Source organism: Medicago truncatula, chromosome 1, assembly GCF_003473485.1.
Source record: "Medicago truncatula cultivar Jemalong A17 chromosome 1, MtrunA17r5.0-ANR, whole genome shotgun sequence".
Lineage (NCBI taxonomy): Eukaryota > Viridiplantae > Streptophyta > Magnoliopsida > Fabales > Fabaceae > Medicago > Medicago truncatula.
In genome coordinates this window covers 6,263,111-6,506,563 of record NC_053042.1, presented here as the reverse complement: position 1 = coordinate 6,506,563, position 243,453 = coordinate 6,263,111, and the positions used below count along the sequence as shown (strand labels likewise).

General features: G+C 32.4%; 23 protein-coding genes across 37 annotated transcripts; 6 read left to right on the top strand and 17 right to left on the bottom strand.

Annotated features, from left to right (window-relative positions):
• Window positions 1–6,026: 6,026 nt before the first annotated feature.
• On the bottom strand, window positions 6,027–10,909 carry LOC11414255 (B3 domain-containing transcription factor VRN1). The gene is made up of 5 exons (XM_039832903.1): window positions 10,573–10,909; window positions 9,119–9,800; window positions 8,053–8,237; window positions 7,511–7,889; window positions 6,027–6,426 (listed from the first exon to the last, which is right to left on the bottom strand). The coding sequence occupies exons 1-5, from the start codon at window positions 10,690–10,692 to the stop codon at window positions 6,263–6,265; spliced, it is 1,530 nt and encodes a 509-aa protein (XP_039688837.1). The 5' UTR covers window positions 10,693–10,909; the 3' UTR covers window positions 6,027–6,262.
• Window positions 10,910–17,803: 6,894 nt separating this feature from the next.
• Window positions 17,804–22,596, bottom strand: LOC11418171 (B3 domain-containing protein REM16). Its single transcript, XM_024780858.2, has 3 exons — window positions 22,304–22,596; window positions 20,794–21,457; window positions 17,804–18,156 (listed from the first exon to the last, which is right to left on the bottom strand). Exons 1-3 carry the CDS (start codon window positions 22,406–22,408, stop codon window positions 18,107–18,109), a joined length of 819 nt encoding a protein of 272 aa, XP_024636626.1. The 5' UTR covers window positions 22,409–22,596; the 3' UTR covers window positions 17,804–18,106.
• A 3,240-nt stretch (window positions 22,597–25,836) lies between these two features.
• LOC11419210 (B3 domain-containing protein REM16) lies at window positions 25,837–52,275 on the bottom strand. Of its 9 annotated transcripts, XM_039832891.1 has the most exons (5): window positions 35,067–35,174; window positions 29,542–29,668; window positions 28,141–28,795; window positions 27,009–27,133; window positions 25,837–26,433 (listed from the first exon to the last, which is right to left on the bottom strand). In XM_039832891.1, the coding sequence occupies exons 2-5, from the start codon at window positions 29,647–29,649 to the stop codon at window positions 26,122–26,124; spliced, it is 1,200 nt and encodes a 399-aa protein (XP_039688825.1). In that variant the 5' UTR covers window positions 29,650–29,668; window positions 35,067–35,174; the 3' UTR covers window positions 25,837–26,121. The 9 variants fall into 9 exon arrangements, with proteins under 9 accessions (XP_039688825.1, XP_039688823.1, XP_039688827.1 ...); XM_039832889.1 differs by lacking the exons at window positions 29,542–29,668; window positions 35,067–35,174 and adding an exon at window positions 52,026–52,275; XM_039832893.1 differs by lacking the exons at window positions 29,542–29,668; window positions 35,067–35,174 and adding an exon at window positions 52,026–52,274 and having other exon boundaries at window positions 28,195–28,795.
• A 4,354-nt stretch (window positions 52,276–56,629) lies between these two features.
• LOC11419209 (B3 domain-containing protein REM16) lies at window positions 56,630–59,309 on the bottom strand. Its single transcript, XM_003589227.3, has 4 exons — window positions 59,135–59,309; window positions 57,684–58,224; window positions 57,215–57,330; window positions 56,630–57,055 (listed from the first exon to the last, which is right to left on the bottom strand). Exons 1-4 carry the CDS (start codon window positions 59,237–59,239, stop codon window positions 56,765–56,767), a joined length of 1,053 nt encoding a protein of 350 aa, XP_003589275.1. The 5' UTR covers window positions 59,240–59,309; the 3' UTR covers window positions 56,630–56,764.
• Window positions 59,310–65,077: 5,768 nt separating this feature from the next.
• Window positions 65,078–71,754, bottom strand: LOC11422470 (B3 domain-containing protein REM16). Its single transcript, XM_003589226.4, has 5 exons — window positions 71,478–71,754; window positions 69,727–70,197; window positions 68,527–68,980; window positions 66,316–66,440; window positions 65,078–65,651 (listed from the first exon to the last, which is right to left on the bottom strand). The coding sequence occupies exons 1-5, from the start codon at window positions 71,592–71,594 to the stop codon at window positions 65,382–65,384; spliced, it is 1,437 nt and encodes a 478-aa protein (XP_003589274.2). The 5' UTR covers window positions 71,595–71,754; the 3' UTR covers window positions 65,078–65,381.
• A 2,741-nt stretch (window positions 71,755–74,495) lies between these two features.
• Window positions 74,496–76,677, bottom strand: LOC120580021 (uncharacterized). The gene is made up of 3 exons (XM_039832901.1): window positions 76,368–76,677; window positions 75,606–75,727; window positions 74,496–75,050 (listed from the first exon to the last, which is right to left on the bottom strand). The coding sequence occupies exons 1-3, from the start codon at window positions 76,552–76,554 to the stop codon at window positions 74,982–74,984; spliced, it is 378 nt and encodes a 125-aa protein (XP_039688835.1). The 5' UTR covers window positions 76,555–76,677; the 3' UTR covers window positions 74,496–74,981.
• LOC11420401 (B3 domain-containing protein REM16) lies at window positions 75,903–77,552 on the bottom strand. Its single transcript, XM_024773470.2, has 2 exons — window positions 77,341–77,552; window positions 75,903–77,038 (listed from the first exon to the last, which is right to left on the bottom strand). The coding sequence occupies exons 1-2, from the start codon at window positions 77,452–77,454 to the stop codon at window positions 76,682–76,684; spliced, it is 471 nt and encodes a 156-aa protein (XP_024629238.1). The 5' UTR covers window positions 77,455–77,552; the 3' UTR covers window positions 75,903–76,681.
• Window positions 77,553–78,407: 855 nt separating this feature from the next.
• LOC11420399 (B3 domain-containing protein REM16) lies at window positions 78,408–83,400 on the bottom strand. Of its 2 annotated transcripts, XR_003008754.2 has the most exons (5): window positions 83,143–83,400; window positions 82,004–82,586; window positions 80,500–80,633; window positions 79,542–79,928; window positions 78,408–78,828 (listed from the first exon to the last, which is right to left on the bottom strand). XR_003008754.2 is itself a non-coding variant. In XM_003589223.4 (4 exons), exons 1-4 carry the CDS (start codon window positions 83,263–83,265, stop codon window positions 79,608–79,610), a joined length of 1,161 nt encoding a protein of 386 aa, XP_003589271.2. In that variant the 5' UTR covers window positions 83,266–83,400; the 3' UTR covers window positions 79,174–79,607. The 2 variants fall into 2 exon arrangements, 1 of the variants encoding a protein (XP_003589271.2); XM_003589223.4 differs by lacking the exon at window positions 78,408–78,828 and having other exon boundaries at window positions 79,174–79,928.
• A 2,382-nt stretch (window positions 83,401–85,782) lies between these two features.
• LOC11411561 (B3 domain-containing protein REM13) lies at window positions 85,783–93,256 on the bottom strand. Of its 5 annotated transcripts, none has more exons than XM_024775367.2 (9): window positions 93,162–93,256; window positions 92,860–93,050; window positions 91,393–91,863; window positions 89,850–90,489; window positions 89,610–89,768; window positions 88,052–88,227; window positions 86,865–87,366; window positions 86,428–86,597; window positions 85,783–86,335 (listed from the first exon to the last, which is right to left on the bottom strand). In XM_024775367.2, exons 2-9 carry the CDS (start codon window positions 92,974–92,976, stop codon window positions 86,042–86,044), a joined length of 2,529 nt encoding a protein of 842 aa, XP_024631135.1. In that variant the 5' UTR covers window positions 92,977–93,050; window positions 93,162–93,256; the 3' UTR covers window positions 85,783–86,041. The 5 variants fall into 5 exon arrangements, with proteins under 5 accessions (XP_024631135.1, XP_024631136.1, XP_024631137.1 ...); XM_024775368.2 differs by having other exon boundaries at window positions 92,860–93,045; XM_024775369.2 differs by lacking the exon at window positions 93,162–93,256 and having other exon boundaries at window positions 88,052–88,221; window positions 92,860–93,142.
• A 3,154-nt stretch (window positions 93,257–96,410) lies between these two features.
• On the top strand, window positions 96,411–96,878 carry LOC112417943 (uncharacterized). The gene has a single exon (XM_024774113.1). It carries the CDS (start codon window positions 96,411–96,413, stop codon window positions 96,876–96,878), a length of 468 nt encoding a protein of 155 aa, XP_024629881.1.
• A 1,242-nt stretch (window positions 96,879–98,120) lies between these two features.
• On the bottom strand, window positions 98,121–102,653 carry LOC11419208 (B3 domain-containing protein REM16). 2 transcript variants are annotated; one of them, XM_003589220.4, is made up of 5 exons: window positions 102,373–102,653; window positions 101,239–101,622; window positions 100,000–100,531; window positions 98,892–99,067; window positions 98,121–98,599 (listed from the first exon to the last, which is right to left on the bottom strand). In XM_003589220.4, the coding sequence occupies exons 1-5, from the start codon at window positions 102,493–102,495 to the stop codon at window positions 98,327–98,329; spliced, it is 1,488 nt and encodes a 495-aa protein (XP_003589268.3). In that variant the 5' UTR covers window positions 102,496–102,653; the 3' UTR covers window positions 98,121–98,326. The 2 variants fall into 2 exon arrangements, with proteins under 2 accessions (XP_003589268.3, XP_039688815.1); XM_039832881.1 differs by lacking the exon at window positions 98,892–99,067 and having other exon boundaries at window positions 98,358–98,599.
• A 6,831-nt stretch (window positions 102,654–109,484) lies between these two features.
• Window positions 109,485–114,302, bottom strand: LOC11413060 (B3 domain-containing protein Os11g0197600). The gene is made up of 7 exons (XM_003589218.4): window positions 114,142–114,302; window positions 113,787–114,035; window positions 112,307–112,853; window positions 111,956–112,131; window positions 110,627–111,143; window positions 110,180–110,349; window positions 109,485–110,086 (listed from the first exon to the last, which is right to left on the bottom strand). Exons 2-7 carry the CDS (start codon window positions 113,871–113,873, stop codon window positions 109,793–109,795), a joined length of 1,791 nt encoding a protein of 596 aa, XP_003589266.1. The 5' UTR covers window positions 113,874–114,035; window positions 114,142–114,302; the 3' UTR covers window positions 109,485–109,792.
• A 7,226-nt stretch (window positions 114,303–121,528) lies between these two features.
• LOC11417206 (pentatricopeptide repeat-containing protein At1g12775, mitochondrial) lies at window positions 121,529–122,920 on the top strand. Its single transcript, XM_003589216.2, has 2 exons — window positions 121,529–121,569; window positions 121,762–122,920. Exon 2 carries the CDS (start codon window positions 121,784–121,786, stop codon window positions 122,903–122,905), a length of 1,122 nt encoding a protein of 373 aa, XP_003589264.1. The 5' UTR covers window positions 121,529–121,569; window positions 121,762–121,783; the 3' UTR covers window positions 122,906–122,920.
• Window positions 122,921–126,235: 3,315 nt separating this feature from the next.
• On the bottom strand, window positions 126,236–129,762 carry LOC11417891 (transcription factor MYB65). Its single transcript, XM_003589214.3, has 4 exons — window positions 129,668–129,762; window positions 129,075–129,564; window positions 126,886–127,654; window positions 126,236–126,631 (listed from the first exon to the last, which is right to left on the bottom strand). Exons 2-4 carry the CDS (start codon window positions 129,549–129,551, stop codon window positions 126,486–126,488), a joined length of 1,392 nt encoding a protein of 463 aa, XP_003589262.2. The 5' UTR covers window positions 129,552–129,564; window positions 129,668–129,762; the 3' UTR covers window positions 126,236–126,485.
• A 19,044-nt stretch (window positions 129,763–148,806) lies between these two features.
• Window positions 148,807–151,979, top strand: LOC11422469 (uncharacterized). Its single transcript, XM_003589210.4, has 3 exons — window positions 148,807–149,053; window positions 149,125–149,445; window positions 150,768–151,979. The coding sequence occupies exons 1-3, from the start codon at window positions 148,919–148,921 to the stop codon at window positions 151,512–151,514; spliced, it is 1,203 nt and encodes a 400-aa protein (XP_003589258.3). The 5' UTR covers window positions 148,807–148,918; the 3' UTR covers window positions 151,515–151,979.
• A 4,231-nt stretch (window positions 151,980–156,210) lies between these two features.
• On the top strand, window positions 156,211–160,369 carry LOC11420397 (ubiquitin-conjugating enzyme E2-17 kDa). Its single transcript, XM_003589208.4, has 5 exons — window positions 156,211–156,351; window positions 157,673–157,753; window positions 158,689–158,816; window positions 159,422–159,526; window positions 159,986–160,369. The coding sequence occupies exons 2-5, from the start codon at window positions 157,684–157,686 to the stop codon at window positions 160,127–160,129; spliced, it is 447 nt and encodes a 148-aa protein (XP_003589256.1). The 5' UTR covers window positions 156,211–156,351; window positions 157,673–157,683; the 3' UTR covers window positions 160,130–160,369.
• A 7,185-nt stretch (window positions 160,370–167,554) lies between these two features.
• Window positions 167,555–172,218, top strand: LOC11414248 (nucleobase-ascorbate transporter 3). The gene is made up of 14 exons (XM_003589205.4): window positions 167,555–167,815; window positions 168,246–168,343; window positions 168,529–168,705; window positions 168,981–169,081; window positions 169,220–169,295; window positions 169,395–169,454; window positions 169,538–169,722; window positions 170,063–170,159; window positions 170,540–170,626; window positions 170,719–170,777; window positions 171,070–171,161; window positions 171,255–171,332; window positions 171,425–171,585; window positions 171,849–172,218. Exons 1-14 carry the CDS (start codon window positions 167,656–167,658, stop codon window positions 172,065–172,067), a joined length of 1,650 nt encoding a protein of 549 aa, XP_003589253.1. The 5' UTR covers window positions 167,555–167,655; the 3' UTR covers window positions 172,068–172,218.
• A 3,589-nt stretch (window positions 172,219–175,807) lies between these two features.
• Window positions 175,808–179,286, bottom strand: LOC11419205 (putative disease resistance protein At5g47280). Its single transcript, XM_003589204.3, has 6 exons — window positions 178,954–179,286; window positions 178,431–178,779; window positions 177,626–178,020; window positions 177,182–177,537; window positions 176,869–177,080; window positions 175,808–176,785 (listed from the first exon to the last, which is right to left on the bottom strand). The coding sequence occupies exons 1-6, from the start codon at window positions 179,284–179,286 to the stop codon at window positions 175,959–175,961; spliced, it is 2,472 nt and encodes an 823-aa protein (XP_003589252.1). The 3' UTR covers window positions 175,808–175,958.
• A 5,186-nt stretch (window positions 179,287–184,472) lies between these two features.
• LOC11412581 (probable disease resistance protein At4g33300) lies at window positions 184,473–188,173 on the bottom strand. The gene is made up of 5 exons (XM_003589203.4): window positions 187,442–188,173; window positions 186,725–187,119; window positions 185,863–186,218; window positions 185,545–185,750; window positions 184,473–185,437 (listed from the first exon to the last, which is right to left on the bottom strand). Exons 1-5 carry the CDS (start codon window positions 188,130–188,132, stop codon window positions 184,611–184,613), a joined length of 2,475 nt encoding a protein of 824 aa, XP_003589251.2. The 5' UTR covers window positions 188,133–188,173; the 3' UTR covers window positions 184,473–184,610.
• Window positions 188,174–193,335: 5,162 nt separating this feature from the next.
• LOC11412580 (protein OSB1, mitochondrial) lies at window positions 193,336–199,217 on the bottom strand. The gene is made up of 4 exons (XM_003589201.4): window positions 198,676–199,217; window positions 198,446–198,569; window positions 197,790–197,865; window positions 193,336–193,903 (listed from the first exon to the last, which is right to left on the bottom strand). The coding sequence occupies exons 1-4, from the start codon at window positions 199,008–199,010 to the stop codon at window positions 193,632–193,634; spliced, it is 807 nt and encodes a 268-aa protein (XP_003589249.1). The 5' UTR covers window positions 199,011–199,217; the 3' UTR covers window positions 193,336–193,631.
• A 2,641-nt stretch (window positions 199,218–201,858) lies between these two features.
• LOC11417205 (uncharacterized) lies at window positions 201,859–203,186 on the bottom strand. The gene has a single exon (XM_003589200.4). The coding sequence runs from the start codon at window positions 203,066–203,068 to the stop codon at window positions 202,160–202,162; it is 909 nt and encodes a 302-aa protein (XP_003589248.1). The 5' UTR covers window positions 203,069–203,186; the 3' UTR covers window positions 201,859–202,159.
• Window positions 203,187–217,637: 14,451 nt separating this feature from the next.
• Window positions 217,638–220,939, bottom strand: LOC11417890 (uncharacterized). The gene is made up of 10 exons (XM_003589198.4): window positions 220,461–220,939; window positions 220,266–220,382; window positions 219,869–220,142; window positions 219,523–219,674; window positions 219,072–219,433; window positions 218,882–218,981; window positions 218,654–218,713; window positions 218,481–218,564; window positions 218,289–218,405; window positions 217,638–218,133 (listed from the first exon to the last, which is right to left on the bottom strand). Exons 1-10 carry the CDS (start codon window positions 220,536–220,538, stop codon window positions 217,834–217,836), a joined length of 1,644 nt encoding a protein of 547 aa, XP_003589246.1. The 5' UTR covers window positions 220,539–220,939; the 3' UTR covers window positions 217,638–217,833.
• Window positions 220,940–232,088: 11,149 nt separating this feature from the next.
• Window positions 232,089–242,885, top strand: LOC11416378 (uncharacterized). The gene is made up of 16 exons (XM_003589195.4): window positions 232,089–232,504; window positions 233,205–233,312; window positions 233,396–233,673; window positions 233,931–234,182; window positions 234,415–234,521; window positions 234,597–234,683; window positions 234,786–234,891; window positions 234,987–235,125; window positions 238,020–238,358; window positions 239,792–239,899; window positions 240,262–240,539; window positions 241,595–241,849; window positions 242,074–242,180; window positions 242,292–242,378; window positions 242,481–242,586; window positions 242,736–242,885. The coding sequence occupies exons 1-16, from the start codon at window positions 232,117–232,119 to the stop codon at window positions 242,883–242,885; spliced, it is 2,895 nt and encodes a 964-aa protein (XP_003589243.4). The 5' UTR covers window positions 232,089–232,116.
• The last annotated feature ends 568 nt before the right edge of the window (window positions 242,886–243,453 follow it).

Genomic DNA, 243,453 nt, shown 5'->3' with positions numbered 1-243,453 from the left:
AATTGTTATGTTGTCAAATGCTTTGGCTATATCTCATCTCATTAATATTCCATGTGTTTGTCTTATAATAACATATATTTAACTACCCTTAATTTCCTCTATATAATAATACGTACATCTCAAACAATTTTATATAGCTACTATTAAATCAAGAATTTATGTAATATGCACCCTTTGTTCTCAAGGTTGTAATATTGTCGGTTTATTTTTTCTTTCCTTTTTTAATTATCATTTATATTAACTATAGTACATCTCAAGCAAGAAAAGAACAAACATGATGTTGCATGTTCTAGCCATATATTTCTATCGTAATTGACTTGTGATGATGATGCACTGATGCTTATGTTTTACTATATATTTTTGGGCAACCTGACTCATATCTCCATTTTATTCAATTTACAGCGTGCAAGACATGTGCAGTGCTACACAACCAGCTAACCTAGTTTATTAGATATCTTGAAGATCGACTCAAAAATTCAACATAACATAAGAGAAATGAGGTTAAAATTAAACATAGAAATCAGTGTGTGCTTGTAATTGATAAACATTAAACTAATGAATTGAAAATGTCATATAGACTTTGTTAAATTCTAGCTAAATTTGTACGTGCAAGGATTCGTATTAATAATTAAACTAATGGATTTGCAGAAACTAATATATAGTATTTAGCAAATATATTAAAATTGATGTAAACAATGTGACATGCTGCTGCAATCCTCGTCTATATACATTATGATCGTCAATTTAAATATATATGCAACTTGTGAAACTTCTAATTCCAAATCAAATTAAGTAGTGAATTCGCATGTTACTTTTTGTCTTCAAATATCAACTTGCAATAGTTAATGAAATGGTCAGTGTTTAATTAAGACAATAAGAATCTTGTAAAATGTTTAAGTAAGTAAGTAGAAATCGTGTATATTATTTTCAAAACTAAATGACTATATCTTATCTTAATGCATGTTTAACAAATAAATTACGAAATGAAACATATCACAATATAACTCGAGATTTGAGCTATGATTCACCTTTGATGGTGGTAATAATTAAGAGGAAATATTGTCTATTAGTAATGAAGAAGAAGAATATTAGCTTCGTAGTTGTTATTGGTGAGATCAGAATACAGCCATACTACAAGCATGTGTTGCTTTGAAATTAGAGTTATCACCTTTTCCCTTAGCAAATAGCAATAGCAAAGTTTATCTAAGCTACACTTTGAGTATCAAATAAACGACAAAAAAGAAAGCAAGGAATCACCGAAATTAACGCCGTTTAGGCTGATGTGCTCCACGACATTACATTACATTACATGGTCCACAATACATTACTCTAATCAATAGTTAATTAAGAAATCTCTATATGTAGCAAGGAGTTGGTATTGTTGGTTCAAATAACCAAACCTCTAAACATGCTTAATTAGTCCTTTTGTAAAAGTATGGCAGCTTTTAGGTAGCAAGACCTTATTTGTGGCAAATGGCAAATCGTCATTCAAGATTAATCATGGGATAATAATGCCCTAATGAGTGAACCGTAAGGTCAAAAAAACTCCCTTTGTTTTTAAAAAGATATTTTGTTATTTGATGCAACATCAAAAAAATACATACACGCATTTTAAAATTACATGTAAGAACCAAATGACAATAAACATATTTGATATATCGAAACTTTGATGTTAAGGTATCATTTCTCTTTCAAAAGATAGTGATCTCTCTAGGTAACTTACATGCAACTTAAGTAAGAATTATATATTTCCTCCGTCCCACAATAAATGATACATTAGATAAAAAAAATAATATATAAATGAAATAGAGAATAATCTTTTCACTAACTTATATCGATCAAGTATTAATATATTCACCATTATTATAAATTTAAAGTAAAAGGCATTGATCATCAATATTGATACAAGTAGTGCTAATTAGATTATACAATTGAGAAAAAATTGATACTACTTTTAGATTCATTGAATAACTATTGTATAAATTATTATAACTAGATGCAAGGTTGTTCAATGTACTTAAAATGTGAATTTTTAGTGATCGTTGGAAATATGATTATTACAAGTAGTGAAACACCATCCGCTCTTGAGAATGGAGGATGAAAAGATATTATTTTAAGAATAAAAGAAATGATAGAAAAGTATGCGAATTTGCCCTCGAAAATAAAAAGATGAGAATTTGATTTAAACAATTAAAATTGTAGAGAACAAAATCACTTGTTAGTGAAATTACAAAGGACCACAAATATAACAAGCCAATATAGTATTTATTTAACCAATTGAATCATATTTATTGAATACTTATTTTAGTATTTTACACACACGTAAAAGTAAATAAAAACATTTCAATAAAAAAATTTAAGTTAATCACGCAAAATAGTTTATGAAAAGGGTGCTACTAGGGCTGTTTTAGACTTCAGGTAAAGGCATGACATCACTTCCCCTTTAAGAAAAATTATCGTGTGTTATTGTACATCCAAATTTCCAATAAATATTTTCAAGCAAGTTCCCTCAAAAATCAAGATTCGAAGAAAAGTTCTACTTTAAATACCAAAGGTCGAAGGACTATTATTTTAAAATCCAAATTATAGTAATTCGAAGATAGAATCAAAGTTATTTGGAGTACTGATTTCCAAACTTAAAAGTACATAAAAGAAGTTGTTCTTATTGTTTTGAAGCAAAAGAAGTTTTTCATATTGTTTTGAAGCATTGATTTGGTGTTGCTCTTGACGCTGCTTATCATAGAGTTTGTTCTTACTCTGATTGATGTTCAAATTCCATGGTGATTTGTTTGTTGTTTGTATAGTGTTGAATTAACCTTTGTAATGGCGTCTAATAAAAATTTTGCTTAAAAAGTTTGTGCTTAACTTGTGGGGAAGGCCTTAATTGATTGCACAGAACACACCATTGAGCACATATTAGTCCTACCAATAAAATAAAATAAAATACTAAAATAAGTATTTAGGTCATTAGATAATTTTCAAGTAAATTCTGGATAAGGTTTTTTCTTTTGGTAAAAGGTTTTCAAACGTTCTCTTTGCACTTGTGACCACTTTCCGTACTTGTGGCTATTTGTGAATATGACCCAACAACTCATGCTATTATTGAGTTGGGCTTTTTCAGAAGGTGAGTCCACGATCACTTCAGTCCAAGTAATATGAAAGTTCGAAATTTTGCTGAAAAATGAATAAGAACTAACTATATATTTTTAAAAAAAATTGATAATCATGGTGCATCTATAAAATGAATTTTTTCACAAAATTATAACATGTCAAACTCACAGTAAATTCAAATATAGATTAAGAAAACATACTCTTAAACCTTTGAGTTTAACAACTTTCAAATAAAATTGATTTTGGTAACTTGTATTCCGAGGGACGCATATTAAGGAATTTAAAAGTAGCAATTTTAAATTAATAAAATAATATTTTGACTTATAAAAAGTGAATACACAACCTTCCAGACAAATATATTTTTAGGGAAATGTATTATGTACACCCCTTGAGGTATATGCATCATGAGGAGAGAAAAAGGATAGAAAAGAGTGATGCGATAGATGTAATAAATTAATAATGTGATAAAGAAAATGAAATGTTGAATAGATATAGATAATTATTGGAGGTACATATATCATTGTTGATTTATTTTATTTTTATTGAGTTCGATTAACATTGTGACTTGCCAAGATACCCAAGAACATGTTTGCATTTGCCATTATCTATTGCAAATAATACCCTTCTAGGTCACAGATCCTTAGAAATTCAACGGAACTAAATCATCATGGTCTGACTAACTCACCTACTGCTGCTGACATCCATGATTGAATGCATATCATCTCTCAAATCTATATCACATTTTTTTTTCAGGGTAATTAATTCAATTTCCTCATTAATCTTTTTAAATAAGTAACCCTTCTATATATATTTGTATTGAATGACAGTTGAATATGAATGGAACAATTTTCTGCCACACAACCAACCGTTTATTGAAATACAACCATACATAAAAGGAGAAAATAGGAAATGCACACCAGTGTTAGCTAATTTTGCACTTACGTCCAGTGCGGTTTTTGTCCTGCGAAATCTCAACCCCATATTTTCCTTGTAATCAATACAGTTTTAATCATTAAAAAGAAATTAATGGATTGAATGTGCACTAGACATGCTAGCTCCAGTGAAAACTTCACAGGAGAGATTTCATGTAAAACTATTTTATACTATGTTTTGCAACCATCTCTTAAAGATAACCACCAAATACTCTATTTATATTCCTTAAAAAAATAAAATAAAATAAAATACTCGATTTATATTGAACGTCAGTGTAAAATTAGTTTAAATTGATTTTGCATATTCTTTTTTTTCTCCATAAAAAGTGTAGATTTGTTAAGAATAACACTTTTGAAACAAAATATACATATGTTATATATATGATAATCACATGCAAATTCCACAATTGGTTGGTTTAAAATTGTGAACAAGAAATTATTGTGCTTCTGCACACCAATTCCAATTAGATAAGCTTGAAATGTTGACTATGATGAAAGATTTAGAAAGTTTCAAAACGAAAAGAAATGATAGTAATAGAACCTAACCTACTACTACAGTCTATTTCGTACACACACAAAATCGTTAGTGGGACAGCAGACATAAAGGGAAGAGAAGGTGTAAACTCAACAGCAATATAATGAAGCAGAGTGGTGGAAAAGGCATTGATCCATTTATATTGGAGACAAGATGAAGTCTATATATATTGTGGATGGAACATTGCAAGGACTACATGTGTGTGTGTGACAAAGGACAGGACCACTCTCTAAGTAGAAAGAAAATCATGTGCATACGATCAGTGTTTGTTTGTTGGAAATGTCACAGTGGACATTGCAGTGCAAACTGGTTTCACACACAAGAACTATTGTGTGTTGTGTTAGAAAATCATGTTGCGTGACCACTAAAATAATATTTTCCTGTTCTTCTCAACCCGCCACCAAGTAGGAGGTGAAAAATAATCTAAGATTAATTAATTGTGTTATGATAATGACGACTAATCCTCTGCAATTGCTGTACCATCAAACTTGCTCCAGAGTTTATGAAGAATAATTTCGCAAAATTAAGCACAGCCTCTAAGGAATAGCCAGCCTCTTTGTACAACTGACCATGCTGGATAATATTGAGTTGTAATGAAGATTTCCTTCCCATTCCAGCAATGTTTTGCAACCAAGATAGTGTTATATTGATTAGCAAACTTCTGGGACCAAGGAATCGTAGCAATTGTTTAGCACTTTGTGAGACCTTAGGGACCAAAATCAGAATAGAGCTAATTTTGGCTGGATCAGGACCTACACCTTCACCAAATAGAATATGTCCTAAATATTCAATTGAGGTGTGTGCAAAGGATACTTTAGATTTGCTTAGGGGAAAATTGATTTTCCATCAAACACTTAAAAACTATTTTCAAGTAAGTAGTGAAGGTGGTCGTATGGGGACTATCAACCAAAATATCATCAAAAAAATAAGATAACAAAGTGAAGCAAATATGGTCGAAACATGATATTCATATAATGACCTTGGTCAATACAAAATGTTGTTTTATGTATGTCTCCCTGTACCATTTGTATCTGATAATAATTTTGCATCTGATGATAACTTGAACGTTCATCCAGCTCTGAATAAGGAAACGATCATGGACGGTAGTGAAATTTAGTGCACGATGATCGACTCAAACATCAATTCCAGTCTTTCTTCCAAACCAAGAGTACTTCATGAAGAATATGCACTTGAGCTGTGCTGAATAATTCCCATGATCCAAAAGGATCGAGTTCGTATGCGTGGTATGTCAAATTCAATAATTGTGTTAATGAGCATAGCAATTTCAGGGTCATTGAGGTTGAACCCAGGTGGTCCAAGGTGTGAACGGATTCTGTGAGGTTCATGAGTCAGACCGGTAATGTTATTTTAGAAATTTTAGTTTGTGAAGGATTTGGTTAATGGAGAGGCAGAGAGTTTCTCAGGACTATAACAAGGAGGAGAAGACATATTCAACGAGAGCATAAATTATTATGAATTTTGTATTTTGTACCATAAGAATACAAAGCAGTAAAATAACAGGAATTATACTAACTAAAGTCTACAAACACTAAATATTCTTCCATGCTTTAGTCATTAGACAAAAGGTTACAAATATAATAACATATCCTCTAAAGAATTTGGATAATACATTCTATCACTAACAGATACATTTCTTAGTAATTCCCACTGATGCGATGCTGACTCAGCTAGCAGAGGTGCCTTCTAGATCTAAGCTGGTTTTCTTCTTTGGTATCACATAATCCTTGAGATACTTGGATGATTTTACTATGTTCCTTTTGGCCCGTATTTGAGATAAGAGTTCATCATCATCAGCTTGTTGCAGTCCCTGGTCGTCTGTCTCAGCTCCTTGATCCATAAAAATAATGTAGGATTAATAACTTCATACGTAACTTTCATATTACATCAGCAAAATGCATATTTGGTTCAATTTTTAAGAGAAACAATAATTTTATTCAAATTTATATTCTGTTAGAATTAATTAATTATTCATGAGGAATGAGTGTCTCTTGCTTACTTAGTTGTAAATTAGTGTGCCTCTATTTAAACAACTCAATAAGTTATGGAGAATTGAACAACTAAATGCCATAAAAGAAACAATAAAATAACAGACCCTTTCAGAATGAAAGAGCCATATGAAGAACCAAACGGCTGTTTTTAATGTTTTATACATGTTCCTAACACATTACTATATGCATATTAATATTATGATAACCTCAGTGTACTTCTTCTGTTAATTTTATAATACTTAACACCGAAAGTCCAACACATAGTAAAGAAATTCATGTCTGCATTAATCCCTTGTTTTACATGATTTTAGTTATCAAGCATTGCTAAACAACAAAAAACATCAAATTAGTACAGAATTTGTTGTTTGGTTTGTATTTTGATTAATTTATTTAGGCATCAACTTAACTGTAAAAATACTTGCTGTCAAACAAACGTAATTGTAAACACTGCATTACAAATGAAGTACACTTATTTTGCATATTACTTTCATACAATTGTAAAGTACCGTATTATTTGGCTTTATATATTAGTTTACATACAAGTTCTATTCAACTTTGTTTAATTCAAAAAAATAACCAAAAAAAGCCCGTGAATGAAAATATGTAGGGGGTGTCCATCATTCAAGAAATCAATGGACTAAAACTTAGTCAAAATTTCGTTTATGCTGAAATTCGGTTTTGCAAAATCATAAAGGTAGATAGATCAATTCAAACATGAACCTTAAAAAAGTCTAGCTACTGCAATAGAAAGTTTACACAGTGAATACCTAGGTAGAAGATTGGACAAGTTAAACAATCCATCATAACATCCAAAACATATAAACGACATAACGCAACTTAGTCTGCAGACCTAACACAACTGTTAACATATACTATTGCATAATTCCAACAACGAAACTTCCTCAGACGACACAATTACGCACCTTCAATGGCCTCAAGTTCTGTTTGGGCAGCACTGGTCAGTGTTCTCTTGACTCCCCTCTTCTTTCCTGTAGAACTCAATCCCCTCTTCTTTCCTGGAGAATGCACCGCAGTAAGAGGAGTAATCTCCTCAACAACTCTAAAAATGCTCATTTCTAAGATCAATATGTCATGCAAATGACCAGCTGGTTTGAACAAACACACATCAAACTCTTCAAGGTTGTTGTCGAGCGCAAAATACTTCCACCCACCAGTAAGTCCTCCATTGTTGCGAATATTATGATAGCAGTATTTCCCAAGCCATTCATTCTTACCCATGCGTAATATCACATCTTGAGACGAAGGAGCAAGGTGGTTTAGTATCCACTTGTTAGGGAATGACTAGTAACAAAAAAAGTTAATACAATTAGTAAGTAACAATGTATGTATAATAAAGTTAAAAACGCAGGAAGTTAAAAAAATCCACACTGAAGCATTTATTTAGCATAATATATTAAGATTAAAAACGAGTTAAAAAAGTAAAGTAAGGGAAGAAGTAGTTTACCACGAAGAATCTCTTGTATACATGTGAAGGTCGCATAGTTACAAGCAAGCTTTCCTCGGTACACGCTGCCTGAGCCACCTGAAGAGTTTTTTCAATCTCATCTTTTGTGACAGGCCTTCTATTTGAGGTATATAGTTCCTGCGTCTTTGGAGAACCCTTTGGAGACGCTGGGGCAGGTCCAGCATCTAAAAATATGATCAAAATAAGTTACCACATCAACAGCAAGTCCATGTATTGATTTAAAAAATAAATAATCATGAAAAGTTATGAAGAGCTAACACAAACACAACACAGACACCAGACATGTTAACACTGGTAATAATTTGAGAAAATGAATTTATTGAATGAAGTCACGCGTGTCAGGGTCGAACCCTGGACACACCTTCGATAAGTGAGAGAACTGCTTTTTAATTGGCTTCTTTAATTGATTCCACAAAAACACCAGCTAAGTGTCACAATGTTGGACTAAAACAAGCACATAATAAACAATAATGTCAAATTATTATCAAATCAATGTCCTGTCAGGTGGTTCACATAACAAATCTCGCAAAAATCCACTGTTTCTACCCAAAAATCTCTCCTAACTCAAATTTGGTGGCCAATTATGATTATTGTTATTACTATTTGTATCGGCGAGTTTACTATGCTTCTTGTGGTCTAGAATTAAATTGAGGACTCCAAAAAGTAATGATGGAATATCCACTCATTCATTCAAACATTCGGCGCCCACTTTTGTCTATCACCTAAATAGTTATATGAAATTGGAATTTGGCCCCTTTGAAAATGTTCCGGTTTTTCAAAATCAAAATATTCAGCAAGAAATTTCACTCATTCAACTGAAAAAAAGATAAAGAAATGTCGATAAAACAGTAGACAGATATGTTTCTTGGTGAGATTTGTGGTTTATAGTGGTCCACGGATACGCAGATAGTCTTCACTATTGCATTCATTGGATAATATAGATAATTTATTATGCAATGGTTATAAAACAATGTGATCAGTGCACCAATTTTAGCACAAGTGTTAAATGTTTCTTTCCGTCGTCATTCATAAGTAAAAATAATACCAGTCACCCAATTAAGAGCTTTCTCTTGAGAATTAGACGTTCGTGGTGGTCTTCCTCTCTTCTTACTCGGGACAGACGGAACAGCATAAACAGGCCTCCTCGTCCGTTTACCAGTTGTTTGGGAGGGAACAGCTGTTGGCTCAGTCTCAGTGACTGCTGCATCAGACATTAATTGCTCAGGGGTGGCAGATTCAACAGCAGCATTAGAAGTCTTTCCATTAGTAGTTTCAGAAGGTACGGCAAATGGCACTCGGATACTGTTAAGATGCAAAGATTTTTCATGTGAAACACCTTCATCAACACCATTAGAAGGAGTATTGACTTCATCCACAGAATTGTTTGTCTCTCTTCCCTTGCTAGAACATCCGCCCCCTTGTTCAGTTTGGGCGGCAGCCTCAGCATGCCCACATTTCCGAACAAAATAAGCTGCCGCCTTCTCACAGAAACTCTTGCCATCAAATATTAAAACCTCAAACAACGATTCACCATTGTACTTAAAGAACAGGAAGTCGTTCTCTTTCAAAGAGTGGTCTTTAACAAATTGTTCCCACCCTTGCGTGAAGTAAAATGTACCGTCTCTACTTGTTAGCCCTATATTCCATGTCACTCCACCAGGACCTTTTAGGACCACATTTTCAGGCAGCTTCTTTTTGACATTGTTTGAAAATGTTTTGGGAAGAGCCTGCAAACAAAATGTAAACTTCTATTTCAGAATAAAGTATAATGAGCTTGAGCTGCAGAATTTCCATCTTAGTAGACTGTATGCCTGAAAGTCAATCATAACCTATGAAGAGACACACACAAACACTGAAAACAGCACGAATATTGACATGTTGACACTGGCATTACAAAGATCATAACGATCCTATAGAAAAACAGCCATTCATAATATCAAGTATATGACTTACATAGTTGTCATAACATAGTAACAACCCAAGATCAACCACATAACAAATCACAAACATGACCTTATAATGACACATGCATGAAAATAACCTAAAATGTAAATGCATAGTTCATCTTTAACAATTCAATCTAAAATTAAAAGTGTTACAAAAACAAACACAATGCAGATCAACATCTTATTACACAAACCCTACAACATCATTTAAAAACACACATTTTTATAAAAGGTAAAAAAATTAATTTTTTTAACAGATTATACAAAGCTCAAACCTTATCAAAAAACGTGCCAGCAGTGCAACAGGTTATCCAAAGACCAAAGTTTCTTACAAAAAATTGACAACAGCTTGAAAAAAAAAAATAGAAAGTTCCCAAAAAAATTATGTGGGTAGGTTAAAATAATTAAAAAATAAATGTATGAACATGAAATGAAATGCATGCAACAAACACCCAAATTTCATCACTTTCAAAAGGGTTTCATCTTTTGTCAAAAAAAAAAATCCATTTTTATTTACAGCATGAAATGAAAGAAGAAGAAAAAACAAACTTACCAATTGTTGATCAAAATCATTGGAGCGAAGAAATTGAGTGAAATGAATGAATTGAAAATGGGTCCAATAAATATCTTCTTCCCAAGATCTGCTACACCCACCACCGTTTTGTAATCCCATTTCAAGCAGAACCAGGTATGAATTAGGGTTTATGAAATGTAAAAGAAAAAGGGTTAAAAGTGAAAGCTTTAAGAGTTTACAGTGAAATTGAAGAAGAAGGGACAGTGAAAACACACACACAAAACCCTAGAATCAGAAAAAAGCAGTGCAAGAAGCAATTTTTGTGGCTGAAATGAGTTAAGATAGAGAGCACAATAAAAGTACAAATGAGTTTTATATTTTCAAGAGTTTTCACATCACGAGTTAGTGGCCGAATCAGAATCATTTATTTTTTTACTTTTGTTGTATTTTCTCTATTTTTTGCATTTCATTTAATTTTGTTTCTGTTGTAAAATGAGTGCCCCAATTAGAAAAAAAATTAACTTTTTTGGTCAAGTTTATTTTCTTACTGTCTTGGTCGAAAATCTAATGATCCATTTAAAATTGATTTATTGTATCCCCGTGAGCTTAGCTCAGTTGGTAGGGATATTGCATATTATATGCAGGAGCCGGGGTTCGAACCCCGGACACTCCACTTCTCCACAATTAAATTGTGTGAGCTCTAGCCACTAGGCTACTTGACCAAAAAAAAAAAAAAAAAAAAAAAATTGATTTATTGTTGTTTTCGTTGTAAAATGAATGACTTAGTTAACAAAATCCCATATATTTTTTGGATCATGCTAACAAGTGCCGACATTTATTAAAAATTCAAAATTAAAAATAATTGATGAATTTACTACTTTTTACTGTTTCAATGTATTAAATGTGCAATACAAATTTTAAAATAAAATTTTTATCTTGAACTTTTTAACAAGTACTCTTAAATCATTCATTAGCATTTTCCATATTTTTTTATTACTAAAGTATTATTGTGGTGTATACTTCTTTCCCATAAATGAAAAGGTAAAAGATATTGAGAATTGTTGTTGACACATTGCATAAAGCTGAGGCACACAAGTAAAATACGCTTTTGCCCTCTCGGCAGTTAACTGCCGAGGAAGTCAATAATCGACTGCAGTTAACTACCAAGGAAAACCTCGGTAGTTATCTGCCGAAAATTGGTTATAAGAACAGAACAGGCATAGGAGTTTCTAAAACTCCATTGTTGCGGTTTTCATTCTCTTAGGTGCGATTTTCTGTCATTCCAAGCCATTACAAGTCAATTTCAATCACAAAAACAAGTAAATTTTTTGAATCCTATTGCATTGTTGTTTTGTGGTCGAATTGTTTTTTTTGTTTTTTGTTAAATTTTGATTATATAGGTTCGATATATAGATTTTATTGATTTTATGATTTTATGATATGTTAGGATAGTTTAGGTTAGAATGGTTAGAATTGTTAGTGAACTTTTATTGAATTGTTAGGTTTAGGTTTTGATGAATCGTTGTAGAATTGTTTATGTTTACGTGTAGGTTTTGATGATAGTTTAGGTTTAGTTTTTGATTTTACAATTTTATGGCATTGTTGTTTAGTTAGGTTTTGATCGCCATTTTTTCTTTAATGTAGATATGTCTCAGAATCAGAATCAGGGTAACGTTTAGGGTGATGAGAAGAACAAAGAAAAATCGCCTATGACATGGCACGGAATTGTTTGTGATGGTTCCGAAAAAAAAAAAAAAAGGTTCGAATGTGCCGGTGTACAATTAGTCCAAATTGAGGAGGAGCGGGAGGACATGCTATTTTGGTCCTCAACCAAAACATGGTGCCCCAGGGATTGTAGCGGGCAACCCGATTGACTTGTGTGACGACTGACGAGGAAGAATGAATGTAATGGCTTTTAATGCCTAATTGTTTTGGATTTTTTTATGTTTTATTTTCGTGTCGTGCACATTTTGTTTGACATTATGGTACTTAGAATAAAATCGTATTTGAAATAATTTCGATTAAAGTCGTGTTTTGAATAATTGCGTATTCGAATAAAAACTAATTAAATCTAATGTGAATTCAACTAATTAAAATTGCGTAATGAATAAATAAATTCGAAAAGTGAATAAATAAGATAATTATTGTTCCATTCAAAACAAAATGTATTATGCATATTCAACTATATATGTTATCACATTACGTTACATTCCGGAATGTACCTTCCAACTGCAACAATTATCTTACCATTGAATGGGGAAAATTCAAACTTCCTAAGCAGCAGAACTCCAACATCCGATCAGCATCTTGAATGCTGGTATTCAAGTGTCAAGGAATGCGGGTGCATTCCTTGACACTTGAATACCAGCATTCAAGAGGCTCATCGAATGCTGGATTCCTGCCGTTTAACAAGTTTGAATTACCACATTCAGAGGAAGACAATTGTTGCAGTTGGACGTTTGTACCTCCCAACTACAACAATTGTTTTACCTTTGAATGGGGTAAATTCAAACTTGCCAAGTAGGAGGACTCTAAAATTCGACCGGCATTCCCAATGTTTCATTCATAAGATTAAATTTTTGTTAGGCTGAGATTAAATGATGGTATTCAAATGCCAAAAGAATGAGGTCCATTCCTTGACACTTCAATATCTTCATTTAAACCAGCCTAATAAGAATTTAATCTTTTGACATAAACAATGGAATTGTCGGTCGAATATTGGAGACCTGCCGTTTGGCAAGTTTGAATTACCTCATTCAAAGGAAGACAATTGTTGTAGCTGGAAGGTGCATTCATTCCGTACCTAATGACGATCTTCTGGCGGAATCAAACTTTTGATGATATCTTCACTTGATCTCAACAACGTCACTCACATATCGATCCACTGGAACATGTTGTGCTCCCAAAACTTGCTCGTCACGTTTTCGTCGTTCGTTAATTCCACCCAAGTGAATGATACTCTCCCCTCGTCGAGCGTTGGACGTTTATACCGAACGTTTTCCACCCTCCTTGTGTCTCTGGGGTTGACTCCTTGGTTGAATTCAGTCAGTTCAACCTTGAGAACTCTTAATGTTACACCAAGGCACCGAACCTTCAACCTCTGAGGTTCTCCGCCGTTGAATTGTGCATGACCGTCGATCCACCCGGCCATTGTTTCAAATCTACACAATAAGAAATTAAAAACATTCAATGAAAAACTCATTCAAACATTTCATCAAGCACTTGATGTGCAAATTATACACAGACTCTAAAAATCATAAAAGCAACCCTAAAATTATAAATCATATACTCTTACTAAAATAAAAAAAATTAATTATATACTGTAACATAAATCATTCAACTTATGTTTAACATAATTTTTTTTGTTATAACGTAAAATATAACAAAATTATTCAACTTATATTTACTCTTAAAATAAATCATATACTCTTACTAAAATAAAAAAATAAATATAAAACACCAAATTAAAATATAACCCTAAAATTTTAAACTATAATATAATCATCATGCAAACATTTTAACTAAATTAATCAACTAACATCTAATCTAAAAATGATTTATAACATGTATATCTAATTAAAAACTAAAATAAAAAAATAAATATAAAACACCAAAATAATAAATAACCCTAAAATTCTAAATTATAACATAAACATCATGCAAATATTTTAACAACATTAATCAACTAACATCTACTCTAAAAATTAATTATAACCTGCAAATCTACTCAAAAACTAAAAAATAGGAAATCTACTCAAAAACTAACAAATAAAAACATTTATAACAACTAAAATGTAAGTTAATAGCATTATAATTATTTACTTGTGATTTTGTTGAATAAATTTGGTTGGATTTGGTTGGGTTTTTTAGAGAGATTTGTGAGAGATTTGGTAAATTTTTTTGGAAGATGAGATGAATAATGGATGAGAGTGCTTCTACCAGATTTGTAGCAGAAGATCCTTGGCAGTTAACTACCGAAGTTTTCCTTAGCAGATAACTGCAGCCGATTTTTTAATTCATCGACAGTGCCGAGGGGGCGAAATCGTATTTTACTCGTGTGCCTCAGCCTCATGCAATATGTCAACATCAATTTTCAAAGATATTGGACAAGAAGAAGATACTCCATTTTGAATTTGTTAGTAGAAGTACAATGAGGTAGAAAAGTACTTTTTTTTAAATGGCTGATCTAGTTGACGAATTCATACCGATTAAAAAATATATACAAATAAAAAAGATAAAAAATTTATATATTTTTTTGAGGGAAGGAAATAATATTTTATTTAATGTTAAATAAAGAAAAATGATATTCATACAATTATTTTTAAATTTTTTTTTGGATAACTCTCTCAACTCTTATTATGTTCATGGTCTCTTTTTCTCCCTCTTTTTGGTTTGTTTTGTCTCAAAATAAGAGAAAAGAAAATGTTGTCCCAAAGTTATTGTACAAAAATTGCTACTCTTAAATGAATGAGAGAAAAAATATATGAACAGTGTGAAAGATATTGAATTGAAGCGTGTATGGTTATAATGAGTTGGCAATGTTGCACAATCTTTTTTTACAAATAAATTATCTATTTTGGGACGAAGTGAGCGATCAATATTGTATAAAAGTTGAAACGAGTTGTTCATCTAGGGAATTTTTTTTTTTATAAACGAGTCAGCTATTTCGTGGCAAAAGGAGTAAAATAATTTTTATATTTTCTATTTTTTATTAGGAGTTCTTTTTAATAAATTAGAATATTTTTTAAACTTTTTTATTTTAAATACATTTTTATGTTGAAAGAAACGTATAATCTTATATTAAAATTTAACTTTCATTTTTATTTCCACTTTTTATACAAATATTTGGAATTAAAAAAAAATTATTTTATTTGTAACTGAAAACGATATTAATAGATCAAAAGATAACATTTTTTTGCAGCCAAAAGATAAATTTTGAAACCATAAGTTTTTCTTTATTTTATTTGGGAGAAAAAAATAAAAGGAATGAAAATGTAGTTTTTCTTTATTTGCGAAACTCATGAACTTGACGAAATAAGTTTTGAATAAAAAATTATTTCAAACAAAAAAGTTTTAAATAAAATTAACTATAGTAGATCCTTCAAAAAAAAAAACTATAGTAGAGAGAATGTATGGGAACTAAAAAAAGAAAGAATTAATCACCATTTTAAAAAAAGTAGATGGCATTAAATATATATATATTTTAATGTACCTATATGACCATATTAATTTACTTTTAACGGGGTCGGGGGCCAAAGAGTTTTTTCACCAAACTTAATTTTGTGACCGAACAGTTTTTCAACAAACTTAATTGTGTACAAGTACAATGAAGAGTGTAACTCTACATGTATTTCGTTTTGGACAATAGTAGGCAGGAGCCCTCTTTAGAAATGTGTACAGTAGTATATTTCAAGTTTGTAAAGAAAAAAACAAATATATACAGGGACAGAACCATAAATTTAGTTTAGGGGCGAGTTTAAGAGTATAATTTAGTAAAGAAAAAACAAATATTTATATGCATAATAATGTGTACAAGAAATTATATGATATTTCCGAAGTTAATACATATCCAAATTTAAGAAATTAAAAGAAAAATTCAAATATATAAGAAAGATGAGTTATTTGAGGCTTGATTGAGGATAACAAAACTGGAGAAAAATTTTAAATAGTAAAAAATGAAAATGAAACAACGAAATGCAAAGGTATGAGGTAAATTCAAGGTCAAATCACGAGTCTTGAATATTGGGTATGAGAATGTGCAAATAAAATTGTATGCAATAAGTCAAAAAATTTGAACGAAATTGCAACAAAGAATCACAACCGATGTTCGTTAAGGATTAAAGTTCTTCCGTAAATTGCAAACATATGTCACTTTTTTTTCCCTTTTTTTATGGATTCTACTTAATGATTAGCGCAATTAAGCTTGGAAACTTAAATGTTTAATACTAAATATATTAAATCAAAAAAGTTTAGCATACAATATCATATAAAATCCATTCGCACACTTACATGTTGTTTGTAGAATGATTTCACGATGTATCAGATTACCTTTCATAGGAAGTCATCAAAGGTGTCTCTTTCTTCCACACCATGTCATAGTATTTTGATATCTCATCTTGCATCACAAAACATAGCGAATAATAAGCCACTCAAATAGAGTTCCCTTTATCAGGATCAAGACTCCAATTTCATTTATCTTCCACACCCACCGCAAGAAAATACTAGACAATAACAAACTACACTCCCCCATATGTTCCTCCTCCCACACCAACAACTTACGCCGCCGCTTCCAACTATCATCGCTCTCTACCCACCCTAATGACCACATCTCCACTACCTTCACCGATTTGTTTTCTGATAAATCATACAACCTTCTAAACTTGCCATCAACACATAACCCTTTAGCCAGTGAACTATCCAAAAGAGGCTCTTTGTCCCATCACCCACCACAATCACTAAATTATCATCAAACCAGCTCATTAAACCAACACCTCTCCGAAAGCGACAATTTTCATTAGCAAAATAAATTCAATAGAGGAGATTAAATTTGAAGGAGCTTTCAAAAAGAAAAGAAAGTAAATCGATAGCGAAGACATGACCGATTTAAGTTGAATCAAACGACTTTCCCAATAATAAATTCTTTTATTTTTCCACCAAGATTAGTTACTTAACTTTCCTCTTTTCTATAGACTACGGTATTATCCAAAAAGTGACTTTTGCGATAAATATTTTTCAAAATAGTACTATAAAAAGGTTGCTGTTCATATTTTCCTTCAAAGTAAAATTTATGTCGTATAAATCATCTTTAACGGTAAGTGCAAAAATCTGTTAAAATTTGAAAGGAGTATTTTTGGGATAATACCAAGCTGTCCCTGTCTTTAAAAAAATTGAAGTTGTAACGGTACAATTTTAATTGTTGGGGTATAGTTGTAATGTGCAATCTTTCTTTCTTTTTTTGAGAGGAAATGTGCAATCTGTTATCATGTATGATAATGAAATCTGTATGAATAAATCTATTTGGTTGCTCCATTTTATCTGCACAAAAGATACATGATTTTATAATGCAGACACTGTAAGGAGCATTGCTTAGCTAGAAATAAATTTGGTTTGATTGAAGTGTTCTTATTTAAGAAGATATATCTAGCCTTTTTAAATTTTCCATTTAGTAGCCAAGAGCATATTTTTTGCTATAGCAACATTGTCTGATGTTTCTTATTCTAGTGGCACAACTCTTTACCTTAACTTTAACAAAAAATAAATTTTATGACACTCAAAGAAAGTTCACATAATAGGATTACTAATAAAGATAATAACAACACATAATCAACCATTAACTAGGCAATATATTGTTCTCTAAGGAAAGATATATCACATAAACTATTTGAGGAGTTTGCCACCATTTCTAGGAGTTTGTCCATGCATCTACTACTAAGAAATAAGCCACCCATCAAGACTCAAGAGAGCCTTGAGTTACATATTTGCAGAAAAATCAGATAGCACAAACTATTCTGAAGGAACATAAGCTTCATCTTCTCTCTTTTTTTACAAGAGAACATAACCTTCTATTCTGAAGTCAGCTTCCACCTTCAATTTCACGATCATCAGCATCTTTCTCTTTGCTCCCTGAAATTATGAGGAATGAAGAAAAAAATGGTGAGTAATCTAAATAAAGCATAACGATTTGAGCCATGAGAGATCATGGAAAGCACCATGTTTGCATTTTTTTTTCCAACTATAAACAGTTTTCCCCATTCAATGTAAGATGAAGCATTGCTCAAGCATATTGGTAAAGCTACACAAGTGTGGCACTTTCTAGAATGTGTTATTCAATATACTTATTATGACTTGATACGTCAAGTCTGTTTCAAACCTGGATAAGGGCCTCCCATCAACAGATTGGTAAAAATTTGGAAATAGGCTTTTTACCATCTTAGTATACTCAGTCTAAAACTACAGTTAAGACATCACATCATGCCTGAGTCTAACTCAGGACCATTGGTTATCAAATCGAGATTCAAATTGTGAATCAAAAGACCTATTTTCCAAATGATGAATCAAATCTTATTATGAATCATAAGATACATTAGCAATAAAAGTGTTGCAAACCAGAAATAATCGAAGCATGAAATTAAAGAGAAACAGAAAATTGCAAATGGAATGTGAGCATTTATTGATGGTTAAAAGGATATGCAGAGCAGCAGAAGGGATACGTCCCTACCACCCAAAGAGCAATGCACTACACAAAGAAAACATATGATTCTCTGCGAGTATTCCCAATCACAAGATAAGCTTTGAGGAGGGAATTTCCAAAATTGGCAATCTACTAGGGGGAAAATTGATTTATTTGGTACACATAAGTCCAGATTTGGCTTGTGTAAGTGTGGTGAGTCTATTCATTAATGGTCCGAGGGTGAGACATTTGCAAGTTGTAGACCATATTCTACGATATCTCCAAGACACCGTAGGGAGAGGACTCTTATCTAAATTAGGAGGAAGACTAACTATGGAGGCATACATTGATGTTGATTATCCAGGTTCAGTGAGGGATAGAAGATCTATTTCCATCTACTGTGCTTTCCTATGCGAAAATTGATCGGCACTTCATTAAAGAAAAGTTGGACAGTGGTTTGATAACTACAACATACATTCTTTTTTGGCATCAATTAGCAGATGTGTTGGCAAAGGGACTGCCATCAAAACGATTCAACCAACTTACTTGCAAGCAGGGAATGATAGATATTCATTCACCAGCTTGAGGGGGAGTTGTAAACAATTGTATCCGGCTCATTAATCAGCTTAGTTGTAAAGAGCTTAACTTCATAACCTCGAGGGAAAGAGTTCAAATCTCAGGCCCATTAGGTATAGAAGAGTCTATTTAAAAAAATTAGTTCTTGTATCCTATTCACAGCTTTGAAATATATCAAAATTATTCTCTGCATTCAAGAAATTCATCAAGCCCTTTTTGCAACTCCTGCAGCACTTGTTTACCAGTGATTTCTGCAACAGCAACCCTATCTAACTTAGGAACCCTTCAGTAACCATTAAACAGCCTTTCTCCCACTGTTTTGGCCCTCCTAGCAAGCTCTTCAAAGCCATCTTCCCCCATCTCACTCCTGTTCTCTCCTTTTAACTCTACCTGTTCCTGGTTAAAATGGAAACACATTATCTGCTGAGGCTAATCGACCTACATGCCTCCAATTGAGTTTAGCCAAGTCGTACCTAACACTATATCCACTTTATCCAAATCAAACACAAGAGCACCAATCTCCAATTTCAGCTTACCCATCTCTACCATCACCTGCTTGCGTTCCCCCGTTGATCTCGTTTTATACATATTTGCTAATTCAATCTGCACTGGCACTGTCTCCTGTACTTCCTATCCCATTGCAGCGACAAGTTTCTTAGATATAAAGTTGTGGGTTGCACCACTATCCACCAACAAGAGAACAGGAACTCCTTCTACTCTCCCTCTCAGTTTAATGGTCTGAACAATGGGTTTCCTTTCCACTAATTAGGCAGGTGGACTAATTTGTTTCAAACCAGAAATAACAGAAGCAAGAAATTAACGAGAAACCGATAATCGCAAATGGAACGCTAGTATTTTAATGATGGTCGAAAAAGCATGCATAAGGAAAACACATAATTCTCTACTGCCCGAAGAGCAATGCTCTACGCAAAGAAAACACACAATTCTCTGGCAAAACAAAACAATGATTCTGCCACGATACCCTCTATCACTCCACAACTCCCACCTCATATTAACCGAATCCCCAGCTAACCCGCTGATTCTCACTTTCCCTCAAAATTAATTTGATACATCATATATGAACCTCATAAGAATTAATGATTCAAGTCATAAATCAAATGACAAAAGAAACGTGGTTGGTTATGCAAATTTGACAAAAAAAAGGCGGTTCGCTACTCAAAGTTTAGGTACAGTGGTTCATTAGAATGATATGAAATACATGTTCAAATAGATTAACACTAGAGATTCGTATCGACTGGGTTCAGTTTAGAATCGAATCGGGGTATGACTCACATGTATCACAAGATACTGAAAACCATGCTTATGACCAATATAAAAACCTGAAAACAAACTAGTTAGGACAATGAACATGGAGTTGTGTTCTTAAGCTTTTACAAACTTCATAGCAAAGCATGTGCAGCACATATAATAACATGAGATCAGAAAGTTATAGTTACTAAATAATTTAGAATTAATGTACTAAAAGTTAATGAAAAAGAAAGAAATATTTTAACCTGAATTTTCCTTGCTAAAAGCCACCCAATCAACAATTGCTCTCTCGCCAGAAGTAGCTGATTTTGCTGGTCTTCCCCGCTTCTTAGGCTGGCCAGGCGTAACTTCGTTAACAGGCTTCTTGGTCTTTTTGCCGGCTGTTTGGGAGGGAACCGCAATAGTGACTGCATCAGCCATGACATGCTCGGGGGAAGCAGATTCAACACCAGCATTAGAAGTCTTCTCATTGGTATTTTCGAAAGGTACAGCTAATGGTGTTCTTATAGTGTCAAGCTTCCGAAATTTCTCAGAACCGCATTCAACACCGCCATTAGAAGCAGTGTTGACTTCTTCAACAGAATTCTTTGCAACCTTTGCCTTGTTGCCCTCTTGCTCAGTATGACCTTGTCCACACTTTCTTACAAAATAGGAGCCCGCTTTCTCGCATAAGGTCTCACCATGAAATATTAAAACTTCAAACAATGATTCTCCATTGTATTTGAAAAAAAGGAAATCACTCTCTTTCAAAGAGTGATCATTCACAAATCCTTGCCAACCGTTTGTGAAGTAAACAGTGTCCTCTTTAGTTGTCAGCCCTATATTCCACACAACTCCACTAGGACCTTTAAGGTTCACATTTTCAGGCAACTTCTTTTTTAAATTGTCTGAAAATGTTTTAGGAAGTGCCTGCAAATAAATGTATAAACATTAATCAATAATCATCACAAGTACATAATTTACACTACTCATTTTTAATCTCCTTATTCACTTCCTTTTATTTTCATTTAATCCACAAAACCATGCTTGTTGGTGAATCCATGAACATATTGTCTCAAAAGAAAAAACAACAGATCTACAAAGTTCCCAAGCCATTATATATACACACTATGAAGCATAGACACTCCTCGGATCGGATTAGGCGTGTCCCGGTATCGGACACGTGTCGTGTCCTATGAAGCACGGACACTCATCAGATTAGGCGTGTCCCGGTGTCGGACACGTGTCGTGTCCGACGCCTACACGACACTGACACTTGTAGTTACATTGAATTATGTGATTTTTTTTTCAAATTATTAGTTGTGTCGGCATGTCAGTGTCGTGTCCGTATCCATGCTTCATACATCCAACCCTGACACGACACCAACACATATAATTACATTGAATTATGTGATTTTCTCAAATTATTAGCGGTGTTGGCGTGTCAGTGTCCGTGCCGTGTCCGTGCTTCATAGTATATACACAAGCAAGTATATCTAGGTGTATAAATATAATAATCATGGCAAAAAAAAAAAAACTTCAAGAACATATCAAAAAATCAAAAGCTCAAAACTTTCTTCAAAAAAACTAACTGCAGTTAAAGGAATTGTAAAAAGATACAAAAATAAAAAAGTGGGCAAGTTAAAATAATGAAAAAGAATAAATAAATAAAAGAAGTTGAAAATAGTATGAACATGAAATGAAGTGCATGTAATGAATACTCAAATATGAACACTTTAGAACATGTAATGAAAGAAGAATGAAGGGAATACTAACAAGTTGTTGTTGAAAATCAGTGTTGCGAAGAAATTGAGTGAAATGGATGAACTGAAAATGGGTCCAGTAAATGTCTTCCTCCCATGATCGGTTCACACTTCCCATTTTGAAACAGAGAGACAAAGAAATGGTTCAAAGTTGGAAGCTTTTTGTATTATCAATGGAAAGGTGGAAGAAGTTGTTACAGTCAAGAAAACAGGAACAGAAAGGGTACAGGCTCTAAACCTTTGACAGTTCACGAGGAAGATGAATTGTTTAAATAAGGAGGAGAGAAACACCAGGTTGTGCATGTTTGGTTGCGTCAGAATCACGACAAACCACTGTAATTTTAAATAATCAATAGACGGTAATTTAAATAATCAATAGACAGTAACTTTTGAAAAATTACGATGAATTATTTAGATTCGGTGCATCCACTCTGATATTAAAATTAGGTTAATTTTTCAACATTCTTTCTAGTATTTGCTCTTTTGTTAGTTAAAATCAATATAAGAAATTAAGAATCACATTTTGAAAATAACGATAGAGTAGATGTTAAAGAAAATGTTATTAACACTTCTCAATTTATATTTTGTTACTATTTTTGTTAATATTTGTAAAAGGTAAAAATACAAGTTTCAAATAGGTAAATTTTTATGTGGTACTCCCCGGAGTAAATGATATGACATTGAGTAACTAGATTATGGAAGAAAAGGTGAATAATGTGAAAGAATCATTTTATTTTGCCTCCTAATTTCTAGTGGATAATGATATATTGTGTTAGTTGATTGGCTCTATTTGAGTGTTAAACTGTTTCAATTGTTTTTATCATGGCTGGCTGCGTTTCTTTTATTGGTTCCACGTAATACTATTTTCGAGGATTTAATTGTGAATAATGTAAGAGGATTATTTTCCTTAATTTCACACTAGACAATGCCAGAGTACTACCCTCTTGACTCCACTCAAATATTAAAATGTTCCAGTTGTTTGAAATTGTCGTTTACTGCCATCTATGATTCGTACAAGGAACACTTGAGGAATTAGTTTATCAATGACATGATAGAAACGTTTCCCTTTGATTTTTAGTAGGCAGTGGCACCATGCACTTGCATGACTCAACTCAAGTGTTAAAACACCCTAGTTTGTTTTTATTGGTTGCGCGTGTAACTTTCCTTTTATATTTTTTTAATTACGTGTAGCGTTAAAACACCCCAGTTGTTTTTATCCGTTGTTTGTGTAACTCTTCTTTTAATTGCGTGTTACTGACTATCCATATAACACTAGTACCGAGGATTCACTTTGTGAATAATATAAGGATGAGGGCAGAGGGTCCACTGAGTGTTAAAAACGCTCTAGTTGCTTTACTGTTTATATTTTTCTAATTATGTGTTAATGATTATCCGTATAACCCTAGTACTAAGAATTCATCTTGTGGATAATGTGAGGAGGAAGATGAGTATCTTTTTCTAATTGCGTGTTACTGATTATACATATAACACTAGTACCAGGAATTCACTTTGTTAATAGTATGAAGATGAGGATGGGGCAGATAGTCCACTCAAGTGTGAAAAACACCCTAGATGTTTAAGTAATGTTGCTAAATTAAAAAATTATAATTACAATGTTTCATATATTTAAGGACCAAAATGAGTTCTTATTATAAATGTGAAAAATGAATTTCACATCTTTATCTTTGTAGTCTTGTTTTTCACTTTGTCATTTTCAAATTCTCTCTCAATTTTATCATTTCTGTTGCTCTTGTTTTTACAACCACATATAGAGCATCAAATTTAATGATTCAATTAATGAATAATGTGAAAGGATCTTTTATCCCCTAATTTCTAGTGGGTAATGAGAGTGTGTTAGTTGATTGGCTTTATTTGAGTGTTAAATGGCCTCAATTGTTTTTATCATGGCTGGCTGCGTTTCTTTTATTGGTTTCATGTAACACTACTCCCGAGGATTTAATTTGTGGATAATGCGAGAGGATTATTTTCCTTAATTTCACACTGGACAATGCCAGACTACTACCTTCTTGACTCCACTAAAATATTAAAATGTTCCAGTTGTTTGAAATTGTCGTTTACTGTTATCTATGATTCATACAAGGAACACTCGAGGAATCTTTTTATCAATAACATGATAGAAACGGTTTCCTTTGATTTTTAGTGGGCAATGCCAGCATGCACTTGCATGACTCAACTCAAGTGTTAAAACACCCTAGTTTGTTTTTATCGGTTGTGTGTGTAACTCTTCTTTTATTTTTTTTAATTGCGTGTAGTGTTAAAACACCCTAGTTGTTTTTATCATTTGTGTGTATAACTCTCCTTTTATCTTTTTTTTTAATTGCGTGTTACTGATTATCCATATAACACTAGTACTCATGATTCACTTTGTGAATAATGTGAGGAGGAGAATGGGGGCAGATGGTCCACTTAAGTGTTAAAGCCACTCTAATTGTTTTACTGTTTATCTTATTCTAATTGTGTGTTACTGATTATTCATATAACACTAGTACCACAGATTCACTTTGTGAATAATGTGAAGAGGAAGATGAATATCTTTTTCTAATTGCGTGTTACTGATTATCCACATAACATGAGTATTGAGGATTCACTTTGTGAATAGTATGAGGATGAGGATGGGACAGATGGTCCACTCAAGTGTGAAAAGAAAAACACTCTGGTTGATTTATTGTTTATCATTTAGGATCCATATAATTGAAAAGTCGAGGGTTCAATTTTTCAATAATATGATAACAATATTATTCTTTAAATATTAGTGGGCAATGCCGGCATGTACTTACTTGATCGTGAAGTAGCGTGACCGAGAATTGTTCAATCCATGATTAGAATTCATGTTCTTATGAACGATTCATTATTTAGTAAAGTTCACTAACCACTTGATTTCAATTACTTGGTTGCCCTTTATTTTATTTTTTCTCGAGTAACTCTCTGCTTGTAGAATTCATGAAAATTAAATTGGTGAATAAATTATATTCCCATTTCAATCAACTTTTCAATTCAACTAAAGAAGGGAAAAAAATTGTGTTGTCATATAATTTGGTTCGATTTCTTCAAAAAAAAATAAAAAATAATTTGGTTCGATTAGCATTTTATCAAATTTGATAGGTTTTATGGGTATTGAATAAAAAAAACTGATAAACTCAAAACGACCTAAATGTTGTAAACAAATCTAATTTTGTCCTCGTGAGCTTAACTCAGTTGGTATGAACAATGCATTTATATATGCAAGGTCCGGGGTTCAAACCCCGGCCACCACAAAAAAAAAAAAAAAAACCTAATTTTATTTATGAACTTAATGGAAAGAATATTTCATAATACTGGTTGTTTCAGAAAATGTAAAAATAATTCAAATCAAATATAGCTTTATCATTCTAATGCATCATTAATCATATTTTCTCAATTTTTCCCTCATTACTTATTTATAAGACATTTAGTTTTAATTGCACTTTTTATTTCTTAGCCAAAGACATTGCCGAACAGTTCACGAGCCTACTGAATGTTATATAGACAATCACAAATTCACAATGATATGAACTAAAAATCAGTAGCATAATAAATATAGATAGTTAAATACATTCTATGATCTTGATTAGTGATGATACAGCTAATTGGGATGTGAATGGTGACATCTAAACATATACTAAGATACAACATGAATTTACTAACATGCATAAAATGCACAAATCTTTTTGCAACTCTTACCATCATAATACATGCATAACATGGTTTATGATGATACGTCGGAGATTGATTCATCTGTCTCATAAACAAGAACGTTAGCAGGTAGATTGAACGGTAGCTAGCCACATGTTATTAAGTTTCACAACTGCCATTTTGATGATCAATACCTTCCTTTTGAACCTCGGAGACTAGCCCATCTTCGTCGACCTCAGCAACGCGAACACGTAATTCACAGTCATTTATAAGTTCGAAAACGCAGACATCTCCAAGCTTTATGTTATTGGCACGAACAAAAGACATCCATCCTCCACATAGAGTGTGACTTGTATGCACTCTACTTCTAGGAACAGAATTAGCAGTCCACTGTTCTCCCTTCAAATTACGAAGAATAATCTTTATCTTGCCGTTTGGAAGATGTGCTATGGAAAATTGATGGGGTACATTCTGCATTATATCAATTATAAAATCAGCATTAGCAAGAGCTTCAGTGTTGATGCTAGGCACAGTGAATATGAAGAAAATGTTTCACAACAAATAATACGACCAATAAACCTAAAACAGGAAATATTAACTTTTAAGGCAAAAAACTAACAAATACAATTGGTACTTCTTAGAGAAACACAACAGAGTAATTACACAGAAATCAATTTGTAAATGTCATAGCAGTAGTTTAGAAGTTTGTCAAGCAGCATCTTCACAAAGTATTGAAATATCACTCCAACATGTATTGAAGTGCAAGTACAAGCATAGCTCAAATCTACCAAGATTGACTCATAAAGTAGGATGGAATTATGGATGGAACTTTCATTGAAATCATCTTTTACTGGTAATGTGCACATCTTAAATACTTAAATCCATGCTTACCATCCTCCATACATAAAAGGAGAAATGCTTTAATTTAATAAGATCAGTTTCTCAAGCAAATGAAACACTACACAAGTTACTTAAAGATAGAGGCGGAGAGATAAAACAACATTATTTGGGAGCTAAATTAAGAATCACAAAGGGGAACACCTCACCAGAATACGTGGACCATCGACATTGAACGTTTTGATTATTTTAACAAAATATGGAAAAGTTGAGGTAAATGACTGGGCTAACTTTTTCTCATCCTTTGCTGACGATAACCTTGACTGTGCCGCCTCTGTGGAATTGAACAATTCAATCATGAGTTTTAAATAAAAGGATAAGCTCTGGCATAAATATACGAATTTGAGTGCAAAATACTCTTTCTTTGACAAGTATCAGTTTGCTACTTGCTAGGGAAGATCGGATGAGTTATAATAACAGAAGCAAATTAAAGAGAAACCGGGAATTGCAAATGGAATGTGAGTGTTTATTTGACGATAAATCCCTACAACCCAAAGAGCAATGCTCTACACAGTGAAAAGACTCAATTCTATGGCCAAACAAAACAATGATTCTTCCTCGATACCCTCTTCCTCTCCACAACTCCCACCTCATATAACTGAATCCTCAAGTAATCCACTAATTCTCACTTTCCCTCCTTGCCACCTCATCATTCTCTCTGTTACTGTTTCTCCTTACATAAACTGTCTACGGTTTGGGCTTATTCACTCTGTCACCCAGGTCTATGTCATCTGCTAAAGTTAAAGCCCTATCAGAAAGTATGTCATTTTTAAGTAAAAACAAGTGACATAACAAAATAATAAGGCGATACATTATATATAAACTTCAAAATGATTCTTGATTGATGTCATAAATCAAATGACCAAAGAAAAGTGGTTGGTTATACAAATTTGACAAAAAAAAACTGGTCGGCTACTCTGAGTTTAGGTACTGATTCATTAGAATTAATCAAAATGCATCATGGTGAATCAGGATTCAAGATGAGGTTCATGTCCAAATAGATACACACTAGATGTCCGTATCAATTGGGTTCAGTTTAGTATATAATTAAGAAAGGACTCGTGTGTATCATAAGATACTGGTAAACCATGTTTGGGACCATTATAAAAAAGGGAAAAAACTAGTTTGCGCAATGAACATGGAGTTATCTTCTTAAGCTTTTACAAACTTCATAGCATAGCATGTGCAGCACAAAAACCATGACATCAGAAAGTTATAGATACTAAATAAGCTGGAATTAATGTAGTAAAATTTAATGGAAAAGAAATTTTTTTTTTTAACCTGAGTGTTCCTTGTTAGAAGCCCTCAAATCAAGTGCTCCTTCACGAGAATTACCTTCTTTTGGCGGTCTTCCTCGCTTCTTAGTCTGGCCAGGTGTAACTTCATTAGCTGGCTTCTTGGTCCTTTGGCCGGTTGGTTGTTTGGGAAAGTAGACGGGGAGTTCCTTAGGGGAAGCAGATTCAAAAAAAGCATTTAATGTCATTTTATCAGTAGTTTTGACAGGTACAGCTAATGGTGTTCTTATACTGTCAAGACGCCGAACCCGAAATGTCTCAGGTGAACCACAGTCAACGCCACCATTAGAAGCAGTATTGACTTCTTCAACAGATGTGTTTGTGTTCTTTACCTTGCTACCCCCTTCTTCAGTTTGAGCATGTCCACATTTTCTGACAAAATAAGAAGTTGCCTTCTCACAAAAGTTATCTCCATCAAAGATTAAAACCTCAAAGAGTGATTCACCATTGTACTTAAAGACAAGGAAATCATTCTCTTTCAAAGAATGATCTTTCACGAATCGCTCCCAACCGCCCACGAAGTAAACAGTATTATCTCTAGTTGTCAACCCAATATCCCACACAGCTCCACTAGGACCCTTAAGGGTCACATTTTCTGGCAACTTCTTTTTTAAATTGTCTGAAAATGTTTTAGGAAGTGCCTGCAGTTAAAATATAAATTTCCATCTGAGATTAAAAGATACATTGAGCTGAAGAGCGTAACAGATGTTGGTAGAATATACAATACCTAATAGCTAACCATAATAATTTGCTTGAAAAACAGCTATTAATCATCTCAAGTACATGATTCACATACACTTGAGGTGCTAGCTCAGTGTTAAGAACTTAGCATTGTAACCTCAAGCTTCAAGGTTCAAATCCCCTCGTGACGGTTGAAAATGGCCATAATCAAAATTCCCCCCTTAGTTTTTTATTTTTTTTTTAAAAAAAGTACATATTTACATAGATAGTGCATTCAAAAACAGGAAAGGAATAATAAACCTAAAAGCTAAACATAATTAATTGCTTGAAAAACAGCTATTAAACAATCTACTTAATTATTGTAATCCAAGCTCAAAACAAAGTGTATCAAAACAGATCTGCAAGTAATGTCAATGTTCCTAAGCCATTACTCCAATAATATAAAAACAAGCATATTAATGCCTATGGCAAAAAAAGAAAACTTCAACAGCATATATCAAATAATCAAAAGCTCAACTTTCTTTAAAAAAAACTAACTGCAGTTAAAGGAATTGTAAAAATATACAAAATTGAAAAGATGGGCAAGTTCAAATATTGAAGTGCATGTATTATACTTAACACCCAAGTATGAAAACCTTATAAAGGTTTAATTTTTATTAACATGGAAGGAAATAAAAAGAGAAAAAAGAAAGAAGAGAGTACTTACAAGTTGTTGTTGGAAATCAGTGGTTTGAAGAAATTGGGTGAAATGAATGAACTGAAAATTGTTCCAGTAAATATCTTCTTCCCAGGATCTGCTTCCATCTACTTCCATTTTAAAGAGAAGCAGAGAGTGGAAATGGTTCAAAGTTGCAAGCTTTTTGTTTGAGGAAGAAAAAGAAAAGAAGGGTATATGGCTTTAAACCCTTTTAACGGTTCACGAGGAAGATGAATGGTAGAGAGATGTTTCAGAACAGTACAAACATTTTATTAATGTAGTACTTTGTGTTGAGTATAAACATTCATTTTAGTCTATGTCATAGGTCAACCTAGGTGCAGAAGAATTTGAATGGGTTGAAACTTTAAATTAGAGAGTTAAATATGTTTTTGATTTTTATAAATATTTAAATTTTTTGATTTAATTTTCCTATTTTTTTTTATACTTTACTTTTTTTATAAATTTTACATAATATTTTAGGACAACTAAATCGAAGACTTGAAATATTTATATGGATTAAAAATATATTTAAGCCTTACGTATAAGAGCAATATTTTTTTTAAAAATTTCTAAAAAAAATGTTGAGCTTATTTGAGCTACACTTGGTTTGAGCTCGTCAAGTTAGATCCACTTTATTACGATATCAATCAAAGATACAATTAAATCAAAACAGTTCAATCTCTTCCCACCAATTTGTCCAATTCCAAAAGAATAATTTTAAAATTAAAACAGTGCAGGTGAAATTGTCATGTTCAATCTCTTGTTCTTTTTATCATATCAAACACACATTATAGTTAACCCAACTTTCTTTCAAAATTTATGTTAAATTAAATCATATTTGTTCAATGAGTATGTTATCTAATATGATATGTCCAATTCAAATGAAAGTTTTAGGTATTGAATAAAAAAATACCTGATGAATTAGAAACAACCTAAACGTTGTGATCAACTTTTATCATGAGTTAAATAAGTTTTTGATTCATATAAATTTTTAATTTTTTTTTACTCATTCTAAATTTTTTCTTCAATTTTTGGTCATTCAAATAATTTTTCATCACCATTTTTTTATCCTTACTTTTAAGTCAGGTCATGTGTACATTTTATATTTCTGATCGAGTTTTTTCACAAATTTTTAGATTATTGTAAGAATCATCACCAAAAATATGTAGAACTTTTTTGACAAAACATCAATTAAATATTAACTTTTAAGTGTCCAAAAACATAAAATTCATATTTAATTCATCATTTGTTGAAAAATTCTAAACTTTCAGAAGAGAAAATTTTATAACATACCAAACATGACTGTATAAAAAGAAAAATTGAATGATACAAATGATTTGACTTAAAAACAAGGACATAAAATATTTTAAAGACCAAAAATGAAAGAAAAATATATTGGAAGTAAAAGCAAAATTTGAAAATTTTATACCAACAACCTTTTTTGAAGTACATGAGAGCAAACCTAATTTTATTCATGAACTTATGGAGATAATATTTCATGATGGGTGAAATGAAAGTATGTAAAAAAAAAAAAAAATTATTATGTTTGATGTGTACTACTCAAATTCAATAAAGGTTGTCTTGTGGAAGGATGCTCTTTAGTGAAAGGGTCGCTATTTCGACCCACTATTGTGAAAGGATGCTCTACATACAGAAAAACTATCTACTTGGAAGGCTAAGCTGATGTTATCAATATGTGGTAGACTGGTGCTTGTGAAGTCAGTTCTTATTTCTTCTTAATAGTTTACTCTCTTTATTCTATATGACTATTCAAAGTACCAAAAGGTGAGTTAAAAAATAATTACTAGTAGTATGCAAAGATCCTTTATGGCTCTGGAAAGAATAAAGCAACACCACTAATTAAGTGGGACATAATTGAGAAGTTAAAGTCACACCGTAGTTTAAGTGTGGTAAAATCGTGAGGCAATTTTGGTGTTTTAAAGGATTTTTTGTTAGAATTAGTGTTAATTTGCTGTATTGATTAGTAGAGTGTATTGATTACATAGACCAATGACGGATCTAGAGGGGGGCAGCCATGGGCAGCAACCCCTCCCTCCCCCCTCATAATTTATCCACTGCTCAAGTTTTCCTCCTAACTTGGTTTCAACTCACTGTTTTTTTTTCCTTCCAGAACAAGGCACCAAACAAGTATCATGCAAACTTTTCAACCCCAAAAAGGAAACAGAATGTAGCACAAGGAAGTTGATGTTAGGAACAGGAATATGAATGAAAGGCAACAAATCATTGCCAAAATTTTCAAGGTTGTTGATGAAGATAATGAAAAGCGTCTTTAGGTGCCCTTGTTTTCTCCTATAATTCCAGTTTGGAATAGTTTTAGTTTGTAGGAATTTTTCAACTAAAATTAGTATTCGACTACCTTGCAAAAGTCCTACTAAGATTAGATCTGTGGAGAATTTGAGGGGCAAAAATCAATTTGAAAGTATGCAATTTTTTTTTTTGTACAAGTAGTATTTTTATGACAGTATAATTTTTACCCCACATTCTATAACTAACTCGACTTGGATCGATCGTATCACCAACATTTTGCAACGACATGAACCGAAATGCAACGGTGTAATAGATAATTAATACATTAGTGATGACTGATGATACAACTAACTGGGATGTAAAGAGACAACATGAATTTACTAACATGCATATAATACACAAGTCTTTTGTGACTCTTACAATAAAAATCCTCATTGAAAATTGATTTCTTTTTCATAAACAAGAATGTTAGCAGGTAAATGGAACACTAGCTAGCTACATGCTATTAAGTTTCACATGCCCATTTTGCTGGTCAAGACCTTCCTTTCCAACCCCAGATATATGAACTTGCATCACATAATCAGAAACGAGCTCAAAAATGCATGTGTCGCCAAATTTAATGTTATTATCACGAACAAAGGCTACCCAACCCCCACAAAAGGTGTGAACTGGTCTCCGTTTAGCATATGGGTTGGTTTGAACTGTTTTCCCTTTAGCATATGGGATGGAGTTCACGGTCCAACATTCGCCTCTTGAATTGCGAAGTGTAACTTCTGTTTTGCAGTCAGGCAGATGTGCAGCAGAGAAATGATATGGGATTTTCTACATTGTAACAAGTATTCAATATTAGACCTCAACAGGATCAGTTTCTCAAGCACATGAAACACTACCAAAATTACTTAAAGATAAGGGCAGAGAGATAAACGACATTATTTGGGAGGTAAATAAAGAATCACAAAAGGGAACAACTCACCATAGTACGTGAAACATTGATATCGCCGGTTTTAAATATTTTAACAAAATATGGAAAAGAGGAGGTAAATGATTGGGCTGTCTTTTTCTCATCTTCCTTCCAACTTCTACGCACGATGGATGCCTCTGTAAGGAATTGAACAATTTAATCATGAGTTTTAAATAAAAGGATAAGCTCTGACATAAATATAAGGATTTGAATGCAAAATACTCTTTCTTAGACAAGTATCAGTTTGCTAGGGAAGATCCGTTAAGTTTTAATACATTTTTTGAGACCCAGAATGAAGGGAAAGGTTAAAATTGAGAGGAGAGTGCTTGTTGGCGGGTTAGTAGAGAGATGGAGAGAAATAAATGTTAGTTATAGTTACAAAATAATTTATAATTAATATAGTAAAAGGAAAGGAAAGACTTGGGACTTTGTAGTGTGCTCCTCTCAAGGTCTCGGGTTTGATTCCTCCCGGTGCCAACTTTGGTGGGCTAGTCCATACAAAGCTTTGCTCTGACTTTTAAATGGGACCCCCCCGCAAGTGGATGGCAGGATTGGACCCTCGGATTAGTCAGTCCTTGGGCCGGATACCGAGTTTTCAACAAAAAAAATGAAAAAGAAGGAATTTTTTTAACCTGAGTGTTCTTTGTTACAAGCCACCAAATCATGTGCTCTCTTATGAGAAGTAGCTGCTTTAGGTAATCCGAGGACAATCGTAAATTTATTAACAGGCCTCTTGATCCTTTTGCCGATTGATTGGGAGGGAGCTGCAACAGGTGTGGTCTTAGTGACTGCATCAGCCATGAGCTGCTCAGGGGAAGCAGACTCCACACCCGCATCAAAAGCAGTATCGATTTCTTCCACAGACTTGTTTGTGTCCTTGGCCTTGATACCCCCCTGTTCGGTTTGAGCATGACCACATTTTCCAACAAAATAAGAAGCTGCCTTCTCACAGAAACTACGTCCATCAAAGATTAAAACTTCAAACAACGATTCACCATTGTACTTGAAGAAAAGGAAATCACTCTCTTTCAAAGAGTGATCATTCACAAATTGTTGCCAACCGTTTGTGAAGTAAACAGTGTCATCTATAGTTGTCAGCCCTATATTCCACACAACTCCACTAGGACCTTTAAGGGTCACATTTTCTGGCAACTTCTTCTTTAAGTTGTCTGAAAATGTTTTAGGAAGTGCCTGCAATTAAAATACAAATTTCCATCTGAGATTAAAAGATACATTGAGCTGAAGAGCGTAACAGATGTTGGTAGAATATACATATACCTAATAGCTAACCATAATAATTTGCTTGAAAAACAGCTATTAATCATCTAATGTACATGATTTACATACACTTGAGGTGGCAGTTCAGTAGCAAGGGCTTAGCTTTGTAACCTCAACAAGGTACAAAACTCAAATTCCCTCACAGGCAGTTGTAATATAGTCATTTATGAAGCACGGATACGGACACGAACACCGGACACGGACACTGACACGCCGACATCGCTAATTATTTGAGAAAATCACATAATACAGTTTAATTAGATGTGTCGGTGTCATTCGATGTCGGACACGACACGTGTCTGACACCGCGACACATTTCATCCGAGGAGTGTCCGTGCTTCATACTAGTTAATGCCACGTTAATTAGCAATTTTTTTTATTTTTTAAAAAGTACATTTACACAGATAGTGTTTGCAGAACCAGGAAAAGAATAATAAACAGCTATTAATCAATCTCATTATTCACTTCCTTATCCCCTCCTTGCAAACTCCCCAAACTCCCAAACAGAAACTTAAACAATTTACTTAATTATCGCAATGCAAGCTCTAAACGAAGTGTCTCAAAAGCAAACAGTAAAAAGAAAACAGATCTACAACTAATGTCAAAAACAAGCATATCTATGTGTATTAATTACAAAAATCATGGCAAAAAAAAAAATCCATCCAAAAATCAAAAGCTCAAAACTTTCTTCAACAGAAGTAACTGCAGTTAAATCAATTGTAAAAAAAAAAAAAAACAAAATTTAAAAGGTGAGCAAGTTAAAATATTCAAGAAAAAAAAAGTTGAAAAGCAGTATGAACAAGTGCACGTACTCAACATCCAAATCCAAAGATGATCACTTTATAAAGGTTTCATTTTTAATTTTCAACATGGTAGGAAAGAAAGAGAAAGAAAAAAAAAAAAAAGGTACTTACAGGTTGTTGTTGAAAATTGGTGGTGCTATGAAGAAATAGGGTGAAATGGATGAACTGAAAATGGTTCCAGTAAATCTCTTCCTCCCAAGATTTGTTGCTTCCTGCCATTTCAAAGAGAGAGAGGGAAAGGGTTCAAAGGTACGAAGCTAGAGTAAGGCTTTAAACCCTTTAACAGTTCACGAGGAAGATGAAAGGTAGAAATGTCTTTGGTTCAAAACAGTACAAAATTTTATTGATGCAAGAGAAGAAACATTTATTTTAGTCTATGTTCAGTCAAAATTGATTAGAATTAATTTGAGGGTTAAGTATGTTTTTGGTATCTATAAATATACAAAACTTTTCGTTTTAATCTTTCTAAAATTTTCCTTAGTTTTTGGTCCCTACTTTTAAGTTAATTTTTATATTTTTTTAATGAAATTGTGCAAATATGTAGAATATCGTAAAAAAAATTAAAAAATTAGAATTTTTTAACAAAACATAAATTAAATATGATTTTTTAACCGTAAAAAATATAAAAATGCATATTAAATTCATATTTTGTTAATAAATTCTAATTTTTTTTGGAGAGATTGTTATAATAATATGAATTTTTGTACAATGTTTAAAAATATGAATTCTACATATGAGTTTATTTTAAATGAGGGACCAAAAGTGAAGATGGAAAATTTTTGAGGGACAAGAATTTTTTTAGAGAGACTAAAATGAAAAGTTGACATATTTATAGAGACAAAAAACATATATAACCCTTAATTTTAATATGTTTGGTTTGTTGTATTTTTTAGGGGTTTAAAATTGATTTTAGAGATTTACAATTGATTGTAATATGTTTGATAGTTTCAAGTATAATTGGTTTTGCCTCCATAATTCATTATATTTAAAAGAATGATTTGTAACTTTTGTTTTTTTGATTTTACAAGGATATTTAAAATTCAATTCAATTTTACATAAATGTATCCAAACACAAAATCATTTCAGTTTCAACTAGGGCTGGCAATGAATCGAACCAACTCGAAAATAGTTCGAGATTCGATTTGATAATTGATTCGTTGAACCTGGTTCATGAACCAAATGAATCGAACTTGAGTTGAAAGTAAACTCCTACAAGTATTTACAATAACACCAACTTCTGAATTGTGAGCAAATTTAGTCGAAATGTCGTCTACAACTAGCTTGCTATCTAGTTCTAACTCCACTCGAGTAAAACTGAAATTCAAACGCCACAAAAGCACTTGACGTAGGCCTATACTTCCACTCCTTGAGGTGTTGGTTGGCCTTTTTTCACACTATTTGAGCACAAATGAATTCACCTTTTTTTCGTTCCTAACACACATACAAACAATTTTATCTGTAAAGATTGCTTGAACCTGGTTACACTTGACTTCACCTGTCATCGGAAACTGTCCAACTATGTTAACTCATACCCGCTACTTTGATTAATGTTCGCTCCATTTTCCTCAAGTTCTATTGTCGTTGCTATTTTCTTTTGTTGTTGCAGTTGTGTTTTCGATTTTGACAGATCCCTCTTGCGGATTGTGCATCTACTATCATGTTTTCGGACAAGTGATCCCTTGCTGTGGGTAGAGTTATCGCCAGGCGAGTATCAACCTCTTCATATAACTTCTTAATCCTCCTCTTCCAAATGCACCATAATGCTATAACAAATATGCTCGATTGATTAGATGTCAACAATTCTGTGAGATAAAAACAAATAGAGAATTAAATCCATTTGCCCTATGCATTCGGCCATTTATGATCATCCAAAGACCCACTTCCATCCATGTCTCTTGCGCTTTCCTACATTCAAAGAAACACATGTCAATCATTCTCATCAGTAGATACTCACAAAAGACACATTTATCTGTGCATTGTACCTCTCTATGTTGAAGTCTTTGTCAAGTAGATTACACTCATTTTTCAAGCCCCATAGCTTTTTCACATAGTTTTCCTTTCAGTATTCGCTATTGTCCATCAACTGTTCCTTAGCGTAGTAATATCCAAACTTTACACTGTAAATTCGGTGGGACTAAACTTTGAGCTTGCTATATCTTCTTGATCCACCACCTTATAAAGCGGTATTGACAAAATACTAGAAGCATCCCTAACATTGAAATTTTCTTAATAAATCTCTTCCTCCACTCTGTCCTATTTGCACTACTAAAAAAACAAAAATTAGTGAGGGATATTTAGTGAGGGAAAACATGAAATCCCTCTTTAATTCCGTCACTAAATTTTGCGACCAAGAAATTTGTGAGGAATTTCATTTTTTCCGTTACTAATTTCCCTCGCTAATTTTGCTTTTTCTAGTAGTGTTGGTTCAATAAGATCCGAGGCATACAAATTTTGCAAACTTGAATTTATCATACTAGTTACATTATAACTGTCCTTCTCCCTTGACCAAGCATCCTTCCACACACTAATCTTCCTCCAGTTTCCGAAATTTTTTTTTTCTGCCCTTATTTAATTCCAAAAATACAAAAATGCCCTAGTTTTGAAAAAAATTGCATAAATGCCCTACTTTTCAGAAATAATTGGTACCTTGCAACCCCCACTTGCGGGGTACCTTAAAAAAATTTAAAAAATGAACTACCCCGCAAGTGGGACTTGCGGCCTCTTTTTTTTTTTTTTTTTTTTTTTTTTAATTTTTAAACTAAATAACTACACGCCTATTTTTTTTTTTTTTTTTTTTTAAAAATTAATAGGTTGCTACCCCCACTTGCGGGGTATGCTTAATTTTTTTTTTAAATTTTTTTAATACCCCGCAAGCCCCACTTGCGGGTTTTTTTTTTTTTTTTTTTTTTTTAAATTTTATTATTAATAATAATAATAATAATATTAATCACTAGACATCCTATAAACAAAATAAAGACTAAATTTCTACTGATGTCTAATATTGATGCAATCTTTGCGGGAATGACCAGGCATCCTACAAACACCGCATCTTCTCTCAGTTTCCACATCGTCCATTTCGGTCCTAATGCGAGTAATTGGTGGACGACCTTTCTTTGCCCTACGCATTAACTTGTTGGGAACCACCTTCGGTCCTTCATAATTAGGCCAATATGTCTGGTGGTGAACCACGTCGAAGTGGATGTTGTATACGGCGTATACACACTCATTCGTGAATTTGTTATCGACAAAAGTCTTGTAGTCGTGACAAAAGCTAGAACATGCGGCAATGACATGTGAGCATGGTAGGTGTAACGCTCTAAACCGTCCACAGTCACACCATTTATTTTGCAGGTCCACTTTGTATTCTCCCTTTGGCAATCCTTCTTTATGATCGATGGTTTCACGGACGGAAAAGGTATATCGATCCCGGTCAAACTGAGTGACATGATGACTGTTGGATTTAATCACCTCATTCCTGAGATATTTCATGCTGTTTTCAGAGAATGGCTCACCAGAATTTACCCTTGCCGCTGCCTCATGTCCTCTTTTAGCAAACAAGGCCGCCAACCTGTAATATGATGCTTTCACGATAGCTGTGATCGGAAGTCCTCGAATACCCTTATACACGTTGTTTTGTGACTCTACCAAGTTACTTGTCATATGGCCCCATCGTCGACCATCATCATGTGATTGAGTCCACTTTTGTTTGGGAATATTGTCGACCCATGCTAAAGCCTTTCGGTCTGCAACAGCAATTTCAGAACGGTAGTATTCGAATGTAGGGATGTTCATGGCGTAACCTGCATTGTTTTGAAAAAAGTTAGATGTGTCATTTTAAACAAATAAAATGTCGAATTTACGTGGAAAGAGATATGATTTTTACCCATGCATGCAACTTTTTTCTTTAGTTCTCCATCCTTGAATGATCTCATAAAGTTTTGTGCAATGTGTCGGACACAATAAACATGGCTTGTCGGAGCATCGTGCCATCCATTCTGTGGATCATCATACGCGCTCTTTATTGACACATGTCTATCAAAAATGAGGCATATGTTCTCTTGTGGGGTGACATGCTGCCTTAAATTTTTCAAAAAGAAACTCCATGCCTCCTTGGTCTCGCCTTCCACGATTGCAAAAGCTATGGGAAATATCTTGTTGTTCCCATCTTGCGCAACAGCTAACAACAATGTTCCCTTGTATTTACCATACAACCAAGTTGCGTCAATTTGGACAATTGGTTTGCAGAATTCGAAACCTGAGATGCACGGACGAAAGGCCCAAAAGAGACGCTTGAAGACGGTCTCATTTGCCACTTCTGTTGATGGGTCTGATTGAAAATCAATTATTGTTCCTGGCAAATCTTTTTCCATGACCATCAACCACTGTGGTAGTTCTTCATAAGACTCCTCCCAATTACCATAAATTGATTCAATCGCCTTATTCCTTGCTCTCCATGCCTTTCTGTATGAAACTGTGTAATTAAATTTCTCTCGGATGTGTGCAATTATAACCTTCACTGTAATTGAGGCATCCATATATAGTAGTGATTTAACACTTTCACATATCACATTGTAACTAAGTTTGTGATGATCTTGTGTCATTTCTGTTGAGACACATGTATGATCATTCATGTTCCCAATCTCCCATTTATCAGTTTTTTTCCTCCACGAGGCCCGCAATTTGAAACCACATTTTGTATCTTTACATTTGATGACATACCTTTCAGGATCTGATTTTTTCACAATATAATCGGTTGATTTTTTCATGTGATAATATTTAATTGCGAGAATGCAATCATTCTTGTTATGAAATTGCATCCCTGGGGCAATACCTTGATCGACCGGAAGAGCCATTGAATGGTAAAGTTCAGTTGAGTGGTCATCGTTGACGTTGCGCATGGACCTTGGTGGGTTGTAAGAAGCTCTAATTGGTAAAATTGGTAGTTGTGGCAGATCGTCATCATCGTCTTCTTCGTTCTCGTCACCGTTTTGTGCGGCAAGGAGTTCTTCATCATCATTGTCTTCATCATCTTGAACTGCATGCATCACGTGATCAACCATGCATGTGTCATTTTGGTGAAAAATTTCTCCCAAGAAATTAATGTATTTTGCATGCAATAGTCATATCTTACTTGATTAATATGATACTGTTGAGTAGCATGCTTGTTGAACACCATGCTTCTGATGCAGTAGTCACTTCTATATTTATTGATGCAGTTGTCACTTCTATATTTATTTTAAGACTGTTGCTTTGCATGTGTTGTTGCTTTGCAGGTGTTGAATTAGTAAAAGATATGAATTGAATTCTTCACTTCATTCATTACGATACCACACAACTACTTCCCCTATTTACACATAACTTTACATTATAAATACTAGAACTATATTTTAACTCTTCAGACATATTCTACTTATCTCAATCCTTTCCTTACTCACTCACATTCCTTTCCTTACTCACTCACATACAACCAATATTTCAAACAAATTATATAAAGTAATGGCATACTTGTGGTTGGAAAATGATCACAGATCCAATGAAGAACATATCAGAAGATGGGTATATATAAATATTAATTTGTTAATGTCGTTTTCATTTTTTAATTATTAATACTACTCTTAATATTATAGTTCAATATTAATTTCAATATACATTGAACTATTTAAATTTATATTTTGATTATGTTTTAATTGTATTCATTTCTTATTTTTTTTGTTAGGATGCAGAGGGTGCACCTCTCGTCACCCGTACTAGACAACACATAATACCAAGTCCTCATATTGAAGAGTATCTACGTCAAACCGGATTTTTTGAGGTTTCTCAAATAGGGCGTTACAAAATCGATAGACACATCGTAACCGCTCTTGTAGAAAGGTGGCGGTCTGAAACACATACTTTTCATTTTCGAACGGGTGAATGCACAATCACGTTGGAAGACGTATATATGTTACTCGGATTACCTTTTTGCGGACCATTTGTTACGGCTCCTCCAAATCTTGCGTGGAACATTTGTGCTCAATTGTTGGGAATAACTCCTCCAGCAAATAAAACTGATGGTTTTACCCTCTCATTGTCGTGGTTAAAGGATAATCTGGTCGATAATAACTTCAGTGAACAATCTCCTCCGGAGGTAAAAATACAACACACTAGGAGGTACCTACTATACCTCTTTGGAGGGTTCTTGTTTCCTAATACAACTGGATTATTTGTGCACAACTCCTGGTTGTATTTGTTAATGGATTTTAATCTAACAAGAAACTATAGTTGGGGATCGGCAGTGTTGACTTACCTTTATCGTGGCTTGTGTGAGGCATCACACCCAAATGTAAAAGCACTAACAGGATGTCATTTCCTGTTACAAGTTTGGGGATATTGTCGGTTGAGTTATATCGCTCCGAAAAATGATAACCCACTCCAGTGGCCGCTTGGATTAAAGTAATCGTGATCAATTTTTTTTTTAATATTTATTTCGTCACATTTTCTCACTTCTTATTAATATTATTATTTGATAAATTAGTTACTAAATTGTTTATATCATTTGTTAGATGGACAGGTGCAGGTTCAAGATACTATGAAAATCCAAGCCATGACACTATTTCTTACCGAAAAAAGTTTGATGACATACTACCCCATGATGTAATATTATAATTGACTTTTTAATTATGACTTTATATATATATATATATATATATATATATATATATATATATATATCAAAATTGTTAACCTTACACTACATCTTATCTCTTGTGCTAGTTTAAATGGAGACCATACAAGAATGTTCCACACAACTTGCCTGAAGAATATTGGGAGTGGACTGCAACAAGTTACCTTATATGTTTTGACAAAGTTGAATGGCATCCAACTGATAGGGTCAAGCTCCAATTTGGTCTGCCACAAGAAATACCAGGGCCCCCACGAGACATGACACAGTACCATGTAATAGACAAACGGTTCAAGACGTGGTACAAATCAAATGGTTATCGCTTTCCACAAGAGTGCGAACATTGGGACAACCGACGGAGTCATACTTTACCACGCATGCGGCCAAGATCACTCACCCACACTCATGCGTATATTGAGTGGTTGACAACCACATGCAACCCACGTCTAAGGATTTCAATTGAAACAAACCCATCAAATTCAGATCCAGACGAAGCCGAAGAAGAAGAGCCGGAACATGAACCTGAAATTCGCAACAACCAAACACCAATTCATGATGATTTTTGGGATCAAGACATTTTTTCTCAACTACAAGATCATCAATCCCAACCACATACAACCCAAAACATTCATGGTTCTGTAATGTATGAATTTCTCGACACCCCCCAACAAAACATCATCCAACCACCACCATATACCTCCCCGAGAAATGCATATGAGCCCCATTATCAGTCAACTTATGGTTACAATGACCCAAACCAAGCTGGCGCATCCAACAACAACTACTTCTCCTATAATGACCCAAACCAAGCTGGACCGTCCAACACCAATTACCCCCCCTACAGCAACCCACAGTACCCAATGTACACCAACCAAAACTACAACCACCCACCAACACCAACAAACCTATTATCTCACTTTTCTCCGGCTTCGTTGAACTCTAGTGATCAATTTCTGGATATGGGATGGCCAACAAGGGAACACGATGTGTCATTGTCATTGGGTTATGGTAGTCAAATACAATCAGCTGCAGATAACAACGACGAAGACCAACATGACCCTCAAGTAAATCGCGGAAGAAATCGTCGAAGACGAGGGTGTGGGACAGCCGGGCATTTATAATAATTGTAGATATCATGATATTTAATATGTTTATTATTTTTTTTCCTTCTTTTTTTATTATTTTTTTTTATTTTAAAATTTAAAAAAAAAAAAAAAAAAACAAACCCGCAAGTGGGGCTTGCGGGGTATTAAAAAAATTTAAAAAAAAAATTAAGCATACCCCGCAAGTGGGGGTAGCAACCTATTAATTTTAAAAAAAAAAAATAGGCGTGTAGTTATTTAGTTTAAAAAAAAAAAAAAAAAAAAAAAAAAAAAAAAAAGAGGCCGCAAGTCCCACTTGCGGGGTAGTTCATTTTTTAAATTTTTTTAAGGTACCCCGCAAGTGGGGGTTGCAAGGTACCAATTATTTCTGAAAAGTAGGGCATTTATGCAATTTTTTTCAAAACTAGGGTATTTTTGAAATTAAATAAGGGCAGAAAAAAAAAAATTTCCCAGTTTCCCACACACTATCTCAACCCTCCTCCAACTACTACATGTGAAGCATCAATACTACCCGAGAAATATATAAATACAATGTGCACAGTTCTCATAACTTAGTTTGACTATATTTTTTAACTAATATATAAATACAATTTAAAATATTAATCTCAATGAATATTTTCAAAATATCAAATTTATAATTTTTTTTATTAAAGATATTAACGATCAAAGTTGTGTATTGACATGTGTGATGTAATCAAATACAATATGTATTTAAGAACGAAGGGAGTATAATTTTAATATTAATGTTTTTAATCTAACAACTAAAATTAAAGTGTTAAACCACCTAATTCTCCTTTTATAGAATCTGTGAGAATTAAATTGTTTAATATAGTATTATATTGTTCCTAAGTAAAGAATCATGTATAACGTTCTAACTCTGGAATAGTTTCTCCCTGCTGATTCTAAATCTACATTGATTTTCTATAATTTTTGCCCCCACATTATTATGTTCAATTTGACTCTGCCATTTAATACAAAATAGAAATAACTATATTATGTAGTAATTCATTACTGCTACATCACAAATTCATAATAATATGAAATAAAAAACAGTGGCCTAATATATAATTAATGCATTCTATAATCTTGATTAGTGATGATACAGCTAGTTGTAAGATACAACACGAATCTACTGCCATGCATAAGATGCACAAGTCTTACAAACAAGAACGTTAGCATGTAAATGGAACAGTAGCTAGCTACTTGTTATCAAGTTTCACATGTCCATTTTGATTGTTAATACTTTCCTTTCCAACCCCATATATATGAACCTGCATCACATAATCAGAAACGAGCTCAAAAATGCATGTGTCACCAAAATTGACGCCATTATCACGAACAAAGGACATCCATCCCCCACAAAAGGTGTGAAGCATTCCCCGTTTAGCATATGGGACTGAGTTTACAGTCCAACATTCGCCTCTTGAATTTCGAAGCGTAACTTCTGTTTTGTCGTCGGGGAGATGTGCAGCAGAGAAACGACGCGGGATTCTCTACAATGTAACAAGAATTCAATATTATACTCCAAACGATCAGTTTGTCAAGCAGATGAAATACTACACACGATACTTAAGGATAAAAAGGGAACAACTCACCAGAGTACGTGAACCACCAACATTGCCGTTTTTAAGTATTTTAACAAAATATGGAAAAGAAGAAGTAAATGATTGGGCTATCTTTTTCTCATCTTCCTTCCTTTTTCTCTTCACGATAGATGACTCTGAGGAATTGAACAGTTCAATCATGAGTTTAAATAAAAGGATAAGCTCTGGCATAAGTATAAGGATTTGAATGCAAAATACCCTTTCCTAGACAAGTATCAGTTTGCTAGGGAAGATCAAATGAGTTTTCATACATGTTATTCAAAGGAGGAAAAATAAATGTACTTGTTTATGTTGAAGATGTTATGGTTACAAGAGATTACTTCACTCTAGAGAGTATAATAGGACACATTAAGGGAAAGGCCAAAAAAAAAAAGAGAGTGCTTGTTGGTAAGTTAGTTAGAGAGAGGGCGAGAAATACATGTTAGTTATAGTTCATGAAAAAGTTAACGAAAAAGAAAGAAATATTTTAACCTGAGAGTTCCTTGTTACAAACCACCAAATCATGTGATCTCTCAAAAGAATTAGCTGATTTTGGTGGTCTTCCTCGCTTCTTAGTCTGGACAGGTGTAACTTCAATAACAGGCTTCTTCTTGGTCCTTTTGCTGGTTTTTTGGGAGGGAACCGCTACAGGTGTGGTCTTAGTGACTGCATCAGCCATGATCTGTTCAGGGGAAGCAGACTCAACACCAGTATTAAAAGCAGAAGTGTTATTGTTCTTTGCCTTGCTACCCTCTTGTTCAGTTTGAGCATGTCCGCATTTTCCAACAAAATAAGAAGTTGCCTTCTCACAAAAGTTATCTCGATCAAAGATTAAAACCTCAAAGAGTGATTCACCATTGTACTTAAAAACAAGGAAATCATTCTCTTTCAAAGAATGATCTTTCACAAATCGTTGCCAACCGTCCGTGAAGTAAACCGTATAATCTCTAGTTGTCAGTCCTATATTCCAAACAACTCCACTAGGACCTTTAAGGGTCACATTTTCAGGCAACTTGTTCTTTAAATTGTCTGAAAATGTTTTAGGAAGTGCCTGCAATTAAAACATAAATTTCCTTTTGATATTAAGATACATTGAATTGAAGAGTCTAAGAGATGTTGGTAGAATATACATATACCTAAGAGCTTCTCATAACTATTTTCTTATAAAACAGCTATTAATCATCTCAAGTACACTTGAGGTGTTAGCCTCACTGGAAAGAGTTTAGCCTTGTAACCTTAAATTACAGAGTTCGTAATATAAAAATAATTAATGACAAATGTTAGTACGTTAGTTGGTATGATTTTCTCCTTTGCTAGGATTTGAACTCCGGACCTTTTACTAATCAATCGCCTTATTCAATTGCTTTTCATTTCCTTAAAACAATCTACTTAATTATTGCAATGCAGGCTCTAAACAAAGTGTTTCCAAAGCATACAGATCTACAACTATTGTCAAAGTTCATAAGCCATTCTAGCCTATCTATCTGTATAAAATATTAAAAAAATGAAAACTTTAACAGTATATATCCAAAAATCAAAAGCTGAAAACTTACTTCAATAGAACTAACTGCAGTTAAATGAATTGTAAAAAGAAACAAAATTTAAAAGTTGGGCAAGTTAAATTATTAAAGAAAAAAGAAAATAAGTTGAAAATTAGTATGAATATTTAAGAAAGGTTTCATTTTTAACTTACAAGTTGTTGTTGAAAATCAAAGGTGCTAAGAAATAGAGTGAAATGGATGAATTGAAAATGGTTCCAGTAAATATCTTCCTCCCAAGATCTACTTCCATCTTCTTCCATTTGAAACAGAAGCGGAGAGTGGAAATGGTTCAAAGTTGCAAGCTTTTTGTTTGAGGAAGGAAAAGACAAGAAGGGTATATGACTTTAAAACCCTTTAACAGTACAAGAGGAAAATGAGTCGGAACAGTGCAAAATTTTGTTTATGTGCTTTCAGTAGAAGAAACATTCATTTTAGTCCTTATCATAGTCAACTTATTTATAAACAAAAGTCAATATAACTTCTTCATCTTCAATACAACCACTTCTTCCGATACTATAAAAAAAGTTAGATTAACTAATTTAAAATTTTAAATCAGATAGATCAATTTTTGTATACACAACTTTCTTTAATAATGGTGTAAAGTTTATCAAATCTAACTTTGTTTAATATCATTAGTTCAAAAATGCTTTTATTAATTCTTCTACTTTCACATTAATTAAGAAATATACTACCTCTCCATATAAGATCCTTTCAAGAATTTTTTTTTTCTTTTAATTTTATAAGATCATTTTGATATTTTCAACTATATTAATTATTTTTTTACCAAGATACCCCGATTTATTTTACATTTTTTCTCCAATCAACAATGAACATTATGTTGAAAACATAAACTAGTTCTCTCAAATGATAAAATTGTAAAAACAATACTATTAATTACAAACGAATTTAATACTCCCTCCGTTTCAAAATACATGTCCAATTTTTGCAATGTGCACTATTCACTTGACTTATTTTGACCATACTTTTTAACTAATATATAAATACAAATATTAGCATGTAAGATGTTGTTTGATTTGTCTCGACAAATATTTTCAAAATATTAAATTTTTATAATTTTTTACTTTAGAAAATTAAAGATATTAACAGTCAAAATTATGCATTGGCATATGTGAAGTGGTTGACTTGGACATGTATTTTGAAACTCAGGAAGTACTATACTACCAACTTCCTTAAAATATTTAAAATATCTTATATTAATTTAAGAACAAATGTAGTAATTAATTTATTGAAAGAAAAAAATATAATTAATGTTGTATAGAGAAGAATAATTATGAGTTATTTTACAAAAACATCCTTTATTAATCACATGAAAACAAAAATTAAAATTATTTAAATAAGATAAAATGATAAATATCCTTCAATTTTATATCCTTTCAATCAAAGCAGGAACTTTTGTGTTTTAATTCTTTCAAAAAATATATATTTCTTTTTTTGGCTTTTAAAAAAAGGGTTAAATATGCTTTTGGTCCCTATAAATATACCAACTTTTCGTTTTAGTCCCTCTAAAATTTTCTTTTAACTTTTAGTCCCTAAATTTTTTTTCATCTTCACTTTTGATCCCTCCTTTAAAGTAAACTCATATGTAGAATTAATATTTTTTTAATAAAATTTTGTATAAAAATTCATAATATTTTAAAAATCTCTCCCAAAAAATTTAGAATTTTTTAACAAAACATGAATTTAATATGAATTTTTATATTTTTTATGGTTAAAAATTCATATTAAATTTATGTTTTGTTAAAAAAATTCTAATTTTCTTTGGAAAATATTTTTACAATATTCTACAGCATAATTTCATTAAAAAAAAAATACTAAAATTAACTTAAAAATAGGGACCAAAAGTAGTGATTGAAAATTTTATAGGAACTAAAAATTGAAGGAAAAATTTAGAGGGACTAAAAGGAAAAATTGGTATATTTATAGGGACCAAAAACATATTTAACTTAAAAAAAAAAAAAAAAAGGAAATCCAATCAATTCCGCTTCTTTTTTCCTTAACCCCCACTCTCATCTTCACTTTCACACTCCCTTCTTACCTTTTTGCTCGAACATTGTAGTTTGGTATTTCAACCGGTTTGTTCTATAGTCTACCAGGGTATTCAAGTGTAATTTTTACCGGTTCTTTTATCCTCTTTACTTATGCCTCCATTTTCCGACTAATTGAATTTGCAAATCCAGCTGAAATTAAGCCTAGAAATAACTATAGTATGCAACAAAAAAAATAAAATTATAAGCAAAAGTAGGTAAAACAAAATTGATGCAGTTAGTTCAAATTTTGGACCAAATATATCAATTTTCTTTCACATTTTTGCTTAAAATTAAGGTTGGAGGGAGCAATTATATAATTGCATAACTATATTATGCACTTTATTTATAATTATTAATTTTACTTAAATAGCTTGCATCCCTTGGCTAGGGGGTCCTAGATACACTACTACTAAATGTTATAGATAATCACAAATTCACAATGATATGAAATAAAAAATACAGTGGCGTAATAGATAATTAATACATTCTATGATCTTTACTAGTGATGATACATCTAATTGGGATGTGAATGGTGACCTCTAAAACATATACTAAGAAACAACGTAAATTTACTGCCATGCATAAGCTGCACAGGTCTCAAACAAGAAAGTTAGCAGGTAGATGGAACAGTAGCTAGCTACACGCTATCAAGTTTCACATGTCCATTTTGATTGTCAGCACCTTCCTTTCCAGATCCAAATATATAAACCTGCATCACATAATTAGTAACGAGCTCAAAAATGCACGTGTCGCCAAAATTGACGCCATTATCACGAACAAAGGCCATCCAACCTCCACAAAAGGAGTGAATTATTTTCCCTTTAGCACATGGGACGGAGTTCACAGTCCAACATTTGCCTTTTGAATTGCGAAGCGTAACTTCTATTTTGAAGTCAGGCAGATGTGCAGCAGAGAAATGATATGGGATTCTCTACAATATAACAAGTATTCAATATTATACTCCAACTAGATCAGTTTTTCAAGCAGATGAAACACTACACAAGTTACTTAAAGATAAGTGTGGAGAGATAAAACAACTCACCAGAGTACGTGAACCACCGACATTGCCAGCTTTAAGTATTTTAACAAAATATGGAAAAGAGGAGGTAAATGATTCGGCTATCTTTTTCTCATCTTCCTTCCTGATTCTATCCAGGGTGGATGCCTCTGAGGAATTGAACAGTTCAATCATGAGTTTTAAATAAGAGGATAAGCCCTGGCATAAATATAAGGATTTGAATGCAAAATACTCTTTTCTTGAAAAGTATCAGTTTGCTAGGGAAGATCAGACGAGTTTTAATTTAATACATGTTATTAATATTGAGACCTAGAATGAAATCAAAGGCAATGGCGAGCTTGGGAATTCAAGGAAATCACAATCCTTTCTTCCAACATTCACAAGGATGAAAACTAATTGTACTTGTTTATGTTGAAATATTATGGTCACAGGAGATTACTTGACTGAGAGAGACTCTAATAGGACACATTAAGGGAAATGCCAAAATAAAGAGGAGAGTGCTTGTTAGCAAGTTAGTTAGAGAGAGGGAGAGATATACATGTTAGTTATAGTTACTAAATAATTTGTAAAATATAGTAAAGGTTAATGAAAAAGGAAGAAATATTTGAACCTGAGTGTTCCTTGTTACAAGCCACCAAATCACGTAGTAGCTTCTCACCAGAATCATCTGATTTTGGTGGTCTTCCTCGCTTCTTAGTCTGGACAGGCGTAACTTCAATAACAGGCTTCTTCTTGGTCCTTTTGCTGGTTGTTTGGGATGGAACAGCAGCAGGTGTGGTCTTAGCGACTACATCAGCTACCTGGGGGGAAGCAGACTCAACACCAGCGTTAAAAGCAGAAGTGTTATTGTCCTTTGCCTTGCTATCCCCTTGTTCAGTTTGAGCATGTCCGCATTTTCCGACAAAATAAGAAGTTGCCTTCTCACAAAAACTATTTCCATCAAAGATTAAAACCTCAAAGAGTGATTCACCATTGTACTTAAAGACAAGGAAATCATTCTCTTTCAAAGAGTGATCGTTCACGAATTGTTGCCAACCGTCCACGAAGTAAACAGTATTATCTCTAGTTGTCAGTCCTATATTCCACACAACTCCACTAGGACCTTTAAGAGTCACATTTTCTGGCAACTTCTTCTTTAAATTGTCTGAAAATGTTTTAGGAAGTGCCTGCAATTAAAATATAAATTTTAACCTGAAATTAAAAGATACATTGAGCTGAAATAATTATTTGCTTGCAGTATTATTTGCTTGAAAAACAGCTATTAATCATCTCTAGTACATGGTTTACATGTTGATAAAAAAAGAAGTACATGGATTTTCATACTCTTGAGGTGCTAACTTAATGTAAGAGCTTAGTCTTGTAACCTCAATGTACAGAGTTCAAATCTTATCGGGGACAAATTTAAAATGGTCACCAGTGTCAATTTAATTGATAAAAAATTGCCTCTTCCCCAATTTATTTAAATAAAAGTGCATGATTTACTATTTGCAGAACAAGGAAAAGAATAATTGTTGTGAATTCAGACTCAAATCTCACATAAATAAACATAGATGCCTGGAGCAAGTATCAATGGCAACCAATAACCAAATAGTCTCAAGCAACAACAACATATCTAGATCTAGCAACGAAGTGTGAATCAAAACCTCAATCAAAGCAAGAAGAGCAAGATAAAGAGAGTAGAGGAACAAACACACTACAATTTGATTATCCAGTTCGGCCCAACAATGACCTATGTTTGGTGGGGGAGAGAGCTCTCCAATTCACTATCAATGAGTTTCTTACAAAGATATACTAAAGAGAAAAAAGTAATTAACCTCAATAAGTTCTCCAAGAACAACCTAATTTCTACTCATTTCCCAATCTCTTCCCATGAACAAGAAACTCACAGATTTTCACTCATGTGAGGTGTTTACAATGTTTCCCAACCCAGGAGTCTCACCCAAAGACCCTCAAGCTCTAAATGGCTATAAGGGGTTATATGATTGTGTTTTTTGGGGGTAGGATCATCATGTAGTTGTCCATCATATTTCTTATCATGTGTACATCCAAACATATGGTAGAAAAAAGTCTATTCTATCACTGTCGTATCTTATTCTTATCCAACTCTCTATTCTACCATGTCTCTACCATATCCTACGCACCAAATGGGTCCTAAGGTTCCTCAACGTTGCATTCTTAGGTTCCATGAGATTACACAAAAGTGGGAAAAATCTTTAAATCAAGGTCCGAAACCCGTGGCACGTGCTTAGCACATGATTGGACGTGTATAGCACAAAACTGACAGCTGGCCGCAGGCCTCCACATGAGACAGAATCAAAATTCTGCCAAAAAACACAAACCATGCGCCTAGCACACAAACTTCACATGCCTAGCACGCGAGGCAGAACCAAAACCCTCTTTCATAATTCTTTCCTCCTTCTCTTGATACATGGTGAGATTTCAAGTCACACTCAACAAGGGTAAATTACACTTTTGGCCCTTAAGTTACAAACATTATTGCAATTTGATCCCTTAAGTTTAAAATATTAAGACATTTTGGTCCCTGATAGGAAGGACTAAACTGTCTAAAACGAAACGAAAAAAACTTAAAACCAAATTTTCTAACATTTGTAATATAAGGGATCAAAATTGTTGAAGTATGACTCATATATGCAAGACACTAAAGAAGGCAACTGAATCATAGTAATAATACTATATATATTGCTTGTAACACTGAAACCTTAGTTCATCACAGTAATAGAAACAAAACTATAGCTGCTCTATAGTCACAGAGGTAGGCACAATGGCCGAAGTGCGTTAACAAATATTGTATGTTCGTTGTGTTTTACTTTGGTTCTCTTATTTAATCTTATGTTGGTGTTCTAACAAAAATGAAATGAAAAACAATTAAGGGGCCAAAGAGAAACGAAAATTAACTTAAGGGGACCAAAAGTATAATTTAACACACTCAACAATAATAAACCAAAAGCTAAACATAATTATTTGCTTGAAAAAGAGATATTAATCAATCCCTTTTCTTTTAAACAATCTACTTAATTATTGCAATGCAAACTGAAAAGCAGATCTACGACTACCATTATTTAAAAACAAGCATATCTGTATCTAAAAAAATAAATATAAAAAGATCAAAACTTTCTAAAAAATAGTTAGTTATAACGATGAAAAATAGTGCATGTACTTCCTCGACAGTGAACACAGAAATATGAATATTTTAGAAGAAGGGACTTACAAGTTGTTGTTGAAAATTGGTGGTAGTTTGAAGAAATTGGGTGAAATGGATGAACTGGAAATGGGTCCAGTAAATATCTTCTTCCCAAGATCTGCTTCCATCCCAGTTTTGTCCATCATCTCTTCCTCCCATTTCAAAATTCAAACAAAGTCAGTCAAGAGAAAGGAAACAAAGTTCCAGGCTGCTTTAACAGTACACGAGGTAATGTGTTTAAGTGGTTAACTTCATCTTTTCAACCAACCTTTTTTTTGCAACTAATGAATAAATAAAAAATGTCCATTTTTCTTATAATAATAACCGAAAGATATATCATTTTTGTTTATATTTTGTTCAAAAATAATATTTTAAATCAAAGATATTATTTAATTTGAACACATTATTTTTGAAAGATTAATTTGAACACATTATTATTTTATAGAAATAATCTTATATATGTTCAAATTTAGTATAAAAAATTATCCACGTAACTTTTTGACATGTTGCACAAAAAAAATTATGAGTGGATGAACTATTTCGTCCTCGAATTTAGATGTAGTTGTCGATTTTGTCCTCAAATTTTTAAAATAGCCAACGCGTCTCTCAATTTTATAAATGTCAATCAATTTAGTCTCTCCATCAAGTCTTGCGGTTATGGTATTGAAGTGTCATGTTAAGAGACGACATGAAGTTTCAAGTCAGCTTCCACATGTACAAGGACGAATTTGATTTTTTTTTTCTTCTTTTTTGAAGCGAAAGTCATTACAATTGTTACACAGTCAAATCAATCGATAAATTATGAGTAGTGATGTTTTGACAATCATTTTGGTACAACATTTGAGACAACTTTGTTGTTCTCTCTTCTCATTGGTTAAAAACAATAGAAAGAGAAAAAGGAAGAGAGAGAATAAAAACACAATGTGAGTATGAAAGAGAAAGTTGTACAAAAGTTGTACCAAAATGGTTGTACCAATATCATTTCTCATGAGTTATTCATTAAAAAAAAATAAAGTTGGTCTCTAAATTTTGTCACTCAAAATTGATCTATATCTTATTTATCAAAGAGATCCCTGATATAGTCAAATAAATGCTAAAAAATAAAAGAATGTGTTTAACTATTATTTATTATCTTTTTCATGTTTAACATATATGTTACATTTTTATGAAATCCTAGTATTCTTATTTCTAGACTATATATGTGCCTTCAACTAATTAACTAGGTAGGTCCTTTTTATTATTTAGCTTTACTATGCATTGAAGATAGATATATGTTATATTTTTATTACATAGTTATAACCTTCTTTTAACTCTACTTATTTCTCTTTGCAATAATTTCATTTGCATACTATTTTTTACACACCAGCCAGTTTCTTCTTATACTCTTGAAAATTATCTGCTCTCCAGAAAGATTTGAGCTTTTATGAACTATCATACTGATTTGAGCTTATTATCTTGTTGCATTGATTTGTCAAAAAGATAAGAAACACTTCATTGTATAGAAGAAATGAAAAATGAATAAATTTGGTTTGTGCTAAACAAATACCTACTGCAGTATTCGATCTTAAATTAAAGCTGTACATGGTGGTTAATATATAGTTTGTAGGGTTTTAGAATGATTTGGCTTTTTTATATTTATGATTTATCCTGTGGTGTTTGAAATTAACAAGTGGTTTGAGTTTCCATATTAGAAAATAGGTTTTGTTAACCGATGCTCCCGAGGCACAGGCTAAGAAGCTAAAAGTAAAAAGAAAAAATATAATTTGCATTGAAAAGAACAACTTTTTAACTTTTAAAACATAAAATACACAATTTTCAAAAAAATATTTTCTTTAATAATTCCTTAACCAACGTCCCGGGCACTAGTTAATATTTTCCTTAAAAAATTAATGATATCTCTGCTATGAATTTCTTCACAACAATTCTTCAAATACAAGTTTTTCCACTGCCAAAGCATTTCTTGTAACAAGTCTTCAAAGCTGAAAGGCCTGATCAGGAGAGAGAACATTTACATCCATCTTCTTGAAAATATCATTTAAATATCACAGATGGACTTTTTAACTGTTTGGAGCTTGCTAGAGTATTATTTTTCAGGAGTTTATATATTTGTCAACGACTTATCCAATACTCATAAAGCTCTAGGATCAATTGTTTGTGTTTCACTTTGCATCTATGCATGTATAGTGAGTAACATTATTTAGGGACCGACTTGATTTTTAATGAATAATTCATGGATTGATTGGACAAGGTAACAACTCATAATGACTTTCGTTTAAAAAAAGTCTAAAAGAAAATTCAAATTTTTTTTTGATCAAATTCGTCCGAGTATCCGTGGAAGCCTACTTGAAACTCCACGGTAGCGTTTAACGGGATACGTCAACATTGTTAACGACGAGACTTGATGGAAGGACTAAATTGATTGACATTTATAAAATTCACGGACATATAAGCTATTTCGAAAAAATCAGGTGATGAAATTGACGGATACATACAAATTTGAGGACTAAATAGCTTATTCACTCAAAATGTTATCCTACTAATGGTTAGAACAAAATAAAGAAAACTAATACACCATCTAATCACTGTTATAAGCAAATTTATTCAATAAATGATGTATGTAATCTACATTATAAACTACATACATCATTTATTAAATAAACATATATTATAAATTTTTACTTATAATAGTGACCAGAGGAGGATGTAGTTAGTAGTAATGGAAGATTAAAGAAACATAAAAATTATTTATGCAATTGGATTACTTGTGTTAAGCTCCAATTGTAGAGCACTCATAGCTTTGTATATTATTTGAGTTTACATAATTTTGATAAACATAAAAATTATAAACGATTTGTTGAAAGAAGAAAATATAATGTCAAATCTCACATATTCAGTGATCTAAAGTTACTTGTATCCATAAAAAGAAATGTAACAGAAGGGACTAGGATATTATAGAGTATTGTCTTGTACTCTAATTAACTCATGAATCTGAAACACCCCAAATAAATATTCCTCTGTCATATTACGTGTTACGTTTCAAATATTAGTTTATTTTAGAAGGGGTTGTTTAGGTATACTCTATTAGGGTGATAGTGTTATTGTAGGGTTGATGTAGCTATCCTACTACGGCGTGAAATCACATCCATCAAACTAATGAAAACATCATCATTTGCCGCGGTGCTCTCTGGTGGGAATATCAGGAAGGCGTGATTTGAGCAGGCCAGTGAGCTCGTTGTCCGCACATTACGGCATATGATAGGTCAGTTTTTGAAGATAGCAATGCATGTTCTCTCAATCATGCTTTGTCTCCAGTATACCCTATATTGTATACTATACTTGATGACAATTCATTGCGCCATTTTTATTGCGTTATGCTGCGAAAAGTGCCAACGATGGAGGCAACGGAAAATGATCAACATGTGCCATCACATTTCAGAGAGGGTACAAGTTCAACTACTACAGAGGTTCAATCAATTGTTGATGCTGTTCTCTCGCTAATTTTAAATGAAGTCAGACCTGATAATCCAAACCTTGCTGATAAGTTCAACTATCACGAGAGGGAGACCAATGTGCTACTCTTGGTAATTGTGTGGATGAGGTTGCAGACAAGTTCTTTTGGATCACAACAAAGGAAGGCAAGTGAATGAGGGCAAGAGCTATTGTGAGTACTGCCCTTGGTTTCTCAAGCATTGCTAATTTGATGAGTTCGATTGAATTTATAAGTAAAATTTTTCATGTATTTGACTACATGGAGCATCTTGTTTTTAATGTGGTGAAAAGTGTGAATTACATGTTCAAGCATGGCACTGTAAAGGTAAATATTTCCAAGAACCAGCCATATACACCTTCAATATTGGAACCTCATGATTATATATCCATTTCTTTATCCAAGTTACAATCAGGAAGAATGTGTTTTTAGCTGCATGGGCAGTGACTACCATGAAAGGAGAAGGAGCTCAACTTCCTTTCATCTTGTTGATCCTAAGACTGTTCCTTTGCTTGACAAACTGTGAGTCAACACTATGCAAAACAGATAGTTTTCAAGGATTTAAGGCAGATAGTTCAATGCTAATTGGGTTGCAAATGATAATGGTTTGAGATATTTTTATCGTTTGGCAATTGTGGGGTGGTGATTGTGACAAAGTTCCGCCGTATGGTGTGACACTTGGAAACACATTAGCTGGAAAAAAAATGCTACCAGATAGAGCTTCCCTTGCATACATTGATGTAGTAAATTGCCTTGCAAACAATGATGCAATGATTTGTATAAATCTAAGAATATGTGCATGTAGCTTTTGAGGTCATGATGCGTTGAGACCATTCTTTTACAACCCTTAAAATAAGAGAACGATAACTCATATAATTATTTATTCTAGAAGGGATCTTTTATGCATACTTTATTGGTTTGTCTGGTAATAGTGTCGTTGTGTGATTGATGTAGTTATCTTACTACGAGTATGCACTAGCTAATATAAGCATTGTATTGTCTCATGATTAAAATCAATGAAAAATATAATCAAATTCCTCTTTTTCATTCTAGCTTCTCTCCCTAAATTCGGAAGTGTGATCCCTACTCGAATTAAGTCGTATCACCAACATTTCGCAATAACATGAACTAAAATGCAGCAGCGTAACAAAAAATCATCATCTATAAAATGTATCAAGTCTTGGCAACTCATGCCACAAAAAATCATCATCTATAAAATGTATAAAGTCTTGGCAACTCATGCCACAAAAAATCTTCATCTAAGATTGATTTATCTATCTCACAAACAAGCACATTTTTGAGCTCGTTTATAATTTTGATAGTCAAGACCTTCTTTTCCAACCCCAGATATATAAACCTTCATCACAAAATTAGAAACGAGCTCAAAAATTATTGTGTCGCCAAGATTGATACCATTATCACGAACAAAGGCCATCCATCCCCCACAAAAGGTGTGTGTTGCTCCCACTGGGATGGAGTTCACATTCCAACATTCACCTCTTGCATTGCGAAGCGTAACTTCTGTCTTGCAGTCAGGGAGATGTGTAGCAGAGAAATGACATGGGATTCTCTACAATATAACAAGTATTCAATATTATACTCCAACTGGATTAGTTTCTCAAGCAGATGAAACACTACATAAGTTACTTAAAGATAAGGGTGGAGAGATAAAACAACATTATTTGGGAGTAAAATAAAGCATCACAATTCACAAAAGGGAAGAACTCACCAGAGTACGTGAACCACTGATATTGCAGGATTTCATTATCATAACAAAATATGGAAAAGAGGAGGTAAATAAGTGGGCTATCTTTTTCTCATCTTCCTTCCCACTGATGGATGCCTCTGTGTGGAATTGAACAGTTCAATCATGAGTTTTAAATATAAGGATAAGCTCTGGCATAAATATAAGGATTTAAATGCAAAATACTCTTTCGTAGACAAGTAAGGGAAGATCAGATGAGTTTTAATCCATAGTTTTAAGAACTAGAATGAAATCAAAGGGCTATGAGCAAAGTCAAGAAAATCACAATCTTCAAAATATTCAGAAGGAGGAAAACTAATTGTATTTTTTGTTTATGTTGATGATATTATGCTTACATGAGATTACTTGACTGTGAGGGTATAAAAGGACCCATTAAGGGAAAAGCCAAAATCAAGATAGTTAAAGTTAATGAAAAATAAAGAAATATTTTAACCTGAGTGTTCCTTGTTGCAAGCCACCAAATCATAATCATGCACTTCTCTCTCAAGAGAACAATTAGCTTTTTTCGGTGGTCTTCCTCGCTTCTTAGTCTGGACAGGTGTGACCTCATTAACAGGCTGCTTGGTCCTTTTGCCGGTTGATTGGGAGGGAAGCACTATAGTGACTGCATTAGCCGTGAACTGCTCAGGGGAAGCAGATTCAACACCAGCATTAAGAACAGTGTTGACTTCTTCAACAGACTTGTTTGTTTCCTTCTCCCTGAGACCAACAAAATAGGAAGCCGCTTTCTCACAAAAGCTTTCTCCTTGAAAGATTAACACATTGAACAATGATTCGCCATTGTACTTAAAGACTGCGAAATCATTCTCTTTCAGAGAATGATCTCTTGCAAACTGATGCCAACCGTCCACGAAGTAAACAGTATTATCTCTAGTTTGCAGCCCTACATTCCATTCAACTCCACTAGGACCTTTAAGGGTCACATTTTCTGGCAGCTTCTTCTTCAAATTGTCTGAGAATGTTCTAGGAAGTGCCTGCAATAAAATGATAAATTTCCATTTGAGATTATGATACATTGAACTCAACATAATTATTTGCTTGAAAAACCGCTATTAATCATCACAGGTACATGATTTACATCGATAGTGTTTGCAACAACAACAGCTATCCTGCCTATGTTCATGACTGCATCATCACAAGCCTAAACCCTAAACTCGATAAAAGGAGAGGGTTGTGTTAGACAGTCAACAACCAACGTAAAACTTTGTCGAATTTTTTATGACATGGATCAAATATGTTATAGATAGTGTTTGCAGAACATGTAAAAATAAAATTAATCCGTTATTTAAAAACTACACTACAATCTCCTTATTCATTTCCTTTAAGCTAGAAAAGCATGAATTTAATAAAACCAGATTGTTGAAACGGCGTAGTTTTGGACCTTTTATAAGAAAAAAGTACCAAAATGTGCTCCAAGTTCATGTCAGGGTGGAGATGGGGTGGGGATACTTAAACCCTATCAGGTACCGACCTGAGATTTTTTTTCTTTCACATGTTGAAATCGTGGATGGCAAAGGCATACCTAAACCCGAATCCCATCGGGTTTAAGGGGGAAAGACAAAAACGGTATCCGCCCCATTGTCATGCCTATTCCTAATTTAAAAACAAGCATAACAATATCAATATGTATATGTCAAAAGCTCAAAGCTTTCTTCAAAAGAACTCACTGCAATTACAAGAATTGTAAAAAGATGCAGAATTTAAAAGATGGGCAAGTTAAAATAATGAAGAAAAAGAACAAAATAAAAGAACTTGAAAGTAGCATGAACATGAACATGAAGTACATGTACTTAACACCACCCACATATGAAAACTTTATAAAGATTTCATTTTTGTTTCATCAAGAACATGGAAGTAAAGAAAAAGTTGAAAAATAATACTTACAAGTTGCTGTTCAAAATCAGTGGAGTGGAGAAACTGAGCGAAATGGATGAACTGGAAATGGTTCCAGTAAATGTTTTCTTCCAAAGATCTGCTGCTATCTTCCATTTGAAACAGAAGCAGAGAGTGAAATGGTTCAAAGGTGCAAAGTACAGAGAGTGACAGGGTCTAGTTCAAGAAGAGACGTAAAGTACAGCATAGGCTCTAGTACATGTCATATTTATAAGGAAGGTAAAAGGTAAAAAATGATTAATTTCACAACGGTTAGGAAAGTAAGAAAATGTATAAAAACATTGATTTTAGTATATTTCATACTCATCTTAAATACGTTCACACATTTACTATATCGTGATCTTTGGATTGAAATCGATTCGCGTAGATTTGAATGTCGTAAATTAATTTATTGAAAAAATTGAAAGTTTATTCAAAATTAGATTTGACGCGTTGAATACATGATTTGCAACAACCGTATTGAATGCGTTCAAACTATAAAAGTATTTTGACGCGTTGAATACATATTTGCAACGACTGTATTGAATGCATTCAAACTATAAAAGTATTTTGACGCGTTGGATACATATTTGCAACGATCGTATTGAATGTGTTCAAACTATAAAAGTATTTTGACGCGTTGAATACATATTTGCAACGACCATATTGAATGTGTTCAAACTATAAAAGTATTTTGACGCGTTGAATACATATTTGCAACAACCATATTGAATGCGTTCAAACTATAAAATATCTTTTCATGTTTAGGAGTTAACAATTTATATTTATTGGTCTCTCAAAAAAAATATTATATTTATTGAAAAATGCAAGAGTACTCTTGGGGTATTTGTTAAGGGAACAAAAATAGAAATATTTTGTTGGAATATAGTGAAAACTGATATCTTTCACAATGATTAGTAATGTAAGAAAGTGTAAAGAAACAGTGATTTTAGTCCATTTCTAGTATCTTAAATGCATTCACACACTTACCGTGTCGGTGATTGTTGGATTGAAATCGATTAGCGTAGATTTTAAAATCGGAAATTTAGTTATTAAAAAAAAACCAAAAAATTTATTTAAAACTAACAACATGTAGTCTTGATTCAACATATTTTGACGCGTTGAATACATTATTTTCAACGACCGTATTGAATGCGTTAAAACTATAAAATATCTTTTAATGTTTAGGGGTTAGCAATTTATATTTTGTTGGAATATGATGAATTCAACTTATTACAAGTTAAAAAATTGTTATTTCGAAAGTTTTAGCTTCATTATCAAGCCAGCAGGACCCTTATTTATTTGGTAAAATGAGGGCTGGAGTTCAAAGGGTTAGCAATTTTTGTTATAAAACATACTATTAGAAGACACTTTTGAGTATCAAGCTAATAAAAAAGACAACTTAGTAACAAAAGTTAATGTTTAAGTAGTACTAAACAAACATTCAAAAATTATAATGAAAATGTCTCACCCATATTTAATGAAAAAGATATTTTTTTTTTTACTCTACATTCAAAAAATTTCACATTTTGAACCTAGAGAATTACTTTTTACGTTCTGATATTTTATTCGCTCACCTCGAGCTGCTGACACGCACTTAAACCAAGGGTTGAACTCGTGTCTTAAGTTCATCTTTAGCGGACTCAGCCACTACACCAAACTAATGTTTGTGTATTTACCTCGCAAATAAGTTAGACTCTCCCTGATGCCAAATTTTGGAGGGCTAGCCCGACTTCTTAAAAAAAAAGAACTTGCAAATATGTTATATAATTTATAACATACTTAATTTTTTACATTTCTTATTTCTCTTACTTCTAGTTTTTGGTTCTTTTCTATACAAAATAAGTAATAAAAACATAGAAATTTAGGACCATCAATTGATCACAAATTTCTAGTAGCAAGGTGTGAATATATCCATAAGTTAGTTATTAATTTGGCATTTTGCTTTTATAAACGGTTCTAATTTTTGGTTCTAATATAAAGTTAAGGGTCATAAGGTATACACACTAATCTCATTTCACTTAATCATGAATATTCAACCTAATTATGATTTCTAGTCCTTTGAATCATATCCTACATGACAATCACAAGCCACATGATTCTATACTAATTTATACTATAGAACTAGGGCTTCAAACTAACATCCTGATACTAAGATTAGAGGCTACTATATATGGCCAGCCAGTACATGGCATACAAACCTTCTCCTATACATAAGCCTCTAGAAATAAGCAACCTAGGGCATATTTCACTACTCGAAACACCATTTCTCTTAGAGATTGTTTTCATCACTCTCATCCCAGCTGGTCAATTCATGATCTCAGTTATGCGGATATATCCATAGCCGCATAACTGTAAATTAGTTATTAATTTGTTTCTATCTCAAAGTTTGTTAGACTAAATTTGTTATTACTTATTTAGAAGGTAAGTTAGTTGCTATTTTTAAGCTTCTCTTAGCCTAATAGCCTATATAAAGGCATGTACATGTAATCTTTTGCTTTCAAGGAAATACAACGAGAAATTTCAGTTCCTAAGTCTCCCTAATCACTCTCTCTGAGAGCAAGAGGATCCTCGAGGCCGTGCATAGGTGGTCATATCCGGTTGCTCAGCAGCCAAAAACTGAGCACAATGATGTATGATACATGATACATGTAAACTCGTAGCATGGAACGATGTTGTAGCATCGATATCTGTGTTTGTGTTAGTGGTTCATAGGTTATTACAATTTACAACAACAATGAACTCTGAAATCGGAAAGATATAATAGAAGCAAATACAATTTGAATCTTCTCTGGAGGATACTGATATTCCCTTGAGGAAGATTGGTGAGTTTGGGAGCAGGCTCAGCACTGCATCTGAGATACTCACTTCTCATCAGTGCACCTACTATTTCGATATTGTTGTTTTTATTTATGTTGTTGCTTGCTGCGTATTCAAGAAGTTGCAAGTTCCCTTCAAATGTACTATTTGGTTAGATTTTAATTCTCTTTTGTTCAAAATTGGATTCCAATTGTAACACTAGCACATTGACATTCAATTTGTGCAATACTGATTTATGCAATTTGTAGGCAGCAAAATTCATGTTGCAATCCATGCTCATGCATACTCAAACATAAAGATGCTTTTTTTTTTATCAAAACATGTAATGTAAGCCTTTGAAGCCTAACAAAATGAATCAAAATCACTGCTGGATGCTGTCATTATCATCATGCATTGACTTTCACCAAGTTGCGAGTGCTCTTCGGATCTATGATGTATTGATTTGCCAAGTAGATTGTGTCAAATATACAGCAACTTGTTTGGTTTTACTTTTTATATTTTGTTCATGAAATTTGCTAATTCATTTTGATGTTTTGTACTGTGCAGCTTTTCATTTAAATTATAGCTGCTATTAGAAAATGCTTCCTGAATTTCAATCTCACAAAACTCTTAGGATTATTGGATCGTAATCAAGCGAATCACATTTGAAAAATAAATAAATAACTTATTTGCAAAACTCTTGTGAATATTTCTATCATGAGGTTTGTCAACAAACAGTGATATCGCATCTTCGATAAACATCCAAAAGTAGTCTTGTGCCTCTCACAGGAATGTCCATCTACCATTTCAATTTCCCTATTTTCATTGCTTTCATCTATTTTGTAAGACTGGGCTTTTGGCTCTTTGGATTGCTTTTATCCCATTTGTGTCATCCTGATTCCACTTTTAATCTTCCATAAATTTCACATATCTGCCTATAATAATTTTACAATTTTGCGGCTAGAAATTTTTATAAGCTTTTGCAACAGAGTTGTAGCCGAAAAACTGCATAGAAGGGCTCTTTTGTCTAGTTTATCTCTCTTGATATGCAGAACATGAGCGAAACATAAGCATCTAAATTTTTTTAAGGAAATTTAGGGAGGGTTTGTAATCATACCGGGCCTCAAATGGTGTCATATCATTTATTGCTCTTGTAGGAAGCCTATTTTGCAAATAAACAACGTGTTCGCCGATTCTGCCCAAAATTTCTTGGTCAAGTTCTTACCATGTAACATACATTGGGTCATCTCCAATATAAATTTGTTTCTTCTTTCACTAACTCTATTATGTTGTGGAATGTATTGAACCGTCCAATGATGATGAATTCTAACTTCATCACAAAATCGATCAAATGCTTCAGAATATACTATTTGCCGTTATCAGATCTAAGAGTTTGAATGTTACAACCATCCTCATTCTCCACTCCAGATTTTGAATTGCTAAAATACTTGTGCTACCTAAGGATTGTGCTTTAGAAAGAAGATCCAACACATACAACTAAAATCATCAATGCATATAACATAATAATGACTATCATGCAAAGAAGGTGTTCTTTGCGGACATGCAATGCAAGTATAAATTAATTACAGCTTCTTTGTTGTTCTGCATGTTGTCTTTGAAAACAGCTTTATGATTTGTTTTCCAAATTAACAAGCCTTGCAATTTGAAACATGGTCATCAAGTTATGCAAGGTCATTTTCCATCTCGGATTTTAACTGCATTATCCCTGGATGATGATAACGCCCAAGCCTTTTATGCCACAAATCTGTGACATTTTCTTTCATTTGTAAACCAATTTGCCCATCCTCCTCCAATGGATTTAGAACAACTTTTTCCTCTCATTTTTACTTTGAAAGTACATTTGCCATCACTATCTTTAATTAAACAGCTTTCATTTTCAAACAAAACTTTATATCCCTTTTCAATTAATTTCCCAATAGGTAACACACTTTGATCAGTTTCAAAGACGTGTAACACATAAATGAACTTTGTACTAGAATAATAGACTGAGGTTGCTATTGCTTAGTTTCCTGAATAGATCGTTGTTATGTTTCATGTGGTTAGTACACCCATTGTCAATCAATCAATTCTCACTTGATTCGATGTTAGAGAAACATGTCGCAATGAACAAGTCACCCTTCTCTTCTTCTTGTTCAATAATCTTTTCCTGTCACTACGTTGTTGATTCTTATTTTCACATGTAATAGCTTCATGCCCTATTTGATTACACTTGGTGCGCTTAACATCAGGTCTTCTCCAACCTCTAAATGGTGGGTGACCTTTCTTTCCAGTGTAGACAAGGAAGTGAAGATTTTCTTCGAATTTCATTATTTTCTTTTACATTGGCTGACTGACGTTGAGTCGACTTCAATTTCACCAAAATCCTTCTTGAATTTGCCCACATTTTTTTGCTTGGTTGCTAAAGCTGCTTCTCATGTTGTTTCCTCTCTCATACGTCTTATCTATTCTTGTGTCTTCAATGCATTAAGCTATTTTGTCAAAGAACTTTTTGAGAAATTCTTGGTATTCTTAAACGTAGTGATGGTTACTTCCTTCTTTCGTGTACTGTTACAAGAATTTTTTCAACAATTCTAGACTCAGTAAAGTCTTATCCTAGATGTCTTACATTGTTTGCGATATTGAGATGTTTGTCAGAGTAATTTTGAATCATTTCAAAATCCTTCATTCTTTGAACTTTGAATTCTCGGATCAAGTTGAGGACTTACATGCCTTTAATTCTTTCATCTTTTTCATATTCTTTCTTGAGATAATCTCATAACTCCTTTGCTGATTTCAAGGACACGATTCTTGTGAAAATAGTGGTTGAGTCAACATCAAACAAGTAGACCTTTGACTTTGCTTTCTTTGTCTTCTTTTACTTTTGCACTTTTATTTGTGCCATGGCAGAATTGTTCGTAAGTACAGGGATCATAACATTCTTCCACTCCCTCCCACTTATCCAAAGCTTCCAAGTACACCTCCATACACATTGTCCAGAGTTGACAGTTTCTTTCGTTGAACACTGTCAGAGCGATTCCGAGAAAACTTACTTCAGAATCCATGAGGTTAAACTTGCACACCGTATCCTTAGGAACAGGGTTATAGATACCAATTTGTTGATTGAACAAGAACAGGAAAATAACGTAGAGACAACAATGGAAAAAAACAATGTTAATGAAGATTATAAAAGTTACAGTACATACATGCCATCTGAAAAACAACTCAACAAAGACAACAATTGGTTCATAAAAACAATAACTGCTAATAACTACCAAAAATAACATATTTGTAAACTGAACATCAGTTACTAAATTAAAAATAACTACCACCCAATACAATTTCTACATCAGCAGTACTAAACACAATAATCAACTTTGTTTCTGCACTTTGAGCTGACTTTTGCCATACTAGAAGTGTCATGGCAAGGGACATCATGTCTTTGCACTAAGCATACTAAAAGCTAGTTTTCCAACCTAGAATCATCTTTTCCAACTTCAGCGACGCGAACACGTAATTCACACTCGTGTATAAGTTCGAAAATGCAGACATCTCCAACTTTTATGTTGTTGCCACGAACAAAATTCACCCATCCTCCACATAGAGTGTGATCTGTATTCACTCTAGTTGTTGGAACAGAATTAACAGTCCATTGTTCTCCCTTCAAATTATGAAGAATAATCTTTATCTTGCGGTTTGGAAGATGTGCCTTTGAGAATTGGTGGGGTACATTCTGCATCATATCAATTATAAATCACTATCAACAAGAGCTTCAATGTTAATGGCAAGCACAGTGAATAGGAAGAAAACTTTACGTAACAAATAATACGACCAATAAACTTAAAATAGGAATATTTAAGAAGGAACGTTAAAATTGCAATATAGATCAATACAAAATTTTAAGAAAAGAAAACTATGATAAGATAACAATAACAATTGGTACTTCTTTGGAGAAATACAACATAGAAATTGCTTAGAATTCAATTTGTAAATCTCATAGCAGTGATTGAGAAGTTTGTCAAGCAGCATTTCACTAAGTGAATTAAAGTAATAGTTCAAATCTACCAAGATTGACTCATTAATTAGGACTCGTATCACTATGGAATTGTGGATGGAATTTTCACTGAGATCATTTTTTACTGGTAATGTATACATCTTAAATGCTTCTGCTTTTTCTTTATAAAGTACATCTTAAAGCTTTAAGCTATGCTTACCAAGTTACCATCCTCCATACATAAAAGGAGAAATACTGTTTCGGTAAAAATTAATATACTCCAACAAGATCAATTTGTCAAGCAAATGAAACACTACACAGGTTACTTAAAGATAAGGGCGGAGAGATAAAACAACATTATTTGGGAGGAAAATTATGAATTACAAAAAAGGAAAAAACTCACCAGAATACGTGGACCATCGACATTGAACGTTTTGATCATTTTAACAAAATAAGGAAAAGAGGAGGTAAATGATTCGGCTATCTTTTTCTCAGCATGCGATGATGATAACTTTGACAGTGCTGCCTCTGTGTGGAATTGAACAGTTCAATCATGAGTTTTAAATAAAATAATGAGCTTTGGCATAAATATAAGGATTTGAATGCAAAATACTCTTTCCTAGACAAGTATCAGTTTGCTATGGAAGATCAGATGAGTTTTAATACATATTTTTGACCCAAAATAAAATCAAAGGCAATTGTGTGTTTAGGCTATAAGCAAAGTCAAGGAAATCACAATCTTTTCTTCAAGCATTCACAAGGAGGAAAACTAATTGTATTTTTTGTGTATGTAAATGATATTATGATTACAGGAGATAACTTCAGAGACAGTTTAATATTTCCTTCTCGAACAATATTGCAATTTTAACTTTCCTTCTTTATCTTGAGCTGTCTGTATTCTATTTTACAATTTCTACTGGGCAGAGGGCATTGGTATTCATCCTCTGAAAGAGCTTTGCTCTATGGATTATAGGAGGAAACTCATGTAATAATTTTATGTTAGTAAATAACACACTCATTCTATACTATTACATTTTTGAGTCTCTATCAATTGGTCTGACATAAGAAGGAAACCAGTGACGATGGACGACATGTGGGCTACGAAGGTAGAGTCGGTGGATTTTACGGTAAAGATCCTGTTGGATGGGTTGAAAGAGCATCAAGGGCGAAGCTGGTCTTATTTTTGGTGTGCAGAGAAATCAAATGTTGACAGAGAATCATTTTCCATTGCCATGATTAGAAGATTTGGAACACAGGCGGGGAACTCAGTTGAACAGCTAATGCTGGAAAATCAAGAATCAGAACTAAAACTGTAAAACAGAATAGAAACACATGACACTGCCTCTCTATATATTCCCCTCTTCCATGTGTATTTCTCTCCCTCTCTCTAACTAAGTTGACAACTAAGCCCCTCTCCTCTCCATTTGGACCTTTCCCTTAATGGGCGCTATCACATTTGTTAAAGGAAAAATAAAGATTGAGATGAAGGACCTCAGAAAACTCAAGCATTTCTTGAAAATTGAGGTGGCCTATTCAAAGCAAGACATATTGATCTCTCAAAGGAAATACATGTTTGACCTTTTGCAGGAAACAGGTAAGCTTGAATGCAAACTTGCGAGTGCTCCCATTGAGCAAAATCACAAGAAAAGCTATGACGAGGAAAGTGCCAAATTTATTGCAAACCTTGCAATTCCTATCCACTAATCCGGAGGGTCAGACTAATTTGTTGCAAACCAGAAATAACAGAAGCAAGAAATCAAAGAGAATCCTAGAATTACAAATGAAATGTGAGTGTTTATTGGTGATAAATCCCTAACAACACAGAGCAATGCTCTACACAGAGAAAACACGCAATTCTCTGACCAAACAAAATAATGATTCTTCCATGATACCCTCTATCTCTCCACAACTACCACCTCATATAACCAAATCCCAAATTACCCAACTAATTCTCAATTTCCATCATTGCCACCTCATGGTTCATTCTTTTGTAGTTTCTCCTTACACAAAATCTCCATACTTTGAGTTTATCCCCTTTGTCACTCAAGCCCAAGTCATCTGCTAAAGTTAAGGCATTACAGAAAGAATGTCCTTTTTAAGTAAAAACATGTGACATAACAGAAGTATAAATCAAATGATTCTTTATTGAAGCCATAAATCAAATGACAAAAGAAAAGTGGTTGGTTATACAAATTTGACAAAAAAGTGGTTAGCTACTCTAAGTTTAGGTACTGATTCATTAGAGTTACATGTCCAAGATGAGATACATGTCCAAATAGACACACATTAGATGTTCATATCAATTGGGTTCAGTTTAGTATCAAATTGATATACAACTCGTGTCTATCGTAAGATACTCATAATCCACGCTTAGGACTATTTTAAAAAGGGGAAAAAACTAGTTTGCACAATGAACATGAAATTATCTTCTTAAGCTTTTGCAAACATCATACCGAAGCATGTGTAGCACAAAGAAACCATGACATCAGAAAGTTTTATTCACTTAACAGTTTAAAATTAATATAGTAAAAGTTAATGGAACAGAAAGAAATATTTTAACCAGGGTGTTCCTTGTTACAAGCCACCAAATCATGAGCTCTCTCACAAGAATTACCTGCTTTTGGTCGTCTTCCTCGCTTAGTCTGGAGAGGCGTAACTTCATTAACAGGCCTCTTCTTGGTCCTTTTGCCGTTTGTTTGGGAGGGAACCGCATCAGCCAAGAACTGCTCAGGGGAAACAGATTTATTTGTGTCTTTTGCCTTTCTACCCCCTTGTTCGATTTGAGCATTCCCACATTTTCCAACAAAATAAGAAGCTGCCTTCTCACAGAAACTATCTCCATCAAAGATTAAAACCTCAAAGAGTGATTTACCGTTGTACTTAAAGACAAGGAAATCATTCTGTTTCAAAGAGTGATCTTTAATGAATCGTTTCCAACCGTCCACAAAGTAAACAATATCATCTCTAGTTGTCAGCCCTATATTCCACACAACTCCACTAGGACCTTTAAGGGTCACATTTTCTGGCAACTTCTTCTTTAAATTGTCTGAGAATGTTTTAGGAAGTGCCTGCAATTAAAATATAAATTTCCATCTGAGATTAAAAGATACATTGAGCTGAAGAGCCCAAGATATTGGTAGAATATATATATATATGCAAGAGCTAAACATAACTACTCCCTCCGTTCCTCTAGGTAAGCACCTTTTGTCTCTAATAAAAGGGTGCTTAGATATAGGGATGGAGGGAGTATTTGCTTGAAAAACAGCTATTAATCATCTCCAGTACATGATTTACATAAATAGTGGTTGCAGAATCGGAAAAAGAATAATAACCCAAGAGCTAAACTAATTATTTGCTTGAAAAACAGCTGTTAACCAATCTCCTTATTCACCTCCTTTAAATCAATCTACTTAAATGTAGATGCATGGTTCCTCTATTGCAATGCAAGCTCAAAACAAAGCGTCTCAAAAGCATACACTAGAAAGGGGGGAAGGAAAAAAAACAGATGTACAACTATTATCAAATTTCCTAAGCCATTATTTAAAAACAAGCACAAAAAGATCAAAACTTTCTTCAAAAGAATTAACTAAAGTTAAAGGAATGGTAGATAGATACAAAATCTAAAAGGTGGGCAATTTAAAATAATAAAGAAAAAGGAAAAGAAGTTGAAATTAGTATGAACATGAAATGAAGTGCGTGTACTCAACACCCAAATATGAACACTTTAGAAAGGTTTTATTTTTATTTTTATTTCATTTACAACATGAAAGCAAGAAAAGGAGAAAAAGGAAACAAGAATGAAGGGAGTACTAACAAGTTGCTGTTCAAAATCGGCGCGAAGAAATTGGGTGAAATGGATGAATTGGAAATGGGTCCAGTAAATGTCTTCCTCCCATGATTTTTCAGGCAAACCGCATTCAACACTGCCATTAGAAGGAGTATTGACTTCTTCAACAGAAGTGTTTGTGTCCTTTGCCTTGCGACCCCTTTGTCCAGTATGAGCTTGTCCACGTTCAAGAATAAAATAAGAAGCTGCTTTCTCGCAGAAGCTTTCTCCATGAAAGATTAAAACCTCAAACAGTGATTCACCATTGTACTTGAAGACAAGGAAATCATTCTGTTTCAAAGAGTGATCTTTCACGAATTGTTGCCAACCATCCGTGGAGTAAATTGTATCATCTCTAGTTGTCAGCCCTATATCCCACACAACTCCACTAGGACCTTTAAGGGTCACATTTGCTGGCAACTTGTTCTTTAAATTGTCTGAAAATGTTTTAGGAAGTGCCTGCAATAAAAGTATAAATTTCCATTTGAGACTATGAAATATTGAGCTGAAGAATCTAAGAGATGTTGGTAGACTAATATATCTACCTAAGAGCTAAACGTAATTATTTGATTCTTCAAAAAAAAAAATTGCTTGAGAAACAGCCATCAATCATCCCCAAGTACATGCTTTATGGTTTGAATGCAAACCACTTGTTGTAAAAACCAACAAGAACAGTGGAACAAATAACAGTGGCAACCAAAACTAAACAGCTTAAGCAACAGTAGATTCAACCGATAACAAATCTAGAACCTATTGGTAATACAAATCCAGACAATCAATCCAAATACATACAAGATAAAGAGAAAAGAGGAACAAACACACTAAGATTTACCTAGTTTGGACCTAATTGACTTACTTATGGGGGGAGAGCAACTCTCTGATCAACTACAAACGAGTCTTAACAAGAGATACACAATAGTTACAAAAAATTAGCTTACAATGTTCAACATGAACAAACCCTAATTTCTACCTTTCCCCTTTCTCTCAAGAGAGTTACAAAAATGACCAATAAATTATTCTTAATTGCTCAACAAGAGCAGTCCCTAATTTCACTCTACTCCTCAATGATAATCACTGCCCGGTGTCTAGAATGTGTTTCTCAACCCTAGAAAGTACAATCTCTCCCAAGATCCAACAAGAGCAATCCCTAATTTCACTCTACCCCTCTTTTGGTTCTTACTCTAGCTTACAAAAAGAAAGAAAAAAAAAACGAAACGCCAGATCCGCACACCAGACCTGGCGCACAGCCTGAAGCGTCTGGCACCCAAGACAGACTCAACACACAATCCTGTGCAGCCAAAACACGCCCGGTGCAAATTGGCAGCTCCCAGCCAGCCCCTGCTGCTGTCAAACGCCCGGCCTTGCCCCTAGCGCAATCTGGCAGGATGTGCAGATACTAATTTGAAGGCAGTTTTTCAACAATTTACATAATTTTGCAGAACAAGGAAAAGAACAATAAACCAAGAAACCCTTACACACCACAATCTCCTTTTTCACTTCCTTATCTTTTCCTTTATAGCCAAAAAAAAAAAGGGGGGTCTCAAAAGCAAAAATATAAACTTTAACCGAAAGCTGAAAATTTTGTTCAACAGAACTAATTGCAGCTAATGAAATTTGTAAAAATAATGAATAAAAAAACTTAAAAAAGTGAAAAATAGTATGAACATGAAATGAAGTGCTGTACTGCACACCCAAATATGAACACTTAAGAACATGGAAGGAAAGAAGAGAATACTTACAAGTTGTTGTTCCAAATGGGTGGGTTGAAGAAATTGGGTGAAACGGATGAATTGGAAATGGGTCCAGTAAATGTCTTCCTCCCAAGACCTGCTGCTACTGTTTTGTGTTCCTCCCATTTGAATTACAGTGAGGGAGAGAGAGAGAGAGAGAGAGAATGAAATGGTTCAGAGTTGCAAGGTTTTGGTTGTAGCAAGAGAGACAGAAGGCTACAGGCTTTAAACCTCAACAGTTTACGAGGAAGACGAGTGACAGACACAAATCAAGAAACATTCATTCTAGTCAATGTCTTAGACCCTAGTCATCTTAAATCTTTTACTTTTTACTGCTCCATCCACCCGCGTATAGAAGCATATTTTACTCATCCATCCGTTTCATAATTGAGTGTCGTTTTAGCAAAAAAATTATTTTAAAATGAATGTTACTTTACATTTTCAATAACATTTTAATTTTTTTTCTCCTAACTTTATCTTCAATAAATACTACAACTTTTTCTCGCATAATTTTTAATACAGCTTTAAGTTTGTCTTTTTCTTGGGCAATTTAGTAAAAGTGTTATGTCTAATGATTATTTCATTTCATTCCTTAATTTATGTGCAATTGGCTAAAGCGACACTCATTTTAAAACGGAGTAGTTTTTCATTTTTATTAACTGCATTTTTACTTTTTACTACTCTCTCCAATACCATTTCACGTATACTAAGAATTTTTTTTGTGTAAGTGTAAGAAAGATAAGAATGGTTTCCGAGAGTATTAGTGCATTTAATATTAATTAAAGTTATAATTAAAAAAAAATTAATGTTGCATTGAAAAATTAAATTGGTCGTTAATTTTGGGATTTTTTTTTTCTTTTCAAATGACTTCGTTATTTTGAGAGGGAGGAAGTAATTATAGGATATGTTAGTTAAGAATTCAAAAATAGATGATAAATTTTACTTGAATGCGCAATTTTCAAAATAAATTAAGAGAAGATATCTTTAAATGTTCAGGAATAGCAAGTTTTTGAATAAAACATACCAATAGAGAATAAAACTAGTTAAGAGAAGATAATTGAGTATCTAAAGATTTTTTTTTTTTGAAGAAAATTGAGTATCTAAAGATGTATTCATAGATATTGAAGTATTTTTTGTACATTTAAAAATCATAGATTTTGAAGTATCTAAAGATTAATTTTCTTAATTGTCTACTGGACAATGTCTTAGTACTACCCGCTTGACTCCACTCAAGTGTTAAAATGCTCCGGTTGTTTTAAATTGTTTACTGACTACATATGACCGTTGCAACACAGTACTTGAATCTGAATGGTATGTTCATGCAGATTCTTGATCTGTCCATTTCATTTATTGAGTTTCTCTTCACTTTTCATGTGTAGGACGCCACACATAACAAATTGATGAAGTTAACCTCGTTTTCATTTTGTTTTTGGCGTCTGTGTTCCCACCTATGTGACCAAAAGTCAGGCAAGGTTATTTTAGACTATGAGTGTGACGATGAAGAAACACATGCGAGGTTTTGAAATAATGTGAATGGTGAAGGTGGGTTCTAAGTCCATATGGTATTGAATGGGAGGATAGATATGAAAATAAGCGGTTCATGTGAGTACAACTCAGTTGATAGATATACTCCGGAAGGTTTGCTGGCCTAGTTAACAAAAGGTCTGGAAAGAGGATTATTTTGCTCATACTATGTTCATCCTAGAATTTCTTTTCCGATTTTGCAATTCATGGACAATACAATTATTTCTTGTGTGGATTCGGTTGAGAATCTGTGGTGAATCAAGGAAATCTTGATGAAGTTTGAGATGGTGTATGGACTTGAGGTGAATTCAACAAAAGCAACTTAATTGTTATCAATGTTAATGACAAGTTTATGAATATGGCTTCCACTTTTCTGTCATGTCGCATTGTTTCTTTCCAATTCAATTTCTAGGATTGCCGGTTAGTGTTAACTCAGCTGTTAATGACGAGTTTATGAATATGACTTCCGCTTTTCACAGTCTCGGTCGTGGCAACGACAATTTTTTTATGAACTGATAAATGGTGTGGCTTAGCAGCTTTTCCATAACTATATCCTCAGCTGTTCAATTAAGCTTTGGATAGGGAGGATGAGATTTTCCAACAAGGGTGGATTGGAGGGGTCTCATTGGACTTGGAAGTGGGAATTGGAGGCGAAATTTGTTCGATTGGTAGGAAGAAAGAATAAGGCTTGACCCGGATTCCAAAGGTAACCAACATAACAGTTTTCAAAAGCATTCACAGGCACCCTGTCTGCTTCCACAATCACCACCCGCGCCAGACGGGGAGGATTTCTTTATCCCTGACATTCTCAAACTCATAACCCCTGATGGACTGTGACAGGACCTCACGAAATGTTCTTCCCCCTGTCACCAACCTACCACCCTTAGTGAGAGTCACCTCATGTTCATACAAAGAGGAAGATCATTAACTCTAATCTCTTGCAATTTGGACAGAAACACCTCAGCATCCTGCACTCCATAGAATATCACAAAACCAATCCTTTGCCCCCCCAAAAGTTCCTTTTCGCCAGTACAAAAATATCGCAGCCCTACTGATATTAGTAAATTCATCTATGCTGAGTTTTATATGAACAATTGAGCAACATAATGTTTCTTATTTTTAGTCATTTTACATCAATGATAATTTTGCTTAATGTGGCCTTGTATGATTGCTATTCTTTTTTAAGCCTTTAAGCAAAATAGCTCAAATAGCTCTAACATAATAAAATCATTCAGCAACCATCTATTTATTAGAGTATAATTGTTACAGATAAGTCGATAAATGGCATGTCAATAGTGCTCTAACATGCATTAGTCCTAGTTTATCCATCAAACCACTAAATGTACAAATAAGATTCAAGAATTATTTTACAATCGTGTTAACTGAGTATGAAAGTGACTCTAATAGTTGACTGAGTTTTCAAGTTGTTTTAGAAGAGGCATCTTCATGCGTGGCTTCTCTTCAAGGCTACTGAATGTTATATAGACAATCACAAATTCACAATGATATGAACTAAAAAGCAGTAGAGTGATAGATAGTTAATACATTATATGATCTTGATTAGAGATGAGTTTACGAAGAGACGGCACAAATGGTGTCGTGTAAAACATGTACGAAGAGACAGCATGAATTTACAGACATCTATAAAGTCTTTTACGACTCTTACTACAAAATTGATTCATCTGTATCGCGAACAGAACGTTAGCAGGTAGATGGATGGAACAATAGCAAACTACATGCTATTAAGTTTCATATGCTCATTTTGATGGTCAAGACCTTCCTTTCCAACCTGGTAGTCTAGCCCATCTTTTCCAACCTCAGCAATACGAACACGTAATTCAGACTCGTCAATAAGTTCGAAAATGCAGACATCTCCAATCTTTATGCTATTGGCACGAACAGAAGTTATCCATCCTGCAGATAGAATATGACTTGTTTTATGCCGTCCTTTAGCTATAGCAACAGCATTAACAGTCCAACGTTCTCCCTTCAAATTATGAAGAATAATTTGTATATTTCCTTTTGGAAGATGTGCCATTGAAATCCACAGGGTACATTCTGCATTATATCAATTATAAATCAGTATCAGCAAGAGCTTCAGTGTTAATGCCAAGCACAGTGAATAGGAAGAAAACTTTACATAAGAACTGGAAAGTTAAAATTGCAATATCGTTCAATACAAACTTTAAAGGTAAGAAAACTATGATAGAAAACCAATTGGTACTTCATGGAGAAATAGAACATAGTAACTGAATCTACACTGAGTATGTAAATATCATTCCAACATGTATTGAAGTGCAAGGGAAAGAATAGTTCAAATATACCAAGGTTGACTCATTAATAAGGACAGTATCTGTATCACTATGGAATTATGGATGGAATTTTCTTTGAGACCATCTTTTACTGGTAATATATACATCTTAAATGCTTTATTCCATGCTTACCATCCTCCATATATAAAAAGATGAATGCTGTTTCGGTAAAAATTAATATACTCCAACTGGATCAGTTTCTCAAGCTAATGAAACACTACACAATTACTTTAAAATAAGGGCGGAGATAAAACAACATTATTTGGGACGTAAATTAAAAATAAAAAAGGGAACAACACACCAGAATACATGAACCACCGACACTGAACTTTTTTATTATTTTAACAAAATATGGAAAAGAGGAGGTAACTGATTGTGCTATCTTTTTCTCATCCTTTCTTGATGACTTTGACAGTGCTGCCTCTGTGGAATTGAACAATTCAATCATGAGTTTTTTTTTAAAAAAAAAGGATAGGTTCTGGCATAAATATAAGAATTTATGCTAAAGTTAAGGCCCTATCAGAAAGTATGTCATTTTTAAGTAAAAACAACAAGTGATATAAAAAAATAAAATTATAAGCCTATACAGTATATATGAACTTCAAAATGATTTTTGATTGAAGTAATAAATCAAATGATAAAACAAAAGTGATTGGTTATACCAATTTGACAAAAAAAAAGTGGTTGGCTACTCTAAGTATAAGTACTGATTCATTAGAAATAATCAAAACTGATCATAGTGAATCAGGATTCAAGATGAGATTCATGTCCAAATCGATATACATTAGATGTTCGTATCGATTTGGTCCAGTTTAGTATCAAATCCAGATACGACTCGCCTGTGTCATTTGATACTGATAAAACACGCTTAGGACCATTATAAAAAGGGCGGAAATGTAGTTTGCAGTTGCACAACGAACATGCAGTTACCTTCTTAAGCTTTTACAATCTTCATAGTAAAGCATGTGCAGCATAAAAAACCGATGGCATCAGAATGTTATAGTTACTAAATAAGCTAGAATCAATATAGTAAAAGTTAATCGAAAAAGAGAAATGTTTTGACCAGAGTGTTCCTTGTTACAAGCCTTCAAATCAAGTGCTCTCTTGCTAGAATTACCATCTTTGGGTGGTCTTCCTCGCTTCTTAGTCTTGACAGGCACGGCTTCTTTAACAGGCTTCTTCTTAGTCCTTTTGCCGGTTGGCTGGAAGGGAAACTGTATAGTTGTCGTCTTAGTGAGTGCATCAGCCATGCATTTCTTAGAGGAAGCAGATTCAATGCCAGCATTAAAAGTCTTTCCGTTGGTAGTTTCAAAAGGTACAGCAAATGGTGTTCTTGTACGCCGAAATTTCTCAGGTGAAGCACATTCAACACCACCATTAGGAAGGAGTATTGACTTCTTCAAAAAAATTGTTTGAATTCTTTCCTTTGTTGCCCCCTTGTTCAGTATGAGCTTGTCCACATTCTAGAACAAAATAAGAAGCTGCTTTCTCACATAAGCTTTCTCCATTAAAGATTAAAACCTCAAAGAGTGATTCACCATTGTACTTAAAGACAAGGAAATCATTTTCTTTCAAAGAATGATCTTTCACAAACCGCTGCCAACCGTCCATGAAGTACACAGTATCATTTCTAGTTGTCAGCCCTATATTCCATACAACTCCACTAGGACCTTTAAGGGTCACATTTTCTGGCAACTTCTTCTTTAAGTTGTCTGAGAATGTTTTAGGAAGTGCCTGCATAAAAGTATAAATTTCCATTTGAGATTAAGATAAATTGCCTGTAAAACGGCTATTAATCATCACAAGTACATGATTTCAGCAATGATTTACAGGAAAAGCTAAAAATGAAAAGCTGAAAACTTTGTTCAAAAGAACTAATAAGTGCAGTTAAAGGAATTGTAAAATGATAAAAAAAAAATTATGAACATGAGATGAAGTGCATGTACTCAATAGTCAACACCCTAATAAAGAAAAGTTTCATTTTTCTTTCATTTAGAACAATGGAAGGAAAGAGAAAGAGCAAAAAGAATACTAACAAGTTGTTGTTGAAAATGGGTGGTGCTCAGAAATAGGGTGAAATGGATGAACTGAAAATGGTTCCAGTAAATCTCTTCCTCCCGTGATCTTCTTCCACTTCCCATTTGAAACATGATAAGAGAATGAAATAGTTCAAAGTTTCAAGCTTTTTTGTTTTAGCAGGAGAACAACAAGAAGACAAAGAAAAAGACACTATTTTTTATTCACCAACTTCAGTTATACAATGTTTGGTTGTTAAGCTGTTTCAAAGACATAACAAATTGGGGTGAGGAACATGACAAAAAACTCAAATTTTTGTCTTTTACTAAATCATGTTAGGATTTTTTTAATCATAAAATACCAAAATCGATTTTTGTCCAAATTTTTTTTATATAAGACAAAAATTTATTCAAAATCAAAACGGTTTGTACCGTGTCTTTGTCTTAGGTTGTGTTGTTTTTTATTTTTATTTTTATTTTTATAACACTCTTTTTAACTATATGTCTAACAACCACTTTTTTTTTTTTGTCAAACTCATGCTTTAAAAATAGGTATCACATAAGGTGGTAAGATTCAAATGAATCGTTAGAGAAAGAATTTAAGTGATAGCAAACAATTTGTTTTTATCAACTTGGTCATCCAACCTTAACCAATCAGAAATATGGTCAAGTTAGTCAGTTTGATTCATTTGATCCCCTAAAAAAATAAACCAATTTTTTTAAATGGCCGTTTGTTATAGATTTTAAAAAAAAATGATTTTTCAGTGTTTCATATTGTTTTTTGTAATTATTATCAAAGAGTTTAAAACAAAATCAAATAAAAAATTGGTTAAAACTTTTTTATTTCTTACACTCGAGATATTAATTAAATCATAAGAGTTTAGTCTTGTAGTTCGCTGAATACAACAAATCCCCTTTGAGACTCTTGAAAAATGGTCAATAGTGCTATTTTATATAGTATCCCTTGCCTATTTCTTTTTTTTTTTTTAAAAATGGTATAACAACTTATCTTTAAAAGTCATTTTAAGTATTTCATCATTTTGTTACTTCATTAGTTATATGAGACATGCAGCTCATTACAAACCAGCAGTGTTAAGAACTCTACATTGGTTGAAGCCCTGTACAGGAACGTTGAAGTGCAACATTGATGCAACACAACTATGTTTCAATCAGATAATCCATACGGATGTGGCTTATGTCTAAGGGACGAAAATGGCATGGTTATCCAGACATTTTCTCGATGGCAACAAGGTGCACATGCAACGACTGAAGCAGAAACATGGCTACTCATGGTGCCATTGAAATGGTTAAGTTCATGGTGACCAACAAGATAGCAAATCCCACATATCCTAAAAATGAACTTAGTAACATTATAAGTATAGGGAACTCATGTTACTGTAACAATTGCAGGGTCAGTTATGTTTGACGATAAGCCAACAATGTTGCTCATGAGCTTGCTAGAGCATCTCATTTTTATGCTAGTCCTGTGTGTTTTGGTTGCACTCCACCCTGTAACACGAATTTGGTTAGTAATGATAAAAGTTTTCTATTGTCAAAAAAGTTATTATATGACACATGCAGTTTTTATTGCACTTTTTCATCAACAAAAGTCATTACCAAACATACATTTATTAAAAAACAGGATTAACTTTGTAAAATTACTATGTCCATTAGTCAATTTATGGATTTCCTTAATATTTGTGTAGAAACTTTTTTTTACAGAATATTTATGTAGAAACCTTAAACAAGTGTTAATTTGGAACAGGGGGAGTATTTGCTTGTCTTGTATAATTTGTCATTTTTTTTATAGGATTATAGTTTGTCATTTTAAAAGATCAATCAATTAAACATTAATTACATTTTTCAACTAAATATATCATTTATTATATTAATAACATACATTACAGTCCTGGTTTATCCTCAAACCACTAAATGTACATGAAATAAGATTCAAGAATTAGTTCACAGACGCGTTAACTGATTATGCAAGTGACTCTAATAGTTGGCCGAGTCTTCAAGTTGTTTTAGAAGACGCATCTTCAAGTATGGCCTTTCTTCAAGGCTACCGATTCACAATGATATGAACTACAAAGCAATGGCATTGTAGATGGCATTGTAGATATAGATAATTAATACGTTCTATGTGAATGGCGTCGTGCAAAACATATACGAAGAGACAGCATGAATTTACTGACAGGCATAATGTCTTTTGCGACTCTTACCACAAAATTGATTCAGCTGTCTCACAAGCCAAACTTTAGCATGTATATGGATGCAACAGTAACTAGCTAGATGCTATTAAGTTTCATATGCTCATTTTGATGGTCAAGACCTTCCTTTCCAACCTGGCAGTCTAGCCCTTCTTTTCCAACCCCAGCGATGCGAACACGTAATTCACAGTCATTTATAAGTTCGAAAATGCAGACATCTCCAATTTTAATGTTATTGGCATGAACAAAAGACATCCATCCTGCACATAGAGTGTGACTTTTTGGCACTTTAGCTGTAGGAACAGAATTGACAATCCAACATTCTCCCTTCATATTATGAAGAATAATCTTTATCCTGCCTTTTTTAAGATGTTCCATAGAAAATTGACGGGGTATATTCTGCATTATATCAATTATAAATCAGTATTAGCAACAGCTTCAGTGTTAATGCCAAGCACAGTGAATAGGAAACTTTACATAACAAATAATATGACAAATAAACTTCAAATGGGAAATATTTGAGGAGAAAGAAAGTTCAAATTGCAACATCGTTCAATACAAACTTTTAAGGAAAGAAAACTATGATAACAAAAACAATCGGTACTTCTTGAAGAAATGGGACATAGTAATTGCTACGTGTCTGGCTAGTAGTTGAGAAGTTTGTCAAACAACATCTACACTTAGTAAGTATTGAAATATCATTCCAACATGCATTGAAGTGCAAGAACAAGAATAGTTCAAATCTACCAAGGTTGATTCATTAATTAGGACAGGTATCATACAAAATTATGGATGGAATTTTCTTTGAGACCATCTTTTACTGGTAATTTAAACATCTTAAATGCTTTATTCCATGCTTACCAGGTACCATCCTCCATACATAAAAAGATGAATGCAGTTTAACTAAAAATTAATATACTCCAACATTATTTGGGAGATAAATTAAGAATCACAAAAGGGAAGAACTCACCATAACACATGAACCACTGACATGAAACGTTTTGATTATTTTAACAAAATATGGAACAGAGGAAGAAAATGATTGTACTATCTTTTCCTCATCATTTCTTGATAATTTTCTTGATAACTTTGACAGTGCTGCCTCTGTGCGGAATTGAACAATTCAATCATGAGTTTTAAGAAAAAAGGATAGGCTCTGGCATAAAAATATAAGAAATTGAATACAAAATACTCATTCCTTGACAAGTATCAGTTTGCAAGGGAAGATCAGATCAATTTTAATACCAAAAGTTAAAGAAATTAAAGAGAAACTGAGAATCGCAAATGGAATGTGAGTGTTTATTTATGATAAATCCCTACTACCCAAAGAGCAATCCTCTACACAGAGAAAACAAACAATTCTCTGACCAAACAAGACAATGATTCATCCATGATACCCTCTATCTCTCCGCAACTCCCACCTCATATAACGGAATCACCAACTAACCAACTAATTCTAACTTTCCCTCCTTGCCTCCTCATCATTCTCTCTTCTCTTTTTTCTCCTTACATAAACTCTCCATACTTTGGGCTTATTACCTTTGTCACTGAGGCCATGTCATCTGCTAAGGTTAAGACCCTATCAGTAAAAACAAAAGTAGTTTTTAAGTAAAAACAAGTGACATAACAACATTATAAGCCGATACATTGAAGTGATAAATCAAATGACAAAACAAAAATGATTGGTTATACAAATTTGTCAAAAAAGTGGTTGGCTACTCTAAGTTTAGGTACTGATTCACAAGAAATAATCAAAGTTCATGATAGTAAATCAGGATTCAAGATGAGAGGCTTAAATATGTATTTCATCCTTGCAATTAAGGGTCGTTTAAAAATTGGTCCCTGTATTCGCTAATCCTTGCAAACTAGCCTTGCAATCATTAATCATTTAAAATTTCGTCCTTTGACCAACTTAATCACTGCCACGTCACTAATTTGATGACGTGGCAATCACTGCCACACATGAAATTCCAATTTTTCCCTTAAGAAGAGGACAAAATATTGAAGAAAGAATTGGAAACCCAGGGGTAAAATTGGAGTTTCATGTGTGACAGTGATTGTCACGTCATCAAATTAGTGACGTGGCAGTGATTAAGTGGGGAGAGGGACGAAATTTTAAATGATTAAACAATGCAAGGGTAAATTGCCAGGATTAGCGATTACAGGGACCAATTTTTAAACGACCCCTAATTGCAAGGATGAAATACATATTTAAGCCAAGATGAGATTCATGTCCATATAGGTACACAATAGATGTTTGTATTGGTTGGGTCCAGTTTAGTACAAATCAAGATATGACTCGCCTGTATCGCTAGATACTGATAAACCACGCTTAGGACCATGGAGTTATCTTCTTACAAACTTCATAGCAAAGCATGTGCAGCACAAAAACCATGACATCAGAAAGTTATAGTTACTAAATATGTTATAATTCATATAGTAAAAGTTAATGGAAAAGAAAGAAATATTTTAACCTGAGTGTTCCTTGTTACACGCGCTCTCCCAAGAATTAGCTTCTTTCGGTGTTCTTGCTCGCTTCTTAGTCTGGACAGGTGTAACTTCTATAACAGGCTTCTCAGGGGAAGCAGATTTAAAACCAGCATTAAAAGTTTTTCCATTAGTAGTTTCAAAAGTTAGAGCTAAAGGTGTTCTTATACTGTCAAGACTCCGAAATTTCTCAGGTGAAGCACATTCAACACTGCCGTTAGTAGTATTGACTTCTTCAACAGATTTGTTTGAATTCTTTCCTTTGTTACCCCCTTGTTCAGCATGAGCTTGTCCACATTCTAGAACAAAATAAGAAGCTGCTTTTTCACAGAAGCTTTCTCCATTAAAGATTAAAACCTCAAAGAGTGATTCACCGTTGTACTTAAAGACAAGGAAATCATTCTCTTTCAAAGAGTGATCTTTCACGAAACGTCGCCAACCGTCCACGAAATAAACAGATTCACCTCTAGTATTCAGCCCTATATTCCACACAACTCCACTAGGACCTTTAAGTGTCACATTTTCTGGCAACTTCTTCTTTAAATTGTCCGAGAATATTTTAGGAAGGGCCTGCAATAAATTTATAAATTTCCAGTTGAGACTAAGATACATTGAGCTGAAGAATCTAAGAGATGATGGTAGATTAATATATCTACATACGAGCTAAACATAGTTATTTGCTTCAGAAACAGCAAAGAACATGATTTACATAGACAATTCTGGCAGAACAAAGAACAGAATAATAAACCATGAAAACCTACACTACAATCTCCTTTTCACTTTCTTTTCAGCCACAATAGCATGATTTTATTGCAATTTAGTCCCTATACTATCACTTCCTCACCAATTTAGTCCCTAAACTATTCTCCTATCCAACTATATAGTCCCTCTCAGTTAACAAAATTGAGTGGTTATTCACAAAACAAATATGAACATAAATAATGTGACAGGTTCTAAGCCATTATTTAAAAACAAGCATATGTATATATAACCAATAATCAAAAGCTCAAAACTTTCTTCACTGCAGTTAAAGGAAATGTAAAAAGATACAGAATTTAAAAAGTGGGCATAGTGAAAATAAGAAAAAATTGAAAAAGGTTTCATTTTTGGAGAAAAAAGTAGTTACAAGTTGTTGTTGAAAATCGGTGGTGCTTTGAAGAAAAATGGTAAAATGGATGAATTGAAAATGGGACCAATAAATCTCTTCCTCCCATGATTTGCTGTTTTGTGTTCTTCCTTCTCCCATCATTTATTTTTTGTTTTAACAAGAGAACAACACAAACAAAGGTACAAGGTTTAAGCCTTGTTAACACTTCACAAGGAAAGAACATAAATGGTTCCTCCCTTTAAGCCTCTGTAACGGCATTTTCTTTGACAAAATCAATTTTATTATCGGACTAAAAACAATGATGTTTGTGAGACTCACGATTAAATGACTCATTTACGATTAAAGTTAATATTATTAATCATTCCATTAATATTCATATTTGTAAGACTCTCTATCTAAAAATAACAGTTGTTTAAGATTTATGTCCATTTTTTTAGGAAAATGATAAATGATTAATTGTGTTGATTTCAATAATCAAATTAGTATTATTTATTAAAATATCATTGTTAATTGTAGTTAGTGAATTAGTTAAGTTTGATGTAATAATGAAAAAATAATAATAGATGTCGCATTGGTATTTTAAGGTGACAATTATTTTGAAAGAAAAAAAATATTAAAGAGACAATTACTTTAAGACGAAGGAGATATATCATTTATCCATCTTAAATGTGGTATGTGAGTCCGTGAGTGTATTGAAATTACCAAAAGATGCATTCATACATGTTTAAGTAATTTTGATAGAGAACTTATACGGTACACTTACAAATTGAGGTGTATGGTACTCTTATCTTCTAAATCTATAAATTATTGATAATTTTTATGAAATAAATAGATACTTGTCGACATTTAATTTTTAAAAAATATTATTATTTCACAAAGAAAAACATAATTTCATTGTTTAATAAGAATCATACTAAATTTTTACATTTTATCGTAAAAAATAATCAAATTAAATTTTATTTCGTAAATACTTTTGGTAAATAAGATTTAATTGTCATAATTGTAATGATATAAAATAAATTTTGTTCTTCAAAAACACAACTATTTGGTGTACTGTACCATAGAATATACCATTTTGATATGTTCAAAAATTATAATGATATTTTTTTATTACTAATGATATTGTCTCACATATTTATAGATTAAAATGTATTTTTTATTATTAAATATTAATGCGACTAATGGATTTCATATTTTATAGTTTATCTTTTAATAACACATTTCACTGTATATTTATCCACCTTTTTGTTAATGCTAAAAACTCTTTCATAAAAATTAGTGGATATCTTCTAACAAATTCATATATATATATATAGGATGATATTCGAACATTGAACACCCTACTAACACTAAACTACTTGGAGAAAAAGAAAAAAAAAAACATTATGTTTGAGGATTCAATTTGTGAATAATGTGAAATGATGACACCGTGCTACTCGTTTGACTCTAATCGAGTGTTAAAATGCCCAAATTGTTTTTGAAAGTTGGTTACTAATTTTCCTTTTACTAGAACCAAATAACACTACACTCGAGGATTCAATTCGTGAATAATGTGAGACGATTGTTTTCCTTAATTTTCTTCTACTAAACAACACCAGAATTCTAAATAAGTGTTAAATTGCCCTAGTTGTATTTCAACCATTGCCTTTGTGACTAACGTGAGATAATTATTTTTCCTAATATTTTAGTAGGTAATGACAGCATCCTACTCACTTGGCACATTAAGGACAAGATCCTACTCGTGGTCACTGGTAAGTGTGTACTTAGACAAGTGTTTATCAATTTCAACTCAAAAGTATACTAAAAGGTATTTTCGTCCAAATAAATAGGCAAGAACTCCACGTTGAAACCTCAGGCAGGAATGTTGAAGTGCAACATTGACACACCACTGTTTCGATCAGATAAACTATACGGGTGGGACGAAAATGACATGGTTATCTAGACATTTTCTTGACGGCAGCAAGGCGCACCTGCAACGACTGACGCAGAAGCACGATCACTCATGGAGGCTTTGAAACAGTTAAGTTCATGGTTTCCTTATAGCATCACTCTTTAAACTGATAAAATGACTAACAGATGTTACCAATTTGGTAGCATGTTCATGTTACTCTTTAACAAACGACAATTGTGTTTCTCATGAGCTTGCTAGATCATCTCGTTTTTATGTCACTCATGTGTATTTCAATAACACTCCAACTTGTTTTACGAATTTTGTTATGAATGAAATGATACAAGTTTTCTCTCATCAGATATCAAATTATGAGACGTGAAGTTTTTATTGCACATTTTCATTAACAAAAGCCATTATCAAACAAACATCTACCAATAAATAGGATTAACTTTGTAAAAATATTGTGTACATTATTAGACAATTTATCGATTTTCTTAATATTTGTGTAAAAATCTTTTTTATACGTAAGATTTTTGTAGAAACCTTCAACGATATATTTGTTTGTCTTATATCATTTGTATTGTAATTTTAAAATATCAAACGTTAATTACATTTTTCAATGTCTTAAAAAAAAAATTAACTATTCAATGTCAAAATAAAATACAACTATTTTTAACAATACTTCTTTAGTAAATAAAACTTATTTTTTATCATAAAAATTAGTACACTTAATAATATTTTTCCATAACCTTAAACGACATACAAGATCAAAAATCAAAATGTAATTTTACCCATTCAAGATCAACATTTCTCGAGCCTACTGGATGTTATAGACAATGATATGAACTAAAAATCAATGTCATAATAAATATAGATAGTTAAATACATTCTAAGAGACAACATGAATTTACTGACATGCATAAAATGCATCAAGTCTTTTGAGATTCTTACCACAAAATAAACATCTTCATTGAAGATTGATTTATCTTTCTCACAAACATGAACATTAGCAGGTATGGGACATTACTAGCTAGTAAGTTTCACATTCCCGTTTTGATGATCAAGACCTTCCTTTCCAACCCCAGATATACGAACTTGCATGATATAATCAGAAACGAGCTCAAAAATACAAGTATCACCAAAATTGATGTCATTATCACGAACAAAGGCATTCCATCCCCCACAAAATGTGTGAATAGTCGTTTCCCCTTGAACATATGGGACGGAGTTCACAGTCCAACATTTTCCTCTTGAATTGCGAAGCGTAACTTCTGTATTGCGAGCAGGGAGATGTGCAGTAGAGAACTGGCATGGGATTTTCTACGGAGTAACAAGTTTCAATAATTTAGCATTGATATTGATTTTAAACACACATGCTGACAATAATTAGTTGTGAAATGTGTATTACTCACCAAAGTGTATGATCCACAAACATTGAACTTCTTCATGATTTTCACAAAATAAGGAAATGGGGAAGTGAAAGCTTCAGCTACTCTTTGTTCGTCGAGTGCAAACAACATTTTCAAACTATCATTAGCCTGGGAGCTTAGTGCATCTTCAATGCGGTGTTTCCTCGGAACAGCTGTCTTTGTTTACAGTTAAAATGGGACTGAGTCATAATTTGGAAGGTAGAAATTTTTTAAGGAAAGTATTCAACATTTATGCTTTTGGTTCTTTCTTTCACTATCAAAGTAACACAATTGTAATTGCCAAAATATTGAATTATATTCTTCTGTTTTTACTTGTTAACATAAAATACTTAATATAAATTTGTTGCAGAAACTTATGATATAGATCTACATTGCAATAAAAATTACCATCTACTGGGCAAATAGAGGAAAAACCATACCCGGCTTTTTATGGGAAGCTTTTGACTTGGGGGAAAGCCCTGCCTTCTTTGAAGTATTTGAAGCTCTAACGGATTTCTTTAACTCAGAGGATAAAGCAGCTTCTTGGCAAATCTCTGACAACTTTTTATCTAATAGATCAACTTCCGCACAGCACTTTGAGCTGATTTTATGTTTCTTCGGCATAAATCTGGAAGTCTTATGGCTAGCGACATCAAGTCTACAAGCTAGTTTTCCAACCTGGGAGTCTAACCCATCTTTTCCAACCTCATTGATGCGAACACGTAATTCACACTCACCTATAAGTTCGAAAATACAGACATCTCCAATCTTTAGGCTATTGCCACGAACAAAATTCAACCATCCTCCGCATAGAATGTGACTTGCATGCAATCTAGTTCTAGGAACAGAATTGACGGTCCACTGTTCTCCCTTCAAATTATGAAGAGTAATCTTTATCTTGCAGTTTGGAAGATGATCCTTCGAAAATTCATATGGAATATTCTGCATTGTGTCCATTATAAATCGGTATTAGGAAGAGCTTCAGTGTGAATGCTAAGCACAGTGAATGGGATGAAAACTTCACATAACAAATAATACACCCAAATAAACTTAAAACAAAAAATATTTGAGAAAGAAAGTTAAAATTGCAATACCGTTCAATAAAAACATTTAAGGGAAGGAAATTGTGATAACAATAACAATTGGTACTTCTTGGAGAAATACAGCATTGTAATTACATAGAACAGAAGTCAATGTGTTATGTCATAGCAGTAGAAAAGGTGTCGAACTTAGTGAGATGTAGAAGCTTGCTTAGGTAGAAGTTTAGAAGTTCGCCAAGCAGCATCTTCACTAGGTATCGAAATATCACTCCAACATGCATTGAAGTGCAAATACAAGAATAGTTCAAATCTACCAAGATTGACTCATTAATTAGGATGGAATTATGGATGGAATTTTCATTGAGATCGTCTTATACTTGTAATCTATGCATCTGAAATGCTATAATCCATGCTTACCATCCTCCATACATAAAAGTAGAAATATTGTTTGGATAAAAATTAATATAATCCAACAATATCAGTTTCTCAAGCAAGTGAAACACTACACAAGTTACTTAAAGATGAGGGCGGAGATAAAACAACATTATTTGGGAGGTAAATTGAGAATCACAAAAGGAACAACTCACCAGAATACGTGGACGTTCAACATTGAATGTTTTCATTATTTTAACAAAATATGGAAAAGAGGAGGTAAATGATTGGGCTATCTCTTTCTCAGCATGTGGTGATAACTTTGACAGTGAAGCTCCACTGAGAATATCATGGCCATCTGCCTTCCCACTTCTATTCAGGTTGGCTGCCTCTGTGAGGAATTGAACAGTTCAATCATGAGTTTTAAATAAAAGGACAGGCTTTGGCATAAATATAAGGATTTGAATGCAAAATACTCTTTCCTAGACAAGTATCAGTTTGCTAGGGAAGATCAAATGAGTTTTAATACATATTTTTGAGACCCAGAATGAAATCAAAGGCAATGGTGTGTTGTAAATAGTGTATATTTGTAATTATTTCTAACAATTGTATTCCTTTAATTAATCATGCCCATTAGCTTTAGAAGAGCCTATTTAAACAAATTAGTTCTTGTACCCTATTCACAACGTTGAAATATATCGAGATTGTTTGTTACATTCATGAACTCATCAAGATCGTTTTCCATCTCCTCTTGATTACCAGTGATTTCAGCAACAGCATCACTACGAGACTTCGGAACCAAAGGAAACCCTTCAGCAACCATTAACCAGACTTCATCCCGCTGTTTTGGTCCTCCTAGCAAGCTCTGCAAGGCCATATGCCCCATCTCACTACTGATCTCTCCTTTTAACTCTACAGGTTCCTGGTTAAATTGGAAACGCGTGATCTGCTGAGGCCAATCTACCCACACGCAGAGACAAGTTTCTTAGAAATAAAATTTTGGGTTGAACCACTATCCTCCAATAAGAGAATGCGAACTCCTAGTACTCTCCCTCTCAGTTTAATTGTCTGAACCTTGCAATTCCTTTCCACTAATCCGGCAGGTAGGACTAATTTGTTGCAAACCAAAAACAACAGAAGCAAGAAATTAAAGACAACCCGGGAATTGCAAATGGAACGTGAGTATTTATTGATGGTAAAAAAGACACGCAGAAGGGATAAACCCCTACTACCCAAATAGCAATGCTCTACAAAGAGAAAACACGCAATTATTTGACCTAGCAAAACAATGATTCTTCCATGATACCCTCTATCTCTCCACAACTCCCACCTCATATAACTAAATCCCCTACAGCCCTACTAATTCTCACTTTCTCTCCTTGCCACCTCTCATACAAAAGAAAAGTGGTTGGTTACGCAAAGTTGACAAAAAAAGTAGTTCGCTACTCCAAGTTTAGGTAGAATGTGATTCATTAGAATGAATCGGAATTTATCATAGTGAATCAGGTTTCAGTATGAGGTGCATGTCCAAGTAGAAAAACACTACAGGTTCATATTGACTGGGTTCAGTTTAGTATAGAATTGTGATATGACTCGTCTCGCAAGACTCTGATAACCATGCTTATGACCAATGTAAATACAGGAAAACAAACTAGTTTGGACAAAGTTTATAGCAAAGCATGTGCAGCACAAAAAAGCATGACAGCAGAAAGTTATAGTTACTAAATAATTTAGAATTAGTAGTAAAAGTAAATGAAAAATAAATATTTTAACCTGAGTTTTCCTTGTTACAAGCCACCCAATCAATTGATCTCTCACCAGAAGTAGCTGTTTTTGCTTGTCTTCCCCGCTTCATACTCCGGCCAGGTGTAACTTCATTAACAGGCTTCTTGGTCTTTTGGCCGGTTGTTTGGGAGGGAACCGCTATAGTGACTACATCAGAAAGTTATAGTTACTAACTAATTTAGAATTAATATAGTAAAAGTTAAGTGGAAAAGAAAAAAATATTCTAACCTGAGTGTTGCTTGTTATAAGCCACCCGGTCAAGTGCTCTCCAACAACAATTAGCTGATGTCGATGATCTTCTCCTCTTGCTCCTTTTGCCGGTTGGTTGGTAGGGAAACTGTATAGCTGTGGTCTTAGTGACTGTATCAGCTATGAGCAGCTCAGGGGAATCAGATTCAACACCAGCATTAAAAGTCTTTTCATTGGTAGTTTCAACAGGTACAGCTAATGGTGTTCCTATATTGTTAAGATCCTGAAATTTCTCATATAAACCACATTCAACACCACCATCAGAAGAAGCAGTATTGACTTCTTCAATAGAATTGTTTGTTTCGTTTGCTTTGCTACCCCCTAGTTCAGTTTGAGTATGGCTGCATTTTCCGACAAAATAAGAAGCTTCTTTCTCACAGAAGCTTTCTCCATCAAAGATCAAAACATCAAAGTGTGACTCACCATTGTAATTAAAGACAAGGAAATCATTATCTTTCAAAGAGTGATCGTTCACGAATCGTTGCCAACCGTTCAGGAAGTAAACAGTATCGTCTCTAGTTATGAGCCCTATTTTCCATGCAACACCACCGGGACCTTTAAGGGTCACATTTTCTGGCAACTTCTTATTTAAATTGTCTGAAAATGTTTTAGGAAGTGCCTGCAATAAAAGTATAAATTTCAATTTGAGATTAAAAAACATTGAGCTGAAGAATCTAAGAGAGATGTTGGTCGATTAATATATCTACCTAAAAGCTAAACATAATTACTTGCTTGAAAAACAGCCATTAATCATCTTGATAACATGATTTACATAGATAATGTTTGCAGCGCAAGGAAAAGAATAATAAACCAAGAAAAACTACGCTAAAAACTCTTCATTCACTTCCTTTTCTTTTACTTAAAGCCACAAAAGCATGGACAGTGCTTAAATGTAGATGCATGGTTCCTCTATTGCAATGCAAATTCAAAACAAAGCATCTCAGCGTATCCATTATTCAGAAAGAAGAAGAAAATAAACAAATCTACAACCAATGTCACAGTTCCCATTATTTAAAAGCAAGCATATCTGTATGTATAAAATATAATAATCATGGTTAAAAAAGAAAACCGTAGCAGCGTATCAAATAATAAAAAAATTAAAAATTTAAAACTGAAAACTTTCTTCAAAAGAACTAAGTGCAGTTAAAGGAATTGTAAAAAGGGCAGCCCCGATCACTAAAGATCCTGCATACGCAGGGTCTGGGAAGGGGTCCCACCATTTTGGTGTTTTGTACGCAGCTTTACCCTGATTTTGTTCCCAAGATTTGAACCTGTGACCTTTCAGTCATGTGAAAACAAATTTACCGTTGCGCCAAGGCTCCCCCTTAGTTAAAGGAATTGTAAAAAGATAACAAAAATTAAAAGGTGGGCATAGTAAAAAAATATAAATAGAAAAAGGAAGGTGAAAAAAAGCATGCACTCAACACCCAAATAACAATTTAGAAAGGTTTCGTTTTTATTTTTTCAATGATTTACAACATGAAAGGAAAGAGTGCTGTGAAAGAGAAAATGGAGTACTAACAAGTTGTTGCTTAAAATCTTCGGGAAGAAGTTGGGTGAAATGGATGAACTGAAAATGGGTCCAGTAAATGTCTTCCTCCCATGATTTTTCAGGCAAACTGCATTCAACACTGCCATTAGAAGGAGTACTGACTTCTTCAACAGAATTATTGGAGCTTTTTCCCTTGTTACACACTTGTTCAGTATGAGCTTGTCCACATTTTCCAACAAAATAAGAAGCTGCCTTCTCACAGAAACTATCTCCATGAAAGATTAAAACTTCAAAGAGTGACTCCCCATTGTACTTAAAGACAAGGAAATCATTCTCTTTCAAAGAGTGATCTTTCACGAATCTTTGCCATCCATTCGTGAAGTAAATGGTATCATCTCTAGCTGTCAGCCCAACATTCCACACAACTCCACTAGGACCTTTAAGGGTCACGTTGCCTGGCAACTTCTTCTTTAAATTGTCTGAAAATGTTTTCGGAAGGGCCTGCAATAAATTTATAGATTTCCAGTTGAGACTAAGAAACATTGAGTTGAAGAATCTAAGAGATGTTGGTAGATTAATATATCTACATAAGAGCTAAACATAAGTATTTTCTTGAGAAACAGCCAGTAATCATCTCAAGTACATGACTAAATAGATAATGTTTGCAGAACAAGGAAAAGAATAATAAACCAAGAAAACCTACGCTACAATCTCCTTTTTCACTTCCTTTTCTTTTCATTTTTTTCCCTGTTGTGAATTCAAACCACTCGTTGTTAAAACCAACAAGAACAGTGGAACAAATATCAATGGCAACCAAACTAAATAGTCCAAGAAAATAATGATTCAACACAATCAAACCAAAGACAACAATATAAAGATCGTAGAGAGACAAACACCAAGATTGTTTACCACTCTCTGATTCACAATCAACGAGTCTTTACAAAGATACAAAAGAGTTTAAAAAATTAATGTTCGACATGAACAAACCCTAATTCCTACCTTTTTCTCTTATTAAAATATATAAACAATATGACTCATATACCTCATGTCTTAAAGGTTTTGGGTGGAGATGTGGTGTCACCATCTCGTGGTCATGGAATATTTGGACCCGTTGTTTCTCCCGCACCCCCCAAAATCCCCAACAGATTATATTGCAATGTGATACGGATTGAACATAAGTCCACCACAAAATCATGGCTTAAAGGGGAGAATTGTCCAATCCTATATAAATTCTCGCACTGGGTTCATGACTTCCAAGTTCCAACGTGGGACAATGCAAGTAAGTTGGTTCATGAAGGGAAAAAAACAGATCTACAACTACTGTCAAAGCTCCTGAGCCATTATTGAATAACATTAACAGCATACACAAAAATCAAAAGCTCAAAACTTTTTTCAAAAAAATTAATCGCAGCTAAAGGAATTGTAAAAATATACAAAAGTTAAAAGGCGGGCAAGTCAAAATAATGAAGAAAAACGAAATGAAGTGCATGTACTCACAAGTTGTTGTTGAAAATCGGTGGTGGTTTGAAGAAATTGGATGAAATGAATGAACTGAAAATGGGTCCAGTAAATCTCTTTCTCCCAAGATTTGCTGCTTCCACCTGCTCCTCCCATTTTCGAACGCAAGACAGTGAAATTGTTCAAAAGTGCGAGCTTTTTGTTTTGTCTAGAGAAAGGTACGAGCTGTTCTGGTCGAGAAGAGAAAAGGTACAGGCTTTAAGCCTCAACAGTTCACGAGGAAGATGTATAGTACCAAAACTAAAAATATATTTAAGTGAATTGGGTACGAAAGAACTTACCAGAGTTATGACAGATCTCAAAGGTTTGAGAGGCTCGACAGAGAAATGATGTATAATAATACGCTAGAGAGAGTGATATGATAGATGTTTTTTTTTACATATGTATGTATAAATAAAATAAAAGATTTTTTCTTTTATTAAAACGATGAGTATAAGATAATTAAGTGCTCGTTTGTTTGTGTTTAATATTTGTTAGCTGTGTGTTCTATAGAACTCTAATATTTGGAGCTTCTGAAATTTCACCAACATTGGGATGCGAGAGATAATGCATCACCGTTAAACAAAACAGGTACTAAATCAATTAGAATATTACCCCCAAGACACGGTTTTCATTTTAGAGATTACTGAACTACAATATGCAACCCATTTTTGAAGGAAAAAAAAAAACTTTGTTCCAAGCCAACCAAAGACTTCAACCATAAATAATTGAAAGGGTATTCAAGATGTAAAACATAATGAATGTGTTCGACATATTTATATTTATGCATGAGAGTTTGACTTGGGTAAGTGTTTTAAGAGAATCTTTTTTCTTGTTTAGACGGCCGTGATTTCTTTTTGGTACAATGCATTATACGAGAAAGGACAAGAGTTTGTCTTGTGTTTTTAACTCGACACATATGAAGTCCGGTAACAATCTCTTGTCATTTCTCATATAATGTATGGTCCACCATAGTTGGGTAAGCTTACATTATCTTTAAAAAAAAAATTATGACGGATCATACATTATATGATGAGAAAGGATAAGAGGTTGTTATTGGACTTCATATCTGTCGAGTTAAAAACACAAGGTCTATCATGAATGGTAGACATTATTCCTTTTCTAACCAAAACATCATTTGTTGCTAGTATCTCTTTAGTTGTCAGTATCCATTCAAGTAATCTCCAAACCATGATGTTGGCCTTAGACGGAACATCAATCTTACACACCTTTTCCAAAACCTTGATCCAAATTGGATGGATTACTAGATTGGACATTTACAAGTGAGACCAATTGTTTATAACAATAACTAACTGAGAACCTGTCGACATTGTTCAACTATCAAATTCATTAATCACTACCTTTTAAATTTAGTCCAACACGAAAAACAATTGCTTCCAATTTATGGACAACTTCTTCTTATTCCCATGCAAACAACGGCCTCCTCCACTGTCAGCCTCCAAAAACACCCTCCCATCAACCAAAAAGGAGCCACGGACAGTGCAACCCGCACACAGACCAACCACAAGGAAACAAGGTGAACCGCCCCACTGTCCACAACACCAAACAATGGTCAATCGCAGGATACAATCTCGTGGATTCCACGACCATTCATAGAACATACAGGGAGAGGCAGATGGAACTTGTACATAGTCCACTCCCACGACCACTTCTTCAATAGACTCAACACCATCATTGAAAATTCTGAGTTAATCAAAGTCAGACTCTCTCTAATTGACAATTGTCTACTTTTCCAACAAGTAGACAACATTTTCATCAACGACGACACAATAGGCTTCCAAGTATCAACTCTCCTTAGATTGGCACCCATCAAAATACCGAACAACTTAATAGGAAAATGATCAATATAACAATGTAAAAAATCCAAAGGCCACCATCAAAAAATCATCGTTAATATTCAAACCAAAAATATTACTTTTTGCAAAGTCGCCTTCAAACCCGAAATCAATGCAAAGATTCTAGTAACAGATTTAAGACACCATAAATTCTCTCAATTCCCTTCACAAATAAAAAAAGTATCATCCGCAAATCGTAAAATAGGAAAAGATCGATGGAGTTATTCATGAAACACCTCTTCAAAGAGCCGATTTCCACCATTTTTGCTACCAAACTCGTCAATCCTTTGATCCTTCCTCTAATGAGATCTCACTACCCAAAGTGTTTACAAAGTGTTTTCCAACCCAATAACGTTAGCCTCTAAAATTACTAAAAGTTTCCTCCTTTGATTTGACAAGATTAAACACACAAAAAAAAGTCTTGGCCTCTTATACACCTCAGAAAGAAAGAAAAAAACAGACACTTGCACTGCACTTTGCGCCTCGCACAGCCCATGCGGCCAACGCAGTTTGTACTCTACTGACCTCTACACAGCTACCAGAAGCAGGACCTTCCTGAAACGTGTTATTGTTGCACCTAGGACAACAGTCCCTGTGTCCAGCACATACAACAGTAGCCGAAAAGAGTTATTTTTCTTCATATATATCCAACATGAGATTTCAAGGCATGTTTCAACTAGACAACACCAGAATGCTACTTGCATGACTCTCCATTGATGATTATACTCACGAAAAATAGATCCCTTGAAATGATATATTTCCCTCGTTGGTTCTATCGACCTCTAACATAACTGTTCCTTGTACGAAAGTATTTTGTGAGTTTCATTTAAAAAGTGTTTGTAGTTTTTTTTTTTATAATAAGAGGTGTAGGTTAACAAAAGGGCATGAAGGAAATTACAGTTATAATTAACATAAACCAGAAAGAAAAGAGCATCAAATCTTTTTTCCTAATAAATCTGCACGGGAGTTGGTCTCTCTGAAACAATGTTGAATGGTGGCGAGGTCACAAACCCTCCACCTCGCCACCTCTTCACTACAAAGATCTTATGGTAAATGCTTTGCTAAACCCGGGTCTGAATTCTTGGAACATTCCTGTCATACAAAATCTGTTTGATGCTACTGATGTAACCACAATTCTGTCCATTCCACTATTTGCTCGATCAAGAACTGATTCTCGAATCTGGAAGTCAACGGTGGGTGGAGCTTATACTGTCAAAACAGCTTACCGTCTCTGCTCCGGTCTTTTACTTGATGCTGCACCTGTCCGTAACAATTTCTGCTGGAATTCTATATAGTAGATGCAAATTCCTCCTCAAGTGCGTTCCTTTATCTGGCGGTTAGCTCATCAATGTTTACCTACCCGTGCAAATCTCATCAGCCGCGGCATCTCTTGTGCTGATTCTTGTGTTTGTTGTGACCTCTTGGCTGAAACACATATGCATCTCTTCTTTGTTTGCTCAAAAGCTGCCAATTGTTGGGAACAAATAGGCATCCAAAACATTGTACTCGATCTGCTGGTGATAGCTAATGACTTTGCTTCCATGGTTTTGGTCTGTTTGACAGGTTACCCACACATCAAAGATATCTAGCAGCTATGGTTCTTTGGAGTTTGTGGAAAAACCGCAATTCAAAGCTTTGGGATAACACAGATAACTCACCGGCCTACATAGTTACCCGAGATACGAATGGAGTTGTATGCAAAGAGCAAAGTTGCCTATCCAAGCTGCCAATATTCCTCATGCTTGGAGCAAACCTCCTGCGGGAACAATCAAATGCAATGTTGATGCCGCGTCTTTCAACAACAATTCAATTATGGGGTATGGTATTTGTTTTCGAGATTCCTCAGGATCATTTATGTTTGGCAAATCTGATTATCTTTATTCTTCCACCACAATCCTAGAAGCCGAAACCATAGGTTTGTTGGAAGCTATAAAAATGGCCATCCTGGATGGAATGACTGCTGTCTTTTTTGTAACTGATTGCAAAACTCTGGTTGATGCACTCGCCACAAACTCCAACCCTCCTAATGAATTTGGTGACCTGATCTCCCAGTGTAGAAGTCTCTTACTTACCAGTCCCGATTTTGTAGTGTCGCATATTCGGAGGCAAGCAAATAGTGTTGCTCATAATATTTCTGTCCTAGTTGATCCTATTCGACATTAAAAGTATATTGATTTTTTCCCAATAATGAATACTTTTGTCTGTAAATATTACATATTTTATTCCATTCATAAATCTATTTTCTTCCCTATGAGTTCTAGTCTCAATACGAATACTAGTTTTATTTACTATTCATATATTAAAATTTGAATCTACCACACCAATTTGTTATGTATGGATGATGGGATTCCTTTGATACAGAACCAATCAGTCTTTTTTTCTCTGACAGATAGCTGGAGCATCTCTATATCACACTAGCCCCCATATTTTCAATATTGTACCAACAACTTTGTATTCGTTGAGTATGAATGAAATGGCTTAACTTTGCCTTTGCTCAAAAAAAAAAAAACTTTTTCAAGAGATGTTTCATTACAAGGTAGAGTCTATCTCGAAAATGACATGATCAAAGTGGAGATTACGAGCGATACGCATGGCATGAACTGAACTCCACATCTCAAAACCTTGTGAATTATTGCAACTAAGGTTACAGTAGTAGGAACCTCGTCGAATAAAGACTATCACGGTTGGAGATGACATATAGGTCATAGATGCCACTGGCAAGTTTGTTATGCCAGAAGGCATTGATCCTCATACCCATCTAGAGATGGAGTTTATGAACATTGGCAAGTTTGTGTTTTCCATTGATGTAATGTATATTGCTTAGACTGTATATAAAAATAAAATAAAAAAATAAAAAAACGTACAAACACTTTTCTAAGATTCTCTTCCATCCATAACAGTCATTAAAATCGTATCAATTCTCTTCTGTCAAAAAAATAAATCGTATCACTTCTCAAAAGCTACTGTAATTTTTTTTCATTATAATCATATGTTTTTAAGAGTTTTGATTATCTTTAAAAACTTCAATATAAAGATAAAAGAGCCTAAGAAAATAATATATTTAAGAAAATGATTTTTCATTAAATAATCCTAAACAAACATGCTCAGTAACTCGACCAGCCAAGTCAATCCATTGTAGAAAAAATTGATATAGATCGATTTCACTTATGCCTTTCAACTTAATGCATTTGGTTCAAATAGCAAATAAGAAAGAAAAAGAAAATTGAGCATGAAAATAAAAACTTGGTTGAACTTAAATGATATGGTCACACAGGCTATGAAATGGTCATGCAGGTTCTTAACTGAAATGATTGACAAATAACAGCATTGTTATGCATATGACACTTGTGGTATAATTGCATTTCTTATTGCCATCAAGAACGAAAAGAACTAACGAGAAAGAGATAAATTGAAATTCGGAGTATTTTATTTTTTATGAATAAGAGATTCGGAGTATTGTTGAATCTGGTATCTATCACCATGGGTGAAGGTAGGTCATTTAAATACCTTTATTATGTGAGAATCATATATTCTAAGATCCTTATGATGTGTTAGTTTTCTATTCTTCTATGTGAAAACTATCATGTGTTGGAATACTAAAAGCTAGTCTTTCAACGAGGGAGTACTAGCCCATCTTTTCCAACCTCAGCGATGATGCGAACACGAAATTCACACTCTTGTATAAGTTCGAAAATGCAGACATCTCCAACCTTTATGCTATTGCCACGAACAAAATCCATCCATCCTCCACATAGAGAGTGACTTGTATGTATTTTAGTTTTAGTAACAGAATTAACAAGCCAGTGTTCTCCCTTCAAATTTTGAAGAAAAATCGGTGTATCGCTGTTTGGAAGATGCGCCGTCGAAAATTGATAGGGCATATTCTGCATTATATCAAATTATAAATCAGTATTAGCAACAGCTTCAATGTTAATGCCAAGCACAGTGAATAGGAAGAAAATTTTGCATAACAAATGATACGACCAATAAACTTTAAATAGGCAACATTTGAGGAGAAGGAAAGTTAAAATTGCAATATCGTTCAATACAAAATTTTAAGCAACGGAAACTATGATAACAATAACAATTGGTACTTCTTGGAGAAATACAGCATTGTAATTGCACAGAACTGAAGACAATTGGTATATTAAAAATCACAAAAAGGGAACAACTCACAATAGTACGAGAACCACTGACATTGAAGGCTTTAATTATTTTAACAAAATATGGAAATGAGGAGGAAAATGACTGGGCTATCTTTTCCTCAATAAGTGCTGTTGACTTTGACAGTGAAGCTCCGCTGAGAATACAATGGTCGTCTACCTTCCCACTTCTATGCGGGCTGGCTGCCTCTGAGGAATTGAACAGTTCAATCATGAGTTAAAAATAAAAGGATAAGCTCTGTTATGAATATCTGGATTTGAATGCAAAATACTTTTCCCTAGACAAGTATCAGTTTGCTAGGGAAGATCAGATGAGTTATAATACATATTTTTGAGAACCAGAATGAAATCAAATGCAGTGGTGTGCTTGGGCTATAAGAAAAGTCAAGGAAATCAAAATCTATAGTTCAAACATTCACACGGAGGAAAACTAATTGTAGTTCTTGTTTATGTTGATGATATTAAGGTTACCAGAGATTACTTGACTGAGAGACAGTTTAATAGGAGCCATTAAGGGAAAGGCCAAAATGAAGAGAAGTAGTATTATCGATGGCAGATGGCAGACCATGACGGAAAGCCAAAAATCCCCATAGGCACCGCCATATCCACCACAAAACACCATGGTTATGTCATCCTTCACAAATAGGTCATGCCGGTTGTTAAAAAATCCACCACCGCAATCCGCCATGGCCGATATTTGACAACACTCGAGATAAAAGTGCTTAGTTGGCAAGCTAGCTAGAGATAGGGAGAGAAATACACATGGGAGAGAGGAATATATATAGAGAGGTGGTGAAAAATTGATTTATTTGAACTAGGCCGATATGTCATTTTTAAGTAAAAGCATGTGACATAACAACAAAACTATAAGCCGATACATCATGTATGAACATCAAAATAATACATGATTCAAGTCATAAATCAAATGAAAAAAGAAAAGTGGTTGGTAATACAAAGTTAACCAAAAAAAAATGGTTAGCTACTTTAAGTTTAGCTAGTGATTCAATATGAATATAAATCAGAATTTATCATAGTCAAAATAGATACACACTAGATATTCGTATTGACTGGGTTCCATTTAATATCGTAAAAGTTAATGGAAAAGAAAGAAATATTTTAACCTGGGTGTTGCTTGTTACAAGTCACCCAAGCATGTGCTCTCGCACCCCAATTAGCAGCAGCTTTTGGTGATCTTCTTCTCCTCTTGGTTCTTTTTCCAGTTGGTATGAAGGGAGACTGAATAGCTGTGGTCTTAGGGACTGCATCATCCGTGAACTGCTCAGGAGAATCACCACCATTAGAATCAGTATCGACTTCTTCAATAGAATTGTTTGTTTCCGATGCATTGCTACCCCCTTGTGCTGTTTGAGCATGGCCGCATTTTTCGACAAAATAAGAAGCTTCTTTCTCACAGAAGCTTTCTCCATCAAAGATTAAAACCTCGAAGTGTGATTCACCATTGTACTTACAGACAAGGAAATCATTAGCTTTCAACGAGTGATCGTTCATGAATTGTTGCCAACCGTCCACGAAGTAAACAAAGCCATCTCTAGTTGTCAGCCTTATATTCCATGTAACTCCACTAGGACCTTTAAGGGTCACATTTTCTGGCAACTTCTTATTTAAATTGTCTGAAAATGTTTTAGGAAGTGCCTGCAATAAAAGTATAAATTTCCAAATGAGAATAAGAAACATTAAGCTCAAGAGAGCCTAAGAGGGATATTTGCGGATTAATGTATATATCGGAAAGCTAAACATAATTATTTGCTTGAGAAACAGCCATTAATCATCTCAAGTACATGATTTACATAGATAGTGTTTGCCGAACAAGGAAAAGAATAATAAACCAAGAAAAACTGCACTAAAATCTCCTTATCCATTTCCTTTTCTTTACCTATAGCCACAAAAACATGGTTCCTCTCTTGCAATGTAAACTCATGATGAAGTGTCTCAAAAGCAAAACTAGAAAGAAAGAAGACGAAAAAAATAGATCTACAACTAATGTCACAGTTCCCATTATTTAAAAACAACAATAAATATGTATAGAATATAATAATCATTGCAAAAAAAAAAAAAACAGCGTATCCAATAATCAAAAGCTCATTATTAAAAATAAAAATCATCAAAAGCTCCAAACTTTCTTCAAAAGAACTAAATGCATTTAAAGGAATTAAAAAAAGCTAAAAATTTAAAACGTGGGCATAGTAAAAAAAAAATAGAAAAATGACGGTGAAAAACAGCATGCACTCAACACCCAAATATGAACACTTTAGAAAGGTTTCGTTTTTATTTTTCATTCATGTGGAACATGGAAGGAAAGAAAAAGAGGTAAAGGTTAAAAGAATGAAAGAAATACTAACAAGATGTCGTTCAAAATTGGTGTGAACCAATAGGGTGAAATGTGTGAATTTGAAATAGCTCCAGTAAATGTCTTCAACACCGCCACTAGAAGGACTATGAGCTTGTCCACATTTTTGAACAAAATATGACGCTGCCTTCTCACAGAAACTATTTCCATTAAAGATTAAAACCTCAAAGTGTGATTCACCATTGTACTTAAATACAAGGAAATCATTTTCCTTCAAGGAGTGGTCTTTGACGAATTGTTGCCAACTGTTCGTGAAGTAAACAGTATCACCTCTAGCTGTCAGCCCTATATTCCACACAATTCCGCTAGGACATTTAATGGTCACATTTTCTGGTAACTTCTTCTTTAAATTGTCTGAAAATGTTTTCGGAAGTGCCTGCAACAAAAGTATAAATGTCCATTTAAGACTAATAAACATTGAGCTGATGAATCTAAGAGATTTTGGTAGATTAATATATCCACCAAAGAGCTAAACATAATTATTTTCTTTGAGAAACAATGAAAAGAATAATAAACAAAGAAAACCTACTCTAATAAATGTTTTATCGCTTGAGAAACACATGAATCATTCCAATTTCAAAGTACATGATTTAAAACAAGGAAAACAATAATAAACCAAGAAAACCTACACTACAATCTCCTTTTACACACCCTAAAACTCTGTTTACGAGTTTGTTTTCTTCATAACACAAAATTCCCTCAAATTCAGGGAACTCCAAAATTGTATTGAATGAGAGATTAAATAAATTCTTTAAATCTAATCTATGTTGTTATAAAACTTTCAAAATTTCCTTCAAAAAAAAAAAAAAAAAACTCTCAAATCTAAAATATATTAATGATAAATATTCATTTATCACTCTCTCAATAAATATGAAAAATTTAACTGTTTTTCCTCTACTCTCTTCCCCCTAAAACCCTATTTTCCCTTCCCCTCCAAACTCACAAACAGAGCCTAAAGGAGTTTTAAAAATATGCAGACTCAAAACAAAAAAGCTATCCACAAAAAAATAAAAAATAATCAAAAGCTGAAAATTAGTACAAGAGAATTAAGTGCAGTTAAATGAATTGTAAAAAGATAAAAAATTTAAGAGATGGGCAAGTCAAAATTAAATGTGCATGTACTTACAAGTTGATGGTGAAAATCGGTGATGCTCAGAAAAAGGGTGAAATGGATGAACTGAAAATGGGTCCAATAAATGAGTTCCTCCAATGATTTGGTGCTTCCAACACAGTTTTGTGTTCCTTCCATGAATGTATGAATGAAATAAACAGAATGAGAGAATGAAATTGTTCAAAGCTTTTGGTAGTATCGAGAGAGAAACTGCGGAAGAGAAATGGTACAGGCTTTAAGCAGTTCACAAGAAACGGCAGCCAAACGGTACGAAATGTTTGAATGACTGACTCACCCTAATTCTATCACCTTTTATATTTTGTAAATATCTTTTTTTTTTTTAGGGAATATTTTGTAAATATCTTGAAAATGCTTAATTGCAATTTTAGTCCTCTATTTTTTGTTTACGTAAATCATTTATGATCTTATGTTGGATTTCTTCATGATCAAAAGTTCAAGATTACCGTTATTATTTCTCGTTTTGAAACATTTCAAATTATTGTTTAAGGAATTAACAAAACTCAAACTTAGAATTTAGAGAGTGAAAAACTCGAGATCGTTGCATTCAATGTTTGCGTATATTTTAGGGTTAGTCTTAACCGCTTTTATGTACTTTCTTTTGCGATTTGTTTTATTATGTATTCAATTTTGAGCAGGAAAGTATTGTTTACCGTTTTCTGTCAATTTTGATTTTCTAATTTTTTTTTTTGTCGTAGTGGTGTACGTAAACTTGTTCATGCAAGCTTATGTAAACTTAATTTACGTAAAATTTGAATTTCTAAACTTACGTAAATTTTAATAAGATAAGTATATGTGAATTCAATTCATAAACTAATTTCATGCTTGTGTATGTAAACTTGGAGTTTACATAAAACACAAATTTCGAAATATACATAAACTTTAATACCATAGACATACATGAAGTGAAGTTAGACCTTTAAATAACACTTGAGTACGTATGACTCACATAAGTATAAAAAGTGCATTAAAACATCCTTAAAATGCATAAATTCACAAACATATGCGATATAGTATTAATGAAAGAACTTGTGATTCAATTTTTATTTGGTCGTTTCAGCGTGATCACATATACATGGATGTTTGAGGGAGGGAGGGAGGGAGGGAGGAAGAGAGATTATCTTTCGTCTCAAAGTAAATAAATTAATTTGTCTTGAAGTTCAAAATAGCACACCATATAAACATATTAAAGACAAGGCTAAAATATGCATTTCATCCCTGCAATTAGGGGTCATTTGAAATTTCATCCCTGAACTTACTAATCCTTCCATTTTGCCCCTGCAAATATTAAGCATTTAAAATTTAGTCCTAATTACTTCTTATTGCCTATGTGGCACGTGATTACTGATGTGGCAATGACGTGGCACCATCTGACTGGGTCAAGACTTTGCTGACTCAGCTTTTTGTACATGAACTTCCCATTTTACCCTTAACGAAACAAGACCCATACGAAATGACTAAATTACCCCTGCCTTTGATCTTCACCTTCAACCTAAAGACATCATCATCATCATCTCTAGATCTGTTCTTTTTTTTTAACAAGTCTCCATATCTGTTCTTATAACTCAATCAGATCTCAATTCTGAAATTAAATTAAATTAGCCCATGACAAACTGCTCCCAATCCAATCCATGTGTAGAAGAGAAAGAAGAAATGGTATATGGACACCATTTTGAGGAGGATTCAAATTGATACCACGACAAACTGCAATCTTTTTTTTTTATGATTGTTTGCTCCCATGAATGAAATCGGAATCACAAACACCAAAGAACGTGATTCTTCTACTCGCCAAAATCAACCTTCCAGTTGCCGCTTCCCGTCATCGTCGTGCCTTTGTACATGTCATTCTGATTACTGTAACTCTCTTCGCCTCACCGGTTCCGCACTCTCCACCTTCGCCGCCAGTGAACCTCTCGTCGTCTCCGACGACATTCCCGCCGTTTTCGTCAACACAGTAAAAACTCATCAACAACAGCCACCTCCTCCAGCCACCGTAACAACTACAAAACTCTGTACATTTTCTGAAACATGTCGCCTGAAGCTTCCTCACATTTTTTCTGATTCAAGCATTTGTTCAATGTCGAGAAGCGAGTTTCCGAACTGGTTCATTCCAACCGCGCATCAAAATGAAAAGGGAGGAGAATAGTGTGCGGTGAGGATGATGCAACGGAGGGAGTTGATTGCGACAAGGAGAGCAGCGGAGCGAAGCGCTGCTGTGGTTGTTGATGGCTTCAGATACGAGATCTGTTCGAAATAACCATCTAATAATGGCCAACTTTACTTGATTTTGTTTTCCATAGGTACTCCATTCTTCAATGTTTTTTGTAAAATATGAAGAAGATAGAAGGAAGAAGAAAGGGAAACTGCCGTGAAAGAACAAAGGGAAGAGAAGAGAGGAAAAAAGAAATAGAAATTCAGGGGCAAATGAGTCTTTTCACGTGACTCAAATTTCATTAAGGGCAAAATTGGAACTTCATGTCCGAAATGCTGAGTTAGCGAGGTGGTTTCCCAGTCAGCTGGTGCCACGTATCTAATCACATGCCACATATGCAAAAATTCTTAATTATGACCAAATTTCAAATGTTTAATATTTGCAAGGGCAAAATGGGAGGATTAGTAAGTTCATGGATGAAATTTCAAATGACCCCTAATTACAGGGATGAAATGCATATTTTACCCTAAAGACAATTAAACCAATCATAATACACCAAATTAGATTTCTTACCAACTCGACCAACAAATCATCATCAAAACACCATATTAATTCGAGAGATTATCATATTGCAACCTGCAACCCCTTCTTGAAAAATAACTTTGTTGTGACCCAACCAAAGAATCCAACGATAGTCAACCAAATAAGAAAACAAGTTCTTGTCAAACGCTTATTCAAGACCAAGTTCATACGCATAAAGAGTTGTTGAACACCTTCATTATGTTTTACACCTTGAATACTCATCAAATTATTTACGATGGACCATACATTATAAGAGAAATGATAAGAGTAGAAGAGATGCTTACTAGATTCAATATCACTTGAGAAAGAAAAAAAAAACCAAGACATATCATGAATGGTGGGCATTACCCTTTTCTAGCCAAATCTTCTTTAGTTGCTAGCCTCCCTTGAAGTAACTTCAAATCATAACCTTGGTCTTAGACGAAACATCAATCTTCCACATCTTTTTCAAAGCCCTATCAGAACTGGATCACTAGATTGAACATTTATAAGTGAGATCAAGTGTTTATAATAAGAACTGACTCAGAACTCGTGAACATTGTTCAACAGCCGAATCCACCCATCACTAGCTTTTAATTTCGGCCTAACACCACAGGCAGTACCTTCCATTTCACGGATAACTTCTTCTTTCCATGCAAACAATAGCCTCCTCCACGGTCAACTCCACACCCACTAACCACTATCTCAACTAATCATATATGTCATGTTATCATCTTTAACGACACCAACACAAAACATTTTATGAGAAACATCCTTCAAAGGCAGCATACGAACTCATTAGTCAGGCCAAAACAAAATCCTTTGTCCATCTCCCCATTTTCTTCTAACCAGATCATAAAACCATCCATAAGTAGTTTCACGCCCTACACCAATTTTCACCAAGTCTCTCCACCACAAAGAACTTATATATACTTCCCAACTTAACAAAATCACCAGAAAACTATTTATTTAATCACCATTTTAAAGGAGAGAAGTTAATCTCAATGATGTCTCTATCTTGAAGACAGTTCTAAATCCACTTTGATAAAAGTTATTTATTAAAGACCTCAAAATTCTTGACACCTAGACCACCTTGACACTTAGGCAAACACACATTCTTCCATCTTATTCATTACCACCCAACAAAAAGTTCATTTGCAATCGAATTAACTCTTTAAACACATAAAATGGAGCTTTAAAGAAAGAGGATAGGGTGAGTTAATCAAAGTCACCCTTCCTTCAATTTACAATTTGTCTACTTTTTTCAACTAGATAACTTTTTTTTCAACGATGACACAATAAGATTTCAAGTATCAACTCTTTTTTGGATTGACACCCATCAAAATAGTTAAGAATATAAAAGGAAATTGATCAATACAAATATGTAAAAACCGTGAGATCGCCATCAAAGAATCATCGTTAATTATTCACACCAAAAATAGTATTACTTCTAGCAAATCACCTTCAAACCCAAAACCAATTATAAGCTTCACATAATAGATTTAAGAAACCATAGTCTCTCAATTCCCATCACACATCAAAATAGTATCAATCGCAAATTGTAAAATAGGAATAAAGTTAGAGCTATTTACGACACATCTCATAGAGCCTATTTCCATCCTCCTTGCTACCATCCCCTCCGATCTTTTTGCAACATTAAAGAAAAGGAACGGGGTCGGATATCCTACTTAAATTCTTTAGTCATTGTGAACTCTTTTATGTATGATAGATGTGACATAAAAGTCTCGTAAACTTAATTCAGTTGGTAAAGACAATGCATAAAATCTGCAAGGTTTTGGGTTCGAATCCCAGACACCGCTCTATGTATGATAGATGTGACATAAAGAGTCACCGTAAGCTTAGCTCAGTTGGTAAGGATAAACATGGCAACAAAAACTGCCCCCGCCCTAAATTTAATGGGGAAAAGCCGATTTAACTGGGTGCGGATGCGGGGAAAATTTTGATTTTTAGTATGGGGTGGGGCATGGGACGGGGGATACTTATATCCGCCCCGCACCCACTTTTTGAAGTTTACTTTACTAAATTTTATAATCTTATTTCCATAAGCACCAACATATTTTAATATATTATTACTTTTTAGAAACATGTTTATTATAATTATTTTGCTCTTTTGAAAAAAATTTATTAGATATTTAATTATTAATATAATTATTGTTTTTTGTTGCTATGAAAAAAATGAAAAAATATGTATTTTTTAAATATTTCATAAAAAATAGAGTTTTCGCCGGCGAGGGTGGGGTGGGGGAGACCCGTCCCCATTGGGGGTGGGGATGGGTGTTCAATTTTTACCCCCAATATGGTTTGGGGGCGGGTGCATAGAAGCGGAGGCGGGGATACTTAAACCCGCCTCGTTGTCATGCCTAGGTAAAGACAGTGTATAATATATACAAGGAAGTTTAACTCAGTTGGTAAGAACAATATATTATATATGCAAAGTTCGAAACCCAGACACCCAAAAAAAATGTGACAAAGAATTTCTCTTCTCACTCTTTCTCATTCTTAAATTCTCTCTGAATTTAGTCAATTCTCCAGCTCTCTTTTTTTTCTACCACAAATAGAGCACTCCATTTGAGGATTCAATTAGTGAATAATATGAAATTATTATTTCCTTAATTTCTAATGGATAATGACAATGTGCAACTCGTTTGGCTGTACACGAATGTTGAAACACCCCAACTGTTTTTGACTGGTGCTTACTAACTTTCCTTTTATTTTTTTTTGAAAGATAACTTTCCTTTTATTGAACCCATATGCATTGCTCCCGAAGATTCAATTTACAAGGGTTTGATTGTTTTGCCTTAAAAAGATTATTTTAAAAAAAAATCTAGAAATTTTTTAAAAGATTTTCTAAAAAAATTAAAGGAATTTCCATTTGTTTATTATCATAAAGATCTCTTAAAAAAAAATAAAAAATAGAAGCTCTTACACTTGGGGTTAAAAAATAGATTTTTGAAAAAGATATTAGGAATAGCTTTTTATTTCAAGGTTAATATTTTTCTAATAAAATGATTTTTTTTAAATTCGAAACGAACACCATTAAAGTAATAAAAGCCATTTTTTGGTTTTAAAAAATTGTTCTTTTATCTAATTAATGTGGGTTATTCTACTAGACATCGTCAAAATGGGTCTGGTAAAAATAAATAGATAAATAGATCCATGAAATGGTTGTCCTTTTCTCGGTAGATCTTGCCCTTGCTGTTTTATCGACCTCTAACAGAATTGCCCCATTTACAAAAGTATATTGTGAATTCATTTATAAGGCTTATGTACTTTGAGACAAATCAATAAAAGATGTGTTATTTGAACAACTTTTTTAGATGACAACTTATTTGACAACCATAGTTTTATAAAGAAAAAATAGATATTGACACGAAAATCAAAGCAATTGAGAGATAAAGTAAAATATCATATGAGTATGAGAGATTAAGTTGTCACAAAGGTTGTCCCAAAATAGATGTCATTTCTCAATCAATAATTGTATTGTATTTCCTCCTGTCATTATTATAAGCAAAAATTAACTTTTTAGGTTCATTCAATAAATGATATATGTGGTTTATATATAAACCAATATATAAACCACATATATCATTTATTGAATGAACCTAAAAAATGAATATTTACTTATAATAGTGACGGGGCGATCCATTAATGTTATTAATATATCATTTTAGTTTATTAAAAAAACATGGAGTATAATTTTTTATTTGTGTAGAGTGCATTTTTCTTAAGCGATGGAATGTGACCGCTATGTATTATTTTTATGCTCGATGGAGAAACGTGGCTAAATATTTTTCATACAAATTATAAGCTATTCAGGTGAGTTTAAGACATAAGCTTAGAATATAAGCTAATTTATACATTCGTTTATGATCGTAAATAATCAATTTTTTAGAAGACCTTTATTTTATTTTTTTGTTAAGTAAAAGCCAATTTATGGGTGTATCTTTTTTTAGAGAATTTTATGATCTTAGACAATATTTTTGAGACTTCTATATTATATAAAGTAAAAGCTAATTTATGTTTATTTTCAATCGTAAAAACACCTTTTTAACATTCTCTTTCACCCACAACACTCATTAAAATCGTAATACTTCTCAAAAAGCACTATAGTTTTTTTTTCCTTCATTATAATCATATCTTAGATTTTGATCATCTTTAAAAACTTAAATAAAATGTTTTTTTTAAAGAACTTAAATAAAAAAGATAAAAAGCCTAAAAAAAATTGACTGATTTTTCATTAAATAATCCTAAACAAATATGCTCTTCACTTTTTTTGTGTAGGATGCCACACATAACAAAGTCATGGAGTTTAACTTGGTCAGCGATCTAGATTATTGTATATATCGACTCGCATAAACTTAAATGACACTTAACATGAGACAAAAATCAAAATGTAGTTTTACCTCTACTAGACCAACATTTCACGAGCCTGCTGAAGGTTATAGACAATCACAAATTTACAATGATAAGATCTAAAAGCAGTGGCTTAGTAGATAATTAATACATTCTACCATCTTGATTAGTGATGATACAATTAATTGGGATGTGGAGACAACATAAATTTACTGACATGCATAAAATGCACAAGTCTTTTGCGACTCTTACCACAAAAAAATTCCATTTGAGATTGATTGATCTGTCTCACAAACAAGAACGTTAGCAAGTAGATGGAACAGTAGCTAGCTACATGTTATTAAGTTTCGCATGCCCAATTTGATGGTCAAGACCTTCCTTTCCAACCCCGGATATATGAACCTGCATCACATAATGAGAAACGAGCTCGAAAATGCAAGTATCACCAAAATTGATGTCATTATCACGAACAAAGGCTATCCATCCCCCACAAAAGGTGTGAATTGTTCTTCCTTTTGCATCTGGAACGGAGTTTACAATCCAACACTGGCCTCTTGAATTGCGAAGCGTAACTTCTGTTTTGTAGGCGGGGAGATGTGCAGCAGAGAACTGATAAGGGATTTTCTACAATGCAACAAATATTCAAAAGTTTAGCAATGACATTGATTTTAAACACAGATGCTAACACTAATTAGTTGTGAAATATGCATTACCCACCAAAGTGTATGATCCACTGACATTGAACTTCTTCATGATTTTCACAAAATTAGGAAATGGGGAAGTAAAAGCTTCAGCTACTCTTTGTTCGTCGAGTGCAAACAACATTCTCAAACCAGCTTTAGCCTGGGAACTTAGTTCATCTTCAACACGATGTTTCCTCGGTACAGCTGTCTTTGTTTACAGTTCAAACGAGACTGAAGTCATAATTTGAAATGTAGAAACTTTTACAGAAGGAAAATATTCAATGTTTATCCTTTTTGTTCTTTCTTTCACTATCAAAGTAACACACCATTGCAATTGTAAAAAAAAATTGAATTATATTCTTCTCTTTTTACTTGTGTAAATAAAATAAACTTAATAGAAACTTGTTGCAAAAACTTATGATATATGTCTACATTGCAATATAATTTGCTATCTAGTGGGCAAATAGAGGAAAAACCTTACCCGTCTTTTTATGGGAAGCTTTTGACTTGGGGGAAAGCCCCATCTTCTTCGAAGTAGTTGAAGCTCTACCTGACTTCTTGAATTCAATGGCTAAAACAGGTTCTTGACCAATCTTTGACAACTTTTTATCTGATAGATCAACCTTCGTTCTGCACTTTGAGCTAACTTTAGGTTTCTTTGGCATATATCTGGAAGTATTATGGCTAGCAACATCATGTCGTTCACTAAGCATACTACAAGCTAGTTTTCCAACCTGGCAGTCTAACCCATCTTTTCCAACCTCAGCAATGCGAACACGTAATTCACACTCACGTATAAGTTCGAAAATGCAGACATCTCCAACTTTTATGCTATTGCCACGAACAAAAGCCATCCATCCTCCACATAGAGTGTGACTTGTATGCACTCTAGTTGTTGGAACAGAATTAACAGTCCAGTGTTCTCCCTTCAAATTATAAAGAATAATCTTTGTCTTGCAATTTGGAAAATGTGACATCGAAAATTGATATGGAACATTCTGCATTGTATCGATTATTAATCAGTATCAGCAAGAGCTTCGTGTTAAGGCGAATAACAAGAAAACTTTACACAACAAATAATATGACCATTAAACTTAAAATAAGAAACATGTGAGTAGAAGGAAAGTTAAAATTAAAATATCGTTGAATCAAAAAGTTTGAGCAAGGACAAGAGTAGTAGTAGAAAAGGTCTCGAACTTAGTGTGATGTAGAAGCTTCTTGGAGAAATACAACATTGAAATTGCACAGAAGTCAATTAGTAAATGTCATAGCAGTAGAAAAGGTCTCGAACTTGGGGCCCATTTCGATTGACTTATTTTAGAGCTTATGTAAATAAATAAGCTTTTATGTATTATTCATAAGCTTGTCAAGGTAGTTTATGAAAAAACAGCTTATGAAGATACAATTTTTGTTAGCGAGAACTTATGAATTAACATAAAAGCTTATTTGTTTGCATAAGCTATTTAGGCAGAAGTTTAGAAGTTCGCCAAGCAGCATCTTCACTAAGTATTGAAAGATCACTCCAACATGCATTGAAGTGCAAGGACAAGAATAGTTCAAATCTACCCAGGTTGACTCATTAACTAGGACTTAGTATCAGTATGGATGGATGGAATCTTCATTGAGATCATCTTATAATAGTAATGAATACATCTGAAACGCTTTAATCTATGCTTACCATCCTCCATACATAAAGGGAGAAACACTGTTTGGGTAAAAATTACTCTGCCCCAACCAGATCAGTTTCTCAAGAAGATAAAACAGCATTATTTGGGAGATAAATTATAAATGACAAAAGGAAACAACTCACCAGAGTATACGAACCACTGACATTGAAGGTTTTGATTATTTTAACAAAATATGGAAAAGAGGACGTAAATGATTGGGCTATCTTTTTCTCATCATGTGCTGATAACTTTGATAGTGAAGCTCCGCTGAGAATATTGTGGTCATCTTCCTTCCCACTTCTATACAGGATTGCTGCATCTGTGGGATTCAACAATTCAATCATGAGTTTTAAATAAAATGATAAGCTCTGGAATAAATATAAGGATTTGAATGCAAAATACTCTATACTAGACAAGTATCAGTTTTCTAGGGAAGATCGTATCAGTTTTAGTACATGTTTTTGAGACCCAGAATGAAATTGAATTTGCTATACCTTCAACTTCATTACTATTTCCTGTTTGAAAAGGAACATGGACAGCACTAGCTGAACATTCTTTGCAGGTTTCTTCTGTTTCTCTGATCATACTGATTGGTCTAACCAACTCATAATTGGATTGATTTTTACCAGCAATAGCCAACTCAGGCTCCTGGTTCTCAATGGCGTCGCACCTCATTTTCTTCTGAACATCTCCAACAACATCCAAAGAAGAAATCATCTCGGCATCACTTTTCTGTCCTTCAATATTATTGAAGGTTAATGAATTTAGATTGCACTCAGAATGAAATGCAGCTTCTTTCTCGCATGCATTCTCACCAAATACTTGCACGGTGAAATGCAAGTGACCCTCGTATCTGAAAACCAAAAGGTCGCCATATTGTAAATGATGATCTCCCACAAATGTTGACCATCCATGATGGAAGAACAGATGATTGTCCTGCTCAACTAATCGAACTTGCCAAGTATTTCCACTAGGACCAGTTAATGAAACTAATCCGCATGTCGCGCCCTCCATTTGATGGACAAAACCATCTGGAACTCTCTGCATTAAAAGAATATACTTTCAAATAGAAATTCCAAAAGCATTTTATGATATCAAAAACAACAAATTGACATCATTCACTTGTTTAGATACATGATACTGGAAATTGAGGGCTGTCTGGCTCTAAGACTGCAAACTAGCTTACTGTTTATGTTATTCTCTGCATTTTTAATGGCCAATCAATTCCAAATCAATACTTTTTGGGAAAGGTGGGACTATCGGATCGGGTATTCAGAAACACCGACATAGTTTCTCAGCTTCTTATAGGCTGGGAGGGAAAGTGAGGGTAAGCCTTCAACTTGCTTAAGGGTATGTTTGGATGAAAGTTCTCGGAGGGGAGAGGAGTGGAGGACTCGATTTTCTTTTCTAAATCAAGGAAGTTATAAAATATTTCTAAAAACGAATTAAGAGTGATTGAAATGTTGTATGGTCGTAATTGACGTTATTCTTTCCATTTTTTAAAAATCTCAAATACATACAAAAATATAGACTTAGTCAAGTCCTCCAAAACCCTCCATCCAAACATACTCTAAAAGAAAATACTTTTGGCAATAAGAGCATATTCAGCTTGTCATTGTTGCATACAGATGCAATGTGCATGTTTGGATTCCCCATGAGTTCGACGAAATCAGAGTGGCACTCTGGTTTTGTTGCAGCTCCAAACTCTAGTTTTACCAAAACCACAATGACCCACGGTAATTTCGTCAAAGTCACCGTCAATCCAAACACACATTTAGCTATTGATCCTCAAAAGATAAACATATTTGACCCCATTTGCTTCCAATTTTACTTGTCCACAAAATATGTTGCAAGTTATTCATATACATAATAATATCACACATTCATAAAGATCATAATAATTATTACATTTAGGAGTATATAATATATATTGAAACATGCAATTAGGTCAAAAAGAAGAAATAGAGAAATTACCAGAGATTGAGAGGTTGAAGAAGGGTTAAAGAGGTGATAGAAGTGAGGTTTTCTCACATTTAACTTTCCCTTACACTCACGACCCATTAATCAATCGAATTCAAACCTGTTTCTTTGTTTTTAAATTCTAATTATTTTGAGTAATGTGAATGTGTTCTAACTAGCCAAAATCAATAATCAAACATTGAAAATTAATTTCCTCGAAATTTATATACTACTGCATCTTGATCCTTTGCCTCAGCGTAACACCTGGTCAAACAAAAATAATGAAAATAATTGATGAAAATTTACAGATTAAAAAATAATTGAAGGAGAGAGAGAGAGAGAGAGAGAGAGAGAGAGAGAGAGAGAGAACCTTTGGGTTCAGTAGTTACGAGGAGAAACACGGAGAGACAGTGTTGTTGTTGGGAATGCTTGTGTCTCTCTCTTTCTCTTTCATCTTCATCAATATGATATGATAATGGTGATCAACACTGTGTTTCATTGTCAGATTTACCATTTCTTAACGAAACCAATTTCCAATATAATAATTACGCTGGATAGGTCATTTGAATTTTCGTCTTTGAAGTTACTAATCAGATGTAATTATGACCACTTTTCAAATGATTAATATTTGCAGGTGGCAGATTGAAAACGAAAAATTCAAATGATCTCGAAATACCTATTTAAGCCAACCACATCGCTCAATCATCACTTGTCACATGGGTACCACGTCGCTAATGACAGCTCACCTAAGTAAAAAAACCTACTTAGTATCAAAAGCCAAATGATTAATATTTGCAGTGGCAGATCGGAAGGATTAGTAACTTTAACAACGAAAATTCAAATGGTCTATATTTGCAGGGATGAAAGACTTATTTAAGCCTAATAATTAATTGCATTTTTTTCGCTTCAAAAAAAAAATTAATTGTATTTTTTTAATGGATATTTTCATCCTTGAATTTGTACATTAAAAAAAAGGTTTATTTCGTCCTAAAATTAATCAAAATAGTTAAAACATTCTTAAATTTCATAAATGTCTATCAATTCCGTGACTCAATCAAGTTGGATCGTTAACGCTAATGATATATGAAGTTAAACTCTTATGTGGATGATCAAGTCAGATGCTATTTATTTAAGAAATTGATTGAAAAATTTTGATTTTTTTTTTAGTTTTTTTTTTTTAAATAAAAGTCGTTACAAATTGTTACGTTATCAAATCGATCTCTAAATTATCTATTAATGATTAAGATGATCCTTGAATTATGTCACTCACTATTAAATCAATCACTTAATTATTTATTTTAACTATCTAAACTAATTCTTGGTTTGGCTGCACAATAAGAAGATGAAGAAATCCTCACCATTTAAAACCGTGACTAGTGGCATAAGAACACGACAAGAAAAAGGCTTGTTTCACAAGGATATTTACCACGGGTAACAATCCCTTGCAAAATTGCCAATACCAAGGCCCTGGCAAACCACCCTTTGATAATACAAGCAAAACATGACATCTAATACAAACAAAACATATTATACAAGATAAAATTGTACTTTTAGATAATCTACTTAAATGAATACTTTACATGCAATATATGTGCAAAGAAAAAAATGTCAAAAATTTTTGATCAATTTTGTCCCTAAATACATGACATCTGAGTTGACAATCCACATCAGTGCTTAACGTTGCATGTCATCATAATTAATGACCTAACTTGACGGATGGATAAAATTGATCGATGCTTGTAAACAGACCCGACCTTGAGGGAGTGCAAGGTGCTCTAACAGGGCGGACCTCCAAATGTTACAAGCCTCAAACAAAAAATTATGTCTAATATTCATCCCCCATTTAAATAAAAAAAATATATGTTACTTATTTTTCTTTCTTCGGTACACGTTTGAGTTTTTCTTTAGACTCTAGTTCTCATTCCTGTACATAAATCTGATACTATCAAACCATCCTAATCTGTAAAATCACTTAATCAGTCAAATTGGAAAGTTATTTTATTAAAAGAATCACAACAATCATTTTTTTTCCGCATAAACCATTCGCTTTCCCTTCCCACAACGAATGAGTGAAGAATCCAAACGACACTGTTAGGTAAATTTCATCTCTTTCACTTAATTTTTTTTATTTCGTTTCATGAAGATTTTATTCTGATTTTTTTAATGAAGTTTACCTACACAAAAAAATTACATTTTTATTTTAATAGGGGCTTTTTTTTTTTTAACAAAGCAAAATGAGATATATTAACAAAAAGTTTTGATCCCTAGCACAAGGAGTGCCAAAAGAGACAAAACAAAATTACAAAGAGTTCCGATCAAACCACAAAAAATAACAAGGAAAAATACATCAGCCAATCCCCAAACAAGTAAGGGGACGTTGCCACCACATATGGTAACCAAAAGGAAAGCACACATTTTTTTCTTTCAACCATTTAAGAGATATAATCTTAACCTTCTCAAGTAAGGGGCTTATTTTAAAAAGAGAGTTCAGCCTCCTATTTCGCAGGGACGGCCCTGCTTGTAAAATTCAGGAACATTTTAACTATTTCAAATAGTTTGGGAACGAAATTAAACGACTTGTGCAAATTCAAGGATGAAAATACCTATTCTCTCCTTTTATCAATTGGATTTTTTCAGAGAGAATTATTAATTAACTGGTTTCTTTCTATTAATCTTAATTTCATTTTTATTTTTTTCTTTCAAGTAACTTACTTGGTAGCAACTCACATATTAAATAAGACAGCACAGACACTCATCGGATCAGGCATGTCCTGGTGTTAGACATGTATCGCATTCGACACCAACACGACACCGATACTTGTAATTACACTGAATTATGTGATTTTTCAAATTATTAGTTGTGTCCGTGTATCAGTGGCGGAGCTGGAAATAATTTTTAGGGTGGACAAATTTGTTTAATATGTAAATTTATATATTTTTTATTAGTTTTTCTTGAAATTTTTTATATTAGTTAATTCGAGTGACCAATAATCTTTTATCTATGAAACATAATTTAAACTAGATTTTAAAAATGTTTTAACATTTTGTCAAAAAAATAATTTTTATTATATTACACCATATTTTAAATTTAAAAATGAACTGTAGTATAAAAGTTGGTGAACTATACAGTACTCCATCGTATCAAAATGAGTGTCGCTTTAACCAATTGCACACAAATTAAGAAATTGAATGAAATAATCATTAGACATAACACTTTTACTAAACTGCCTTTGTTTTATATGAAAAAGACAAACATAAAGTTACATTGAAAATTGTGTGAGAAAAAAGTTGGAGTATTTATTAAGAGTAAAGTTGAAAGAAAAAAAATTAAAGTTGTGTTAAAAATGTAAAGTGACATTCATTTTAAAACAATTTTTTTTTGCTAAAGCAACACTTATTTTAAAACTTAGATAAATAGTGAGGTAAAGCAAATTAAGGAACTTGAAAGGTTGTTGTTTTAGTGGTTAGGGGTTTTTAGAAAGACTTTTCGTGTATTTGTTCAATTTTTTATGATTAATTAAGTTTTTGGTTCAATAAAATATCTTTAGTTTTGTTTTTAGTCTTATAAAAATAAATCACACTTTCTAGTCCATATAAAATTTTTTGTCAAAGTTTTTAGTCCTTGCTGTTAAGTGACCTTAACCAGTGGCGGAACCAGGAATTTTATAGAGCATGAGCAAAAAATTTATCGCAAAACGTTACTTCCTTCCTTCAAATAATTTCACATTTCCTACGGATATATCTTTCCTGCGGAACCTAAATCCTTGGCAAAATCTGTAGGAAATGTGTTTCCTGCGGAATTTACACAAAAATCCGGAGGTAAACCCGCAGGAAAAGCTAAAATTTCTAGTAATGGTTGAGTTTGCTACATAGAAAGTTGGAGCCGAGCCTGGGCACTAGCCCAGGCTAGCTGGGGTGGCTCCGCCCCTGACCTTAACGGATGCTGATGTGGCACTGCCACATCAGATTTCTTTATGACATGGCTAGCTGACATGTGGAAAGCTCTCTTGGATTATGTATTTAGAATAAAAAATTAAAAAGAATTAAAATATAAAAAACATGAAAAATAAGTATAAGTAGTTAAAAAGAACATATATATATTCCCAGAATTGGGATTTTCATCAAACAACAACTTGAAACTAAAGAAACCCATCGAACTAGCGCACCATCTAACATCAACAACTTGAAATCGAATACGAATCTGAAAACGAAATAGATTACGAAGTTGAAATCGAATCGAAACTACAAAACCAGAGATTGAACTTCCTTCCTTAAATTAAACGAACTGAAAAATGGTCTGAAGTGCCAGAAATCAAAATCAGTCCTGTGCGGTTGAGATTCATACATTGTGCTGTGATTTTTAGTCCCTCTAAACCAGTCCTTTCGAAACAGATGTTGCAATCTCTCTTGATAAAATTTGATGAACACGATGACATCGTTGTTATGGGGTGATAAATCAAATAAATGGAATAATATATAAATGTGTTGACCGTGAGTAATTGAATATGGATGAAATTGGGGGATTGGGGTTATCGAAGGAACAAGAAGGTGATGGAAGAAGAAGAAATCTAGAAGGGCAAGTCGCTGGTGGAGAAGAGAAGAGAAGAGGGACAAAAAAAAAAATGGACTTTTCAATTTAACAATAGGGGCACTTTAGGAGTTTCATAATTTATCATTATCTTTTTTTTTTTTGAAAAAAATTATTAAAATGAACAATCTTATGTGTTTTTTATTTTAAAAAATAATAATGATGTGGCAGTGCCACATCAGCATCTGTTAAAACATTGGATAGGGACTAAAAATATTGACAATTTTTTTTAAAGGGATTAAAAAGTGTGATTTATTTTTATAGAGACTAAAAACAAAATTGGAGATATTTATAGCGACTAAAAACTTAATTAACCCAAAATCTTATTGTATTGTATAATTTTTTTGACAAAAAATAACAATAAAAGCCTAGCTAGGATTTGAACACAACACAGAACATAAGGCCATTGGATTTACCAACTTAACCGCTAGAACAAGCTAGGCAATTATCCATTCTTGCGCAACACATATATATAATATAATTTCTTATAAAATCTTTCTAACCATACCTATTAAAAATTAATTTTTTTAGGGTTGGGGTGAGTCATGACTCAACCTAAGTGTGTGTTTCGTGTCTGTATCTATACTTCATAGGTTACTAGTATCATTGGAATAATATTTATAATTTTGTTGTGAAAAGACTTTTTTTTTAATAAGTTAAATTGACCCATCTAAACTTGCACCGTAGAGAATCGAACCTAAGACCAACTCAAGTGGGTTGAAAAGGCTCATTTTCTAGTTTAGAAAATAATGATATACATTTAGATTTGTTATTGTCTTTTGTCTTGTTAATGAATAATTTTATTACTAAATCAGAATCACTCCCTAAGTTCTTTACAGAACAACCCTTTCTCCCTAAAAAATTGTTAAATGAACAGTCACCAAAATTATAAACATGATTATTTTCATGTTTGAGACCCAATACAATTTGTTGTTCAGTTCTCTATTTATATTTTTCTGAGTTTAGTTTCTAAGGTGTTCAGTTAGCTCTATAACAGTAAGCCAACTAGTTCTGTTTAGCACCAGATATTAGGATGTCGAGTCATTCAACAGATCTTCCCTGGGCTCAAGTGTTTTTTTTTCCAAACACCATTCTTATTATTTGTCAGCAAATTTAACACTAACCTATAAACGTAGGAATTTTAAAAAACATTTATTAAAATGTAAGATCATTCAAAGAGGACAAAATGTAAGGATCAATATATTTAACCCAAGAATTAATTAACTTAAGTGACCTAAAGAATTAAGTTAAGAGACTAATTTATTACAATTAATTAACTTAAATGATAAAAAAAAAGGTAAATTTTAGGGTACATCCAATATATTTGAGTGTACTAGTACATTCACTCTTTAAATTATAGTTAAATGAGTTGTTTTTTGAAGATTTTTTTTTTATCATTTATAATTATAATAACTAAATTTTATTCATCAAAAGTGTCAACGAAATAAAATTAAGTTTTTTTTTGAATTTTTATCACTCATAATTGAGAACATTGATTATTTTTTACAATAATATGTAAAAATAATTACTATGATTCTTATAAACAATAAAATGATGTTTTTTCTTATGAAATGATGTTCTATAAAATATAAATATTGACAAATAGCTATTTATTACATAAAAAATGATCGTTAATTTATAAAATTATGGAGTAAGAGCACCGGTACAACTCACTTTATAAATGTAATGTAGAAATTCCAAAAAAGAAAAAAACTTAAAAAATTAATTTATTACGATTAAATAACTTAAACGACCTAAGTTATAATACTTTTTACCAACTTATTTAGTTTTTTTGTTTTGTTGTGTATTTAATAAAAATAGAACTATGTGGTAGGTCAATCATGCAAATCTAGTGTTTGCTTTAAAGTAGAAGATGTACTTTTGAGTTATAGAAGTTAATGAGAAACAAACAAGTACAAGGTAAAGCTAAACTTAGATGGAACTGGAGAATTGATCTTGACACATATGCATCGGCTGAGAAGCACGAGTAATTTATCTAAATGTTTCTCGGCAGTTAACTGCCGAATTATGGAACCGGCTGCAGTTAACTACTGAGGAAAACTGAAAACTACGACAATTAACTGCCGATGAAACCTCAAACCTGTTTTTTTTTTTTGACAAAAATCATAAATTGTTATTAATAATATTTATTGATTTTGAATGTTTCAATCATTATTTTGGTACGTTTCAAACAATTGCAGTATTATACTTATGCGTATATATCTTAATAAAAATAGCATTTAAATCAGTGTAACAATTAAGCATTTGAATATTATTTTGCACATTACTTAAATAAAAATAAAAATAAAAATCGTTAAAATAATTGTTTATAACGATTTTTTTTAAGGTATAATATGTTGTTATATTTTCTACATTAAAATAATTGTGCACAAAGATTTTTTTTTTGTTTAAGTAATTTGCAAAATAATATTCAAATGTTTAATTTTTACACTTATTGAAATGTTTGTTGAGTACTTAAATGCTCTTTATTTTTTTGGTCAAGATTTAAATGATATATATATATATATATATATATATATATATATATATATATATAGGCTTAATTGCTCTTTTGGTCCCTTAAGTATTTAATTGGTATCGCTTTGGTCCCTTAACTAAAAAAAAGATTGTTTCAGTACTTTAAGTTTTTTTTAGTCTCGTTTTGGTCCCTTCTGTTAGGTTTCCGTTAGTTTTAATATATATATATTTTATTTTTTTTGTAAAAAATTTCCAGAACCAATGACAAGGTGACATGTGTTAACTCTGGGACATGTGTCACTTTGTCATTGGCTTTGGGATTTTTTTTAAAAAAACTCAGAGCCAATGACAAGGTGACACATGTCTAGGAGTTAACTTTTTTTTTAAACCCTAACGGAAACCTAACAGAAGGGACCAAAACAAGACTAAAAAAAAAACTTAAAATACTCAAACAATCTTTTATTTTAGTTAAGGGACCAAAGCGATACCAATTAAATAGTTAAGGGACCTAAAGAGCAATTAAGCCTATATATATATATATATACACACGGGTTCTCCGGCAAATTACTCGTGTTTCCCGGTCAACGCATATGTTTCAACACCAATTCTCCTCAATATGAATACAACCGAAAAGTAAAAAGGATACTTTGGTCATTCTTTAAACCCTTATCTCTGACTATAAATAAGATCACTGAAAATCACAATTTGCGGCTGGGAAGTATTTAGATTTGGTTAAGGTTTTTTCTAGATTACCTTTGAAGAATGGTGGGTAATTTACCCACCAACCAATGAAAATGAGCAATTTGTTGGTGGGGTCAAGATAGTTCATGGATACCACTTAAAAATGTGCTTATTGACTAATGTGTATTGGTTGGGGTAAATTACCCACTATTCTTCCATGGGTACCCTAGTTGTCACCTTTGCTTAAAGCTTTATCGCAGCAACAATGTTGTCAAGGTTAATGAGTAGATATGCTACTGCTGTCTCTGTGCACAATTGTCGTTTTGTTTCATCCTCAACAAGTAAGTGGTGTGATTATGTTCCTAGCCCTATTTTTATAGAATCATGCAAGAGTTGGCCAACTGCTGTTAGTTTGTTTGAATCCACGCTCTCTGTAGGTTGCTATCCCATATCCCATTATAACTTTATTTTATCTTCACTTCTTCAATTGGGCCGCTCCGAAACTGTTGTTTCCCTTGCTCAACAATTGGAGGAGGTCAAATACCGCAACAATATATATAAACGTGTTCTACCAGACATTCATACTTGGTCAATCCTCATCACATGTCACTGTTTCCATGGTAACATGTCTTCGGCTATCTGTTTATTCAATAATATCATAAAAACTGGTCATCCTCCTTCTTCTGAAACTTTGTATGATATTTTCGATGGTTTTTGCCGCATAGGCAAGATTCACAAAGCAATCCTCTTTTATAATGACATCGTACTTAAACAGGGTTTTCAGTTGGACAATCGTACTTATTCTATTCTGATCCAAGGAGTATGTGAGATAGGAGGAGAAACCCAAATAGCCATCCAGCTTTTGAGACAGGCACTACAGATTAACAGTGGAAAACAAGATGCTGGTTTTTCTTTCAAGCGCATGTATAACTCGATCATACTCAGACTCTGCAAAGATAGACTTGCAAACCAAGCCTATGATTTATATTCTGAAATGATTCATACTCACACCTTCAAGCCTGATGTTGTCACTTACCATCATCTAATCTATGGCTATTGCATCCTCGGTCAATTTGAACAAGCAATTGCCTTGTTTAAAAAATTCAAGGCATCTCTACCAGAAAAAGTATTCAAGGTATCAATCAACATCCCTCCTACTCCTCCTACCCAAAGAGAGGTCAAATCTGCTAAAACTGCAGTAGCTGTGATGATAAAAGGCGGTCTCAAACCTAATGTTGCTAGTTATCACTCAGTTGCTGATGGAATATACAATTTTGGATCACGAAGACTTATGAATAAGATTGCACATAAGATGGAAAGATTGCTGCTGCTTCCTAAATCTTTACTACGATTTGAAGTTTATTACTACGATTTGGTGAAGTATTGATGCTACCTAAAAACCAATAAGAAGTGTATTTGCACTTTTTTTAGGTTGCATTTCTTCAATCATCTTATTTTAATTTGTGTTTTTTTTTTTTTATTTGGCATTGTTGTATTTCATATTATATAATTTGAAATATATTGTTCAGGAATTCAGATTATATAATAAAAAAACAAGACAATGTGTGTTGAATTTTGATTCATTTATGAATTTTGTTGATGTATATGTGATTTTGATTACTTTTGGAATTGGACCCATGCCCTCATCGTCGGTGGCAACATAAATAAAAAAATTGAATACTTTTTTCAGTCAAATTAATTTTTATATAATAAAACAAACAAGTAAACGAACAAATTCTTGAAGCAAAATACACATCCAAGCAAATGTTATTAAATACAAAATTAATCTGATGAGGAATACTAGCAACGCTCACTTTTGAACACTCTCTAATAATCACTCATTTATTAAATAAAATCAATGTATGTCCCACCATTTTGTGTGAGTTCTTTTTCAAAGTGTAAACCCACAATGATGTAAACCAACAAGAAAATAAATATTAGAGTCTTCAAAAGAGAGTGTTGCTAGCATTATTCTTCATCCAACATATCAAGTTCAAAACCAGTGAGATCCTCCATTAAGCCCCGTAAAGAGAAAATAAAGGCATTTTAGACTATTTTGGAAAAAACTATAAGCTACAAGATAATATCCATGAAATATATTTCTTCAAGAATAAGCACAATGCCTTCTCTTATGTCTTCAAGGACCATTACTTGGATGTATGGATCTTTTGGTACCAAATCCTTTTTTCTGATTTTTTAGGCAAGCTAAACTCAATTCATTTTATCAAGAATAATAGAGGCAATACATGATGAGGCAGAATAAAAGACACGGGGCTAGGCCTGACTCTAAAACAAATGCTCTCGCTAGATTATGAACAACTCTATTAACTTGTCTCTGAAGAAACACAAGCTGAAAGTGGAAGTTCTCTTGTGAAAATAAAATGTCACGACATTTTTCTATAAGTGACCCAAGCTCATTAACATAAACTCTCAAGTCGTTAATAGCTACCACTATAGTTCTACTATCTGACTCAGAGCACTTGAGACAACCCATCGACAGAGCAAGTCTTAGCGAGATAAGGACTGCTTGTGCCTCCCCTTCTGGAACAGTTGCAGAATAGCGAGTCCAAGATGTATGAGCTACGACAAACTTGCGTGAGGGGTTTCAGAGGCATGTTGTAAATCCCATTTTGTTCTCTGCGGTAAATACTGCACAATCTGAGTTGCGTTTAACATACATGCTCTCCGTTTAGTCCACCTTTGGTTGGTTTCGGCTGGACTGTCATAACAATTTTGTGCAGCTTGTTGATTGTATTGCGCCTATTTATACCGAGTTACATAGTCCCTTGCATCAGAAGGAACTCTTTTAGGATCTAACAATGATCCTTCCCAAAGGCATTTGTTTCTACACTTCCAAATGCTCCATAAACAAGTAGCTAGCAAATCTGCATCTTCTCAGACAGTGCTGCTGCATAAATCAAAGAGCATTTCAGTGAGACTGAGGGCTTGGTTGCTGATCTGTTGGATACTAGGCCATAATTTCAGCTCTTGCTGCTCACACATGAGGCATCACAAGCTGCTCTCCAACTAAGATGCTTCATTTTTGAAGGGACGTCTAGTTTCCATATATTGCTCCAATTTCCTAAAGTTTGGCTTTGATTATTCTGCAATATGGTGGATAAACAGAGTTTGTAGGCTGTTTTCAAACTATACTCACCATTACTAGTAAGCCGCCATATGATAGTATAATGTTGCTCCATGTAAGTAAGAGGAATGCGCATAATTGCATTGACATCTCCGGTATTGAACAGTGCAGCCAGGAATCCTTGATTCCAACTGCTTGTTTCATGACAGAATAATGAGCTACTGTGAGTTCTTGCAAATGGGATGGCAGCTGAGTAATCGGCTTAAGATGATATGTGGTTCTGATCCATTGCTCATTTCAGACATTAATTTGAGATCCTTCTCCAATTTTCCAGCAGTAACCAAGAGTTGACAGGGAGATAGAACTCCATAATAATACTCCACCACAAATAACTTGGATAGTGGCCAATGCGAGCATCCAAGATACCATCCTTGGTAGCATATCCATTTTTCCTTCTACGATTATTGATCTTGATTTCTAGTTCTTTTGTCTTTTTAAAACTTAATCTGATTATTGTGCTTACATACTTTTAGATGCAAATGTTTTGTTCACCTACCTCTGTTTGAAAGACATAAGTTTGATGCACAACCAGTTCAATGCACATTTATGGGCTAAAGTCATTATGATAAGGATTTTGTATGTTATGATGTTTATAACCATCGCTTCCGTATTTCTAGAAATGTGACTTTTTTTTTTTTTTTTTTTTATAATCAATTTATGTTCTCTTGCGCTTCTCCTACTTTGAGTGATATTTCCATTTCGCCAAGTTTTCTACTCTGCCTAAATGTATAGGACGTTTTAAACCATGAATCATGTTAGACAACGCAACAAACAGCCCAACACTGATCTGCCACCTGATCCTGAACTAGTTGAACCACGACCATCACTTTGAATATCTCGAGCATCGAATAGGTACTCACTAGACATGTATGATACTTACATACTTCTCTGACTACCTCATTCTCTAGCATATCTATTTTTGTGTTACTCACCGACTATTTATGATGAACGCTAGATAAAAGCAATGAATGAGGAACTTCACGCTCTCCAAGATAATTTTTCATAGAATATTATCTCTTGTCCCCCTAATATCAAACTCATAAGCTGCAAATGGGTGTGTTATGGTGTGGAACTGGATTCTAATAAGTCATTCAACTGTTACAAAGCTTTGATTGGTTGACTTTGGAAACAAGCAGGAATAGTATTGATTATGATGAAACAAATGCACCGTAGCTAAAATGATAATTGTTTGCACTATGCTCTCTATAGTTACTTCTAATAGGTGTTATCTTCATTAAATGGACGGGAGTAATGCTTTTCTTCATGGTGACTTGAATGAAGATATTTATTTGAAGATCTTGGTAGTACAGTTAATGTAATACGTACCTTGAAATAGATCTCCAAATTCTATAAAAATCTTATATGTGAGGAAAAACATATTAAAAAAATTTATTAGAACAATTTAGTTTGGATTTGCTAAATAAATTTGAAAGAACAAAACCAACTCAGTGTGTTTTTCCGACTCTACCGACAAAAATAATGTGTATTTTGTGCCTTATTATTCATTAATAGTTCTTTAGCAACTACTCATGTATACAGTTTCTGTGTTGAATAAATACATCAGCCATAAAATGCAAGTTTGAATTAACATTTCTTAAAGTTAAGATCACAGACCAATATACACACGCTTTTCAAATACCATAGTTCCAATGTAAAAACTATACAAAGTGACAACCAACAAATTTCAACATAGTGAAATCTCAAACCATAAAAAAGGAAAAATAAAACCGAGTAGTTAGTATCACGATCTGCCAACAAGTGCTAACAAATGAACTCTTTACCAAGAAGAGCATGCACTTCTAGAACAACAGATTTATCATATTTATTCTATTTTATAATACCAAGCGAAGTCATCAACCACAGGCGCAGCATCTGGATGCGCAAATATTTTTCTCCTCAAATCATCTCTCTCAGAAGAAAAGTAATCTGGGATCTGATTAAATGCAGCATGGTTAATAATATCATGACCTGCCAAATAAGAGGGGAAAACTAAATTAATGAAATGAAATCTCTTAAATAAAAGCTCATGACAGTTCATAATTATAAACGGAAATGAAATGACACTTAATAATACTCCCTCCGGATACATATATAAGCAAAAGATTTTTTTTTTTTAGATTAATTGAATAACTGATGTATCTAACCAAATATATCGGTTGTTTAATGCATCTAAAGAAAAAATAATTGTTTATATATGAGACCGGAAAGAGTATATTGCTAACCCTGAGTAGTTTCAGCTGAGTGGTGCCCGTCAGTTGAGCACGTGTTCATATGATTATTGTTATTATAGTCAAAGGACGGAAATAAACCATCATACTGATCATCTGACTCATCCCATTGTGTGCTAAGATTTGCTTCATTGGATGGAAGAAAATGACTCCTCTCTAGAGAAGTTGGAACTGACTGAACAGGCTCAACTTGAGGATATGGAATCATATAGCTACGATGTTGAGTCTGTGAATATTGGAGTGAAGGGGGCTCAGTCTTCATGAACCCATATATGGGCTCAAAAGAAGAGGTTTTTGGTGCCATGTGAATACCGACCATAGGGTTATCATATTCATTAAACTGATTGTAGCTATGTGGTTCATTAATATCCTCCCATGGAGGAGACGAAGGAGATGGCATAGGATATTTTCTGAGCTGATCAAATGCTGCTGGGGCAGCAGCATTATTGCTATAACTGTACAAATTCATATCGGACTTCCAAGGGCGCTTAGAGGGACGCAATAACAAGCCAGCTAGAAGCTTATCAAAACATGGTGGTAAAATATCAGGGCGGAGTTTGTAATCTTTAAATATCACTTCAGGTACTTTGTTCTCTGCTTCATCATGCTGGCTGGCTTCATTTGTCAACATGTCAGCATTTTCTTGATTCAGCAGACATTCAGATGATAAATCTTCAGGGTAGATTGGTAAGTTTGCCCGACCCCGTTTCTTGCATCTTGTGTTCCAAAAGTTCTTTATCTCATTATCTGTACGTCCAGGCAACTGAAAAGAAGAGAAACAGGAATGAACATAAGGCAAATATGAACATATAAGACAATTAAGAAGTGATATTGTAAGGGGTTTTGTTTTGACAACCCTGCTTGATGGTAAGTAGTAGGTTGGTTCACATTTATAAAAAACCTAAGAGTACAATTTATATGAAAAAAATTGTTTATTTACTTGGTCAAGAATCTATTTAGCCCAAATACATATGAGGAGTATATAGAAAATTTTGAAAAACATAAGATATGGAATGATTCAGATTCACTAATACAAATTTCTTTAATAAAATATATACTAATAATTGTAAAGTGACCTTGTGACCGTAACAAAAGAGCAGACAAATGTTCAAATCAAAATATTTTATTTCCTTATAAACATCTCACACTGTATATTTTCCAGAACCAATTTCTGAATGCCATAAAAGTCTTGACTTTATTAAATTGTTTACTATTTAATGTCTAACCTAATTGTATAATTTTATCTCTTTGATTCTCATCATCCAAAAATAAAATTGAATTAAAAAAAAAAAAAAAAAGCATAGCTTTCATCAAGAGGCAACAACTTTAACAATTCATGAAGTCCACCACCATCAAGAATAAGTCGTCTATCACAAAGTATTGACTGATATAACAGACTTATAATTAGTATCGTTTATTAATATTAGGCTTTATATAATTAGAATAATTCTAATTATTAAGTTAATAGCACACTATTAAGTCTATCACACTATTAAGCTTTATATAATATCGTTTATTAAGTTAATACCAGTTTTCGCCCCTAACTTTTAAGAAGTTGCGATTTTGGCCCCCTAAGAAAAAACTATGAAACCGCCCCCCCTAAGTTTTGCAACTGTAGCAGTTTCGGCCCCAAAGACCAATTTTTGGTAAAAAAATAATAATAATAATAAAAAAAAATCACACGTGGCACCTCACTTAGTGTCACGTCAGCGTAGACCGAGTCGAAATTGGTCTAAGGGGTCAAAACTACCACAGATGCAAAATTTAGGGGACGGTTTTGTATTTTTTTTCTTCTTCTTAAGGGGCCAAAATCGCAACTTTAGAAAAGTTAGAGGGCTAAAACTGCAATTAGCCTTAATATTATCATCACAGAAATATAATTAAACTACTATTCAATTTCATATTCTTATTCTGTATCCTCTCATACTACTAATCAATTTGTAATTATATGATGGCACCAAAAAAGGCCTTAAAGTCAAGTATAATACAACAAAATAATAATAATAACAACAATAAAATCTATGAAATAAAAAAACCCTAAAGTAAAATAATAATAATAATAATAACAATAAAATCTATGAAAAATATAGATATTGCAATCATATTACCACATCATAACAATAGATTTGCAAATATCAAAAAGGAAAGGATAAAAAAATATCAAGAAGAATGATATTAATTACCAGTGCAGCCATTTGAGCCCATTTATTTCCCATCTTATGATGCAACTCAATGATTCGGCGTTCTTCTTCAGCAGTAATTGCACCCTTTCTGAGATCAGGTCTCAAATGATTTGCCCATCGTAGACGACAGCTTTTCCCACAGCGAGCAAGTCCGGTACATTTCCGGACTGAATTCCAGTTTCCCTCACCATATTTTTGAACATGAGCTACCAAGATTTCATCCTCTGCCGCTGTCCATGGACCTTTCTTTAGACCACCTTCTCCTCCTTCTCCTCCAGTGGTATCTCCTTCATCAGTTTCTTGATCAGCTGACAGTATTGACTGCCTTTTGCGATCATCATCGCCGCTTGAAGGGCTACTCATACCACTCAATATGCCTGTTTTGTGATCGCCATCATCTTCGCTTAAAGCGCTATTCATGACTCTCAATATGTGAGTTTTGTGATCACCATAGTGTTCGCTTGAAGTGCTACTCATGAATCTCAATATGCTTGAAGATCCAAGAAGAAAATTAAAAAAAAAAAGAGCATTAGAGAGAACAATAAAAGAAATAGAGCATTAGAGAGAAGAGAAGAATACAGTGTAAAACTAACCACGTGGAAGTGAGGCAGAGGCGATAGGTGGTGATGGTGAGAGAAGGGAATCGCTCACTTGACTTGGAAGTGAGAAACCCTAGATTCTATTTGAGTTTCATTTATTGAGGTTGTTTCATTTCTATTTTAATTAAAAAAGAAAAACAAAAAAAAGAAAAGAAAGTGGATGTGGACAAAACAACACAATCATGATAAGAACAAAACACTTTCTAAAAATAAAAATAAAAAATCAATTTTCAAACAAAAAGGTCAACCCACGCCATATAAATTTAGAGCCCGTTTGTTATACTTTTCAAGAAAAAAAAAATATTCCTTTCTTTTTTAATAATCATTTTTAAGTTTTAAGAGTGTTGCATCCGTTTGTGATAGATTTTTAAAATAATCAAAATTTAGGATCCGTTTGTTATGGATTAAAATAAAAATAATTTTGACACGAAATAATTTAGAGATTATTTTCTAGAGATTTTGAGCTCGTTTGTTATAGTTTTTCTTAAGAAAAAAAAAAAAAAAAATATATATATATATATATATATATATATTAAAATAATCACTTTTAATAGTTTTGCGTTTGTTACAACTTTTTAAAACAGATAATTTGAAGTTGTTAAGAGCCTTTCAAAAAATAGATTTTTTACAGGTGAGAGAAAATATGGATTAAAAGATTGAACTAATTTTGTAACAAAAAATCCCTTTTATATAGTTGCATCCAAACAAATTAAAAAATTATCTGTTTTAAAAAAGTAATTTTTATTACGGTACACAAACACAAAATAGATTCTGATTTTTCATAAAATCTCTAAAATATAATCTCTAAATTATTTTATGTCAAAATCACTTCTATTTTACGTTTATTTACCGTAATAAAAATAACTTTTTTTTTAAACAAATAATTTAGTTTGTTTTGATACAACCGTATAAAAAGAAATTTTATGTTACGAAATTAGTTAAATATTTCAAAACCGCCTCAAAAGAGCTTCTAGAAAATCGAAGCCCGCTCTAAATACTCATCTTGAGAGCATTCTCAAGATTACTCACCGCAAGTATAATTTTATTTGTTGAATTTCATATATACATTGATTTGCTTGTACGAGGGGTTGTTAGTTTCGCTGACAGATTTGGAAACATTCTGTTGAGAAATTTGGCGCATGAATTTATTATAATAAATGAAATAAAAATAAGTTGGGATTTGCTGCTACTAATCCACCTTCACCTTTGTTTGATTCATAAGCCTGCTCGGTATTTTACTTGAGGCTCAAAGATAACTGCATCAATTGTACATGACAAGTATCTGGTGGATTTTTCCATCTATGCTTCGTGTTAGTTTGTTGCCATTTCTGAACTACAGATGAATTCAAAAAAGCTTGTTAGATTATATTGTTGCCTGCATATTCTTAGAGTTTACCATTCATAATCCTTGTTGTGCAGCTGTTGATGACAGTAAAATTAAATTCTCTCCACATGATGAAACTGACCTACATACGTTTGAATTTAAGGTCATATTTCACTATACTCCCAAACTTTTATAGCCTCTTGGCATTCAAACAAGATATGTCAATCACTTTCATTTTCCCCTTCACAAAAAGGACAAGAAGTTTGACATTGAACCCCTCTTGTTATGAGTTTTTCTCTCGTCTGCGATCAACCTTTTTTGGTACTCTTAACCTCCATAACTTTGTCCACTCCCCTGGTTTTCTCAAGTTTACATAAATCATATGACCATATTTCACTGATCAAGTTTCCTCTTGGAACAACAACACCAAAACCAGAATTTAGCTTCACTCATTAATCAACTCAGTTCTTCATGATATCAAATTGGAAGTTTCCTCGAAGAATTATTTATTAAAGTTTGTTTTTTAGGAGATGTTTTCATAAGTTCTCCTAGAGAGTCTCACAAAACAAGGCCAAGAGTTGAAAGGGTTTGGTTTGAGATAAAGGCTAGAATTGAAGAAAACAGGCTCAAGCCTCTTTTGATCAAGAAAGTTAAACCTTTTATTGAATCTGATTTAGTTTCCTGGGCTAATTTGATGTCTAATATGTCATATACAAAGTTTCGACCAATTCTTCCTCCAGAGGCTCTTGCGTAAGTTGTGATACTTCCTTTTTTGACACTTTATAGGTTAAGTTTGTAGATTTGGTCTTGTTATACTCCAGAGTTTACCAAACCTTGTAAAATATTACTTATGCACTCATGTTTGTAAATACCAAAACAGAAGAGAAGAAAGAAGTAAAATGTAATTTGCTATTACTTGCTTTAACAGACTTCTATAGTAAAGGACACTTCTGATGAAGTAGTCTGAACTGAGCTGGTATGCGGCTTTTTTATTCTTTATACAATGACTGCTTTTACTTTGACTAGCAGGGTAATGTGAAACTCAAGCTTTACATTTTACTTTGACTGATTTTCCAAGTATATTCGAGCAAGGTAATGATTAATGAATAATAATACTCTTACTGAGACTTAGATATTGTGGAACTCAAGCTTTATTCTTTATTTAAATGCTCTTGTAGAATAACATTTCTTTAAGAGATAACTCTTGTTGCTCTGAAGCTAAAAAGACAGACAAACTTTGCAGCCTTTCTATGATATAGTCGTAACTTTGAAGCCTTAAGGCATCAAAGATGTTAAGGGTTGTTAGGTGCTGTTCTGACTTTTTCCATTTCTTTATCTTGCCAATGTGTTCTGATTTTGACCTATTTCGACTTCTATTCAATGATGATAGAATATGATACATATAGCATTTCATAAAAATGAAGGCCACTATGGTTTTTCTCGTAGTTTTTGAACTGACTACACTAAGAACCAAAACTTCTTTTTCACTTACTTATATAATTCCGTTACTACTTTCATGTTTTAGATTAAAATAGACCAAGACACAATACAATACCGATACGTGTCTGGGGTTAATATGGTTTCAATATGATGCAGACTGAGGTTATGATATAGTTTTCGGCAGTGAATATGGTTATTTTTCTCTATTTGCATTGATCTTTAGTTTCCTATTTATAAAGTCTGATATGATATCTCTGCTTGATTTGGTGGGTGATGATTGATAGATATATCCATACTCTTACTCTTTGAATCTTTAGTTTCCAGCAGAGATCTGAATGTAGATAACTAATAAAACCATCGGTAATAAACAACCTTATGTTGCAAGATATGTACAAAACGGTGGCTCATTTTTTAACTAATATGGTTGGATAAATCATTTTAATTGTGATTTATGTGTTGATTTCATGCCTCTGCCTTGAGTGTAATGTCCATTTTGTGTATTTAGTATGATGGAGGAACTAGCTTTACACAAAGTATTGTGATGATATTTTTGTCGTTCCGGATATGTCTATTTTGAATGTTTGCATCTCTTTCCTATTTGTTTTTGTTCATCTTTAATGGGGTTATATGTGTAAATGGAAAACTCAATATTATATAAATTCTATAAAGGAAAGCACTTTGCCAAAGAAAAGCCCTTGGAAAAGAAAGAATTGATTTCACCATACCTTTGGAAAGAGAGAATTATGAGATATAATTCATAGGTACAACATCGCTCTTGAGTTTTTATTTTTCTACTTTCTTTAGTAGTGAAAATAGGGACAGAACTGATTCTGAGTTTCTGTTTAACATCTGTCGTGGCTGCTGTTATTTCATCAGTTTAGTACCCATTGCGATCTATTGCCGCTGTGTTTGTTCTGCTTGCATATTAGGATCGGATCAATGTGCAGCATTCATTTGTAAGCTTAGGTAGGTGTGCCGTGTGTGTTAAATAATTGGCTTTATTTGATCTGTAACATTATAGTACAAGATGCTTGTGAGTTGTGACCAATACTGTAATCTTTTTTATCATTGGTATGGTTGTGATCATAATGTAATGACAATTCTTCCTTTGCAAAAGATAACAATCTAATGACAGTTCTAGTATGGAAGTGGTGGATATTCATTGCGCTTTTCAAATTTTGGTTACCTTGCAAACATAAACGTTTATTTAAAGTAACAAATCCATATCATTTCTTCAATAATCAAAGGAATTTTGTGACTAGCAGTAAATGAGATACTTTTGCTAACGGATGAGCAACTTGATTGGCTTGCATCCTTATAAAATTAACCCTTAAGTTTGGTTTTACATTAATACGGCCTCTCCATTTTGAAATCATGGATCTAAACTCAGTTATAGCCAAAAACTATGAGCCATTGTATTAACAACCAATTTGCAGTCAGTCACAATTGTCCCCGTACTATTTGCTCACTCCATAACCCTCCATAAAGCCGTCACTTCATCTTCATTTGTAAAGGGATCCCATCTGCCCAACAAGTCTCCGTTGCTACTAATCCACCTGTTGCCATATGACAAGTACCCCTGTTGTGGTCTTTTCCATCTACTATATGCCTCGTGTTAATCTCCAAATTCTAAGTATTTTGCTGCTTTTTCTTTTGCCATTTCAAAACAACAGGGAACTAAATAGCTTGTTGGATTGTTGCCAGGCATATTCCAAAGCTGCTTACTTCTTCTCTTCCATATATTCCACAACACCATAGTTAAACCATTCATAATCATTGTTGTGCAGTTGTTGATGACAGTAAAAATAAATTCTGCACATGATGAAAATGTCCCCTGCATGCGTTTGAATTTGAGGTCATAGGTTACTATTCCCCTAAGCTGTTGTAGTCTCTTGCCATTCAAAGAAGATATGCCTTAGGAGGTGCTGTGTGTAGGAAGGGAAAGAGTGACTTCTGGCCCTTTTTGCAATCCACTTGTGTGCTTTTAATTCCCTAACAGTCACAGGTTCTGCATCGTTTTAATTCCCTAACAGGTTCTGAATCGTTGATCGCTTATGTGGCTCGGAATCCTTATGCACAAATATGAACTGCATTGCTTTGCAACTAAAGTATACTATATATTGGATCTCTAAATAAGGAGCCTCGCATATTATTATGAAATTTGTCTTAACCGAATTGTTAAGCAGAGACATCAAACAAGCAAACAAAAGTCTCAAGCACATACTAAAAATTAAAACTATACCATCTCGTAATAGAGAGGACCATAACATAGATTAATAGTCATATGTTTTTTAATATACAAGATCGTCATTTCTAAGGTGAGTGGAGCGCATACTTACATCTCTATAGAGAAATTAATGATATGAACATAATAACTAGTACTAACTTGAGCTTTCAAAATGAACAGAGATACTTAGAAGGACAATGGTTTGAAAACGTTTACAAACATAAAAAGAACTTATATGTGTTTAAAATAACTTAAACATTAATCTGTTACAAACTTTAAACTTAAAGACTTATGTGTGAAAAAAATAATTTAAGACAAATCTGTTACAAACCTCAAACTTAAAGGGGAGTGGTTATGGTGCATAAGGAAATCCTTATGCACCGTATATAAATCCCAACATAATTGCTTCCTACATCCCCAAAGTGAGCCAAAACCATTTTTTGTTCAAAATGAAAGAAATTTGATGGCTGTGATGTGTTTATGCACGGTGCATAAGGAAATGGCTTATGCACCATAACTTTTGCCAACTTAAAGGACCTTTAGTGTAATTTAACCTAAATAATATTAATGGTTTAACTAAGATACACTGAACGGTCATATTTGCTTATATCTTATTAAAGAAGAAGGGAAACAATACTAATATTTGAATTGAGTAAAAAAATAAAATATTAATTAAATAAATGATCGTTATAAATATTTAGAATTTCGTTTTAATCCTTATAAAAAAAATCAACACTTTTTTAGTTTGAATAATATTTTCCTTCCTAAAAAGCTTCCTAAAATATTAGATAAGAAATTCCTAAAACATTAGATAAGAAATAGTCAAAAAAAAATTAATATTTGTTTGTTCATGAGCTATGATATTTGAACAATCATTTGCTAACAACTTTAATGACAAACTCATTTTACTCTTTTTTTCATTGGTAAAAAACAATGGAAAAAGAATATGAGAAAGAAAGTTATCTAAGGGGGGTGTATTGGATTAGGATTTTAAAAGACTATTTTAATAAAAAAAGTCTTTAAGATTTTAAAAGACTGTGTGAGATTGTATTGATTCTGTGAGATTTTAAAAGACTTTTTATGTAAAAGACTTTATACACTCAAGATTTTAAAGGATTTATCACACAGACTTTTAAGGATTTCAAAGGATTTCATGTGATTTTAAAATTTCAAAAGATTCAATAAATTTTAGGGGAAAAAGAGCAAACTTACAAGCGTGAATGATAAAAATAATGAACAAATAAATTATAGCGTTTGAATAAAGAAAAATAAAACCAATAAAAAATTCTTTTACTATTGATTTTCAAATTTTAAGAATTTTATGGAATTTATAAGATTTTAAGGGACTAAAAAACACTCTAACACATTATTCTCAATATACATTTTTTATTTGTTAAAAATATTATTCCCATAAAATTCAATTGTACATATTTAAAATTATGCCAGCACTTACAAATCTTTCAAAAAAAAATATTGTGTCAGCCATTACAAATCGGTCGAGTTACACGAGTTTACCGAGTGTTAACTCAGTCAAACTCGTTAAACCTTCCAATTTTACCAGAAACCGATTTTACCTCAGAGTTAACACGATTTTTGTACCTAAAAATGTAAACTCGATAATCTCGGAGATTTAACACTCGATTTGCGGAACATTGATTACGACATACTCTCTATCATAATATTCTCAATACAATTTTTTATTTTTTTATGAGATAGAGAGAGAGAGAGAGAGGGGGGGGATGAGAGATGAGAGAGAGAGAGAGAGAGAGAGAGAATGGAGAGATAGAGAAACGAAGAGAGAATGGAGAGGGGGAGGGGGAGAGAGAGAGATGAGAAGAAAAAGATAGTAACTTTTAAAATAAAAACAATCTCAAGAAATCTCATCTTTTCATGAAAGACTTTTTCTTGTTAAAATTACACTACAAAATCCCACAAAATCCATCAAAATCCAATTTATTAAACAATCCTTCGAAATTTGAATGATTTTGAATACCACAAGACTTTTTTTAAATGATGAAAAGTCTTGATTGAATACCTCAAGACTTTTTTAAAATGACAAAGAGTCTTAATTGAATACCACAAAACTTTTTTTAAATTGCAAAAAGTCTTGATTGAATACCACAAGACTTTTTCATAATTAAAAAGTCTTTTAAAATCCCATAGAATCCTAATCCAATACATCCCCCTAAATTTGTAGAAACTAGTATAGTGACCCGTGCCAGCACGGGGAAATAAAAAACTTTTTTGATCAAATGTATAGATTTTAAATTCGATATGAAAAAAAAATCATCATAATTTTGTATATATTTTAAAATATCTAAACATTGCATATAACGATAAAAATATTTGGATTATTATATTTGTACTAATTATTTGTAGTATAAGATGCACGCATTGTTAAACTTAGCATATGTAATTTTCTTGCAAAAATATGCCGACGTACCGTGTAATAATATTTGTTGACAAAATGTATTTTATTAATCATAAAAACTAAAAAAAATATGTATTTTTTTTATATAATAGTCATTGTCACATGCACACACGTAGTCGGTAAATGCAAACGTTTAATTTTTTACGGGTGTGTATAAATATAGTTTGGGCTACAGAAACGCCGATTGTTATTAGTTTTTAATTTTTACAAAATAAATGGTCTAATGTAAATATTGTATTTTAGGGTAACAATGATGTAAAAAAAAAAGGTTTCATGGATTGTTAAACCTGAAAAGTGCATGAATTAATAGTCAATGACAGGAGGATCTACTTATATAGAAATTGCATGTCTATAATGACCAGTACGCCTTACAAAGAAATTAAAAATAAAACGACTTCCAAACAATAGGCAACTTTAGTTTTATAAATTATAGCAACAACAATTCTAAAACATAACCAATGATCATACTTTTTGAAAAACTTCACGATACACAACATTTGTGGTCTCCTTACAAACATTATTATATTCATCCAGGATGAGCAGCTTCAGACCTTTTCTTGAAGTTACTCGAGAGACAGCGGCATAAAGTTGTCCATGCGTGAACACGGGCTTAGGAAGATAACCCCCACTCGAGATAAAGATTGACCCTGACTTTTATTTATTTTCATTGCAAAACAAAGCGTCAATGGAAATTGCCTGCCTGGATTTTAAGGGTAGTCCTGGATCACTCGGAATAAGATTCATCCTGGGAATGAATACCCTAGTACCTGCCCTTTTTCATGTAATTACGGTAGCAGCTATCGTGCTCTTCCCTAGATGTGTAACTGTCAACCTAGTACCATTACACAGTCCATTGGCCTGATCGATGTTTCTCATCAGCATAACTGGACATCCCACCTTTAGTTTCAACCTATGATTTGGAATTCCAGAGCTCTTAATACCATTAAGAAATTCTGGTGTGAACCACTCGCTTTGGACATCAGAATTTTCACCCGATCTCAAAAATAGAATCAGAGGTTAAATACTCTTTCTCTTCACCTGGAATCAGCGACATCATAAATTCGTTAACATGCTCAACTGAATCAAGCGTTGGTGCGAGTATTCCCCTTTCTTGGAAAAATAGTTGGTCACCAAGGTTATCATTCAGATCGGGATACACAAAGTCTATAAGTGACATCAACGGATTTGTTGTGTCTGATATCAGCGAATCTTCAGGAATTTCTACCTTCATTTCACCATTGTCACCCGAAGCATCGTTGCCGTCTCCAATGGAGACTATCCACTTGCAAAAATTAGCAATTTCTTCCTGCTCTGCAGGTACCGAAGATGCACCCAATCTCATATTAACAGTAAGCCTCAACACATTACAATAAGCCCATATCTTTGACGAATTGACCGAGGCATCAACAATATCAGGCCTCATTCCTCCTCGGACAACAGACAATATCTGCCTAAAATCACCACCTAAAACTATTGTCGTTCCACCAAAAGGTTTAAGTGCGTTTAGGGGATCATTCTTGGACATGATATCACGCAATGATCGGTCAACTGCCTCAAAACACCATCGGTGCATCATTGGAGCCTCATCCCAAATTATCAACTTTGCAGCATGCATCAGGTCTGCCCTAGGACTATCCTTTTCCATCGTAAGCGATAACGCCTCATTAATCTCAAAAGGGACTGTCGGCGTGGAGTGCGCGGTTCTTCCACCTGGTAATAGAAGAGCCGCTATACCGTTGGATGCAGCATTCAATACAATTAACCCCTTCGATCTAACAGCAACCGACAATCTTTTCCATATAAAGGTTTTTCCAGTACCACCGTAACCATATAAGTAAAAGAAACCATTATCGTCAGAACCAACAGACTCCATGATCTTGTCATGCACACATCTTTGTTCATCAGTCAGCATCAGTAATATATCAGCGTGTGTCTTTTCCAGTTCAACTTTGTTGAAATTTAGCTCATCAATGATAAGTCTGTTTGTGAAAGTTGGCATGTCTGCCGCGTTTGGCCTGGGCATAGATTTGAAGTCAGTAAGCGACGTCCGTTTTCTTGAAGCAACATTTCAATTTCAATCAAACACATGTTCTTCAAGTCATCGCCACCGATACGCATATCTACATATTAAATGTAAAGTCACGAAATTAATATGAACACCTAAAGAAAAACGATAATAAGAGAATATATGCAATGCAACAGAAAAAATGATATTAAAGTCACGACTCAATTCTTAATCGAAAAAGCTTCCTTCAGCTTAACTCAAACTAAAAAAATAAGCTTATTTGTAAAGGATTTCCCAAGCCATTATTTATTTAAAGCGAAAATAAATAGATATAAGAATTGCTACAAAATGATGTCATGAATGCTCACTAATCTAGATAACGTGAAAAAGTAATCAATTAAAAAACAGAAAATGTGAACAAATTAATCAAGATATACACAGTGGAAAGCTATATGACAGTTTTGTGGCGTTGACAGTAGATAAATATATTTATTTAATAGTGTATAATCAAATTAATAGTGTATTGTTTTTTTTTTTTTTGAAAGAATATTGTATTTGTTTATTATCACTACTTAAATAGATAAATATATTTATTGAGATAGGCATACAATACTTTGAACAGGACTATGTTAACCAATTTTCTAAAATGTGCCTTTTTAGACAGAGAAAAAAAAATGCAAAAATTAGATCGTAAACAAAACAAAAAATGGTGCATAGATTTCGTAATAAGTACAATAAACATTACCCAGAATATTCAGACGCTTCCTACGTTCAAATAAGATATCATCGGACAGTAACTGCCATGCCGCATCCCATACTATATCAAGGCTTGTCATTGTCCTAGTGGTTAAGAGATGCACAAACAACCAACACAATTGATGGCCCGAACCTAACTCACCAATTTCCGTGATACCATCTATAAACTCTCTGTCGTCATCAAGTAATCCTAAAGCAGAGCGTGCTTCCTGGAACGTGCCATAGGTATGTCCATTAATCGTTTTTATGCATCTATATCTCATGCACCCCTTCTTAACGGTCAATAGTATCCTCATGTAGTACAACTCAACGGTCAATAGTATCCTCATGTAGTACAACTCCCATATACCAATCGGTGTGTAATGAAGCCTTCCAATTTGATATCCTAGTTTACGTGGCTGCCACTGTTTGTCCTTCTTCTCATAAGTAAATCTTGTTGGAAATTCAGCATATGTTAGATCGCGACCGCCTACATACTGACGATTTGCTTCAAACCACGCGACAAACATGGTCTATGCTTCCTTGTTATACATCACCACTTCCTCGATGTCTCTTTTGCTGCTTTGTTAATCTCATATGTCATCTTGTTTCACATATCATTTTCGCTTCTATGTGGTTTTGCACAACCTTCCTTTAAAATCTTTTGTAAGAAAACACTATATTTTTCATCCTTTAAACTCCACCACTTGATCCTTGTATCCCAATCATGACATCTCATCTTTGGTCTTCTCTTAACCCTTACATCCATAACCAATATTATATGTTGGATAATCAAACTCTCTCCAAGTAAAACTTTAAGTCCAAACAAATATTTATGTCAGAATTCCCAATAAGAAATAAATCTATCTGAGAACATGATATCTCACTCTTGTATGTAATAATATTCCCTTTTCTTTTCCTAAAGTAAGATTAAAAGACAACAAAAAATCTAGGATGGATTTACCGAATGCGTTTTTCTTCCTAAGGCTATACCCTCATTCACGCCTTCAAAAGTTATCAAGCACTCCTTACATGCTCATTTAGATCCCCTCCTAGAAAAATATTCTTATTATGGTATATCTTTAATTAAGCCTTTCAAATCCTTCCAAAATTTTACTTTAGGGTATTCTTTCAAACCTATCCAAGGTGAGTAAACACTAATAACATTAAAGATGTCTTATTTCCTTTCAAAAAAATAAATTAAAGATGTCTTATGAAACTACAAATTTGTGGGCTACAATCCAATCTCCTGTCCTCTTTACATTCAAAATATCTTTTTTCCATTCCTTATCCTCAATAATGGCTACACCATTTCTCGATCTAACTATTCCAGTTTACCAATGCTTAAATACTGAACTATCTAATTCTTTCGCATTTTCACCCACCCACTTAGTTTCTTGTTGGCACATAAATTAATCTTCCTCCTACTCATAACGTCAATCATTTCCATATATGTTCAAGTAAGGGTGCCTTTTTCCATGTTCAAAAACATATCCTACTATCATGAACTAACTTCTTTACCCACACTTGTTCACAAAGATGTGGGACCCTTGCTTATTTTTTACTTCATTCAGGCATCGATGTATCCACCTTTTCTCATTTAACATTGTGCTTGAGCATACAACCCGTTTCTTCTAGGCACTATCCTAATGTTCACACTATTATATACTTGGTCCATGCCATAGAGATTCAAAGTGTTTCAATTAATTCAAGTGTTCAAATTTTAAACAGTAAAATCTAGTCCAAGTCTTGAGTTTTTTATAATATATAATTTCATTTAATTAAAGGGTTTTTATATCATGTGCAAATTTGCACATGTTAAGAAGTTTAAAGTAATATGTTTGATTTGGAACTTGTGTATTTTCTATTAATATATAAATTTTTAATAAATAATTGTTGTTTTCCAATAAATAGTTGCCGCTTTTAGTTACTTTAACATATGCAATTTTGCACATGTTAGACAAACCCTTTAATTATATATATATATATATAGGATGTATCATATGAGAATGGTATGTATATGTGAGAATGATGAGAATGAATGTGAGTCATCAGATTAAAAACAAATGATTAAGATTAAAAAACTTAACATGTGCCAAACTCCCACTACTCTCACGCGTTCATTGTTCTTCATCTGCATTCCAACCAGATTCTTCCTCTTCCTCTCCCACAGACCACAACGCATCAGCTTCCTTTTCCGGTGCTCAAACGTTGTTCCCAACAAAAGGGTCGTCGGAACCAGCCAAACTTTCCAACAACCACGAGGTTATCGTTTGCAAAACCCCCAGACCCTACCACCACAAGGATCGCTCCCCTTTCCCAGATCCGTTGTATTTACAGTGAGCCATAGTCACCGGCGTCGAGTGCCGGCAGGTCGTTAGTGTGCCAATAATTGATTGCGGATTATTGTTTGTGTTAATTTGAATTGAAAAAAAATATTGTTAAGGGGTTAGAAAAAAAATTGATAAGAGGTCTTGTAACTTTTTTGCGATAATTGCCAAAACAAATCCATTAATGAAATTTTGTGGAAGGATTCAAACTTTTGATTTATTTTCAACTATAGTTTACCTTTATTCATAACTCATGAAACTTCAAGGCATCATGAATTTTCTTAATAAAATGAAATAGAATATTGTTGGTGATTCATCAGAGATAACTTAATGTTGGGTGCTAAAGCATAGAGAGTTGGGTGGCCGACAATGGTGGTGTGTGGCTAGAAGAAGAAGATGAGAATGATAGGATCAGGTGAGAATGCGTGAAAGGAGTTTGTGAGTTTGGCACATGTTAAGTTGTTTTAATCTTAACCCTTTGTTTTTAATCTGATGATTCTCATTCATTCTCACATATACATACCATTATCATATGATACATCCTATATTTGTTGATCCAACCCAATGAAAATCGACCCATCATGTGAACACATGTAGGCGTGGATACAAAAGCATGTTTGCTTATTTTGAAATAGGTCTCCTCATCGATAATTAATTTTGTTCATACCCATAACGACATAAAATTATATTTGCTTGAATTAAAAAAAAAAAAAATTGAATGATTTTTTTTAATTAGACGATGAAGGATTCTATTTCCTATGTTAGTGGTCATTTACTATTGATAGATCTTCTTTCCCTCATCAATGAAACTATATTCAGTTCATTAAAAAACAATGACATATTAAAAGTGCCCATCCCACTTCTACTAAAAAAACTTTTTTTTTCAGGAGAAAAACAGTTATATTTTTTAGGAAAAGAAATTGTTTGCTTAGAATAATATGAGTTAGAGTACTCGTTGTACTCTCTTTTATTATGTATTATTTTCCATATTAAAACTCAAAACATTTAAATATTCAATTTTATTCCTTTTTCTTCTGATAAAATATCTTTTTTAATTTTGATTTAATGCACATTAAGATTATAGAAATCAACTATTTTTTTAATGATTTCTATAATGAAAAAATTCCATAGTAAAAACACTAAAAATGGAAATTCCTGTAAATTAAAAACTATAATAATCGTTTATAAGTGTGATTGCCTTGATTGAAGCATTTCAAATTGCTACAATTTGTTTACCTTCAATGTAATTAATTCACGGGTTTTATTTTTTAAAAAATAAAAGAGAATTTTTTTATGATGGTTTGAAAGTTATTTAAAGATGATTCACTATGGAAAACGGAAAACTTGATATATTCTCAAATGATTTAAAGAACTCAGTGTACTTCTTTTTTAAGATAGCCCTGATTGGAGCATGTCAAAGTTTCAACAAATTATTTATAATTAATACAATTAAAGTATGTGTTTTATTTTTAAAGAACAAAATAGGATTTTTTTTTTTTTTTATGCTTATTTAAAGGTTATTCAGAGGTACTTCCTAATAGGGTTGGGAATAGGCCAGGCCGGCCTACAGGGGCCTACGACCTGGCCTGTTTTGGCCTGGCCTGGCTTGGTCTGTTTTATTGATAGGCCAAGGCTTAGGCTTTTTAGAAAGCCTGTTTGGTTAAATAGGCCAAGCTTAGGCTTTCATAAAAGCTTGTTAAGTCTAATAGGGTGGCCTATTAATACTTATTTATTAAAAAATGTTTTTTTTATATTAAAATAATTGCATACATTAAAAATATAAACATTTCTTTCTCTATCTATTAGTCCCTTAATAGACTTTGTTGTTATAGGCTTTTAATTAGGCTTTAATCTAGTTAAAATTTACTTATAGTGAAATAGGCTTTAAAGCCTGTTTAGCCTATTTAGTAGGCCAAATGAACTATTTGATGGCCTTAATGTTAAGTAGGCCTGTAATTAGGCTTTCAGGGCAGTCCAGGCTTTTAAATAGGCCAGGTCAGACCTAGAAAAACAGCCTATGATAGACCGTAGGCCAGGTTCAGGCCTGTAAATTTTTTCATAGGCCAGGCTCAGACCTATCAAAGCCTGGCCTGGCCTGGCCTATTCCCACCCCTACTTCCTAACAATTTTTTATATCGTATTCACGTGGAAGTCATGATCCCTTGCTATAAGCATACACAACAACTAATAACAATCATTTGAACTATTTTATATCTCCCAATTAGTCTTTGGAAGTAAGTGTCGTGAAACAGAGAGAAAAATAGATAGCCTATTTAGAAGGTTTGTACCAAATTAATTTCATTCAAAATATTACAAATTATTATGTTTTAGTTTTCTTAATAAGTGTGTTTTCTTTTTTTTTTGCTTATAAGATGAGACAGAGGGAGTATATAGATTTCAAGCACATCGCCGTGAATGCTAAAATATTTATTTACTTTGCTCTTAAAAACTTAATATGATGAAATTGATTTATAAAATCAACATGAATCATTCTTATATTATAGATAGATGATCACTTGTTTTACAGATGTAGCTTTGTTGGAAGGATTTGGTACAATAATTTTAGGGGGTGTATTGGATCATGATTCTAAAGGATTTTAAAAGACTTTTTTTTCATGAAAAAGTCTTGTGGTATTCAATCAAGACTATTTCCAATTTAAAAAAAAGTACTGTGTTATTCAATCAAGATTCTTTGTCATTTAAAAAAAGTCTTGTGGTATTCAACCAAAAACTCTTAATCACTTAAAAAAAGTCTAGTGGTATTCAAAATCATTCAAATTTCGAAGGATTGTTTAATAAATCAGATTTTGATGGATTTTGTGGGATTTTCTAGTGAAATTTTAGCATGAAAAAGTCTTTCATGAAAACATGAAATTTCTTATGATTGTTTTTTTTTCTTTTAAGATTTTACTCTCTCTCCCTGTCTCTCCTCCCTTCTCTCTTACTCTCTCTTTTCCTCTCCTCTCTCTCTCTCTCTCTCTCTCTCTCTCTCTCTCTCTCTAGCTCTCCCGTAAAAAACCTCTCTCTAGCTCTATGATTCCTTCACTCTCTCTCTCTAGCTCTAGCAGCTCTCCCGTAAAAAAATAAAATAAAATAAATAAAAGAGTCTTTATTGAGATTTTGTGAAAGAGAGTGTGTTATGATATTTTTTCAATTATTTTTTAAAATTCATAAAATCTGTTGAAATCTCTTGAAATCCATAAAATCATTTCAAATCCTTTAAAATCTTATGAATTAAATCCATTGAAATCCTTATTAGTCTTTTAAAATCATCAAAGTCATCAAAATCTTGCAAAGTCTTTTAAAATCCTCAAGACTTTTTTAAACAAAAATTGTCCTTTAAAATCCTAATCCAATACACCCCCCTTAAATGGAAAGGAACGGTGGTGATTTTACCCCGCAATATTGTTTCACTCCTTGACTATTTTCCATCATCTTCTTTGGCTAAAAAACGTCGAAAGGGGCTTACCCTCATTTGGCATGCAACAATTTAAAAAAAATTAGGAAGTTTGAAATAGGGTTATTTTTTCTTCTTAACTTTGGAAGGCATAGGAGATTGTAGAAGCGATCAAAGTTACCTCTTTAAGATGACTTATTATTAGAAAATTAGTGTGTTTTTGTTTGTATTACAAATGATTTTTGAACCTCTCATTTGTCTTTTTTCTTCTTGATGTTGAGTATATTTTTTTGAGCAAGTATCCCGTGTACATTTTCCAAATTTGGAGTTAAGTATTTTTGATAGATCAATCTTTCAAAAATAAAATAAAAATAGATAGATCAAGTAAAAGAAAACTAATCTGAACGAATGATAAGTTTATACGTAGATCTGAATGTGAAAATACAATTCAGATAAATTCTTCTATTATTTTAAGTTTTATATAAATTAAAAGTATATAATTTTTTAAATTTAATTTAAAAATCATTCTATAACCGAGGATCTAAGCATGTTCATATTTGCTTATTAGACAAATTGTATTCTATATTTAACATATTAGAAAATGTTCATTCATTTAACCAAAGAAAAAAAAATAGTTACCTTCATTTTACCGTGTTCTAATGTTCCTTCATTCACAAGACCTTTGGCAAATTTTAGATATTCAAAGAGGTCCTTAGTGCAAGATAGTAGTCATCTTTACTCTTATTAATTCAATTAATGCTATTTGGTTTGCTATGAAGCAAAAGAGGTTTAACAACAATAACATTCAATTTTTTTTTTCTTTTGAAAGGAAACACTAACATTCAATGGAGATCCTCTATTGCTAGAATAATTTCAAAAGTTTCTTTATCTGAAAATTCAACAAAGTACTCCTATTCCTCAATGAGGGCGAAGGCAGTTGATAAAATAAACCTTTTTTAAATACATAATCATAATATATTGAGTCAGTTGATAAAAGAAAGAATTGTAATATTTTTTGTTAAAAATTGACTGTAAATATTTGACAACCAATCCTTATTAAAGACTCAATCAATACATTGTCATTATTTATTTGGCAATAAATATTAGTACACAATGACAATTATGAATATTTATTTGTACGTATGTTGGTTGTTTTTTTTTTAAACAATATTTGTTACTTCTTTTAAGTGGGCATCACACGTACACAACACTTATTCATTCCATTTTTAATTTTAACGCTTAATAACATTGAATTGATGAAAAATGGCGAATAAAGTAACCAATGGGACACATGAGAGAGAGAGAGAGAGATATGTTTAAGCTTTGCATCTCAATAAAAATCCCTCTTATTTTTTCTCAAATAAAAATAGCTAATAACATTTACATTGATCGGATTTGGCAATATTTCTCCCATCGGAGATGCTCTTCGAGATTTACAAAAATAGGAATTCTTTAAATATATAGGATTTTTATACGCATTAAAATATAGTTATTTTCTAATCAAGTATTATTATTCTATAATACTTGAGTATTTAATTTAGTCATGAAAAACCAGACTATGATTATAAAAAATAAAATCATAATATGAGGAAGACCATGTGATAATAATGGTAAATATTTCATTTGCAAGGTAAAATCGATTTGTAAAGTAGGATTGGTAGACATTTCTTATTATTTTGAATCACAATAACCCCAACCAAAATATTACATGTTTCTTTAGAAAGAGAAGTTTTGTGGTATAACAAATAAATAAACATAAACAATATCAAATAACAAAAATATAAATCAAAATTAACGTTTGAAGCACTGTGATTTGCAATGTTTATCTGAATCATTCAAAGAAAGTCGAGATTGTGATGTGAAAAAATTGTGAAGCTAGAGATCTAACTTATAGTATTTTTCACAAGGATAATTTGGTAAAATAATCAAATTAAAGTTGGTATCAAATTAATTACACGCGGTCCAGTAATTTGCAATTTTTATTTTACAGATGCTATTCATTTTTGCATTTTTGTTGGGCATCCGTTTTTGTTTCCTAAAAATATGATTCTTTCATTAAGCGGTTTTTATTTCCCAAAAATTATGCATCATCACGTTTTTTTTTTTTTTGAACAAAGACATCCTTCTGTTTTATTTTCATAAAAAAAAAAGTGTGGTTTATCATAGAAATTGCCTATTTGGTTTCCTAATATTAATAAAATCAGGGTTTTTCTATCATAAAATCATATCATTTGACCAACACCCCATCATAGAAGAAATCCATTTCATTAATGAGTTGATTCACTAATTTCATTAGTCCATCAACATATTAATTGTCAATTACATGAGAAGGCTAGTATTGTTTGACCCTGCCACGTGTTAATTTAGAAAAACATTTCCATACTTTCTTTGTTAAGTCAGGTCTTAAAAATTTTTTTTTTTTTGTTTAGGAGCATAATAAACTTTTTCAATCAGCCCATGATTTAAGGTTTATGTTATTTTTTTGACGGAAGGTTTAAAGTTTATTTTAGCAAGTCCTTAAGTACAATCAACTGAAATCATATTTTTGATATTCTTTGTCAATCACTCAAAAATATCATAGCAATGGGAAAATATCATAGCAATGGAAATAGTATTTAATGAGCAATTAAATTTTTATCACTAAAAAAAAAAAATTGAAATAGAGCAACCCACTTAATAAGAAATTTAATTGAAACGCTATTTTGTTAAAAAAATAATAATTTGTCTAATACAATTAATATCATTATTACGAAAATAAAAAGTAAGAAATGTCTAACATTATTTGGTGTTTTTTTTTTAATAAACATTATTATGTGTTATTATTAATAATTTTTTTTTGAATAATTAAATCAATTGTTTTATTTTAATCTTTGAATTCAAATATTTTAATTTAAACTATCTTTTTTTTGAAAGAATTTTAATTTAAACTATTTGATTATTAAAAAAAATTATTTGATTCAAATTTGTACTTTTTGAATTCGAAAGGTTTGATTTCTAATATAAATTCAAGTAATAGAATTTGATATTGTAAAACTTCCTTTTATACATGAACATTAAATACAAATATGTGAGGATGATTGTAGTGAGAGCATTTTGTGAGGATCAATATGGTGAGAGCATTTGTAAAAAAGAAAGGGACATGTGGCAACACCAAAATAATAATAATTCAATTCCATAAAAGTCTATGAAATAGGTCCTAAATTTATATTATATAGATATCATTTCTCAATAAACATTTGTCTCAAGATTTATCTACCCAAGGAAGCAAAGAAGAAGAAAAACAAAATTTAAACTGTGTAGTATCAATCAAGTATGTATGTAGTCCATTGTTCTCGCCACCACCTGATCTCCGTTTCATGGACACGATGATATCTCTTCGTCTCCACCAACTTCCATTCTTCATCATCTTCTTCCTTCAATTATTCACTGCTTTCTCAAACGCTTCTTCTTCTTCTTCTTCTACTCACTCCAACATCACCCACATTTTCCAGGTATCATTTTTCCTTTTCTTTTTAATTTCAAAATCAAAAATTTATTTTATTTTTTTTGTTTTCAAAATCAGGATATTTTGAAAGCAATTTCATCGAGACAAAAGTGGGATTTAAACGATGTTCGAGTTTTCAACTTCGATGTTGCTAAAATCAGATTCGGAACTTCTCAAAACTACCTATTTCGAATCGGCTCGAGTAAGAACAATTTCACCGTCAAATTTTCAGATGAAATTTCATCTTGGAATCACAACAAGTTCACAACAACACCAAAACCAGATTTAGCTTCTCTTGTTGATCAACTCAGTTCTATTGCTTTTCTTGATTATATCAAATTGGAAGGTCCTTTTGAATTAAGGGTTCATGAATCTCATCACCTTTCACTCTCTTTGCCTGTAAGCCATAATTCAGATCTCTATTTCCTATGAATTAGTTAGTTTATTTATCTTTATTGTATTATTTTTTTTAAATATTTTCTTCTATTGGTAAGAAACCAATACAAGGATGTTGTGTTGGGTGTGTGTGGTAAGACTCGACAATATAAGATTAGAAATGACAACTTTAGATAGTTGTTGGGTGTAACAGCTATAGTATAAAAGATATTTGAAGCTCGGTTTAGGTGGTTTGGGCGTGTAGAGAGAACATATGTATATTTTTTTTGTAAGGAGAGTAGACTGGATGGGTAGTCTAGTCAAATCACTAGAGGCAAAAGAAAGCTTAGAAAAATTATAAGAGAAATTGTTAAGAAAGATCTAGAGATTAATGAGTTTGATAGACGTATGATATATGATACAGCATTATTTATTTGAACAATGTAGCCACTAGCCAACTCCACTTAGCGGGATAGGCTTTGAATTCTGCAGTCATTGTTAACTTTTTTTATATGTAGATTTAAATTTGATAACGGAAATTCATTTTAGTTAAAGAAGTTATAACATGAAAATAAGGGATCAACTTTTATATTGCTATTTCTGTAGCACCCACATGTGTTGGTGTCCGCCATAGATGCTTGTGATCACGTACAATCACTTTGGTTTCTCAAATTTTGTTGGTGTCTACATATCAGTGTTGTACGTGTTGTTTTTGGTGTTCGTGTATGTGTCGATGCCTCATAGATTGTTGTTGATGACATGTCTTTATATTGTACCTGTGTTTACTATTGCTACTATAGGATATAGCCTTAGACATTGTAGTCGTTGTTTGGATTAGCTTCTGATTTATAAAAGCTTTTCAATTAAAATGAGTTTATGTTTTTTCTAATTATGAAAATTCCTTATAAATTTAAACATGTTGATGGAGTTTTTAAGTGAGAGAGCTTCCAAAAAAATTTGAAATGTTGATGCTATTTTCAATTATACTAAAAGCTGATCATGTTCTTCGTCATTATAACTTCATACGATTCTTTTGATATTTTTTCCCCCATAAAGACTCTTGTGTTTGCTTAGAAGTTTATCCGAATTGGCTCTCAGTATCTTTTTGTAACTAAGGATGTCTCCAAAATCCAAAGTCAAACGTATTTTAATCCCATTGGTGCATTTGTGGAAAAAAAAATCTTTTACTGCCATTTATTTTGTTCTGCTCAATTGTTTGAAGAGATTGAAATGTTTGCCCGTATATTGATAAGATTATCGTTCTATGATATCTATGGCAATCTATAACATGTCCAAATAGCAGTCTTGAATCTTGAAATTCAATAATCTCTGAATTCTGTTTGCAGATGAATGTTTCGTATAATGGTTTGAAACACATCATTGTGGGTAAAGGTATTACGGTTGAAGTAAGAAGAGCACGAGAAATCTCTTTTTATTATCAGTCAGATCTCGATCTGCAAAGGAATGGAAGTGTCATCTGTAGCAATCAGAAGAATGAGTTCTGGCCCTTTTTGCAATCCATGTGTGTGCCTCTAATTCCCATACGCATTATAGGTTCTGCATCGTTGATCGCTTATGTAGCTCGGAATCCTTATGTACAAATAGGAACTGCATTGATTTCCGAGGACGCTGTTGAGCTGCTTCCAGAGAAATGTTATCATGGTTGTGTGTTTAGAAAGCAAGCTTGCCCTGTTGCTTCCTTAAATTTGAGATTAATCTTGTTGGAGAAAATTTTGAGAAGTCTTCTTGGTCATAAGATCCTTCAAGATCGGCTTTCAGGCCTTATCAAAGCAAATATCAAAGCATACGCTGGTGTTAAGTTCCCCCTAGAATTGGAAAGAGATGTTGGAAATAACGCCACTCTTAGTACATTGCCTGACTGGAGAACAAGGCCAAGTGTTGAAAGGGTCTGGTTTGAGGTAATGGCCCGAGTTGAGGACAGCAGACTCAAGCCTCTTTCGATCAAGAAAGTTAAACCTTTTATTGAATCTGATTCAGTTTCCTGGGCTAATTTGATGTCTAATTTGTCGTATACCAAGTTGCGACCAGTTCTTCTTCCTCCAGAGGCTCTTACACTTGACGTGAAATGGTAGTGGATACTCTTGTGTAAGTTATGATACTTCCTTTTTGTACACTTTATAGGCTATGTTTGTAGATGTAGTCTTGTTATATACAAGAGTTCACTGAATCTTGTAAAATACCACTCATGCACTGATGAATAGTCTTGTAAATACCAAAACAGAGGAGAAGAAAGAAGTAAAAAATAATTTGCTTTTTACTTGCTTTAACAGGCTTCTACTAGTTGAGCCTAATTCTTTAGTAAAGGACACTTCTGATGAAGTAGTCTGAACAGAGCTGGTGTGCTGATTTGTAATATGTATTTTTTACATGGCTAAATAGTTGCAGAGTGTTTATGAAAAAGAAAAAATATAATAGTGTACGAGATATTGATTGTGCGGTGTGCTTTATAAACGCAATCTGCAAGAACTTAGCCATCATTATCATTAATGTGATGTGATATGATGATATTGTTGAGATACTGAGAATTTGTATTGTTAGCCTGGTGTATTTGAAGACTACTCTTTCAATATAAATTGCCACCTCTTGGTCTTGCTCTCTGCTTACTCTTGAATCTTATATTTAAGAATTCTCGACTACTTTCCCTGGTTGGCTGTGTGAATCTTGATCAATTCCATTAAACATTTGAAGCTATGAACAGTAAGCACTGTTCTTATCAGTGCTTTACTGTTCTTTCTCTCATTCGATGGGGTGGTATGCTGTGGTTGGCTTGGTGTTTCCTTGTTGTTCCAGTTTGTTCTGGTGCCGGTTGTCCCCTTGGTGTTGGTTTTTTCTTTTTGCTTTTGCTTTGTACTTTTGTCGGCTCCGGTTTATTCTTTCTTGTTGATTTATTTGTGTTTGCGTTGTAATTTTCTCGACTTTGGGTACTCCTTGTAGGTTCCTTTCTCGTTCATATATAATTTGGAGTAAACCACCAAATTGGTCCTTGTCTTTGTAAGTCATTACCAAATTTGTCTCTGACTCTATTGCTATTTCAAACTAGTCCCTGACCAATTGATGGTTTACTCATAATTTATCATCGAAAAAAAATGCACAGCAAGTACATAATAAACAGCGACTAAATGTAAAAGGTCCTTGCTCGATACTACTGGAAGTTGCAGCTAATTATTTTCTATTTGATCATGATTATTGTATGGTAGACTTCCATTCCTTAATTTTATCATCAATATTTGGCACTGATTATCCAAACAAATTCCACAGCTGTGTGAACTAACGGATGGAATGTGAACATCACGGATGCATATGTTTAATATTCTTGACCTAAAGCTTTTGAATGGCATTGTTTGTTTTCCGTACTGTCTTGTATCTATACCAAGAAGCTCTTGTAACAAGTGAAATGCAAAGTTCACAAAACTTATCACTTACGACAGCCAATAGAAGTAGATGGTCTCTAACAATTTGATCATTCGCTAAGGCCGAAGTAGTTTTTGTGAGTCTTTGATATGCTGCATTTTGGACTTTGAGCTTTGTATATCCTTTTGCAAAAACAAAATAAGGGTAACACTATTCACTTCAAATTTACACACACATTCGGAAGACAAAAATACTATATCACGTATCACAATAGAATTAAAAATTAAAATTAAAAATACATGTAGTCAAAAAACTTGAGGTAGCAAGAAGATATATTTACATAATAACATGAGTCAGATGATGTTATTTATATAGTAAATTACATTGCATTATATATGTAAGGATCGAGATTTGAACGCCGAATTTCTGTTTATTAAAAAACAACAACTCGAAATCCTACAATAAGATCGAACTCTAATCTTCTTAATATGATTTACAACCTACATACTTAAAATAAATACAATTACAAAATACGTGTTTACAACACAAGAACTATCATTCAAAGACAACTCTTAGCATCTATACTACTCCCTCCGTTCCTTTTTAAGTGTCTTTTTAGGGTGAATTTTTTCGTTCTTATTTAACTGTCTTTTTGGTATTTTAAGGGTGCGATTTATTAATTATACCCTTTGTCACTTACTTTTATCTTTTTAAATAAAACTAATTAATGCTATCTATTTGAAAAACTAATTTTTTTTTTTTTTAAACAAAATTTGTTTCTTGTTATCTTCAAATTTAAACAAAATTTTGTTGCAAACAACGGTTCCAAGAAGACTTAAAATTCTATTAAAAAGATTAGTAACAATGGTTAAAATTTTCAAGTGCTAAGTAAAATAACATATTTGCGAGAAGAAAAATAAAAGACTCCATGAATCTTCAAAAGGAAGAAAAAGTGGAAGATTCGTTGGAATTGCTGATGAGAAGTGAAGAAGGAGCACTAATTGAAGACTCATTTGACAAGATACAAGAACAAGATGACAATGAAGAAGAAGTTTCATCAATATTTAGAAAATTGACAATTATTTGTTATGAGAGAGAGAGAGCGCGCAAAAAAACAGAAATTTGTTGGAGAAAAAAATAATAACCGACAATTGTTTGTTACGAGAGAAAGATAACATATTAAATTTTTTAGAAAGATAAAATGTGTGTAAAAAAATAGAAATTTATTGGTGGAGTAACATGAGGGTATAATAGAAAGAAAATGTGCAAAAATACACATCGCTATTTTAGTGTTAATTTTCTAAAAAGACATTTAAAAAGGAACGTACGGAGTATAATATAAGAGAATACATGTTTTTAAGTTGACTTTCGCACTTTCAACTATACTCTTAAATAAATTTGTCTATAAGAATGTTACATTTTTTATGTCATTCAAAAAGATAAGAATTTATGTTATATTTATTATTTTGTTGGTGTCATTAAAAACGATAAGTACATTTTGTTACAATATTAAAGTGCAAAATATATATACATTTACTTTTAAACAAAATCAAATCTCCTTTTAAAAAAAAACAAAATCAAATCTATATTTTTTTTTTTTTTTGAAAAGGAGATTTGATTTTGTTTAAAAGTAAATGTATATCTATATATACTGTAACCAAAAAAAAAAATCTATATATATAATGGAAATACATTATTTTGATCTGGTTTTTTCACTTCTAACTATACTCTTAAAAATTCCCTCAAAAAAAAAAAAAAACTATACTCTTAAATAAATTCGCCTATAAGAATATAATATTGTTAGTGTCAATAAAAAATATAAGAATTTATATTACATTCGTTATATTATTGGTGACATTTAAAAATATAAGTATAGTTTGTCATAATATGATAGTGCAAAATAACTACACATTTACTTTTTTTTAATTGTGCAAAATAATTTTAATTAAAACCAAATTTTATAAAAATTACTATTCATATTTTATACGCAGTAACACCATAAAAAGAATGAACAGACACACGGGTCCGTCTGAATGGGTCCGTCTGAACGCTAGTAGAAGATAAAATCAAATCAAATTTTCGTAAAAAATAAATAATTTATTTAGTATGTTCGATGTACATTTATCTTACATATGTAATTAACGACGTGTTCTCACGACTCACGATAATTAGTGAATATAAAATAGATGAATTATCATAATTATTAATATGACAACTTTTTTTTTGGTACAAAAGAGGGCTCTCAGAGCCCAAAGGAAAGAAAACTAAGAAATTAAACGGACGTTCCTAGGCATGCAAGCCCCGGAAATATCATCAAACAAAAGACTCTGAAGCTCACTAGGAGGAGTCTCCAGAATATGAAAATCTAGAAAATCCGTCGAAATGCTGAAATTAGCAAGCCAATCTGCACTTCTGTTGCCTTCCCGCCAAGTATGTGTAATTTTGACAGTCCAACTCAAACTCAAAAGTTGTCGAATACGCCTGACCAAAGTAGGAGTAGTTCCACTAAAATTGCAATTTTCAGTAATCATGTCGACCAAAATCTTTGAGTCACTCTCCACTATAAGATGAGTGGTATTCTCCCTCCACGCCATGTCCAAACCAAGGTACATGCCCCACATTTCAGCATGAAAAGCATCACACATTCCAATCTTCTTGAAGTAGCCTTTGATCCATCTGCCATCAGAGTCTCGAAGAAGCCCTCCATACCCTGCAAGAGTACCAGATCCCTTCCAAGCACCATCACAATTAAGCTTAACCCAACCAAACGGAGGTCGCATCCAACCGATGTATATAGTTTCCTTTTGATGCGAACTTTTATGCACCAACTTCGTATTGTCTTCTATCTCTCTAGTAAACTTTTGAATCACCAGTGTTGGATTGCTTGGTCTTTGAAATCCTATTTCAAAAATAGATTTGTTTCGCCAATTACATAAATACCAACATGTTGTCATGAAAGTAGTCTGCCAAGTAGCAGGATTATCTCCAATCCCTTTTTTATTAAGGTTGTTAAAAATCCACTCCCTGCAATCAAAAGAGAAGAAATTAGTTATGTAATTATGTGGGATAAGTCTGAGCCATACCTGATTAGCGTGCACACAATCACGAAGGACATGAATGACCGTTTCATCCTCTCTCGCACAACAAGGACAAGTAGGGGAGATACCAACCCCCCACTTGCTACGACGATAATTGGTAAGGATCCTTCCATGAGCGGCCAACCAAATAAAGATTTGGATACGATGGGGACCCTTCCAATTCCATAAGGTCTTCCAATCACTATCGTTAATTAACAAGGTAAAAATCATTCTCTCAAAAAAAAGAAAAAAAAAACAATGTAAAAATCAATTTACACCGTCAAAAAACAATAATTAAACTAAAAAATATTTAGAAAAAGAAAAAATAATGAAATTTGTTTGGATCACGTGACGTGCATGGCATTTGGTAGTATAAAGGACCAGTCTTATTGAGTCATTCATTTCTTCCTTCACTCGTCACAACGCATCGCTGCATCTCTCTCGCTAACCGAAGTTCAAACCCTAAGATTCCATCTCCAAGGTTTGCTTCGATTTACTCTTCGCTTTTCGATTCACTCGATTTTGATCCTTCTCTTTATCCTCGTGTAACGCTTACTTTGTTTGATCGGAGTAGAATTTTCATTCTAGGGTTTTTAGGGTTTTACGAAGATTGTTTAATTTTTTTTTCTTGTTTTTCGTTTTACCGGTTTTGAATCGTGATTATGTATGATTATAGATTGAGTTTCATTTAAATTTTGGTGAAATTTTTTAAAAGAATTTTAGGGTTTTCATTTTCTCTGGTGGTCTGTTTGTGTAGATTAATAAGTTGCTTGTGTTTGAGCTTATGGTTTGTTTGGATTGACTTATTTGAGCTTATCTACTGACATAAGCACTTTTGAGATTGTTTGGGAGAATTTTTAAAACAGCTTATGACATGTTCATAAGCTGTTTTCAGCTTATTTTCATAAGCTCTCCAAAATAGTTTACGAAAATAGCTTATAAGTTATGTGAAAATAATTTGACTTTATTATTTTTTTTGTTATAGAAATGGCTTATACAGAAGCACTTGTCAACTTCATGAGAAGTGCTTATAATATAAGCTGCAAATTAAGTTGTTTATCCTAACTGGACCTTGTTATTATCCTCCTATGTGTCCTTATTACGTTTGAAATGGATATAATCTGAACAAGTTTGTTTTAAAATTGATTTATTTTGTTCTCGTTATCTTGTAGTACTTAGTTTAAAGAAATATTATATTTGTGTTGATATGTTGGGATTAGTGATACTTATAATATGATTACGGGTGTTGCAAATACTTTTACATCAAGTTGCTCTAGGCTTCTAAATACGTTGGGCTGGCCCTGTTCTTGTTGTGTTGGATTGTTACTTGTAATGTTTTTTCTTTGTTGGAATTATTTCCTGAAGTACACGGTTGAAGAGTGCTGTCAACACACACTCTAATGGGAATTACTTCCCGACTTAAGTTACATGTTATACTTTGTTATAATTGTGGGTTACTTACCTTATTGACCATTGATCAAATAAGTTTGATTCGAGAGTGATTTCATATGGATTATCCTTAATGTCCTTGTTATGTTTTCAACTTATTTCTGAAACAAGTAAATTTTCTATTAATTTCTTTGTACCATTTCCTTACTTTAAAGTGAATTGAGTTATAAATAACATGGAGTGGGAGTATTATTTGGCTCCTTCTACGGCCTGCTCGTAATAAACTTAATTCTGTTCTGAAATGGAGGGATAGGTTGTGTCGCTGTGAAATGCATATATAATTGATTTACAATATTTTTTAAGTTCAGTTTTTGAATTGATAAACCTGAAATTTGTCTTAAATTGGCCATTAGGTTGAACTGCAATGGCTTCGAAACGCATTACTAAGGAGTTGAAGGACCTGCAGAAAGACCCTCCTGTGTCCTGCAGCGCTGGTATGTTTTCCATTGCACTCTCTATCTCTCTCTCTCTCCCACCCATTCCTGTTGTTTCAATATTTCAGAAAAAAATTACATGTGCAATCCAAAAAAGATAATATGTTCTGATGTTATTCTGGAGCATTGGTTTCTCCTCTGTACAAATATTGTGCCATATTTTCTTTGTTGACTCATTTATTTTATATGTCATCTCTTTTCATTTTTTGCCTTTTCAAATATGGCTTGCTATTATTAAACATGTCATCAGTGTTATCGACAGCAGAAAGCCAAGAATCCGACATATGGTGCCGCCATCCTGCAAAAATTGGCGGATAACGGCATGGTCAATTTTGTGATGGATGGCACCGCAACGCCATACTTGGATACGTATGCATTATTGTTAAAGTCGGGTCAGCACCTACTGTGAGTGTGGAGAAATGGGAGCATCTTGTCTGAACTTTATTGGCTGTGTGTGAAAGATTTATTGCAACCTCGATAAGGACTCTAGATTGATGGACAGTAGATTTATAGAAACCATTGAGAGTAAGGAGAGAAAATTTTGACCATGCAATACAACTGTATACAATCGCCAAAATTAAAAGCTATTTGATGGGTCACATAATCGTATAAAAGGCACATGCTTTATGTTTTATCTTGACTATTTGTGGTAAAATTTAATTGTCAACATTTACTTCTCCCTAGCTCTCTTAACATTACGTGTGAATCAGGTGAGAGCATGATTTGATACAAGGAGATAATTCCAATCAAACAATCATATAGGACAGTCATTTTTAGCTCTTCTCAAGTTCTCATGCTCTCGCCTAAAATGGCTACTATATAGTGTAAATTGATATGTAATATGCGTGCATGCTTGTTTGAGTTCCAAGTATGCTTACGTTTCTTTTCTATGTATGTGAATGTCATCATGATCTTTATATATTATACTCATGCAGGCCCTGTTGGTGAAGACCTGTTTCATTGGCAAGCTACAATCATGGGACCGGCAGACAGTCCCTATGCTGGTGGCGTATTCCTAGTGACCATTCACTTCCCACCGGATTATCCATTTAAGCCACCAAAGGTAACTTAGTAATGAGATGGGTTCAAGTGCATATTCGCAATCTGTGTTATCTAAGATTCTTGGTTCTCAATTGTGGTTTATGTCCTGGATATATTGCAAAGGTCAAATGCGGGTGACGTGGCTTTAATTGCGGTCATGTTGTATTGTATTGAAATCAATATGTACTTTGGCTGATGTCTTCAATTTTTTATTCAAATTACTTATTCTTGTGTAACTGGGCATGCCATGTCATTGCGTTTAGCCATTTAATACTGAGACATGATCTTCATTGAATATTTTTGTTGCAAACAATATCAAAGCAGAACCTTCATGGTTCATGTCATTGACATAGGCTGATAGGTGCTCCAGATACTTGAATATGTAGTTGCAAGAGATGAAGAATACTGTTGCAATGTTTTGCTTTTGACCTTTAATATTTGTTGTATAGATATATATGGCATGCTTGTAGGTTTACTGTTTTCCTGATATTATTGAAATGCATGTTCATCTTTTCTCCCTTTTCTTGAGGTGATTTGGAGTACAGCTTATGCTTGTTTCTTTGATTGTGTTGAAAATAATGTTTGTGGTTTAGGTTGCTTAAATTATTCACAATGTGGCTGTTGTAGGTTTCCTTTCGAACAAAAGTGTTCCACCCTAACATCAACAGCAATGGGAGTATCTGTCTCGACATTCTGAAAGAACAGTGGAGTCCTGCTCTTACTGTTTCGAAGGTACGATAATATAGCCTGATTGAGATTAACTTATTGATGTGAGCTTTTCAATCTAAATATGTTTGTGCTTTTTACTTATTGAAAAAAGTCTTGATAGGCTTATTGATGTTTATGGAGAGGTTAAATGGTAGGGATTTTGAGAAAATTGAGAAGCCAGGTTAATTCATGAGCAAAGCTATTGCTTAAAATATATGGTTATTGTATTTTTCTTTAATATTTCATTTTCTATACTTGGTTAATTATTTTTCTTAGTTTTTTCTAGTTAGCTATTGGCTTGTTTCATATGCATTGTCGTTGATAATGTTAGTCTCCTTGCCTAACTTGCCCAGTTTGTAAGCAAGCGATTCATGAATTACATGAGACGAATAAAGTGGGAAGAGCCAGAATGTTTTAATTATATCTCAGCTGATTATTACTGTAGACAGTTGTGGATTTAAGATTTATCTTGTATTGGTGCAGGTGCTGCTGTCAATCTGCTCTCTGCTGACAGATCCAAACCCAGATGATCCTTTGGTGCCTGATATTGCCCACATGTACAAGACAGACAAAGCAAAGTATGAGACTACTGCCCGGTCTTGGACTCAGAAATATGCGATGAACTAGCACAAATGCTTGAGCTTTTAAAGGACTACTGTGAAAAACATGTTTTGGGATGCAAAAGGTTCTATAAGAGTGAAAAAAAAATGTTGTTTTGGGATGCATGTTGGTATATTATATACATTACATATATAGTGCATCTGCTTTGATCTTATGATAATAATAATAATTCAACCCAAACAAACAACCAAGTTTTATCCGATTAAGTGAATTCAACTACATAAAAGACGTCATAGTGTTCTATTATATAGGGGTCCACTATATTAATCACTAAATATTTTTTTGTGATGTTCCGATGCTCTATTGATTTGACAATCCTCTCTTGTCTATTCACCTTACGGCATAACCTATAGATCATTATCTATATGTTCAAATCACCTAAGACGAGTTTCTACCATGGTTTTATGTAGGTACTACTGCAACTCTAATGTTGTAATTTATAACCTTATCATGTCTAGTCTATGACACATTCAACACAATTTTCTTATCTTTGTTACATTTATTTCAATTGTGAGTTGGTTCTTTGCTGTCGACAGTCTCATGCATATCTAGTCTTCTAGTCATACAATCAAATGGAATTTTTCTTTCGCATAAAAAAGTTAGATATCCCCATCCATTTCAATCATCCATGGTTTTGATCTCCTTTTATTTCTTATGATCCAAAATATTTAGAATTGGTCCGAAATGTTTGAAATGTTTGAATTGTCATTTTGTAGTATGGCATGATCTCCCTTCACATTTTAAATAAAAAAAATCTAGTGAATTTAGGAGAATCAAAATATCGAATACGGTTAAAATACTTTTGATCAAAATAATAATTTTGACAGTAGAGTACAGTAGTTTTGAGTTTTGACATTAAAATACAATGTTAAAATATCCGGAACATTTGGGTGGCATTTCACATGGGAAAGGTTAATCCTTTCTCACCATGGAGAAGTTGGATTCAATGATTAGATTAAGTGAAGAACATATTCTTAACATGCTCTTTCAACACTAAATTTTTCTTCCCACTATCTTCCAACAATTTAAAAATTCTGAAAATTAATTTTCAGAAATTAAAAAAATCGAAAAAAATTCAGATAATTTTTTTAAAAAAAATTCTGTAATTCATTTATTGAATGTTAGTATTTCAAAAACCTTATTTTCCAAAATTTTATTTTCTTAGAAAAATAAAAAACTTTAATTTCAAAATATTTTTTTTTAGGATTTTTATTTTATTTTTCAGAATATCTTATTTTATTATGAAATTAAAAAATATATTCTTTTTAGAAAAATAAAAACTTATCTTAGTTTCCAAAATTTTATTTTTATTGAAATAAAAAAAATTCTAACATTCAATAAATGAATTAAAGAATTTAACAAAAAATTATCTGAATTTTTTTATATTTTTTTAATTTCTGAAAATTAATTTTCAGAATTTTTAAATTGTTGGAAGATAGTGTGAAGAAAAATCTAGTGTTGAGAGAACATGTTAAGAATATGTTCTTCACTTAATCTAATCATTGAATTAATCTTTTTCATGTGAACACACGGTACAGTTGTTACAAAAAAAAAGTTGATAGCTTAGAACATCAAAACGATAAAAAAAAATGACAGTAAAGTAAGTTTCGACATTAAAATACCAATAATATAAAATATCTGGTACGGTACTTTGTTACCAAAAAAAAGGCTGATAGCTTTGGACAATAGAATAAAGGAAATGCACCTTTTTTAACTTTACTATGCAATTTGAATTATAAATCCTCTTATGCGTGAGAAATGAAAAAAAGCAACTGCCTAAAGAAAAATGTTAACTGACAATATTATTTTTTCTGACGGAGCTAACAATATTTATGAATGAACATATACGGAAAAAATAAAAATAAAAATAAAGGCTTGTCGGCAATCTATCGTAGTTAAAATAAGTTGAGTAAGATTTGACTTCAACATGAAACAACAGAAAAATAAAGTTAGATCAATGCAACTTTCAATTGATTAATTATATCATTTTGATGGATTTCGGCTTTTCAAATGGACACCTAGCTAATGCATGATGATTATGTGCAAAGTACTCCTTTATTTATTGATAAACTCAAGTTATTTTGTTTGGAATTTGGATGTTACAGGTGAGAGAAGAAGATATGAGAAACGCTCAAGTGCTGCTTTGATAGAGAATGTGAACGTATACATCAAATAATGCTCGAATTGATTGATGCTTGTTTTTCTTTTTTATACTAAAACATTTTTCAAATAACCGAAACTTTTCCTATTCTTTAGCATTTTTCATATATATATAAAATAGATTAAGAGAGGCAACTCAAGTCACGATTGATGTAAACGGGATACGAAATGTTTAACCTTATATGACAACTACAATTTTTTTATTTTTTTTTATAGAATTCATGGCTCTGAACGATCACATAACTGAGTATAATAGAGATAACTTCATGAACAATAGAAATGGACAAAAACCAGCAGTGAAGAATCAATATTGTAACAACTACCATAGAGAGAATAATCAAAACTTCCAAAGGCCTCAATATCCTTATCATTGGACGTGAATGGTGATAATTCATCTCCTCTTATATTGGGAAGGTTGTTTTTACAAACAGCCATAATCACAATTGACGTGGATACGAACGGATTTCACTTGGATGATATTATTTTTGGTGATAAGAGTACATACTAGATGAGAGAGTGTGTGATTGATGAATGATTAAAATATATTATTTTAATGATAGAGATTGATTAATTAAGATAGAGATTGAAACGGAATCATCAATGTCATACAACCCTAATATCATCCAAGTGCATTCCTTGATAAAAAAAAAGAACAAAGATATCATGCTATGTTTCAACTTATTTGATGAAGTTACCACACAAAGCAAATCTCAAGGAATTGAGAGACGAACAATCAAAGCTTCCATACCACTATCCCTGACACATAATGAAAAATGTGTCAGGCTAATAACATATTTTCTTTTAAATGGCCTAAGTTGGAATCGATAATGAATTTTGTGATTTACCAAAGTTTGATTTTACATGTTCGTGGAAATACTACTTACATTCTAAGACTATCTTATGTGTAATTTCAACCATGTACTCTCATGTTACGAAGTCAAGTTCTTAACATTGAGTTTATATCTCTTAATCTATGATTAACAATAATAAAATTATATTTGTATAGGAAATGCTAACGAGGGTTCCTGAGACATTTTTTGAAGACCTTAAATAGTAAATTAGTTTTTATAAAAGCTTGTGTATTCAATGCACTAAAAATTGTAGTATTTTCTCTATAAAAAATTGTAGTATTTGACTTTTTTAAAGAATAATTTCTTATTTTAAAATCCTTAATCAGTGCTTCGAGGACACTCATTAGAAAAAACCTATTTTTATTTGCATAAAAAATATCTCAACTATGCTATATCTTAATAAAAATATTTCAATAAAATATATGAAACTCATTTTTCCACCTTAGATTTCTTCGTTTTATTTTATTTTTTTTGCAAAGAAACTTAGTGCATTTCATTTATAATAATAGGTTTAATACACGGTCTCGTCAATAAAAAAAAAGTTTCAATGCTTGATGGAATTTTGATAAATATGGTTCATATTTTAACCCTGCAATTTGAGATTCATCATAATTTTGATCCTATGTACCTTATCATAAAAAGAATGGTTAAATATATTGGCTAAAGTGCACTTTTCGCCTTCTAAGTTTTAAAATTTTACGATTTTGACCCCTATTTAAAAAATGAAAAATTTGCCCTCTATCTTTAGAAAAATATGCTCTTTTGACCCTCTAACTTTATGAAAATATGCTCTTTTGACCCTCTATATTTAGGGATATAAGCTCTATTGACCATTTATCTTTACAAAAAGTTGCAATTTTGACCCCTTATTTCGAGACATGTGGCGTCTTCTCAACAACTTTGCAACGTTTTGTAAAATTAAGGGGTAAAATTTTCATTTTTTTAATAGGGGACCAAAATCGCAACATTTTGAAACTTAGGGCGCAAAAAATGCATTTTAGTCAAATATATATTTTTAGTTCATGTAAATATTACAACTTTTAGAGCAATGATAACTGAACACAAAACATTAGACACAAATACGACAATAATGATAGTTTTGTAATTATCATTAATGTGCAAGGGCAAAAACGAATTTTCACTCACTCTTCACTCTTCTCTTCTCTCTCACTGTCTTCTCTCTCTCTCTCTCTCTCTCTCTCTCTCTAATTCCATGACTTTGGTGGTGAAGGCAGAGCAAGGCGCAATGGTGGACAAGGTGGAGACGGCAAGGAGGGAGGAGGCGTTTACAGATCTGCCTTTGACGGCTACAAGAGGAGCTCGGTGGTGATAGTTATATATGAGGGAAGATGGTGGTGATAAATAAAGAGGGAGAAACAGTGGTGAGAGAGACTGTGAGTTACGGACGGCGGCTGGACGGACGGTGACCAGATGTTGGTAAGAGAGAATAAGTTGCAGGGACGGCGGTGAGAGAAAATTTGACAGAAGAGGGGAAAAAATAGCAAAAAAAAAATAAAAACTGATATATGAATACCGTATAAAGATACTATGAATAATGTTTGATGTCTAATTTGTGTTTGTATTTTGATGTCAAGTTATCATTTCTCTTATTTTTATGTAAGTAATTTATATAGTTATTTTTAGGGTTAATAGTGTTTTACCCCTGTAATTTTATTATTATTTTTTGATTTCGTCCTTGTAATTTGAATATTTTTGATTTTGGACCTTCATGAATTTTGACTGCACAAAATCGAAGATATAGCAGAGTTGTAAACCGAAATTTGCTCAAATTAACAGGGGGTAAATCAAAATTTGCTCAAATTACAAGGGGGGTAAACCTAAATTTTCTCAAATTACAGGGGGTGAAATTTTTCATGAAGGTCCAAAACCAAAAAATCTTCATATTACAAGGATGAAATTCAAAAAAATTATTTTATAGGGGGGAAAACCAGAAATGACCTAAATTACAGGGGATTAAAGCACTATTAATTTTTATATGAATACATTTATATTTCCTCTCACCTAATTATTCAATTTGATTTAATTACATGCCAAAAATAACAATTATATTTATATTCTTATACTTCTAAAATAATTTCTTTTAAATTTTATTTACAAAATAATTAAAAATTATTCAAACCCGATGAGCCGGCCACTCCACTTAGCACTTTTCATTATATCGGTGCTATATAAAATGATAGTTTGAAATGAACTATCATTTTATAGTCATAAAATCAACTCTATTGGTTAAAAAAAATAAACTTATTTTTGTTTTTTTAGTTTGACGAAAAAAATCAACTTGATATAGTCAAAAACATGTACTACATGTGAAATCCCTTGAATAAAAAATGAAAAATGCAGTACATGTGAAAGAAAGTTAACGCATTTCTGAAAGTACATTCTATTGACGTTATGTTTGACTACTTGTGGCATTTTAAGTAAAAGGCATCATGAAAATATGGACTGGGATGCTGACCACAGTACTGAGTACACCATCCGGTCACTAATATAAGCAAAAAACTACATTTTAGGTTCATTCATTTAATGATGTATGTGGTCTATAATAAAGACCATGTGCATCATTAAATGAATGAACCTAAAATGTAGTTTTTTGCTTATATTAGTGACCGGAGGGTGTAGTATTTTAGTAGAGAGAGTAGTACACTGAATTTAACTGAATGACTATATCAAGAAAAATGTAGTAAACAACTAACTATTCAGGTTTTCAAGATAATCATATCCTGTCTCACACCATAAGTGAATCATTTAATTATTCTACCCATGTTAAATGTATGTTTGGTTTTATTTTTAAAATAATTAAAATTGATTATAGAGATGGTAGAATTGATTCCACTTCAAGTTAAAATTTAATTTTAGAATTTATTTTTACACACAAATTTATAGTTTAATTCGTTTTTTTATGAATGTATCCAAACACAAATCACTTTTAATCGGAGCCACTTTTAAACAAAATCAATTATAAACATCAATTTTATCAAAATCAAAATCAATTTTCTCCACCCTACGACAACTAAACACACACGTTACCAAAATTGTATAAATGAAAGAGAGAGAAAATGGTATCAAGCACCATTGTTGAGTATTGGTGTATATAAAATGAAAGATATTGAATTGGAAGTTATACAATTAATTTTAATTAGAGACTACAACTAGAAAATGTTATTAATATTGTATTGTTGAGTATTGTCCTAAAATAAATGATCTATTTCACTTTTCAATCAATATTAATAACACTAACATATTCCCTTAGGATATTTGTTAGACGACGAGTTTTTGTGTGACACTTTGTGTATTTATTACTCCCTCCGTCTGTGCAGATAAACATTCATTCGACTAAAATTTTATCCCTACATATAAACTCTGTTTCAAATTACTAGATACATTTATTATTATTTTTCTAAACAGACTCCTAATTAATATTACTAATTTGTCTTAAAATATGAAAAATCAAATTTAATACTCTTTAATCCATTTTAAAAAAGACAAATGAGTCAACAAAAGTTGATGTACTTGGTTCATACTAATATAAACCAAATATATTAATTTTTGTTGACTCATTTGTCTCTTATAAAAAGTATAAGAGATAATACATATATAAACAAAGGACAATTTTATAATATTAACACATAAAATAGACACATTAATTGTACTAACAATTTTTCTTATGAAACGTGAAAAAGCCAATGAAATTTAATACTCTATATATAGGGAGAGAGGGAGTATATTTAAAATTGAAGCATTTAACTTTTTTAAAAGATTAATTTCTTAATTTAAAATATTTAAAGAGTACTCTATAAACATTTATTAGTAAAACACTAAGTTTAACTCAGTTGATTTGAACAATGCATAGATTCTAACTCAACTAACAACGTCGAGATTATCAGACGTTCAAATTCTAACTAGATCTGTAAGTTTATCATTTACAGACGTTCAAATTCTAACTAGATCTGTAAGTTTATCATTTACAAGGGTTGATGTAAAAAAAAATTGGTATATAGTGTGAGTTGGCAAGCAAGCAAGCAAAGGTACTTGTGTAAGTAATTTTGTAACGTATCTCGAAATTTGTAAACTCACTCACAGTAGATCCAGTGATCCACGCCTTCAGGGCCATCCATGCTGTTCTATTTAACGTTTCCTTCTAATTTCATAAATGAAAATCAATTTATTAATATTAAAAAAAAGAAAAATACTTTGACTACACAACACGACAATCATAAAACGTAGTAACCTTAATAACTGGTCTTTTTTTTCACAAGTACTTTTTCTGGAAAACAACACAAACTCTTTTCTTTTTCCCATAAGCGTTTCTTTTTCTTTATTTTAATCATACAATAAGACTTTCTTTCATTTAATTAATCTTCATAAATAACAGTTTTAATTCATTCATTCAAACTCTTTTTTTTATATATATATAAAAAGATATAAGCTCAACCAAACTTTTTTTTTTTCATTGAAGAGATTTTGCAGAAAAAAAGTTGAAAGTTTGTGTGAGAAAAAAAAATGGGCCATGACTCAGATAACCACCAAGCACCACCGTCAGTTCAGGCACCGCCACCGGGACCACCACCTCAGAACCTTGGACTTTCAAGGGGTCCCACTTGGACTCCAGCTGAACAGCTTCTTCAGCTTCATTATTGCATCCATTCAAATCCTTCATGGCGTTAGTATCTTTTTCAATCTTTCTATTTGATTTGATTCTTCATTTTTTATTTTATTTTTACTTTTTTTGATTCATTTTTTATGCCTTAACTTGTAAAAAAATAAAGTTATGCTTGATGTTAAAAAGTAGTTGAGAATCTTATGTCAAAGAGTTGTTGTAATTTTTATTTTTTTAATTCAGTTTAGTTTATTTGTTGATTATTATTTGTGACTTTTTGTTACCTTTATTCTAGTTTGATTCTGTTTTTTTTAAAAAAGTTGCTTTGGATTTTGTTCTTGTCATTTGCATTTATATGAATCTTTTGTTAGATTCAGTATGTAAAAGTGAAGTGAAACAAGTTTTGATATTTTTTTTTATTTTTATTTTTTTGGGTTTGAAGTTAAAAAATTCATCTTTTGTTTACAGCAATTTTTTATTTTTTGTTTTGCAGCTGAAGCATTGCTTTTGGCTTTTCAGCACTACATTGTGATGCTTGGAACAACTGTTATGATTGCAAGTTACCTTGTACCTCAAATGGGTGGGAGTCATGTAAGTATAAACTGAGATCACTTGATGAAAAAGATTGGTACTTGATGTGTATTTGTGTGATGAATCTGTAATTGTTGTTGTTGTTATTGTTTTTTGTAACGGCAAATGTTAGTATTGTTAGTTTTTGGTAATGGTAGGGATCAAACGCTCAACGTCCTGATTTTGTTATTGTTATTGTTTTGTAGCGTGATAAGGCTTGTGTGATTCAGACATTGTTGTTTATGTCTGGTATCAACACATTGCTTCAGACTTGGTTTGGTTCAAGGCTTCCGGTGATTATGGGTGGATCACTTGCTTTCTATCTACCGGTGATGTCGATCATAAATGATTACAATGACCAAACTTTTCCATCTGAGAATCAGGTTTGTTTATTTCAAAATGAAAACATATTGTGGTTTCGGTTAAGAGTCTCACATTATATGAAATAAAGCCCAAACATAAGTTTATAAGTTTGTAGTGGTTGTTTTAGCCCCAACCCAAATTCTAAAAATTTCAATTTTTGATGTATTTATTTCTTTGTCAACTGAATTGCTATGTGTGGTTTATGCTTGTTTGGTTGTTTGTTAACTGAATTGCTTTGTCTAACATGAAATCGGTGATTCAAATCGCTAATCGATTATGACACTTGCACTTGTAGAGGTTTCGCTACACAATTAGAACAATTCAAGGATCTCTCATTGTTTCTTCTTTTGTCAATATCTTCCTTGGATATAGTAGGACATGGGGAAATTTAACAAAGTAAGTTCATGTCAATCTTCAATGTTAGTTTTATTTCACTATTAATTAATTATTATGTTTATTAGTTAATATCTTTTGGTTAATTATTTTTTTCTCTTTATCATCTTTTGGTTAATCTTTTTCTCTTTTCTTTATCAGGTTTTTTAGTCCCATTAGCATTGTACCTGTGGTTTGTGTGGTCGGACTCGGACTGTTCGGGAGGGGCTTTCCGATGGTAAGTATTTGAGCAACGTCACATCTAAGAATAAATTACTTACTATAATAAAAGTTTGAAATTGAAAGTTCATAAACTCAATCATGTTCTTCCATGCAGCTTGCAGATTGTGTGCAGATTGGACTACCTATGCTCCTTCTACTGATCATAACACAACAGGTTTTATATCTAATCCGAAACATTCACGTATGTGTTTTATTCTCTTACAACAACAACAACCTTTTACATTTCCGCTCCTGCAGTATTTGAAGCACCTTCATGCTAAGGCTCATCATATACTTGAGAGGTTTGCTTTACTTATCTGCATTGCCATTATTTGGGCTTTTGCCGCTATCCTTACCGTTGCTGGTGCATACAATACTTCCAAAGAAAAGACTCAAACAAGTTGTCGCACAGATCGTTCGTACCTTCTGACCCGTGCTCCATGGTATGTAGCAAAAGTAGTATATTTAGGGTCTACTTGGAGTGACTTATTTCAGCTTAACTACTGACATAAGCACTTGTGTGGCTGTTTGAGAGAGCTTATGGAAACAGTTAACCACATGTCCATAAGTTGTTTTCAGCGTATTTCCATAAGCTCTCTAGGATAGCTTATGAAAATAGTTTAAAGCTTATACGAAAACAATTTGTTTTTATTTTATCTCCTAAAATTAGCTTATACATAAGCACTAATTAAACTTTTTTTTCCAAACAGGACCTCAATTTAACTGTTCAAGTTCAAATTCTCTTTCTGAAATTTTATGATTACAATTATGTTTTTATTCCAGGATTTATGTTCCATACCCATTTCAGTGGGGTACCCCCATATTCAAAGCTAGTCATGTCTTTGGGATGATGGGAGCAGCACTTGTCACTTCTTTTGAGGTTTAGCAACTATTCCTTATTCTTAGAATTTTTAATTCTACGGATAGTTCTTATAATTTATATGCTATGAAGCGCTGACACATACACCAGATATGAAATGTAGAAACTGATAATATAAGAATTAAAGTAATTTAAAGTAGCTACATGTGTCGGTGTCGGACACTAAGACATGTTGGACACAAGACACACCTTTGATCTGAAGTGCTACATAGTTTATATGTTCATTCTCAATTTTATGCCATTTCAAATTTTACAGCTTCATTCTCTGGAAACTGATCTCAATTGCTTTAAGCCTATATTACCATTATTGCTGATCCGTTGTTATCAAACTGATGATCTAATTAATCTGGATCTTTTTTTTAATGAAATGTTGAATGCAGTCAACCGGTACTTTCTTCGCCGCAGCCAGGCTTTCTGGTGCAACACCCCCTCCTGCACATGTGCTCAGCCGAAGCATCGGGCTTCAGGTGAAGTTTCATCATCTCGCCTTTTGAACAATTAACTTAATTATTCTCTTACATTACAAAATCATGACGTCCTTGTAACTTTTGTGATATAGGGCATTAGCATGCTTATTGAAGGCATTTGTGGTTCTGTTGTTGGTACTACAGCATCTGTGTAAGAAAGCAATATTTTAACAACTTTTGTTTTGTTTCTGTTTAGTGTTCTGAGTAGGTGTGAACATGGAAAGGGTTAAAGGTGGAAGGAATAAAATTTAAATGTACCTAGTGTCTAGTTATAGCATTGGCAAATTCACTTTTTTTTGTGCCATACTCCACTGCTATTTCCATGCACAACCTGGGTTTTATTTGGTTAAATATTGATTATAGACATGGATCCATTGATTATTTGTTAACAATTCTATTTACGTTTAACGTAATAATCTCACTAATCTGTTTGATAACTGTAGTGAAAATGTCGGTCTACTCGGTCTCACACACATAGGGAGCAGAAGAGTGGTGCAAATGTCATGTGGTTTCATGATTTTATGCTCCATTTTTGGTACAATCTATTACACTTCAATTCTTGTTTGGAGAGTTCCATTGCACTTTAATGTTGCTCATGTAATTAATGATTTTTCCATTTCTATTTCAGGTAAATTTGGAGCCTTTTTCGCATCAATTCCCCTCCCAATATTCGCTGCTATATACTGTGTTTTATTCGGCATTGTCGGTAGGTGTTGCCACCATTACATAAACATTAAATTATTATAATTTTGACATGTAGATGCATACCTTATACAATTATCTCTCTATCTCTTGCAGCTGCTACTGGGATCTCATTTATACAATTTGCAAATAACAATTCCATAAGGAATATCTATGTTTTCGGCTTAACCTTGTTTCTCGGGATTTCAATTCCTCAATATTTTGTCATGAACACTGCACCTGATGGTCATGGTCCAGTTAGAACAAATGGTGGATGGGTAAGTCACTTGTTAAGTCTTTTTAATTCTTTATTCTGTATGATTAATCATATTTCATCAAGACATAATCATTGTTATACTATCTTATTCTTATACTACCTCGGTCCCTTTTTATAAGTCCCTTCTGTCATTTTCATATATATTAAGAAAAGTAGACAGTGTATTTAACGCGTCTATTTTGTGCATGAACGTTACTAAAATATCGTTTTGGTTGATATCATACACCTGATTTGTGTACCTTGTCTTGTTTTGTGTGACAACAGTTTAATGACATATTGAACACCATATTCTCATCTCCACCAACTGTGGCAATAATAGTTGGGACAGTTCTTGACAACACACTTGAAGCTAAACAAACAGCCGTGGACAGAGGACTTCCATGGTGGGTTCCTTTCCAGAAAAGGAAGGGAGATGTTAGAAATGATGAATTTTATCGCTTTCCTCTCCGTTTGACTGAATATATTCCTAGTAGATTTCTCTAGGAATATTTTCAATAAGTGCTTATATATAAGCCTAATTTAATGAGCACAATTGCCTTGTAAGATATGGTGCCAAACAATTTTCATTTTAGGCAATTAGTAGCCAAATTTTATCTGGGGTAAATTAATTTATGTGACTTGCTATGTCTTTATATCTTATGTTCTTGCGCGCAAAAGTTTAATCAATAGTTTTATAGTAAACATTTTTTATTTTTAAAACTCGGTATTCGAACCATTGACCGACTAATCCTAAGTTTCAATTCCGCCGTCTCCCATTTAAAGCCAGAGAAATCTAAAACTTTGAGAGGAGCATACTTCAAGGTATCAAACCAACACCACTATCAACCCAAGTGAGTTTAGTAAACAACTTAATTAAGCTATTTCTACAACCCAAGTGAAAATTAGGGCATACTTGCACAAAGTTTGAATAAACTGCGTTTCTATAAGCCATTGTAAAGGTGTTTGACTTGACTTATTTTTTACTTATCTTCTCTTTAAAAGAATTTAGGTCAAATCATTTTTTTTAAAAGAGCTTATCTTTTATGTATAAAATTTAGATGAGGATTTTTTAAAGGTAATTTAGATGAGCTTTTAAGTCAAGTAGGAGACCTTTTTAGAAATGAACTTATCTTATGAGGCGTTTGGAATTGTGGTGGACGCCTACCAAACACACATCTAGGCTGGAGCAAGATTTTCAAGCTTCCTAAAAGTCACGTTAAAGTGGCAATGGAACACAAGAATTCAATTGTAAACACCAAACCAATCGATCATTTAGATGAAGACAAATGATGAGGTATTCAACTACATCAATAAGGAGTTATAAAGAAAAAATCCGAATATAAGTTTTTTTTTTTTGAAGGAGCCGAATGTAAGTTAAAAGTTTGTTTATTTTACACCACCAAAAAAAAAAAATTGTTTATTTTAGATTCTCGAAAAATAATTTTTGATATAAATAAATTAAGTATGAATCATATTTGAAAATTATGTATGTTAAAATAGTTGTTCATTAATAATGTGATAGAAAAAGTACAGTCACCATAAATTATATTTCTCTTCCATAAAAAAAGAAATATTTGTCATTAAAAATGATTTTCTCAAAGCTAATCTAAAAGAGCATAAAAATGATTTTTTGTTTTGTTTAAAACAATCGGGCCTAAGTAGGCAGGCTAATTTGAAGTTTGAAGTACACAAATGAGAAAATGGGGTATCAATATACAACCAAACCTATTTTCTGTGCTATGACCACCCTTAAATCCCTTAGTGGTCACACCTAGTGTCACCTATGTCTTTTAACCCCACCCTAGATTTTTAAAAAATGATGTGCGTATTGTCGTGAGGTTTGTGATATATAGCATTGCTCTTGAGAGTCTTAAATTCTGGCAGGCTGGGGTTCAAGCACTTGCAAAGCCTATACTTATTTTTGTTCTTGGATTCAACCAACACTACTTTTGGTTTTATTAGATATGATCATATCTAATCTCAATTTACTTTCTTGTTGCATTTATTTATACTCTAATTTAATAGTATCTCAAATTAAATCTATGTCATGATGTTTGGCATTGATCTGAATTCAGTTGGAAAAATGTAAATTACGGCTACTTGATTTGGACTTTGCAAGCGGCATGCACTTGTGACGTACAATTATATAACGGCTACCAATTTAACGCATTAATAACACCCTTAAAAAACCAAGTTTAGTCAAATTTCGATTTTTAAAATTCAGCCTAATGTTTGCAAGTTTAATTCAGATCATCATATTTTAAAGAGAAATGTTATTTTGACCCACAAAAATTGAATTCGAATTGACATGACATAATATATAATATAATTTAAAAAGGTGTTAACGTCAAACTTAAGGAGAGAGCTCAAATCTACGTGAGAGAAAAAATATAAAAAATGAAAATCATATGAATACATTTATTTTGTTGAGATACACATTTGTATGTCAAAATTTGTCATAACAATATTTTTCTCATTCAAATTTAGTTTGATGTCACACAATACTTAATTAAATAGTTTTATATGATATATGTTCTATTTTTATATTGGTTTGATTTTGTGTTAAAATATATGGTGTACTTAGCTAGTTAGCTTAGCTTATCTTCCAACTATTTCTTTTAACTTTGTAACTTAACTTTATACTCTATCATCATCGATTAATTTATGGTATGCTGCGAATTTTTTTTTTTTTTTTTTTTTACGAAAATTAATGATGATTCTTAGTAGACAAAATTATTTTTGTCGTCTTTTAACATAATTTAAGATAACATTTTTATCATTTATCTTTTTTTACGTCATTCTGATCACTATATGAATTTTAAAGATTCAAATACATGGTTTTTTTTTTGTCAGAAAAAAAAAATTATTTACTCATGTTTTTATATGAATTTTAGATTTGACACTTGAAAATCCATATATAAATGGATCAAAAGGAAATAGATAACGTTACAAACGACAAATGATAAAATTATTATTTGAAATTAAATTAACCAAAGACAAATATAATTTGGTCTTCTTAATAAGTAGATATATTTATCGCTCACACTGTTTTTTTCTTTTTTTTTAAAGTTACTGAAATCAGCTTGTGTAAGTAATCCTTAAAAAAAATGTGTAAGTAAGACTATGAATAGTTTAAATATATTTTCCTTAAAAGTATACGTACACACACCAACTATTCAAAATTATATATATATATTTTTTTGGGTGGGGATTATTCAAATTTACAAATAAATTGTAAAGATAAAAAAATTAGTCAGTACCGTAACAAGACGATAAACAAGACAATGTCGCACACAGAGATCTGAATTCTTATAAGCTGAATAAATAAATAAATATTAAATATTAAATATGGATGCATACACATACATCTCTTATACACACATGCATTTCAAGTCACGCCACAATAATCTTATCTTAAACACTATGATATTGAGTTGACTAGAGGATGCTTGACTTGTAAGATTATTAGATCAGCAATAAAAAAGGATAATAAAAAAAATGCACTGAAAAAGATGAAGATTGGATGAAAATAATTGAGTAAGGAAGCTTCTCACTCAGCATCCAGAAGACAGTGACTTAAACCAATGGGTTGCTTTCACTTTTATCACCTTATACGCGTTTTCTAGTGTGAATCAGACAAACCCTTTTAGTGGAAGCATGGAATTGGAACCGGTAGACATTGCAAAATTGATTACATAAAAGTCGGAATATCATGCTTTCACGCAGTTAACATATACACATCACTAACCGTTTTATCAAGATCAAACGCTTCATAAAACATTTATATTTTAGTTTTTTAATCTAAAATGTTAAAGTTGAAAATCTGAATAGTCTGATCTTGATCCAACGACTACAAATATGCTCGCAACATGAATGCATGTTATTCAACTGCAGAAAATTCATATCCTTGTACATGTACAATGTACATGATGTAAACTTATCATCATGATATGGGCACAAAATTTCAATCTTTTGGCCCTACCTTTCCTAATCAGAATGGAAAAAACACATTCCGCTTTTGAAATGATGAAATCTATCCATGGATTTTCCTTATGTTCAGCCGCCTTACCTTTTTATATTATTAAATTATATTGGTATAATTTAGAAAAGAAAAAAAAACAATTTAGGGAATTTGATTATTGAATAAGAAAATGTTTTAACTGCTGAAATCTTTCATTCAGATGCTTTCAGAAATTGACCTTCTTGTTTGTTAACTCATCTACCTAATTTAAGACATTTGAAAGTAATAACAGAAGCTGTGGTTACTTCAGAGTTTAGACTACCAAAAAGATTATGGCCTGATACAATTTCCATTTGAAATAAAGGTTACAATATGAACAAGGATTTACAAAGAATTCTGAATACGAACACAAAAAACATCATAATCATTATCAGTTATTCTCTAAGCCAATCTAGATCATATTCAATCTCTACTACTTGAATATCAACATTAAGCTTGACCTTCTGGACTTCCTTCCACATCCAAGACACTTCATCATCACAAATTACAAGCTGCAAAGAATTCAATGACAATGCAGACTTCGGTATATTTGTAATCATCGGACATTCCCTCATGTCGATTTTCTCTAAATTTACCAACTTACCAATTGCATCAGGGAAGCTTGCAAGGTAAACACATTGAGAAATGTCGATATACTTCAATCTAGTCATTCCACAGATGCTAGGAGGAAGTGTTCTCAAATTTGGACAAGCATATAACCGTAGAATCTCTAGATATCTTAGTGAGCCTAATTCAATAGGTAATCGTGTTAAACTATGACAGTTAGTAAGACTCAAGTTTTGTAGTGACTGTATCCTGCAAATGCTTGAAGGTAACTCGGTTACATCCTCACAGTGATCAAGCGTGAGCTCTGAGATGTTAGGGAAGATATCGGCGATGTTTGAATCTTTTCCTTCAAGACTGTTGTTGATCTTACAAAGGACTATAAACAATTTCCTCAAGCTTTCCATGACTATGCCTGATAAGTGTGGGATGGAAACTTTTTCAAACCAAAGGCTCCTCAAGTTGGTTAAATTCTTGAAAACCGATATATTGTGAAGACAAGCATATGAAGTGCTGTGGTTTATTACCATTAATGCTCTCAATTTTGGCATTCTATTTATGAAGGGAGGTAAGAAGTATTCACTGGATGTGAAATTAATAATCAGTACTTCAGCCTTAGGAAATTCCAAATTACACCAGTCACTTTTTCTCATTTCACCTGCAATGTGAAATTCATCACAAAGATTAATCACATAACATCGAAGAAAGTTACAATATTTAAAAATTACTTTGTATATATACCAGTGTGAATTGAAACAATTTGAGCTTCGAACGGTTGGTCAGCATATCTCAGCCATTCTTTAGGAAGCTGTCCATTATCTTCTCGTTTCGGCATAACTAATCTTCGGCGTTGATTAATGTTTCCACGGTTGCTCAAATTAAGGGCAAGATCTCTTAATATATCATGTTGAGTAACAGAGATCTCAAAGCAACTGCTATACATACCACCAGCACTGAAAAGTAAAAAATGCCAAAAGGGTTTTATAATAATGATCAAGCAAGGATATTAATTCATAAAACACGAATGCATTTATTTTTTTCTGAACTTGCATACCGTGCCTCTTCCACTAAGGTGAGGAGATTCTTGTTTGAAAGCTCAACCACAATTGCATATGCTTCTGTTTCATGAATATCATGGATTTCAACCCACATATTGATTAGAACTTCTAGAGGAATCTTTTTATCCTCAGGAAAGGAGCAAAGGTCCAAGAAACACTCCTTGATCTTTTCGGGTAAGTAATTAGTACTGATTGCCATTCTATCAATCAGATTACGTTCATAGGATTCATCTATACTTAACCCTTGAGAAAGCCTTGTTTTAACACTTAACCAAAACATTTCATTTTGATCTCGCAACGAAGCGCCAATCACTTTAAGAGCTAGTGGAAGATTTCCACATTCAGCCACAACCTGTACATAACACATCACTTTATTTATGGTAAACAGTTCAATCAATGAGCATCGACAAAACTCACAACTTCAAAGATGAAACCATTACCTGTTTGACTAAATTCTGATTAGCTGCGAAAGGAATTGATTTCTGTCCGAAAGCGTGGTGACAGAACAAAGACAGTGCATCATCTTTGTCCAACAATTCAACTTTATAAGTTGCATTAAAAATGGGGAATATGAACCTGGAAACCACAATGAACTTGCAATTAGGCATTCTAAACACAAGCTGCTCCAGCACAGAAGGTGACCACACATCATCCAGAATAACAAGGATTTGAGGTTGGCTCCCGCTGCATTCATATTGCAGCTTCCATTGAGGAACAACATAATTGGTATTGAAACTTCCATTTCCCATTATGTGTCCCCAAATCTTTGCCCTCAGCTGCTCCACATTCGGAGACTGCGAGACAGTCAAAAACAAAATCCTTTCTTTGAAATAGCCTGCAAAAAGCAAATTTTGAAAGTTAAAACCTTTTAAAACACTTTACTCAAAAAAGAAACCATCAAAACAAAACAAACAAAAAGTTAAAACCTTTTGCAACACATTATTTTACTGCAAGTACTAGCAAGCAACCCTCTCCAGCTAAATTACCAGAAGTTGGATTAATTCATTTAACTTTTAGATCAATCCAATAACTAACAATTTAGCTATCTGAAGAGGGTTGCACAAAATTTTTGGCCATTGCTGTTACAAACTTGTTGTCATCATCAAAAATGGAAACTAAGAACCAATCAACAAGACAACAAAACAATTAATGATTTACTTTAAAGATAGCATATTTGAATAATTCACCACCCTAAATAATAAAAACTAGATTATCAAATGTAACAATGAATAGATTATCACTTACCTCTCACTTGTTCATCTCTACAAATCTCTCTGGCAAGAGTAGTTTTCCCAGATCCACCAATCCCAGAAATTCCAACAAGACAAAAATCTTTCCTTCCAACAACCATTTCCATAACCTTATTCTTCCCAAACTCCAAACCAAAACTCAAATCCAAATTCCCCAAACTACCCTCATCTTCCTCACTAGACCTCACAGCTCCCTCAACCCACCCAACACCACCAACGCCAATCTTCATCCCTCCAAAAAACCGCTCCATCCTCCGGTTCGACTCCTCAATCCGGTCAAACCGCTCCGTCATCTCGGCTCTTACATGGTTGATATCAGCAAGTATATAAGCTTGCATCGGAACCTGCAAGAATATTTAAGTTACTGAATGTCAAAATACTTATTATGCTGAATCTCAAACAATGAATATTTAAGTTACCGAATCTCAAAATTACTGTTTAATTTATAAGAAATGAGTTTGAAATAACTTTTTGAATAATAAAAACCATTTTTAGAAAATAACAAACGGATTTTGAACCTGCAAGATTTGTGTGACAGTCTCTTCAAGATTCTCCATCTTCTTCGCAAGCTGAAAGTTACGATAAACGTTCCAGCGACTAGTGGCGAGGACTTGATGAGAAAGCTCAACGCCGGAGCGGAGAATCTCGGAGAGACGATCAAGATGAGATTGTCTCGGCGGTGGAAGTTCGACGCCGGAGTATTTGATTTGTTCAATTGTTGGAAGAATTTCGCGGATGAAGGTTAAGAGCTGTTCAGCGCTTGATCTAGAGTTGAATGTTTTGCGTGAAATTGCTGCAAGCATTTTCCATAAATCTTCATTTGTTAAGGAAAAAAAGTCCGTTAAGGCCATCGGTGATGGTGATGATGACGGCGGCGTTTGGCGCCACCGGTTTGGTGATGATTGCAGTTTTTGGTTAATTTCCTTGTAACTTCGTGAGCTTCTGTTTTTATTATCACTGAAAGGATTGACTTGGTGAGTTTACTATATTGCCCTTATGAGATCAATCATTTCCTTTTTGGTGTGCCATGCTTAGTGCTGCTTATTTCCGCGGACAACGGCAAAGACTAATTTCTCAAGACTGTATGCTGCATCCATATGAAAAAACTACTTTTAAAAGCTTCAACAAAATCACAATGTCACAGTATTTCTGTGGAATCTAATATAAATTCAACCAAATGATACAAGTTTAAATTGTGGGATTTAAACGAGCTGCAAATTTGATGGAATATTTTGATGCAAACTCAAATTGAATACGATATCTTGGATAAGCTGAGAGAAATATGAAACATATCATCTAAGCATTGTTAGGTGGTTTATTGGATTATTGATTTGAGTTTCAAGTATTCAACTAAGATGAGAAAGAGACAAAATGTTAGCTTTGACTAGATATGAATTTGTGGTTATGTTACTACTCTAAGTAAAACAGACACAACAATCCCGCACGCGGGAAAACAAAAACCGGAAGATAAGGTTGTTTGTCTTTTTTGTAGTATTTTTTTTGTTAAATGATTGTACTATTATTTTCTTTGACAAAATGTAGCTTTATCCTTATTTTTATAATAGTTAGGTTGTACATTATATTAATATAATAGATTAAATATGTTTTTGATCTTTATAAATTTTAATTTTTCGTTTTAATCTTTTAATTTTTCTTAAACTTTTAGTTTTTATAAAATTTTCGATCGATATTTTTTGTCCTTATTTTTAAGTCAATTTTTGTATTTTTTAATAAAATTGTGTAGAAATGTGTAGAATATTGCAAAAATTTCTATAAAAAAAATTAGAATTTTTTAACGAAACATTAATTAAATATGAATTTTTAACCATAAAAAATATAAAAATTTATATTTAATTCATGTTTTATTAAAGAATTCTAATTTTTTAACATATAAATATAAATATATGTGAGCTTACTTTAAAGGAGGGATCAAAAGCGAAGATGAAAAACTTTTGAGGGATTAAAAGTTGAAAAAAAAATTAGAAGGACTAAAACAAAAAGTTAACATATTTATAAGGACTAGAAACATATTTAACCCTATTATTAATTTTATTTCTATTAAACATCAATATTTATTTTAAGAAAATGTTTATTAAACATCTCAATAGGTGTATATATTTTGAGAGAAATCAAAATAAAAGCTAGTGCTTTGATAAAACATGACATATTAGTGATGTTATAGAAAAATGATCGGGAGAAAATAAAGTGTTTTGTTTATTTTATTCATGAGAAAAATAATTTATTCATTCTTTTTTGTGAGAATTGATTAAAAAGGTATAAAAGCAAGATGATTGTGAAATTGAGAGAAGTTTGGTAGTTCAATTTCTTCGAACTAAAAGATTAGAAGTTGAAGGTCCTGAGTTCAAATCCAAATGAAGGAGAAAAATAATCTAACAATTAATTATTATTCCCTTCGTCTCTTTAGCATTTTTTTCTGTCTCCAAATAATTGTCATTTTAGAATATCAATGTAACATTTATTAATATTTTTCATTACACATCACTCTTTTATAATTTTTTTAATACCAATACCTAATAAGGACTTAGTTACTCCAATAGAGATCATCTAACAAAATGTCTAAATCAATCCCACCTCTAACTTTTCATTATTTACACCAACAATACAATGATTATTTTAATAAAAAAATAGTGTGAGGTCCACTTAAGAATGAGGGTCATAAGTTAGACCATGGGTCTTAGAAGACCCCCCCCCCCAAAAAAAAAAAAAAAAAAATTCCCCAATGGGGTACCTATTTGGTACCGAGTCATAAATGATAAAGATCTCACCATTGAGGATGGTCTTAACTACTCCATTGACTACAATCATAAAAAAATAAAAAATAAAAAAATTCCCAATGGGTACCTATTTGGTACCGAGTCATAAATGATAAAGATCTCACCATTGAGGATGGTCTTAACTACTCCATTGACTACAACCATTAAAAATATTTTAGTACATGATACTAGTTTTATCATTAAAATCAACACAATTAATCATTTCTTTAAAAATAGTGCACAAACCTTAAACGACTATTATTTTGAGACGAAGGAAGTAGTATTTATCATTCAGAAAAAAATGATAATTATGGAATTATTAATAATAATGAAAGTAATTTTGAAAAACTAACACCTACTATTTACAAATTTATAAAGATGAATTGATTTTTTAAAATATATTTACATTAGATGATACATGAGTCTTGTATTTAGTGAAATAAATCAGGGACGGAGCGGGGAATCATGCTTAGGAAGACCATGTCGAAAGTATAATTTATTAAATAAAAAATAAAATTTTTAACGCTCAACATATACTAACAATTAACTAGAAATTATAACATATGTTCAAAGTAAAAACATATTCGTCCTCGTGAGCTTAACTCGGTTGGCTGGACAATGCATAAAATATGCAAGATATGTGGTTCAAACCCCGACCACTACAAAAAATAAAAAGTAAAAACATATTCAAAATTTAAAAAAAAAAATCAAGGATATAAAAATGATGATTATCTTAAGGCTTGTAATAGAATGAAAAGAGTAAAGTGATTTTTGAATAGTAGAGAAAGAAATACATGAAACAAAGAAAATGCTAATGTAAGAGGATGAATAAAATATGAAATCTCTAGCAGTGAATAATTAATTCACAAACAAAATAATAGGTAATGAAAATTTCTAAGCAAAGTTGTAATGGAGAATTCTAAATCGAGATTTCCATCAAAGATTATGGTTCTTCAATAAATTGCTGACAAAATCTCAAATTATTTTTAGCTTTTAAACATTTGAGTTATGATTAAGCAATCAAAGCAAAGAAACTTTTTTTTTTTTTTTCTTTTTTGAGGGAAAGCAAGAAACTTAAGTGGTTAAGGTATAATATATCGACTCAAAGAAACACTCACTATATAACATTATATAGAGACAAAAAGGATCTAATACACATTAATAAGAAACACTCACTATATAACATTATATAATATAATAGAGACAAAAAGGATTTAATACACATTAATATAAAGAATATTAGTTTTTTTTGGAGAGACTGTGATCTCTTCTAGTCCTTCTTCCAGCTCGTCCCTGAAATGAACTGTTATTCTATTAGTATATGGTGTGAAAGAGAGGTTATTCTATTAGTGTCAGGTGTGAAAGAGGTTAAATCAACATCACGGGTGAGGAATACTAAATTGTGGTACACATTTAATTATGTCTACTTGCAAACAATGAAAACTTGATGTGACGGACGGTGATTAACTTTTGTAACGTAGGATTAGGAATTTAAGATTCTATCGTTGAAACAAGTATGAGAAAATAACGTGAAAGATCTAGATAACTGAAATATATATAAAGAAAGAATGGATGATTTTAGAATCTGAATAAAAAGAATGAAGTTTTGATCAAGGGTTGAGATATGAAATTAGAGAAAATTACATAAGAGAAATAACAGGGAGAGATCCATTTTTCCTATATACTATACGTGAGTTTGAAAAAGAAGTGGGAAGAGAGTAAAATTAAAGGAATGTGAAAAAATAACATGGACTTTTTTCTTCTTCTTTTGGTAAAATAAGCTGTCCAAATAAAATGTATTTTTTCAATGGTAAAATAAGTTCTATTTAAATACTAAAGTAAAAAAAATATAATCAAATTGATCACAAGTTGAGACTTTTTTCATTCATAAGTTGAGATCAACATTAATTAAGTGAGTTAGAAAACACGCTAACGATACATAAATTTTAGAAATCAATGAGAGAACAATAAACCAAATTCTTCATCATAACAATCAAACTAAGTTCTTCTAGATATATGACATAAGTTAGTTCTTTGATTTTTTTCTTCAAAACTCAAATTTTGAAGAGTTCTTCGTAAGTTAGTTCAGAAGTTTTTATAAGCTAAAAATTAATACAAACAGAGTGATAATAATACAAGCTTCAACAAAAGTTCATAAAAAAAAATTGAGGGAAAAAGTTTTCTTTTTTTCCGATCCACATTTTTGAGGGAAAAAGTTGATAATTTATTTGTTTGTTTTTATGTAAAAACATTTGCCAACTAAAAAACATACCTAAGATTTTTTTTGTAATAATAAAATAAGTTTATGACAAAAATTAGAATATTCAAATAGTTATAATTTTAATTTGAAGAAAAATAATTTACCAAAACATTTTTTTTTCTAAAGATGGATATCTGTTCCTACACTACTGAAAAAATAGTTATTATCAACTAAGAACCTCAGTCAAGAGTCAAGCATAAAATCTTTTTAATGTCTCAATGTTCAATGTACCTACTAAAGTGACAAAACAAGCACTTCAAAATAATTGGTCATTGTATTTTTAACTATTTTTATCCAATATTTGAGGGCACATGTAAATTTGTTTTAAGGTAGTTGGCAAAAGAAATGTTAAAAAGTTCAACTCCTGCTAGTGAAAAGAGTAGTTTTCAAATGAAAAGAAGAGAGAATGCTCCACTCCCACTAAACAATCAAAAAAGGACATCATTCTTTTAAGTTCATTGAACTTTCTTGCATCATATTCAATCACTATTACAAAAAGTAATCAAGGAACTTCGTGGTATATATCATTGAAAAGAACTTGTTCCAAATCAAATATTGTTAGAGAAAGTTTGAGAATCTATTGTATTTGGGAGTTGCTAAAACTTATTTGAACTTATCTATTGTAAGAACTTGTGAGATTGTTTAAGGAGTTTACATAAACAACTTATGCCATATTTATAGACTATTTTTGGTTTATTTCCATAAACCTTCCATGATAACTTATGAAAACGGCTTATAGTTAATGTAAAAACAATTTGACTTTATTTTATTTTTTGTTATAGAAGTAGCTTATATAAAAGCACATAATTAAGTTGTTTATTCAAACAGTTAGGTTTGCCAATACTTGCATTATTTTATTTGTTGAAAACTTTGTATCCGACTTAAGGACCGACTACCATTACTTGCATCATTAAAGAACACAATAGTAATTTGTTATATGAAATTGCTCAAGGCTAACAAAAAGACTATGCCTCAATTTAAATTTTTAACCCTTTAAAATGAATTAGCTTATGAAGAAGATAATTTCCATTAAATACAATTATGAACAAGTATTTACAAATCAAAGTACTTGGCTTTATGCCTCAATTATGAACAAGAATTATGGTGCAAAGTGCAAACATCACAATAACATAAACACCAATCACTCACTCAGCCATTCCAAATCAAAACACTGTTCTGATACTTGAATATGAACATTTGGCTTGGCCTTCTCAACATCTTTCCACATACCAAACACTTCCTCATCACAAATTACAAGCCTAAGAGACTTCAATGAACTAGCAGATTTTGGTACTTTCTTAATCATACAGCATTCCCTCATGTCAATCTTTTCCAAGCTAACTAGTTTACCAATCTCTTCAGGGAAACATGAAAAGTTAACACATTGTGAAACATCGATATACTTCAGTCGAGTCATGTCACAGACGCTAGGAGGAAGTGTTTTTAATACCGGACACGCGTATAACCGGAGTATCTCTAGAGATCTTAGCGCGCCTAATTCAACAGGAAGTTGTTCCAAATTGTGACATTCGGTGAGACTCAAGTTTTGGAGTGATTGTATCCTACAAATGCTTGAGGGTAAAGAAGTTACATCATCACAATGATCAAGAGTGATCTCAGAGAGGTTAGGAAAGATTTGAGACAGATTTACCTCTTTACCCTCTAGATTGTTATTAATCTTACATGAAACTATAAATAACTTGCCTAAGTTTTCCATGAGAATGCCTCCAAATTGAGGGATGGAAACTTTTTCAAGCCACAGGCTTCTCAAGTTGGCCAAATTGTTGAAAACTGAAACATTGTGAAGGCATGTATATGATGCACTATAGTTTATTACTATTAGAGCTCTCAAATTTGGCATTTTATCTATGAAAGGAGGTAAAAAGTAGTCCTTAGATGTGAAATTTATGATCAGAACTTCAGCCTTAGGAAATTCAAGTTTACACCAATCCCTTTCCTTCATTTCACCTACAATGTAAAATTCATCACACACATGAATGACATTAGAATTTAGATGCAAGAAAATATAGTATAAAATTCAACACACACGCGCGCGCATATACACACATATATACCTGTGTGAATCGAAACAATTTGAGCTTCAAATGGTTTATGTTTGTTTCTCAGCCATTCTTTTGGGAGTCCTTTCTCTCGTTTTGGCATAACTAATCGTCGTCGTTCATTAATACTTTCGCGATTACTCAAATTAACTGCAAGGTCTCTAAGCACATCATGTTGAGTAACAGAGATCTCAAAGCAACTGCTGTACATGCCACCAGCACTGATAGATCAAGTTATCAAAAGTGATTTTAGAATAAATTTCATTCCTCAGCAATTGCAAACTAACTAAAAAATCATAATCAGTTAAGAATGCTTTCGAGTTGCATACATACCGCGCTTCTTTCACCAAGGTGAGAAGATTTTTATTGGAGAGCTCAACAACAATAGCAAAAGCATCTTTCTCATCAATGTCATGAATTTCAACCCACATATTGATGAGAGCATCTAGAGGGATTTTTTTGTCCTCAGGGAATGCACACAAGTCTAAGAAGCACTCTTTGATATCTTCCTTTAGGTAGTTGATACTTATTGCCATTCTTTCAATTAGGTTGATTTCATGAGATTCTCCAATACTTTGGCCTTGAGATAACCTGTTTTTAACACTTGCCCAAAACATTTCAGGTTGATCTCTCAATGAAGCTCCAATCACTTTAAGAGCTAATGGAAGATTTTCACACTCACTCACAACCTGTTTCCATTGAATACTGTTAGAACAACAATCCTGGTTCAAAAGAAAATAGATACGAAAAACGCAAACAGAGAACACACAAGATCTAATCAGAGTTCGGCCTATTGCCTACGTCTCCGACTACAGAGTGGTTGCATTGATTTTCTATTATTCAAGGTTAGGGTTACAAATTACAATTTATGTTTCAATATTACGGCCCAGTTTACAAGATTACTCTTACGAAAACACCTGTGAGGCTGTGATCCTATTTGGGAGAGCTTATGAAAATAACTTATGATATGTCCATAAGTTGTTTTAAGCTTATTTCTATGAACTCTCTATTACAGCTGATAAAAAAGCTTATAGCTTATATAAAAATAGTTTGACTTGATTTTATCTTTTATATAGAAACAGCTTAAAAATAAGTACTTACATGATAAGAAATTATGTTGTATGCGCTTAATTAAGCTGTTTATCCAAACAAATGTAACCTACTTAATCGATGTGCTGGGAATAAGTTCCATTACCTGTTTGACCAAATTCTCATTAGCTGTTAAAGGGATTGATTTCTGTCCAAAAGCATGGTGACAGAATAATGACAGAGCATCCTCTTCACTGAGCAATTCAACCTTATAAGTTGCAGAGAATATTGTTGGGAATTGGAACCTGGAAACAACAACAAACTTGCAACCTGGTATTCTACACACAAGCTGTTCAAGAACTGCTTGTGACCAAACATCATCTAGAACAACCAAGGTTCTAGCTTCACTTCTGCATTCAAATTGTGGTATCCACCGAGGAACAACATAATTTGGATTCAAATTTCTGTTTCCCATTATGTGTCCCCAAATTTTTGACCTGAGCTGCTCCACATTTGGAGATTGTGAAACAGTAAGAAACAAGATTTTCTCATTAAAATAGCCTGCAAAAATCAGCAATTGTTAAAACTTTTGAAACACTTTCCAACAAAAACACTTGTGAGACTGTTTACAAGAGCTTATGAGAACAACTTATGACATGTTCATAAGCTATTTTCAACTTATTTCCACAAGCTCTCCAAAATATTATTGTAACTAACTATTACATCTAATGTGATAACTAGTCTAGCTAGTTTGTGCATGTTTGAATTGACGGCGAGTTTGACAGAATCACGATGTCACTCAAAATCAGTGTCATCGTGATTATGTCAAAATCACAGTGATTTCAAACAAGTTCTTAATGAAGTGGAATAGATCATCACTTACATCTCACTTGTTCATCTTTACAAATCTCTTTAACAAGAGTTGTTTTCCCAGATCCACCAATCCCATGAATACCAACAACCCATAAATCCTCTCTTCCCATAACCATCTCCTTAACTTTCTTCTTCCCCAAATCCAAACCAACACTCAAACTCAAATTCCCATAATTACCCTCAACCCAATTCTCATCTTCCTCCATACAAGACCTCACAGCTTCCTGCACCCACCCTCCACCTCCCACGCCAATCTTCATCTCACCAAAATACTTCTCCAACTTCCTATCAACCCGATCGAACCCTTCTGCCATCTCATACCTTGTGTGGTGCACGTCAGCTAATATATGAGCCTGCATGGGACCATGCAAAAATCTTGACACGTTCTTTTCAAGCTTCTCCATCTTCTTTGCAAGCTGTAAATTCTTGTACACGTTCCACCTGCTAGAAGCCAAGACTTTGTGAGAAAGCTCGACCCCTGAACGGAGAATCTCTGAGAAACGGTCGAGCTGAAACTGTCTTTGCTCCGGTAACTCATTGCCGGAGTATTTGATTTCTTGTATGGTAGGGAGGAGTTCATTGATGTATGATATGAGTTGTTCTGCGCTTGTTCTGCATAGAAGAGATTTTCTAGATATGTTTATGAGCATTTTTATAAGCTCTGTGGCAATTTCTCCGGCGAAGAAATCGTTCAGTGCCATTTTTGAACACTTCTTAACTACTACTTTCGTTTCTTCGTTGGTTGTTTCTTTTATACTATGTTTGTGTGTTTTTGTTTTTGTCTTATGTTGGTTCTTATGTGGACTATATTGCCCTTGGAAAATGTTACATACACACCATTTATTTTCATACACCTTTGTACACCCTATATACTAGAAAGAGAGAAGAGGAGAAGAAATAGAAAATGTGCTTATGCGGGGTCCACGTGACCACATGTTAGATTTTTATGTGGGTGTTCAGGGGTGTATTACCACCTAAGGATATCTATCTATCATAACTCATTGCCGTTAGTAGTGCTTTGTGTTATTGTGTTCTTTCTTTCTCATATTGTCAATCCCAAAAAAGATTGTTATTCGTCATTTCATTCTTGGGAAGTAGTTTAATTGCTAGATCTCACACATTTTAAATATGAAGAAGGGGTTGTCTGTGTTTGAACCATGACCCCTGCATATATTATGTCATGTCCATGTCAACTGAGTTAAGTTCACAGAAACAAAGATCGTTAGTCATCTAATTTAAACATCAAAATACTTACTAACGATTTAAACATTTCATACATATTAAAAAATGTAATTAATTTTGTAATAGAAAAAGTAGCATTAATGATTCATTGATATTGTAAAACGACTTATAATTTGAGACATTTTTTTCAAAGCGGGTACATGTGATGAGATACAACATGAGTTATCCTCTCTCATCCGATTTTTCTCGATACGAAACATTATGTGATTGAATTCGTGACCATTTACTTAAGGTCCAAATCTTTTAACATTTCTTTGTTAATATTTTACGCACTTTTCAAATATATATATAAAAAAAATAGTTTTCACCGTATTTGTCATTAATTAATTTTTTTTTTTATCTGCAATCATCGTTTCTCTTTTGTTTACCTTATATGACACTTCCAATGTTTACTAGAGGTCAGATTACATAAAGAAAGGTATTCATCTGATTTGTCAAGTGAAAAGAGAAAAGTGTTGGCTTCAATTTCTTCTTCAAATTGGTTACTTTAATAATCTGTTTACTTTCAATATATTTTGACTATGAGGGCATTCAAAAAAGAAATATATATTTGCTTTTCAATATATCTCATGTTGCATGCCCTTTTACAATATATTTATATTCCTACAATACCGCGTTGATATATTTTTTTTGTTTTAATTTTTATATATGACTGTTTTTTAATCGGTCGTACTCTTGGTATAACTGTTCTTATCTCATTTTTTTTTTTAAAATATATATGAGGTTAAGATAGTTAGAGTTATACCACTAAAGAATAGTTAATTTAGAATGAATGATTTTTCTATTGATGATATAATTTATGATTGATTGATAATGTAATTTATTTTTACTTAACGTTTTGTCAAAATTATATTTATAACTCTTGATATATCATTTGTTTTTGTCTTGTGTAACTTTTGGTGCTTTATGGCCATTGGTGCGAGCATGGCTAGGAGTGGTAGGGGTCGATTCTCAATCAACTTCAGATCATTTTTTGCAATTTATTAATTACGTAGGTTGTTCGAGAGGGAGACGGTCTTTTTTCCATTTGATTTGGTTGCTTTGTGTTTCGGTGTTGTGGAATGAAAGGAATGATAGGATTTTTAGAAATAGACAAAGTACTTTGCCACAAATGCTAGATAAAGTGAAATCAACTTCTTTGTGGTGGCTAAAGGCTAGCAATGTTGTATTTAGTTTTGGTACTCAACACTGGTGGTCGAGCCCGCTTTTATGTTTGGGTATTGACTGATATGGTTGTATTTTTGTTTGGACTTTGACATTTTTGTGATTGTTCGGCACATCTTGTACGGTAACAATTACGGTGTCCTCGTTAATATATCTCATTTTTGCTTGTTAAAAAAAAAACTCTTGATATATCAATTATGAAAAAGCTTTTATGTCTTAAAAAAAAAAAAATTATGAAAAAGCTTTTTACATTAGATTGAAAAATGGATTTCTTTTTAATAATATAAAAAAATAGATGATGAATATCATATAAATGATATGACACATATACCTTAAATGTCTTAAAGTTTGAGACCTACTTTTACTGCCCTACCATTCTCTTAAAAACCACAACCCACGGATTTTCCAATTTGAACCAGAAAAATACTATTTTCTCTCGTGTCTGAATGACTAAATTTGAAAATAACATTGATTCTCTAGTTTACAAATTGAAACGTATTTACGTTTTGCCCAATTTTTTGGTTTCATCTTTTTCGATGTGGTAGGAGTATATGTGACCCGAGTTCACTTACAAGTTACACCCAAGTGAACTGGAATGAATTTATGGCAATAGATGCGAAGGTATTTGGTTAAAGAAAATTAATGTATTTAGTAGAAATTTTGAATCAAATACGTTAATTTTCTTTTACTAATTCTTGCTTATATTTGAGACCCATAGTGAAGACCGGATTGAGTATCAAATAAAATGATTGTTTTTTTTTTATTTTTTTATCAAATCAATAAAATGAATTTTAAACATATTAACTCAATTCCTTCACCAAAAACACTTCAACTCAATTATTTTCAATACGACTACTGAACCAAGAGTCACTTAACAAAGAATTAATTAACGACCGATATAAATTATCAGAATCATAAGAAATTCTACTATGGTCACAACTCCAAATAAAAAAGATTTAAACACACTTACATAAAATACTAAAATTAAAACAAAAATAATTTCCCTTCAAAAACAAAAGAATAAAAATAATTTAGTCACGTCAATTAATATCATTGAATTTTATTCTCTTTTAATTTTTTTAATTTTATGTAAGTATACTCAAATCTTTTTTATTTGAGATTATGGGCATAGAAGAGTTTATCCAGAATCATCATATCTACAGATTGAATAAAATATATGAACTTGTTAGAAAAACTTGCAGAAACAAAAAGACTGAATAAATAGAATCTTTAATCATGCAGTGTCATGTATGTATGATGCTTCCTTCAAAAAAAAATGTATGTATGATTGTTTATCATGTGCTATATTACCTAAAATTGACACGAACCTTTGTTTGGGACATATTATTCAGAACGAAAGAAAAAAAAAACAAATAGAGGTGAAAATTGAATCAAAAAGAATTTCACCCTTAATGTTAATTTTGAAAGGAGAAATGATATTTATATTATTTTATGACAACTTTTGTGACAACTGTTTCTCTTATGTTTACATTATATTTTTAATTTCTTTCTATTATTTTGATTTTCATGTCAATAACTACTTTTCTTTCTATATATATCTTTGGTTGTCACATAAATTATCTCACAAATGGTTGTTTAAATAACATGTCGCTGAAAAAATATATAATTTAGTTTTTGTGGAGTGCCATGAACTGACTACGACAATGGAAATGAAAAAGATATTTCTCAAGAGATAACAAGGACACAAAAGCAGCCTTTGAAATGAAATTTCCCCCGATAAATTCTCATATTCCTATTACGTTTTTTTCTTTCTTTCAAATCTTGTTAGGTTTTTATATTGGGTCTAATTTATCATTGTAAAATCAATTTCTAAGATAATGAGTGACATTTTATACAAATTCTATTTATTATTATAAAATTGATTCGTAATATGAGAAATATTATTATTTATAACTTCCTTAAAAAAAATTATTATTTATAAACTTTATTCCGCTCTATCTTTATTCTAAGTTAGACTTAATTTTATTTTTTAGTAATTAAAAAAAAAGAACTATCAAGTTGTTTTACACAATTTTTTCTTACTCACTTTACCATGATTTTTTTTTTGTTGACATTTCAATCACCTGAATAAGTCCAGAGAAAGTGGAGATATTTTCTTCCATTCCATCTCATTCTCCATTTTCACTGAATCCAAACAAGAGTTGAGAATGATACTTCACTAAGTTAGCTGGCAGAGGTGTCGGGTCAATAAGTAAAGTATGTATATGGTGCACCTTCATCTTGACCTTAGTATTGGTCTTTGTCTGCACTTGAAATATCATCATTACTTCAATCTTTGCCGGATTTTATGATTTTAGCTGAAAGAAGCCACAAAAACTGAATAGCATATGATTCCAATTAGTATTTTCTTTTAGCAAGACATGCATTATTATATGCAGGGATTAGAGTTTAAACACCGGATATCCTATTTATCCACTTTAAAAAATGTGAATTCTAGCCACTAAATTACTTGACAAAAAAAAAAAAAAACTATTTAAAGCATATTATATTGTTGGTCTTCAAAGAAAATTATCTTGAGTTAAGATGGCATTTTATTCTTCAAATTAATTTCTCATTATCATTCATCAGTTAAATTGATCATAAAATTGGTTTTTGATGCAATAATCAAAATATGGGATGAATGAGATAGTTTTATACCTATCTGATTCACTAGTTTTATTTTATCACGTTTGCAATAATCATAAAATTTGTTTTTGATGCAATATTCATCAGTTATTAGGTATAATACACATTTAGAATATTCCAAACGCACAAAACAAAACAAAATGAATATCCCAAACGCACCTAATTGTGGTTATTCATAGTATGTCTAACTTTTACATTCTTTGCTACCTATAATAAAAATGTATGTGTGATGTCTCTAAGGCAAAATTAATCTTAAATTCACTAGAAGATAATTAAATAAAAATAAATGTGAAATTAATGTTGAATACTATATCCAACAAAACTCGAAGTAGGAGAATATTTAGATTTCTAAAAGGAACCGATGAATCTATGAAACCAATCGTCATTTTCCATTGTTGGTGTTAGTCTCCATAGGACAACAACAACATCAATAATGTTTCTTATTGGGGTATATAACAACATTTTCTTTGTTTCATATATTGAGGTTTCTACAAAGAACATAAATCAATGAACACTTTGCATTTCTGGCTTTAGTCTCCATAGGACCACAACAGCATCAACCACCAATGTTTCATGGGGTATTGAAATTGAACACTAGTCTTGATTTCATATTTTGAGGTTTCTAGAAGGAAAGGATGAACCAATGAACCAAATCCGCATTTTGCATTGGTGACATTAGTCTCCATAGGACCACAACAGCATAAACGATCAAAGTTTCCTACAACGGGTGAGGGGAAATATAACAAAATTCTCTTGGTTTCGTGTTTTGTCCCGCAGAAGGACCATCTACCATGATGTTCCCTAGATCAAGTCCAACTATTTACAACGTGAAAAATGGTTATACTTTCAACATCCATTAAAAATTTCCAACCATAACTAAAGCAACAACGACTTGGACACTGAATTTGACATCATTATGACATTTACAATTTACATGGAGAATACAGGGTGTTGAAGTAAAAAAAGCTATATATTCTAACTATCAAGGTTTTCTTTCTTTCATTTTTGATATAAATAAACTAATTGTGAAGTAAGAAGAAACATAATGATTTCCATCTCACTATGTTTTGAATTTCGTTCCAAATGGTAGTTACAAACAAAGTTATTAAGGGTGAATTACCGCAGTCATCATCTTTAATTAATTTCAGCTATTCATCGTAAACCCAGGAGGTGACACGAGAACGACAACCTGCAAATCCACCTTCTGAAAATTTTGAGTCAAGTAGTTTGAGTTGTTTTGTAACCCATGGTGGATTATGTTTACTCAGCCAAAGAGCTTCCCCTGTATCCTTGTGTTTAAAATCAGGCTGCTTTGGATTTAACTTGTTCTTTCTTTGATCCCACCATTCATTTGGATTGGCAAAAAACACTTGCCAAAGGTGAAGCGGATTCCCATAATTTTGGTTACCAGCTTTGGCACCTGAATTAAGACGAGAGCAGTAAAGAACATACACAGGAAGAAAGCATGAAAAAAAATTCAAAATAAGTTAAAGATCAAATTTTAGTGTTTATTTTTTATTAAAATGACAAATTTCAGTTGTGTTATAGGGAGAGTTGAATACACGGTCTCCTTATCACTCCAACCCTTCTGTTCCTTGATCAAGTGTTTTATTCATAAGATATTATACGATTTCAATACAATAAGTTGAAAGCAACTAATTCATATATCAAATGTTGTTTCTTACAAGTGTGACTAAACTTTGTATATATTTATGCCATTAGATAAACATAAGTAAGCTTTAAATTTAAGTAAACACTTTCAAATTCAAATGCTCCCTAAATTTATGTTGTCAATTACTCTGAATTAATGGGCCATCGGAAAATAGTGGAACAACAGCATCCAAAACAAAGAACTAAACAAAGGTCGTCTAAAAAAAAAAGCATCATCAACTAAAACACCAATTCCAAGAGTAAACCTTCCTAAACTGGTTCAGTAGCTTTGTTATACTGGTGACAACCTATTCTTTGAAGGATGTATGTAATAAGAAATCTGTTGTCATTTTTGTGGCAGGACTTCAACAGGAGGAATAACAAGAGCATAGAGACATCAGTTGGGATAAAAGGAGACATAAGTGATTGGGAAAAAAAACAGCTGAAGTAAAGCTCAAAATCAAGGTTTATGATAAAAATAAAGTTGCTAATGTTTCCATTATGAGGAGGAGAATGATACTGTGCAAGAAATATCCAAATATTCAGGAAGTTAAAAAACCTGCAACTGTTGCTGTCAAGAGTAATGTTAAAGGCCCACTAATGTGTTGATATTTAAAATTGTAGAAGTATCTATAAGACGAAACTAACAATGGTTTGACTACAAAAATCTATAAAGATTCTTGTGTTAAAGATGCAAGGGATTTAACTAATCCTGTTTCTTTTCTTCTATAGGAATGACATTCTTTTTAGTGTTTTGAAGTCTAAAAGCTTGGGGAACCATCAATTTCTACCCACCTGTCCACCAAGTAAAGTCAAGTCTATTGAAGTTAGCATCTTAAAAAAAATCAGACTCAAAAAAGATCAGACAAGATCGAGAAGATTGCAAAATGAAATTTCCACCTGAAAGAAGAGATACTATTGGATACTTTTAGGTGGACGACAACATCATAACTGGTATTGATGAAGAGCATATTGATGACAAACAGAAATTGTTATCCAACAGCCCCAAGTGATGTAAATGTTGCTTGGTGACTAAATGGTTGAAGGAGAAATTGAGTGGAAAAAATGTTGTTCATGATGATACTTATGGAATTCAAAAAGTAGATGGTGAAAAACTAGCCATCAAGGATCAATCATGAAGTATGTGAATCTTGTACATGTTTCTTCATAGGAATCCAATGGCTGTTTAGTCGAAGAAGTTCACAGTTTGGATGATAATATTTGTGTTGCATCAGAAGCTTCAACAATTACATTGGTCTTCTCCTTAGTAAATTCGACACTATAGATGTATCAGGGCACATTATAGCAGCTTCTGATGTAACACAAATAATGTAATCCAATTTGTGAAATTCTTCAACTAAACAACCTTTGGAGAAACATCTACAAGATTCACATACTTCATGATTGATCCTTGATGGCTATTTATCTTATCTAGTTTTTCAGCTTCCTCTTCTACTTTTTTAATTCCACAAGTATATTCGTGAGCAACATTTTTTTCACTCAATATCTCAACTTCTCCCTCGGCCATAGTTACAAAATTCGTACGAAGCAACATTTACATCATTACTTGGTGCAATTCCCGATTGTCATCAACATGTACTTTATCGACACCAATTTGCATTTTTTTTTTGGCGAAGATGCTAACTTCACTTCATAGGCATTGCAAACGTAATCAGTCATGTGATGATTATTAACATCTCTATACTTGACTTCACGATTCTAGATTTGCTCCATTTATCTACCCTCCATTTATGAAAGATAAAGACACAACACAAGTGATAGATTAGTGGGACCATGTTAATAAGTGGACCCACCAATCATGGTCCCTACTAACTTAAACCACTTGTGTGTATCTCTCATAAATGGACATAAAATGGAGAGTAGATAAAGGGAGCAAACCTAGGTTTTGACTTCACTTGGTAAACAAGTGGGTAGGAATTGATCTGATTCTCCAATTGGATATTTTAAACCAGATGAATGTACCTATTCAAAGTCACATTGTCTTCACAGTAGTATCCTTCCAATCAACAGTGTTTGAACATTCCATTGGAACATAAATACCACAATTGGACCCCAATTCTATAATTTTGACATTTAATTTGTCTTCTACAACTAGCATGACACAGGGCTTTTCCTTTTCGATCTCCTTAAAAATGAAAGAGAGTAGTGTTTCCATTTCTTGGTTTTTTCAATTTTTGATTGTGGTATTGATGTTCAAAAGGAAGATTTATTATTGTTGTTGGGAAGGATACTAATGGGAAGACCAGTGTGATTGTTGAACATGTGCATCCATCTTGTTTAAAATAATCAGTTGGTATACCAAATAAATTTCGAGTCCATGAAGTGAAGTCAAATCTAATGATGTTAATATTCATCACATGGTTGATTCAGACACTGCTGCTAGAAATGCATACGCTTGTTTAATAATGGTAGAATCTTCGTAAAACATGCCAATTGATGGCAATCAGGAATTGTATCCAACACCAAGTTATGATGTAAATTTTGATTCAAAAGAATTTGGTAACTATATGGTAAAGGGAGAAGTTGAGAAATGGAGTGAAAAATCAGACTTTCATAGAGATACTTGTGAAATTAAAAAAATTGAGCGCGGTGCTGAAAATGTAGATAACATTGATATTGTATCAAAGCCTATTGATTAGGGCCATCCACCATTTATATCCACGCGCCAAGAGTGGCACATCTTTTGCATCTTTAAGATAAGAATCTTTTATAGATTTTTATCGTCTAGCCATTGATAATGTAGTATTCTGAGATAGTTTTGGATTTTTAAACATAAGCACATCTAGTGGACTTTTAACGTTTACTCTTGGCAACAAGTTGAAGGTCTTTCTTCTACCCGAATATTGGATATTTCTTGCACATCATTCTCCTCCTCCTCAATAATATCCATCTCACTCATAAAGGATCATTAGTAGCTGTTTATCAAAAGCTTCTTTGATTTTGAGCTTTATTTCAGCTGTTATTTTTCTACAAGCCTTTATGTCACCCTTTATCCCCAGAAAACCATAAGTGAAGCATGGATAATAGAGAGCTTTTGCCTTGAGTTCATAGTAACATTGCCGAAGAAAGCTTTGGGGTTAACAAGCAAAATGAAAGGAACAGAGTTTTTTGGGTTCGCAGAACAAAGAGAGGAATAGAGATCCATGTTTTTGCAGAAAAATGAGGAAGACAGAGCAAGAATGTGAGTATTGGTTGCGCTCGAAGAAAAAGTAGGATCCCTTAAAATAAATTGAAATGACCAATATAAACAAAGAGGTAATTAAGGTATTTCATCTGTAAACCATAATTGCAATCGCAAACACGCAAATCGGGTGCACACGCAAATTGGGTGCGATTTGGTCATGATTTGCAGCCGCTACCACTATACCTGTTGAATGCACATTGGCTGATCGTGTCGCAGTGGATGCCGCCATACCACTGTTTTTGAGATTATCCGCTATAGCGGCATGATTGACCAATTTTTCTTATCTAAACTCTAATTTAAACTAGGTCAGAGAACAATTTGTCTCAATATTACCAAACAAATAATTAAAACTTTTGAGCCCTTTTAATTTAAAAAAGAAGGATCGATAACAAAAGAAAAACAATCAACCTCAGGTCTCAAATTTCCATTGAACATTAACAACCAAACTAACCTTCAAATTTATGTTCTTTCTCGTGATCTTCATAGCCCAGACTTCGAGCAACAAAATTTAGTTCCTTCACCATGAGCTGTACACAAATTAAACATCAAATTTATACAAAAGACAAAATAAAGAAGCCAAAGCTTTACACGCACATGATGTATTGCATACCAAAATAACTAAACTTGGAATTTACACTTTAAGTGTAAGCAATGATCTACTAATAGTGTGTACATATTATATTTCATTTTGATAATGTAATTAGTTAGTGAATAAGAATTTCTGTCATGGAGATTGTAGACATCAAACAACTCGATTCACCTAATTCACGAAATGACAAATTAATCATCAAATTGAAGACTATCAATCAATATAGTCTCTCAGTCAATCAACTCTACGACTATAGACCGCAAAATAGAGATCAAAGACCAACGAAAACCATAAACAAAATTTTGCAAACAGGCTTCAACTGATCATGCATTGAACAATATAGTAACTCCACATAGAGAGATTAAATCGATTAACAACCTTCGATTTTAACTATTAATTTGTTCTTTCATAAAGAAATTTATCAAAATGTCACCGCTACAATTTTAAAAATAAAACAATAATGTTTCCAAATCCAACAATATTCCCAAAGTTAATAAGGGGGAGAAAAAGTAATGGACCTTATAACCCAAGTCACTGTTTCCATCGAAAGAATCCAAATAACCTGAAACACAAATCAAATCATTTGGTTTCAAGTGTTCATAAGCAATTTCAGCCACATTGTTCCACATCATAAGAAGCACCCTGTTAACAAAACGCAGAACAAAATGTCCGTTTTGAATACACAGACACCAAATCAAAACGAACAATAATTCATTTTCAAAAAAAGAAAAAAAAGAGAAGAACGAACCAAAAAGGTGATCTATCAGGTTTTTGAACACGAAGCGTAGTGTAAACTCCAAAATCACCGAATTTTGAGTTCACGTGTTTAACTTCACGCGCCACCGAACCGATAAAGCTAGCGGAGTTTTCAAGCCGTGGTTTCCAGCGAATCGTTGCGGGACGCTGGAATTTGAGAGCGTGGTTGTAAACGGAGCTGGTTCCCGGTACGACATCGTCGAAGTAGTGCGATGATGATTTTGTCGGGTGATTAGTTGTGGAGAATGAGAAACATTTGTGCAATATCGATGGAGTTTGAATCGGTTTTGCGAAGAGGGAGCGAAAAATGAAGGGATTTAGTTTCATGGAAGATTCCGGTGATCGGCGTTCATCGCCGGTGATGTGATGAATTTGGCGGCAAGTTTGTTTGGCTTTGATTCTGAAGTTTCACTGTCTGAAAAGTTTATAGGGTTTTGTGGTCTATACATTCTGTTTAGGGTTTAATTAAAGAAAATTGCTCTTCTCCTATCCAAAATTGTTCCCTCCCATACAAACTAATTGACCAAAAAATAATCTCATATGATATGACTTAGGTATTATACCCAAAGTGATTTAAATCAATCTGAATTACAACTTGAGTGAGTTAAGTCACTCTGGAATTGCAACTTTAGTGATTTAGAGCATGTTTGACCCTGCTTATTTTTCACTTCTTTTTACTTTCAAGGAGAAGTATGGTCAAACACAATTTTAATAAAGTTCTTAATAAAAGAAGTATCTTTTTTAGAAGGAAAGAAATCAAATAGAAATGACTTTTAAAATAAGATGTAAAATTGAACTTCTAGACAACTTTTCGGAGCTACTACAGGCCCGCACATCGATTCCCGCATAAACCATATTTTATTTTGTTTTGTTTTTTCTTGGCACAGTTCCCGCTAATTTTATTTTTCTTTTCAATTAAACCCGCCAAAAACATAACCTAATTCTATATATAAATACATTCTGCTCCAACTTTCTGCTCCATCCCTTCTTTGATGTCTGCCGCCGCTGTCACATCTAATGCAGGTATATCATTTTACCCCAATCATTTTCTGTAATACAACTTTCGTGAGTTAAGTCACTCACGTTGTAATTCAGAATGACTTAATTCACGCCGAGTATAAAATGTGTGTGACTTAAATTATATATGAGTATTTTCGTCAATTTATATGGGAGGGGAGCAATTTTAGATGGAAGAAGAGCAATTTCCTTAATTATTAAACGGTTTTTGGGTTTTATGATTGGGGTAAAGGTGTTTAACTGAAAAGCCCAATTAATATTTAATTCTAATCTTGCCGTTGAAAATACTATTACTACCCTTAATCAAAAAAGAAAAATACTATTGCTAATTGGAGAGCAATAATGTACTTTTTAGCCAATTAGAGAGTAACGTTAGGTACACCAACTAGCAATCATTCATCTATTAGAGTCAAAAGAACAATCATTCATCCATTACCGTCAGATTAATCATGTGACTTTGCATGGACTCTCAAATAAATCATGAGATTATAAATATTTCAAAAAAAATAAAATAATCGGACTTTATTAAATTGGCTACATAATATTTTATAATTAGGAAAATGCTATGTGAAGCGAATTATAACTCCGCTCGCGAGTGTTTTCCATCCAAGGCAAAAAAAAAATTACTTCTGTTTTTTCAATCCACTCCTCCGGTGAATTCCTCTTTCCCTTAATTTTTATTGGTCCATATTGATCTCGTGAAGCCTTCGCTATGTTTTTCTTGCTGTTAAATTTAACGGCTTAGGATCAATTTAGCCAATAAGATACTCTCAAGAGTGAAATTTAACAAGGTCATAAATCTTTTTAAAATACTCATAATTTTTTTTAATCTGTTTGAGAGTACTCTACAATTTAAGGATAAGTTTGGTGGTTTACTATAATCGGTTGAAATTAGGGGTGTTCAAAACTGAACCAATCTAAAAGTAAAATCGTAAACCGAACCAATCCAAACCGAAACCGCAAATGGTTTGGATGTATTTGGATCTTTTTTTTTACCCAACCGCATGGTTTGGTTCGGTTTGCGGTTTTGATTTTACCAACCGAACCAAACCAAACCGCAATATAAGAAAAACACTAATTAAATATATATCACTTAGACCAATACTCATAGAAATTCAATGGAAACTTTAATAAAATGACATATTTTTCCTCTTGTTAAGTTTCTTCTTTGCTTTTTCTATCAAAAATGTATTTATGTGCTAATTGAACTTTTAGAGAAAGATAAAAAATTTAGTCTTTTCTATTTCTTACAAAATATGATTACTTTTTGTGTACCTTGGTCTACGTAGTTCAGAACATTGTTTGATGAAAATAAAATTGTAATGTTGGATTAAATTTAAAACATTGCTGAAAATATATTGTGTTTTAGCTTTTTAATTTGATTTTTAACGTTGGAAACATAAAAAAATATTGTCTAAAAAAACCGCATCAACCTATCCAATCCAAACCGCATTGGTTTGATTCAAATTTTATTTTAAAAGTCAACCAAACCAAACCAAACCAAACCGCATACTTATTTTTCTTGCGGTTTGGATGACTTTTAGTCTCAAAATCAAATCAAACCGCACTGCGAACACCCCTACTTGAAATTATATGTATTTGCAAAGTTGAAACATCATTGTCTCTTTTATTAAGATTAAATGGTTCATATTTTAAGATATTTTTTTAGTTAAAAAAATATACATATTTTCTAGGCCATTAAATCTTGATCCAACGGCCATGATGTGCTTGCTATAACGTGAATTTCTGGCATTTCAATTAGGCAATCCAAATACATAGCCAACAAATTTTATCTACATCCAAATTTTATCTACATCTTCTATACCTCTCTTTCATTCCTAACATAAAATTCATTCTCTCTTCTACAACCATACATGACTCATCTTTATTACCCCTCTTTTTTTTGTGATCCTTTTGGTGACAATCATTCTTTTGATGGTTATCCATATTTGGCGAAGAATAATCAACAATTATGAAATTGTAAAACTCAAAAACATGTTTGTCAATAGTTGGTTGGATCAAAGTACCACCAGATTGGTTCTCTTAGTTAGCAAAGTCTCAATCTCCATTAAACATACACAGATATACCCACAAAAAACTTGGAAGAAATTAAACAAAATTTGTGTATATATGCTTCTATATCAGATATACATCAAAGAGCCTCAAAATATAGCACATAAACTAATTAGACTTTGTGCTAAAGAATTTTGATTAGCACATATATAAACTATAAAGAGTGTTGGGACATCATATACTCATAATCTCATATGTATAATTACAATTAATATACATTATATATGTATAATAGTATCATATTACAAATTCTGTTTACACAACTTGATTAAACCTTTGTTGATAGGTTCATATTACAAAATTTAACAAATGAATACAACTTTTTAACAACAACAAAAGTTGGAGAAAATTAAAGAACAACCGAATAAAAACTTGAGAAATTGCATCTATAGTCCAAATCCAGACAACCTTCCCAAAATCCCTTGTCTATAAGGCAAGAAAGTTCTCTTCTTCATATCTTGTGACTCAGCTTTCTTCATAGCATAATGCATTTCATGAGCTGAAACTTGAGCCTTTTTTCTTGACCCATGATGTGAAAATGAATCAGAAGATCTAAAGCTGCTTGAACCTTTAACTTCTTCACTAGTATTCTTCTTATACCCAACAAAATATTTCTTTAATGGATCCTTGCTTGAACCTCTTCCTTCTGAAGCACTTCTAAACAACAATAAATCACTCAATTTCCATCTCCTCGAACCCTTCGAAATCGAACCAGGACCTGTACTACTGTTTGATATCTTTGATTCCTCTTTGTTGCTACGAGGTTGTTGCTGTTTTTGAGAGTTTTGTTCTTCCAATTCTGATATGTAGTTTGATTTTCTATAAGGAGAATGTGATCTTGAACTTCTTCTACCAGAATTATTCAATGATGACTCTATTCTCTCTCTTTCTCTTCCTCTTCTTTCATCTTGAACTTTTTGTTGCTTCTTAGGTACAACAACCTTAGCTTCTTCATTAGTAAATGGTTTGATTTTGCCACCATGAAAGAGTTCTTCAGCTGAACGAGTCGACGATTTATTTGATTCATGGTTAACTGAGAAAGCAAAACCACCTTGGCTATCATCATCTTCATCAACAACGTTGCTGTTTTTGTTGTTTGATGATGTTTGATCAATTATGGACAAATAATCCATTTCACTATATAATTCAGAAAGCCTAGATGGACTTGAAGGGGCACTTAAGTAAAATTCACCAAAACGTTTTGGTGAAGATGGAGGACTTAGATATGGTGAACTCATTGTTCCACTATTAAAATTGAATGTATCCATATTAGAACTTTGTATCATCACTTCCATAATTCTTGATATCAATCTAGGGTTTTTTTTTTTTTTTTTTTGTATGTGTGAATTGGCTAAGAGAATGGTTGTTGAGTTTTTGGGTTCTTTAGTTTAGCAAAATGATTATGTGAAAAGTTATGTGTAATATGTTTATATATGCAAGTATAGGGAAGGTGAGAAGAAGGATCAAATTGGAAATTTAGATGTGAAAGGTTAAGGGGTTGATTTGTTGACCATTAAATTGGTCGTTATTATGGGGTAAGTTATTATTGATTAAGCCGCCTTATAATACCGTTCACCATTTTTTAATATGAAAATGAAAATTCTAACTTCATGAAGCATGTGTGTGGATATAAAACAAATTATTGTTGGTCCACATGGGTGAATTTTGTACTATGGTTTGGTAAGCAAGTGTGTAATTTTCTTTAATGAATAAGCAAGTATGTAATATGTAACTTGTAGTTGTTGCTAAACTCGATTTAATCTATCAACCAAAAAAAAAAATCTAGATTAAATCTGCTAAGGGTATACAGCTTGCAAGGTTGAAGTTGACTGGTGCATTTTATTTATGTGCACGTTTTATAGTGGGTATAGTTTGTAAATGATTATATTTTATTATACACCAAGACATTCATGTTCTCTTTTTAATATTTATATGTTTTCTATATATTATTGGACGAAATTTTAAGTTGACTATTTCTTCATGTTTAGGAAATTAATGATTGAGAAGGTGGAAAACTGAGCAGTTGAGAGAACCATTTCTCTTTTCATTTCATGGTATTTATAAACTGAATGAATTGAATTTACATAATAATGTACAGTTTATCGTTTATATAGATACTCTCATAGATCACTTAGAAAAAGATTATAGAAAACCCAATTTATAACTATAACAACAGATTTGTGACCTACTTGCTAACAAGTCTAACCGATTCATATAACTAATCAAACTAATCAGTAACAAATCTTCTAATCGAAGAGCGTGTTACTTTATACTTTGTTTGAGAGTTTAAAGAAGAGGAGAAGAAAATGCTTTAAGAGGGTAAAAAATATAGAAGAAAATGAAAATCTTTCATATTTCATCAAAGAGTATTTTTTTTAGTAAATGATTAATTAATTAATGGTTATCATTAATATATTCTTAACTTTAAGAATATTATAACAATATATGTTAAATTTGGATTTATTTTATATAAATGCTCCAAAACCTCCCACTCAATACAGTTTTTGAGTTCCCTAAGAAGTGATGTCTCCCATGACATTATAAGTATTTAAGAGTAGAAAGATTAAGTGCAAATATACATTGTCCAAGTTATAATATTGATGTAAGATTTTTCCACATCATATTTCTATTTACACGTAAGTATATTAGTATCGTTTCCACATGGACTAGCGTATACCATAAGTCATTCAACGACATTTATCATCTTAAGTTTGTTTGTGTAAAATTATTCTAACTAATCTATGTTAAAATAAATAGAGACGAGATAAGGCTATTTCGCTTGGGGTTAGAGTTCTTCAACCAAGCGTAACAATTGTATTCTCGTGGCCACATAACATATTCTACCTTTTTAATCGATATTATCACAATCACTCAACAACATTATTTATGTCTAAATAACATTGTGATATCAATTGTATCTTTTAATCGATGATTTCTCAATCTATTAAATGACCCAATAACATTAAGTTCTTGATTTTAAAGTGATTACCAAAATCTAAACTCTATGTCTAGAATAAAAACTTTAATAGATTATTATTTTAACCCTAGATTCAAAAGTACCTTTCAATAACATTTCGAATCTAAAATAAACATTAAACACAAGAATGATAACAATATTGAATAAAAGAGCTGGAACCATATATTAAATGATCAAGAGTTTACATTGTTTGAATACCTCAAAACCCACAAGGGTAGATGTAGCTATATGTTTTCATAGTAGCTTTGCAAAAGATGGAAGAAGGATGAAGATTCCATGACAATATTCATGATATCTCTACAAATCTTTAGAAGAATCTACTCCTAACACCCTTGCTTTGTGTTTCTCTCACTAGAAATGTCCTAATCTCTCTCTCTAAAAACCAGAAAATGAATAAAACAGTGAAAAGATGGAAGAGAAATGAGAGAAAAAGCTATTTATATGGATGAGTCTGGGCAAACTCGCTCTAAGCCAAATGAGCTCTCTTAAAGCGAGTTGCCTGAAATCCACGTTGCTCCAATGGTTTGCTGCGAAGTGTACCTTATCTTGTTGAACTCGCTCTAAGGAACATTTGCTCGCTCAAAGCGAATTTGGTCTTTTAAATATTGGAAGTCTCTGCCGTTTTCTCGCTCTAGGCGAGTTTGGTCGCTCTAAGCGAGTTTCTCTTGCTGAGGGATCACTTTTGGCAAGCTAATATTGTGCAAGTCCTGGGAGTCTCTGCCGTTTTCTCGCTTTCAGCGAGTTTGCTCGCTCCAAGCAAGATGATATTTTCTTGAACTCGCTTTAAGTGAGTTGTCTCGCTCTAGGCGAGTTAGCCTTTGGATTTCTTTGCATTTTTTTATGATTTCTTTGGTCCTGCTTGTATTTTCCTGCATAAATGGGTAGAGTAAGGAAACTAAAGCATAAATGACACAATTGCATCAAATTGTAGTTTTTCCCTTAAGTAATTTGCAAAACAAATCACTAAAGTGCCTAAATTAACACAAGAAATATATCACTTTTGAACACTTATCAAGTATACAAAAAATATTGATTCCACAGGGACCGGGAGCTATAGCTTTATATAGCTTTCCAGTAGAAAACTTGTTCGCAAGAAAATAAAATAAGTTATTTGTCGCAATAATAAAAATAAAGATAAAGGTTTAGGAAACAAAGTTAAAAAGACTTAGAAGTTTTCAAAGGTAAAAGTGTGGTTTAAACAAAGAGTCGGTTATTATAGAGCTTTTCTACATAGTTTTGACTTTCTATGGCTTCCTGGCAACCAGGTGCCCTTTGGGGTCTTTCGACTTAACCATCATGTTAAGCATGTGAAGACGTCCTCTCAGGATACAATCAATATACTTAACACACAACGTTACTAGGTTATGTCATCAACAACTCCACAATAGTAGTAGCTACTGAGACTTTGCATATGACAAGAGTCCTAGTTAGATCTTAGTGCTTTCAGACTCTTCCAAGATCTAGTTTTTGTTCAATACAGTCTATCTTATTCCTGTCACCTCTCGATACTTAGAGACGTAACTCATATCAAACAAACATTTTCCATTATCATATCCTTCCGGTCTCAAAGAACTATAACATAAAAAGTAAAAGAGATTAAGTTTCACTTTTGAAGATTTTGAGTTAAAACAATTTGTTTGAAAAAGGCGTAAATTTATAACTTTATAAATCTTAAGCAAATACTATCATAATCTCATCATATCTAAATCACAAGGGATTTAGCTCATGGTGAGTTTAACCACGAAGATGAAGATGAAAAGAAACACAAATGAAAACTTCAAAAGTTAAATTGAAGGCTTAATTGATATTTTCATCCCTTAACTAATTAATTAGTATCGCTTTGGTCCCTTAATTAAAATTTGTTCCGTTTTGGTATTTTAATTTAATTTTCGTTACACAATTTGGTCCCTTCCGTTAATATATTAACCTCAAATGTCTTAAGTGGACCAAGATTTAGGTGGTCCACCGTAAACCATATTAAAAAATTTAATTTTAACCATTTGATCTTTTTTCTTAAAAGAGGGTCGTTGGATCATGAAAGCCTTTTTTATCTTATAGGAAATCATCACCAACTAATTTTTTACTCATTTCTTCATCTTCTTCCTTTCTCATCTTCATCATTTTCTTCATCATCTTCATCACACCTTCATCACCTAAACCCATAAATTAAAAAATCAAAAATTAAAAAATCAGAAATTTTAAATTCAACAAAAATGGTTCATCTTCCTCCCTCCCTCATATTCTTCATCATCTTTACTGGACAAATTAAAAACACATTAAATCAAAAATTTTAAACTCAAATTATGTTTTTAAAAACTCAATCTTCATGTCTTCTTCTCTCAAAAAACCATTATTTCGATGCCCATTTATGAATTTCCATCTTGGATCTTTGCTTCTTCCTTCGTCATGTTTTTGCAGCAAATCCCTAAATCATTCAACACCTAATATTCAAGCAAAAGTGCAGCAAATCTCTCCTAACTCTTTTTCTCTGATTGTCCTTAACCAAAAAATCATATCATTCCAATTCTTTTATCCCAACTCTTCTTCCTCTTCCATTCATCAATTCCATATTCAATGAAGAAAAAAGATGATGGATGTTAAGAAGAAATACAGAGATCCACTCCTAATTTTAATTCCAAATTGCTTGCTACAGTAAATTGAAAATCTCCTTCTAAACTGTCAGCTATGACGAGGATCTCGGAAATGTGTTGTGTTGATTCATGGATTCAATTGTTGTTGTTGTTGATTCATGGATTCAATCAATTTCATTTGGGTTTGAGGATTTTCTTATGGATTTAATCAATTGTTGTTTGTTGCTGGATTTTATTGAGGGAAACAATTCTCAATGTTCCTACTGTGAAGGTTTGGATTTATGAAGATTTATGCAGAATTTTAACTCAATGTTATGTGTTGTTGTTAGAAGATTTATGGGTATGATGATATTAGGTGTTGTTCTTAAATGTAGTGATGAGAGGGTGAAGATGATGATGATGATGTAGTGATTTAAGAAGAAAACAGTAGGTTGTATTTTTACTAGTTTTATGATGAAGGTTTTTGTTTGGTTACATGAGAAAAGTTGTATGATGAAGGTATTAATGATGATGAAGATGTGGAAAAAAATATAAAATTTCCAGATCCAATGAAATAATGACACGTGTATAGCAGTTAATATTATTTATTAAACCCTAACGTTTTTGAATTAAATTTAACGGAAAGGACCAAAACGGAATAAATTTTAATTAAGGGACCAAAGCGATACTAAATAAATAGTTAAGGAACGAAAATAGAAATTAAGCCTAAATTGAAAGATAAAATGTAGTTAATAACATATTACAATCCAAGAAGGAAATATGTGAGCTTTAAGCATCACCTAAGTAACCTTAACTCTTTTTTTTTAAGGAACTAGCACACATGCTCATATATGTAGAAGATGAGATGGAGTGAGAACTCTAGTGCTGTTAACTATAGTTGGAACTTGGTCGCTCAATTCACAATGTAAAATTCAGGACTCCTAGCACTACCATGTGGTTGTCCCTTTATAGTACAAGGTCAACCACTTCAAGTTGTACCCTTTTGTCATTTTTCCTATGAGTTGTCTTATCCTATCATTGCCAGACATATTCTTTATTCCTCGTACTACTAATAATTGGTGTTAGCCCATAGAACTTACTCATTAATCAATGATAAGAAGGGGTCAATGAGTTCGTACAATAGTGCAACCCGACTGATGATCTGGTATGCTACATCTTCCTATGTCTTTGGTGATGCATATTCAATTCCACGCTATATCTCCTGATCTTCAATGCCATTCTTCACCCTTTTCCATCAAATAACACTAAAAACTAATTAAACCCATAAATGCCTGAATAGTTACTGATTAGACGCTTTAGGTCATGCATTCATTTAATTTCTCATTCATAGATAAGTTTGCAATGTGTTAGTAATGTTGGCTCATGAATGACAATATGAGACCATTTGGCCTCAGGGGTTTTCAAATTTAGATATCATGATTCCTTATGAACTTCAACATCATTTCTAGATGTTTAACATCATTATCTCTTTCAAACAAAATGACATGATCCACATTAAAACAATTATTTTCCATCTTTATCCTTTTTCAAATTCAACATACTAGCATTAAAACCTAAGTGACCGGGTTAAGTTTCAAAGGTTAGAGTTAAGACAAGTAATTTAAAAAAAAGCAAACATATTACAACATACTAACATCCAAACATCAACTTATAATTTCATTAACCCTTAAACACGAAATGGGTTAGCTCATGGTAAGCTTAAGAAATAAAATGGAATGATATTCATCGTCAAAAGAGTCATTTTAAAGATAAAACGACACAACGAATCTCTTTGCATCCTCACTAAGCATCAACTCTCCTAGGCTTCAATCTTCAAGGATAGACTCCAAAAGCTCCAAGATATGATGAATGACGTTAGAAAGTAATCGGAAATGGTGAGAGGTTGTAGTGACGGTCATGGTTTGTTTGTGACACTAAATTTAGGGTAAAACAACTCTCTTTTACAAAGACATAATAGTAGAATTGTTCTTGCCTTGCTTTTTGGGGATTGTTGTCTTTTCACATGCCCTTGTCTTTTCTTCACTAAGTGATAAGTGCTAGAAAGTTGTAATTTAAGTGATATATTTTAGGCACTTTTGTTACTTGTTTTGCAAGTTATTAAGGGAAAAGCCGAGAAATAAGTGATTATTGCCCTTTTACGCTTTATCTATCTTACTTCACCCATTTGTGCAGGATTCGAACTCAAGACATCAAGCAAAGAGAAGAAAATCGAGAAAAGTACAAAAAGGCAGAAAAAGGAGATCACTCGCCTCCAACTCGCCATGGCAAGCAGAAAAGGCGAGCAATTCCAGAATGCAACAAAGATCACACGCCACCAACTCGCAATGGCGAGTAGAAGGCGAGCTTACTCGCCGTGGCGAATGGAAGGACTCGCGAGGCGAGTAAGGGCGGTTTAGCCTCTAAATGCTGACGTGGCACAAACCCAATGGGGAAGAAACTTCAACTCGCCTTGGCGAATGAAGCAGCTCGCGAGGCGAGTGAAGGCAGACTCAGAATTCTATAAATAGCCCACTCAACCATTTCAGAAAAAGATAGTTTTCTTATATAGTTTTTAGATAGTTTTTCACTTGTAATATTTCTAGAGAGAGAGATAGGGCTTGTGCTTTATAGAGTGAGAGTGATAGAGAGTGGATTCTTCATCCTTTGTTGAGACATCACAAGTTGTAATGAATCTTGCTTCTTCAATTCATTCTTGCAAGGCTTCCATGACAATGAGTAGCTAAATCTCCTTTGTTGGGACTAGAGGTACTTGATCATAGCTTAAACATGTAATCCTTTGATCTATAAATATATGGTTCTAGCATTTGATTTGATATTGATGTTATTCTTGCACTTTAATCTTTATCTTTGATTTAATTGTGATTGAGAAATACTTTTGAATCTAGGTTTAGAATAACCATCTATCAAAACATAGTTTCTAGACATGGAATCGATGTTTTGATAATCACCTTGAGTATCCAAACCTAAAGCTTTCTTATCATTTAATAGATTGAGAAATCATCGATTGAACGATAAGATCGACTCTTGAATCGTTCAATAGTTTGAGACATCGACCATTGAATGATACAATTGATTTCACAATATTGTTTGGACACGAATGGTGTTGTCGAGGGATACGTGATAATATCAAAGAAAAGCTAGAATCCATGTATGATCATTAGGTTACGTGCGACGCTCGATCAAGGAACTCTAATCCTAACAAGTTTTACGCCCTATTAATCTCAATTTTATCATTTGCAATCTAGTTACTAAAACAAACAATCAACTATCGTTTAACTTGAAATGATATTTGGTGTCGAACGGTCCGCGATATCGCACTAGTCCCTGAGGAGACGATATAAATACTTACAATTGTTTGATGCAAAAATACTACATCACTAAGCCAAGCAACTAAATTTTGAATAATTGAAGCACAATAGATCATTTTGAATTATTGTCTTATGCAGAGTTCGAGTTCTAAAAAAGATAGTAAATAATCATTTGGTCTTTAAAAATATAATTTGGTGTCCTTAATGGGAAAACACATGTCCCACATCAGATAGATAAGACTCCTGATAAGAGTTTATATAGAGGAGGCAATCCTCACCTTATGAACCGGTTTTTAAGGATGAGTTATGCCTCCAATTTCATTATGGTATCAGAGCCTGTCGAATTCAAGGGCCACCTACCGATTCACGCACAAAGCCCAAAGAGTGCTGCTAGGCGTGACAGCCGAATCACGCACCAAAGCCCAAAGAGTGTTAGGCGTGACAAGGGTGTATTGGGAAAACCCATGTCCCAAATCGGATAGATAAGACTCTTGGTAAGAGTTTATATGCTTGTATAGAGGAAAGGGCCACCTACCGATTCACGCACCAAGCCCAAAGAGTGTGGGCGTGACGGGGTGTATTGGGAAAACTCATGTCCCACATCGGATAGTCTTGATAAGAGTTTATATAGAGGAGACAATCCTCACCTTATGAACCGGTTTTTAAGGATGAGTTAGGCCTCCAATTTCATTAGTCCTCTCTAAACAAAAAAAACACAATGTGTTGTTACTATAATATATGAATTTATCAAAATTACAAAAACATTCTCAAATGTCTCTTAGTTGTTTTATGAACCAGTTTGCTCAAATACATGTGATTAGGAGATAAAAAAACCTAAAATATTTTTTAGAAATTTTATTTAAAGTAGCAAGTGATTTATGTTTATTTATAATTGTAATTAGCTCTCAAAATAAATAAATAAATTAGTCACTCGAAAACATTATCCTTTTTCTCTTCTCTCCCTTCTTTTTAAAATTCCAAACAAAAGTGTGTGTCTGTTTGTAATTCGCTGATAGACTTGTGCTTAAAATGATTTTGATTATTCGATATGTAATATACGTATAGGTAGGTATCAGTCATCACTATATTGCTTTCAAAGCAAATTTGTCTCATTTACATATTACTTTAATTTTAGTCAATTTAGAGCTGCTAATTAACAAATATAGAAATTATGGATTATTATTTTGTGGAGACAAGTTGAGATTATTATTTTGACAATGACAATGTGAGGTTAGAATCTAGAAGGGCTTGCAAATTCAACAAAATAATTAATCTAGAAGGAATTTGGATGATCATTGACGAGGATGATTGTGAAACTCTAAAAAATTATGTATAGATATGCACGTTTTTTCTTGTTTTTATTTTGTTTTATAATACATATGGATGGGTGTTTCTAATGAATAATTATTTTTTTGGATAGATTTATGATGAATAAGTTTTTGAATTGTTTGCTACTATAAACAAAGTACGCTAAAAATATTAAATGTAGCATAAGACACTAATCTTGATATACAAGCTACTACTATTATTGAATTATTATTGTGATTGCAATATATATTATATAGATATCAACAAAAACAAAAAGTTACACGTGTTTCTGTTGAGAAGGTCCATTTATTAATCACAAGTACAATTATTTTTATTTGTCAAGTTATTTTTTTTTTTGAGGGGTTTTATTTATCCAGTTATTGTTGTATTGTGTTGACTATGTATATTTATTTTTTTGCTACGAAGATTTCAAACCAACGTGTGTTATATATATTTAGAAGACTTGTCCATAAGAAGGCTTCTAGAATTGGTTCGTTATTTGTAGTGAGCGCAAAGTAAAACACTTGCTTAAGAAACCAAAGAAAAAGGACAATCTATGAATGAAAAAAAAAAATGACCACGTACCATGCAGAGTTTATTAACTTATCAAGTAAGCAACTAAAAATTACTTCATCTAAAAATAAAAATAAAAATTAAAAATTACTTCATTCATTCCCTCAGATCCGAATCCTCTCAACAATGAAATCCAACCATCCGATTCATCCAAGGGCTTAAAACTTAGAAGTCCACGCTGCTAAAATAAAGTCTAGTAATAATATTGGTCGTCGAAAATATTTACTGATAGATTATTTACAATGAAAAAATAGATTATATTATTATTTCTTTTTTTTTTAAGAAGCCAAAATGCAAAATATAATCAAACCAGTTAAGTGCAAGATGTGCTTAAGAGAAAACAATACTAGAAGTTGTATTAACAAACACGACAAAGACATAAACCACAATTACAAATTGGTGTAGCATATAGAAAGAGATGACATTGACCACCAATAATAAAAATCAAAAGAGAAATCTGATTTATGCGTCTTTAGCCACAACCAAGAATGAAGCTTAAGACTATCAAGAAGTTGACCATGAGGAGACAAGTTGTTGATGAAAATGCTCAAATTCTGCTCTTTCCATATGACCTAAAAACAGGTCTTCCTGAAAGCATGGGCTCAAAAAAGTTGTTGCACGAGACATCCAATGTATGATTGAACAACGTTAGTTATACCCAACCAGCAATGAACGTGATGTCAAACGCTAACAAAGAAGTTGCATTTCAAAAATAGATGATTGATAGTTTTCTTTTTCCCGCACCCGCTCGAGCACAAAACCGAATCAGATGAAAAATATTACTTTTCTTTTAGTTTTATTTAATTTTTTGCAAAATTTTTCTGAAAACATTATATTATTTATTTTGTTGTAGCTAGATCAGGACCCTTGTTTTATGAAAATGTTAGGAAAGATGGAAAATATAACACTAGCAGATTTGATAATTGATATTCAAATTGACTCAACTTAATGGATTATGATTAATAACAGTTGCACAAGGCTTGAAACAAGGAATGCTAGGAACCAACATTTTGGCTTTGCTTCACTTCCATCAAGGGCACTCTTCCGGTAAGGATTTCTTTATGTTGAGTTTTCTACTTTTTGTCAATACACGTTAATTAAAGATTTTTTATTGAATTTGATTTTTATATTTTTTTACTAAAGAATAGAAGACAAATGGACAACTACTTTTTTTTTTTTCCTTTTCCTTTCTTATAACCTATAGTCTTGATGGATATGATGTAAGTTCTAATGTATGTGCGCGCTTTTTTGTCTTATAATCCTTTTTTTTTCTTCTAATTTTATTTATGATTATACAATGAAGCTACTGTTTATCCTGTCCATATAAGATTACTAATGTAGTATGTATGATTGCTCAATAGAATTTCGAGACACCATAACGTAGCTTAGTGTATCAAGTGAAAGGGACAAGGAATCCTCAGAATTTAAGTCCATGGGTGATTTGGGGACGCTATTTCCACCTATTTTTTTGTTTGTTGATAAATCTAAAGTTTTTATATCAAATTTAACCCGTTAATGAATATAAATGGCGGGTTATCCAGATCAATTGACTCTAATATCATCTTAAATTTTTATATTTAATCTAATTCATCCGTATAAAGCCGATTTATAAAATGAAGGGTGTCACCTTTATATACTCTTTTCAATCTCTATTTTTATTCACGCACGACTTGATTTTTCCAATAAAAAAAAACTAGCAGAGCCAAAGTATAAAAACATTTTTTTTTTAAATGACTAGCAAGACTTACTATGTGTGTGGTTGCCCTTAGATTATTTAGAATAAAAAATGAAAAGAAGAAAATATCAAACTATGTGCAGAAAGATGGTCACCATTACCTGCTGTAGTATAAGACAAAGACGATGGGTGTCAAGCATAACAATCCAACAAGATGAAGTTACATTTCAACGAAGATTGAACGGAATATCACTGTCTAGTGTCTACTAGTTCTTGTTGAATCCTTCAGCTAAAAGACAATTAGAGCCATAGTTGAAAGTATAATTAATTTATTAATCTTGAGTAGAGCCACGTATTAATATGGTATGTTTGATATCTATACTATAAAAATTATACTGAATAATTTAGGGTTTGAAAAACAACAGAAATTATTTTTTATTTGTTTATTGTGACAAAAAATGTTTTTTTAGACTATAAAAAATGGTTTTATAAAAAACTACTAAATTTTATTTTCATTTAAAATACATTTTATATTTTTTCTTCATATTTCAATTTTATAAAATATGTGAAAAACGGACGAAAGAACTTTAAACTATTCTATTTTATTTTTAAAAAGTGATCTAATAAATAATTGTTTAAAACAAACTCTTAATTGTTGCCGTATGTAACTGAGCATTTCTAATTTGGTCTATGTTAGCGTTGTAGTTAGGCAAATTCTATGGTACACCTGAAAATTGAAGTGTATTGCTACACCAAATCTTTAAATTAATATGTAAATATGTTGTTTTTTGAAGATGGGAGAGGGGCGATGAAAAGAAGAGGGAAGAGGGGCGATGTTATTATTGAGGGAGAGGGGTGATGCTGTTATTGAAGGAGAGGGGCGGTGATTGACAAATGTTGGCGACGATGAGAGGAGGAGGGAGAAAAGGAGTCTTTTGATGAGGGAAAGACGTGAAGGGAAAGAGGGAAACATACTTTGTTTTTTTTAATCTTTTTTATTAAACAAATAAATCTCAACCCTTGTATAATGTTTTGTCACGTGTCTTTCATCCATAACCTAAATGTATTAAATGGATCGGAGCTTGAGAAAAATGGAGCATACTTGAATTAACGTTGGAGATAACGTAGTAGCTCGACTATCTCAAATGATTTTAATGTGTGGCATGAGTTCGAGTTTGGTGTTGTGTGACCATTGCAACGTATGTGAAATTTTACGAATGTTGTCCTTATATAACAGTTTACATCAACCAATATTGCTAAAACAAAATATAAAATTTATATGTTTATGAGTCAAAATTTTGTAAATTATCATTGATCAATGCATTTGATGTGAGTTTGTAATTCATAACAAGATTTCCAAAGTATCTCGTTTGTAATTCATGACAAGATTTCTAAGGTAGCACCTTATGCAAATCACTCCTTTGCTTAAGGGAGTAACTATCTTCGTTCACACGTAACCTCAATAGGTTGTTATTTAACTAAACATGTTTTACCAAACTAGTACAGTAATACTAGTTATTAACATTTTTTTTAGGAGAGTTATTAACAATAATTGTATTTTAAATTAATAAACTTCTTTGTAACAAAAATTACATTATTGAATTCCAAAAATCCACACCTAAAATTGGCAAAAGAGAATGATTCATTAATTCAATATTTTAATCAGGGTATATTTTTTTGGTTGACATATTTTAATCAGGGTATGCTAGTGGTAGATAGGGCTCCCCATTATTATCATTATTATAAAAGACAAAATCAGTACCCCTCTAAATTTAAACTCAATCCAGTGCAGACTAATAAAAGTCTAATATTTTTCTCCATTTCTTTTGCATAAGACAAAGTTATAGATTCCAAATCTGTCTACCATATACTATAGTATGATTTATGATTTGGCTATTGATGGCAAAATCATCATTAATAATAAAAAACCAAAAAGGACCTCTTTAAACTTTGAACCCTAGGCTTGTAGGCTAGGGCCTCATCCAATATTGGCCCCTTGGTTTAGGACACTATTTTTAACACATCCGCAAGTTACTGCATCAGGAATTTATCTCCCATAACCTTATTTACATGGATTTTAGCAAAAACTAATTAATTTAGCAAAATGAAACCATTTAGTGAAAATACAAATCAAGTAGTTATACTAGATAAGAACTAATGATCTAGGAAATAAAATGTTGAGTTAATTATGTCTATAAGTATAACTTAGATTTTCCCGTGGGAATGAGAACACGTAGGAGAAAGTCTCCCCAACAGGAGTTTGCGGACATGGATCATACCATAACCCCGCACCCTACGGGAACCTCATCCCCGTGAAAATCTGTGAGGTGGCTACAAGGTTAAAATCTCCCCAAGGCGGGGAATAGGGACGTGGACGCTTTGGATGACGGGAGTCGAGAGCGGGATAGTCCTCACCCTCACTTTGCCCTATTGACATCCCTAGTTGCAGGATATTTGATATGGACACATGTTCGATTCCACTATTCTCATTTTTCTTCATTTAATGTGTGTAAGTTTCACCACTAAATTATTTATGAAAAAAATGTTTAGTTAATTCGCCAAAATAAAAATAGGGCTTGAGTATGGACCAAGGAAATCATTGTAAGAAATCAAAACATGATTTTCTAGCTAGTAGGTATTTTTTCTTGGTAGGTGTAACCACAATAATATACAAGGAGTAAACTAAGTATAAAATAAATAACCTTTTTTGCTTCATGTAACTGCAAGCCACCAAAGTGCAATGAATACCATAATGGAGCTGTAAATGAGAAAGCACTTAACTGTTTGCAAGTATATTTATTGAAGAGGCCTCTTCTTGTGTTGCCATACCAAAAACTACCTTCTATGAATTGGACCACAACACTTGTGCCAACTATAACACACTGTATTTCACTATCAGCACTCTTGCTTTGGATGTTGAACAATGATCTTCAGCAGTACATGATGTGAATGCAGCACTATACAATAATTGGCATGGTAACACAAGACATTTAATATATACAGCTCATACTATTATAGTATTATATACTCTTCATTATTTTGTACTCTTTGTTTGTCAATGCAGTTACTAGTCAATTTGTGCCACACAGAAAAAGAATCATATTTGACTCTTTTCAGACACTGTTTTGAAAACAGTTTAGCTAAGTGCTTATGTATTAGGTCTTTTTATAACCAAGATAAATAAAGTCAAACTGTTTTTCATATAATCTATAAGCTGTTTTCGTAAGCTAACCTGAAGAACTTATAGAAATAAGCTGAAAACAGTTTATGGACATGTCATTAGTTGTTTCCATGAGCTATCCAGAACAATCTCACAAATGTTTATGCTAGTAGATAACCTCAAATAAACCAATTCAAACAGGTCCTCGATCATATGTGAGTTTAAAATTGAACCCTTTAAGCCCTTTGTAGATGCTTCACACAATTATATTGTTCATATCATAGAACATGCAAATTGCAATGCTTACTTTATTCACTATACTTGAGAAGGAATCTAAAGAAATCTACACAATGTGATAAAAGAACAGATGATAAATTTACATTATTTTTCTTATGAATGATCTACAGGTGTATACAAAATTGCTTCCTCGACATCAATAAACCAATATAGAGAAAAACTAAATCAAAATTATGTGCAAAACAAGTATCTAAAGCTGAAATCATATGGCATGATTTGTACAAATTGTGAGAGGGGCTCATTTTTTCTTTCCTCAAGCAATTTAATGGCTTCTTTTCCCAGTTCACTTGGTAACTGAAGGCAGATCCAATCCATCAGTGATTCTAAGTCTTTTGCGAAGTTCTGTAAATACCAATCCAAAAGCTTTGGGATCGCAAACTTGGACGTTGAAATTCCAACTGTTGCTTGTAAGTACTCTCTTTTGGCCACTTCCAGTTCATTCTCCACTTGAGATGCTGTGTAAACTCTCACCTGCATTTGGCATCATAGATCATGATAAAGCCTTAAACATACATATTACTTAAAAGGGCGATCGAATTTTCAACTCAAGTTTACTAATGCAATGAGACAAAATGGCGTGGAGCTTTGGAAGAAAACAAATTGTGTGAAATTACTCATCAACTTACAGCAGGAGACGACCAAGTTCCACAAGAGAGAGCAAATGTAACTAGAGGTTCTGAGAGTTCCAATCCATATATGCTTCTTGCTATCATATCATGATTTTTCGCTCCCTTGGAAATCGTCTGTTTTGAAATTCAGTGGTTAACTACTTATTATCATTCATTCAAATGCTAGAATTTGAAATGGACAAGACTTACAAATTTGTAGTGATGAGGAAGTCTTAAAATGAAATGCTCTATGGTTGTTGCACTTAGTATGTGTCCACCAACATTTATTTTTGCCTGCATCACAAGAAAACCGCATAAATTTGTGAACAAAGCAATACCATCCTAGCCATACGAAACTAAATTGTCTCCCTTATAGCCCATACCTTCCGCATCATTGCGACAGCCATTTCAGGATTATCCGGTATGCCATTCTCTATGAATTCCTGAATCATATTATGGTTTTAGAAGAAAATTAACTACATCACTTGAGATAAGCTATTACTGATTAAAGAGAAAAACAATAATAAATGCTTTTAAGAAAACCAGAAACTTTGAGATACAAGTTATACTATACATTATATATGTTATTCTAGTGGACAAAATAGACATACATTCATCATACACGAGTTATACGTGTTGATCCAAAATGCAAGCTTCTCTTGATGATTGAGGTTTTCCAAGTTGACAGAAGTTAGCTTCCTAAAAAGAAGTCTGCAAGTTTTCCATAATCAAAATATTGTTACTGCTAAATTTCTAATTCAAGGAAAAAGTAACAACTAAGTTGAATAAAATATGACATACTTCAACCGGTGCAGTAAAAACAAAGTATTTCCGGTTCGTTTTGCATTGAAAGATTTAGCATCAATTGCACATAAATGCTTGTAGGGACCAATATCCCTCCTTCCAAATTCCAGACAGATGCCATACGGGTCCCAAAACTCTGTTCCTTCAACACGGTTTTGAGGCTTTAGAGCCCATAAGGGCGAAGATATGTCGCCTGCAGAACCTGGATACTTCACTGAACTCATTCTCAAGAGAATGCTTGATAAGCACTTCAGAATATTTTCCGAAATCACATTTGGACAGTCAGCTTCTGTTGACATTTGGTGTGGACTAGGTTGTCTTAATTCTGCAATTTTCTGTTCTTTTACCCTTGGTTGTTGCTGCACAGTGGGAAATATCACAATTCACAATCATTAACTACAAGGAATTTCTTTTCACCTACTAGTACTAAAACACAGATGACAATTACCTTCCTTTTCGGAGAATGCGACTTTTTATGCAATGATGACTTATTGTCAACATGAAGATTTTTTATTGGACTTCTACTCATTTGCTTGGAGGGTTGCAGCCTGCTCTTGAAAGAATTAGTGCCGGATCGATTCTCTTTTCCTTGTCCATTATCTGGCAAACCAAAATGCACATAAAAAAATTCTCAGGCTCAAGTCTAAAACCATAAAGTGACACTTCTAATCATTTTAAAACTGTCCTAGAGGGTTTGAACTTTCTCACTCAGGTTACAAACTCATACTCTTACCACTGAGTTAACACCACAAGGACTAAACTCCAATACACAATGGTGAATTAATCTTGCTCACCTTGGAGTGGTATGGTAGGCCTAGTTGTCGACGTTGCTGCTGGATTATCATCAACTGTTTGTGAAAGAGACTTCAATTCATCCAATTTAGGACTGTTCATTGTTGATGCTGTGTTTGAATTGTTTGGAAGAGGTGATAAATGCTCCAATTTGGTCTTAGAAGATGACAAATAGACAGCTTCATGATACAAATCCTGCCTGAAATGCACAACTTTCTCTTCAAGCCAAACAATTTCCTCTTCCAAAACTGCCACTTCAGCTAGAAGTGCTAGTATCTACATACAAGTTTTATTCAACAGTGAAATATATTTCTAACTTAGCAATAGACAGAAGTACTTTTTTTCAGAAAAGTACTTAAAAACAGAAGAAAACATAGAAAAAGAGATTCATTTACTAACATAAGGAGGTAGGTAAGGAGGAAGTCGAGGTAAAGCTCCTAAAGGTCTATTGAAAGCTCTCTCTAATGCCTTGCGAATGTTCTCCTCATGCTTAAGCTTCTTCTTCAATTTATCCACCTGAAATTCATACAATTCAACTCAGTTTCAAATCAATAACAATACAAGAAACAGTGTCAATTATAATTTACTACATACATCTTGTTGCAATGCCAACTTTCTTTCTATGGTTGAGGATTTTCCACCTTTACTTCCATTTCTCAAGCTTCTTTGCATCTTCTACCTTTGAAGCACTTCTTTAAGACAATTAAAATCAAATCTTCTTTATCTAGACATTAAGAGAATCAGCTCAGTGATCCAAGAAGGATTGAAGAACTTGACAATAAATGAAGTATCAAGAATCAAGATACTTCCAAGAAGATGTGAAACTAAAAAAAGAATGAGTATATAATCAATATATATATATATATATATATATATAGTAAGAAATGTTATATATGTATTGAATAAGAAGAGTATGGATAGTAGTGTGGTAGTGATGGTGAAAGAGAGTGTTTGTTGAGATTAGATACACAGTTGTTGCCAGTTCCACCGCTATAGATATGAAAAAACTATATATTATAATAATATATTTTGAAATATAGTGAAGTGTGAGTGTAGGGGACAGAAAGAAAGAAAGAAAGAGTATATAATATATAGTACTATTTAATTTAATATAATGTATAATAAGGTAGCTAGCTTACACTTGTGAAATGGTGAAAGAGAGAAAAAAAATATAGAAAAGATAGTATTGTAATGGGAAAATGACTAGAGAGAGGAGAGATAGATATGCATCTAACCTTAGCTAGATATATGGTCCTCAATGCTGCAGAATCAAATGAAAAATTAAAAAATACATAAGTCACGCCTAGTTAACTCATATTGAATTGGTGGTGACTTCAGTCCAAAGTTTATGTCATTATAAACCGACATGCACCTTTCTATTTTTAGATTTTTTAAGTTCTAAGTGTTTAAGGGGTGCATCATGCTAAAAAAAAAGTCATAAAGTCAAAAATACTCATTAACATTTGTTATATTAATTTCTTTAATTAATATCTTAAAAACACTAATTACCATTTTTTTTAAATGGTGTTATTTAACTATTACACAATTGATAACGTATATTGACACTCTATTAAAATGTCATTGTGATGTGATTTGAAGAGGAAAAAACATTAATTTATAAAAAAAATATATAATTATATCAACACCGTATATACACACATTGTCGAACAACAATGTTGTCAAAGAACGTTTCTTTTTTTCTTATTAGATTTCTTTTACGCAGACAAGAAAGTTCAAAGTTACTATATTTTAACTTTTAACTTTGAGTGATTTCAACTAAAAAAAACTCTAACTTTGAGTTATTAGAAGAAAAAAAAGCTTAAGTTTAAGTAAACTAGTATTTTTTACTCCTTCATATTGTGATTTGAAAGAAAAAACTATTAATCGGCCAAATTTTTAAATGATAATTTTGTTTGCTAAATTAAAATTTAATTTTTTTTTCTTTTCAAATTTAGCACTGCAATACTAAAAAATATGGTAGTCTAGTTCATACTTAACTTTTTCATAACACAACTTCTTTCTCATAGCTTTCTTTGGTTAGTGGCGCTTTAAACATAAAGCATGTGTAAATTGTGCAATTGTCAAGTTATGTTAGGTTTTGACAAATTCTAACACTTCAACGATCTTTGTAAACCTCTATATATTTGAGAAAGATTTGATTATCTCGTATTCGGTTGTATTCAGGGACGGATCCATATTGGAGCAATGTGGAGCTAAAGCTCCACATGCTTTTTACTTTTTTTTTTCTTCCAATAGATAAAACACATACAACACCGTATGCGCAAAGTCATTTGCAACTTTTGATGTGAACAAATTATTGAGGATGACTGAATTTTATCCAAATTATTTTATAGATGTTCCGGAAGTAGCGTTACACACTCAACTTAAGAATTATGTTAAAAATGTTCGATCTGACCCAAAAGTTGTTAAGTTGTAAGGGCTTTCAGATCTTTGTGCAAAACTTGTGGAAACAAATAAGTGCAACACATTTGCTATGGTTTATAAACTTTTGAAGTTGACTTTGCTCTTGCCGATAGCAACTGCAAGTGTTGACCGTGTATTTTTAGCTAATTATACACTAAAGTCTCGATCCATCTTTGGTTGTTTTTACACTCGCTTAACCTAAAATTGGATGAGGACAATTTGTCTGGCCTTAAATCATCTGGTTGCCAATCTCGGCTAGCAAGTTATTTATGTGTTTGTGTAAACAGTTATCTGTTTGTTTTTTTAGAACGAATTCATTGTTGCAACAACAAAGAGATATTTGTCTAATAATTAACAACTCAACTTTTAACCCATAGTGAACAAATCGCTTTTTTGTTTTTATTCGGATATGAAAAGATTGAGAAAGAGATACGGGGAAAAGCCAAATAAAAGGTAAAAGGAGAAGTGAAAGAAAAAGGGAAAGAAAGAGAAGCATGATTAAAGAAAAGGTAAAAATGATGTTTTTTTTTAAGGAAGGTAAAAATGATGTTAATAATTATACAAATAAAAATTGATATGGTAAAGCATATCAATAGTATTGATAAAGATTATCATCGGGTAAAACATCAAGAATGAATCTTCTCATGTGTGATTTATATATGAGGGGAAAATATAATCTCTCATCATTCAATAAGAGAGAAACACATTATTTTTTAAATAAAGTGAGTTTAAATGGTGAAAGATCACATTTTACTCTCTCATATGTAATTATATACGAATGAATCTATTCTCATAAAATATCAATTGATTATCAATTGTCATTGACATAAACAGTTTAAAACTTAGTTCAGTTTAGCTCGACTCATTAAAAATTAGATCAGTTTAAAACTTGACTTAAATTCGTGATGAATTTTTTTACAAGTACAAACTCGATTCGATTCATACTTGTGAACAACTCAATTCAACTCAATAGCTCAAATAAAATAAAATAAATGGCAAAAACGTCCAATGAGCACAAAAGCAACTCAAACAATTTCAACCAATCTAAAAAATAAATGAAAAATAAATGCAGCACTATGAATAGTCATAATACTATTGATCTATTCTCCCATATGTCAAATACCGTTTCTTTTATAGGCAGTCTCGCTCTCTACTGTACACAATCTTGCCTCTGTGGGACTAAGTATGTTCAGACAAAATATTTTCTTTGATAACTCATGCAGACATATGAATTGAGAAATAGGGTAGTATATCATAAGGAATTAAAATAGACAATTAAAATTAGAACTGAGAGTCCCGTGAGCACAGCTCAGTTGGTAGATAATGCATTGTTATATGTAGGGGTTGGAGTTCAAATCCCGAACACCCCACTTATTTACCTTATAATATAAATTCTAGCCACTAGATTACCTGACAAAAAAAAAAATTAGAACCGAGAGACATAAAAAAAAAAAAATTATATATACGAACTCATAAACATGATATACCATAAGCAATTAGTTGAGTTCATAAACGTGGAATATATGTGTTCTTTTGTTTTTTTTCTGATCACATTTCTAACTCAAAATATGACAATATATAATAAGGTTAATAGGTCTTTACTTCCTGCAATATAGGTCACTTTTGGTTTTCCCCCTGTAAATTTTCTTTTGTCAAATTTCGTCATTGTAAATTTTTTTTGTATTAAAATAGCCCCTAAGCCAGCTGACTGTGTATTTTTGCTGATGTGGCACGCTGAGTTACCTTTTTCTGATGATGTGACGCCCTGACTGTATAATTATTTTAATTTTTTTATTGTGCACACGTGACATTTTTGATTTTTTTTTTAAATAAAAAAATCTTAAAAAATAAAAAAATTCTAGAAAAATTTATAATAATGAAAAAATTAATATGTATCGAAATTTTCAAAAAAATTATAAAAAAAAAAATCTTAATTAAGTTCCTGAAAAATTCTAAAAAAGATCAAATTTCTGAAAAAAAAAATTGAAATATATTTTCTTATTATTTAAAAAAAAATCGAAAAATTCAGGAATTTAAAATATTTCAGGAATTTAATTTAGATTTTTTTTTAAAATTTTATAGATTTTCTTTCATTAATTTTTCTAGAATTTTTTTATTATTTTTCATGGTTGAGCATAGGTGGTTTGACTAAAACTGTCATTTATGTGCGTTTCTGGAGTTGGAAATAGAGAGATAAGACTAAAACTGTAAAAAATATATATAATTTAAGGACGATTTTGTTCGATTTAAAAAAACAAGAACCATTTTTATGAGTTGGTCAAAATGATAGGATCAAAAATGTAATTAAACATAATATTAATACACTCCTTGCGACTAAAATTAATCACCGCTAAGTGGTGAGGAAAACTTCATACAAATATAATGATAACTCAAAAAATAGAGTTTCACTTGGATATCATTGTCTTTGTTCTTATCTCTCTTATCTATTGGGTCTCTCACCTAAGTATCTATGGGTCCAAATACCAATGACACTCAGGTATTTTTTTTATTTTAAATATGGGTCCAAAATGTAACGCACTTATAGTAGTCGAGTACTGTGACTGAAGATGGTTCTTGTCTTTCTTCCTTATTTTCTAATTTTGCTTGTGGATTGATTATGTTTCGTTTCTTTTTTTTTTTTTTTGGTACATTATGTTTCGTTTCTTATTTGTATGAATTAATTTTTTTTGGTAGGAGACAGAATGATTTTCAAAATTAATCGATCAAATTTTATACTATACACAGTGACTAATAAATAAATGATAGGAGACAATAGAATATTTCTCAATTAAAATATTTAAAAAACAGTCCAAAAGCAATGATGATTCATTTTATATCATGTTTGAATCTGCATCGAAACATAAATTCTAACGTTCTAATAAATTTTACCATGATTTTATGAAGATCCATTTTAAAACATGGATAGCACTTATGTTACTATTAAGGTATCATCAATGATATATAAGTATTACTTTTCTCATCTTATAGAATTATTGCGTGCCCTATTTTTTTTCTTCTAAAAATACCTTTGAAGCGGATTTCATAATCCGAACTCGTGTTTTCCTTTGTTATAGGGTGAAAAAATGAGTTACGGATTTTTTCGAATTTTTCAATCCGAAAACTTCAAAAAAATAGAGCGCATTACATGATTTTTTTGGATTACATAATCCGAACACCCCATAAACATCCTTTTTCAAGGTAAAAACAGTTCGGATTATATAATCCAACACAAATTTTAAATATGTTTGTAACATGGATAGTCATTTTAGGGACAATAATTCCTAACTATCATTCTTCTGTTTTAGGTCATTGTTACATGTTCTTAGTCAAAAATCGGGTTTTCGGGCTACTTGATCGGATTGCTCTGAAACTTTCCCAGAAAATCAGAAAAATTCAAGGATCATGACTCCCTTAGAAGAGACTTCTTACGGACACCGCCCCTCAAAATCCAAAATTCCATCGTTTAGATCCATTTTTAAATTTTTCATATTCTTAGAAAAATCCGAAAAAATTTGCATTAGTTTTATTTGATTTTTAGAATTTTTTTGGTGGTATTTTAAAAATTTTATGAGTTTATTTGACAAGTTTTTAGTATTTTTTTTACTTAGTTTTTTTGTTGTTTTTAAAAGAAAAATTCAAAACTGCTGAAAATGTGAGAGAGTCTGATGGCTGATTATGCATAAGAATTGTCCAGATTTTAAAATCCGAATTAGTGAAACATGAATTTGGATTATGAAATCCGAACTGCACAAGACATTTTTGAAAAATTTACAGGATGCGGGAGAAGGTCATATAGTGGAAAAAGTAATACTTATGACATATACCATTGATCAATTAGGATGCTACCCTTTGAAAATAATATATCAAATAAAATACTTATAAAATAACATTGATATATGACACACCTTAATTGATCAATGATATATAACATTGATACTTTAATGGTACACAAGTGCAACATATCAAAACATATATTGGTATTGTTTAACTTTTTTCATGTACGTATCTCTAAAGCTTTGCAATAAGCCAACTTTATCAATAAGCATAATTTACATGAAAAGGGGAAATAATAATAGATTATTTTATATTTTTTAAGATCATTTTATTATTGAGTGAAATTTTATATAATTGTTCATTAAATAATTTTGATTCGTTCTCTAATATTTATGGGATATTTCTGAAATTTCACTCAACTTATAATTAAAATCACAAGAGTCAATGTAGACTTAACTCAGTTGACATGAACATTGTATAATTTATATAAAGGTAGAGGTCGAAGCTCAAACACCATAATTATTCATCTTACGAGATAAATTTTTAGTCACTAAATTATTTAAAACAAAAAATCAGAAGACCTCAATAGTCAACAACATTCGTGGTTGAAAACAAAAAAGTCAACAACATGTCTCAAAAACGTACTAGTATACGTTTACCACAACGTTAAGCATTTATGCTATGTTTGGATATAAAAGGAAAGAAAGTAAGAGGAAAGATTGTTAAAGAAATGAAAGTGGAGAGAAAGTGATTGGAAAGTGAGATGATTGTTTTAGTTGTTTGTTAGGAGTGAAAGTGGTGAGAAAGTGAGAGGAAAGAAAGATATGTAAACAAGAAAATGACAAAGTTACCCTCAAACAAAAATAAAATGTGATTAGAGAAAAATATTAAAATAATATTATGGTTGGGTATTTATGTCATTTCATTCCAAAAGCAAAGCTTCCTCTCACTTTCCATCCAATTTAGGGGTGACTACATTTTGAGTGGGTTCCAGCATAAAACTTTCTTTCCTTACCTTATTGTTGGCAAACCAAACAATGGAAAAGAGAATATTCTTCAACCTTTCTCTCCTTCCTCTTTCTTTCCTTATAGTTTCTCTAAAACCAAACATAGCCTTAGTCCAAAAATGTACTCAAAGTCTACAACATGGTACGCTGTGGTAATCATACATTGTTGCACCTAGTTCAAGCGACAATATTATATAGGTAGCTGCGTTGTCAATTTTTTTTGAAAAAAGTTTTTCAACTAACAATGATCGAAAATTCTAATTTCTGAATCAGAAAAGACAAAGATCTCATGAAATAAATTTGTTGTATTCAGAAGCAAAACCCCGAGAAACTATTTTACTTGGTGGTAATCCGGAGAGCCGTTTCTACGAATCTGGAGACTCGGTTCTGTAAATGAAAAGAGACCCGTAATAAAATAAAAATTTATTTTTTTTAAAGAACAATGTTCTATTTAAATTTTTAAAAGATAAATACAATGTGCCGTATATAAGCGGTACATCAAAATGTGAAAATCATTATCGTATATATGAGGAACCTCAAACCACCCTTCCAAAAACACACCCACCTAACACTTAGTTGGGCTATAATTTTTTTTTTGAGGCCCATGCCTTGGAGAGACCCAGTTCTATTGAGCGATTTGCACACCCTAAGGTTCTGCCCTGGTAATGCGACAACGATGAATAATATCAAAAAATCAAATTTTGATTTAGATTTGGCAACCAGTTAGATAAAAAAGCTCAAGAGTTTGGAGATTGAGGTCCAAGTGTTTGTACTATAAAGATAGATTATAGACTATAGTTATATGTTTAGAAGCTGACAGTATGAAGCATGTACATGTCCTATGGCCATGGCTTTCTGGAGCCATAGTACTTTAGATGGTTGTTTGGTTGTAACACGAGGAATAGGAAACAATAAACATAATGACTTTTATGTGATCACTGATAAAAGGTGAAAAGCAGCACCTTAATTAGTTAGAAATTGGTCCCTTTTGTTGGGTATTATTGTTACTTTTACTTTGGGGTGGGGCGTATGTGCAATAAGTTTTTTATTTTTTGGTTTGTTCATCATCATGATATTTAGATTTAGGGGAAAAAGATTCCAGTAAAGCAGCGCTAAGCGTGAGTAAATAAAGTCTGATAAAAAGTTATTTTATCCAAGAAACGAACTCGAGTTCTTCCGAACAATTTATTTTTAAGTAAAACTCATTAATCACTTGAACGTAATTGGTGTGCATTAATCTTTGTGTGAATGTTATGTTACCTTCTCACAACCAGAATCATATTAAAGATGCATGGAAGTCTAATCATGTCTTCATTACTAGTATACCTGACTAATTTACCATTATATCATTAGGATTAGGATAGGATTAGAATACAGTATAGGCTGGTTCACCTTAACTTTAACTAGAGATACTCCAATTTTGTTTAAAAAGATCTTGACCAATTGGAATAGTTATGCATTCATAAATTTTGATTTTGCTCATTTTACTCAATATATGTGTGAGACTTCATTCCAACAATTGCTAATTGCTATAGCGAGTGAACAACCTACACCAAGTTTAATTTGTATTGTCATTGCCAAATTTAATATACATAAACACTGTATCAATGTTGTTAAATGGAACAGAGAGAAATAATAAGGGTTAATAACAGTTAAAAATGGTTGTGGTACATAATGCATATCATGTGTTAAATGAGACAATTCACTGAAAATACAACTTTTGCCATTGACTTGTCAGCATGTATATGGCTTTATTATCCTGGAACTTTGCCAGCCCTTTTTCTGGGGTCCTCATTTGCTTCAGTCCAATATTTCAGAGAGCTAGCAAAGCACTTATCAATGACCAATATGTTTGGATCCACATTGAAATCCCTTCAACGTATGCCAACTTTGAACGTGATATATTGTTTTTAAAACGGTGTTTGGGTGCAAAAAAAAAAAGAAGTGCTTTTGCGCTATAGAATCAAGCTCGTATTTGGAGATTCTAGGGCAACTAGAATCAATTCTAGTATATATTTGTCTGACACAATAACATCTTTTTCTCTATTACCGTTATTGTCCTTATAAATTGCTTTTAATGTTGAAACATTTTTCATTTTATGGTCTATCATTAGATCCATTTTGGAAATTATATATTTAAAAACAATTTTAATCCAATCATATGGATTGATAGGAATCAATTATACTTAAATTTATCCAAACATGTATCAATTTAAATCCAACACACTTTTAATCAAAATCAATTATATCAAACTCAATTTTCAATGTGCCATAACCAAACAACCATCAAATTGTTGTCCTCGTGAGCTTAACTCGGTTGGTAGGGACAATACATAATATATGTAAGGTCCGGGTTCAAATCCTGACCACCACAAAAAAACCACTAAATTGCTTCATGTCTTTGTAAGCCATTCTCAAATCTGTCTCTAACTCTATTAATATTTTAAACTAGTCTTTGTCAAAAGTATCTCAATTAGGTCACCGTCTTTATGTTTTTGTCACATAATGAGGGACCTAATTGAGAAATTTTTGACAAAGACAGTGACTAATTTAAAATATTAATAAAATCATAGACTAGTTTAAGAATGACTTATAAAGACAAAAATCAATTTGATGGTTTACTCCCAAACACATGCTAAATAATTGAACATCTTCTCACACACTATTTGACATGACACTATTAATATCCAGTCAAACAAGGACTAAATTCCAAAACATTGTCACAAAATTAACACTCCCCAAATAATTGTTGTGTTTTTTTATTTTTTTTTTATTTTTTATCTTTATCATATCTTAGAGTATACTTTCACTCAATGAACTAAGTTTTTTTAGATGCTATGCAAAATAACATTTGAGTTTTGTTTATTAGTTCAACAGTAAGAGTTTGTGTTTAAAAAAAATGGTAAGAGTTTTACTTCCTAACTTTAAGCGACTGAACTCAAGTATCATACATACGAGAGAGTTTTAAAATGGTCGTTGGTATCTTTACTATTCATATTATATAGTTTATAGAGTTTAATTAAATTGCTCCTCTAGCCTATGTTGAATCAAACAGAAGTCTTAACTTTATATTATTTTCTATCTCATTTCATTTTTTTGTTATGATGAAAATATTAAAATAACTAAATATTGTTGAGAGTTGATTCAAACTTAGTCAATAAATCACCATGCGTGTTATGCAAGTAACTAAGTTCTTAAGTTTCAAATTTTCTGATATTTGGCAGTTATTTCCCTTTGTGTGCATGTGAATAAATAGTGATCACCCTGTGTATATAATCTTCGTTTTCTCTCTTAACTAAAGTGAGTGAGTATGTACAAGAAAACTATAGTGATTGGTGACCAACAATGGCGACGTTAAGAAACTTGCTATCTTTATACTGGCTGGGATGAGATCTTCCATTTTTTTTTCCCACTTACCTTCAAGTTTAGAAGTTGGGTAACATTGAGAACTACTCCACCATAATAAAACTTTTGATAAACAAATGTATTATATGTTTTACCAACCCAAGAACGCTTAGATGAGATGTCATTTGTCTCTTTTAGCTTAATCAAGATCATGTGTACGTTTGAATTCAATTTTGGGTATGCAGCAATGTTAAAACTCTTGGATAGAATTTTCCATCCATTTGAGTCTCACAAGGCTCGAGAGATTAATCTCCACAGTTGCATGCGCGAAGGATACCTGATTAAAAAAAAAGTTTTATCATGTCTTTGGTTGGATTTCCAAAGAGCATACCTTATGTTACCTTGTCTCGGTTAAAGCAAGAACTAATGGTGAGGCCAATGGTGTCTAGCTCAGCCATATGATACTGTAAGAGTCTTCATTGAACAAGATATCCATCACTGAATCCTCGTAGAACTCAAGATAGTCATCCACTCTACTGTAGTTTTGTAGTTGGCTTCCTCGTTGAGCATTAGCATGTGTTGAATGTCATCAATATCATCGGGTTATTTATTCACTAATATATACTCATTAATTGTTGTGTTAAAAAAAATAAATATACTCAATAATTGAATTTCATCTTATTTAACTATTTCATTAACTACAATTAACAAAAATGTTTTAGTATATGCTTTTTGTCGGCCCTAATTTTTTAGTGAGGGAAATTCCAACTTCTCTCTTAATTATCTTTTTCATTAACTCATCAAGGAGAGATGATTTTAGTTCATTTTTTGACCTAGAATCACACTTATGTATTTTTTTCTCCACTACTTTTGATCTAATTACGTGATTTCCACACATATCAAATTTTTTCTTGTGTTTTTCTTGATTTCGTCGTCGGCGCGTGGCATTGTATTATTCGTTGTCTTGTGCGACGTTGTTTGATTTTGCGTCTTGTTATGTTGTTCGTTTGGTATATATTGAAAGATCAACTTCAGTCAATCACAAATTCAATCAATGATTTGGATGTCAACATTGCATATCTGTAAGCATGAGTGAATATCCTCGTGATTTAGATTTTATCATATTATTTGTAGGTATTTTACCGTTGTATGCTATTAACTTGGATGTTTCGAGTTTTTTTTGCAGACTCACCTTTACTTTATAGCATGTTGATTATGTTATTGTATCTTATATATTATATTAGTATGAATGAATGAATATCGTTTTATTTTGGTCAAACAAAATGTTTTAATAAATATACTAAATTTACTATTGAAATCAAATCAACATAGCATAATTTAAATACCACATTTAATTTGAGACTTTGACCAAATAATTTTTTTTCCATCTAGTTATAAATAATATTGACATTTTATTTACTACCTTTATTGTAGAGGCCACATAACAATTAACATCCTGTCTACATTCTTTTTTTTTTTTCTTTCTGAAAGCATCCGGCCGGTCTACATTCATACTACTTACGTAGACATAACCTATGCAATTAATTAGTTATCCTAATTAGGAAAATGTAGGAAGTTGACTTTTCCAATATACATTTTAATTAAATGAGAAATCCATTAGTTCTTTATAACTCAACATTTGAGAGCTTTGTAACGTAGAAAAGACACTCAACTCACTACAGTCTACAACAATTATCTTAATGTTGTCACAAAAAGTACTATTGTGGTCTTTGATATTTCTAGTGTGCCACTTTGCAATATCATGCAAAGCCAACCAACAAAGTGAATACCTCTACAGGTTTATTCGATCAAAAATGTTTCAACAAAACCCTTCACATGTAGAATCTTATTCAAGTACTATTGTTGATGAACATGTTTCAAAGGTACATGTCAATGTTGAACAACACTTAAGGTCGAGGAAATCTGATAAGGTGAAGAGTTTGCCTGGACAACCAAAAGGGGTGAATTTTGATCAATATGCTGGCTATATAACTGTGGATGCCAAAGCTAGGAGAAAACTTTTCTACTACTTTGTTGAATCTCCTTCAAATTCTTCCACGAAGCCTCTTGTTCTATGGCTAAATGGAGGTAATCAATATCTATATTCATTTTATTTTGGATTAAATATGTTTTTGTTAATTGAGACTTTCTAAATAGTATTTTTAGTACCTATAAAAAAATTATGCACTCAATTTTAGTCTCTACTAAATTTAAATTTGTTTAATTATGGTTAAACTCTTAGGTTTTTGACAATTTGTTTGCAAACTTGTTAAGAACATTACTAAACAATCCTCCGCAAAAAAAATTATCTCAAAATTTGATTTCTACGTCTGAATTTTTGTTGTTTTTATCTTGAACTTTTGTTGTTTAATTTTTTTTATATTTAACTCATTTTATGTTAAAATATTCTAAATTTTAGTAGTTACTAAACCTTTTGTAATGTACTAAATTTTTCTTTAAAAAATCGTTCAAAAATTTAATAGTTTAAGGATAATTAAATAAATTTTATTTTAGCTAGCAGGGACTAAAATTACATATAAATGTTTTTATAGGGACCAAAAATATATTTAACTCTTTTATTTTTATATGCTAGGGTATGTATTAATTATCAAATAAACAAATAGTACATGGGAGAAATTCAAGACAATATAAAAAAGTAACCATCTATTGCATGAATGTAGTAAATCATGTATATTATATAAACTCTTATATTTGCACACCTCTACTTTACATATACTTATTCAATTCCTTTTTTTTTTTTTTTTTTTTTTTTTGATGATATATATAGGACCTGGATGCTCCTCATTTGGATATGGAGCCATGCAAGAATTAGGACCTTTTAGAGTCAACAGTGATGGAACCACACTTTCCTTTATTAAAGATGCATGGAACGTTGGTAAGCATGCATTTACTTATTGATGGAAAAATGTCTTATTGATGATTCAAAATTGATGAGTTGTTGTTTCTATAATTTGGCAGTGGCAAATGTTATCTTCCTAGAGTCTCCGGTAGGAGTTGGATTTTCTTATTCAAAAAAACCGTTAAATCAAACTAATATTGGTGACAAAAACACAGCCAGAGATTCTTACATTTTTCTTCTAAACTGGCTTGAGAGATTTCCACAGTATAAGATTCGAGATTTCTTCATAACTGGTGAAAGTTATGCTGGCCATTATGTCCCTCAACTAGCTCACCTTATTCTATCAAATAACAAGAAAAGGAAAAATCACAAAATGATCAATTTGAAAGGGATTGCGGTAAGAATATATAGTATTCAATATAAATTTAATTTAATCAATTATCTAGTTACTAAACTACTTGACCAAAACAATGAAGCCTAAAAGTGATAGAAAAACAAAAAACTTTATAATAAATTAACTTGCTTTTAGGGTAAACATTTCTATACATAGATCAATTTACATAACTAACTTTACATTAATCACATTTCACAAAATTAATCCAAATACACATTGAATTGCTTTGTTTTATCCTTACATACTTATTCTTGGTGCAGGTTGGGAACGGTTGGATAGATGACAATTTCTGTACAAAGGGAATGTATGATTATTTCTGGATGCATGCTCTTAACTCTGACCAAACACATAAAGGAATTGAAAAACATTGTGACTTTAGGAAGTTCAATGTAACAAATGAATGTGTCGGATATGAAAATATAGCAGATGATGAGCTTGGAAATATTGACGTTTACAACATATATGCCCCAGTTTGTAATTCATCTGCAACAAAATATGGTGCTAGTTACTCTGTAAGTTGCATTCTATTTTGTATTTATAGTATGCGAAATCGGAACCAGCTCGAGTAGAGTAGTCTGCTTAGATTCTGTCTGATAAGTTAGCTGATGGTTGATGAACCTATAACAAATAACGGATAGACTATCTGATTAAATTTAAAGTGTTGGATAAAATTAAACAATAAAGTTTACTGAATAGTGAATATAAGAAATTAATTACAAAATTCTTCTTAAATGAAATTTGCAGGTCAGTAATGTCGACCCTTGTGCTGAAGATTATACCACTACCTATTTAAATCTCCCAGAAGTTCAAAAGGCTCTTCATGTTAAACGCACAAAATGGTCTCCTTGCAGGTACACTATACTATACTATACTACTAATTATGTTATAGTATTTCCTGAATTAATGTGTCTAATGGTCTTTTTCAGTGATCTGAGTTGGACAGATAGTCCAGCAAGTATTCTGCCAACTATAAATGGATTAATATCAAGTGGTATAAGCATTTGGATGTACAGGTAATAAAGTTTATAATGTAATATCACATCAAAGACATTATCAATATCACTTTCTTTATGTGTAACAATGCTTGTTTTTGTTATTATTTAATAATAATGCAGTGGAGATATAGATGGACGTGTTCCCATAATCTCAACAAAGTATTCAATAAATTCCTTAAAACTACATGTACGTACAGCATGGCGTCCATGGTACACTGGAAAAGAGGTAAAGAAACATTAATATATATCACTATTACAATATATACTAATTAAGAACTTTAAGCCACTTATAGATAACCTACTACATTATTATATATGCAGGTTGGAGGGTATGTGATTGGTTACAAAGGGCTCACACTAATCACTGTAAGAGGAGCTGGGCACATGGTTCCAACTGACCAACCATACCGAGCACTAACCGTGATCTCATCTTTCCTTCTTGGACAACTTCCTCCTCAATTAAAATCTTAATTAGTCTATTCAGTGTATCAATAAAATGTATGTGAACAATTTACAATAATTCATCAAAATATGTGTGCTCTATTTATCAATCAACTTGGTCCTCAATTGGGGTTGGCGTCCATCAAATAAGTTCTTCTGTCAAGTTTAGTCATTAGGATTGATGTGTATTGGAATACGATGACCTGTATGCCATGTATACGAGATCCAAATTGGTTGAATATCTATCTTTTTTAAAAATTTCATAAAACATGATCCCAATAAAATATCATCAAACTAGAAAGAAACAAAAATTAAACCCATAAACACATCAGAATTTCATCATCTTCAACAATTCAACTCTTAATTAAAGGTATGAAAACCTGCATAGACACTCATTGATTACTTTTTTTTTATGCTGCCAAATTTTATTGATCTCAAAGGCTCGATCAAAAAAACAAGATAAGCAATCACAATTGCGAACTCTGCATAATAAGCATAAACAACTCCTTTGTTACATTAACCCCACTAATGGAAGAACTTTTTAAGACAAAACTTTAGTTTAATTAATGATATAGTAAAATAGACATTACTAACAGATTGTGAAACGTTGAAATAACAAATTAATATTGAATTCTGTTTTTTTTTTTGTCAAGTAGTCTAGTGGCTAGAACTCACACAATTTAATTGTGAAGAAGTGGGGTATCCGGGATTCAAACCCTGACCCCTGTATATAATATGCAATATCCCTACCAATTGAGCTAAGTTCACAGTGATAATATTGAATTCTAACTCAAATATAAATGACCTTTTTACTTTTTTTTGCATATTTTGGTTGCACATAGGGGTGAGAATAGACTAGGTCGAGCTAGGCTTTGTAAGCCTAAGCTTGGACCGCGGTCTGTCACAAGTTTATATTTTAGGTCTGAGTCTGACCTTTTGAAAGCTTGATATGGTCTGTTAACCTGTTTAAAAACTTATTTCATATGAACATTTTTAAAAATGTAATGTGATCTAAGTTTCAATCGACTTACGAACTAATAGATCAATAAGAATAAACTCATTTTTTATATTTAACATGAATTTTTAGAGAATTTAATAAATATTATAGAAAATTGCTATTTGTTGTGAGAGAATACCTCACAACAACATAACCCTAGTTTCTTCTCCTTCGTCCATCAAAGAGGGGTGATTTATGGTCAATTTTTGACCCAAAATCACACCTCTAACTCGTTTTTCCTTTTCCCTTTTATTGAAATAAGTGATTTTCACATCTATCTTGTTTTTTATTTTGGGATTTCGTCGTCTTTGTGCGACATTGTTTGTTTTTCTTGTTTCTCTCAGGTATTTGATCGATTCATGTTGTCAGATCAGCTTCGATCAAGTGCAGATCCAATCAATGACTTTGGCGTCATCCACGTTGTAGATCCGGAGACATGGTTATTCCGGAGATTTAAATATAGTCATATGGGTAGGCAATTGTACTTTGCCGTTTTATGCTATTAACATGGATGTTGTGAGCCTGTTCACATATTCATCATTTTTGTTTTTAACGAATTTACATTATATCGATATACTCTATCAATTTGAATGAATAAATATCTTTTATTTTGTCAATAAAAAAATAGCTCACAACAACATCATCAATGCCTGCCTAATCACTTAATATCTTCCATAAATAACATCCATTGACCACACATGTTTTCCGCTCGGCATCATATTGTATTGGCTAATTACTTTTCAAGAAGGGTTCGGGATAGAATCTATATGGATGAATCTACTCTATATTATATATTATATCTCGATTCTAATTTATAATATTACATTAAATATGCGAAAAATTAATGTATATTAATAATCTTAAATTACAGAAAAGGTTAACAAATTTATAATTTAATTCAAAGTGCAAAATTTAATATAATAATATTAATAACAAAGTCTGATAGATTTAAGAGGTTTTTTTATGGCATGCGGCCTGACCTTTTTAGCTAAATAGTTTTTAAAAAAAGCCTAAGCCTTCTCTACTTGAGAAAAAAGTCTGACATGACCTGACCTGTCGTAAGCTTAGCCCTAGGCCCCTGTAGATCGGCCTGACATATTCCCATCCCTAGTTACACACAACAAGTCTTGATATATTTCCAACAAATAACATCATATTTATAGAAATCTAAAGAAAAAAAAATTCAGGAGCCTAAAAATTTTGGAGGCCTAAAGCCTTGCTTTAGTGGCAGCCCTTGGAGCGGCCTTGGAACAAGATTGAACTCAAGATAGTCATCCGGTCTACCATAGTTTTGTAGTCGGCTTTCTCTTTGAGCATTACCAAGTGTTTTTTTTAGTAAAGCATTTACCAAGTGTTGAATGTCATCATCATCGGGTTATTATTTTTTCCACTAATACATCTTCATTAATTGAATTTCACCTTATTTAACTATTCTACTAATTACAAGTAATAATTTTTTTTAGTAAATTTCACAAAAAAAAAGTTTTAGTAAATATACTAGTTTACTATTAAAATCAAATCAACCGTGGATTATCCAAATACCACATTTAATTTGAGACGTTTGACAGTAAAGTAATATTTTTTTCTCTTCATCTAGTTAGAAAAATAATGACCTTTTATTTACTACCTTTATTGTATAGGCCGCATAACAATTAACATCCTGTCTACATTCATACTTACGTAGAAATAATCTATGCAATTAATTAGTTATATATCCTATCCTAATTAGGAAAATATAGGAAGTTGACTTTTCCAATTTACATTTTAATTAAATGAGAAATCCATTAGTGCTATATATAACTCAAAATTGGAGAGCTTTGAAACATAGAAAAGACACTCACTCGCTACATTCTACAACATAAAAATCATCTTAATGTTGTCACAAAAAGTACTATTGTGGTCTTTGATTTTTTTAGTTTTTGCAATCTCATGCAAAGCCAATCAACAAAGTGAATACCTCTACAAGTTTATCAAATCAAGAAGGTATCAACAAAAGCCTTCACATGTAGAAGCTTATTCAAGTACAATTGTTAATGAACATGTTTCAAAGGTACATGTTAACGTTGAACAACATTTAAGGTCGAGGAAAGCTTATAAGGTGAAGAGTTTGCCTGGACAACCAAAAGGGGTGAATTTTGATCAATATGCTGGCTATATAACTGTGGATGCCAAAGCTAGGAGAAAACTTTTCTACTACTTTGTTGAATCTCCTTCAAATTCTTCCACAAAGCCTCTCGTTCTATGGCTAAATGGAGGTAATCAATATCTTTATTCATTTTATTTTTATATGCTATTGATAGGGTATATATGTCTTAATTATCAAATAAACAAATAGTACATGCATGGGAGAAATTCAAGACACTATTGAAAAACTATATATTGCATGAATGTAGATATATGATATATCATGTGAGTATATTATATCAACGCTTATATTTGAACATCATTACTTTACGTACGATCATTCAACTCTTTATTATCTCTCTATCTTTCTCTTCATATCACATCACTTTCTCTATTTCTATCTCTATCAAGGTTTAAAATAGATATTAAGTGTAATCCATAATTTTTCATATTATATAATCCAAAAACTTTAGAATTTAATGTTGAATTATGCATAGACATGTATTATGTATGATCTAATTAACAAAATACGTTTGAAAATTGGGTACGATGTGACCTCCAACCCCTTAGCCGTTGGATAAGGCCACCGTACCACTACCATCAATCATGAAGGAAGACTGGAGATAAGGCCCGAGGATGTCATGAACGACCGTTTTTCACTTTCTTCTCATTTTTATATATCTTTTTAATTTTGCTAAAAAAAAAAAAGTAAAAGTAAATAGTGTGCATTGAACCAATATTAATATTATTTTCATTAATCATTAATTTTAGGGAAAATTCGTCCTTCCTATAATATTAATATTGAGCTTTTACCTAGTACCCACTGAAAATAACTGGAGTATAGACCCACAGGAAGTGATGGGGCAATATATTATTCAGAGTTTATTTGTTGTATTAAATTTGGAACAATTAATATGATTGAGAATGATTGCTACAATAACGGATATATGTACAAACTACAAAGAACTAAAGAGCAACTCCAGCGGCGTTATTTTGCAATGGTCCGCCAGCTTGGAGTTCTAAAAGGTGAGTTATTTTGCAATATTTATCTCATTGGAGTACGTCACCATGGAGGTACCGTACCGTGCGTTCAGAACTTAACCAAACTTCATTGTTACTTTACTTTGATTAAAAAACAATATTTGCCTTACTTTATTTTACGTTTTTTTTGCGATGTATTTTGTTTAATGTTGTTAGTTGTAGTCAATATCAAATTTTTGACTTAGTATATATCAAATTATGTTACCATTGTTTTATAAATCTGAATGGTTATCTTTTTTTTTTTTTACACAATATATACGGCAAGTTTTTTATTCTTCAGATTGATATTAATTTAAAATACTGAAATTAAATATTTTAAGGTGCAATAATATTAATATTTGAGGTAAAGTAATTTGTGGGACTCAATATGAGGTTTTGTAAGGTTCACCATTGAAGTTAAAAATGAGTCATTTGCTTCGAGATGACGTATCACAATGGGACCCACAAAGTAACCAAAAAAAGCTCACGATTGGAGGTGCTCTAACTAATTAAAAGGTGACTAAATTGATGATATATTATATAGGACCTGGATGCTCTTCATTGGGATATGGAGCCATGCAAGAATTAGGACCTTTTAGAGTCAACAGTGATGGAACCACACTTTCCCTTAATAAAGATGCATGGAACGTTGGTAAGCAATAAGCATGCATTAGCTTAATGATAGTTGATGTAAAAATGTCTTATTGAATTAATTAATGGTTAATTATTTTTGTAGCTCTCTAAACTATTTGATAATTTTTCAATAGTTTTTCTATTAAGAAATATTAAAATTTCAAATTGCCTATAGTTCAATGATCCAATTACAATTTTTTCGAAAATCTTTTAAAAATTCTCAAATAGTTCAACGAACTACAAACTAACTTTTTTTTTAAGTAATTAAAACCTTAATTAATCAAAAGTTGTTCTATGTTGTTTTTCTAGAAATATAGCATTGCTCTTTTCATAATTATGATGGTTCAAAATTGATGAGTTGTTATTTCTATAATTTGGCAGTGGCAAATGTTATCTTTTTAGAGTCTCCAGCAGGAGTTGGATTTTCCTATTCAAACAATTCTTTAGATTACTCTAACGTTGGTGACAATCGCACAGCCATAGATTCTTACATTTTTCTTCTAAATTGGCTTGAGAGATTTCCACAGTATAAGACTCGAGATTTCTTCATAGCTGGTGAAAGTTATGCTGGCCATTATGTTCCTCAGCTAGCTCATCTTATTCTATCAAAAAATAAGAAAAGGAAAAATCACAATGTGATAAATTTGAAAGGGATCGCGGTAAGAATTTTTAGTGCTCAATATAAATTTAATTTAAAATTTTATTTTTAAATGTTGACTACTACTTCGGTCTCAAATTAAAGAAAAAAGTCAAACAAAGTTTATTTATTTGGTTGAAAATTTTAACGAGGTTCATATACTTAGTAAGTGTGTTAAGTTTCATAACAAAAACCATCAAAATTGATTGCTCTCTCTCTCTCTATTAAGTAGGAGAATTTTGATAGTTTTATCTATTTGTTCTTGTTATAAAAGACAATTCATTTTTTGGTTTATTGAATAACTGATTTATTAAACTAACGAGATACATTATTTATTTAATGAATTTAACAAATGAATGATCTTTTATAATAAAAAATGGAGGTAATATCATTTAACTCATATTCTATCATTTAATCTTCCATGTGCTTTTTATAGACCGATTCTACCATTTTATTAGGAAAAAAACTAATAAACGAAAATAATATCAAACTTTGACTTTATTTTTAAGGAAAATGCTAAAAAGAGTTTATGAGGAACTTGTTAAGAAAGCCAAAAAAAAAAAAAAAACAAGTATACTATTAAAAATGACACTTTATGTTTTTGAGGAATTGACCACACAATTTTAAATGAAATCCTATTATATTTAATTCTTTAACAAGTGCTTTAGGACTAGGAGAAATGCCCCGAAACCGAAACACTTGTTAGCAAGACTCTATTTTTAAAACATTTAATTTTAACTTTAATTTTTTCCTTCAAAAAAAATTTTAACTTTAATTTTTAAATAACTTAAAAGAGAAAAATAAGTATGATCATATGTAGCTTAAAAATCTCCCTAAACATATCTTAATTGATAAAGACATTATAAGAACCAGACTACTTAACCAAAACAATAAGCCTAAAAGTGATAGGAAAACAAAAAAAAACCTTTATACTAAATCAACTTGCTTTTAGGGTAAACATTTCTATACATAGATCAATCCACATAACCAACTTTACATTAATCAAATTTCACAAAATTAATCCAAATACACATTGAATTGCTTTGTTTTATCCTTAAATACTTATTCTTGGTGCAGGTTGGGAACGGTTTGATAGATGACAAATTGTCTACAAAGGGAATGTATGACTACTACTGGACGCATGCTCTAATCTCTGACGAAACTCATGCAGGAATTGAAAAAAATTGTGGTGACTTTAGGAATGTAACAAATTTAAGGGAATGCTTCTTATATGAATTTAAAGCGGATGATGAGCTTGTAGATATTGACGTTTACAACATATATGCCCCAGTTTGTAATTCATCTGCAACAAAAAATGGAGCTAGTTACTTTGTAAGTTACATTCTTTTTTGTATATATGGTATGCAAAATCGGAACTAGCTCGAGTAGATTAGTCTGCTTACATTCTGTTTGATAAAAAATAGCTCATTTTGTTAGCCGATGGTAGATGAATCTATAGCAAATAACGGATAGACTATCTGATTAAAATATTTAAAGTGTTTAGTAAAATTAATCGATAAAGTTAATTACAAAATCTTCTTAAATGAAATTTGCAGGTCAGTAATATCGACCCTTGTGCTGAAGATTATACCGCTGCCTATTTAAATCTCCCAGAAGTTCAAAAGGCTCTTCATGTTAAACCCATAAAATGGTCTCATTGCAGGTACACACTAAAATAAGTTGTAATTGTGTTTTATTTTCCCACAATTTCAAAATGCATTAATTGTAAATGCTATAGTATTTCTATGAATCAATGTCTAATGCTCTTTTTCAGTGGTGTGGGTTGGACAGATAGTCCAACTAGTATTCTACCAACTATAAATCAGTTAATATCAAGTGGTATAAGCATATGGATATACAGGTATGATAAACTTTATAAATTGGTCTGTTGACAATATTATCAATGCTTTATGTATAAGTATAAAATTATTTACTTGTTTTGTTATTTAATTTAATAATGCAGTGGTGATTTAGATGGGCGTGTTCCCATAACCTCAACAAAGTATTCAATAAATTCCTTAAAACTGCCTGTGCATACAGCATGGCGTCCATGGTACACTGGAAAAGAGGTAAACGACTATTACTATGTGAATGTTTGGTTTCATTGTGAATTTGTCAGAATCACTTACTACGATTCCTACATCCACCGCGATATTAAACATACACTATAGCCACATATAGAAAATCTTACTACATTATGCATACAATTAATATGCAGGTTGGAGGGTATGTGATTGGTTACAAAGGGCTCACACTAGTCACTGTAAGAGGAGCTGGACACATGGTTCCAACTGACCAACCATACCGAGCACTAACCATGATCTCATCTTTCCTTCTTGGACAACTTCCTCCTCAATTAAAATCTTAAGTCTATTCAGTGTATCAATAAAATTTATGTGAAAAATTTGACGAGTTTCATACAATAATTCATCAAAATATGTGTGCTCTATTTCTAAATTATGGGACGGTTTGTTAGAGGAAAGAAGTATTTCTATGGAGTGAATAAACTTGTTGCTCCTTGAATTTGTGTCTATTGATAAATATTTAGCAAGTGTACTAAAATTATCGAAGTAGTAATAAAGTTCGTATCCACGAGAACCGTTGTTAATTTCTACTTAACAAGTTCGTTAAAATAAAGGATGTAGTAAATTTGACAGGGTTGCCCTAGGTAGTTCGATTTGGTTTTATAAAACGTAAACAAAGTAAATAAAATGGTTTGATAATTGGATTAAAACAGATGATCAAGCCTTTTGAATCCTCTATTGCTCACCGTGAGTAATTTGGCTCTCTTCTCTCTCAAAGAAATTAACCTAGCTTTACGACAAATTAACTAAGTGATTTTGATCAATCTCTTGACTCAAAAACCCTTTCCTAAGTTATAACTTTTTAATCTCTTAAACCGATTGAATAACCGCGGAAGCATGGTGTCATACCCC

What these genes read in the sequence shown, in the direction of transcription:
- LOC11416378 (XM_003589195.4), top strand. Translation starts at nt 232,117, where the DNA reads ATGTTGTCACAAAAAGTACTATTGTGGTCTTTGATATTTCTAGTGTGC. An exon ending in TAAAGATGCATGGAACGTTG is followed by an intron (nt 233,313 to 233,395) that starts GTAAGCATGCAT and finishes ATAATTTGGCAG; the next exon opens with TGGCAAATGTTATCTTCCTA. An exon ending in ATAAGCATTTGGATGTACAG is followed by an intron (nt 234,684 to 234,785) that starts GTAATAAAGTTT and finishes ATAATAATGCAG; the next exon opens with TGGAGATATAGATGGACGTG.
- LOC11417891 (XM_003589214.3), bottom strand. Translation starts at nt 129,551, where the DNA reads ATGAGTAGCACTTCAAGCGAACACTATGGTGATCACAAAACTCACATA. An exon ending in GGGCTCAAATGGCTGCACTG is followed by an intron (nt 127,655 to 129,074) that starts GTAATTAATATC and finishes TCTTCTTTTCAG; the next exon opens with TTGCCTGGACGTACAGATAA. An exon ending in CTCAGCTGAAACTACTCAGG is followed by an intron (nt 126,632 to 126,885) that starts GTTAGCAATATA and finishes CTTATTTGGCAG; the next exon opens with GTCATGATATTATTAACCAT.
- LOC11422470 (XM_003589226.4), bottom strand. Translation starts at nt 71,594, where the DNA reads ATGGGAGGAACACAAAACAGTAGCAGCAGGTCTTGGGAGGAAGACATT. An exon ending in CCGATTTTGAACAGCAACTT is followed by an intron (nt 68,981 to 69,726) that starts GTTAGTACTCCC and finishes TTTTAATTGCAG; the next exon opens with GCACTTCCTAAAACATTCTC. An exon ending in TCGATGGTCCACGTATTCTG is followed by an intron (nt 65,652 to 66,315) that starts GTGAGTTTTTTC and finishes GATATGATGCAG; the next exon opens with AATGTACCCCACCAATTCTC.
- LOC11422469 (XM_003589210.4), top strand. Translation starts at nt 148,919, where the DNA reads ATGGACACGATGATATCTCTTCGTCTCCACCAACTTCCATTCTTCATC. An exon ending in ACATCACCCACATTTTCCAG is followed by an intron (nt 149,054 to 149,124) that starts GTATCATTTTTC and finishes TTTCAAAATCAG; the next exon opens with GATATTTTGAAAGCAATTTC. An exon ending in ACCTTTCACTCTCTTTGCCT is followed by an intron (nt 149,446 to 150,767) that starts GTAAGCCATAAT and finishes TTCTGTTTGCAG; the next exon opens with ATGAATGTTTCGTATAATGG.
- LOC11419210 (XM_039832889.1), bottom strand. Translation starts at nt 52,157, where the DNA reads ATGGGAGGAAGAGATGATGGACAAAACTGGGATGGAAGCAGATCTTGG. An exon ending in CCAATTTTCAACAACAACTT is followed by an intron (nt 28,796 to 52,025) that starts GTAAGTCCCTTC and finishes TTTTAACTGCAG; the next exon opens with GCACTTCCTAAAACATTTTC. An exon ending in TCGATGGTCCACGTATTCTG is followed by an intron (nt 26,434 to 27,008) that starts GTGAGGTGTTCC and finishes GATATAATGCAG; the next exon opens with AATGTACCCCATCAATTTTC.
- LOC11414248 (XM_003589205.4), top strand. Translation starts at nt 167,656, where the DNA reads ATGGGCCATGACTCAGATAACCACCAAGCACCACCGTCAGTTCAGGCA. An exon ending in CACTTGTCACTTCTTTTGAG is followed by an intron (nt 170,160 to 170,539) that starts GTTTAGCAACTA and finishes TGTTGAATGCAG; the next exon opens with TCAACCGGTACTTTCTTCGC. An exon ending in TTAGAACAAATGGTGGATGG is followed by an intron (nt 171,586 to 171,848) that starts GTAAGTCACTTG and finishes GTGTGACAACAG; the next exon opens with TTTAATGACATATTGAACAC.
- LOC11419205 (XM_003589204.3), bottom strand. Translation starts at nt 179,286, where the DNA reads ATGGCCTTAACGGACTTTTTTTCCTTAACAAATGAAGATTTATGGAAA. An exon ending in ATCAGAATTTAGTCAAACAG is followed by an intron (nt 177,538 to 177,625) that starts GTAATGGTTTCA and finishes TGTTATGTACAG; the next exon opens with GTTGTGGCTGAATGTGGAAA. An exon ending in ACCTTAGTGGAAGAGGCACG is followed by an intron (nt 177,081 to 177,181) that starts GTATGCAAGTTC and finishes TTTACTTTTCAG; the next exon opens with TGCTGGTGGTATGTATAGCA.
- LOC11420401 (XM_024773470.2), bottom strand. Translation starts at nt 77,454, where the DNA reads ATGTTTCAAATGGGAAGTGGAAGAAGATCACGGGAGGAAGAGATTTAC. An exon ending in CCCATTTTCAACAACAACTT is followed by an intron (nt 77,039 to 77,340) that starts GTTAGTATTCTT and finishes ACTTTTATGCAG; the next exon opens with GCACTTCCTAAAACATTCTC.
- LOC120580021 (XM_039832901.1), bottom strand. Translation starts at nt 76,554, where the DNA reads ATGGCTGATGCACTCACTAAGACGACAACTATACAGTTTCCCTTCCAG. An exon ending in TTGTAACAAGGAACACTCTG is followed by an intron (nt 75,728 to 76,367) that starts GTCAAAACATTT and finishes TCAATTCCACAG; the next exon opens with AGGCAGCACTGTCAAAGTCA. An exon ending in TCGGTGGTTCATGTATTCTG is followed by an intron (nt 75,051 to 75,605) that starts GTGTGTTGTTCC and finishes GATATAATGCAG; the next exon opens with AATGTACCCTGTGGATTTCA.
- LOC11419208 (XM_003589220.4), bottom strand. Translation starts at nt 102,495, where the DNA reads ATGGAAGGAACACAAAACTGTGTTGGAAGCACCAAATCATTGGAGGAA. An exon ending in CCAATTTTGAACGACATCTT is followed by an intron (nt 100,532 to 101,238) that starts GTTAGTATTTCT and finishes CTTTTATTGCAG; the next exon opens with GCACTTCCTAAAACATTTTC. An exon ending in TTGTAACAAGCAACACCCAG is followed by an intron (nt 99,068 to 99,999) that starts GTTAAAATATTT and finishes TCAATTCCTCAG; the next exon opens with AGGCAGCCAGCCCGCATAGA.
- LOC11417206 (XM_003589216.2), top strand. Translation starts at nt 121,784, where the DNA reads ATGTTGTCAAGGTTAATGAGTAGATATGCTACTGCTGTCTCTGTGCAC.
- LOC11420397 (XM_003589208.4), top strand. Translation starts at nt 157,684, where the DNA reads ATGGCTTCGAAACGCATTACTAAGGAGTTGAAGGACCTGCAGAAAGAC. An exon ending in TCCTGTGTCCTGCAGCGCTG is followed by an intron (nt 157,754 to 158,688) that starts GTATGTTTTCCA and finishes ATACTCATGCAG; the next exon opens with GCCCTGTTGGTGAAGACCTG. An exon ending in CTGCTCTTACTGTTTCGAAG is followed by an intron (nt 159,527 to 159,985) that starts GTACGATAATAT and finishes GTATTGGTGCAG; the next exon opens with GTGCTGCTGTCAATCTGCTC.
- LOC11418171 (XM_024780858.2), bottom strand. Translation starts at nt 22,408, where the DNA reads ATGGGAAGTGTGAACCGATCATGGGAGGAAGACATTTACTGGACCCAT. An exon ending in CTGATTTTCAACAACAACTT is followed by an intron (nt 21,458 to 22,303) that starts GTTAGTATTCCC and finishes ATTTATTTGCAG; the next exon opens with GCACTTCCTAAAACATTTTC. An exon ending in TTTTAGCAAGGAAAATTCAG is followed by an intron (nt 18,157 to 20,793) that starts GTTAAAATATTT and finishes TCATAATTTCAG; the next exon opens with GGAGCAAAGAGAAAGATGCT.
- LOC11413060 (XM_003589218.4), bottom strand. Translation starts at nt 113,873, where the DNA reads ATGGGTCGTGAGTGTAAGGGAAAGTTAAATGTGAGAAAACCTCACTTC. An exon ending in CTTCAACCTCTCAATCTCTG is followed by an intron (nt 112,854 to 113,786) that starts GTAATTTCTCTA and finishes CTTTTAATGCAG; the next exon opens with AGAGTTCCAGATGGTTTTGT. An exon ending in AAATAGTAATGAAGTTGAAG is followed by an intron (nt 112,132 to 112,306) that starts GTATAGCAAATT and finishes TGAATCCCACAG; the next exon opens with ATGCAGCAATCCTGTATAGA.
- LOC11417205 (XM_003589200.4), bottom strand. Translation starts at nt 203,068, where the DNA reads ATGGAAGTGATGATACAAAGTTCTAATATGGATACATTCAATTTTAAT.
- LOC11412580 (XM_003589201.4), bottom strand. Translation starts at nt 199,010, where the DNA reads ATGAAACTAAATCCCTTCATTTTTCGCTCCCTCTTCGCAAAACCGATT. An exon ending in CCTGATAGATCACCTTTTTG is followed by an intron (nt 198,570 to 198,675) that starts GTTCGTTCTTCT and finishes TTTTGTTAACAG; the next exon opens with GGTGCTTCTTATGATGTGGA. An exon ending in ACAGTGACTTGGGTTATAAG is followed by an intron (nt 197,866 to 198,445) that starts GTCCATTACTTT and finishes ATTTGTGTACAG; the next exon opens with CTCATGGTGAAGGAACTAAA.
- LOC11419209 (XM_003589227.3), bottom strand. Translation starts at nt 59,239, where the DNA reads ATGGAAGATAGCAGCAGATCTTTGGAAGAAAACATTTACTGGAACCAT. An exon ending in CTGATTTTGAACAGCAACTT is followed by an intron (nt 58,225 to 59,134) that starts GTAAGTATTATT and finishes ATTTTATTGCAG; the next exon opens with GCACTTCCTAGAACATTCTC. An exon ending in TCAGTGGTTCACGTACTCTG is followed by an intron (nt 57,056 to 57,214) that starts GTGAGTTCTTCC and finishes GTTATATTGTAG; the next exon opens with AGAATCCCATGTCATTTCTC.
- LOC112417943 (XM_024774113.1), top strand. Translation starts at nt 96,411, where the DNA reads ATGCAAAGAGCAAAGTTGCCTATCCAAGCTGCCAATATTCCTCATGCT.
- LOC11412581 (XM_003589203.4), bottom strand. Translation starts at nt 188,132, where the DNA reads ATGGCACTGAACGATTTCTTCGCCGGAGAAATTGCCACAGAGCTTATA. An exon ending in TAAAGATGAACAAGTGAGAT is followed by an intron (nt 187,120 to 187,441) that starts GTAAGTGATGAT and finishes TGATTTTTGCAG; the next exon opens with GCTATTTTAATGAGAAAATC. An exon ending in ATGAGAATTTGGTCAAACAG is followed by an intron (nt 186,219 to 186,724) that starts GTAATGGAACTT and finishes CAATGGAAACAG; the next exon opens with GTTGTGAGTGAGTGTGAAAA.
- LOC11411561 (XM_024775367.2), bottom strand. Translation starts at nt 92,976, where the DNA reads ATGGGAGGAGCAGGTGGAAGCAGCAAATCTTGGGAGAAAGAGATTTAC. An exon ending in CCGATTTTCAACAACAACTT is followed by an intron (nt 91,864 to 92,859) that starts GTGAGTACATGC and finishes AATTTATTGCAG; the next exon opens with GCCCTTCCGAAAACATTTTC. An exon ending in TTATAACAAGCAACACTCAG is followed by an intron (nt 89,769 to 89,849) that starts GTTAGAATATTT and finishes TTTCTGATGTAG; the next exon opens with TCACTATAGCGGTTCCCTCC.
- LOC11420399 (XM_003589223.4), bottom strand. Translation starts at nt 83,265, where the DNA reads ATGATGGGAGAAGGAAGAACACAAAACAGCAAATCATGGGAGGAAGAG. An exon ending in GTGTAACAAGGAACACTCAG is followed by an intron (nt 80,634 to 82,003) that starts GTTAAAATATTT and finishes AATTCCGCACAG; the next exon opens with AGGCAGCACTGTCAAAGTTA. An exon ending in TCAGTGGTTCATGTGTTATG is followed by an intron (nt 79,929 to 80,499) that starts GTGAGTTCTTCC and finishes GATATAATGCAG; the next exon opens with AATATACCCCGTCAATTTTC.
- LOC11414255 (XM_039832903.1), bottom strand. Translation starts at nt 10,692, where the DNA reads ATGGGATTACAAAACGGTGGTGGGTGTAGCAGATCTTGGGAAGAAGAT. An exon ending in AGCTCTTAATTGGGTGACTG is followed by an intron (nt 8,238 to 9,118) that starts GTATTATTTTTA and finishes TCATATTTTTAG; the next exon opens with ATGCTGGACCTGCCCCAGCG. An exon ending in AGAACTTGAGGCCATTGAAG is followed by an intron (nt 6,427 to 7,510) that starts GTGCGTAATTGT and finishes TTATGGATCAAG; the next exon opens with GAGCTGAGACAGACGACCAG.
- LOC11417890 (XM_003589198.4), bottom strand. Translation starts at nt 220,538, where the DNA reads ATGCAAAGAAGCTTGAGAAATGGAAGTAAAGGTGGAAAATCCTCAACC. An exon ending in CTCCTTACCTACCTCCTTAT is followed by an intron (nt 220,143 to 220,265) that starts GTTAGTAAATGA and finishes ACTTGTATGTAG; the next exon opens with ATACTAGCACTTCTAGCTGA. An exon ending in GAACTTGGTCGTCTCCTGCT is followed by an intron (nt 218,134 to 218,288) that starts GTAAGTTGATGA and finishes TGCCAAATGCAG; the next exon opens with GTGAGAGTTTACACAGCATC.